The 288,358-nt window shown below is 41.8% G+C and overlaps 3 protein-coding genes, 3 long non-coding RNA genes, 1 other non-coding gene and 1 pseudogene across 21 annotated transcripts; 3 read left to right on the top strand and 5 right to left on the bottom strand.

Annotated features, from left to right (window-relative positions):
- Positions 1 to 6,854: 6,854 nt before the first annotated feature.
- On the bottom strand, positions 6,855 to 38,815 carry PXDC1 (PX domain containing 1). Its single transcript, XM_007058833.4, has 5 exons — positions 38,557 to 38,815; positions 22,548 to 22,639; positions 20,094 to 20,211; positions 15,572 to 15,683; positions 6,855 to 8,530 (listed from the first exon to the last, which is right to left on the bottom strand). Exons 1-5 carry the CDS (start codon positions 38,810 to 38,812, stop codon positions 8,413 to 8,415), a joined length of 696 nt encoding a protein of 231 aa, XP_007058895.1. The 5' UTR covers positions 38,813 to 38,815; the 3' UTR covers positions 6,855 to 8,412.
- TRNAR-ACG lies at positions 16,642 to 16,714 on the top strand. The gene has a single exon. It is a non-coding gene; the product is annotated as a tRNA-Arg (tRNA).
- A 28,267-nt stretch (positions 38,816 to 67,082) lies between the features above and the next one.
- LOC122464558 lies at positions 67,083 to 111,100 on the bottom strand. Its single transcript, XR_006288720.1, has 5 exons — positions 111,040 to 111,100; positions 88,981 to 89,125; positions 79,232 to 79,349; positions 69,352 to 69,437; positions 67,083 to 68,801 (listed from the first exon to the last, which is right to left on the bottom strand). It is a non-coding gene; the product is annotated as an uncharacterized LOC122464558 (long non-coding RNA).
- Positions 98,725 to 109,906, bottom strand: LOC122464559. Of its 2 annotated transcripts, XR_006288722.1 has the most exons (3): positions 109,746 to 109,906; positions 100,392 to 100,510; positions 98,725 to 99,060 (listed from the first exon to the last, which is right to left on the bottom strand). It is a non-coding gene; the product is annotated as an uncharacterized LOC122464559 (long non-coding RNA). The 2 variants fall into 2 exon arrangements; XR_006288721.1 differs by lacking the exon at positions 109,746 to 109,906 and having other exon boundaries at positions 100,392 to 100,932.
- A 26,433-nt stretch (positions 111,101 to 137,533) lies between the features above and the next one.
- Positions 137,534 to 258,972, top strand: LOC122464557. The gene is made up of 3 exons (XR_006288719.1): positions 137,534 to 137,572; positions 255,782 to 256,051; positions 258,701 to 258,972. It is a non-coding gene; the product is annotated as an uncharacterized LOC122464557 (long non-coding RNA).
- Positions 152,358 to 177,614, bottom strand: LOC102945777 (annotated as a pseudogene).
- On the top strand, positions 179,197 to 228,932 carry PRPF4B (pre-mRNA processing factor 4B). Of its 13 annotated transcripts, XR_006288715.1 has the most exons (21): positions 179,301 to 179,456; positions 193,680 to 194,876; positions 197,831 to 198,001; positions 198,324 to 198,479; positions 202,909 to 202,990; positions 204,598 to 204,808; positions 209,139 to 209,212; positions 211,712 to 211,802; positions 212,567 to 212,714; positions 213,684 to 213,821; positions 216,278 to 216,431; positions 222,112 to 222,226; positions 222,797 to 222,948; positions 223,564 to 223,650; positions 224,864 to 225,142; positions 225,481 to 225,615; positions 226,126 to 226,171; positions 226,696 to 226,781; positions 227,048 to 227,154; positions 227,591 to 227,636; positions 228,735 to 228,932. XR_006288715.1 is itself a non-coding variant. In XM_027821329.3 (15 exons), exons 1-15 carry the CDS (start codon positions 179,419 to 179,421, stop codon positions 225,065 to 225,067), a joined length of 3,018 nt encoding a protein of 1,005 aa, XP_027677130.1. In that variant the 5' UTR covers positions 179,197 to 179,418; the 3' UTR covers positions 225,068 to 228,932. The 13 variants fall into 13 exon arrangements, 2 of the variants coding, with proteins under 2 accessions (XP_027677130.1, XP_037749144.1); XR_006288716.1 differs by lacking the exon at positions 227,048 to 227,154; XR_006288714.1 differs by having other exon boundaries at positions 227,048 to 227,636.
- FAM217A (family with sequence similarity 217 member A) lies at positions 240,446 to 267,290 on the bottom strand. 2 transcript variants are annotated; one of them, XM_037893217.2, is made up of 7 exons: positions 267,166 to 267,290; positions 266,949 to 267,042; positions 265,316 to 265,400; positions 265,200 to 265,225; positions 262,203 to 262,274; positions 262,006 to 262,085; positions 240,446 to 246,696 (listed from the first exon to the last, which is right to left on the bottom strand). In XM_037893217.2, the coding sequence occupies exons 1-7, from the start codon at positions 267,225 to 267,227 to the stop codon at positions 245,478 to 245,480; spliced, it is 1,638 nt and encodes a 545-aa protein (XP_037749145.1). In that variant the 5' UTR covers positions 267,228 to 267,290; the 3' UTR covers positions 240,446 to 245,477. The 2 variants fall into 2 exon arrangements, with proteins under 2 accessions (XP_037749145.1, XP_043396113.1); XM_043540178.1 differs by lacking the exons at positions 265,200 to 265,225; positions 266,949 to 267,042.
- Between the last annotated feature and the right edge of the window lie 21,068 nt (positions 267,291 to 288,358).

Raw genomic sequence — 288,358 nt, 5'->3', positions numbered from 1 at the left:
AGACAGCCAAGAACATATGGGAGGTGATTTAGGATTATGGAAGGAGTTTTGGGATAAAAGCATTGCCTGGATGTTCCTGCTAAAACCAGAAGTTAACAAACAGTGCTGAAAAATACATTTTCATCATTAGGCTTCAGAATACACACCCCCACAGAAAAGAATGGGAGCAGCAGACCCACCTGCAGGGGTATTTCCTGGCTTCCTGCAGACACCACTACATTGGATACACTTGGAAGGTTTTCTTCTCAATTTTAAAAGCTGGAAATGTAAATTTGTTTTTGTTTTTTTAAAAGAAAAGTATTGATTTAGGAGCAGAATTGTACAGTAAAGGGAGGATTCCAGGGCTGTGGAATACATGGGCTCTGCTTATGTTTGTGTGCTGTAGTGAAAAAATTTAATACATTTCCAAAAACGTAGGAGAAAAAAAAATCTAGTTTTTTAGTTACTCAAGGGACTTGAAAGTGGAAATACAAGAAAAGAAAGAAAAGAATTACACACACAAAATAATCAAAAGGAAAAACTGTTCCTACCTTAAGTACGTAAGCAAAGGATTGCAGGGAATGTTTCCACCGAATGATTTTAAAATTGCTTTCCTAACAACAGCCACAGAAAACCTCAACGTGTTATGTACAAAGACTTCCTTAAGGCACAGTGCTCATCATTAAATCAATCTCTGTGCTCCTTCTTCACATGAAAGCTTTTTTAATTTAGTGAAATCCAGCTCTATGAAGTGAAATCAAAGTCCCAGAAGTGCTTCACTGCATTTCCACTCAGCGTGACGCTTCACCATAAGCAATCAGGTTATGCTATGTATTTATCACTTTGAATTGCAGCAATTAACACCTACCAGATACATGTTAAATGTTGTACTCCAAGGCCTTACCTTCACTAAAGGGAAAAAAAGATGGATTTTTAACATGTTACAATCCTAGACAAAGCATGCTGTACTTTTAAATGTGTTGGCTGGCCAAGATAAACCCTAAACTTTCCCCTAAGATTTATTTTATCATCTAAGACCTTATATACACACACAAGTCATGCAAGTATAAAGCTAAGGTGTGAATTTAAACTGATGCCATTATCTATATAATCAGATTGCAGGAATGTCACCCTGTGCATAACTCAGAAGTCTAAAGTGTCTGTAAAGTCCATGAGAAGCAATGGAAGCAACTACAAGCATGCCTGAGAGCTTGTTTCGTTTAAGTATCACCAGGTTGAGTCATCACTGGGTTTCACAGTCTGTTACTATCCAATTTTTAAGTTCTCAGCCAGTTTTGACTTTATTAATTACACCTGTGTGGTGTTCAGCTACAGTAAGGCATCTATCTATGCCATGCACAGAGTCCTAGACCCAGTGTGATATCAGCGGTCACTCAATCAATCACATTCACAACCCATACTCTACAGCTAATTTACATGCAACAGTTTCACTGGTGACATGAGGGAGGCTGCATGGATGGAGGATTACTTGGCCCAACTACCACAGATATGCACTCAACTGCCATCCACAGAATAACACAACCAGCATACACAATGACCCCAAACATACAGAGTTCCTCACAGCAGTACACACCCCTCATTCACCATATGCACAAATGAACACAACCCCCCTAGACACAAATCATCACAACCACCCACATACCACCACCAGCAGCACACACATTAGCCCCAAGCATCACCTGGAAGCCTAGACTGGCTGTTGAGTCACTGTGAAGGGATGGAAACAGCTACAAACAGTTGAGATATATTTTTGTTGGGAATATCACCAGGATTGGACTTCACTGAGATATGCGGTCTGTTACAATTTTTAAATTCTTAGTCATTTTTGGCTTTTTTTACATACAACTTTATGAATTACAGCGATCCAACAGCACAGGCTTTCAGTTACTAGTACAGGAAAAACTGCCCATATGAACCCTCATTTCTGGTAGAAGAGTGCCTTTCTGGTTTAGTTTATGGCACTTCAGAAGGGGTTTAATTTATGTAGGTGTTTATACCAGAATAAGAGGGCATATCTACGCGGGGACACTCATAAAACTTAAACAGGATTAAACCCGTGTGAGTGCTCTCAACCCCAAATAACACGGTTTAATGTGCTTCAGCTAGTGCACTTTAAATTCACTCCTTTAGTTAATCTTGTTTAACTTTTCTGATTTTCCCCGTGTAGACATTCCCAGTGTCTACGTGGGAGTCACACCTCTATGAATGGACCAGTGTAACTGGTAAAAGCATTCACATGTAGACAAGCCCAAGATGTGTTAGCTGACAACTTCCTTTTGCACACTAGGATTTAAACACGTGTTAAAAAGACACCTTTTTTCCCTTATGAAGACATGGCCCAAGTGGATTATCATTTTCCCACCACCTGTTTAGCAGATGCAAAGAAGGAAGAAGGAGGGAGGTTGCCTCTGGCATGGTCTACATTTAAAAACTTTTATAGGCATAGCTATGTCAGGGATGTGAAAAAAACCACACCCCCAGGCAACACAGCTCTGCTGACAAAACCCCCAGTGTAGATGCAGCTATGCTGACAGAAAAGTGCTTCTGCTGACATAGCTCATGTCATATGGGGAGGTGGCGCTTCTACACCAACAGAAAAACCATGTCTGTTGGCATACACTAAGGGGCTATGCTGGTTTAGGCTCCATAGTATAGACATAGCCTTTGTTCCATGGGCCTTGTTTACATTGGCCTCCATCTCTGCCATCAGTGAGCAACCAGTGATGTAGCTGCACTGGTGCAAAACCTAATGTGGGCAAGGAGAGCCACAGTTTGCACTGAAGGAGCTTAGCCTGGTTTCAAGCAGGAGTAAGTGCCACCTCACAAATAGTGGTTGTGTCTGCCTGTGCTAAGGGTTGCAGAGAGACAGTTACACCATTGCCTGGCCACCCATGGATGAAACCAGGTCATATCCCCAGTGTAGACAAGGTTCAAGGAGGAATTTTTCAAACTCATTGCAGCTCTTCTCGGGTGGGAATGAATGAAAATATGGAAGCTTCTGGAAGACTAATAGCTGCCAGCGCTCCCTGCAACTGTAGGAGAGGAAAGAAATCCCTGCTTCCTCTCCTGAGAAAAGAGGAAGGGGGTTATTTTGTCATGTATTCCCTTTTCCTACTAAAAGATTTTTTCCTGAAATAAGTCAACTTTGTTATCAAGGGGTTCCAGTGTGATTGCAAAGCCGTAAGTTTAAGATAACTAATTTCCTATTTCTTAATGTGCTGCTATTTCACAAAAGGAGGAGTCTCGAAAAAACACAGAAGATCAGAAATAGATAGGCAAAATCACTAAAGTCATAGCTTCACTCTGCGCTTTGCAGGCACATTCTTTCAATGGAATGATAAGTTCCAAGGGACGAAACAACCCTAGCCCCAGTCGATGCGGTAGAGGAACCCATCAGCTCCTGCTTTGCGCAACCTGACTGATGGCTGCCAGCTTATCTGATTTGCTTCTGGACATTCAATATTAGAGATTGAAAACCTGGGTCCCTTCTGCTTTCACTTATACTGTGTAATTTCATTGATCTCAATGGAGGTATTCCTGATTTGTTCCAGTATGAGTGGCCCAACTCCTCAGTTACAACTCAGGGACACACAGTGAAGCTGGTGTACATGCACAAAGAAGGCTTTTGTGATCCCCATAATCTTGGCCTGACTGTACGCCAGGCTAGTCCCCTAACATAATTTAGAGCAGCATTAAGGCTACTCTAAATTGCATTGGCTGCCAGTGGCCCCAAATGTCCCATGTGGAAACCAGGGAACAGAAGGGAATTACACTTTTCTTCTACCCATTATTGCAGCAGTGGCGAAGGAGTTGCTGCATCAGCTCTGTGCAATCAGTGGATCTCCCTGCTATGGTAGGCCAATCCTTTTATGGCCAGCAACCAGGTTTTGAAATGCTTTGCTTTACAGTGCAGGATCTGGGTCCCTGAGTAAAGACTCAGGTCCTATGATTCAAACCATATGCATTTGTATTTACAGGTTACATTTAGGTCAAGTGCCACAGATCTGTGTGGTGGATCTAAAGTCTCAACACTGCTGATGACCCATCTGTGTCGATACAATGCCACATGATGGAATTTCTGTTTATATAGCTGATGTTCCTGCTCCCTGGCTTATAGCGTCTAAAGGCTTGTCTACATGTAGCAGTAATGCAGACTATAGGGGAGTTATTTCCAAAGCGCACTAATGTGTTTCACATTAATTGGCTCAATTCCCCACTGATTCTGTCTGTACTGGGCATGCTCCCGGGGACCTGCAATTGCAGCTCTGGGCTGCACCTGAACTGAGAGCAGGGATTCTGTGACTCTTGTGCTCCCAGTGAGCCCCCTGCTGACTCCCAGGCATCTTGGATGAGGCAGAAGCCTGTGGAACAAGGAATCTGGGAGGGGAAACTGAGACTGGACATTGGTGGGTGGGGAGGACTCTGGGACTGGCTGGGTCAGGAGACTGAGAGCCAGTAAGGAGGGAGGAATTAGTTTGGTTGAGGAGCCAGGTGGGGAAGACTGGGACTGAGAACCATAGAGGCAGGGAGAAGGAGGTGATGGGAAGAAGATCAATTTGATGAGGATCTGGGTTGCAGGGCGAGAACAGGGACTGGCGAGGCAAAGAGATTGGGATGAGACGCCTAAGGAGTGGAGACTAGCTAAGTGAGAAGAATGGGACTGGAGCGAGGAACCAGGGTGGGAAAGAGACGTGAATGGGCAAAAGGGGTCCCACTTCAGGGGAATGGGCAGAAGAATCTACACCCACTAAAGCATACTCATTTTTAGATCCTGGAACAGAACATAATATTCCTGGTCTCACCATTCCTCTGCTGTCAGCAAATACCTTGAAACCCACTGGCAGTGCCCCATCCTCCTCTAGTGCTAGTCCACATAACAGTAGTAGGTTGTCATCCTCTATCAGTTACTGTTAGGTCAAGTGCCACAGATCTGTGTGGTAGATCTAAAGTCTCAACCCTGCTGATGACCCGTCTGTGCCGATACAATGCCACATGATGGAATTTCTGTTTTTTCACTTTGCTTTTTCAAAACAAAAACAAAAAACAACCTAGATTGTGTGCATGCACACACACCACACAAAACTACACCACCACAGAATCAATCATAGGACTGGAAGGGACCTCGAGAGGTCATCTAGTCCAGGCTCCTGCACTCATGGCAGGACAATATTATCTAGACCATTCCTGACAGGTGTTTGTCTAACCTGTTCTTAAAAATCTCCAATGATGGAGATTCCACAACCTCCCTAGGCAATTTATTCCAGGGCTTAACCATTCTGACAGTTAGGAATTTTTTCCTAATGTCCAACTTAAACCTCCCTTGCTGCAATTTAAGCCCATTGCTTCTTGTCCTGTCCTCAGAGGTTAATAAGAACAATTTTTCTCCCTCCTCCTTGTAACAACCTTTTATGTACATCCTTTCTCTTCCTGCAGTGTCCTGCCTCATTCACTACACACCTTCCAACTTCTGCAACAAATAAAGCAAAAGTCCTACAGACAACAATCTCCTTTACTAGACAGCCCTGATTCAGCTCCAGTGCAGGCCCACCTTGTGCCTGAATGAGGTAGGGGTCCTGTGGGAAAATAGTATGTGATCATGTAATTAAAGACTGAATTATAACACATACATGTTCAGGGGACGAATTAAGGTTGCACCAGCAAACTTTTGAGGGCTTGACTTTGGAACCTTCATAAGATCCTTTTAAGGTAGTGTTTTGTGTGTAATAGAGTATACACTTAACATTATCTGACTGTGTGGCGGTGAACACTCCTACACCCCTCATATTATTACTTGATTTTTACTTAGCCCTAGATCCATTTTGAATTTTAAAAGTGGACATATTCATGATTAATACTTTATCCTTTTCCAAATTTATGTTTGGTATAAGGACTAAGGCCTCATCTACATGAGAAAGTTGCATCTATTTAACTAAAGGGGTTATTTCATAAAGTGTAGTCACACCAATTTAAATCATTTTAAAGAACAGTTATCTGAAACCAGTGCAACTTCTGTTTATGAACTAAACCTTAATCTCACAGATTTAATAAAACGACCCACCCACAACATCTTCTCTCCTGTCCGCAGCTTGACCTGTTTCCTCATTATGAAAGAGGTCACTTGCTTTTAAACTCAGTGATAATAATACATAGCTTTAATATAACTTTTTATCCATACATCTTAAATTACTTTACAAAAAGTAGGTAAGTATCACTGGATAACATTTACAAGAATACTCATGTCTCAGGGGAAGTCAGTGGGGCGTAGGCACTTGTAAAATGGAGATAGCAGGTAGAATTTTCAAATGGGGAAACTGAGGCACAGGGCAGTGAAGTATAGTTGCCCAAGGTCCCACAGCAGGTTAGTAACAGAGCAAGGAACATGACTCAGATCTCCCAATTCCCGGTCCACCAGTGCCCCTTCCATTAGATAATGCGGCTACCCAATAATAATCAGCTGGAAGCACAGACTGAAGAACTGTAGTTAGTGGGCAAAGAAAATAAATCTAGTTCAAGAACACGAAAAAAGGAAGTTTCCTATTACATTCCAGTTTAAGGAACTCCTCCACCCCGAGAAACTATAGATGCCAGATTTGATCTCATTTTCACCTGTATAAATCCCAAGCAGCTCCACAGAAGGCAGTGGTGTTAATCCATGTTTATACAGAAGTGAGATCAGTACCCAGCCCTGTAGCTTTCACTTGGGTATTAATTATATCTGCAGCATGAGAACACAAGCAGCACAGAAAAAGCAGCAATTACTCAACCTGTTTCCAAAATTATTGGAGGAAAAAGCAGAGACTCAGGTCTCAGAGACTTACTCTCCATGAAAAATAAATGGAAGTCAACACTTTAAATGGAAGTTATCATACTTAAGGTGAGTAATTTTATTTCATTAAATATATATTTTAAAAACATACTGTGTAAAGGAATTAGGATTCTCAATAATTTATTATGTACATTAGCAAATTCTGTTTACTGTTATTATACACAGAGCACTGAAGAGTATACAGGAGAGGAGCTGTGCCAAGTTCTTCAGGACCAAGGCAAAGCCATTGTGCAGATAACCAGCTCAAAATGCACTCTTCTCAGTTCATATCTCTTTAAATTAATTCTGGCCATTACTACACTAAATGCTTGATGAAAGGTCAGGGCCTGATCATGCAGGGTGTTGAGCTCATATTGGGAGTTCAGGGTGCTCAGCAATTTACAAGATTGAGCTCTAAGAGAGGTTAATGTTGCACTACTCAGTAGTAAAGAGCCTTTGGGGTCTGATTCTGCTCTCTCTGACACTGGAGTAACTCCACTGAGGTGAATAGAATGTCATTGGTATGAAACCAGTGTAGGCAAGATCAGAATCAGGCCCATTGGGTCTATGGGAGTGGGTTAAGCAGACTATCTGAGCTGCGGTGGTTTCTTTTTTCTTGTCCTCGTAAGATACATTGTAGTTTATCTTTAATTCTCAGTCCCAACAGGGCTTAAATCTCCCCACTCTCTGGAAAGTAATACGCAAAGGTAATTATCCATCTTGTGTAAACAACTGCAAGCACTGCTCAGATTTCCTGGTCCAAGAGAAAAACCAGATCCAAGTGCCTGGCATACATTGACCATTCTTAGCAAGGCAGTTCAGCCTTCCTATCAGCTTTCCAGAACTCTGATGTAATTCAAGGTACCTCAGCATTATAAGCTTTCCATTGCCATGCCAGTTTGCTCTCCTATTTCAGGAAAGGAAAGGAAAGAGGTCAGCTCTCGCATGATTAAACAACACCTAAGGATTAACAGAGGTAAAATAATCAGATTGTGCATTGGTTTCCTGTAGGCACTCTATGGTATTTGTAACATTATACGTAAGGCACCTGTCATCTCACAGCTGAACAGACAGCAAACTATGGGGCCTGTCTTAAGTGACCACATAAAGGGACTGACAAATGTTGATTGCTTAACAGAGGTGGTCTTCTAATAAAGGTGGAGTGGAAGTGTACTCGGTACATCTGGGGATATTCTGTGGTGACGTTTTAAGACAGGAAGCTGCTAATATGGGTAGTCTTTTGTACAAGTTGCATTGTATACCAGTGACCACCGGTGCCAAACGACAGCACGATCGCTAATGGTTTTGTCAGTGTAGTGGTTGCCATGGCCTTTGCCAAAATGATTTCCTTGGATCCAAGTAGCCCAAAGATCTTGCTACATTCCTTTCAGGGAAAAAGGAGTTTGTTGAAGCAGTTACTTCCTTGCAAGGTACCTCCTTGAGTCACAATGAAGGGCTAAGCTGCAAAATCAGTTTCATGGCATATCTGCAGCAACTTCTCTGCTGTTTTTAATCACACAGCTTTATTCATAGAAGAGCAAGGGGATAGCAGAGTCTATGAGCAAAGAAATCAGTTGGATGCTAGCTGACTGGGTCCCTGGAAAGCCTCAGTCCAAAATATCCGTCTCAAATGGGACCAGGTGGTAATATGTCAAGTTGGTGACATAGGCTGCTGGATCATCAGTGTCTTCTAGCTCTGAAGTAAACTCACTAACACTTTCAAACCTAAAATTAAAAAAAAAAAGTCAAATCACTTACACAGCATGGGACAAAGGAGTGGAGGAGAAAGGAAAGAATGAACATAAATTGTGGAAAGAGAGGTAAAACAACTGAAGACTGAATCCAGGAAACAATGAGGAAAGATACTTGCTAGCGAACCATGTGGAAACAAGACCGCAAACAAGAATGCTTTCTTGAGCTTTATCTCCAGCTAATGTTGCTTGCCCACCTTTCAGGGCAATGTTTTGAGTAAGTATTACCAACTAGCCTTAGTTCACATCAGACCTGAGTAACAGTAGAAGTATTTCTAATGCTTTATTGCAGCTTTATCTTTGTGCAGACTACTTTGTAAGAGAATGATCCTCCCAGGAATCAACCCCTTCTTCCAGTACCTCAGCGCTTCATCCTAATGAAGCAGTGCTTTGTTTTTCAGAATGCTCCACCAAGGAAGGCCCATACGGACTACTGGTGTCTCACAGATCACAGTCTGTGAACCACGGACAGATTGTAGTTATGCTTCTTTGATACATTGACCAAAGTAGTACAGCGTCTACTGCCAGTTTCAGAATCATTTAGTGTTACAGGACTAGGGAGATTCCCCCCCCACCTCCCACCCCCCAGTTAACGGTAGGCCTGTGTCTTTCTAAACCATGGAAATGAATGGAGGGAGGATCAGTTTGTTTTCAGTAAAATAAGATGGTTATCTTCTTAAAAACATGCCCTGAATGAAAAACCAGACCAAACCTCATAATATAGCATGGTACCCATATGGAGGCAGTAAGTTATCCATCTCATTAGCTAACAGTGTTTATTAAAAATTATTACCACAAGGATGAGCACCCTAATATGATAGTTGCCACCTATGGCAGTTGTCATCATAGTACTTGATGACACTGTGCATTTGTGATACATTGTTAGTGTGGCATATGAAAGGTGGCCTAGGTCAAAAACAGTAGTCAAGTCATTCTCAAGAATTCTTTTCTCCATGCCTCCCCTACTGTCAACCAACCACAGGAAGGCTCTGTTCCCAGGAAGTCAATGTTCTATCAGGCAATGTCAAAGATCTAGGAGAGGAGTTGATTAAATTTTACTAGCCAAGAGAAGTTCAAACTATGGTATGTGAATGACTGCACGTGGAGCACTTAAGAAGAACCTCTAGAGTTAATCCTACTGAACCACACTCTCATATGTGAGTGAACCATCTCACTCTCTTCTAGGTTAAAACATGCTGGTGATGAAGGAAGGAAGGAAGGAAGCTAGCAAGCAAGCACTAGAAAAATGAGTCACGTAATTGAGGCTCAAATCCTCTCATTTCATTCTCACAGCCTTTGGCAGCTATTTCAAATGCTTCTGTTCTGAGAACACAGAGGACAGAGTCTGAATGGAATCTGCTTTTGTTTTGGTCTAAAAATGGAGATATAATCCTTTCCTTTTATATACAATGCTTTGCATTTGACTTTTGCAACAAGTCAGAATAAGGAACTAAACTATGACAGAATGACTGCAATTTCTTGATGAGTCAGTGTATCCCTCTCTAATGCCTACAGCCTGACTGCCATCCCCTACTCACACACGGTTTTAGTAAACCTAGTTTAGCTGGACCAGAATAAAAGATGATCCTATTCTCAGTTTCTCTTCCTTTGACATTTTCTGCACCATCTTCATGCTGCTGCATTATGGGACCTGCCTCGCTTGGCATGGAGCCAATATTCATATTTTCCGACATCTTGTTAGACATCATCGAATTCTCTGAAGAGAGACCAAACAGACGGAGCCTTAAATAGTTCAGTGTAAAGCTGGGTCATCACATTCATCTGAACTGATTAGACTGCTGCAGCTGAGTAACATAACTACAGTCATCCCAGCAACTCTACCACAGATTGCCATTAGGGCACGCTATTCCAGAGATGAACCAAAAAGAGCTGGGGCAAAGTAATGGCAGTCAAAAGCTTCCAACCCCACATGCAATTTCTCCATCAAACTCTTTCTTTTGGTTTCAGAAGCCTCACAAGTCATTGGCAGGAATATTTTAAACACGCCATAGCATTCTGATACCAGGCTTCTATCTACTTTCCATGGTCTTAATGTTCAGGGTGAAAAAACTAGAAAAGCAGGAGACAGGTCTGTTAAGATTCTATCTTTCCCCCATCAGTATCTCTACTGAAGAACAGATGACACTTCTGTTTAAAGTGGGACATATACCCTAGACTCTGCAATATTTTAAAATCTTCATGTGAAGCTGAACTCAGTTAAGGAGACTGCATCAGACAGCACTGCAGTAGGATATTTAACATGCTTCTGAGATGTTACAAACAAGTCGTTTTCCCAAGTGAGAGTTTCTGAAACAATAGTTCTTCAGACTATTAATTACATGCGGACTCCTTCCTCTGTCCTCACTAATTATTCCCTAGTTCCTCAAAAGATATGTCCTCACAAAGGGCCTAATTCTCCTCTCATTGTACACACTGACGCAAAACGGGTAATTTCTCTCCTTATAATATGATTGCACCAGTGTAAATCATGGGTAAGTGAGCGGAGAATCAGGGACAGTGTGCTGCTGGTGAAGAAAGTATTAGCTGATTCTCCTCTCATAATCTACATGATTGTAAACCAAGAATAACTCCACAGAAGTCAATGAAGTAACACTAGTGTAAAACTGGTGGGAGAAGAGAGCCTGGTCCCATGTATCAGCCCGCATAAGATCAGTATCTGTATAGTGCCCCTGCTCTCTCTGGGTAGATCTTAAAGGTCAGTGGTAGCATTTTCTTTTCCTGATAGTAAATGGTAGGATTTCACATTTCTGGCAATGTTCTATTCCCAACATTAGTATTTCAGCATAGCTCTCTATTTAACTTATTTGCATTCACTTACATAAAAATCTCCTATCCAGAGCTCTACATGCTTATAACACTACAGTAGGGTTGTCCTTAAAAATGCACATCTTCTATTACAGTGGATTTTTACTAGAAAGCAGCATGGCCAACTCCACAGTTTTCACCACCTGCTGCTGGCAGAAAGGGTCCAAATAACCCTTGTAAGATAAGGCTCATGTACAGCAAACCAGTGACTAAAGCAAAACCAGCGACTAAATTATGATGAGTAGAAGATGTCTATTTAGCACTTTCTCTCTCAAAAGATTACAAACTATACACAAGGGGATCATTTCTGCCACCTCTGGGATGGAACACAGCATACTGCAACAGTACAACACATTTCAGGGCAGGATGTGAAGAATACAGCCAAGTGAAATTCTAAATCTGAATCCTTTCCAGGCCATCCAAGGTCACATAGGGCACAAAACAGGCTCTAAAATTACAGGGGAAATTAAAGGGGCAGAATACAGTTACTCAAAATGGCATTTGGCCAGAACACCAGCACCAACTCTCCTGCTTACAAAAGTGCTACAACATCTTTAATGAAGCATGATCAGGATTTCCATTTTACGGATCTTACAAAACACAGCCCCACTCACGATCTAATGCCTCTGAATGTTGGACACTGGTTCAATAAAGACTTATAGGAAAGAGTGCCATCTACTGAATCTCCAGTACCACTTTCTGAAGCATGTAGGTATTCTGTGCAAATTTTCTATCCAAGTTCAAAGCTAGCCAAGCCCTATTTAGCTTACAATATCTTAGAGTTGCTGAAGAAAAATGTGGATCTACAAGTTTTCATTTCAGGTGAGACTAGTCAGCCAAACAGGAATTAGCTCTTATTTCAGACAGAAAGCACCAATCCAGTCAATTCAACTGTACACAGACTGCAAATGGATTCCATAACACTCCAAAAAAATGTATACTTTCACTCAAGATTATCAACCTACATTTACAGCTGCAATATAGGAAATCTTCACTAACTCTGCCTTTGATAAAACCACATCTTACACAAGTGATTCCAGTCCTATCCCTGCTATAAAATACAACTGCAGGAAGGACCTCAATTCAGTCTAAGAACAGCACACGTATAGATTTTCAGTTATTAACTTCTGAACCGTTCCCTGCAAGAGAAAACAAGCTACCTCTGAATTTAGAATATGAATGGGTAGAGACATCCTGTTTCATTGGCTTATTTCTTTCACCACAGTTTGTCTGAAAACCCTGCATCTGTTATATATTTCACAGATTTTAAGGCCAGAAGGGCCTGTTATGATCATCCAGTCAGACCTCACGCATACCACAGGCCACTGCATTACACCATCTGATCCCCTATTGTAGCCTAACAACTTTTGGCTGGGCTAGATCATATTTTTAAATCAAGACTGGATGTCTTTCTAAAAGAATCTAAGTGATGGAAAAATCTATCATGTCCCTTGGTAACCTGTTCCAATGGTTAATTACCCTCACTATTAAAAATGTATGTCTGCTTTCCAGTTTCAGCTTTGATGACTTCAGCTTCCAGACACTGGATCTTTTTATGCCTACTTCCAGCCATTGGATTATGGCCCTATATGTGCTACAGTTCAAACTATGTTATCAAGGATCAAAGTTTGAAACAAGGAGCAAGATCCTGGCCACATTAAAGTCAATGGCAAAATTCCCATTGATTACAACAGGGGCCCTCAACATCCTTTAAACCCTTTAGCAAACTGATACAGATCACATTCTAAATGAAGTTTAGAAAAGACCTTAAGTTTGGAAACCAAGCTTCTGCCCATTTTATCCATGACGTTTTTCCTCCCTTGTTTTCCTTGGTTTTTACTGGCTTGACTAATGGGTAACTCAATGTTTTTCATTGCAAATATTTAAAATTCTTGAATACACTGTTACCTCCATCTAGTTGAAGCTATTAAAGTGAAACATCAATCAGTTGGCATGACAGAACTTTACAGGAGTGCATTTCCATAAAAATTAATCTGTCAACATAGTCATCGACTCAAACTCTATTTGAAAGCTTTATCCCCAAAGTGCCTACAATGCAGATCCAAAGGGGGAGCAATAACAAATAAGAAGGTATATTTTAGTCACTGAGTAATAAATTGCTTGCCTCCTAGGAGGATTTCGCCTCTCTGTGGATCCTTCACTTTTCCACACACTGGTTTCAATCCAGCTCTCACCAAAGACAAAGTGTAACAGGCCAGTGTCCGCTCTTGTTTTGAGATCCCACACAAACAGCTTGGGATGCTTTCTGTCTGCTAGCACCTCCATGAGTTTTATTGATATTACCTCCACCAAACCACCATCACAATCCTGTGCAGCAACTCTCTCTGCAGTTTCCTCTAATCCTCAGCCCTTTCTCTAGGGAGCACTTTCACCACCCCGACCTCTTGCTTCCTCTGAACTCTGCTAGCGTCCTCCCTTGCACTTCCTTTCCATGCTTTTTAACTACCCTCTTAGCTAATAGGATAATTAGCCCCTTAGCCCATCAGTCCTCCCATCCTCCAGTTTGATTAGATAATTAAATACTCCACTTCTCCAGCAGGCCTCTTCTGGGGGAACTAATTAAAGCTCAGTGATCAGAGTGCTGGGTCAGCTACTGGTTCTCAGCACTCTGTCGCACACATCTGACCCTTGGTACCTATCACCCTTGAGGCCCCATGTTGCATCCACAGTTTTTCCATCAGAAGAGGGCCAGTCTCCTTTAGGTCACAAAACCGGATGACTGGGCAACAAAATGGCAGATGAAATTTAATGTTGATAAATGCAAAGTAATGCACATTGGAAAACATAATCCTAACTATACATATACAATGATAGGGTCTAAATTAGCTGTTACCACTCAAGAAAGAGAGCTTGGAGTCATTGTGGATAGTTCTCTGAAATCATCCACTCAATGTGCAGCGGCAGTCAAAAAAGTGAACAGAATGTTGGGAATCATCAAGAAAGGGACAGATAATAAAACAGAAAATATCAGATTGCCTCTCTATAAATCCATGGTACGCCCACACCTTGAATACTGCGTGCAGATATGGTCGCCCCATCTCAAAAAAGATATACTGGAATTGGAAAAGGTTCAGAAAAGAGCAACAAAAATGATTAGGGGTATAGAACGGCTTCCGTATGAGGAGAGATTAATAAGACTCGGACTTTTCAGCTTGGAAAAGAGGCGACTAAGGGGGGATATAATAGAGGTCTATAAAATCATGAGTGGTATAGAGAAAGTAAACAAGGAAGTTGTTATTTACTCCTCCTCATAATGCAAGAACAAGGGGTCACCAAATGAAATTTAATAGGTAGCAGGTTTAAAACAAACACAAGAAAGTATTTTTTCACGCAATGCACTGTCAACCTCTGGAACTCCTTGCCAAAGGGTGTTGTGAAGGCAAATACTATAACGGGATTCAAAAGGGAGCTAGATAGATTCATGGAAGATAGGTCCATCAATGGCTATTAGCCAGGATGGGCAGGAATGGTGTCCCTAGTCTCTGTTTGCCAGAAGCTGGGATTGGGTGACAGGGCATGGATCACTTGATGATAACCTGTCTGTTCATTCCCTTTGGGGCACCTGCCATTGGCCACTGTCAAAGGACAGGATACTGGGCTTGATGGACCTTTGGGCTGACCCAGTATGGCCGTTCTTATGTTCTTATGACACTCCATTGGGAGTCTATTGATTTTTATGACTGCTGCAATGGGCACTTAGGGTACGTCTGCACTGCAGCTATGAGCGAGCCTCCCAGCCCAGGTGGACAGACTTGTGCCAGTGGAGCTCATGCGAGCATGCCAAATATAGTTGTGTAGATGTTGCAGCATGGCATAGGCTCAAGCTAGCCACCCAAGCTCAGGCCTACCTTGCTCCCTGAGTCCGAGCTCGAGTGGGGAGCCCGAGCCTCTGCCGGCACTGCAACGTCCACACAGCTATTTTTAGCATAGTAGGTTACGCCCTGCTAGCACAAGTCTGTCTACCCAGGCTGGGAGGCTCACTCCCAGCTGCAGCATAGACAGACCCTTACAGCCCAGCCAAACTAACCAACCTTTAATCAGCTAGACAGGCAATTTTACCAACACAGGTCTTCGCACAGCACTGGGTTTGTCTGGGCATTAAAATGTTGTTAGGAGAAGGTTACAATTAATTTAAAGACCCCAATACTCAGGAACAATGTATACTTACAAGTGCTCTGCTGAATCTACATCCAGGTGTTTGTCTTTTCCGTTTGGTATACTGTGGTCAATAACTATTGTTTCAGTGTTTGCTAAACAAAATCCATTAGAACGCATGATTTCTGTGGGGAGAAGGGAAGAAAGAGGTAAAATGCTGAAAGTCTGAGATGGATCCAGAAAAGGGGGGGACGGCGACAAGGCAGGGATAGGGTGGATGTGCATCGCACAAAGCTGACATTACTGCAAACAGGACACACTGAAGTGTCAGTGAATATCTGTGCAAGCTAATTTAAAAGAAAAAGTCTTTTTATTATTTTGTAGCTTAATGATGAGCTGGGCTCATTTGCTGACTTCATAGCCACTTGAGCAACATCTGAGCAATTTTACTTGTGATCAGTCCTACTGAACTCATGTGCTTGAATATTTGCAGTTCAGAACCCTAATGTGAGAATATTTAGCAAATCTTCCCATCTGGGAGAAGGCCAAATTCTGCTCCCATTAAAGCCTGTGGCAAAATTCCCACTGACTTCAATGGAGTGGCATCTGCTCCATAAGGTTATAGTCCAACAGTACTCTTGATTGTATTCTTCCCAGACAGCAAGTTATCATAATTAAACAAAAAGATGAAGAAAAGAAATAATTACAACTCTAAATCAACAGCAACCTTGAAAGTAAGTTAGACAATAGGTTTTCCAACAGCAATTTTCCTTGGGCCCAATTCTCTATTGCCTTGAGCCTTGTGTAGTCATTACGTCTCTGCAAATGCTACCAGCTCAGAATGGCTGAATTCTACAGTCATTTTTTATAGGTAGGAGGGTCTAACATAATCCCCATTGAAATCAGTGGACAGACACCTACTGACTTTATGGGGCACTAGATTCGGCTCTCAGTGAATACACAAAGTTATGATATCATAAATACTTAGCAAGCTCACTGCAGCAAGCTTACACTTTTTGGGCCTGAATGCCATTGACTTCAATCAAGATTAGGCCCAACACTCGCAACTCAAATGAGTGGAAGGGTGGGGGCTAAGCCAAGAGGGAAGAAAGAACATGATAAAAGGGAGAGACGTTTGATTCAGGGCCAGTGGCGCAATGGATAACGCGTCTGACTACGGATCAGAAGATTGTAGGTTCGACTCCTGCCTGGCTCAGTGTTCTTTGGGGGGAGGGACAGCTCAGTGGTTTGAGCATTGGCCTGCTAAACCCAGGGTTGTGAGTTCAATCCTTGAGGGGGCCATTTAGGGATCTGGGGCAAAAATTGGGGATTGGTCCTGCTTTGAACAGGGGGCTGGACTAGATGACCTCCCGAGGTCTCTTCCAACCCTGATATTCTATGATCATTAATTTACACTCCTACATCTAACAATAAGTTAACTAAACTTCAAAGTTAAAGCTCTCAGGCAGGGAGTGAAGAAACATACCTGCATTTACTTTATAAATTCTGCATGAAACCAAGTTACAATTCGGGGGCAAATTTGCAACGGGTATACATGGATACAGCAGCATTGCCTTTAATGGTTTCTTACCCATTTACATCAGAGATTTTAGCCCCATGTTCATTAGAACACCTTTCATTCACTGGGAGCAGCAAAAGTACACTGGGGCTGGCACATCCTTGGAGTCTCCTCTCACTTGCACTCATTTCACACTGCCACTGACCTCAATAGATTTTTTTCCTGATATACACCAAATTAAGAGGAGAACCAGGCCCTGTTTGTTAGTTTTGAGCATTATCTGCAGGAACAACAAGAGAACTATCCCGCTGTTGAAAGGGTGGTGGGGTGGGTCTGGACACAAAAGGTTTGCATCTTGAACCCAAAGTGTTTGCCACCCTGTGATACCGACCAACCTTAGATGTGAAAAGACCTGAGGTTTAAATTTTTTACAATGAAGGTACATTTTTGCATTCAGACTAACACTCATGTGCCTCTATGTTTATGTGGAAAAATTATTCTCTGACTTCTGGTCCATTTTGTATTGCACCCAAGTTGAACAGGATGTATCTGTGAGTGGTTTTACACTGAATCCCTCCAGAATCCCACTTCAGCCGTGACTCCCTGTCAAACACTGTTCAGTAGACTGAGATGCAAACTCAAGGATCAGATTCTGCTTTCATCTGGTGAGTTTTGTTTGGTTCAAATATTTTAATCCGGAGTGGACTGTGCTGGACACAGTTGGTTTTCTTTTAGTGACTACAAAATATTTTTGCAGCGTAGTCAGAGGTTACAAGTCACCTAGAGAGTTGTATTATATCCAACGTAAAGCAAGCCCAGCATGTCACAGTTTTTTCCGAGTGTCCTTGACATGACCTAAGAATATTACAGCATTACCCCTGCAGTATGAAGCATTTTAGAAGTTAACCTTTAGTGCCATCTGCTGGAACCATCAACTAAACAATGCAGTCATTTCACTGTGCAAAATTCAGACTAGGGTTGTATCAACTAAACAGCGGATTCTGGGCTTTGTTTTGAAATTCTTTATACAGCCAGTCAGTACATAAGACTGACTACCACAGAGTGCTTTTGTATACCCAGACAGAGAGGAAAAAACAAATCAAGTCAGGTGTGACTATAAACTGTAGGAGTTAATTTGGGATTTAAAAACGTATTCTTGTTCAGGTCCCATTGTTTCCATAGCTCCTCTACGCAGAATCTACTCACTGCTCGTCCAGGTTTCACTCTTTGTATTTGAGCATTCATACATGAGAATTAAGGTGGTGGTCTCCACACAATTCTTTACCAACCATTAAAAATATCAGTGACCCGCATTTTCTTGTCACACCACTTTGGTGTAACTTCAGTGACTTCCACAAAGTTATGCTTGATTTACACCAGTGTAAGAAGGAGCAGCAGCAGAACTAGTAGCTGCCGTCTTATTGCACTCTTAGAGCTGCAACAGAATGGTGCCCAGACTGTTGCTTAATGACCACATTCCATCTGCTTCTAGACCCATCATGTCACATGTGCAGAGATGCACACAGACCAAGTTGTTAAGTAGTTGCCTTTCACTACATTTTTCTTCAGAGAACAAAACAAGCCTTAAACTCTACAAAAACAAAAAAGTTGATTCTCCAGTGTTTAACCAGTTCAGCTCCAATGGAGTTATTCTTGATTTATCCCAGTATAAGTGTCAAGGGAATCAGGCCCAGTATGTCAATTTCCAGTATTTTAAACTGCAATTTTTCCTAGACTTTCTTTTAAAGTATATTGTTTAAGAGCACTTTGTTTCACATTATATATTCTTAAAGCTAGATTCTGCCACCCTTATTGACACCGAGTAGCAACTTACTCTGCAAGTAGTCCCATTGAATATGCTCTTTAGTGTATTTTCAGAGAACATTTTCAGGTATATAGAAACAAAATAAATGGCATATAGTCAACACATCATGCATTTAAGTGGATGACCAATGCAAAAACTGTGCACAGAAATGGTAGATGTAATTTCTAATTAACTTATACATAACCTGTCTATAAATTCATACTTTTGCCATTAGAACTGGCCTAGAGGTCTTTATCACAGTTTGTTCTGTACATCAGTAAAATGACTAAAAAAATATCCTGAACACGCTAAATTTTGCAAGATTATATAAAGAATAAATGACTGATTTTCTGTGTTTGCATTTATTCCCTCTTGGGATACATCTGCACATGTCATGTATCAATATAGGAAAAACCCACTTTTTTTTGTTTAGATTAATGAAGATACCCACCTCTACCTGACTCACATTCTGGTCAAGGAGGATTACGTACAGTAAATGTATTCACGCCTTTCCCCTCTCCCCAAGCATATAAGTAGATACCTGAAGAGACAGACACACAAATCCTCCACTGAGAAGGAGATTGAATTTGTACATGGAAGCCAAATAGGGCATGGAATCACTGTTCCGCACTTACGTCTGCTCTTGTGTTTCATTTAATTTCTTTGATGCTCTTCACCATCGTTTATACAGATGGGTTTGTTGTTAAATTTCTCAGGCATGCTTTATATTAAGGGTACATTTATAAATCATTTATAAAGGGTTAATAAACTCTAACAAATGATTACTCCTAACCATGGCATATAATCATATACAAAATCTTCTACTGTACTGATGTAGTTACAACTATCTGTAAGATTATTACTCCTGTCTTTCACATCTATTCATCATGTATTAATCCTTCTTAAAATATTTATAAATAAACCCTTAGTATAAAATGTGACCATTTTGCATGTTATAAAAATATACTTTATTTAGTTCATGTCCTTTCAATTCTTCCATTGCAGTGCAACAGTATGGACAGCACAAGGACACGGCCTTCTCAAGGAATGGCTAATGGACTCCAAGCAGCACAAAGAAGAATCTGAAGATCGTATAATGCCCATAGCGTGTTTGCCCTTATGATATTCTATACATTGGAAGGCAAGAGCATGGGGAAAGTGAGGGATGAAGGGTTTCTTTTGAAATGTTGAGGAGGGAGGGGAGTGAAAGAACAGACAAATATTTTCATTTAATAATTCTTGTATGCATTCTAGCGAGCTAATAATTCTTACCTGATATTTTAACCGGACTCTGAAAGCTTGGTTGAATTTTATGGACATTGTCATTTTTTAACACTTGATCTAACGGAGATCTTTCAAAGAAGGTAAGGACAACTTCAGATCTAGAATACTGAAAAAGAACCAAAGAAATATATATTTTCAAAGTTTAATTCCCAGACTTACGGCTTGGTTTGTTTATCCTGTTATCCCCTACCTCCCACCTGTTACTGGGCCAAATCTTGAGAAATGCTGAATACATGCAATTCCTGTTGACAACACACAACTCCCACTGACTACATTAGGCATTCCAGATGCCCAGTGCTCTCAGGGTTTGTCTAATAAATTATGATTACTTCATGGGTGGGGTTTTTTTGTTTTTTGTTACTTGTCCATCAGTGATTTTCTAGGCACTTTGCATAAAAAAAGTCAATATTCCTTATAACAAACTTATTTGTCTAGTGGGGGAGGGTGGGGGGGAACCCTCTTACACTGAACTCATCTGGACATGCCAAAAAACTCATGAAGTCTGCAACTCCTCTTGCTTACACTCCTTTTCACTAGTGTAAATCCACTGACTTCTGTGGAGTATATCTCGCGCCACACAAGAACAAGTAGCCAACCAGGTCCATGATCTGCAGATTTCAAAATGACCACCCACTCACATTGGTTATCAGTCACCATGGTCGCCAATTACTCAAGTAGTTTTCTTCCCCAGTGAGCACTTTGTTTGCTCATGAGTTAGTTTCCTTGGTAAAGACACTGACACAGCAGACATGACTACACACTTTGTAAGTATCTGAGACACTGAAATACAGCAATATGACTGTCAGGCAGAATGATCATGCCTGGCACATGGTCTATTGCAGGGGTTCTCAAACTGGGGGTCGGGACCCCTCAGGGGGTCGCAAGGTTATTACCTGGGGGGCCGCAAGCTGTCAACCTCCACCCCGAACCCCGCTTGCCTCCAGCATTTATAATGGTGGTAAATATATTTAAAAGTGCGTTTAATTTATTGGGGGGGTCGCACTCAGAGGCTTGCTGTGTGAAAGGGGTCACCAGTAAAAAAGTTTGAGACCCACTAGTCTATTGGTTACACCGTCATATCATAGGACCTTGGCTGAAAATATAAAATAAAAATACGTTGTATTTCCATGCTACATTCCATTTGAAGAACTCAAAGCACTTAAAATGAATAAAATCGCTCGGTACCCCAGCAAAGTATCATCATCCCCATTTTATTGATGGGGAAACTGAGGCACACATGTTCAGTGACTTCCCCATTTATACAGCAAAGCCAGTGCCACGACCAAGAATGCAACTCATATCTCCCAACTCCTGCATGTGTGGTTGAACTTCAAGAGCAATTGCTCTTTCACAAGATCGTCCCAAGGATCTTTAAGTGTTTTGCATACATTAATCAAGCCTCAACATAGCCTTGTCATGGAGATAAATATTATAATACCTTTTGTACAGATGGGCAACCCAAGGGCCAGAGAGGTTAAGTGACTTGTCCAATTTAAGAAGGGGACTGAATCTAGGGTCCAGACAACATTAAAAGGAAGGCATTCAGAAGCCTGGGGTAGAAGTGGCAAGACTACAAATAATACCCATTATTACTATTATTATTATTCATTGAGCACCTTCAGCGTGCCTCGTGCAATAAAAACAGGGAAATACACAGTCCCTGCTTGACTGAGCTTACAATCTACAGCCCCAATCCTGCAACCAGAAAACACAGAGGTAGACCCTTGTGCCATACAGAGCCCCACTGAAATCAGTGGGGGTCTGCTCATGTGGATCTAATTACAAGATTGGGCACTCAATTCAACACACAATGCAGGTCAGATATATTACCCTGAAAGACAAGGAGATGATAGTCATGGCAATGCTCAGGTCACTTTGGAATAAATGTTATGTAACAGAACATTACTTAGATCACTGGTTCTCAACCTGCCGGCCGCTTGTGGTCCAAACAGCACACAGCTGCAGCCCATGTGACAGCCTTAGGACCATACAGGTAGTGTGTATATATATTGCGTGGATGCGGCCCTCATAACACATAGAGAGCTGCATATGTGGCCCACAATGGTAAACAGGTTCAGAACCACTGACTTAGATGGATTAACTCTGACAGGCTCCAGAGAAGAACTTGTGTTGAAATGAGGGATGTACCTGACTGGAGAGAGGGTGATAGTTTGGTGCACTAGGAAAAGCAGGGTCTTCTGGGGAAAAGAAGGATACCAGTTGGGCTGCTTAGGAGCAAAGGCAGGAGGGGTAGAAACAAGGGGTAGGAGACTATGAGGGTTGAGATACAGGGAGGGAGGGATTATATCATGCAGGATCTTGAACAGCCCCTTCTGCCTCTGCAAAAGCTCAAACAGCCCCATGCCTTCCCATCTAAATGAAGAGGGCAAATTACTATCCACCAGGTCTGAAGTTCAGTAAGGTGGTACTTAGCATACTTACTTTCCAAGGCATATTTATAATAATCTTCAGAAGCTTCTCCACTTCATTGAGCCTGGCTTCTATATCACGGGCCTCTTTTATTGTGATTAGTCCTAGAAACAAGGTAAACACATTGTAAGCGAGAATGAAAATACAAAACATGCATATGGATGTCTATATGTGGCAGACAGATCTAGGTTACTCATGAATATGTGGAAAGACATCAAACAGCATGCCTAATTGACACACATCTTTTACCTCAGGAGATGATGACCCATTGTCCAGAAGTAGCTCCCCTAACTTCATGTCAGAATGTTGCTGTGTTGGAGCACAGAGAGGGATATTAAATCAAAAAACCCAGAATCCTCTTTCTGAAGCCATGATCCATCCTCATTTGTCAACAAAGAGTGGAAAAGAAAATACTCACACAGGAGAAGAGGAAAGAATCAAACACAAGCTAAACAAAGCTCTTTGAGAGCAGTCTCATATTTCTTGAACATAATATGGTACAGGAGCAATAGTCAAAGGAAGATTTTTCAAAACCCTATTCGTAAACAGCTAGACTACAGGACAAGGGTATTTTGCTACAACTGTCATGATAATCATCCACCACGAATGTTATCACACAGCCATAGAAACGATCAAGATGGAAAAAGACATGTTAGGTCCTCTACACCATGTTAATATCCAGTCAGTGCAATATATTTAGAGTGCTTTGTCTCTAGTTTTAAATGTCTCAGAATAAGAGGCTTCCATCATAATACTTGAGAGATTTTTTTCACAACCTAACAGACCTCATCGTTGGGAAATGAGGAAGTCCTAAAGGCTGCTGCAGAAAAAAATCCAGCAAACTGAAACCTAAGTCAATCTTTTAAAAGCAGACAACAAAAATATGTAAAATAGTTTGAGGTAGAACCCTGCCCGTGAGCACTCTGACAATTTTTGTGGTTTTACACTTATATTTTCATGTTCTAAAAAAAAGTTTTAATCTCCTTGTTGCTGTGTGAAAGACCCATACAAGACTGTCAAACATACAAAACTAACAAACTGGAGACAAAAATATAGAAAAATTTCCCCTCCATTTTCCTTCCAATCTCTGTCTGGCATTGTTATCTTAGGCAGTGGCTACACTACAGAGCTTACAGCGGTGCAGCTGTGCCGCTGCAGCACTGCTAGTGTGGACACTCTAATCTGACAGGAGAGAGCTCTCCAATTACTCTAGCCCCTGCAAGCGGCAGCCGCTACGTTGGCAGGAGAAGCTCTCCCGCCTACACAGCACTGTCCAAACTGGCACTTAGATCAGTGTAACTTACATCGCATGGGGGGTGGCTTATTCACACCCCTGAGCGACATAAGTTATACCGACGTAAGTAGTAGTGTGTACATAGCCTTATTTTAGGTGTTGCTCGTAGCACTGGCACATACATAACTTCTGTGCAGAAGTGTGACTTTAGGCTGGCAATGGTCCTTAAAGTACGGCGTTAGTTAAAAAAAAAAAAAGTTACAGACTATCTCAACAGCACTACTACTGGCAACGGGCCCCAAATTTACATCATCCACGGCAGATCAGAGGATTACCAAGGATGGAGCAACAGGATGTTGGATGTGTTGTCACATTCTGCTATATTCTATACAAATCCATTAGGCACACTGTCATTTCTCCTATTTCCTCCATGCTCAAGGAAGGAAGAGGTTCCTTACCCAGAGCCCCAGTCAACTCCCACTGAAATCAATGTGAGTATTTCTATGGACTTTAAAGGGAGTTGGATTGGGCCTAAATTAAGTAGACACAGCAAAACCAACAGCCTTAATACTGGGGTGCTCAGAATCTTGACCTAGCTCTGAATTTTGTAACTAATAGGCACCTACAGAGACTCCATCTTGTCACAATGTAGGTGAATAAGGTTATTGAGAAGTTGGACCAACATATAGATATAGCCTCATTTTCTACGTCTTTCTAGTTGCTTGGTAGCCCCCTTTGCCAGCTGTTTATTCCAGGCCAGCCCCACCTGTGCTTTGACATGGGGCCAAAGATTCTATATGCAAAGTGGCACTGCAGTGTTTGCCTGGCTTTTACTATGAATAAGTAGGTAAGTAAGTAAATCCATGTATTAGTGACATCATAGCAGGATTTTCTAAAGCCTTCATGATCCATCGCTAATTTCAAGGGCTGAGCAGCTGACCTTTCAGTGATCTGCCATATACCATCCATCCATCATTGCCTTACTGGTCACCCCCCAATGTAATGACCCACCACCATTTGTTCCATAATAACTTTCTCAGGTTATTTCCATCTCTATGCCTAACGTGACCAAGTACATAAGTTTGCATCTGTTGATTTCCAGTAGCAGGATCTGCTTCTCTCCAATAATATTTCTAACATAGGCATTCATCTTTTTTTCCTGACAGACATACAGCATTATATAAAAACGTTATGCAAATCCTTGAACACAATGGAACTACTTGCACGAGAACAGACTATTTGTGTAAATAAAGGTTTGCAGGATTGGGCTCCAGTGTTGCAAATTCAAGACACTGACACACCTCCTAATCTTCCAAAAGAGATGGCTGGCAGGAATCAGTACTTAGAGAAGCATATTTGTCCAGGTAAGAGCTCTCTCTGTCTACAATGGCCTATTCTTTCATCAGAAATGGCAGATGAGATTTTTAGTCTCTAGCACTTCACAGGCCACCCAATAGGGGGTTCTATAGCTCCATGCGTCCACCAAGATTTTTCATCATAAGCAAGAGATTTCACCTCCAGTACATGTTTCTAACCTCTAGATCTTGGAAAAGAATCAGCTACAGACCAAATACAAAAAACAAAAACCTACTAGAAAACTGGAACAGAAGCTTTACAGCTTTTAGCACAATAAAAACATTTTTATTAAAACCTTAAACAACGTAACAGAAGAAAAGAAGCAGAGTGGGGAGGAAGGAGATTACGAGTGATGAGAGGGAGCAAAAACTCCGACCCTTTTGCTTTTCTACCGAAAGCCTGCAAGAGCCATCCATGTCACTTATTACCTTTGAAAATAATGCTTCCTCTCAGTGACTGACAAGTGTCAATTTGTGGTCAGACTGCATGATTAGCACACGAGTCTGATTTTAGGATCATGCAAATCTGCACTGCCACAGAGAGAGCTCCAGGACAGGCTTTGCCTACATGCATGAATAAGAACTATATATGCATGAATAAATCGCTATGAACGTTCTCACTGACTACAAACATGCAGCCTGAAGCTGCTGATCTTATACGATTAGTCACTATGAATTCAGCTCGGTACAGGCCTCTCTGCTTTATGCATCTAGATTCTAAATATGTGGAAAATACCCAATTGGTTTTACATGTAAACTGAAGCCAGCATAATTTCATTTGTAATATTTGCACACATTATATAATTTTAAAAATTAACAGGTACAAGACATGCCATAGTACTTTCAGTAACTGTAGGCCACGATCCTGCAATTTATGGGACTGCTCACATGCATAAGAGGTTGCAGGATCAGCCCACCCAATGAAGTCAGCAGGAGCTGCGGGACTCAGCACCTTGCAGAATCAAACCCTTTCGGGGCTTGGTAACAGGCTCTTGTCTGAATCCTGCAACCCTTACTCACACAAGCACCTGGATTAATGTCAGTGGGAGAACTTAGAAGAATGAGGGCTGCAGGATAAAAGGGCAAATTCTACAACCCTTACCCAGGCAAAGACTCCTTATTCATATGACCAATTTCGCCAACTTCAGTCGGAGTAACTTTTGGCCGAGAGGGTTGCAGGATTTCACCCAAGTCCTCCATTTACATTGCTAACACAGACTTGGAAACCTTGTTCAGACTGAAGTCCTTAAATAAAGGAAAATAAATCAGAAGAATATGCCTTGTAGCTTGGAACCCAACTGTACTATTTTTCACTTGTTCAGTCATGCATACGTAGGTTAGCTGAGAGCTGGGAAATATCCCAGTGAGGTCACGGAGAAATGTTGCTCACACTCCTTTTCTTCTGCTGCAGTCTGACTTCTAATTGAAAGCATGTGCTGGATCCTCCCTGGAAACTTTACTGTGCTGTCTTATTATATGTACTATGCTTGGACAAATAACTATCAATTCAAGTGATTTAAACGCTGTAAACACCCATCTTTATCGTTCTTAAGCTAAACTGGATTTCCATGGGTTTCCATGGGCTTCTTCTCCCCTACCACAAAACCTTCAGTTATATACAAATGTTACTGAAAGGTGAATAATTATGTTTTAATGTCCATACACCTAATCTTGCACACTGCTGAACTTTTATGTAACACACATACGTAGCAAAGCACTTATTTGATTCATTTGCATGTTTTTTAACTGATAGGGGGTTGGGGGAAGAATTTCACTCAATGGTGCATAGCTCACTATATCACACACAATGTTGATGAGAAATGTACATAATGAGTCACTTATATAAAGATCGACTGACTTCCAAGGCAAAATAGCTATATACATACATAAGAGCTATAAGTTTCACACACCATCCCTCGATAATGCCATGAATACGTCTTTGCTTTTCCAAAAATGTAGCTATGTTTAAGTTGGCATTGTCTCAGACAGATCCCAAATCCTGTTTATCTTACTCGCAAGATTACCCCTATTGACTCTAATGGGACTAACACATGGGTAAGGGGCGAAGGGACTGGCATAGAGATCCTCCCCTTCCGCTCTTAAGTTTAACTCACTAACCATGGAACCTTACTGGAGCACGGAGGTCAAAGCAAGTGTACGCTTTCTGCAAAGTGTGTGAGATGTTGTACTGTGATTACTATTACATACAGTAACTCCCCACTTAACGCTGTAGTTATGTTCCTGAAAAATGCGACTTTAAGCGAAACGATGTTAAGTGAATCCAATTTCCCCATAGGAATGAATGTAAATAGGGGGGTTAGGTTCCAGGGACATTTTTTTTTTGCCATACAGTACAGTACTATAGTTGGGAGGTGCCCCCGCCTTACCCCACGCAGGCACAGCCCACTGGCACTGGAGACCATGAGGCAGGCAAGGAGGCTGAAGGTACTGTAGGCTAGGAGAAGCACGTTGCGCAGCAGCAGTGGCAGCTTCCCCTAGTCTGCAAGCACCAGGGACGGGGGGCTCAACCCTCGGCCCGCTCACTCCACCCCTTCCCCCAAGCACCCACCCTCAACCCACCTCTTCTTCCCCCCTCCCCCTTTACTCCGCACGCCACGTCCTCACTCCTTCCCCCTCCCTCCCCTGCCTCCTGCCCACAGCAATCAGCTGGCTTGTGGCGTTCAGGAGGGAGGAGCGAGGACACGGTGCGCAGGCTCCCCCTCCCTCCCCTGCCTCCTGAACACCGCAAACCAGCTGATTGCCGCAGGCAGGAGGCAGCGGAGGGAGGGGGGCACGCCGTGTCCTCGCTCCCCCCCCCCCCGCTCCTGCCCGCAGCAATCAGCTGGCTTGTGACGTTCAGGGGACAGGAGGGTGGGGAGAGGAGCGAGGATTTAGCATGCAGCCTCCCCCCTCCCTCCTGCCTGCAGCAATCAGCTGGTTTGCGGAGTTCGGGAGGCAGCGGAGGGAAGGGAAGCCTGCGCGCTGAGTCCTCGCTCCTCCCCTCTCTCTCCTGAACACCGCAAGCCAGCTGATTGCTGCAGGCAGGAGGCGGGGGGAGGAGGGGGAAGGCGCTGATCTGCGGGGTCTGCCAGCAGGCGGGAGGTGCTGTGGGTGGGGGCGTAAGGGAGCTGATAGGGCAGCTGCCAGCTGTGGACAAAGCAGACAGCCAAATGACGTTATAGCGAAGTATTGCACAACTTTAAATGGAGCATGTTCTGTAATTGAACAGGGACATAAGATCGAAACAACATTAAGCAAGAGGACGTTAAGTGGGGAGTTACTGTATTATACCCCACAGCGTATATGAAAAAATAAATCAGATTGTACCTTCCTCTCCTCGACCCAGACTGCCATCTCCCATGGGAAAACCCACAGGAGGGAGCAAGGTAAACGAAGAGGTGGACAATCCTATGAAGTACACCTGGCAAAGTTTTCCTTTATGGAAAGGGATTGAGGAACCACAAATTTTAGAGGTAGAGCCCCCTCCCAATTGCATAAAGGGCAATTAGATCTTACAAATCTCTACAGAAAGTCTTTTGCATAGACACAGGAGCTGTCTTGCAGAGATGACTGCTGGCTGCTACTCTACTCTTCCCCCTAACCTCAGAAAGCATGGCCCAGCAAGAGACTCGAGCGCTCCTCCCCACCTGCAGGGCATGCATTAGCAGCCTCAGAGAAAGATAAGACAGTCTACAGCTGTTATTTCCACCCCTCTTCCCCATTTCTGCACAGAATTATACAGGATCTGCAGGGATGATACAAGAACAAAGGGACATTCAAAGACATTAAAAGGTAGGAAATTCAAAATGGATAAAAGGCAATACATTTTCACACAAGAAGCAATTAAGCTGTGAAACTGATTGTCATAGGAAATAATTGAGGACAAGAACATATCAAGATTTAAAAAAAAGGCAGGTGGGGCAGATTGGGAATTTATATGGATAACCAAAAATAGCCAGGGTTGTCATAATTAAAGATAATAAAAATGCTGGAAGGGATATTAAACTTCATGCTTCAGGGTTTAAAATAATCTCTAATTTTAGAGATCAGGATGAAACCTATGTGGAGGACAGATTACCCCACACTGGCCTACTGCAGATTTTTTACACCATCCACTGAAGCAGCTGGTTCTGGCCACTGTTGCAGACCGGATCCTGGACTAAATGGACAGCTGGTCTGATTCAGCGTGGGAAATCCTATCAGGGGTTCTCGCAACAAATTTTTGGTGGCCTCACAATGCGGCCACCACCTCTCACTGTGGCCACACTTACACTTTCCCCCTAAAATACTTAATTAACTTTAGGAAAAACAATTAAATATGCACAGATTCACATCCAAATCATTGTAATATATATTTGTAGGGTTTTTTTTGGCAGACTCAGTAACAAAAATAATGTGGTTTCAGAGTAACAGCCGTGTTAGTCTGTATTCGCAAAAAGAAAAGGAGTACTTGTGGCACCTTAGAGACTAACCAATTTATTTGAGCATAAGCTTTCGTGAGCTACAGCTCACTTCATCGGATGCATACTGTGGAAACTGCAGAAGACATTATATACACATAATTATATAAAATAATGTGGTCTCCCCTTTCGCTCCCCCTTCCCATCCAGGGCATAGAGGGTCCTGGGGCCTGCTGTGAATACTTGTATATTTGTTAATATCACAGCACGCTTAGTAGCTACCTGGGAGGCTATGAAAAGTGATAAGTGATATTAATAAACATACAAGTATCACTTTTCACAGATAGCTAGTAAGTCTGCTGTGAAAAGTGATATTTGCATGTTTGTTAATATCATTTTTCTCAGCAAGACCCAGGACCCATTAAGCCCTGGATGGGGAGGCCAAAGGGGGAGGCAGCAGGGGCCAGAGGCGATGGTGGTCAAGGACTCCCTTGCTCCTGCAGCATTGTACCCCACCTCTCTCCAGAGGCGGTGCAGGGTGGCGCATCCAGGAGCAACAAGGAGGGAGGGGGAGCGGCCGATGCGTCCCCTCTTCCCCGTCACCACCCAGGAGGCTGTTGTCGCTGCACAAAAAGACCCTGGTGGCCGCATGCAGCCATGATGGCTGCATTTACGAAACTGGCTGCATTTGAGAAATGTTGTCCTATGTTCTTATGAGAGCAGCACCTCCCCTGTGACACCTAGTCTTCAATTCTGCCACGCTATCCTTGCATGGGGCTGGGGATGGTGTCACAAAGGCGGCACTCTTCCCCATTATTCTCAGGGGGATGGGGAAATCCACACACGGAGGGTTCAGTCCATGCATTAATTCTGGAGAGAATAATCCAGGTTTTAGAGGTCACCTCTGCGCTCCAAGGATTTCATTTTCATGTGATGTCACCAACACTGCTCATTCTGGGCATGTTTATTGGGGAGGAGCTGGCAAGCTGTGCTGGGAGCTGGATGTTGGCAGTATGAAAAAAACCATTGTTTTAAATTGGTTACATTCTGAACAGAGCTCTTGTCTGGGGGCATTAGGGCCAGATTTGTAAAGGTATTTAGCATTATGCAGTGACAGTTAGGTCCTTAGTGAGATTTTCAAAATTTTCATCTTTAGGCAGATAAATACCTGTAAAAATCTGGGCCTTCGTGCACAAATTGAATCCTGATACAACAGGTTTCTTATTTTAAGACCTATAGCTCAGACTATGCAGAGATAAGTTACAGCACCTAACAGTATTCCTTTCAAACAACAGCCTGACAAATTCCCCAAAACAGGAATTAAAGAGTAAAAAAGTTTTTTTTTGTTTCATTCTATATTTAACATAACTGTTTATGCACACATGTACAGCCCAAGGAGGTTAAAGGCAGAGAAGTCTGGTCTCTCAACTCACTGGCTTTTTACATACATTCATACCAACATTATCATTATTATGATAGTGCCTACAAACATCAGTCTAGGTGCTCAGGACTTCACTGTCACAAGCAAAGAGAATAGTCCCAGCCCCAGTGATCTTGCAGACAGGGTGTCAGATAAGATACTTGGTATAAGACAGAACACAAAAGACAAAATGAAGTGGGGAAAACTGACCGAAGGAAGAGGAAATGAAAGGAACACGGCATTAAAGGAAGGAAGGAAAATGGCATTAAAATGGAAGTCTCTGCTATCACTTTTAGCACTGAATTCATACAAACTCAGAAACTCAGCATGGAACATGGACCAAAAAACCCCCAAACTGACAAATTTCATTAATTCATCATGTACTCCAGATTTTTGGATGGCTTTATTATGAAAGTAGCAAGTTTTATTAATCTTATAACATTACAGACGAACCATTAATTTTTGCCATCACTGGACCATGCTGTTGAATGATTTGGTGAACATCAGCCGGTTTCAATGGATTTACGTATAACCAAGTAAAACTTGTTTCAGAGTAGCAGCAGTGTTAATCTGTATCTGCAAAAAGAAAAGGAGGACTTGTGGCACCTTAGAGACTAACCAATTTATTTGAGCATAAGCTTTTGAGAGCTACAGCTCACTTCATCGGATGTAAAGGAGACTGAGAAGAAAATGAAAAAATGTGTCCTTTCACTGAAGGTCCTTAGCAATAGTATGCAACCAATGCCATCCTGGAAGAGCTGAATCTAAAGGCCATTAAGGCAAATAAAAAAACTGAATTTCAGTTGGACTACATTGCTAGAAGCCTGAAAATGAAAATCTGTTCCCTTTTGTCCACCAGACTGAAGTTCTGAACAAACTCTGTTAATGAACTATTGACATTGTCAACAGTGAAATGGGGCACAATAGATGCAGTGTATTTATCCGTATTGTCACAGTACTGTAACAGCTGCTGTCTTTGGAAAATGCTAAATTGCCTCTGCAGAGCTCCCTTCACACATACATTAAACTCCCAGATGGTCTTGTAAACAGTGTATAAGAGAGCACACATTACCCGTAACCTATTGTGTTCAGAAAGTGAAGCAAAATGTGACAGTCTGCTAGTGTGTGTAATCCAGATCATGCAGCCCTCAGTCCTTCCTGGTGCACTGCAGATGTGACACAGAAGCAGCTGAGCATCTCTTTTCCATTCACTCCTGCTTCTGGCCTGATGTAACAGGGAAGGAAGGCAGAGATGATCCAGCATGAAACAGAAGTTCTGTGTCAGGAGATAATGTGGAGGACGATGGGAGAGCTCTGATATGCCACAGCTAATTAATTATCAGGGACACCAACATTCTCATGAAGGACAGAGAAACATGTGAGGAGGAAGACAGGAAACAGAAAGTAGGCCAAGCAAAGTGAGACATGAGGGGGATAAACAGCCTGGGAAAGACTGACGAAGAAAGGAAGAGAAAAATCAGACTAGATAGGGCAGGGGTGGGGGAGGAAGCAGCTGGAAGAGAAGCAATCTGAAAAGAGAAACACAGCGAACAGCCCTATGAGACAGAAGAGACTGTGTGTACTCAGAGTGTGTGTGTAGGTTCAGGCACTACATTTGAACTGGAAACAAATCATTACAAATGTGAGTTTTTCAATTTGTGCTATTAGAACAAACAATACTTATAGGACGTAAGGGGTGCTGATTACAGGGAGGAAAGGAATGAGTGCTGGACAGAGAAAGTGAAGGGGTATGTGTCTGTGTGTATGCACATGTACACAGTCGTAATGTGAATGGCCATTCTGGCAGTGCATTTGAACCTTCATGCTTACCGTCCATGTGTCTCTACACTGGGAACATGAACATTCATAAAGCTATTAGCACATGTTAAGAGTTTATAAATATCAGGATCAAATTCTGCCCTCCCCACTGAAGTCTGTGAGGGCAGAGTTTCTGGAAGCAGAATTTGGCCCTATGAAAACAGCACTAGAGTATATAAAAGTGTTATAGTTTCACTCCATTAGGATTCCCAGAAAACACATAAACACTCAAAAGGCTAAATTTCATCACTGGCTTCAGTGGCATTGTGTTTATGAGAAAAATTTTAGATTGATCAAGAAGCACTAGGGGCTGGTTCCTGCACTCGCTGAATTCAGTGGGACGTTTGCCTTTGACTTAATGGGTGAAGGATTGTGCTTGAAGAAAAGTCTTACTACAGAATTACTCAATATTAGTTTGCAGGCAGTAGCCACTTCTCGTTCATTCTATACCAGATTTGTACCCCATTTTCTCTATTTTACTTTATTAATTTGATCTACTACAATTATTTCTGGATCTCTTTAGAGTGAATTGGTCATTTTTATGTCAGTGCCTCGACCCTTTTCACAGTCTTCCTCACCAATTTTTACAGAGGAGATAATTTTGCATAGATGTAAGCAGAGTGGTAATGACTAGAATTGTAAAGTACTGTGTATGTCTGTGAATGTTATGATTGCACTTATTGAGCCAGTCTGTACTTTTATATTGTGTTGTTTGTGCATGTGCCTAGAGCAGTGGCTTTCAAACTGCGTATCACAACCCAGTACTGCGTCGCGGCATGTGAGGCACTGGGTCGCGGTGGTTCTGGTCTGCACTGCCGACTGGGGCATTAAAAGTCCCATCAGCGGTGCTGCCTGGCTAAGGCAGGCTAGTCTCTACCTGTTCTGACACCTCTGCACCCCAGAAGCGGCCACCAGCAGGTTCGGCTCCTAGGTGGGGTGGGACACGGGGCTCCGCGCACCAATGGTAGCTGGGAGAGGGGGGCAGTGTCTGCGGGCGAGAGCTAGCTCCATAGCAGCATTCCCCTCCCTCCCCCCACACACTTTCTCTGGGAACTGCCGGGGCATATGAAATGAAATAAAGCTGGCGGCTAATAAAATGTGACACGCCCTCTAATCCCTATGGTGAGAATGTCCCTGTCCTGGCATAGTTGCAATCAGGGGAGACCATGCCAATGCAATTCCACTGGAACACGTACCTGGTCTTGTGCCCTTGGTGGATCTTGTGAGCCTTTTGGACCAGACCCTGCCTTTCTTCTGTGGATGGAGGGGAACCATCCCCCTGTCTTCCACACAACAGAAGAATACAGAGGAAACTGCATGAGAGGAACCTGATTAAATTCCCTGCTTCCTATGCAGGTACCACACCGCTTAAGGGTATCACATGGCTCAAAAGTCTGATCTTTGCAAGGTTCTGATAACCCTCAGTTCACATTAAAGTGGCAAGAACATTTATGTTTTCATGGAAACTCTGGTCTAAAGAAATAAAAATTAATACTACTCTCTATTTGCTTTTTCAGTCAAAATTTTTACTTCAGGGCATAAAGTCACTGGAAAAGTTAAGATATATGAATACAGATGCTCAGGGTATTGAGCACCACTAGGAAGTGCTCAGGATCCTGCAAGAGGACTCTAAGTTTATAGAAACTTATAGTAATCTTAGTTTAATGTAGTGACTTAATTCCTTTAGTATGGATATTAGAACAGGGCTCAAGCCTTAAAATACTTATGCAAACAGTTCTTACTGTTATAAAGAGACCCACTGACTTCAATTGAACTATCTGCATGATGAATGTCCGCTCACATGAAATAAGGGGTTTTGTAGGATCAGGTCCAAACGCTGCAAAGTTCATAATGAAAAGCAGGCTTGGTGTAATATTATAGCCTGACCCCCAATGAAAGGAGATCTCCCAGTAGCAAGTACAGTGATACCAAACACATAATCAAGACTTTCTAGGGAACCCTTGTTGCAGTATAGAAGCATGCATTTATATCAGATCAGTTCATTTGCACATATGCCCTTTGCAAGGATCAATGGTATTTCTTCTGACTGAAACAGATTTACATGTAACAAACTTCAGAAGGCAAAACACTGAGCTTTGGTCTACACTTCAAATTTGTGTCAATACAACTATGTTGCTCGGGTGTGTGGATTTTCCTGTCAATATAGCTTCCGCCTCTTGAGGAAGTGGAGTACCTATGCCGATATAAGTAGCAACTTCACTAAGCACTGCAGCAGCTCCACCTTTGCTGCTGCAAATCTGCAAGTGTAAACAGGCCCTGAGCTGCAGAACTCCAATCTCAAACAAGCCACAATCAGCTTGCAATCCCCTCTTAAAGATTTCAAATATGTATTTCTCCAGTATTCTCTCCACCTCTTTTTTTAGTATTCCTAGAGCAACAGTAGCCAACATGGGTCTCTTTTTTTCCCATTACTTTATTTTTGCATAAGCATCATTAATGCTGTGCAGTTCTGGAAATAGTGGATTGGGAGGGGGATTCACTAAAATTTGCTGGTACTGTGCAAAAAGGAACATACCAGCACAGAACGTTAGCTTTGTTTTGAACCCACAAGTAATTACAGTCCCACAAAAGGAGTGGTCTACCATCTCTTTCGAAAATTTCTGCAACTGAAAAGTGGAAAAAAATTTTAGCCTACAAAATTAATAACCATTTTTAAGATCAAACTATTTTAGCTCAAATTTTAGGTGTCTGCTTCTTGAAAATATCCCTTAACTCTCATATAACGTAATTTGACAAAATGTATATAAATGATAGGATAATCTAATTCTTCTGATGCTACTTAAATGTACCTACGGTAACCAAAAGTACTTCCAGTTCCTGCTATGCAATGCAAATTTGACTCACAATGCTTTCACTGCTTCCATAAAGATTAAAGATCAAATAATACTCTGCCTGACACTTTTGGAAAAGCTAGGATCAACAGTATATCTGACTCAGTGCTAATGCCTAGAAACTGTGTGACTTTCTACTGGGTGAAATATATTGAAAATTATGGAAAAATGTGATTCTTCTTTAAAATGCTACATGCAGAAACCTGACATCCAAAGAGTGTATCTAAAATGGGATCATCCCCCATATGTGTACCAAATACATTATAAAATCCCCTGCTTATATCCAAAGCATCATTTAGTTAAAGAAGATTTGACTGTATGTGTGGCCAGATATGCACAAGTCCTGGTGAATAAATATGAAATACAGACTGTACAGAGAAATGCAGTGATACTTCATTACCGCAAAGTCATTTTTCACAGAATTTCATTTTAAGAAGTGGGTTCACTATAACTGGAATTATCAGCTACATACTACAAATACTCAGAAACAATTCAGGACTTTGATTTTATCACATTCCCATGTTTCACTGTTAAGGTTACCATATTTGAACATTCAAAAAAGAGGACATTCCGGGGGGTGGGGGTGGGTCTATTTGCTTGCACCCCCGCCCCCCGGGCCCACCCCAACTCCACCCCTTCCCCGCCCCCATTCCAACCCCTTCCCCAAAGTCCCCGCCCCAACTCCGCCCCCTCCCCGCCCCATTGGACCCCTTCCCCAAATCCCCGCCCCCGCCCTGCCTCCTCCCCTGGGTGCACCGCGTTCTCCCTCCCCGCTGCACGAAACAACTGTTTCACGGCGCAAGTGCTGGGAGCTAGGGGGGAAAAGCGGGCACTCTCTCGAGTGATCAACATTCACTCTTTCTTGAATGATCAACTCTTCTTTGGGGAAAAATAATAATGGCAAAATCCCGGACGTTTTTAGATATTTAAAAATTCCTCCCGGACGGCGATTTAAAAACCAAAAAGCCGGATATGTCCAGGAAAATACAGACGTATGGTAATCCTATTCACTGTAAGTAGTTTCCATCATTAGCCAAAGAAAGTACAGTTCTTGAGATTTAAAAGATCTTAACCCCCAAATCATAGAATTGTCAGCATTAAAAATAACGTAGGGAGATAGAAGCTCTCAATGACTGTGGTATTAGGGCTTAATTCTTCCACCCCCTCCTCATGCATATCATTCACTGTGGAAGCCTACTGAAATAAGGGTGACAATTCATATGGGAAAGATTGCTCACAGAAGTGAGGGCTGCAGGACCCAGGCCTTGCACAGGAATTAAATCTCCTGATGTGCTAAGGAGGTTTACTCTTCCCTTACTATTCATCAGTTATAGTTCATGCTATGTGGGATGACCAAGTAGGGGCATCAGTATTCCAGTGCGAGTGAAAAAGCACAAATGGGGCCTCTGAAACATGTAATTAAGGCCTAATATTTTGCAAGAGTGACCACTGATTTGGAGGGCCTCACTTGATACAGCTAGGGCCTGATTTTTAGAGGGCTGAGTACTCACAGCTCCAGCTCAAGTCAGTAGGGCCTATAGGTGCTCAGCACCACTGAAAATCGGGCCCAAAGTACGTTAAGTTGAGTACCCAAATCAGTAGGCCTTAGAATTGGCAGCTAGCTCAAGGGTTTTCAGATTTTACACAGCAAGGTTCCCCAGTTGACTGCAGGGGGCACTCAGTGCCTAGACTGTCAGGTAGCATTCCTTCCTCCCTCAGCGTTAGCTGAGAAAGGATGAGGAGGGGAAACAAGATGAACTAAAATGAGCAACTCTACATTTTCAGAAACAGAAAGAAAAGCGATTTCCCATGAACCTAGGATACAGCACAGGAATCAGGGAAGTGGGGGGGAGAAGAATATATTCCAGATATTTTTAACAGGACAAAATGACAACACAAATAGATGGAGACCTGCCTGGCAGGAGTAAAGAAAGCAGGAGACTTGACTGACTGACAGAGCCTGCAAGACATATTTCACTTTGAATTACTCTAGAAAAAAATGATTTTTTACCACCTTAGCTTGGGGAAAACTCTGTGATGCTACCTCCAACCGCAAGAACCATGTCTTTTCTCACACAGGTCAGAATCAGAAGTAACCCCACTGAAGTCAGCAGAACTACACTGGTACAAAGGAGCAGAGAATCAACCCTCAGAATTTAACTCTCCATCACCCTGCACTGGGGCTCAGCATAGGATGGTTAAAGAGAGACAGCAGCAGCAAACTTCCATGTTCTCATGGGAAAATATACACAAAGTCTGGACTTTTCCCTCTATTATTAGCCCTGTAAGTCTGCTCTATCGACTGTGCTTACAAATGGGAAATACACATTTGCTCACTTTTCACACCAGCGCTTCCCCCATCCCACTCCCCCCCCCCCCCGAAAAGCCCCCGCATCCCTCAAAGTGTCTTGGGCAAGGGTGGGGAGGTGTTAAATCAGTGTGGATAGAGCAGTAAACATAGATTATGTCAATTAGGATCACCTGGACCCAGAGCGGGGTGGGACAGGGTTCTAAGAACTCTCTCTACAATGACGTCCACAGGGTGCATCCGAATTTGGGACCTGTGCGTATGATGACTGAGTTCGGTTTCCCAGCAATCCGGGCCAAACCTCTAGCGCAGATTCTCTCCACTGCCTTGTCTGAAGGGTCACCAGTCTGACCGAGCCAAGCGGTATTTCACAGGCACGGGTCAAGGCTGTAACTTACACAGTGGAGAATCCAGCCCGTTAGCTGGCGTTTAACCCTTTCCTCCCCACCTCAGTTCTGCCGCCCTTCAATCGCTCCGGGAAAGCCACTCAAACCCACACAGCCAACAACAGAGCCTGACTCTCCCCAGCAACTGAGTTACCTCTCCCCACCCTCTCCAGGGTGTGTACCCACATACGCCCCGAGCCAGGAGCAGGGTCTTAGGCAATAGGAAGGAAGCCAGAAGCTGCCCAAACCTTGGAGCAGGGGGGACTGTGACAGCTCGGGGCGATCCTCCGGGAAGGAGTCCAGCAGCCTCTTGAAGAGGCGGCCCAGGTCCGAGTAGCTCCGGTGCAAGTAGAGAACGTTCCTGTCCGACCACTCGGTGCGGATCTCGAAGAACTCCTCCTCGTCCCCGCGCCGATTGATGATGAGTCTCCGGATGCCGTTCACCCAGCAGCCCCTCACGTACATGTTCACCAGAGAGGTGCCCTCAAACACGGCCGAGGCCATCCTGCCGCTGCCCGCACATACCCCGGCGGGGAGCAGCCTCCTCCAGCTGCTGGGGAACCGGCGGGTGGCTGGGGGGAGGGTTGCAAATCAAGGGGGGGGGTGCGATCCGCAAAAAGCACGGGTTGAGTCTCCTCCTGCGCTGGAGGGAGGTCCCAGCCCTGCCCTCCTCCCGCTGCAGCTGTGCTGCGTGTCACACGCCCGGCGGGCAGCGGCACGGCGCGGGGACCCCGACGGGCAGAAACTTTTCCCCACTTTCTCGCACTTTGCAGGGCGCCGGGGTAACGACACAAACAGCTCCCTCTGTCTCCCAGCTTGGCCAAGGGGGGCAGCTCGGGCCGGGCCAGGAGGCAGCGCCCTTTGCAGCCCGATCCCGGGCACTCCCTGCACACTCAGCTCTGGCTTCGCCCGGGCCCTTTCCCCACGCAGCAGCCCGAGGAGGCCCCTCCAGGCAGACACCCACCCCCGGCCGACTCCTCCGCGCCCCGGGACTCAGCGCGGGGGAAGGTCGCGAGTTCCGCTCGGGCTCCGCTCCCCCGGCCTTGGCTTCCTCTCTCCGGATCCCGCGGGGGATGGACAGCGGGGGCGGGATGCTTCCCGCCCGCTTCCCTGGGGATGGCTGGTCCGAGGCTCCCGGCGGCTGGCTCCTCGGGGGCAGCGGAGAAGTTTTGTCTCTCCCGCGGCCCTGCAGCAGGCAGAGGCTGAAGCTCCCCCGCTGCCTTCTCTCGCAAAGGGACTCGAGGGCAGGGTTGTTGCAACGCGATCGCCCCGCCTGGGCGGCTGCTCTGCGCGCTCCGGCCGGGGCAGCTCCCCCCTGCTCGGCGGCGCTGCTGATCCCGGCTCGCTGGGGAGGGGTCAGTGAAAAGCCCCGGCCAGCGGAGCCTCCTCCCGAGCTGCGCTTGCCAGGCTCCCCCTCCGCAGCAGCAGCAGCAGCGGAGAGCCCGTAGCCAGCCCCCGCCCCATCCTCAGCGCCGAGCAGGGTCCCAGCCCAGGAACAGGGGCCTGCGCCTCGGGGTGATCTCACAGACAGCCACGGAGCGGACGAGGAATTTCTCTCCCTCCCTCCCACTGACCCGAGAAGTTTTTCTTCCAGCCCCAGCGGCTGAGAAGAGACCGCTCCCCCCAGCCCCAGCCCCAGGCTCTGGCTGCTGCATTCGCGGCCTCTCAGCGCCCGCTTCCAGCCTGCACGTGGTTTAAAAGGCAGAACCCGCTGCTCTGGTGAGCTGCCTTTCGCAGCGGGAGTGCCGGCGGCCCTGGAGATGAGTGCCTGCCACATCCAGCCGCCCCCTCCCACGCAAGATTAGCTACAGCGGGACCTGCACTCGTGGCGTTACTGAGGAAAGAGCGAGACTAGAAGCACATACGTGGTTCGGGATTACGGAGGCAAAGCAGGGGGAAACCTAGCAAGCTCGCTGGTGCTTTCCACCAATCTGGCCTTACCTCTTTGCCCCCGAGGGCCAGCAGCACCCCTGACTCAGCCTGCAAAAGCATTGCGCGCGTTCTTGCAAACATTCAGTACAGTTTGCTTCACCCCCACCCTAAGCAGATCTCATTCAGGGGGAATCAATGCTAGGGCTATTCCATCCCACTGGATAGCTGGGAGACTGTAAGGTCTATCAGGCAAGAGAGCTATCTGCCAAAACTAGAGAGGTGCCTACGATAAGGGAGAGAGGGGAGTGTGTGTTTGTTGTTCTAGTTGTTTGAAACACCTGTGAATCTGAATAGTAAGTGGTACTTCCCAGACCCAAAGTAAATGAAGGCACAAAACCAGAAGTGTTTGGTTGGGAGTACCTGCACCTCGATGAAGAATTTCTGGTCTTTGGCAAGGGAGTTCTGCTCGCTTGCAGCTCACCAGCTCTGACAGAGCAGAAGTGCAGTGAGGGAAGGGTGGGCACTTTCCCTGGACCCTACAGTGGCAAGGAGAGAGGTGCTTTCTTTGGAAGACCTAAGGTTCCCACATTAACTTGCTACTGTACTCAGTAGCACATTTAGAGCTAGTTTGCTGATGTGATAAACTCCTAATGTCCCTCAGACCAGGATTGCAGCCAACAAACCAACAGCTGAGGATGCAAGCGGAGGGCAGATACAAGGAGTTACCAGAGCTGTGGAACAGAAATCTATAGGAATGGAGGGATAGCTACTCTGAAGGCATTACAGCTGAATCAGTGTGGGGGGGATGGTTGTGTAGCTTTTTCATATGAAAGGTACTGCACATTGCATTGTTGTTTACCTTTATTGCAGATATTGCTGAATTTTAAACCCCTTTAAATAAAGAACGGGTGAAAAAGATGGTTGACACTTTGTAAACTACATGAAGCCTTGAGTAAGCAAAACCCTCTCAATTTTAAACTTGTTGGTAGGAATTGCTGATAAGTCACTCCATCATTCTGATGCTTCAAGACACACAACAGAAGAATTTTAATCCTTTTCCCAGGGACACACACACAAACTGCCCACACTCTGTTGACTCAACTTCTTTATCAGTACAGCTGTGTTGAATCCATTTTAAAGCACAAGAGAACATCAGAGAAAAAAGCAAACCACAACTGAACCATATTTCCCCAAGTTGCTTTTTATTAAAGATTATATTGATTTTTTAAAAAATCTGGACTAATAATACCCAAATTCCTTAAGATTGAACTGGATCCTGCCCCAGTCAAATTAAATTGCCAACAAACTGACCTCCATAAAAAAGCAGGATTGGGCCTAAGTCTCACAAATAGAAGTAAACCAGATAAGCAACTCAGCAATCTACATACACATTTCACACATTGCTACCACAGCGGACAGTGCAGTGTGTGGTAAAGGCCCACCCACTTCTCCTTGGCTCACCACAAAAAGATTCTGTTATCACTGACAGACAAGACCTCTCTTCTGTATTCGTTATTAGCTGTTAGGAATAGTCAATGTGTTTTCAAGGAAAAGGGATTGATGTGAACTTTTGTACTGAGGGAAGAACTTAACACAGTTCTTTTTGTTGAAAGAGGGCTTTTGTCATCTCTTCTCTTGTTCCAGTACGTGGTGGTCTCCCAAGTTCTTCAATGTAAAAACAAAACAAGAAGAGAAGGCATTTTATTTTCTAATAGTTGCTGTGGTAACCCAAGAAAAAAAAAAACTCAGCACATATCCTAAGGAAGTGAAGGCAACTGTGCATCACACTCATTTTTAAGATGTCAGCCTTGTGTTGTTTCTAAATATAGCAGCCGAAGCACTTTTTGAACACCATTTGTTTAATTGTATTTTTTTCATTACAATACAGACTGTGACTGATTTTTGCCCATTGCTGTGTTCTCCCAGCTCTTGCTGAAATCAACTTGAAGGAGCCCGGTACCATACAGACTGAAATTCTCTTATATTTCAGGCCTGGTGCTGAGTGTCCTCATTCCTATGGGGCATTCAGCATCTTACAGGTTTGGGCCCTTTTGATTTTTCATTTGTACAATTCACTTTTCTCTCCTTCAGTTACACAGCCCCACCCCCTCCCTCTCCTTCCCAGTTTAATTAAAGTGCTCAAAGCAATTGAGAACATACATTTCACAAGAAAACTTGTGTGCATGTTACTGCCTGCTTATGAAAAATGATCCAATGCCAAAAATTTCAAACTTAGATTCCTAAAGTTAAGTCACATTTAGGCATATATATTATATACAAATACATCTTATTTTTAGAAGTGCTGAAAATGGGATTACTTGCATGCCTAAAATTAACTATGTATATAACTATATGCAGGATCAGCCCCTTACACTTCCAGTGAGTGATTATATAGTATTGTACCAGAAAAGTTATTTAATTCACTAAATATTAGGGCTGTCAAGCAATAAAAAAAATTCTCTGCAATTAATCGCACGTAAAAAAATTAATCGCGATTAATCGCACTGTTAAGCGATAATAGAATACCGTTTGTTTAAATATTTTTGAATGTTTTCTACATTTTCAAATATATTGATTTCAATTACAACAAAGAATACAAAGTGAACAGTGCTCACTTTATAATTATTTTTTATTACAAGTATTTGCACTGTAAAAAAACAAAAGAAATAGTATTTTTCAATTCACCTAATACAAGTACTGTAGTGAAATCTCTTGATCATGAAAGTTGAACTTACAAATGTAGAATTATGTGCAAAAAATGCATTCAAAAATAAAACAATGTAAAATATTAGAGCCTGTAAGTCCACCCAGTCCTACTTCTTGTTCAGGCAATCACTCAAACAAGTTTGTTTACATTTGCAGGAGATACTGCTACTTGATTCTTGATTACAATGTCACCTGAAAGTGAGAACAGGCAGTTCTCATGGCACTGTTGTAGCCGGTGTCGCAAGGTATTTATGTGCCAGATGCACTAAAGATTCATATGTCCCTTCATGCTTCAACCACGTGTTCATGCTGATGACGGGTTCTGCTCAATAACAACCCAAAGCAGTGCGGACTGACGTATGTTCATTTTCATTATCTGAGTCAGATGCCACCAGCAAAAGGTTGATTTTCTTTTTTGGTGGTTTGTGTTCTGTAGTTTCTGCATCAGAATGTTACTCCTTTAAGATTTCTGAAAGCATGCTCCACACCTCATCCCTCTCAGATTTTGGAACGCGCTTCAGATTCTTACACCTTGGGTCAAGTGCTGTAGCTATCTTTAGAAATCTCACATTGGTACCTTCTTTGCACTTCGTCTAATCTGCTGTGAAAGTGTTCTTAAAATCAATAATATGTGCTGGGTCATCATCCAAGATTGCTATAACATGAAATATATGGCAGAATGCGGGTAAAATAGAGCAGGGTCATACAATTCTCCCCCTAGAGTTCAGTCACAAATTTAATTAATGCATTATTTTTTAACAAGTGTCATCAGCATGGAAGCATGTCCTCTGGAATGGTAGCCGAAGCATGAAGGGGCATACGAATGTTTAGGTTATCTGGCACGTAAAGACCTTGAAATGCCAGCTACAAAAGTGCCATGCAAATGCTTGTTCTCACTTTCTGGTGACATTGTAAATAAGAAGAGGGCAGCATTATCTCCTATAAATGTAAACAAACTTGTTTGTCTTAGCAATTGGCTGAACAGGAAGAAGGACTGAGTGGACTTGAGGCTCTGAAGTTTTACATTATTTTGTTTTTGAGTGCAGTTATGTAACAAAAAAAATCTACATGCATTTCATGACAAAGAGATTGCACTACAGTACTTGTATGAGGTGAATTGAAAAATACTATTTCTTTTGTTTATCATTTTTACAGTGCAAATATTTATAATAAAATAATAATAAAATACACTTTGATTTCAATTACAATACAGAATACAATATATATGAAAATGTAGAAAAACATCCAAAATACTTAATACATTTCAATTGGTATTCTATTGTTTAACAGTGCGATTAAAACTGCAATTAATCGCGATTCATTTTTTTAAACGCAATTCATTTTTTTGAGTTAATTGCGTGAGTTAGCTGCATTTAATTGACAGCCCTACTAAATATAAAAGAGACATGACTTAAGTATAAACTGTGGTGCAGCTTCAAAATGGAATTGATTGTTTCTTTCGATGAAAGATTACTTCATAATAATCAGATGTTGTTTGCATCCATAAAAATTTAGTGGAAGAATGCTCTCACACAAAAAAATTATTTGCAGTAGAACAGCAGTATGTCTAGGAGGAAAATAGGTCAGCACCTTGGTCCATAAAATTGATTTGCAATAAACATGTATAACCACAAGGGATATGCATCTTGCAAATGAAAAATGTTCCATTTGTTTTTTCACACTTTTGTTTTCTGCTATTAAATTTGCATGGATAGTACACTTTTTAAAAAGTAGATAGAGGGTGGTTATTTGCATTCATTTAGTTCATTTATATGCAGCATAATCACAGTCAGTGGAGAAACATCTATGACACAGTGGAGAATTGGAAATATGTATCTGATTTTTTTTTAAAGGAAGGGCCTTTATTAAGATACATTTTTATCCCTTTCCTGGTAAGTGGCTTTTTATATGAATTGTGTAGGATGGTTATTATCCATACTTAAGGGAGGAGAAATTGTTTTGGTGGCACATAGATATCTTAGCAATAAAGATGCCATGTGAGTGTGTATTTTACGCTATGAGGTTTTTGAAGTGATCTGATTGTCTTGTTACAATCATATTTCTTAAATGCATGCTGGCTCCCAGCCACTTAAATTCTTTAGATTTGTGCCTCAGAGTTTTTCAGCCTAGCAAACCATAACTTTCACTAACACGTGATATTAAAGAAAGGAATGCTTTCCAGCAGGAATGAAATCAGCTAAAAATACATACGCAGTGCCTACAGTCTGTTTCTCTGCTTGCTGAAATAACCCAAACCCTATAAAGCCTACCTTTGTGGAAAACTGACCTTCAGTTCTTAGACTGAAGCACACACAACAATTAATGTACATAAGGTGTCGATCTCAGAACTTTGTTCTATAGTATTATTGTGACCTGTTCCATAATAGCATCATAATGAGTGCAATAAAGACACAAATAGAGGTGAGATGGAGGGTTCTACAATAAGAGATAACATACAAAATTTTATTTTATCTTCTTTTGCCATCTTCCTTCTTTTCTCTAAAGTGCAGCAAGTGTTAAACACTTTGAAATCCAGGTTACCAACAGGATGAAACTTGTTCATGCAAACATTTGATGAATACAATGTTCACTATAATAAACAGTTCAACAACACTCTAGTGATAAACCAAAAGGGGAAATTAACATCTTTATTTCTCGTCATAAACACAATGACCTGGTTTTAACAGGTTTTCACAGGAAGCGCAGACTGTAGGAGAGAAGTTGGAGTCCATTGCTACTGAGAGAATTCTGAGAGCAGGTTATTCTCCTGCCTTATATCTGGAGTATGTACCACTGGCTGGGCAATGGGACTTGGACTCAGGAGGCCTTGGTTCTAATCCTGGTACTGTTGCTGGGTGACCTCGGACATGTAATTTCACTACTCTGTGCCTCAGTTTCCTCATCTTGTAAAATGGGGATAATGATACTTATCTTTCTTTGTTAAACACTTGGAAAGCCAAGAGATAAATGTCAATGAATAGCTATTGCAATTACCACTAAATAACAGAAATAATTTAAAAATTTAAAGGAAAAAAAAGAAGAAAGAAATTGACCTGATGATGCAGCAACCCGGGCCCGTGAGGTCACCTGACAGGAGATATTTAGCACCTTGTAGATTCCTCCCTAAAGTAACAAGATGGCCAGTCCAGATACCATGGATGAAGAACCAGGTGGAATTTACAGGCTTGGGCTGGCTGGGTTTTTAAATGGAGGAGGTAAAAGACTTAGAGGGGAAAGCTAGCTGCTGGTTGCGTTGTTCTGCTCTTTTGCCAGTGGTATTGGAATAAATGAACTGTATTCACCTATTTCTCCTGTTCAAGAATCCCAACCAGGCATTTGCAAAGCAGTGGGGGAGGAAACTTTATTCACTTACGTAGAAAGTAAAGAGAAGATAATGAGTTTTAAACAGCATCCCAGGCCCTGCTAACACCTGCAGACAACGTGGAGTGGGGTCTCCCATTCAATTCTTCTTTGTTAGATCCCTTCTATTAGAACTCATTTGCATCTATAATTCACAGTAACTCCTCATCTTGTAGTCTTCAGGGAATTGTTATTCCCATGACAAGATCTTCCCTCTGAAACATTTTGGTGGAAGGCAGTCCTGGATTAAACGGGCTAGTGACTAAAATATCCTTTCATTCTACTAAAGGGTGGTCCGTCTGCTTGAGGGATGAATGCACAGCCAGAGCTCTGTTGGAATTCTGTATTCTTGCTGTGTTCTCCTATCACCCTTGCAGAGTAGAGCCGGCTCTGGTCCTGTGAGGTGCTGAGTGCCCTTAACTCCCACTGAAGTCAATGGGAGTGGAGGGCATGCCGTACCTAGGCAGCACTGGACTATTCATAATATAAATGTTGCATAAATGATTATTACACTTTATAGCATGTTTTCTGGGTAAAAACTGGTTGAAAGTTTCCCTCAGCATTGACACTGAATTTGATTTAACAGCAGAGCCTGAAATTCTTTCCATTAAAAAATGTATTGTAAATGCTCAAGGATCTGTAACCACATTTGAAAGCTAGATATATTCATGCCAAAGGGTAAGCTAGCTTCATCTAGCTAAAGAACATGGCTAGTTGAAACAATTTTACCCTTTATTAGCCCATACGAAAAAGGTTGTATGCTAAGTATATCTTTAATGTGTTTCAGGCATAGTATAGTAAAGTATAGTAGAAATGTATTAAATCAACCTGCAGTATACTAAAAATATGAATGTAGAAATACGAAAGATGGAATGGATATACATTATTCAGGTTCTCAGCCTAATATCTATTAATTTGGACACAAAGATATATGTGCTGAAATTAAGCACAGTTTATAGTTATTTCTTTTGAGGCCTAATAATAACAACCTGTTATGTGGCACTTTTTTTCAGTAGATCTCGAAGTGCTTTACAAAGGCAGACAAGTATTCTGATTTTACAGCTAGGGAAGATGATGCACAGGCCAGTGAAGTGATTTGTCTAAGATTCCACAAGAAAGAGGAGCTTGAATGTAAATTGAAATCTCTCCGCTATTTGACAAGTAGCATTTTATAAAATTTAAAATCTTATTGTTTCAGAAGGGAAACTACATTATTAATACCTGAAATTACTAAAATCAGTCTATGTGCAACTGTACTATATGCCTACCCTAAAGAAGAATTCATCTATCAATGTGGTTTATCGACTTTGAGATTCAAAAGCTGCTTTAGTTTCCTTCTAATTTTTCCTTTTCTAAGTCTAAGCTAATATACTACAACTTGGAAGGTCAATGATTGCCCTGTGGGTCATTTTGGGGTTAATGATGTTGAAATTGAAATAAATGTAATCTTTGCTCTCCCTTCACTACATTAGGCCCAGGATTAGCCTCTCTCTTTTAGGCCCTGATCCTGCAAAATGTTCAGCACTCTGGCCAAATACTTAAGCACATGATTAACTTAAGCAAGTGCCTGCATGCTTTGCTGGATCAGGATCAGACTGCTCTACATCTTGCAAGATGAAGCCCTTAAGTATCTGCACAGACCAAGAAAGCATTTCACAAAATGCAGACCCCATGCACCCAAAACGCCCATTAAAATTAAGGGGATCCTTGGATCTGAAAGAAATGCAGGATGGAATCCTTGGAGTGAAAAGCAATGGCTACCAAATTGTATTGATGTGCATAACTGCATCTGCAATGTGTGGCTAGTCTACATTTACTACTTCAGCTACATCAAGTCAAAACAAGCATAGATGAGTTGATATGTCTGCATAGCATAATTACAGATGTAAACAATGACTGCCATGACAGATGCTAGAGCAATAAGCTAAGTAAATACATGAGGTATTTCAGTATAGTTGTAATATACAACAGCACTACAGTATCAGGAATTAAGTTTGAGCCCATCGTACCCTTGGTCGTTCAGTCGGTGCATGACAACCGAGTTGTCCGCTTTTATGAAACTCCCTCCATCTCCAGGATGAGCCACAGTCTCCCCCATTTTTAGTTATATGGGTTTCAAAGCAGAGACCTTTAGCAGCGAACAGGGTTCCAAGCCATGCTTTTGTTTTGGAGGTTCCTGAGAGTATAGCTGTTAAAGGATCAGGGTGGGAGTTCCATTACCTCTACTTCCTTCCCCCAAAGCACACACTTACTGTTGATGTTCTTATTTAGTTTTATAGTCCCTTTCATGCCCTAGGAAGCCTTTCTGGGTTGGGGGAGGAGGAAATGAGTGAGCTACAAATGAAATATGAATAATACACAGAGCTATTTTCCTTTTTCTTCTGTATTGATAAGTGTTCTATTTTTCTAACTCTTCCCAGGAGCAAGACAGAAACCATTCCCCACCCCCTCCTTTTTTTTCCCCCTTCCAGAAAGGGGCTTGTAGTGAATCTCTGTTGTTACCTATTATGCTCTATTCCTCTGTGCTATTTAGCATCACTGCTGTGTGCATGCAAGTAGTTCTTTCATAGTATGAGTATAGACATTTCTTTTGGGGCTCTTTTAAGTCAATTACTATGTTGCTTTTATTAAGTTTTTTTTCCAGGAGCCTGCCATACAGTTAAAGGAGTATAATATTTTTGGTCTCTAATGTTCCCTTCCACCCCTTTTATTGTCATATATATATTGTGACAAAGTTCCTGTGTTACGTTGGTGGGTCTTGCACTTATTGGCGGATTTGCTCACCTTGGAGCTTCACGGCAGCCCGCAGCTTGGCCGTTTTTCTGAATTCACAGTCCAGGTCGACTCGTCCTGGAGTTGGGAGGATTTGGGGGGAACCCGGGCCCGCCCTCTACTCCGGGTTCCAGCCCAGGGCCCTGTGGAATGCAGCTGTCTAGAGTGCCTCCTGGAACAGCTGTGCGGCAGCTACAACTCCCTGGGCTACTTCCCCATGGCCTCCTCCCAACACCTTCTTTATCCTCACCACAGGACCTTCCTCCTGGTGTCTGATAATGCTTGTACACCTCAATCCTCCAACAGTCCGCGTTCTCACTCTCAGCTCCTAGCGCCTCCTGCTCCCAGCTCCTCAGACGCACACCACAAACTGAAGTGAGCTCCTTTTTAAAACCCAGGTGCCCTGATTAGCCTGCCTTAATTGATTCCAGCAGCTTCTTGATTGGCTGCAGGTGTTCTAATCAGCCTGTCTTAATTGTCTCCAGAAGGTTCCTGATTGATCTGGAACCTTCCCTGTTATCTTACACAGGGAAAAGGGACCTACGTAGCCTGGGGCTAATATATCTGCCTTCTATTACTCTCCTGTAGCCATCTGGCCTGACCCTGTCACAATATGAAAAAGGCCATGACAGATCATGTAATATCTTTTTGTTTATTCACATGGGGCAAGATCCTGTGAGGTGCTGAGCACTCATGTACCACTGAGTTTCTATATCATGCATTTGTTATGAAACTAATAAAACACCTAAAACCTATTAGGGAATGCTGGGTGGATGCTTATTTGACCAGTAGAAAGCTGCTGCTTGTTTCCTTAAGGGAAGCCAAGTACGTTACTTCAACCAAGGGTTTAATTTTTGCCATAACTGAACACTACATAAGGCCATTAAAAGATCTTGGATAACTAAGTGAGCAATACACAATGGTTGCAATGCAGCTGAGCCTTGGAAGAAGACACTTTTCCCCATAGCTAATTTTTAAAAAGCCTTAGGGGCCTGGCCCTATAGCTGTTCCATGCATGAACCTTAACAGGATTCAGCCCTTAGTTTACTTTAAAGACACTAGCACCTACCGCCTGTGGGAGTTGAATCACAGTATCTGCAGATTCTAACCCTTGTTTTTCTTTTGATTTTCCTTTTTACAAGTATCTATAGATTTGACTCATACATTACATGTGATCATACCTGGTACATGTGAAGGTGGACTGCACAATTTGCCCTGTGGCTTCTTCTTTACTCTGAATTCCTCTTAGACAGCCACTCCCTAGAAATGGCAATTGCAAGACATGTTGATTCGGAGGTTTGTGTCTACAGTAGGGTTTTTTCCATAGCACTTATCGCTGTTTCTCCAGTTTTAGAGCTGCACTTGTGGTACCAACAGTGATACATGCTGATATAGACAGGACTCCAGACATTCACCAGCATTTTAGATACTCTGTCATCTAACCCTACTCAGATCTGATCTACACAACACAGTAGTTAAAATGCCTTGTCTACACAAGCTAACTCTCCATTGCTGTGAGTGATGGGGTTCAACCAGAGGTAGCAACAGAGGGAAATTTTAGGGGAAAAAAAGTCTGAGTGTACAATTTGGCACACTGGAAAATGAGGGACCCTCTCTCTTTCTGCTCTCCACAAGAAGCCATATTTAATATGGTTCATACTAATACATTTTGAATAATATGGACCTGATTTTCAACTCACTTACGCTAGTGTTATGTTAGTATAACTCTGCTTCTATTTCACTGGAGTTATTTTCTCCGTTCACACTAGTGCAAAGAAGAGAAGAATCTGGCCCTATCTGCCTAGCTATCTACATACGGCATAACAATTTTACAACTGCATTTAGAGATGTGCTCCGTAATGGATCTCTAAGTTGTAATATGACTGGACTGGCTTTAGAGGTAGGCAAACAGCATTAGCATTAACTGTGCTTTAAAATGATTATTCAGCCCATACAATTAAGGAAATAGAAAGCATCTTGTAGAAACCCTCCAGTCACACTGTGCACCAGTGAAAGGAGTAGGCACAATCTGGCCCCAAGTTAGACCAGTTAAAAAGACTGTAGTGACCACAGACATCACGTGGGTCCACAGCTGGGTCCTTTCCACATAGGCAAGACTAAAGTACATTATACCATGGGACCCTGATCAATAAATGTTGCAGCAAAAGTGGGCTCATGATGTTACTAAGTAGCATCACAGGCTGAAGTCATTGATTTCTGCTGCACAAAGATGCTGTTACTCAAGGTTTGCTATTTTGTTTTTTACGTAATAAATATTTTATTTATAGCCCCAATACTAGCTTGTCCAGAACCATCACTCTACAAGCCTAATCCAGTCAGCAACCAATGACAATCACCTTTTTTGCTTCTGTGAAATTCAGGTTAGGCAAGTCATATTGTCAGTAATTATTAGTATTATTAGTTTCCAGTAGCAGCCACAATATGCTTATTATTCAATGTCAATGACTGATGCTCCTGTTTAATACAATTCAATACCATGTGTACGTCTTCCTTGAATTCCCTTTACTCAAAGAAACGCTGCGGGGTAGTCTAGGTACCAAATGTATGTTTTGTTTAAAAAAAAACCACCATAGCTTTTTCAAAGAACTAATAGTAACATTTTCATTAAAATATATTCTTTGAGTCTAATTATTTCCCTCCAGTGTTTGCCACCCAAACACTGCAGCAGCATCCTAGTGCATGAGAACCCCCCATGAATGAAATGACCTGAAACTATAAACAAAAGAGAAGGTGAACTATTCCAGAGGGTCCTGAATGATGTGGCTCTAGTTGTTGTGTGACCTCTCCCACGGAGAGCAGCATTTCCAACAATGTGCAATGGCCATTGCCATTCAGATTGCAGCATGGGTGGTGAACAAATGCTGCCTTTCCTCCGACCTCTGTCTCAGAACATTCCCTGTGAGACTGGTGGCTTGTCTGCAGTGGGGACTTTTGCACCAGTGTAGCTATGCTGATGTAGTTTCACCAGTGCAAATCCCTGTTGTTTTGTGCATGCATGTAAAGCCAGGCTTCAGTGGGATTACTCACAGGTTTAAAGCAAAGCATGTGCGTAAGTATTTGCAGGATCATCAGAACCTTAGGGTGAAATCCTGGTTTCACTGAAGTCACTGGGAGTTCTGCCACTGACTTCAATGGAGCCAGGGTTTCACCTTTCCTCTTTTCCTTTCCAAAGCTGAGGTGGGAAGGAAAGATAGAACCAGCAGTGCAGATGAAAAAGAGAAAGATAAGAGGGCTGGGGTGGGTGTAAATAAAATGGAAGGAGTGACAATTAAAAGCTTATAAGGCATGTCAGTTTTGTTTGTTTATTTAAATGCACAGTGAAACAATTCTAGGGCCTTTCAGTCTTCAATTCTGAAAGGAAACATGAAGCACAGTTCAACTGGCAAGAAATACAGGCTGCCTGCTTCTGGAGACCCAGTCAGGTCATGGGATTTAGGATTGAAGATGATTGAGAACAGAGCATGCCTCCACCTGTCTCAGCAAGTGGTAATGGCTGGGTGGAGGGGCAGAGTGCTCATTTTTTGTTTTTGCAGCAACCTTATTTATTAGTGCTACATTCTGAAGGGAAGCAAATTAAGCTATTGAGTGACTTTTCTGCTTAGACTGGACAGATTCCTGTTTTGTGTTCTGAAAATTACCTTAGAATTAGTCAAGAATGTATGCATTTGATAGTCAGCTTCTTATAACACAGCAATCTGAGTAAAACAAGGGAGATACTTTAACTTCTTTTGTTCCACAATTTCCATTTAACCTCCCTCCCACCTCCTCCCCCTCCAAATAATTCTACAGTTTCCTGTCAAAAAGATACAACCTAAATCCCAGGAGACTTCTTCCTTCTTGTCTGGAACAAGACAAGACAACAAGGGTTGGCTAGAGTCAAAGCTGTATCTGAAAATTGTTAAAATGCATGTTTGTGTTGTACTATGCTACTGAGAAGTTTCAACACATAATAATAGCACATAACTATAGCATGCTAGTGTATTAGTTATTCAAAGTGCTGTAAGAACAGCAACTAATTAATCATTGACCTCCTCTGCAGAGTGTCACAAGAACTCTCTCTCTTTTTTTAAGAACAGATGAACAAAATGGGCTACAGAGAGGTTAAAAGATTTACCAGAGTCCGCACCGCAAATAAGTGTCAGCCATGATTAGAAATCAAGAACCAATTATTCTCAGTATCATTATTTTTAACCTTTATGTCAGTTCCAAGGAGTAAAGATGGGATAAGGACCCTGGGGAAGGAAGGGGGGAATTGACCATAGGTTTCTAGATTTTTAGTAATGTTAAGTCATAATAATCAATTTAATGTTATCAGTTTCTTTTGGTGTACGGCCAAAATATGTTTAACCTGGGTGCCTAAAGCTAGCCTCCTAAATGGAGCTGGTCAGAAATTTTCTGATGAAACTAAGTTTCATTGGAAAATGCCAATTTGCTGGACTGAAATATTTTATCAAACCTATTGCAGATTTGACAAAACTTTCACCAAAACACAAGCATATTTCCATTGGGAATCTTCTGGTGTTTCACAGTCCATAGCTTAGTGACAGGGAGCCTGCCAGCCTCCAGAGTCCTGTTCTCCGAGCTTCCAGACTCAAGGCTAGCCTGGAAGTCAAATCCCTGGTATACCTAAATCCAGGGCAGTCCACCTGGCCTTGAGTCCAGCCCTGGGCATCCCAGCAGGTGCTGCCTGAAATTGGCTTTCTTGTCGATTTCACTCAGCAGCTGCTGGTTCTCCGGAGAAAATTTCATTTTGAAAACACCATGTGCTCAGTATTTCTGAATCTTTTTTTTTTTTTCAGTTTCTCATTTCAGCAAGAAAACTCAAAAAAATTTCAGTTAAAACCAAACTAATTTTTTCTTCTGAATATTTGGGTCTGCCCTGAACCAAAAAAAAAAATCAATTCCTCTCTCAACTCTACTCCTGAATCCCTAGTTAGACATCTAAATGAAAGTCAATAGGAGTGTGGGTTTTCAGCACCTTTAAAAAAATTAAAAGGTCACATATTTATGTTCCTAGATAAGATTTGAGAGCCTAAGTTAGCCACCTAGGTCTGAAGAATCAGGTCATAGATTAGTTATTCAACTGATTTTCTTGTCTTAGCTGTTTTTTATGAGGTTACTTGAATAATAAAAATCTGATTATTTTCAAGTCTAATTCTTTCTGAGCGCCTGCCCTTTGAAAATCAGGCCTGTTTGAAATGTCTCAGGTTGGATACTGAAAAGCTGAGCCACCCAAAATCATTAGTCACTTCTGAAAATTTAGGCACACACTGCTATATCCTGTACAAGAACACTTTTGGAATTGAAATTATTATTAAGAAAACTGATTGGAAGTTCCAGGTCGTTTTTAGCATGTTTAAGTTCTCGTGCTGTGGCTCTATCTTGACAGATAGCTGGAGGTTCAATGTTTTCTAAAACAGAAAACCATGGTAGAGGTGTTGCGTGGAAGATGACGACCTTCATGTGCCCACCCTGTTAAGTGGGAAGCCATGACTACAATCATCAAACTGGTGACTGAACGTGGACTGTTGACCTCCTAGTTAAAAGAGCAACAAAATAAGCCTTTCATTTAGATGTGTAAAGGATACTCATATAAGTAAGGGTTTGCAGGCATTCTGAGCCTAACTACTGGCATTGTCAGCATGTGACTGATGAAATAATCTATTCCAGTTCGCTATTTACTTTGGTCAGAAAAGCAAAATAGCTCAAACTTACCCAAACATCTCTCTTTCTAATTTGCTTTCATTTCCTTGTATGCAGTGGAACATGAAAGGAGATGTAGATTTGATGTTCAGTTCTTTGAGGGGACATTGAAATATCATTACTGTGATTTTTCTAACATCTAATCTGATTTCTCACTCTGAATCTGACATGCGATTTGTATCTTTTTTAATCTTTTTTTTTGGGGGGGGGGAGGTTATGAATTTGAGCTTGATTCAAGCTGGACTTGCAGCCTCATATCCTGTTTGTCTTCCGCTGACTTCCATGGGTGTTGAATGCACAAGCCCCCTGAAAAACAGGTCACTTATTTACTCATCTCAGTATGAATTTAGATGCCTTCATTTAGGTAACATTAGTCTATATGACTTGGCCAAGATCACAGAGAAAGTCTGTGAAAGAACCAGGCATAGAACCCACATAGTCCTTTAAATCACAAGACTTTTCTTTCTTCCCTCTTCAGAATAATTCTATTTGTGAAAAATTAGGGGGCCAAATTCTGAAGTCCTTCCAAAGAGCCAGCTTCTGATCTCAGCTTCACTGATGTAGAACTAATCTGAGATCAGAATTCAGGGTCTCATTTTTCTTCAGTCCTTACTCAGGTAGCCTCCCATTAGTGTCAAAGGAGGAGTAAGAATATGTAAAAATTGAATAAGGACTTCAGGATTCAGCCCTCTATGAGTAACTAGAAGTTTTCTTGAAGTAATTTTTGCCTTATTAACAGCATCATCGTGTGCAGGTAAAGTAATGGTGGCTGTTACTACTACTACTATTTTACTATCGGAAAAGCAAACTGAAGTGATGTAGACTTCTTAAAGGATATCTGAATACTTAGACTGCAGAGTAGCAGCCGTGTTAGTCTGTATCCGCAAAAAGAAAAGGAGGATTTGTGGCACCTTAGAGACTAACAAATTTATTTGAGCTTAAGCTTTCGTGAGCTACAGCTCACTTCATCGGATGCATTCCTTAGAAGTTTTCATTGTATGTCTGCAGCCTCCTACAGAGATTATTATTAGAGAGCTCATTTTAAATAGAAACATTTTTACCATCTAACTAGATCAATGAACAGGAAGGAGGACCATAAGGAATTAACACAAAGAGCATAGTATTGTCTATTATCTGTTCAGAATAGACCACTGATTTCTTTATTATATACAGAGGAGACCACCAAAAAGTCAAAAGGCCTGATTCTGATTTCTTTTACACCAGTGTAAATAAAGTGTCAAACCACTAACAATTAAGCCAAGGGATTACACCAGCATAAAACTACTCTGAGGTCAGAATCAGTCCGCATTCAAGGCAGTTTTCTTGCCTGACCATGAAAAGCATCATGGGACCCAGTGGAAGTGGATAAAATCCTTCTTGCTATACTATGACTGCGTGGTTTTAGGAAGTAAGGGTGCTCTGAGTTCTCATGGCATACAACAGAACACATACAATGTCAGACTGTGCTCCACTATTTTTAAAACTACTTCAGAACTCATCATCTGATATTTAAATTTTGTCCTGACCAGAGATCAGGGAGTTTAGACTTCAGAATTAAGAAATCCTTTCCCTTAGCCTCACAAGTGTTTGCAGCAGACCAAGAAATGGAGCATGTTATTAGATCTAAACTGCTGATTATTTGGCTTTTTAAAAATTGATGTTTGCCTGAAGACCATGCAAAACTTCTGCACCCAGTTACAGATGTATAAATCCAGAGTAAATTCATTAGTCTTAGTGGGCCAGATTCTGCTCTTATTGCTGTTTGGATGAAACTGGAATAAATAACGCCCTTGAAGATAATGGAATTACTTCAGGTTTAAACCAATGTAACTGGGGAGAATTTGTCCTTCTTAACCCTTTTATCCAGTGCCTCATTATATACTGGTTTCAGAGTAGCAGCTGTGTTAGTCTGTATTCGCAAAAAGAAAAGAAGTACTTGTGGCACCTTAGAGACTAACAAATTTATTTGAGCATAAGCTTTCGTGAGCTACAGTTCACTTCTGAATGCATCCGATGAAGTGAGCTGTAGCTCACGGAAGCTTATGCTCAAATAAATTTGTTAGTCTCTAAGGTGCCACAAGTACTCCTTTTCTTTTTTCATTATATACTGATGTACAGGAGATAGGCCAATTCCTAAAAGCTTCTTCTCATGTCTTTTCAAACTTTCCCTCCTAAACATTGACAGTTCACGTCAGGATTGGTGTGAAGCTGTAATGCCAGCCGGCATTCTGCATCAGCCAGGCCATGTGCCTCCCAGATGTCCCTGGTGTATGGGCAAGTGTTACTACCCCCACTCAGGCATGCAGCCTGCTACCAACTCTGCATCAGTCCTGCCTCCTCCCCAACCCTCTCAGTTCCCTTTGAGATGCTGCAAGGCAAATAGGGTTGGAGCAATCCTTGCGCTCCAGTGAGTGTTGGTACAGCAGTTCTTGCTGAGATGGGGTGAAGGGAAAGGTTCAATGCTCATTACTCACTGCATACCCAGGTAAGAGCCAGACAGCATCTTGTTCTCATGTAAAAATGCAATAAACCAGATACAAATAGTAAATCTTAATAATGTATTAATTCTTCTACAGTTCTAAACAATGGACAATCTTGCAATCCATATTCACTTGATTCACTGCAAGCAAGGATAACCTGGGTGAGAAAGACTTGTAGTATTGGGCACCCTAGAAAGAAAATCTTCATATTTTATTGCAGATTTCTGATCTAGAAAGAGATGGGGTATATGGCAGCTTCTAACGTAAAGAGTAAATTCTGTGCTGAAAATCATTTCATGCTTTGGATAAATAGAAAGTATACTGTTTCCAAATTGACTCCGAATCCTGCATGGGGTAATACAGATCTAAATCCTTATTCCATTATCTCCATAGCTTAAGGCCATCCCGGAATGACTCCATAATAAAAAGAATATTTATTGGAGTTTGATTTACCAGATTGAGATGACATCTTATTTTGCATGTTGGATGTTATTTAATTGTATGATACCTTTTCCAGACATGCCTTTCAGCTTTCCAGATATGCCCCCTGAAACTACATGCTCCTCTGTTCAGCTCATTTGAAATTCTGTGGTAGAAAATCCCTGCTCCTGAATGCTCTCTGGCATGGCATTTCAGTGGAGCTGAACAGTTGGGTCTGGAACATAAGGACTGTAATTATACCCCAGCATCTGAAAGAATTGGATGGTAGGAAGTACATTTATAATTGCCATGACCATTAAGGAGATGAGAGAGATCTAGGGTGAAATCCTGAAGTCAATGGAAGTTTTACTATTGACTTTAATGGTGCCAGGATTTCATCTCTAGAGCTCAACTCTGATCTCACACTGGTATAACTCCATTGACTTCAGTGGCATTAATCCTTCGTTCATAACTCCTACCAAAGGCAGCAGAAAGAGGGCTGGCCTCAAAACTCTCCACAAAAAAAAGTTAATAACTTACCTTGATTACAAACTCTGTTCTTCAAGTATAGCCAGTACTCAAGTTCTGAAGATCATTTAACTATATGGGAAGTTTGACGTGGAAACAAGCAGATTTTGAGCTACAAGGATCAAACGAAATAAACAATTCAAATCAGATTGTTTTTAATTAACTGAAGTGACAAAACAGTTTGATAAATTCTGCAAATTTATGAGAAACATTCTCCTTTTTCTTCAGAGCAAAGCTAGCAATTTTCATGCCAAACTATATTTTGGAACCAAAGTTATAAGGCAGCTAATATGAGTCTTATTATGGACATAGGTTGCAACCTTAGCTATGGAAAGGCTTCCACATAAAAATGGGCCACACTAAAACCCTGGGTGACAACTTCACCTCATGCTCCTCATATTGGACTACATGAAACAAACACCCCAAACAAACAAACAAACAGCGAAACTGTTTCTTTCTTTAAAACTTCTCAAGCTGGTGACATCAAATGTCCTTGGACAAAGGGGGTGTACTTAGGACCTTCCATATGGAAAGAACAATTTCAGGGATCAGTAGTATATACATCTGTGGAAAATCAATGCAGGAGTTTTGGGGGAGGAGGAATGAAGGGGAGTGGGCTAGACTTTAGAACAAGATTTTTTATTGCACCATATGAAGCCCGAGGACAATGTAAGGAGGACATATTAGAATGCTGAGGCTTTGATTCTTCCTCATTTACATGGGTAGTGTTTTTTAACAGTGCAACTTCATTGACTTTGATGGAGTTACTCCCAATTTACATCTGTGTAAGATATAAGTAAGTCTTATATGTGGAAGTGAGGAATGGAATTTTCCTTTTACTATCTACAATAATATTTTATTGTACAATAAAAAAGAGGTTGAAAGAAATAGGCACGTGGATGTTGAAGGTGAGGCATGGAAGAAAGCTTATAAAGGGGTCTGCAAAAGGCTGTAGGTACCACTACTCACTTCCTTAGTGTGAGGCTTAAGTGGTTCTATAGGGCATTGCATTGGCTTTTGTCAGTGGGAAGATTCTCACCTTCAGTGCAATGAATACACAGTTCGAGAAGAGTTCAGCTTTTAATAAAGTGTTTCATCATGAAATCATGCTATCATGCCTAGGTAGTACTGGGCATGCTAAATCTCTACAAGTCATGGTGATCCAGATTAAACATTTATCATTCCATTAACCACCAACATCCAGGAACTAAAGCAGCACGCTTTAACGTGTCAGCTATGTTGTCCAGTGAAGTCACATTCTTCCCATTCAGACCTTGCTTGAAAGTAGTGGTTTGCTTCATGCTAATATTCCTGTCATGCTGGTTAGGGCAGTGTCAGATCACCTGCCATGTATTGTGATTTCTACCTGCCCAGGAAGTAGTATAGCATTCAAAGAGAATTTTCAGAAATATGTCAAGTTTTTGATTATTCTTCTCTTTCTTCATTATATCCTTAGCTGAAGTCCTGTAACATCCATTGATCTACAGAAGTCTGCATGCAGTTTTGCAACATTTGATATTATTTCTACTGTGTCATCATCATGACTAAGCCTCAGTAAAATATTATACAAACATTTGCATGTTATTTTTATTCTTAGATATGTTTTCCCAGTTACCTCTCACTTCCATGCTTTTCCTTCCATCCTTACTCACTTTCAATCTATCCTTTCACCACCACCCCAGAAATGTATAGAACATGTATGTTTGTTGTATGCAAAGAAATGTATAACTTTGTAAATTATAAATAATAGCAGTAATAATGTATTTTCCACTATGGATTTCTTAGAGTTTTTCCACCACAGTTTCATATGCTCTATTTGTACCCCGTGCAAGGGTTTTATTTCAGCAATATTTTTTTTATATTTTTAGGGTCATTGTAAGATAACTTTCAAATAGAAAAGGTTCCACATTTCCTAGCCCTAGTAGTGAGTAGTTTGTTCCTCCTGCCTGACTTATTCAGTAACAAACACTGAAGTAGAAGATGACATCTGACTCACTTCCATTGTAATTGGTTGTCATTTTACAAACACAAGATTGTTATTGATTCAATCAGACAGAAGGAAGTGGAAATATATAAATAATAATTAAAAACTATTAATATAAAGGTGCTAATTATAAGTATATTATGCACCCATGACACCCTTCAGCCCAGGGGCTCAGTCACGTCAAGTGTCTTTGTGATCAGCAATAAGGGGAGGGGATACATGGAAAGCATACATGAAAGTTTTTTGGGATGTTGGTATATTTTCACTATAGGTTGAATATAGTGAAGTGAGTGACACTCTTGAAGGTGTATTCTGCTAAAGCACTGGACTAGGATTCAGAAGATCAGGGATCTGTTTCCAACTCTGCCACAGACTTCTGTGTGACGTTGGGCAAGTCTCTTAATGTCTCTCCATTTCCTTTTCCCCATCTGGAAAATGGGGACAATGCTTCCCTACGTCACAAAGGTATAATGGAGTAAGTTTTGTGAGCTGTTTAGCTACTATGGTGATAGCAGCCATACAGTATGTTATGCTTAAGGTATTAACAACTACAATAGCAAATGGTACTCATGTAGCTTTTGTAAGGTACACTACACTGAGGCTAAACATGTCAAACTGAATGCTCTGAAGGAGTTAGAGGCCTACTGTCTATTTTCTATCAAATAGTCAAAGTTAGGAACCTAACTCCTGAGCATTCAGCCCTTCAGAATGCAGTATGCTTAGTAACTTGCTGGTAAGAATGATAATCTTGATTTACCAGTTTCCAGGCTGAAAATCTATCTTATATTCTAGTATCATTTTAGTCAGCATCAAGACTTCCATTGAGCTCAGGGGGGTAAAATCTTGAACCTTTCTTTGTTTTTATTCATTTCAAATACAGAATTTGTCATAATTTGTTGTTGCATGGGATTTTGTCTTTTGCCAGTTCCCCAAAGCGTTTCATGTTCTGTCTTTGACTAGACGCTGGATTTGTAGATAATGTGAAAAACTACTCTCAAGTGTGCTTGCCCCTGAGCAAGAACTCCCCAGAAGAGTGGCGAATGTAAATCAACTCCTTTACCTTCCAAATGTGAGGAGATTTAGGGGAGCACGAGGAGTAGCTTCATCACACATGAACAGAGCTGATCTTCCCTCCCACACCCAAATAAAGAGGTGTCAGAAATGGAGTTTTATTGAATGTGAAACTTTTTCATGAAAGTTTAATTTGATAATATAATTTTTTTGTTTTATGACAAGCTTTCTCAATGAAAAACTCCATCTCTAAACCCAATTTTTCATCATTTAAAAAGGTTATTTTAGGAATGCTGTTAGTTAGGAAGGTTTGTGATGGCTGCTCTGTCACTTCCTTCTGTGCATGAAGATGTCTCGATACCTTTTGACAGAATTACACTGATGACCTGGCTAATTCCTACACAGCTATCATATATTGTACAATTTAACAGAGAAAAACAAAACAATCTTTTACACACTAAGCCCAAACTTGCTGTCACTGAAGTCAGTTGGAGCATTGGTCTTGCAAATACAATGAAGTTACCTTACAATGCTAAACACATGAAAGAGAAAGAAGAGCCTCTTGGCTGGTACACTTCGAGAAGCAGGCAATAGTAGCGGGCTATTACCAGTTCTAGTATATTGTAAGCAAGGCTTCCAGCTGTAAGCTTCAGCTCTTTTCACCAGGAATGCTGGACAGTTTCCCCCATTGGATTCGTTGGTGAATGTGTTTGATTCTGAATATCTGAACAAGGAGTTTAAAATAAAATCAGGGCCCTTTACACTGCTGCAGGTCACCCTGCTTCTCCTTATCAACTGCAAATCTAAAGATTGGGCCAGGACTGACAATGCAAGATGGGGTTGTTGTATCCATATTGGCCCCAGGATATTAGAGAGACAAGGTGGAGGAGGTAATATCTTGTCTCTCACGCAAACGGAAGTTGGTGCAATAAACGATATTACCTCACCCATGTTGTCTCTCTAATTCAAGACAGGGAGAGTCTGAGCTGTGAAATGGAGACCTACAGAAAGACCCATCAAGACAGCTTATTAGCAGCATTCAATGAAGATGCAAAAAAAAGAAGCCTTTTCCCTGGTCAGCTATGTTTGTTTTTGTTACTGTTGTAAATAGGACAATTTAAAGGTGTGCTCTAAGATGTACACTAGGTAGTTTTCAAATACCTCTTACCCTGGTAACCATTAGTTTGTTTATAAATATCAAAGCTTTAATCGGTGCATTTATGATAACGCACTACTTGTACCTATTAGATAACAAAAGGAAAACATTATGCATATAAAGTATGAATTTTTTTTGCCATTTTAAATCCCTTCCCAGCAGCATAGCTAATGTCTACACTGAAGCACTACAGTGGCACAGCTGTTATGTTTTAAATGTAGACAAGCCCTCAGTCGGACTCACTGGGCAGAGCCCATAGTGCACAGACTCAGTCTTGGAGGTGCTGAGGCTGCATCGTCTACCCATAAGAAAGGGTGGGATCCCTGAGAGAGTCTGGACCACTGAAGGAGTTCATCCCAGGGAGTGTTTAAACTCTGGGGCAGAGGATAGATCCTGTGGATATCTGACAGTTACAGATGTCGTCTAATTTCAGATCTTACCTAAAATAAAAATTTTGGGGGTGAGATTGTACGTAGAGATATGCATCTCTGCAATGCACGCACACAGTTCCCAGGGGTTCGAATGTGAGGTTTCAGTTTGAGCCTTTGTCTAGGAGCAACCTAAGCATAGATGAGAGCAGCAGGAGGCAAGACAAACAGAAAATTTCTGTACAGGTTGAGGTGAAGCTATAATGTATTTGCCGTTATACAGTGCCTTTCAGTCTTAGGTAACTGGAGTAACTGCATCATTTCAGTGATCAGCCAGGATTAAAAGTTGGGGGAAGGAGAGGAAAGAGAAATGTCAGAGTCAAGAGGGAAAATACACCACAGGTGAAATCCTGGCCCACTGAAATCAATTCGAATTTTGCCTTTGACTTCAATGGGATCGGGATTTCACCCCAGGAGTATCTATAAAGGGTGCAGGTAATTTCCAGTAATTTTAGATCATGTACTTCACAATAACCCTTCCAGGGAAGTAGTGTAAACTCCATTTAGAAGTACACTGAATAAAGCACCAGATAATGTATTGTGGGGACCCACCACAGACAGGAAGATGGATCAAATACCACCGTATGTACTTCCATTGACTCCCGTAGGATAATACTTACACTAAGACTGATTTTGCCCTAGTAAGGGATCACATATTACAAAGTCTGTTCTTGCTGCAGCTCAGGTCAGTGTGGACAAAACTGAGCTCTAGGTTACAAGATTGAAATAAGACATTTTGGGCGTCAAAGTTGTTATGTGGCATTGTGACCTGGAATAAAGGTTCAGCTCAGAACAAGCATACAGTTTTATGAGATCTCAGTAGGTCAAGTGCTTCCAACCCCACCCTGAGGACTGGGGCCTTCTATGAACCAGAGGTGCTTCTGTTTGCTTGGTCAGGAAGGAGACCATGAGCCAGTTTAAAACCAGGCTATTATCCAAAAATCCTTTCATTGTCTGTTGGTCCTTGAAGAATCCAGTTTGAACTAGTGTATTCAAACTTTTCCAGAGGGTGGTGTTTCTCTGGAGATGTTATAACCTGAGTGAAATTTGCCTAATCATTCCCTGCTGTTCTCTTATTTACCTTTCCTATGGACAAACATAAGATCCCTCAACAACACACAAGTAATTGCATTTTTAATGCAGTGGACCCTAAAGGCAGTAAACCTAATTCAATAAGGTTTAACGTAATTCAATAAACTTCATTCAGGATATTGCAGGAAATTGTCAGTCTGTCACAGAGAGTTCCTACTGCAGCCCTTATCTCCTACCAGCTGAACAAAGAGCTTGCATTATGTAGTTCTGCAAACACTAGCCCTCAGTCACAGCCCCTGGACTAGGCCTGTCATCAGTCCCTCCAAACTACATTCCTCAGAATAACTTAGTCCTGGGTCAGGGCCATGCCTGGCCTATAAACCGCTTTCAAGTGCCAGCATACACCCTGTTGAGTTCCTCATTTTACACTTATAAAAAACAAAGCTTTAAGTTTGATTAAAAAAACAAAACACAACCACGCATAGCTAGTATACATTGACGTAAAGAAACCAGCAAAACCCCAGAACTAAAATCAGAGTTCTCTTCAATAAAGTATTCTGGATTATACAGAAATCTCTCTTTTTATTTTTTACCCTCCCATGTATCCTCCTTGTTATCTTTGTCCCCTGTTTTAGATGGCTTTAAAATTCTCTCCTCACACTTCTCTTACTTTAAGATTAAGAAGATATTTTCCCTTCTCTTCCCCGACACTGCCAGCCAAATGGTCTTTTCTACTTTCTAAGTCAACATGGGCCTCCTGGTAGACAGGTGTTTCCTGGTTGGAGGTTCTATTTCCAGGGATGATTCAGCAGAAAACAGGACACCTCGGGTTATGATGACTAGAAGTGGTGGCAACTGCAGAATATTTTTAAGTGCAATCATGCTATATTTATTAATACTCGATGAACAAACTGCACTGAGAAAAGGGGCTATGTCCATAAATATTTGCTGCCCCACTACTTCTCCAGTTCTAATAGTTTTAATTTCTAATATAGGGAGACTTTCTCTGTATCTCCAGACTGCCACAGGAAATCCCTCAATTTCTTCCCAGGAAGTGTGACAACAAATCTTTTGCTTCTGAGCTGCTCATAGTTGTCTGAATATAATTTTTCTGCACAGATGGATCAGTTTTTCCACAGGGAAAAACATAGCTAATGAGGCTGGAATAAGACTACACTGTGTGCTTACAAAAGATCTTTGCAGGCAGCAGTCTGAATCTAAAGGAAGCCTCTTGATCCTTCAACTGCAGGAAAATCTAGCAGAGAACAATGAATATCCCTCAGATATCCCTCCTGTCCTGATGATAAGATAGTTGAATCAATTTAAACCCCAAAGTATCTCACCCACAAAGCTAAAATTATGCTTGTGAAAGGGTACTACCTGCTTTTTGGTGAACAAGGGATTAACTTCAGTTTAGTTTCCTTCTCACCTTGCACAGGTTCTTAGGAAAAGGACCATAAGCTGGTTGGTTGAGCTACATACCTGAGAATGGGCTCTACCTGTGGGGTGATAGGTCTTGACTGAACTTCCAGCTGGGCTTATTTTTGTTTCTGCCTATTTTAACCCTAACTTGCTTCCTTGTTATAAACTTTATTCATTGAGGGAAGAGAGCTTGCTGGCTATTACTGTGTTATTTTCTGCAGCATCCTTCCAACGACGATCCTATTATTATTTATTGCTTTAAATTATTAACAGCAGCAATCCTGAACATTAAAATAGAGGCTGCAGCTGAGGGACACAGCAAAAGCAGCAGCAGAGGAAGCTTATAATGATGGGGGATGGAATTCTTCAACCCATATAGAGCTTTTAGAAAATGTTATAGAAGGGATTTTCTACGGTGCGCAGCATTGACCTAACTCTGCTACCACTGAAGTCAGTGGGAGATTTACCACTGAGCAGTTAGGCCATCGCTGACTGCTTTTGAAAATCCCATCTTACATGTGTTGAAGAATCATTTCAACCTTCCTTTGCTATTTTTGTTGTTATGTCTCTAAGTGGGATCCCTGTCACAGATTTTACAGCCTGATGTTGCATGTTTGAGTCTTTGCAGACAGAAAGCTCTGGTCCAGGTTAAATGGAAATAATGTTACTAAACTATTCTGGTCTGGCCTTGTGATAGGGTGCACTGGTACCGCGCGGGGTAACTCTACTGTCTGGGCCAAGGAGGTCATGCCCCTGTGGCCCTGCTGGGCATGCTCCGGCTGGAGACTAGATATAAAAGTAAAATACCCTTTATTCCAATCCCTCCCAACTACAGTGTCTGAGTGACATCCCTTGTGAAGGGGTTGCTATATAGCATCCCTGCATCATTCCATCAGTCTGTAATTGTTTCATTTTACTTTTTGAGTTTTACTGCATCGGTTAAGCTTTATCTGTGTTGTGTCAATGTGAGATGACTTTGGTCTGTGAAATCTTCTTTCTTCGCAGCATTTCCTTCTTGGATTTATGATCTCTAGCCAATTCACTCCTCCGAGCTTTTCATAATGCTGCAGTTACCACTATCTTTGAATATCAGTGCAAGCACTCAACATGGAAGCCCATGCAGACAAATACAAGAATGGCCTGGGAAAGTGGTGAAAGCCAAATTAGCAAGCAGCTAATGCTGTCCTGAGTGACATTACCTACCGGCTCCTAGAAAGTTTCAACTCTTTCCCAGCAACAGGAATTAGATCTTCTACAAATTCCAGCATAAAGTGGATAGTAGTTAATAAAGATGAACCACTCCTGTTAAGGTGCATGCATGTAACATAAACTTAGGGCTGGATTTCACAGCCCTTATTCATGTGAGTAGTTTCACTGATTTCTAATGGAACTACTCAGATGAGTAAGGATGGTAGGATCAGGCACTTAGCCAGAGGAAAGCACAAAGGGCCAGATTTTTAAAGGTTTTAGGCCTAAGTGATTTTCAATCCCATTTTCAAGAGTCCGTTCAGCAAGACTTAGGCCTGATCTTCAGCTAAAACTTTGTTGACTTAGCTGCATTGCTCAGGACTGTGAAAAATGTCACACCCTGTGCAAGGTCATTAGGTCAACCTACGCCCTAGTATAGACACCACTAAGTCAACGGACAAATTCTTCCATCAACCAAGCTACCACCTCTTGAGGGGTGGACATACTACAGAGACAAAAAAAAAACATCTGTCACTTCAGCAAGGATCTGCAGGTGTGCTGCTGTGGCACTTATAGTGTAGACGTAGCTTTAGGTTCCTAGGTGCCTAATTCACATTGGAAAATTGGATTTATCCATCACATAAGCCTTGCAACACTGAGAGGAGTAACACCTAAATGCCTTAAAAAAAAATCTAGGCCGAGAGCATTTTTTATTTCCAATAACATTGTGACCATTCTAGCTTCCATTTCTTTTATATACTGTGCATCTCTTTACTGTTTTCTAGCATAGGAAGCTGTAGTGGTCCCTCCATCTCAGGCTTGGAAGGAGGCCACTCTGACTCACTGCGTCAGGCAACAAACAGCAGTCAGTTAGCAGTCTATGGCTCTGGTCCTCTGGGCAGGGCAGAGCAGCACACAGTCTATAGCCATAGTCTTCTGGCTGGGGCAGACAGTAGTTAGCAGTCTAGTGTTCTGACCCTCTGGGCAGGGCAGAGCAAGGAACAGTCTTTAGCCCAAAGCCTCCTGGTTAGGACAGACAGCAAGAAGAGATTTCAGGCCTAAAGGTTTAAGATAAGCATGTGGCCAAATGCCAGCTGTTGGGTTGGCAGCAGGGGTTTAGGGGGTCCCAGGTCCACCCTACTCCAGTGGGTCCCAGCTTAGGGCCCTAGCAGTGGTGGGTGGTTCCACCACTGGATCAGCAGGGATCCCGCCAAATCACACTGACTCGCTTCCTGGCAGCACAACCAGACTAATATCTGGTTCTCCTGGGCTACTTCCTACTGCCGTCCATTGGCTCAGCTCAGTTGGCCTCACGTCCTCTGCAGAGGGCTTGAGACATCTGCCTCCTTCCCTGGCTCGGGCCCAGCTGAGCTGTGGAGAGCACTCCGCACTCTACAGGATTAAGCCCTAAACATGGAATCATGTAGCACAGGCTTGCGATGGAGTAGGAGAATAAAATAGTATGGCATGGCCGAGCAAATGTTGCAGACACAGGCCCTATTGCAAAAGCTTTCCTATTCAGAAAAGGTGTTCAAGCACATGCTTAAAGTGTTTACGTGTTTTCCTGAATCAAGGCAACACAGAAAACAAGACAGCAAAGCCTGGTAATGGATACAATATGAAGAAAAAGGGCTCCATATGCTAAGAACATTATTCAATTTATCAGGAAACTGACAGCATGGGCAGCAAGACTTGAGCCAAACAATACCAAAGCAAATTAAAGCTACAAGAATAAAATTATTTCCCTTGAAAAGTAACTTCCAATGAATGCTTAGATGCCTCTATGTGGTCATCTAGGCCACCCTCTACAAAAGGTAGTTCAGGTGTCATGAGGATCATCAAGAAACACATGATCGAGATCCATTCCTTCTTGAAATTAGAGTGCTGGCTTTGGGTTCAAGGATACGGGTGACTATGCAGAACATCACATCTAAGGGAATGTCAGGGTTAGGGTTACTGCTGGAGCTATCATGGTAACGCAGTTCCAGGCAAGAAGCGGGCAGAGCTAAGAAGAGTCCCTAAAGCCATTATTGAGATCACTTCTGTAAATGATGAAAAGGATTCTGGGATGTATTTAGGGGTGACAAGGACACCCAATTTCTTCTTTGCTCAGGATGTCAACACACCTAGGGCCATTTCGGAGAAGAAAAAGGTCTTGAGATGTTCAGAACAACTCCAGAGCATCCACCATAGGTCATTCCAATCATCATTGCACTGGGAACACAGGTTTGGAAGACCTACAGTATATATTATCTGTCTAGTGCTATGAAGTCTCTGTAGATATGTAGGGTAGGTAACGGTAGCCAGGAGCTCCTGTGTAGCCTTGAGCAAGTCACCCAGACACTGAGTTTCAGATTCCCCTCTTGCAAACTGCAGATGTAGTGAGGATGAGTAATGTTTATACAGTGCTCTGAAAATATAAAGATCTAAGTATTATTATATTGCGTGCATCTATTCAGTACCTGCTAGTCACTATCCCATATCAAGGCCCCAAACTGCTCTTCTTCCTCTTAACAAGTGTCTCATTACCCTTTCCCAACAGCTCAGATGGGAGGAATATGAATTTGGTTGTACATTAAAGATGCCCCAGTGTGGTTCTAGTTGAAAAACGGTGTTGTTAGATCCTTTTCTGGATCCTGCTTTGTGCCAGTGCTCTGGCGCAGGGTTTAGTGAACACGGTCCTGCTGCTGTGACCCCGTTCAATATGAATTACACTATTTCCTGTGATACTCAAGCATGTGGACTTAGAATTCACTAGCATGCATGCAAGTAAAACTCAATCACCCAAACATTCACAGGAAGTGAATGCAAATGACATATCAACTGAAGCGAAACAAATTGATTTTTCAATTTGAGTGAATGCCTGGGGAAATATTTTTCCATATATTGCCAGTTTTTCTGTAAGCATATTCTTCATGGGGAAGAAGCCCAAGTCTAGGCCACCTGACTTAGTCATTCACCTTCCAGCTTGAAGCACATGCTATGCATTATCAGCAGGAAGCAAAAGCAGCCTTTCCGGGAGAGTGGTGAATGTTTCATGGAGCAGCTGGAAAGAAATGAAACTATTAATAGCGCACAAGAAAGCAGTTAACATGGTAATGTGCTTTTTAAATGGCATAACGTAAAGAAAACATGGCGTTCAGACACTACTGCGCAGAAAGGAGACAACATTCCCCGCATCAGATGTAAGATATCCATCCAGCTGTTTCTTCCATATCTTATTGTTTAAATAATGTGTCTGAGTGGAAGATTTCTCTCTCTCCCACATTGCTAATTAAAAACAGTGGTGGTGTTGCCCAAGCATCTGTAAATGGCTTTGGGCAGATGCTTTATAATCCATTTGTAATTAAACCTGATCCCCCACTGCAACGGTCTTCAGCTTCACTAAATCAGAAATGTATTTTCTCAGCATCGTGGTTGGAAACACAAGCTCTATTCACTATCCATCCCACACTTTCACTCTGTGGTATATTGGGAACCACCTACATGTGCTCCAGTCTTTAGAATACATTTTCTTCCATTAAGCCAAAGCAGATTTCCTGCAACCCGCAAGTTTATAGCAGAGCGCTTTTGGACTTCAGGCATTCATACTTACCTTGCAGCAAGAGAGGTTTAAGATGGACATTAGGAAAAACTTCCTAACTGTCAGGGTGGTTAAGCACTGGAACAAATTGTCTAGGGAGATTGTGGAATCTCCATCATTGGAGTTTAAGAACAGGTTAGACAAACACCTGTTAGGAAAGGGCTAGTTATTTCTTAGGCCTGCCCTTGAGTGCAGGGGACTGAACTAAATGACCTATTGAGGTCCTTTCCAGTCCTACACTTCTATGATTCTATACAAACCCATTATCTGATTCACTGCAGTTTTGCATCCACCTCTTCAGTCTGGTGTTTGAACCAACCTCGAAATTCAAAGTGAAACCCAGATGAAAATGCCCAGTTTCAAATGTTTGTAGTGCAACAGCAGCAAGTTCACAAACCTTAGCAAGGCTGGACTGTGTTTTGAGTCAGCAACAAAACTAGGCAAGTTTCATAATGACAATTTTGCATAACTCCACTTTAAGAGAACTTCTTTTAAAATAGATTTTGCAGAGGGCTAAATTCAGCCCCAGTGCCACTCTTCTGATGTCACTGGCTATACCAAGCCAGGAGTAGCCCACAAACCAATTCCTTAAAAGAGAAAAATAATTCTAAGTTACTTTGGAAATCCATTCACTTGTAGTGTAGCCAGATTTCCAAAGTGAACAGGGGGACTTAATGAGGGGGGAGGGGTTTGGTGAAGGTCAGGGAACTGCATACAAGGGTTTGGCAAATGGAGATGGGAGGAAGAGAAAAGGGTGCTCTATTTTCTCTATGATTTTTTTACTCCCCCTCCCTACACACACACTGCTGCTTTCGTTGTTTTGCTTCCTCTTTCCTCAAGGTTCAGGCTTCTTTCCCTTCCCTCTCCCTTCTATTTCCTTCACCCTTTCTCTGCCAGTTATTATCTCTGTCTTGTGTCTCCCCACTTGCTCTCTTTTTCCCCCCTTCCCCAGTGCCTGCCACAATCCAGTGACCAACTCTCGTGCAGGGGAGGAGGGTGAAAGCATGGACATCAGCCCTGGCTGGGTCAGTTGCTACCTTCAATATGGTGGCCATGCTGCTGAACTGCCAGAAGGCTCACTACTTTCAGTCCCCAAGCCAAATTCTCCCATGAGGTGTAATTGCTCTGCATCACACCTCTGGTACAACTTGGCCCCAAACCCAGAGAGATTCAGCTGCAGGAGCTCCATCCCCATGTAAAGGGGATCTTCTAGTGGCATAGATGCTGTTATATCATCCCCTCCCTGCTGCCAGTGTAACAGGGGAAAAGGGAGGTGGCTAGAGGAAATGGGGCATGGCCACACTGCTCTTTGGCTGTGTTTTTTGGTTCCTTAGGGCAATTAGCAGCTGTCACAAGTGAGAGCAGTCAGAAATCTTACTCAGTTCTGGTGACCTGGCCTGGCCCACAGCATCAGCAGATAAGGGGAGTGCAAAGGTGAACTTTGCACCACCTTTGTATCTCCAATACATATTATGTGCAGCCATTTTACTCTTCCCGTAGGGGAGGACTGGCTCAAAGACAAGCTTCCTGGAGGGAAAGGTGGCAACCTATAACAGACTTGATGGGGGCTGGTCCTTGATGTACATATATGCTTGGTTTGCCTGATGTCAGTTTCACCAGCTCAGCGAACAAGAAGCTATCTTAGGTGGCCACAGCCTCAAGGGTTTACAAATTTGGGGACAAAGCACTGGTTTTTTTGTAAAACTGCCAGAGGCAGGCCCTGAAAAAAGGAGACATTCCTGATTTTCAGGGACCCATCATCACTCAATACACTTGCTTCAAATCTTCCTTGTAGATCAAAGCAAAACATTTTGCTTTTATTCATGTTTTATGTGTTTAAAAATAGCCATTTAGCAACATGCTGTGGTGTCAGCGGTTAACATCCTGTCTTGTGACCCAATATGAGTAAGCCAGGCAAGGTCCAGTGATCTGTGACTAGCAATTATTGCTATGAGAGCTTTGACTAGTCCTAGGCCCGATGGTGTAAAGTATCTAATAGGTCAGAGAAAACCTCCCTTCCCACATCTGAAACTGCCCACTGCTGCAGTATTGCACCACTTAGCCTTATACTCACACCAGAAGATTTCTGTTGTTGTAGGCACATATTCAGATTAAAGCAAACAAGGCTTTAATTAAGCTGGATTTAAACACTCATCATTCCTGAGATTTCCTCGCTATGAATCATTAGTTTATTTTAGTACCTCAGCTCCAAGCTGTGCCTGCAGCGTTGTTGCTGTGGGGCTAAAGCTACCGGCTGTGAAGTGATCTGTATGAACAATCACCCGTCTGCCAAAAAATTAGAGACAAATTTCGTTACACTCTGAATACCTCCCCTCCCTCCCCATTGCACTGGGTTTTACAGACAAGTGCATTGTTTTACCATTATAAGAGCTTGAATCCCAGCTCATGGGCACTGGGTGAGAGAGAAAGTGTATCAAGTAATAACTGAGCAGAAAAAAAGCACATATGTAAGCAAGAGCTCTTTATACAGTACAATCTAATTATAGGACTACTGGGGCCCTCTACTTGTGGGGATACAATATGGCCCAATTTGTGGTAGGGGCCAACCCCTTATTCACCATGATACCCTTCAAGAGCAGCATTTTAGGGGGGAAAAAGAAAGAGCTAGTCAAAGCTGCCTAAGGCTCTGCATGGCTGACAAGAGGGAAGGAAAGGGGGGGACAATTGTCTCATGTCTTGAACTCAGGCCCCCCCAAAAACATCTGTAATGTCTGTGTAAATAAAGTGAAATGGGAAGCGGTGGGGCCCCAGAGTGAATACTATGCACCGAGGTCCCAAATTTCTCTTAACAGGCCTGGCTCTAGGTAGCACGGGAACACTGGGGATAAAGTGCACTTGCTGTGACAAATAAAGGAGAGCACACAGGGTCAAATGCAAAGAGGTGCGATGATAGGTGCTGTCAGCGCAAGGAGCAAAGCCCTGCAAATGCACCAGCAAACTCATTAAGTGAGGGGGGAGCCAGCTCCCTTCCCCCACCCCCCCATCCATGTTTACAGAGCCTAAGTAAACATGTACCTTTTACCTCCCTCCTGTCGCAACAGCCTGTTGCAACCATGTCCAGTTAAGGGGGGGAAATCACAGGCTTTAGGGATTTTTCAGTTGGCTGTACCCCCCTGTTCCAGAGGCCACACCCTCTTCTGCTGTGCTGTACTGTCAGAGCTCGCTCACAGAAGGCGTGCAGCCCTGCCCTGCACCCCAAAACATAGCAACAAAGGGATTTTTGTATCACATACACATCTGTAGCCCCAAATCAGCACAAATGACATACATATTACTTATAGTTACCCAACCCTAATTCTCACCTAGGAATCATTGTCGGGCTCATAATGTAGAAAGCATAGAAACAAATGTGATCTATCAACATCTGTATCATGAGTCTGTTCTCGCAGAGCACTTTTTGTCCTCAACCTGCCTCGGGCTGAAAAAATTTTCAGATAATAGTCCTACCATTTTTTCATGTAAATATTTTCCCCCAGCTTAAAAATACCTAACCTAGTACTGACTAAACAAAACGCACAATACCAGTGCTGAGGACAGATTAATTTACACAAATTAAAAACTGAAAAGCCAACTCTGCATTGAACACATGCCTGATTCTGTTCTCATTTACACCACTGACTGCACATTCTCATGGGAAAGAAGAATCAGGCCCCATAACGGTTTTCGATTTTATTATTCTTATATTACAGTAGCACCTAGAGACCCACATCATGCCCCATTGTGTTGGTACTGTACAAATATGTAGTAGCCAATATCAAGGCAATGAACGAAGTTCGACAAACTGACTTCACTTACGCATTCAGCTGTCTTTAAGCCAAATCCCATTTTACAAGGAAAATACTTCAGCATTAAACAAAATCACTCGGCTGGTTCCCCACCTCAAAATGGTCCATCTAATCTTTCATGGCCTCCACAGTAAAATGAATGCTCCTTGTAAAGAACACAAGGTTCAAGGAGTTCAGTGCCGAGTGATCTGGGGATTTTCTTTGCATTATCTTAGTGCGGGGACTTTATGGTTCCAAGAAATGTTACCATCCTTATTTTTAAAAGGGAACAGAAGCCTCAGGTGCAATCAAATGAGAGATGTAAAGAAGATGACATGTTCTTTATAGTTATTGAGCTTTTTCTTTATCTTCTTCTTTGTTTGCTTGGGATTCTCCTTGAATACTGTCAGCCATTATTCTTGGCTGCAATCTACATACCCATATCTCCCACTTGACTAGTCACTGCCCGTAAACCTTACAAGACTATGTCTAGTATATTCTGAAGGCTTGCCAAGGAATTAAACAGCTTCTGACTCTCTATTATTTGCTCTCCAAACTCTTACAGCAGGGATGGCTGCATTTTTCTAGGCCAGGGAAAGGATGCCAGTGTGATGATGTCATTACCCTGAATAGTCAGCCCCTTCTTTTCCGGTTTCTCCTTTCCCAACAAACTCATGAATCACTCCAGCTTAATCACATAACTCTTGTTCCAGAAATATTTGGAAGTAGGTGGGAGCTGAGAGCAATTAAAAACAAATACTGGAGTGAACCTTGCCTCAATGGTAGCTTGTGGTTCTCCCCAAGGAAATCTGCTCTTTAAAAAGGAAAAATATAAGTCATCTGCTTTATTTAGCAAGAGCTGGCAATACAATCTCTGTTCTGTAGGCCAGGCCATGCTGATGTCACCAGCAGCTGGTTGCTAAATATTTTTCAGCCTAAGTTAACGTGTTCCTCAATTCCTTATATGCATATCTTTATTGAAGTTGGAATGTTACACTTCCAAAATGATTTGACTGAATTCTGACTGTCAGAGAAAAAGGCACTGGGGGTTTCATTTTGTATTGCTGTAGATATGTTAGACCCTGAATAAAAAATTTATATAATGATCACATCTTTCTTGTCTTTTTGTTCTGTATTTGTACAGCACCTAGCACAACGGCATCACGGTTCCTTGACTAGGGATTTTAGGCACTAGGATGATTCAAAGAAGAAAAAAAAAACCTCAACAACATAGTACCTTCCAGCCAATACTTTTCAAATAGCAGTTACATTGGCCTTCACACACTCGTGTGAGGTAGGTCAGTAACCTTATTGCCATTCTACAGAGAAGGGAATGGGGAAAGGACAGGTTAAGTGACCTTCCAAAAGTCACCCAGGAAGTGCCCAGTAAAGGTAGGAATAGAACCTAAAGACCTGATTTGCTTGTCTGATGTGTGTCTGATGCCCATTAGACAAAAATGGTTACATGCTTTTTGTGGGGGTTGGTGTAAGTTACACATAAAGCAATTCTACCTTAGCGTCTTGAGCGTGGTGGGGCAGAATGTGGTGCAGACACACTGTAAAAAGTGTGACCTTTTGGAAAAACAAAAACAAAACAAAAAACAAAACACACACAAGAGGGTGGGGGTTAGTCAGTCAGGACCAAATTCCTCATCAGTCACTCAACGTGACGCACCCCCAAAGCAACAGCAAAAACGGGAGCAATTTAAAGCTATATCTTTCCACTCTGCATGTGAGAGAATGTAGCAGATTCTAGTGCTGGTGTGGGGTCAGTGTATGATGGAGGCCTGACAGTACCTGTATGATTGCATTAGTCATGGGGCAATCTCAGATCCACTTATGATATGTGTCTCCTTGATGAGCTACAGGTAGCTTGAAAGAGCGTCTCTCTCACCAACAGAAGTTGATCCAATAAAAAGCTATTACCTCACCCTCTTTGTCACTCTAATATCTGGGGCAAACACGGCTACAACAACATGGCAAACAAAAGGTCTCATTGACACCATACTGGCATCATGCTTATACTGCATACTGTTATGTATTGGGTTGTGGGCTGTTGTGTAGGGGCACTGCTTCCACTGCAGAGGTGTTTATTTGGTTTTCCTTATTTCTCTCTGAATACATCAGATGTCTGTTATTATTTATCATTTGTACTACCATAGCATTTAGGAGCCCCAGTTATGGACCACGACCCACTGCGATAGGCGCTGTACAAACACAGAACAAAAGATGGCCTCTGCCCTGGATCTCTGTCCATTTCTAGTGTCTGTGCTGCTAAAATTGTTTTAACTGATTACAAGCACATGGTGAATTTCTAATCATGTGTATCAATAAAAACTCTGTTCAAGAGCTGGCAGGCATGCACAAGTACGGCCGACAGCACTGAACACAGTAGCAGTGTTTGTATGCAGTTATATCAGTCAGGTGCACATCTCTTTTCGTATACATCCAATTCACCTCAATTGCTGTTATTTATTCCAAAATTTTAAATTGCATTCCCATTAGCCCTGACTTTTGTCTAGTTTCCAGTTCAGATGAGGCACCACTGTGCTAGGACAGTGTTTTCCTTAATGTCATCATAGGAGAAATCAAGAAGTTTGAAATCTGAGCCCTATTAAAATCCCTAAAACTGGATTTGCACATCCTGAAAGATTATTCTTCAGTTCTTCTTATGCTGAATGTTAGCAGACACTCTTTTTGCTTTGCTTCTTGATGTATTTGTAGAGACCGGCTCAAGCTGCAAAATTTGTATTTATATTCCAGACACTGACCAAAGTTCCCAGGCGTTCTAGCCCAGGCCTACTGTATCTCCTATAATTCCTCATCCTTGAGCTGAGCATTATTCACACATTGGACCTGTTCATTCTACCACAAAGGAACCAGTTTAAGTTCCTCCTTTGAGTTCAGTTCTGCTGCTGATCTGTTGCAGCCCCACACTCTGGGCCTGATCCAATGGATTTACTTCAATGGGCTTTGACTCAAGCTGTCTGTCTGTGTCTGACTCCAGACTAGGAGGGAGAGGATTTTCTCTCACAACTGCTGGGCATTTCAAATGAATTGCATTTTCAGTTACAGGAGCAGTTATTAGCCTTCCTTTTATGCCGTGGCAGCCAAAGTATCCTGTTTGCTGAATCTGCATTCTTCCATCTCTCTCAGCCTGCTAACCAAGCCCAGCATTTCACCACTGGCTTTCCATAGCAGAGTGACCTACCACCAGCCTATCTGTGCCAGAAAGCCACCAAAATAGTGCCACTCTGCAAGAAATATAAGCCTGAATTTCTCTTATGCCAGGGTTCTCCTTAGGCTGCCACCTTACGGAGCCTGGTGACAGTTCTCCCAGAGAACAATGGAGTAGCAAGTGCTCTGCTAGCTCATACCACCTGCTTGCCAGAAGACAATATTATAAACTAAACTAAATTTAAAATTAAATAAATGAGTAGATGGCAAATGCCTAGAAGACCTCGACTTTGCTGGGGATATTGCGCCCCTGAAAAGCTACAAACAAAAGGTGCATCTACACTTATGGCTGCCTGTAGAGTAGACATTGCATGCCCAGCTAGCATGGGTATAAATAGCAAGGTAAATGGTGAGGCACTGCTTAGGCAAGCAAAGTGGAGCGGAATGGAATGCCCTACATGCCTGAACCCACAGGTTACATACCCTACACAGGCTCTCACACCCAATCAATGCCTGCCATGTCCACACTGCTGTTTTTAAACAGTGTAGTGTCCAGTTGCCTCTCTGCTGTCGCAGCCTTTCCCTACTGCAGTGAAAGGCTCTGGCAGGGGGGAGGCAGCGGGGAAAGCTCCAGCAGCAGAGTGGCAGCCCTCCCCACTGCTAGAGCCTTTCGCTACGGCATGCAGTTACACACCACAATGACAAGGATGGATGCCGTCTGTTTTCACCGCAGGGCATAGACGTGCGCACGGGGTGTGCCCAGGCACACCCTAATGCCCTGAGCGCGGGCTGGGAAGGCTGCTCCGCCCCCTCCCCCGCTGGAGGCTCGGGGGGGGGGGGAAGGGAGGAGGAAGAGGAGGAGGCTGCAGCAGTTGCAGGCAGCGATGGCAGCAGAGCCGGGTTTACGTCGCTGCCGGCCCCAGTGGCGCGGAGTGAGTCGAGTCGGCCCTGGGGCCCAGCTCCACCAATATTTGGGGCCCGGTGTCCCCCCCATGCCTCCCCCAGCCCCCTCTTGCTGCCCCCACACACCTCTCCGGGCCCTGGCGCAGAGCGTCCCTGCCCCTGCCTCTGCCCTGCAGCAACTGCTGCTGCAGGGTCTGAGCACCCCCCATCTCCACTGCCAGGGCAGACTGACTGAGCCTGCCCTTACACCTCAGACCCTTCCCTTTTCCGGCAGGACCCTCCACCAGCACAGGGGGCCCCCCCACCTGCAGTCACCACTCCTGCCCCATGCTGGGCAAGGAGGCAGCCCCATCCCTCACCCCCAGTGAGGCTACAGTCAGGGGCAACAGCAGGGGAGGAGGTGCATGCAGCACCCCCCGGCACCCACCGCGGGGGAGGCGAGGGAGATTCCTGGACCTGAGAGGGGCCCTTGGACCACGTGCAGTGACAGTGGTGGGGGCGAGTGTGCTGCTGGGGGGGTCCTCCCCCAGAACTCGCTGCTGCGGGCAGGGAAAGGGCTGTGCGAGAAGTCCTCCTCTCAGGCCCCTGTCCTGGAGCAGCCTGCCTGCACCCCAAACTCATCCCTAGCCCTGCCCCATCCAGATCCCACATGCCCAGCCAGAGCTTTCACCCCCCCACCGCACCCTCAACCCTAACCGTGAGCCCCTCCAACACCCCAACCCCCCCCAGCCCCAGACAGAGCCCTCACACTCCTACTCTCGCCGTGAGCCCCTCCCACACCCAAACGCCTCATCTGCAGCCACAGCCCTCACCCCACACCCCTCACCTCTGCACCCCCTCCCATCCCCAAACTCCCTCCCAGAGCCTGCACCCCCTCCCTCCGCACCCCCTCCCAAAGCCTGCACCCCAATCCCCTGCCTAGGGCCTGCACTCCAAACCTCCCCCACCCAAACTCTCTCCCAGAGCCTTGGGCAGGTGCGGGGGCGGAGTTTGGGCGGGGGCGGGTTCTGGGCACCACCAAAATTTCTACAAACCTGCCACCCCCGGTGACAGGGTCCCCCCGCCGCCCGCACAGGGTGTATTTGTTGCCTGTACAAACTTCCCCAGTAGCTGCACAAAGTTGTCGTCATTGTGTCACACAGCGAACCCCACGCTGCTACCATGACCCCCCTTGGCCTCCCGCCCGCCCGCCCAGCCAATCGCCGCCTCCCCAGCACTACACATGACCTTTGTTGACTTACGTCAGTCATAGCACCCTTCCACCGCTGCGCTCCAGCTTGGTTGGCGCTCTTTGCACCCGCCCCGTAAGTGCCATCACATCATTGGTCAAGGGGATGTCCAAGGGGTGTGTCATAACCATATAGCTAAGGGTAGCCTAGAATTCCTCCTTACCTGTAAGGGGTTAAGAAGCTCAAATAACCTGGTTGGCACCTGACCAAAGGGACCAATAGGGAAAGAAGATATTTTCCAATCTTGGGGGGGGTGGGAAGAAGGCTTTGTGGTGTGTTCCCTGGGGAAAACAGAGAAGCATCAGGTCAAAAAAACTCCTCCTATAAACCATCCTATACAAGTCTCTGATATTACAAAAAGAGTAAGTAAGGCAAGGCACATTAGATTACCTTTTGTTTTCAACTTGTGAATTTTCCCTTTGCTAGCGGGAGGTTTATCCCAGTTTTTTGTAACTTTAAAGTTTTGCCTAGAGGGGAATCCTCTGTGTTTTGAATCTGATTACCCTGTAAAGTATTTACCATCCTGATTTTACAGAGGTGATTCTTTTACCTTTTCTTTAAATAAAATTCTTCTTTTAAAGAACCTGACTGATTTTTCCATTGTTCCAAGACCCAGGGGCTTGGGTCTTTGATCATTTTGTAACCAATTGGTTAGGATATTATTCTCAAGCCTCCCTAAGAAAGGGGGTGTAAGGCATTGGGGGGATTTTCCCTGGTTCTTTGTTAAAATCACTTCATGGTGGCAGTGTTACTTAAACCCAAGGTACACGGGAGAATTTGTGCCTGGGGAGTTTTAACCTAAGGATAAGGATAAGCTTAGGGGGTCTTTCATGCAGGTCCCCATGTCTGTACCTTAGAGTTCAGAGTGGGGAGGGAACCCTGACAGGGTGGGATTTGGTGGGGACTCTGTTCTGAGCAGCGGTGTGGTAAAGGGGGTTGGATGTGGGCCAGAGGGTCTCGGGGGCAGTCAGGGGACGGGGAACAGGGGCATTGGATAGGGCGTGGAAGTCCCAGGGGGCCTGTCAGGGGGCAGGGGTGTGGCTAGGGGTCGGGACAGGGGGGTTGGATAGTTGGTGGAGTCCCGGGGGATGATTAGGGGGCAGAGGGGGTCTCTGGAGGGGGTGGTCGGATAGGTGTCTGTCTGGGGGCGGAGGTGTGGATAAGGGTCGGGGCAGTCAGGGGACAGGTAGGGGGTAGGGTCCTAGGGAGGCAGTTAGGGGGGTGGGTCCTCAGGAGCCAGGGGACAAGGAGCAGGGCGGGTTGGGAGTTCTGAGGGGGGCAGTCAGGGGGCAGGAAGTGGATGGGGGCAGGGCTCCCTGGGTGCACACCCTATGAAATGTGCTGCGCACGCCTATGCAGCAGGGTGTAGCCACACATGTAGTGTCTGTATGCTACACACTGTCGTAAGCCTAGACATAGCCAAAGACAGACAGACACTTTAGCAAAAACAGCAGGCCAAGCAGGGCTCAGAATCAGTTATGTCAAAACAAACTTCCTTGAATCCCAGACATCAAGCAGTAACATCATATCAGGAGGCAAAAACATCAAGGAAGAAGAACAGTGTATTTACTTGTGCAGCACCATACTAGCCACCGGAGATATCAAGAAAAAAAAATGACTTCAAGGATAGGAAAGGCATCCACAGAATTCACTAAACTCAACATATGGAAATCAAAGATACACAGTACCCAAACACAACTGAGAATTTTCAACTCAAAACGTAATCTCTGTTCTGTAGTGTTTATGGAGCATCCATTCTGTGGCTGCGAAAATTGGAGGTGTATTAAAATGTTACATAGAAAACTAGATGCCTTGAAAATAAGTTCCTAGGAAAGATTCTAGGCATTGGATAGTGAAAATTTATCACCCATGAAGAGATCGGAGTAATTACCAATCAGCAGCTCATTCCTACTAGAATTAGAAGTAAGTATTAGTCATATTTGGGGCACGTACTTGTGACGCATGGCCAGAAAGAGTTAAGCATCCTGCAGGATAAATGACCCAATTTCAACCTTTAGAGACATATTGGAAAAGTATGCAAATGGTAATTAGGGCCCTTCCATGTTAGATAGGCTAAAACTTTGGAATATTACTATAGCTATTGATTCAGAGATCAAAAGGGAATGTTAACATTTAAATGAAGCTTGGGTGAAATAATGTCATTGTCTATATGCGTCTTTAAAGTTTGTGATAAACTTCTTAATGGATAAACATTACCTTATTGTTATCCATGTAGTTAATTACTGGTGATGCTTAGGAAATAGGTCTACTTCAAAGTCTCCATGATTGCCTATTGTTCGCCTAAGGACTCCGAGCTGTCAAGAGAAGGCCTAGAACTGTATAAAAAAAGACCGTGGTCCTGATCCTTTTTATCTCAGATCTGCTTGATGCTTCATGCAGGGGAAGTTTAAGTCATAAGACTGACATCTCTAGTCCCATCTGGATCACCCTGAATATGAACATTGGACTATAACCTATGGACTATTTCTGAAAGAACTCTTTGCAACTACAAAGCTCACCATCTCTACTATGAATCTGATCTCAGAACTGTACTCTTGTCTGTACATATACTGATCTTTTAACCAATACTCACTCTTTTCTTTTTAAATAAATTTTAGTTTAGTTAATAAGAATCGACTGTAAGCATGTATTTGGATCAGATTCATTAACCTGGGAGGTAATGTGTGTGATCCTTTGGGATGGTAGAACTTTCTTATATGATGAATAAGATTTTCAGTAATCCTCATCATATTTTACTTGGGTGTCTGGGTGGAGGCCTGAGGCTGGATTGCTTTAAGGGAACTGTGTTGTTGGCTTATGGGTATCCAGTAAGGTATTATAGAAGCTGTTTTGTGCTGGCTTGGTAAATCTAAGTATTGGAATCTCCACCAGTTTTGGGGATTGTCTGCCCCATTCTTTGGGGTTTACCCTAACTGAGTAACTTCAGTGTGGCTCCCCAGAACCCTAGTCACAGTATTTGAGATGCCAACACACAGACTCCCACATGTAGCTATCAAGTGGAAACCAGCTGATGCGAGGAAACAAGGACACCAAGAGAAACTTGAAGAAGAACGCTTACCATGGGGTGCGGAACAGTCAGTCAAGCTCAACACCATAGAGCAGATGGCAGCACCCGCTAACAACAGAGAGTGATGGAGCAGACTAGTTTCCATCCTGTGAGCCAACATTAGTATAAGAAGGATGTAAGAATAATAATGAAAAGAAGAAGAAATGAACGTAAGGTTCTGACATTGCTACTTTATCATGGTAACATCCATCATGACTTTTCAGTTGTGACTAAGGGCCTGATCCAATGCCTGTTGAAATCAGGGATGTGTCCATCCATTGAATTGATAGGCATTGGAAGAAGACCTATGTTATCCAAAGAATTCTTTAAAGAAAGCACTCACAGATTCGTCCAACCTCATCAACCAACCTGCTTTCTCAGGGTAGGTGTGGAAGACACTTTGTACTGAAAGTAGAAAAAAAACTCTTGTTCTAACAGGCAATCATTCCAGTCACTTTGGTCTTCTGGTACGCAGAAACATTTTTTCAACTTTACAGGACAGAGGTCAGCACAGATCCCCCTACAACTCAGACAACAACAGATAATGTAAATTTGCTGGTTCAGGAATCCTTAACCTAAAGAGAAATTGAACATGTTCCTTTCTCCTTTTGGACCAACTTCATCTCACACAGAAGCATTCTAAAAGTAGGACAAAAAGTTGAATTCCAAGAGATTTCCACTCTCCTTTTCATTCTGTCTTCTATGCCAGTGAATTTATATTACAAAATAAAAGTATCCAGGCATAGAAGCCATTATCCCAGTACCACCTTCAGAGCATCATTCAGGTCTTTTTTTCCAGGTTGTTTGTAGCTCCTACGAAGAAAGGTAGATTCTGTCTCCATTCAGTCAATATCTGAAATGGAAACAAGATTCTGAAAAGAAAATGTTCCATGACTCACTCGAGAAATGGCTCCCTTCTACCATTTTATGCTCCATGCATTTGAAGAATCCTTCCTTTCCTCACAGCTACCTTGTTGACCTGGTAGCATTTTACACCTATTTTTGACTAACTGTACACAAATGCAAATGAATATACAAATTGCAGGGCAGGGACAAATCAAATCCCTAGGTTTTAATTCTTTTCTTCCAACATTCTGCTTTGGTAGTCACCTCCCAAGGCTTGCAGTGCATACTCACATCAATTTATATGGTATTGGGGAACTGGCTGGATTCTTGAATTGTTAATTTCTAGACTTTTTTTTTCTAATTTGGGGTTCTTTTGAAGCTATGCATTTTTTAAAACAAACGGATTGTTTGGGAGCATCACTTGAACTCAACTGAAGCATACTTTCAACCATCTCTCTTCTTTAACTAAGTTTTCTGTATGTGACTAAGATAGATACATAAGATAGGTAACAAAAAGTTTGCTGGAGAAATCAAGGTCATATTGAAGCCCCAGACTGAATCAGGACCTAGAACAGCCTGTTCCTGAATTTCATGACTCAGCTCTTTTTTTCTTGTGGGGGCCCAGTTACGCATGTATGTATTGGTCGGAGAGGTAATATAAGAAGAGGTAATGAGTGACACATTGTGTGATTTGTAGGAACCTAGCACTGTTGGTGGGAAACAAGCATTTTACAGTCAAATTCTTTATTTGTGGATCTTTTCTAATATTTTGTTCAGAGGCCCAGCTTATTAGGAATTACCAGAGAGAAAAATGTTAAAGTAGCAAAAACAGTACAAATATTCTAATTGGGAGATGGAAGCTAATCCAAATGGCTTGATCCTTCTCCCTTGAAGTCAATAGGAGTTTTATGATGGGAGCAGGTTCAGGCCTATCCAATATTGTCAAAATAGTACCTTCTATTTGCTATTATTGAGGAGATCTTTTATCATGGTATAAATAACAAAGGGCTCAATCTTGTGAGGTGCTCTGCATCCTCAACTTCCATTGAAGCTAATGTGAGTTTAGCATCACAGGATTGGGCCCTTAGCCGGTATTCACTTTTCTCATTCTGATTACAAGGATCCATTAACTCGTCTACCCTGGACTCTAATTAACACTTCAGTTCCATTACAAAACTATCATTCCATTACAAAACATACCAAATTGCCACGGAAAACTGATACACAGGTAGGTTTTAAAAGCACACTGTTTGTTTTGCAGCTGCCTGGCATGCTTTGGGGTTGATTCACCATTACACCATGTGAAAATGGAGTAAGTTAACTTCAGTGATACTCGTGGAATTACACTGGTATAAAACTATAGTAACCCTATGATGAATCAGGCCTTTTATCTCTACAACAAGGATGGAAGGACCTAAAAAGGTAGTGCATGAAGTCAGGTTTAGTCACAACCCAAGCTACTATCAATTCAAACTTTCTACGAGTGACAGTCTCATGATAATTTGTTGCTGCTTATAACTCTGTCCTTGCAACATCCTCCAGCTGAGTGCTGTACTATGACCAGAGTAGTCCACATATAGCAGAACAGTTGCAACAAAGCAAAATTTGTAACATGGGTGTGACAAATGGGAGTGCTGGTAAGACTTGACTTTATTGCCCGACCCCAGTCACAAGATGTAACAAAGGTCAATACTCCTGTAAAAATCAATGGCATAAAATTAATAGATTTTTAAAAAGCAAAAAGATAAAATCAAAAGGTCTTGTTTTCCATTACATGTTAAATATACAGCTGGTCCCTGCTGGGCACTGACTGAGGCAGGGGTCCTGTGGGAAAAAATAGCATGTGATCATATAATTAAAGACTATATCATAATGTATACGCACAAGAGGGGCGACATGAGGTTGCACAGGTAGCCTTAATTCTGGCATTCCTAAGTTAGGAGTGCTTGACTTTGCAACTTTAATTCTCTCTTTTAATATTTTTTTATGTGTAATATATATTGAAATTAAGAATAATATAAAAGGGATATAAAGTTGAAGATCTGCTCCCAGGGTGGAAGTAGTCTCCACATTTAATGGGTGCATTATACTGAACTTCTGAGGGGACACTGACCACCTGCAGCAAAACCATCCACCTCAGCACCACAAACCTAAACCCCACCCAATGCAGAAGGGAGACCCTGGGAGTGGGATTTTGAGAGCGAGCCCACCTTGCACTGATCTTGCAGCGGTGGCATCTGTCCCACGGGGCTTGGCCCGGTTCCCCACTCTGGACATTGCAATCTGGCACATAGGGTCACAGCACCACTCAGGTTTGGCCTGGCTGCTCCTTCATCATGGCAGAGCAGTGGCAAGGACAAATTTGAGTGAGTGGCATCGTGACCTGATGCATAGGGTCACTGGGAGAACATCCGGGCCAAACCTGAGCGGCTCTATGACTCCATGCTCTAGGTCACAGTGCCCAAAGTAGGAAGCTAGGCCCAGGCACCATAGTTGCAGGGTAAGTGTGGAGCGAGCTTTCTGTCCAGTCCACTGCCACTCCCTAAGGCCTCCCCTTCTCCCCAGACCAGGAGAAGCATATGCTTTCCTGGCTTTGCACCATTGGTTTCATGATTTCTGTGGGTGCAATTGAACACATGAGATGAAACCTCACTAAAGTTGCCACTGGTCTGCTCCCTACTATGCATCAAAGATTTAAATATACATGCTATCACACTGTCTGCAGTGTTCATAACTGTGAGTGCCAGCCTCAGGGCAGACTGTCGAAAAGCAGAGACCCCAAGCTGGTGGTGTGTTCTGTAATTAGATTTCGCCAGTCCCCCTGCACACTCCAGTTTATCTTGCCACCCAGGCAAGCTGGACTTTGTGATCTTTGGTGTAAGTGACCATTTATCACTAACTATTCAGGTTGCTCCCAGTCCTTAGGGACCACTCACCTACCCCAGGTCAATTTGTACCTCAGCTCTCACACCACACATAGCCAATCCTATAGTAAACTTACTTATTATTAACTAGGAAAAAGAAATGAAAAAGAGTTATTTACAGGTTAAAGCAGGCAACATATATACACCTATGAATGACAGTCTGTGGTTCCAAAAGGTGTCAGATGTGGTAATCGATCAGCAACTAATGTCTTTTAGGGCTAACCCAGGTTGACCTGCGGATCTCTGCTTTTGTTTCGTAGCTCCAGCCCTGTGAGAGACCAAAGAGCAAAGAGATGAAGAATTTTCATGTCAGCTATCTTATTTTCTTCTTCCAGAATTCAAGCTGATAGGACAAGCTTCCTTGCACATAGCACCTTTATAGGTGTGAGAGGGCCATTAGCCCAGTCTTTGTAATGTGATGTTTCACAGTTGCCCACTTAGTTTTGATAGTCCTCCTTGATGGACAGGGGAACCCTTCTCCTGCTTCAGTTCAGAACAAACATGTTTACAGTTATAAAGCAAAACTTACATATTAACTTACAAGCCGTTACAAGCAAGATTAATGCATGCAGCAACTTACATGTGTTTTATAGAAGCTAAACACATCTTTACAAGTCTAACACCTGTCTTGATCAATATTAACATACAGGTGAGCTGGTCTGGGTTTCCAGCTAGGAGTTTATCAGGGCTCAGCTGACACCCACAGCCCTGGCAAGAGCACACACGTGGTCTAGCAGCATCACACAACCAACCAACGTCCAATCTATTTTTTTCTTTTTGTGTCTATTTCTACATATATGTTACACTTGCTGTATAGGTAAACCTTACATAAGCACTAACAAATATCTTAGGGTGCTTTTTTATGAGTGGTGCATAATAAAAGCTAGACCAGCTTCACACACAACTTGTTTTAGTTTTGAGCAGCAAGGAAAGCCCGGCATTTAGTCCATTAAGATTATCAGTTAGCATGATTAGAGCACCCAAAAGCATACTACTTGCATTGCAGACATTCAAAAAAAGACCGCTCCCTTTCCTGACGCGCTCACAGTGTAAGGGCACAGTCCAGCAAATCACTTAAATACATGCTTCAGTGGGACTTCTCCTATGTTTAAGTGCTTTGCTGGATTGGAAGCAGCAAGGGCACAGAGGGCTAAGGCCATTCAATGAGCATTCAGGCCCATGCAGGCAGATCCCACTGCATGATCAGGGTCCAAAAGACAAACATACAGATAATAGGATATACACCAGTTAGAGGATTGTTATTTTTGCTAGTAAATTTCCAACGCGTGGTATTATTAAGTCCAGCTAGTCATCAAATTCAGTCCCATACAGATTGACAAAGCACTTTATTCGGCTTGAGTCCTCAGCTGTGATTCCCTTTTTAAAAGCATTTGTTAGGGGAATACTCACATGGCAAAGAGGTACTATATTAAAAGGGAGGTCATATTAAGGTTCCATTAACCTTGATTGGGTCCTTTCAAAAGGAGATGAAAAAGACAGCAAACTGCTGCTCAAAACAGGAGCTCTCAAGATGAGCTCCTTTGTACTGGAGCAAGTATTTATAGATCACTCAGAAATCCTGAACAGGGCTTGTAAGGCGACTGACAAGCATTTATCTAACCTGGTGTTAGCAAATACCACAGTAAGTTTGCTCTATCCTTTGCCACAGGGAGCTTTGGGTAAGCAGACTGCTGCTGGCAGTTTCTAAAAACTCATGTATATACATATTACACAGTTAATGATTTCTCAGCATAATCCAGATGATCCCTTCTGGAGCTTAACTGGTTAAAAAAAACTCTATTTTCAAAATTTCTGATCAATCCATCAGGAAAATGACAGTAAAATACTTGGGGGATGAACTGTGAATAGATAAATGTGATTTTGATTGTCCTACATCAGAAATCAGATGTCATGAAGAATATACAGGTCTGGGCAAGAGACAGAGTGCTCAAATTAGAGATTTTTTAAATTTATTTAATGTTTTCAAGTACTTATTTTTAAATTCACCTCAGAAAACCTAAATGGCTCACCATAACTCCAGTATCAGCGTAATGCCGACAGACCCCAGTCCTCAGTGGGCCGGATTGAACTGGGGATCTCTGGAGCTTAGTGCTGTAGAGCAGACTCATTTTCTCTCTCTCTTTAAATGGTCTCGGTGCCACTAGATGGGACAGAACACCACACCCAGGAGGTGTGTGGGTTACGTCAAGAAATCAAAGATGAGCCTGAGACAAAGCTTAGATCTAGATCTGAACCTTTGCAAACATTCAGGGTACAGTTGTGTAATTTGGATTCAAATTTTTCATTCGGCCCATTATACAGATAGGAATTGCATTACCGTTTAGTGCAGGCCTGGGTTTAAGGAGCCCCTGTGTGATGACATTAGGCCATATGGGCTGTGTTTAATTAATCTAGGAGTTAAAAAAATCTATGACGGATTACTGGGTTTTGTCTGTGAACTCAAACAATCCTTTTTCATTTACTATAAAAAGGTCCTATCTCTTCTTTAGGATGGGGGACAATATAGGGCTAACTATGAAGGTTAGATCTCATTGCAGATTCAAAGTTCAGGAATGTCTGGATATAGAATTTTGATTTGACCTATTGTAGGAGCAGCAGTGATCTGTATGCTCTGTATGACTATGCTATGTATAACCTGTATGCTCAAAAGGTCTGTTACACTTCCCCCCGCCTTTTGTCTCCTCTCCCTCTTTGAATACCTGTGAAGTGGCTTTCCCCCTCCCCCTCCCTCCTGGAATGCTTGTGGGATGAATGGACTGGTTGAACAGCTGGAAGATCAGAAGAGCTCCCAGGTAGACAAGGTGTCTGGGACTCTAATTAGGCAGCGCTCACACACCCAATGCATGGACACTGTTCGAGGTGGAGTGTGACCAACCAGACCTCGGCCAAGTCACCTCTAGTCACAGGCCATGAGGAGCAGGTCCTTAAAAGGGGAAGGGGCCATGTGCTCAGGAGTGCACTCACAAGCTTGTACCTCCCGTGAAGGCCCTTTGCCCAGACCGCCTGGCCGGTGGTTCGCCGCATTGCATTCCATCGTGCCTCGGAAAGGCTTACCTTACCAAGAAAATTTTGGAACCTCTTCTTGCAGCAAGGATCCCCAGAATCCCCATTACACTGGTAAACATTCCAACTATAATTCCTGTCTTCAGGGGGTGGCTATATAACTTGTCTGTGAACACTGGCCAAGTGTTGAAACTTGCTGTGAAAAGAGACAATAAAATTTGGCAAGAGATTAATCTTCTTGAAATGGTGAATAACCCCCCCCCCCATATTTCAAATATCCAAGATATCTAGTTTTGAAGAAATTAGAGGCCTGATCCTGAATATATAATACAGTAAAACGTTAACAAACATTACTTAACTTTGCCTTAATACAGTTTAAAAACAAACAAACCAACCACACAACAACAACTGTGGCAGTCTGAAACATGGAGTGCAAACTGCTCCTCAGCACCTTGCTCAAGTTATGAAAGCTCAGGGAAAGGAACTGTTTTTAAAAGGGTAAATCAGCAATGCCTTTATATGGGGTTGGGGTTTTTTTTTTTTAAACCAGGTGTGGTGGCTGAGTCATAGGTTTAATTAAGCCTGATGAGATCAACTCAGCCCTTTACTTGTCTGAAATGTAGGTGTTTGGCCTTTTCAGATGAAAACTTCAACACAACAACTTCATAGAACAAATCTTTCCTCCCAATAGCCGTTGTTGTGCTGATATGTGCGGTCTGCGGCTCCTCTCCCCCAGGGTGGCTGCATTTCAATTGGCCCAGTGTACATGCATATCTGTAAAATGCTGGAGGATCCTTTGCGATGAAAGACCTCAAGCAGCTTAACCCGCTCATCTCACAGGAGGCCAATCCCTGCTGCCATTACTTAATTAGCAGGTGGGCCTAAATTTCACTTGCCTCAATGTAAAACATATGTAGGGGCCTCTCAAGCTCCCTCTCTATGCCTAGATTGCCTTCTATCCCCAGATCCCCCAACCTGTCTGCCTTCTACCTGTCTGGGCATGACCCCCTCTTCACCTACTTATGAAGCATCATTAGAAAGACAAGGTGGGTCCAATCTTTTATTGGACCAAGTTCCATTGGAGAGAGACAAGCTTTCAAGCCACAGAGAGCTCTTCTTCAGGTCTAGGAAACATACTCAGAGTGTCACAGCTACGGAGCATGACGACACATACGTAGATCAGGAGGTTGACCCAAGTGCAGATTTCTAATCAGGAGCATGGAAATTCAGTCTTTGCCACTGGCACTGGAGTCAAAAGAAACTGTGACAATCAGGGATGGTGCTCTGGCTCCTTATTTAGTCAATGTACATACACCAGAGCACCACTTCCCCTGTTGGGCCAGTTAACGTGATTTGGAGGATGTTATGGTGTATCTAAGGTTCTCCAACCTAGTACAGTGTAGGTATCATTTGTTGTATGCATATTTTCCTGGGTGACTTCATCACCAAGACGAGACAAGGTCAATTGGTTGACATAGTTGGAGATCATGGATTAGAATGTAGGAATAAAAGAGCACACAGACTGATTGAATGTGCAAGCAGGAATGATCCAGTTGCCAAAAATACATGATTTCAGCATCACCTGAGACATTTATATACATGGCAAAACCCTGGAGATGAACCAAGACACACTATAAAGGAATCATATAGATTATATTTTAATATCAAAAAGGTTTTGTAATGCAGTTTTAGATGCCAGAATGCTCCCAGCGGCAGACTGCAATAGTGATCATAATTAGCTTGCTGTGAAACAGACTAAACCTTAAAAATTACCTAATCTAAAAGGCAAAGAAACCTACAGATTACTGTAGATGGACTCAGACATTAACAAAAGCGGTTGACTTTTGAAATGCATTCCATGCAATAGCTTGATGTCTCCTACAAATGCAACCGTAAAGATACTTCAAGGAAAATTGGGGGGAAAATTAAGACAGCAGAACATATCGACAGCACATCGGTATTGGGAGAGAAAGGATGTTAAGCAATCATGGATGACTGATGACATTGTAAATATAATAAATGCAATAAGAGAAGGCAAAAATAGAAATGAGGAATATTGAAAGTTACACAAACAAATTCAAGAAGCATGCAAAAAGGCAAAAGAAAAATGTCTAGAAAAAAGATGCAATGAAATCAAAGAATATAAAGTAAGACACAACCACAAAGATGTTCGTTGCACTGTTAAAAAAACAAACAAACCCACAATGAGACAAAGAAAGAAGTCAAGGAAAGGAATGAGCTGTATTAAAACTAAAATTGGCAGAGTATGCTGTGAAACCAACAGCATCATGGAAAAATGGATGGAATATGTGAAGGAACTTTGATTATCCTGAAAAATTGAAAGATAGTCATCAGAAAAGGAGAAAAAAAGGCATAGCATATTGCAGTGTCAGAACTAGAAAGAGTTCTAAAAGATAAACAAGGTAAAGCAGCTGGGCAGGATGGCATTATAGTTGCAATGCTACAATCCCTGAATGAAGAGTCAAAAAATTTTCTGCTAAAACTTTCAATCAGATATAGACATAAGGAGAACTTCAAGAAGTCAATCTTCATTTCTTTACCAAAGGTTAATAATGCTAGTGAATGTGAAGAACATTAAAACCAGAAGCCTGATAAGCAACACATTCAAAGTTTTGTTGAAAATCACCTGCACAGGGATACATCAACATCTCTAGACAAGAATGAGCAGAAGTCAGTTGGGTTTCCACCAAAGATTAGGAATAGGAAGGCAATTTTTGCTCAGAGGATATTATGTAAATGTGCAATAGAAATGTAAAGGGAAATTTATATGTGCTTTGTGGATTTTTCAGAAGACATTTAATAAAAATCCAACCTGACAAGACGATATATATTCCTGAAGAATGTAGTATTGACTTCCAAGACCTATAATTAATAAAAATCCTGTGTTGTGGCACCTCCTGCTGGCCATCTTGGGGATTAGCACTCTCAGCTCATGCGCTGTCTCCTGGTGGTGCCTCTCCAGTCATTGTCTCCACCTGCAGACCGTTCTCAGTCCAAGTCCTGCAGTGTCCTCTTCATGACTCTACCCGCCAGCCATACCACCATCCATGTTTTCCCCCTTCTGGGGGTGGGGGAGTATCTCCCAGTTCTACAGTCCAGCCACTTCCCCAGCGGTGAGTGGGAAGGATGGGACCCAGGCCCACCCATTAGTCTGGGTCCCGACCCAGGGACCCTGTAGCTAGCAGCCTCCTGCTGCCTCTCCTTAACTTCTCCACCAGTACGGCTTCAATTCCCTGGGCCACTTCCCCACAGCCCCAGCATCTTCGCCCTCTTCCCAGGGCCTCCAGCAGCCAGCCAGGAGCTCCCTCTTGCTCCCCCAGTCCCTGCTAGCAACTGCTCTGTCCAAGGTGCTACCCCCCTGCAGCCTGCTAGAAACATAGTGCTCTCTCCTTGGGCTCCCTGGAGCAATTGACCCTGTTCTGCCCTGCAGCTCCCTTTTAAGTGAGCCCGCTGGGCCCTGATTGGCTGCCCCCTGCACAGCCTTCCTATGCTGTTTTTAGCCCCTTCCTTGGCAGTGTGGGGTGAATACCCCATCATAGGGACAGAAACCAGCAGTCTGAATGAACAATTAGTTGAGTATTGCAGCATCAAGAAAGGCTGCAACCTTGCTGTACACCTATCTCTACAACTATTCAATATAGAGATAGAAGGTATAATAAGGGCAAGTTTAGAAGACACCAGTTAGGGTATACAGATCAATGGCATATACATGAACAGCATAAGATATGCCAACGACCTACTTTGCATCACTTTGACAAGGGAAGAACATATTTGTGTGGTGAACAATGCCAGCAAGAAATATGGAATGATGATTAACATTAGGAAGACAAAAAGTATGATAATAAGTAAACACAGGTGGGCACCACCTATATCTTGAAAGTCAAGTAGTGAAACTGGTGAATAGTTTCCCCTATTTTGGGAGTCCAACAACATCAGATGGAATATGTGATGAAAAAATCAAGAGAAGGAGACAGCTTGCAAAATACGCTTTCAACAACTTCCAAAGTCTTCTGTGTTGCCAAAAGTTAAAGCTACACATCTGCATTAGACTGCTGACATGATACCTGTGGTTACCCAGAGCTGACTTAGAGCATCTGAGTGTTGGTGTTACAGAAGAATGTTAACAATTAGCTAGATAGCCAAAACTAAGAAACAATGAGCAGAGCCCTGCATGGATACAAAAATGTGGAACCGTATCCGAGCCACATCCAGCAATATCAACCCGTGATCCGACAGCTGTCTTTTACCGGTATTCGCATCAGCAAGCCATCTCACAAGGGTTAGTGATGGGGGGCAGGGAAGGGAACAAGTGCAGGCAGGGTCTTGCAGGGAAGAGGCAGCACAAGGGTGGGGCCTGGGGGTAAAGGGCAGCGGGGGGCGGGGTCTCAAGGGGAAGGGGCAGTGTGGAGGGGGGCTGTGGGGAAAGGGTATTACATTGCGTGCTGCTCCCGGGGGCTCATGAGCGACAACACACGGCAGCAGCAGTGTGTGTTGCATCACAGTGGGGTGGAGCAGCGGGACTCCTCCCACTCCAATCCCTCTGGCCAGGGGTAGACCCTGCAGCCCAGGAGCTGGCAGGCTGAGTGGTGGGGATGCTGGACAGAAAGTGATGTGGTGAGCAGGTGCTGGACAGCCCTGACTCTAAACTGCCTCCCAGCCACTGGCTGCTGGCACCAACCCCCAAGCACACTAAGCCCCTCGGGCTGCCCAATCCGGATGCTGCAGGCCAGGAGCCGCTGGTGAGTAGAGCCCTGCACAGTTGTATCTACATCCGATCCACTATCCACAAAAATAGTCCATGGATATTCACGGATTTGCGGGGCTTTATCAATGAGGTGATGACAAGGATAAATTTAAAAAAAGAACAATTACTTGAGACCCTAGTGTGATGTTCCCCTGGTGTTATTCAGACCGGTGATCTGCTACTCCAATCCTTGACTCTGGGAGCCAGCCTTACCCTGCTCTGCTGTGAGAACCCCCACTCCTGGACTGTTCACACACAGCCTCTGGCATGTAAGCTGCTCCTTGGATTGTGCAACTGAATGACACTAGCCAATATCTCTGGTCCCAAACACAAGCCTAGGAAGCTCCGTCTTGCAGTGTCCTTTGCAGTGTCCAGTTATGCCAACTGGACGCTGCAAACTTATATGAGTTCATCAATTTAACAAAGAAATTGGTATGCACCAGGCTTGTTATCCAAAAGGGAGTCTCCAACATGCTTCAAACCAAATGCACTGCTTCAGGTAGAACAAACAAACATATTAACTACAAACAGATTTTAAGTGATTATAAGTCAAAGCACAAGTCAGATTTGGTCAAATGAAATAAAAGCAAAACACATTCTAAGCTGATCTTAACACTCTCCGTGCCCTTATAAACTTCGATGCTTCTCACCACAGGCTGGCTGGTTGCCCTTCAGCCAGGCTCTTCCCTTTGATCAGTGCTTCAGTTGCTTGGTGATGATGTCTGTAGATGGAGGTGGAAGAGAGAGGAAGAGCATGGCAAACATCCTTTTATCATGTTCTTTATTCTCTCTTGACTTTGCACTCCCCTTCAGGGTCAGGTGAACATTACCTCATCATAGTCCCAAACTGACCAAAGGAAGGGGGGTGACTCACTCGAGAGTCCAACAGATCCTTTGTTGCTGCCTAGGCCAGTGTCCTTTGCTCCTGGGAGGCTGGACTGGGTTTGCCCCATACATGCTCTGATGAGGTGTGAACTGTCCCTCTGCTCTTGGAGAATTTTTGCTTGGGCTTGTTTTAAGCCATGAGGACACATTTTCAGCCTCATAACTATATACATGAAATTACAACCTATAACATTACTACAACCAGAAAGCTCATGATGTACTAAGCATTGTTAAGACACCCAACATGATAAACTTTGCATTGGACACCACACAATCATATTATAAGGATGAATATGGGGGTTCAGGGTATTCCCGTGAGGTACAGAACATCACACCTAGGTCTCAAAAAAGAGAACAACATCTCTCTGTAGACACATAGCTCCGAAATTGCAAAATGACTCTATTCTAGCACACATCCAATCAGGCAAGATCTCAGGCAAACCAGGAAGAGGAAGAAAGAGATCCAACTACATCGGAAGCATTGCCAAATAGACTGACATCCAAAGGAGAGAGGAAGTTTTACAACTCTGTTTCAGCTGTGAGAGATGGAAGGTGGTGGTTGGCAACCTACAGATTGGAGATGTCACTCCTCAAAGAGAAGTGGACAGAGGAAAATATCTTATGACTACTAAATGGAATGACTGGGCCCACACACCTATGCATGCATGGTATAGCGGATGACTCACTTCCTGCAGAAGCTAGGCACCACAGAATGAATTTAAAAAGTCACTAGGCAGTATATAACAAATTGTTGCAACTAAGAATATCTTATTTAAAAAAAAAAAAATGAATAAGGTGCTCTCCAAATATTGATCTACCCCATTGTGTCATCCAGAATTAGACCTGATTTGGATCCCTCCACCACTGGAAATTTGAAACTGGACTGAGATGGCTCTTGGTAAGATGGCAATAGACTGATTCAAACCTCCTTTCCTGAACAATTCTGAATTTTATACTATTCAAAATCTGAATCCAGATCTGAATTCTGCAGTTTAGGCCCATCTCTAAGAAAATTATAGCCACATAAAATGGCATCAGCAGGGCTTGAGCTCACTAAAACATCTAGTAAAAGTCTGTGGACCATATCCTGAAGTCCTTATTCATTTTTATTCAGTCAAAACTCCCATCACCTGAGTAAAATCAAAGTAAAGACTACTGGGTTTGGCCCTACATAAATATTTCCTCTCTCTCTCTCAAGATATAGGAAGAAAACCAACTTGTTAAACAGCTGGGTAGAGCCAAAGGTCAAGAGCTTCAGCTACTCTGAATGCTAATGCATCAGTGGAGGAGATGGAGATTCAACATAATTTTGGAGAGAGTGACTCTAAACTAGTGTGATTAATGATTTTTTTTTTTAAAATCAGTTTCATCCCAGGCTCCCCAACCTTTGCTGGATTAATACAATTTGATTCTAGTGATACATGTGAAAAGACAGACACTTGAAATGCTCTCTTGTCCAAAATAGGACACACAATCATTCTGAAGGCAGATGCACCTCTTTGATTTACAATGTTTCAATAAAGAAAAATTACCATAATAATTAAAAGTTAACAGCCTGGTGAGAGAGACATGAAAGAAGATGCTAAAAAAGGGAGGACGGGGGAGTGTGGGGTGGGGGCAGGGGGAGGTCTATTCTGTGGGAATGTCACTCATTGTAAATACATAGGAGCAAAGTTTCTTCACTCTGTCCTCCACTTCCCATTTTGTTCATGTCTGTGTACAAGAGGAGAGCAGTTAGTTTATGTTGTATACAAAGAAAGATCATGAAAGACAAGTAGCAGTTGCACTGCTAAGGGCTGTGCACCATGATGGTACCCATCCCATTCCACACCCTCCCATTAGACAGAAGAATATAAGTCTCATTACTGCTGGAGCCCAGGATCACTGACAGCACAATTTTGCACAGCCACAGACATACAGCTTGTTTTAGGGAGTGGTGGCTTGTATTGGTCAACCTGGCCCTTTGTGAAATCATGCCAAGAGCTGCTAGGTCTGAGGACAGATGTTCTTTGTTCTGCAACAGATGCATCCTTGCTTTGTCCGCTTTCTTTTATGGCCACATTGCTGTAGTAGCGTCCTATCCCCAAACAGACTATGTCTCACATCTGCCATAGCTCTAAAGGAGACATTCTTGCCTGGGATTTATAGCAACTGACTTAAGTTATAGGCACACTGCTACTGAACTACTGCCAGTTTTCACCCACTGCTGTGTGCATGCATACTTTGTTTTAAATGACCAAGGGAGATGCCAAGTCAGTGAAAGTCTAATTCAGACTTCAGATATAAGGATGTAAAGCAATGAGAGGTGGGGGGAAGCTGAATCAAGCAAGCCCTGTTCATCATGGCTATCACCCATATTTGTACTAGTTTGCCTTTTTTCAATATGCATTATTCGTTCTTTGTTATACAACTTTGTGTGTGTGGGGGGGTGTAAATTAGATGGGAAGATGAGGACAATCTTGCCTAACAGATTACGGAACAAAATATCTCAGTTTATATCCTGAATGCTGTTGTCCCTGCTTGGTCCTGACTCAGGCAAAACTCCTATTGGACTTCAATTATATCTCACCCTTCAGTTGTTGGCTAAGTCATTTTAAAGAACTCACCACAAGCAGAGAAAGAAATCAAGTTCTACTGTCAACTAGGGCTTAGTTTTTTGTTATTTTTTTTTAATTGTCAGCTTTGAAAGAGCTTTTTAAAAATTGTACAGTAGCAAACATCCCTACAGAATTATTACCGGGAGTTGAAATGGAATCAGGTTCCTGTGTCAGTCTATTATTCTTAATACAGTGTCCAAAAGTATTGCTTTATAGAGAAATTTTAAAAAGGTAGGTCCTCCCATGAAGAGTTTACAATCTGAAAGCCTAACTCTGCAAACTCTTACTTCCTCCCAGGAATTGTTACTCACGTAGGACTAGGTAGGCCTATTGTCAGTGGGATGACTCACTCAAACAGGTGGCAGAATAGACCCTTAATTTTAGGCAAAACACAAGGAGTGCCAGCAGTAAACAAATAGATAGGTACAGGGGGAAGGGAGAATAAGGTTTAATAAAGTTAGGCTATGTGGTAACTGAAGGGTTTTTTATAGCTGACTTGGTGGTGCATGTATAACCCGCGCCACGCACAAAACCAAATTCAGACCTAGTATCAGTGCAACCTCACTGAAGTAAATTGTATATATTTGTGTAAGTCTATATGCTTGAAAGCCACTCCAACAGATTTGTCCACTGGTTTTCCTATCATAAGAGAATAGAAGCAGGTGGGTTTTATCACTTATTTGTTAATTTTTTGTTTTGCATTAAGGAACAAAATGTATCATCATCACTGCATCCATTAGATAACGCTGGGTAGGATTCTCATTTACACTAAGGTCCCACGATCCTGGCAGTGTGCATAGCCTTAGAGTGGATGTAATTGTCAATTATTGCCAGAGCAGTGTAAAAGGAGCTTAGGCTGCGTGAGAATCTGTGGGCTTAAGTATAAATTTGTATCACCATTTTAACCAACGTCTAAGTCCTAAAACTTGTGCAGAGGTCATGCTTCGGACTTAAGAGAAAATAGTCACCAAATTGGGATCCTAGGACAATTACTTCCCATCTACTTCCACAGTAAATTCACATCTGAAAAGCATCTAATAGGCTACATCTCTATGTTCCCCGAGTTTTAAAAAAATCCTACACAGGTTTTAGGATCCAGCCCTAGTTGCTGATTGAAATGACAATATAATTTTGATCAGAAGTACACACAGAACGATGTTCTGTGTGATAATATTTTTACTCCTTTTGGCCCAAGTGGTTTGCCAATATTCAGTCTTGTTGGTTGTTTCCATTAGTAGAAGAAATGGAAGATGGAGTCAGGTATTTCTCTGCTACAATTCTATTTATTTACAGAGAATGTACATGAAGTCCTGTTTCCATGAACACAAGAGGAATCACAGGAGGCAGTTTCTTTGCTCACAGCTCCAAGCGTCTTTCTAGACAACACTCTGCCCAAAGAGTCCTCTCACTGCTTTCTCTCAGGATCACATTTCCAGTGCTTTTCTTGCTGTCTGCATGGCTTTTGGGCTGCGTCTGCTCCCAGACGCATACAGCCCCATCAAACAATACCCAGTGGAACCACTCCGCCCACAGAGTTTCTGACTGGCCTTGAATGTGACCTGTGCTTTGGGTGGTGGTTCCTTTTGTTTCAGTAACAGTATTCCTGCTTCTTACATTTATCCTGAATGAAGGGCAGCTGTCAAACCCACCAGCTTTAACAAGGTTTCACCCAGCCTCCATCAGAACAATAAAGTAAATAATGCATTAGCATTCATTGATCTTTAGTTTTTTTAAAAAGGGATAATGGGTTCATCTATTTCTGTTGACCAGTGTTACATGCACAGTAACCAAGCAAGTGTCTATCTTTCACTCCTGGAGTTGATTTCAAGACATATTTCAAAGCTTCCTTTCGTCAAATGGAATTACACCAGAGAGGAGTTTGACCTGCCAATATAAAAAAGCACATTGTCATGTGGCTTGCTAGGGCTAGGACAATAGAGGCTCAGGTCTGAACAAGTCATCTTTTGTGGACTGCGGTTTTATTGCACGGGCCCTAGTTTAATCCAAATTGACATCAACTTGGCAAAAGTCTGTAGTTGCATTTCTTCTGCATATATTTACCAACAATAAGCATGAAGTCAAGTGCAAGCCAAAGAGTAGCTCCTGTATTTCCCCAGAGCATCACAAATTTTAGGCAGCACAATTCCTTCACCTGCGTCTCTTTGGAGAAAAGAAACACACTGTTTAAAGATGTTGGTTCATCTGCACCAAATTAGCTCTGAGCTGGGAATGCCTCCCTGAGCTGCTCCTGGCTGTGAATTAACTCCTCAAGCCCCAGGCCATTGTCCGGCTTGGCAAGACCTTTTTAGAGACCCACTGGGGCAGGATGCGGCAAGACTTTAGGGTCCCTTCCAGGGGACACCAAAAGGTCTGTGCACCCCATCAAAGTCATATTTATGAAGTTCAAGTTGAGAAATATCTTAAGATACCCATTTCCAGGTTTGTTTTTTTTCCTCCTTTGGGTAAATGATCACTGAACTGAGTAGAAATTAGCTGAAATTTTGCCCAGAAGAATGTAAAAATATCAGCATTTTCCACAGAGGAAGTATCTTTAGTCAGAGAAGAAATAGCATTGGAGCTAAGGATTATGCCGTGGACAGCGATTTGAAAAGAGTGGGAAGAATCTCAATTTATTTTTTGTCCCAGAAAAGAGATCATTACATTGAAGTATTTGCAAAAGCAGATGACAGAAGCCTGACATTACGAAGTGGATTCAAGTGGGCCCCATGCAGCAGGAAACAGGAGTGGTATGTCAGTCTCTACAATAATCTCCTTTCTTACTGCATTCCAAATGAAGATGCTTCCCCCCCACCCCAAGTGTAATCATTGTATGCAATTGCCTTTATCCAGCATTTGAATAAAAGAGGGGCATGTGTCATACCACAGATCCAGGGATTTATGCCAGCAGATTAAATGTCAAGGGTTCAATTCTCAGTCAAAAATTGGACTGCTCTCTTCTATTCAGCCAATAACTTGAGCTGTAAATCCCCGGTACTTCGATCCTCCTCCCCAGCAGTGTCTCAAATGCACAGCATCTTTCAAGCAGATTTTTTTAAAAAACCCACCATCATCTTTCAAACAACAAGAAATAAAAAAAGAGCCAGAAAGTAGTAAACAAGTGTTCTCCTATATCCCATCCATGTAAACAGCTAAGAGGGCAATGGAGAATAGAGATGGGCTCAAAGCTAGATTTTGGTTCTGGTTTGAATACGTACCTTGTGTCCACTGCAATAAGATGGCACACCACACCTGCTTTCTCAAGCTCAGGAATACAAATGGGGAAGAACTCTTTCAGTGCTCATGTAGATGCAACATGCATTTCCTCAGAAACATCCTTAAAAGTTCAACATAAAATAATGTGCTCTTCAGACAAAGGCTCTTCCACATTTTTCATCACCTGTTCCAGAATGTGTTTATTTTGCCAGCTGGACTCTAGTTTCATAAATTATGGAAGGGCCTCTTTCTTGAGGAAAGCAGACCTATGCTTACAGCAGTGACCTGCCATGGGAAAACATGTCAGCACACAGGAAGAGGATAGGAAGTGGTGTTTATAATATACAACAATTGGGCTGCTCTTTGCCAGAAAAAGTGAGGTCAGAGGGTCATGGCTGTTAGCTTGCTATCTATTTCTAGAGAATACCAAAAACCCTCAAAGGACACAGATTCTGTGCAATTATTTCAAGGAGCTGTTTCTGGCCATAATTTGCACTTGTTTTTCCAGGTCTGATTAAGTCAGTGGTCAATTAACTAGAGTTTGGGGGAAATCTGTAGCTTTGTCTCAGGTTGTCATGCAAACCTTTCTTTACCTTCAGTTTGAATTGGTTCACAAGAGAAACACAGCTCAAATGACAGGTTTCAGAGTAGCAGCCGTGTTAGTCTGTATTCAGAAAAAGAAAAGGAGTACTTGTGGCACCTTAGAGACTAACTAATTTATTTGAGCATAAGCTTTCATGAGCTACAGCTCACTTCATCGGATGCATTCAGAGTATTCAGCTCAAATGCCGAGTCTTCCCTGATGTGGGAGAAAAGCTCCATTTAAACTTCCTGAGTTTAATGATTTCTTTGCACATCCATGAATCAATCCAGGTTCACTTGAAATTTGCTCAGAGATTTGCCCCACTGAGGCAGATTCTGCTATGATTATTATGTTGAGTAGCACCTTATTCCATAAGTGGCTTCACTGATTTCCATGGGACTGCTCACAGAATAAGGGACTCTTACTCTGAGTAAGAGTATCAGAATCTAGTCCATTGTTCCAATAAGGCTTACTCCAAACTCTGGCTAGGTTTACTGGAAATTTTGGAAATCTGTACAGGTCTTTGACACTGAAACCAGAACATGTACAGGATATGCTCTTCTTTCTTTACCTTTCACAATTAGCCTAATGATGTTAATTAAAAGATCCCCATTGACTGAATTGTGTTTTGGATCAGGGACTTAGTGCATGTATTTTTAAAACTTTTTTGATTGTTCAATGCAATTCAAAATATAGGGGAAGTGAGAGAGAGAATGAACAGTTACACACTACACACCTAGGAAGGGTAGGTAGATATTATTAAAATAATTAGTTGGTCAACAAGCTAAGCAAGAAAATTTCAAATATAGAACCAAAAATTGCATACATGGTATGTAATTAAATTGGCACACGGCTGGATCTTTGAAAGGGAGGGATAATGTTATGGCCACTGATAACATTTGTAACTATGTATGTTGATATAATGATATGAGTAAACAAATTTCAGGCTTCAGAGCATGAGCATTGTGTATCTGGTTCACTGCCCTTCGTGTGGTGGCAAGTAAGCGGAGTGCCTTTGTCTGAAGCAGCAAGTAGTTACTGCTGCCGGATGTCATATTAGATGGACCACTGAGCTGATCCAGTAGGACAATAATATTGTAATAATAGTTTAGAGTTATGTAATGTGTTTCATCAGAAGATAAAGCACTTTACAAAGATGGAGAAAGGTTATTCTCACCATTTTGAAAATAGAGCATCTAGGGCACAGACGTTAAGTAACTTGCCCAAGGTTACCAAGCAAGCCAGTGGCATAATTAGAAACCATCTTTTCCCACTCCCAGTACTCTAATCATAGACAACACTGCTTTCCTATGAAGGAATGTGACAACTCCTGCTGTATGTTTATAGAAAGCATCCTAAAGGCTTTCCTAATTCCCAATTCCTAGGATTATTAGATGAGCAGATTTTCTCATCAGACATGGGGAAGTTTGGAGACAAACCACTCTCTCTCTTCCCCATCCATCTTTATTCAAGAGAACTGAAAAATGAATTCACACCAACAAGAACAGAAAACAGCCACAAAAGAGGAAACAAGCTTTTAGGAAATGTTTACGTGCTCTAACTCTCACCAGATAGACTGTATGCAGCACATCCTGCTTTTTCAATGCCATATGAAAGCAATTAACTCTTGCAGGGGATTAGCAAATAAAGATAGGGCAAAGTTTTCAAACTTGGCGGCATAAGATGTTGTCAACACTAGTGACATTTATAAGAAAAAAAAAAAACCATTGGCAATAACACTGATTCAGCTGAGCACATAGAGCTCCCATTAAAGTCACTGAGACCCATTAAACCACTCAGCACTTTGAAATTCATTAACATTTATTTAGGTGCCTAACCTTAAACTGTGCCTACAGTGGGGAAATTTATATTAAAAAAAAAAAAATCCCACAGATTCTAACACTGAACTTCTGTTAGCACTGGGAAGAGCAATAGTGTCAAATACTTGGATTTCACTGTTAAGGCTTGTCTACATGCTGGCATAACGTACTCTAAGGGAGCGATTTCTAGAGTGTTGCACATTAATTGTTCAGTATAAACCCTACTGTTGTACTTTAACATAGTGCTGTTTGAAAGAATGCTACATTGAAGCATGCAAGGAACCATTAGTGAGCATCAGCAGGTCTACTGCTGTTACTATATGGACCAATCCATGTGCAACACTTTAGTAGAGTTTAGAAATCACCTCCATAGAATGCATTTCCCCACCATTTAGACAAGCCCTCAATCTTGTCATAGTGTTGCGTTTTAGATTGTGAACTTGTTGGGGGCAGCGACTGTCATTTATTAGGTGTTTGTACAGAGTCTACCATAATGTGCCCAACCTGGTTGTGGCATTAAGGAGCTACATATAAATATTAAATAATAAATAGACAGGAAGATGCTCAGATACCACAGTTAACCCAATATTGTCTTTTTAAAAAAAATTGGCTATAGATGGATTTATAATTAGTAGGAATCACTATCCTCCTTGTTTGCCAAGATTTTCAAAAATGGATGGCTAAAGGTGAGCTCATAAATCTACAATTAGGTGCCTAAGCTAGAGAAGTTCTAGGCGGTCAGAAGTTTTGAAAATTATTGGTCACTTATTTAGATCTCTAAATATAGAGATTTAGGCTCTTAACTTTAGGCATTCAGGTTTTTAGGTTTCTAACTCATTTAGAAGTTACCGATTTGAAACTTTGTAGGACCTGGCCTGAAGAAAAATAAAATAATGAACAATAATAAAAAAAAAAAATACTCAGGAGATTCCTCCAACTTTGCCTGGGCCCTACCTTGTTCCTTTTGTAGATCCTCTTTTTGTTAACCATATTACTGAGACTGCAGTACCAGGAGCTGATGGGAATTAATGCAGCATTACACTACACAATGCCAGGATGAATGTCACTCAAAAGCAAAGCTCTAAGATTTTACTTTCCCTCAAAGAGAAGATTCACCCCCTTGTTACTGAATATGGTCTAAAACGCAGCAAGTGGCATCAGTTTTAAGAGCTTCACCTCAAAAAGACCCTGGCGGAGATATCAGAATGGATGAAGAAATGCTGTACCATTAGAGTCAGATTTTTCTCCACTACGTGTGTCATCCAGGATGTTTAACTCCAGAACTGCTATTTAAATCCAAGTCTCACAAGACAATTTTTATTTAGTTATTTTAAGGGACATGCCTCTGAGATAACCATAGGAAGGGATGAGGATAACCCAGATTTTTGGCTGATGAGGGCGGGTTGCATCTCTCTATTCTATTCATAGTTTCTCATATTGTACCTATTTTCAATTTTTTAATATCTCAAAACAAAAAACAAAACAAAACCCACCACCTTAAGCTCTAGGCTGAAACAAAACATGGAGCAGTTCAGCCTCAAAAGACTCTTGTTTCACAGATTATGAGTAGATGAAAACAAGGGATAGAACATTAATCGACAGCAATGGTTCTCAGACTGTGGTTTGTGGACTACCAGAGGTGTACAGAACCTTGCCTGGAGAGATCTCACAGTGGTCCTCAGAATGAAAGAGCTGTAGAAATACTATGTGAAGGCCATAATAAGGGCCCCTGCCTGTCTCTGTGAAATTATAAAATGCTTGTGTGAATGGTGGGAATTATCACCAAAGTGTCTAAACTTCAGATGACTGAGGCTGGTAACAGCATATGGAAGTACTCCACAATTCCAGAAAGACACAGACAGAAAAGCCCTTAAAAGTGTACATTGTAATGGGCCTCACTTTAGATTGTTCTGTTTGAATGTTAGATAGGAGGGAGACAGAAGAAACATTGTTTGCTTTAATATGATTATTATTTCAGGACTTTTTAATAAGCGCATGTGCAATCTGTTGTCCCACCCCCCCCACACACACACTTACTTCCTCCCTGATCCCTGGCTACCTGTATTCATACTAAAAAGTCACATTATACCATTGTTAGCATAACTGCTCAGCTTCCTATGGCACAGTCACATGGTAGATGGTACTGAAAAACACTATGTCAAGCACTGCAATTATAACATGTTATAGATGTGCTAAGTATTTTTAATAACCCCCTCAAACACAATTAACACACTTTAGAAAGGTGTGTATTTACCTTTTCCCCCCTGCTGTTTCTTTTACACTTTTTTTATGTTGACTCATGAAAAATGAAAGCAATGTCCTCATCCAGTCTGATTTAAGGAGTGCTTTAGTCACTTTCTTCAACAAGGGTTGATGCCCCTGTGGAACATCAGATTTATTAAATTAGTGAAGTCTGGTGTGACAATTTTTGGGTGTCTCTCCCGACTGTACTAACCCAACTTCTGTTATCAGCTATTACGGCTACCATCTTGTGGGACCAAACATAGTGCTCTGATCAGAACACTTCCAGATAGCAAAATTCTCCTGTGCTTTCTCTTTTTTGATGGTACAAGAATATAACTTGTCTGCAGCTAGAAATGGCTATAGACTGGCTTATCTATCTGCCTTGGTTTTCAATAAGATACGTTCACGAGGCGACATTTTTTCCTCTTCAAAGTAAAATCTGGGACTCATACTCTGTTCTCACTTATACCTCCATGGTGCACTTTTGCCTTCAGAGTATAAATTAGTTCAGAATTCACACTTCTGCAAGTGACCTTTTATCCTTATTGCTAAATATCTGAAATGATATAATGACCTTCATTTTCTTCCAAGTTATTCCTTAGCAGACTCAGGTGGTTGCAAAAATGCACAATGTAGAGATGGATGTGAAACACAAAGTTCAGACCTGGCTGGAGTCTAGAGTTCAGCACTGTTTAGATGTGAGCTTTTGGTTCAGACCATTATAAAGTAGGTTGGACCCTTCTCCAGTCTAATGTGATCACACAAAAAGAGGGTCAGAAGACACAGCTACCGTACCCACATCAAAGGGACCAAAAATCAGGAATTTTTCACAATTGATATGTTGAGGTGCTGGCATTAGCCTTTTCCCCCAGCCCAGCACTGCTATCCTAATCAAGCATTTGCTGTCTTCTCACAGCAACTCACATTCCAGCTGGCTGGCATATTTCATGTCAGCTGTTGTTGTGGCAGATTGTGAAATTCATCCACACAGAGCTAGCATTGGGACGTATTTGTGCCAGTGTCTGGGATACTTTTACAGTAACTTTTCAAATTCAAAAGAACTTTGCTTCAACTGCAGTGAAACTTCAAAGGAGACAGCAGGCTACGTGATCGAAATTTTCAGTCACTGGTGCATGTCCCCCTCCCTCCAGCACCCACTAATGCTTCATCCGCAGAACACAGGACCAAAGTTGTTCTCAGTTACATGAGTGCAACTCCATTGATGTTGAGCTCGCAGGTTTCTTGGAGCAGGGATCGTGTTCTTTTTCTGGTACATTTGACCAGCGGTAAAGACCTGTGCACATTTAATTAAGCTATATAAATTAATAATAAATAAATAATGATAATGCTCAGAAGCAATTCTTTTCTGCACAGCTCTATCTCCAGATTAATTAAATTGAACACAGAAGCAAGCTAGAACATGCATTTTAACAATGTTACTAACCAAAAGATAATACCTTGCAATGCACTCCTAGGAAGGCAGCAGCTGGAAAGTATCCCAGCTTAGGCCAGATGCGTACATGCTAAAAACAAACAAACCATTCATGTGAAGAAACAATTATACTGTATAAAGCATATATCCCACAGAATGATTTGAATCCTAGAGATAGTTCAACCATGTCAGAGTTGAATTACATTAATGAGACAATGATACCTAGCCTTTATATAGCACTTTTCACCAGTAGATTTCAATGTGGTTTACAAAAGGAAGAAGGAATCATTATCCCCATTTTATAGAATCAAAGACTGAGGCACAGGAAGGAAAAGTTATTTGCCCAAAATCACCCAGAAAACCAGCGGCAGAGCCAGGAATTGAACCCAGGTCTCCTGAGTTCCTAGGAAGTAGGCACACTGCTTCAATGATATTGAGAACGTTGGCACAGAATGGGGAATGTTGTGCAGTCCCTGCCTTTGCGGTACCTACTATGTGAGTGTGGCAGAGTAAGAACCGAAGTCTCTATTTCTTTCAATCCACGGCCTTTCACAAACATTACATTAATGACAGAAAAATAAGCTGTATGGATTTATAATTCATATCTGGTCCTGATGGCCATCAGCATAAACTACAGCACTTCTCAAGCCATGGAATAAATTAACTACACATGAACAAAATCAGAGCCACCCACAACTAACTCTTTGCATTAGCAGAAGCAGAAAAGAGAGCTAACTAGAAAAAGAAATTTAAGTAATACAGTATGTATTAACAAGAAGTTCTTGTCAGTACCCTGAGGAACTTTATGCAGGACAAATGTATACATTTCTGTAATGCCTCGGTCCTTATATTGTATCTATTTATTTTAGGGTTTTTGTACAGCTGCCCATCAGCATAGTATCTGAGTGCCACTCATGAAAAATAAACAGCAATAGTCGAGTCTCTGCCACTGCTCACATTTTGGAGTGCTCTGCTTGGGGAATGGTTTGTGTTTTGGGGTTTAATTGTTAATTTACTTTTATTTTGGTGGGGTTTGGGTATTTTCCCCTTTGGTTTCCCCCCCGGGGTTGACTATTTTCTGTGGTTGAGGTGTTAATATTGTGAGTGTCACTTTGATGATGAAAAGGCCTTTTTGAAGGTTGCACATATCAAATACTGAATTTTGCCAGTATCGTTTGCTTAAGATTGATATTTCTAATCATGCAAAGTATTGTTTCCATATGTGGTACAAAGCAACAGTAAAGCCACTGAAAATAGAAGACTTCCCAGAAATACAAAGAAATAGTGGTGACTGGATTGTGCTATAAAACACAGTTCAAACATTTGGGCCAAATGGACAGCAATTAAGCCTTCCTTTGCCCTGCCTCATCTAGTCCCGTGCTAAACTGGGTTAAACATTTTGGCAGGAGTAGTTATCCAGCACTAGACAATCTGATTGTTTCAGATTTCTTTCCCCCTCCAACAAAACTGCAGGAGAAGAACCTTTTACAGCTCTAGAGAAAATTTCATCTGGATGTTTTTAATACAGCACACTGTAGCCAAATTCGGATTACTGACTAGGGATAGATATAGAACACACTGTATTTGGGCAAACTGTTGAACCTTTTTATTTGAGCATAAGCTTTCGTGAGCTACAGCTCACTTCATCGGATGCATACTGTGGAAAGCGTAGAAGATCTTTTTATATACACACAAAGCATGAAAAAAATACCTCCTCCCACCCCACTCTCCAAGGACAGTGACCACTTTAGATAAGCTATTACCAGCAGGAGAGTGGGGTGGGAGGAGGTATTTTTTCATGCTTTGTGTGTATATAAAAAGATCTTCTACACTTTCCACAGTATGCATCCAATGAAGTGAGCTGTAGCTCACGAAAGCTTATGCTCAAATAAATTGGTTAGTCTCTAAGGTGCCACAAGTCCTCCTTTTCTTTTTGCGAATACAGACTAACACGGCTGTTACTCTGAAACCTGTTGAACCTTTTGAAGCATAAAACTGAGAACTTTTCTTTACTCCCATTAGGAGAGAGATATGTATTGTTGATCACTGCAACTTCTCACAGCGATCATGTTCAGTGATTCACTGACAGTAAGGCCTTGTCGACACCTAAAACTTAGATCAACCTAGCTCCATTGCTCAGGGCTGTGAAAAAGTGTCACACCCCATGCAACAGAGTTAGGTTAACATAATCCCCACTGTAGATGCAGCTACATCAACAGAAGAATTCTTCTTCACCTACCTACCACCTCTCAGAGGGGAATTAACGGCATTGTCAGAAAATCCTCTTCCGTCAAGGTTGGAAGTGTCTACAGTACGGGCCTACAGTGGCACTGTTGTAGCACCATAGCTATGCCGTTGTAGTGTAGACATACACAGTCTTTCACAAATTTCAGTTGTAAGCATGCGTCGCATTTTCCAGTAAGCATCTCATTTATAAAATGTGTACATTGCAGCTGTAACCTCTTTAATAAAGGGTTTATTCATTTTCCTTTTTGTATTATATCCCTCTGTAAATCTTTGAGCAGACTGACATTTATCTCTATACATCATTAGTTGATCTGGATTTGAACAATAATCTCAAATTCTGAATACGAACACACACACGTTCGAGCTCTCAGAGCTGAATTTCCCCCCCACCATTTTGAGCGTGGATTGCATCTAGAAAGGGTCCATTTTCCAGATCCATTTTAGATGTAGACAAAAGTGACAAAATTCATGCTAGAAGAGCTGATCTCATGAGCTCTCCATCATTTTTGGGTCAAAAAAAAGCTCATGGTCATTCAGAACCATCAAATCTAAACCTGAACCTTAGTTCTGGTTGGTCTTCAACCCTGTAGCGAAGCAAGACTCACTGGATGCAGCACCTCCTGCTGGTCATCTTGGCAATTAGCTCTTTTCCAGCATACGGCACGCCCTCTGCAGGCCGGTGTCTCGCCTGCCTCTGGCCCCATGTCCCTCCCGGACCCTGGTGCCTCTTTACCCCAGGGTTCTGCCCCCAGCAGTACCCCCGTTACTCTGGGCTTCCCCTCCTAGAGGAGCTCCCAACCCTCTAAACCCACCTTGCCTCAGTGGCTACTGCTGGTCATCATCTAGCCCCACTCATTGGGGCAGACTGCAGTCATCACTCCTCATTGGCAAAGGGGTAGGACCTGCTGCCTTTGCCTACCCTCAGGCTGCCCCAATACCTCTGTAGGCCTTCACCAACCAGGGGGTTTTCCAGGCTGGAGCTCCCCAGCTCCCTTTGCCCTTTTCCCCAGCACTGCTCTGCTTCAGGTACCTTACTCTCAGGCAGCTAGCCCTTCCCCCTCCAGGGCTAGAGTGAGACTCCTCCAGCTCCTCACCCCCAGCCCTCTTATAAGGGCCAGCTGGGCCCTAATTAAGCTGGCCACAACTGTGGTCAGCTACTCCTTCAGCTGCTTTCACTCTTTTTCCCAGCTGCAGCCCTCTCCAGGTCTGCTTTCAACCCCTGTTCTGCAGGAGTGGGGCAGCTGCCCAACTACAAACCCTAGCTTTGAATTCTAGCCTAAATCTAATCCTGTTCTAAATTTTCCACTATGTCTACTTGGCCTATTTCTAATCAATAGTACTGTGTATGTCCATTTAAAGAGAAACAGGACTCCATTTTCCCCTACATTCATTGCAAGAAAATACTCTCTTTCAAGAATCCCAAAAAGTTAGTAGGAGCCTTCACAGTAGTCCTAAATGCTAGGTGATAAGGAACATAAAAAAAACCCTAGCTATATTAAATATATCAGGAAGGACTTCTGAGACAAGATTCCAGGTTAAATAAAATATTCTATTAATTTTTTTCTATTACTACAACTACACCCCTGACATCTTACTTCAAGCATCCTGCCTGTTTCTAGATGCCTACACCTCCATCCAAGTGGCCACGCTCTCAGTATCGCTGAAGGCCTTGTTACAAACATCTAAACAGGTGCATAATTCTCTCTCTCTCATCATATGGGGGAGGGATGTGATTGGAGAGGGAATGAAAGGGATGGTGCATTACTTATGGATTACTTGACTCCAGCCAGGGCCAAACCTTTGTTGGTGCTCTGTAACAGAGCATCCAACTCACCCTTAGTGCATCTCCTTATGTCTAGATGTGGGAAAGCAGTTCATGAGGCATCAGGTGCTCCTTTCTGTTCTCTGCTCACTCTGCAATAGTCTCTCTTCTGGTAATTTAGCCCTCCATCCAGACTCCCATTTCGTTCACCCCTTACCAGGTTAAAAAGTCCAACAGGACCACTGTCCAAATGCTGTTTCCAGATGGAGTTCAGCACCACCTTGGGGCTCTGTGCCACTATACCAGTGGCTAGCAGGGGAACCCAGGTTCACCCACTACACCAAATTTCATCCCATAAACTCAATAACCAGCCGTCCATGTCCGCTCAATCCCCATCGCTGTTGCTCTTTCCCTGCACTCCTTCCTACCCAACCTCTTTGTCTTCCCTTGCCTGTTTCTGGGTTTACCACAGAATCGTACTCTACTCCCCATGGCTACTTCACCCCCTCCTAGCCTCTTGCTAGACTCCTTACACCATGATACAATCTCAGGGCTTACTCACCCCATGGATTGTCTCCTTGCCCCTGTCAGCCTCCCTCATCCCAGGAAATGACTGAAGCCTGTTTCCCCTGCAACCCCCTTCTGCTCTCAGCCTCCTGGCTTTATAGTGCCCCAGGCATTACCCCACTGGGCTTCACTCTTACTTAGCCCTGCCCCTCCCTCTGGGAAGTGATGCCAGGTAACCTAATTGGCCACTCAAGCTCTTGTTAACCCTATCAGGGTTGGTGTGGGTTGCACACCTCATCACTTGCCCACAGAAAATTGTTTGTTTTCTTTCAGCACTTTCACCCTGCTCTGTCTAGGTCTTCACTGCAAAAAAGGTGTGATTTTATATTGAGAAAGCTAACTCCATGTAAAATCCTAGTGGAGATGGGGCACTAGAAGTTTTACCTCAATGGAGCTAGCTGAAGTCAACCCCAAGTGGGTGATATAGAGAGTTGACTTAGACTTGCTACACTGAGATAAAATCTGTGCTGCCCCATCTCTATTAGGATTTTACATGGAGTTGGCTATACACATTTCCCACTGGGGCTGGGGACAGGAAAGACAAAACCTTGCTTTCTTTCCTTCCTCACAACCTCCCACTCTCTTCCTAGGAACTAGTCTTCTGGCTGACTGGCCTCTTCTCACCGGCTGTATTCAAAGAATGAGGTCCCAAAGCACAGAGATCCTGTCTGTACTAAGCAGAAGAAAAAGCACAAACAAAAAACCCCCAAACATTTATTTTGGACTCTTTGAGCTTGCAATACTTGCACAATGCTTTGCATGTACACTGTAGCTACCCCAGGCATTTTACAATAGCCAGTTGTAGTAGGCAGTTGCCACACACCTTGGAGCAAGTCTTTAGCTCAGTTCCAGCTGAACTGGTGCAGTTTACATGAGTTTCTCCCCACTCTGGACAGAACCCAAAAACACAGCAGCTGTACCAACTTTCCTAACTCCATTCCATAGAACAGTGCCGTGCATCTGGAAATGATTCAAAAGCCCCTGCTCCCAGCAACTGTGCTAGGCACTATGGGATAGATGTTTCAAGAATCCCAGAATGCGCTGGTACAGCAGTTAAGAAGGATTACTTGGGGCATCAGTGTGTGGAATTTTTTCATAGCCCTTCAGATTGTCTTTTTAGCCAGGATTGTAGACGCATCTTCTATTCTGAAACTTGTGCTACTTGCAAATTGCCACCACCAAAGGTTAAGCTTTTTATTCACACCCCACAAACAATCCTCTATCCAGCTGTGTCAAAAGTGTCTGGGGATTCTGTTTGACTTCACTTAAGTCTGCCCAAATGTTGTACAGTATGTTCTATATTTTCATAGATTAGAGATTTCTATAGAATCTATCATTAGCTGTAACAGTTTCCAGATGAGAATTGCTGGCTCAGCTTTTACAGCATGTAACTTCATCCTTACTTTAGCATTTGTCAGAAGAAAAAAAAAATTACCTACTCTTAATTTTAGCATATGACAAACTAGATTAAGAAAGGGCACTATCTATTTTTCTTCAAAGCCCCAAACTCATGTATAAACACCATAACTTACTATATGATGGCAACCCTGTGAAGAGGAATAAGTGGTGCCAATTGCTCCTTTTTAAGTTCTTGTTTCTTGAGACAAAACACCACACAGTTGAGGCATTCTGTGTGACTTTCACAACATACTGTACTGGAAATACAGCTGCACAACTGGAAAACTAACAGAAGCCCATTCAGCTTGTCCAAAGAGAAAGGGCTATCTAGCATGGCAATGATTTCTCACATGATCAACTCTACAAGTGAGGGCAGAAGATGGACCTGAAATTCCACTGACTTCAATGGATTTGGCTTCAGTACACTAACTGGACTTTGAGTTAACTGAGACTATAGTGCATGTTCAGTTTATGGGATGAAATCACAGACAGAGGGACTTCATTCCCAAAGATTTCTTGATCAGGAATATGGGAGCATTCTGAAGAGACAAGTAAACTCTATCACTTGAATTGGTCAAAAAACGTTAACTATTTTTGGTGGGAAATTTTTTGAAAAATTGATTTTTTTTTAAAAGATAAAAATGTTTTGTTTTTTTCCAAAGAAAAACTAAAACCAACAGAATTTTTTTCCAGCTTTTAGAAATCCCTTTCAGTAACAGTTGGTTATCAAAACCAAAAACTGGAAACATGTGACCAAAATGAACATTTTCATTTTATTGAAAAGCCCTTTTTCTATCAAGAAAAAAAAAAGAAAAAAAGTTTCAACAACATTTTGACCAGATTTATATATGACCTTCTCACACATCGAGCATTCTTTGGGCTAAATCCAGCACTCCGTCATGCCCCAGAATTTGTGGAAAATTTAGAAGTGGAGGTGAAACATTAGTTATTTTCCCAAGATCAAAATTCAGATCCAAGGGCCCCTATTCTCAGTCCTCCAACACAGTGCTTTCAGCAGAAGCATAGCTGGGGGTGGAAAGATAGCTTCTGTGTTTCCCAGATTTTGGGATAGCCAAGGCCCTGCTCAGCCTCCGTCTAAGTTACAGCAGCCTCATGGCATTTAGGGTTCATGTAAGGCCTTTCTCATCACAGTGGTGTTCTTCACACTGAAGCAAGGAGAGCTCCTATAACACTATTCAATTATTTTTATTCCGAGATTGATTAGATGCAACACTGCAGCAAACAGAGGCCATTGTTAGCTACTGCTGCCTATTCGACCCTGCAGTCCAGAAACTTCACACCCATCACCACATTCCAGTACAGAGGGTGATCTTTTTGACCTGTACAGCCACAACTGCTCTACACAACCACTTATGCCTCGCAATAGTTTTGCATTTTTAACAGGGGGCAGGGGCAGACAAACCTCCCACTGAAGCATCTGCAACTGCTGTGTATGGCACCTCACATTCATCCTGGCTCACAGGTAAGCTTTGGTCATTGGCTAGAAAGAAGCCATGACAGCTGTGCCAATGCGGATCCAGCCAGGGTGTGGTGGGGTTCAAGCCAGGCACCGTTTCCTCATCACCACCAGGGGCCTAGTCAGGGATGTTACCAAGAGAACTAAGTGGCTAAGCCCTATAGCAGTGGTTCCCAAACTTTAACCACCTGTGAACTCCTTTCACTAAAATGTCAAGTCTCACGAACCCACTCCTAAAAATGAATATTTCCAGGGATTTTCTCCTTTACCTGAATATAAATTATAAAAGCAGTGATCTCGTAAATATAAAATTTGTTTTTATGACATGATTACACACTATTTATTATTATTTATCATTACAGTATTTATTACATTATGAAAACGGCAACACTCTTCCAAGATCTCACCTTCGTATCTTGTATCACTTTGAATAAGCCTGTTATAAGACAAGGCTCTTATGTTTCATTGAGGAGTATCAGATGGGAAACAGCATGAAGGTATTTAAGAAGCAAATTCAAAGTATCCCTCCTACACAAGCGTTCAGGTCTTGAGCAGTCCAGGCAAACAACGCACGTTACAACAAAGCTTAAACTTGTTCTTCATAAAATTTTAAAAACAATACTAGCTGCCTGTTTAATTTTAAAAACAGCAACAAATATCCACCTCCCTTTCCATTTCTCATAAGGTGTCTTGAAGTTTAAATCTCCTCAGTTTGATAGATATGCTTGCTTGGATCTGCTTAGCTCTTGAAAGTTTGGGGGCTCTGGGCTGCTGGCCCTTTGCTGCCCAGACCCCCTAGGGACAGCTCTGTCCACCATTAGGCACTCCCCATATAAACCAGAAAGCCATCTCTAGGAGTTGTCTGAGCAACACAGATCTCTGATGTGCTTCTGCCTTAGACACTGCTGGCTGCAACTTGCTTTGAACCCAGACTCCTGGCTCTTGACCCAGGCTCAGCTCCTGACCCTGATCCTGATTTACTGTCTCCAGCTTAAGACCATTGCTGACCCCAGTGAAAAACCATAGCCTGGCCCTGCCCTGATTCTTGCCTCATGCTTTCAATGTTGTACTGGACTCTGACTTTCGGTTTTGACCTGCCCTAGCCCTGAATTGATCCCTGGCTTTCAGCCCCGACACGGAGCTGCTCGCTCCATGCCCACAGGCTGCCCATGAGCCAGCCTTGATGCTACCACCCTAGCAGATGAGGAGGGGTAGCCGCTGTTGATTAGGACACACAAGTGAATGGGGACAGAAATATGGATTTAAGCAGCAGGCTGCAATATTATTAATTTAACACATGGGAGGGGTCCCACCTGCCCCATGTCCCACATACTAGGTATATAAATGGGTCCCATGCAGGTGTTAAAGGCTCCCACCATATAAACCATAAGTCCTCAGGCTATCCCTGGGATTCGGCTCACTCTTCTGAATCCTCTCACCCTCCCACTGCAAAGGAGACAGAAGATACCAAAGAGGGACCTCTGTCTGTGAAAACTTCAGGTTTCTTTCTTTCCATAGGCACGAGGTCCACCAGCAAAATCCTAGGTCTCTTCTGGGCACTGGCCCTTTTGGCTTTTTATCTGCATTGGTCACAGGCCACAAGTTGCAATGAACTAAACGTTCTTACACATCAACATTAGCAATTTCTCAACCCTATCCCTACTTAGCCTGCATGATACATGATGAGGAAGGTGAAAAAATACCACCAGGTTTCAGCCAATGTGGCCCCAAAGGAAAAAATTCCTTCCTGACCCCCAAAACAAAAGATGCAGGCAAGGATTTAAATTAATGAAGGGCTGTGGGGAGAGGAGAAGCCAATCAGCTCCTCTCTCCCTCTGGCTGGCCAGTAGGAGAGCTCCTGGAGAAAGAGGGGCCCACCCTTGCATTCAGTGTGTGCTTCCTCCACCCCTTCCTTCCTTCTGCAGTTGTCCACCACTCTGCGGGTCCTACCATCGGTTGCGTCAGGTAGGTGCCATTATTTTATTCTACACATTGGAGCAGTAGCCATTTTGCCTTTGCCCCCACAATTCCTGGACAGAGCCCCACACGAAGCCTGATTATCTGAGCTTTGTGCTGGAAAGGAGAATTTCACCCCAAAGAGAGAGAGTCATTGTTTATAGGATTTAGTATGCTTAGGAAAATAAAGTTATAACTAATCCTTTTCCATAGAGGAGGTTGCAACCTAAGAAAGTTTAAATAAAAAGTTAACAGTTTTACACAAGGCTAATAAGCCCCTAAATGAGGCTTCTTGGAGGGAAGGGAACACACTCTCAGGAGTCCACATGCATAGAGTAGGGATAGGAACAACGCAAATGTAAGCGGTTCCTGCTCATACCAGTAGACTGACTGAAATTCAACTTTATGACAAAGTCCGTCCTGCTAAAGTATCATTTGCTGTTATGGAGCCAAGTTCTGATCTATTTACAAAAGCGCGAGGGCCTTATTCTCCACGATACTGAGTTCCTTCAATGCCCAATGAGTTGAGGGCAGGCAGCACAGCCCAAGGAGTGCTCAGCATCACAACAGATCCAGCCTTATACCTGGAGCCGCTCCACTGATTTCACTAGAGTTAATCTGGTTTTACAACAGGATAAATGAGTTCAGAGCTTGGTTTTTTGCACGCTAATATATTGAAAGCCCTGGGTTTCTATTATAGATTTCAAAGGTTTATATACCATTGGAGGCTGGTATATAATCAAAAATGGATTGGTTAAACACACACAAAGGTGTGTTCAAACCCTTTTTACAGCAATGAGTAAAGATCATGCTTGATCTAACAAAGTAGGCCAGGCTAGACCCCCAGGAGCCTCCATTGGGATATATACTGCATGCGATGAGCAGAGAATTCTATTAGAAGAGAACAGATTTGTGTTATGAGAGGCTGACCGAGCTCTCATTTCACTGCTAGGCTGTTAATTGCACATTCACTCTCACATCATGAAAAATCTCATTTGCAGTGAAGGGAAGAGAGCTTCAGTATTTGCACAGAATGAAAGCAAGAAAGATATATGTCAGCAATAATGTATTATTCAGAGCATCAACATACCAAATACAGAACTGTGAAATAAAAGCAGAGATGTCATCAAAAGCACAAATCCTGCTGATTTTTTAAGATTGATGATAAAATCTAAAACTTGTTAGATCTCTGACCTAAGACTTATCTATTTATATTTTTGAGTCTGGGGGTAGGGAATTGATAATGGGATATGGATGCTTTCACTTTTAGGTCATCAGTTCAGATCTTTCCCGCGCTGGTAGTTGACCATTATCTGATGGACTGTGTATCCACAACTGGCACTGCTCGGAACTCAAGTCGGCAGTCTGTAGAGAAGACCAGGATTCAGCTGGCCTGGAGTCTGAACTAAGCTCTTCCCTCTAGAAGTGCTTCCTCCAGAAGAAGGTCAACACAAATTAGGGAAAGCTAGTACAGTTGCCTCTCCTTGGTGTACTGAAGACGTCAGCCTCTAGAGCTCCCCATCCGGCGCCTGTCATGAGAACAAGCAATTTTTAAAGGAAGTTTCCAAAGCAATAGATGGAAAAAGCTGGACAAGTTTCCAAGCAATCTAAAATCTTCCAAGAATGATTGTTATGCATTGCAACTGAGCAAGCATATGCAAACCCAAACATCCTGATATCAAACAGACTTCACCTCCTCCACCCCCATGCTAGCAGCTCAGTGAGTATGTAGTACTTGGCGACAGGCTGGGTGTATAGACACTGCCCAGAAATTGTCAAAGTCAGGAGTTAACTCTTTCCTTTTGGCTAAAGGAAGAACTGCAGTTGGCTGCACAGAAGTCCTGCTCCGGTAACTATTTAATTCACTAGACAGACTCCCATTGAGTTCAATAGGCATTGGATCAGGATCTGAAGGTGTCTTGGGCAGGTCATAGACAGCCAGACCTCGGGGTCAGAGCCAGTGTCCACAGTCTCTTGACTCCAGCCCTGTGTTGGCTGGGTCAGGATACCAGGAGATCAGAAGCAGGAGACAAACCGGAAATCAGAACCACAAATCGAGTCAAGCTGCAGGAACAAGGTGGATTCTTAGGAGCAAGGAAGCTCCCTCCTGCCACCCAGTGACCAGCTGACAGTTGCTAGGGCAGAAGCTGAACCTTGACAGAGGACTCCAGTCCTGCTGTAGCCTGATTGGTCCACAGCTTTTATATAAACCCAGCACAGGAACAGGAAACTGTCTGTGCAACTGGGATCCACCTTGTTAAACCAGCACAATTGGTTTTAAAAAAAGGGACATGTGAAATACGTCCATTCGGTTTGCTAAGCAGAAGCAGAATGGTCTCTTCTGCACCACATATGCTCACAATAAAACAAGGTCTCCTCCAAGATGAGCCAGGGCTTTCTGAAAGCCCTACCTTCTTCCACACACATTCTCAAAGACTATATCACAAGGGTGTTGACATATTAAAACTCAACATTCTTTTGCATGCCTGTGCAAACACAATGGAATAATGAGATTGTCTATTCAAAGAAAATTGCCAGTCCATTTATATATGCATGCATGAGCAGTACTAATGAAACACAGAGAGAACTTTTTTTTATTAGACAATAAAAGTGAGTATATACACATAAAGTGTGCTTTTTAAACCCCCAGCCCAAATCAGAACCTATTTTCATCTTATCACCAAAAGGTTTATCTGTGATCTTAGGACTATGGCCCTGATTCAGGAAAACACTTATAGTATATCTATACTGGAGCCTGAGGTGTAATTTCCAGCTTGGGTAGACATATCTGTGCTAGGCAACCTGTGGAACTTATTGCCTGGGGATGCTGTGAAGGCCAAAAGTATAACTGGGTTCAAAAATGAACTAGATAAGTTCACGGAGGATAGGTCCAGCAATGACTACTAGCCAAGATGGTCAGGTAGGCACAACCCCATGCTCTGGGTCTCCCAGCTTCTGCCTGTCAGAAATTTAGGGACTGTATGACAGTCTATAATTGCCCTGTTCTGTTCATTCCCTCTGAAGTATCAGGCACTGGCTACTGCTGGAGGACAGGATACTGAGATAGATGGATCCTTGGTCTGACCCAGTATGGCCATTCCTATGTTCTAGTTTTGATTAAAGCTAACATGATAAAAATAGCAGTGTAGCCATGGTTGCACTGGCACTGGGATGGACTAGCCACCCTGAGCACAAGCTCGTCTCAAACCCTAGGTAACCTATTCAGGGTAGCTAGCCCATCCCATTGTGCTTGTAGTCATGGCTACCCTGCTTTTTTAGCACACTAGCTTGATCAGAGCAAGCACAGGTTTGTCGGTCCAAGCTGGAAATTACACCTCCAGCACCACTGTAGACATATCCTCAAGCACATGCTGTTCAGTAAAGCACTGAAGCCCCATTAAAGTCATGTGTGTAAGTGCTTTCCTGAATTGGGGCCTTGTCAAATATCTCGTTTCCATCCCCTCTTGCTGGGGGTCTGTACCTGTTCAATGAAATGTTGCAAAGATTTTTTTGCAGCAGAAAAATAAACATTTTTTCATTCATGCTTGAAAATGGCTGCACTGAATCACACTCACACTGAGAACAAGCGTGACAAGCAACAGCCGAAGGAGGACAGGTTTAATACAATTCTAAGACACCAAAGTGGACCCTTTCAAATAAAAACGTTTGAATAACTTTACGTATGGATGTTACTCCACCTATGATGGGAAAATATGGAGAACATTGCTTAGCAACCCTCTGAGGACTTGCGTGCTCACAGCTGCCAAAACAAACGGACACAGAAAAGAACAGCCATTTCCCATATTTTCTTCAAAGGCTACTATCGCTGTCACCATTTCTCTTCTTTCCAAAATGTAACCCTGCATTTTTTCACCTTCCTGCTATAGATGTATATATGTGTGCGTGTGCATATTTTTCTTCATTTCCTGCTAAGCTCAAACAGAAAAAACCCAAAAACATATATTGAAAAAGTCTGTATTAAAAATGGGGGGATGGGACTATATTTTAAAATAGGTCTTCAGTATGAGATATTTAAAATATTAGGAAAACCCCAGCTGGGAAACATGCCTGGACAAGGAACATAGGAAGCAGGAGACTTTGTTTTTTTCCCCCAGTCTGACACAGACTTACTGTATGGCCTTAAACAAATCACTTAAGGTATGTCTGCACTGCAGCTGATAGGGTGCTTCTCAGTGCAGGGAGGTGGACACATGCTAGCTCTGCTTGAACTAGCGCACTAAAAACAACCCAGCAGGTGCTGGGGCATGGGCGGGCACATGGGCTCGTCACCCAAGTACAAGCCTGCTCAATCCCCTGGCTCCGTAGTTGCGTGGGTAGCCCAAGCCATCACCCATGCCGCAACGTCCACACTCCAATTTTTACTGTGCTCGCTCAAGCAGAGCAAGCCGCACGTCTGTCTACCCAGGCAGGGACGCATGTTCCCAGCTGCAGTATAGACCTACTTTTAGGGCCCAACCCTGCAAGACACTGAGCATCTTTTAAGAAGGACTGAGTGCCCTCATTTTCCTCACAGGATGAGTATTTTACTCTGTCTGTCTCATTTTCCCCAGCTGTAAAATGGAAATAACTGAATATTCCTGCTAGCAGACTCAATCACTAGAATATTAATGGAAAAAACAAACACAAGGGGGATTGATCAGAATCAATATGAATATGTTTAAGACTCTGAACAGATACTCATGGGAAATGTTTTGCTACTTTGCCCCATCATTTGGTAGCAACTAACTATTTATTTGTTTTGGAATTCCTGCTTTTCCAGACTACATGTTGATAAGCATTTATCACAAATAATCTAAGTAAGGACTGACCAGTAATGATCACATTTCAATGTGCTCTAGGTATCCATGTTTTCTATTCTCTTGATACAGAAACATGGATTCAGTTTACACATCCGACAAAAGAGCATTTCCAAATAACTGGAAATATAAGGGGGGAGCTGACCAAGGAAAAAGGATGTTGTGTGTTTTACGAGGTAATCTTTCAGATTTGTGTTTTCCCCTGCAGCAGAGCTGGGCCAAACAGATTCAAGTAAACAGGACTACACTAGGGAAGGAAAGTATTTGGGTTAAATCTTTTGCTGCATGTCAGGGGGCAAGTACACCCCATCACCCTGGGGGTGGGGAGAGGGCGTGGTAGCCCCACAGTTAAGTCAGTATGGCTGCCCTGAGCCTCAGGGCTGTGTGGCCCAATGGCCAGTTCGATAGGACTCCCCTTGGCTACAGGGGAGCACGGTCTAATGTCCAGAGTCAATAGGAAGGGGTTTGCTGGGCCGCCCCCCAAGGGGAGGGCAGCCAGGGTAGGGGGACCCAGGCCCTCCCTGCTCCACCAGATCCCAGCCCAGGTAGTAGCAAATGGGTTCACCACCAAGTCAGCAGGAAATTGGCCCACAACACACCAACTGCTGCAGGGACACTGGCTAGCCCACCCTGGGCTACTTCCTACCATGAATCCTGCAGTTGAAGTTGGGGTGTCTTTGGACTCTCTGGGCTCCTTGGGTGGTGGCTGCAATCTCTCTGGGTCATCCGCAGGTACCTGGCACCTACCTAGGCCTCGGTATCTCCTGCTCCCATGGTCCAGGATCCTGGCTGTTCTTCAGCAGTGGGCCAGTGAGGTGCATCCTTCCTCCTCAGCAATCCACCCAGACTGAGCTAGGCTGTTCCCTTTTATACTGCAGCAGCAGTTGGCACATGCCCAACAGGGTCAAGGGGGCATGGCTTCTGGGGCTAAGAGTGCTTCCTTAACTCCTTCCGCTCCAGTGTGGGGCAAGTACACCCCATCAAACTGCACCAGAGAAGTAATCACTGCAACTGTGAGGCACAAAGGTGGTTTTACATCCCACTTCCCCATTCCCAAAGCTAACTGGGAGCTAGTTTAGCTGTAACTTCTCCAAAGGCCCTCTGGCCATCCCCCTTACCCCAACACACACCCTTACCCAGGGGCTAGGAGGTGGCCTAGTGTAGAGCCAGTGTAGCTAGCTCTAGGAAAATCTCCAGCTGACCTACTCTGGGAAAATCCTTGTGTAGCCGTTAAGCCAGGAATAAAGCTACTTTGCACCACTGGCGTAGCACAAAGCTGCTTTAACAGGGGCCAGAATCTCACTCTCTGTCTAGAAAATAAAAGTTTTCCCATTTGTCTATTAAAAAGCCCATTTGGAAAAAAAATTCTCTTGCAGGGGCGCAACAGAATTTTGGAAGAGAATGATGCTAAACTTTCCAGGGACATTCCAAGTAGCTGAGAGGTCCAGGCTCACCCAGGCTTTACAGTCTGTGCAGATGATTAGCTCTCTGCTCCCAAAAGCTTTGAATGTGAGCACTCATGTTCACACCGGAAGCACTTTTATACATTATAAATACACTTTTAAATATACAGATTGAGAGAGAGAGAGAGAGAGAATGAATCAGATGGCAATTCAGACTGGGAAGCAACCAAATCTAGTTACCACTGCTGATGACAACACTGCGAGGGTTAGTGTCAGAGTGAGCTGCACCAGTGCAAGTTACTTCTTGCACCAGTGCACATCTGCACGAGGGGTTTGCACTTGTGCAACTACCTTGGTGTAACTACACCAGTGACTAAAAATCCCAGAGTAGATAAGCCCTGAGTCACCATTGTCCTGCACCTTGTTTAGTCCTCATTGATATAATTGAAAAGATATTCTGCTTTGGTAGAACTTTACATCAAGTTTGCATTGACGTAAAGGACTACACAAGGCGCAGGACAACGGTGAGCCAGGCTTGTCTACACTGGCATTTTTAGCCACTGATGTAGCTCTACCAATGCATCTACTGAAGTGCAAACCCCAAGTGTAGATGTGGTACACTTGCACTAGTACAGATCATTCTGAGACTACAAACACCCAGTGTAGACAAGGCCTCAGACCCTAGTCCACCAGTTTTGGGGGCGGTGGTTTAGAGTGCTTTCAACTTTTGGAAACCTGGGTTCACATATAAACGTAGGTCAAATGTTAGCTGGAATTTCATCCTAGATTTTCTTGAAATCAATGACAAAACTCCTGGTGACTTCAGTGGGGCCTTAATCTCCACTGGATATTAGCTACATTGGATACTCTCCTGTACCACAATAGAGTTTGTTACATAATGAAGCAGATAGAAAGGTCTTCTGAAGAGAGATCCAGTAGAGGAATATAACAAAGCTAATGCAGATCAAGACTGAGCAATCAGCTGGGCGATTCATAGCACTTGCCACCTCATGCCTGCCTCTAACTTGTGCTATTTGTCCCTCAGATTAATCAGCACTACAAAGTACCTAAATTCCACCCAAATAAAACAATTACGGGCTAGACAGTGACTCAAAGAAAACATGCCCTTCCAAATGCTGCAGAAGTGATTTTTTATTTCTAGCTGGACCTCCTCCTTGAAAAGCACAAACCCTTGGAAATTATAAGAAAACGTTTCTGCTTCATCATAGACTAAGGATGTCATGTGGATATCTTTCTTTTCTCTCTTGTATTCCTGCTTTCAATTTCCAGTTGGGTGGGCTGGGTTATTTCGACTGAAGGCTTCCCCCTAACCGCCCCCCCAAAAACCCCCACACAGTTCAGGCTGTAACAGTTACTGTTTTAAAAATCTTTCACCCCCTATTTCACTTGATCCCCTGCCCTTTCCTTTACTTAACCAAGTAAGAAATTTCTCCTCCACTTTCCTACCCATACCCCCCACACCACATCCCCTTTTTTGTGCCAAAGAGTTAGGTCACTTGTGCACTTGCATTGCATTTTCTAAGCATTTCTAAGTGCCCTTGTAACTACTGGAGGGCGGGGATGAGGTGGATGACCCTTCCAACCTGTCTTCTGGAAATCAGATGTCAGAGATTTCTACTTTAAACTGAGAGACCTTAATTGAAATACTGAACACCTTCCAGAAAACCCATTTGGAAATCTAAAAATCCCTCTTTGGAGATTTATGGACCCAGTCCTGCTCATAAGAACATTAGAATAGCCATATTGGGTCAGACCAAAGGTCCATCTAGCCCAGTATCCTGTCTTCCGACCGTGGCCAGTGCCAGATGCCCCAGAGGGAACGAACAGAACAGGTAATCATCAAGTTATCCGTTCCTTGTCTCCCATTCCCAGCTTCTGGCAAACAGAGGCTAAGGACACCATCCCTCTCCATCCTGACTAATAGACATTGTTGGATCTATCTTCCATGAACTTATCTAGTTATTTTTTGAACCCTTTTATAGTCTTAGCCTTTATAACATTATCTGGCAAGGAGTTCCACAGTTTGGCTGTATGAAGAAATACTTGCTTTTGTTTGTTTGTTTTTGCCACTGGACTCAATGACAAAACTCTCATTGACCTCAATGAGAACAAAACAAGCCCCATATGTGTAGACATTATTTTTCGCCATTTATAGAGACTTCAACCAGGAACACATTGGGAGTTAAGATTTCAGATGTACAATCCCAGTCCAGGTAAGACAATGGAAACCAAAACTAAATTCTTCTCTTTCAGTGCCAAAAAAAGCCTTCAACACTCCCCACCACATACACTGATATTTTACTGGCATTCTAGATAAAAGTCTGGAGACTCCAGACAATCACCTCCTTCCCACAGAAAAAACAGTGCAGCTGTGAAACATTCCACTGAAATAGTCACCCACGATCAGAATCCATAATAGTAAAACACAAGGAGCTTCTTTACCAATCAGAAGCTTATATGCTTGGCTCATGTGATAAGCCTGCAAAAATATGTCAGGAGTATTAATCTGGTCAACAATACAAAGGAAACCAAATTGTAACTGATCCCCTTAATTGGGATAATTTGAATATTGGCATATTATGGAAAGATATACGGCTCCAGTCAATATGTGTGCTGTATCTGGCAGATCTAAGAGAAACAAAATGAATTTAACTCTTGTCAAACCATCTACTGTACTTGGGTTGCTAGCCTGTGTTGAACCCAATGGTACCATGTCAACATTATTATTATCCTACTGGCTAGTTTAAAACTAATGTATGCCTGCCCGTGCTACAATCACACAGACACCTAAATGTACCCCTAGTGTAGGTCTACACTGCCAGCTGAAGATGTAAATTCCATCTTGAGGAGACATACCTGCACTAGCTCTGATCAAACTAGCATGCTAAAAACAGTAGCAGCGGAGGACAGCCACCCCGCGAACATACCTATTGAAGATGCTAGGCACATACTCAGGCAGCTAGCCCTTCCCACTGCTCGTGCCACTGCAACTACACTGTTTTCAGCAGGCTAGCTGAAACCAACCAATTGCTAGCACAGGTCTGCCTCCTTTACACTTCAACTGGAAGGCATAAATTGTAGCTAGATATACCTTAAAAGGCACACAGTGGCAGAGATGAAATACTGGGTAAGGGGCTTTTAAGCCCAACACTGGCGATAGTTTGATTCAGTGAGTAGTGTGGTTTCTTGTTTCACTAATCTGACTGCTGAATGTCTTCCAGCACAGATAGGTTTTCCATTAGATCGTACTTGAGGATCAGTTCCTATGAAGTGTTTGGACAGGTAGGGACTGAATTGTGAAAGCCCTTCCAACAACAGTTCAATTAATTTGCCTCCATCTAGTCAATGGGAGTTGAGGGTGCTTACCAGCTTGCAGGATCAGGCCCTATGATTATTTACTTTTCATAATGTACCTGTAAATAATTAGCCAGATTTGCAATTGTTCTGTCCCTTGTGGTGTCATTTACACCATTGCAAAGGGGGTGTAAATGCCCTATACATGGTGCAGGGTGATGGAGAATCAGGCCCACTGCATTCATCTAGTGCCACTCCTTTCTGGCCAGTCACACAATCTTGCTACTAGCAGTGCAAGCATAGTCTTCTCTGCAGCTCTTGTCAACTGTATTGGCTACAGCAATTCTTCCTGTATCTCTCAGTGTCAACAGTTCTCTGTCCCATTCCAAGTCACACCTGAAAACATTTCCTTTCTCCCTGACTTGTTGGCTCTTAAGCGCTCTCCTTCTGCTGTTGTTTATTATTTACCTGTGCAACTGTGTTATTAAATTCTGCAACATATTTGGGGAAATAATTTGTGTCAAAGACCCTAAAAAGTTATATTGGATTAAAAGTTAGTGACAGAGTTAACGAAACTGGATATAGTGTAGAATTAGGATTTTTAAAAATTCATAAATCACATTATTAAACATATGTGTCAGTAAAGGCCTGTGTTTCAAATCTTGCTAGCGAAGGGAAATAGTCAATAAATGCCCTTGTTGAATAAGGAAATCTGTACTGCTCTGAAGGTAATGTAATCCCAGACACAAGCAAATCAGTTTGTGGGATTGAATCCTTCTAAGTGTATACATATTGGAGATTATTGCAAGTGCTAATTCAAACATTAGGATAAACTTGGACCGGCTTTCCCATTCTGCCTTTCATAACTGCACTCATGCCTGTAATGACACTGGCTTACAGAGTGGGAGATTTATAGCCATTATAAGCATCTGCATATTGGAATCTGACAAAGAAAAACATTAACGTCTGAATATTTTGCTTAAATAATTCAAGGTCTCATGACATCTTTCACTCCCCCTTTCAGCTACCTCCCTAAATTACTGGTTGTGTGTTTTTGTTTCTTTGTTGTTTGCTTACTTCCTTACTTTCCCTGAGAGGGAAGTCCTTCTTAAATTGAAAACAAAAATACAGATTGAGACTGTAACCACCAGAGCTGGGAACTGAACTCTGGTTTCTGGATTTGATGTTTATGTCTTACTAGACAAAATTCATCAGAACTTCTCCTGTGTCTTAGGGAATGGATCCATAAATAAAGGGGGAGGGAGGAAACTGGGCCTGACTCTGGGAAATGCTGAGCACTTGCAACGCCTCTTGAGATCAGCACATGTGAACATCAGGCTCACTGACTGAATCTAAAGAAGTGGGGAACTGCATTGCAGGATGCAGGCTTTGGCTGTGTCCAGACACAATACAGAACTCCTTTCCCTTTGGTTTTAAAAAACATTGTTCAAACAATTCTCACACCAAACCACCACATGAAGTGTCCTTTTAAATCTCTACTGCAAAACATTTCCACTTGCCCCCTGCTATTATATGGCATGTGTTTTGGTAACTCTTGACAACCGGGCCATGAATTTCCAAATGGAACTATTGGCTTCTGAAGAAAAACAAAAATCTATTTTTTTGTCCATGTTGAGCGTCCAGGAACAGATTGTATTGCTGCTTCACAAGTGCCACGCAGCACAGACTGGGTTTTGGCAGCCTTGACCTGTCTCCCACTGTTTACTGTGAGTCTCAGAGACTCTCTTTGCCTGAAGCCAGCTAATTATTAACTGCTGGGGCAGAGGAGGCAAAGCTTAAAGCCACACGCTTCCCTGCTGTACAGCGCTGCAAGTTCACCAAGGAGACAGTTTGCGTAATGCGGTATAGCAGAACTTACATGCTGTAAGAGAAGCACCATACACCCAAAACCTTCTTTTATAAGAAAAATTATACCGGATTTAAAAGCAAAAGCCCAAGCACTACAGCACCATTAAGGAAAGGCCTGATTCACCTCACACACATCCCCAATGTAAAATCAGCATAACTTCACTGAAGTTGATCCAGATGTACAATAGTGTAAGTGAGAGTATAATAAAACCCCATTTCTTAATTTAATGGTGTCACCATGTTTGGGGCTTGTCACCACGGAGGAGCTTATTCAGGGCAAACTGCAAGGAATAGAACAGACAATCCTCAAAACTAGTGGTTTATTCTATAATTAGATTTCACCAAGCCAGTAACCAAACAGCTTCTGTAATATCTTACTGGTGACCAAGAAGCCAAAATATAGTCCCCTTTAAGCAATCCAGCCTTTGGCTCCCACCCAGACAGCCAAGTCTAATATAGTGAGGGTTACTAAAAAACCTTCTTCAGGAAATATAAAGTTCTACCAATCCAAGGAGACTGGACACATTACCCACCAGGTCAATTAATATTTCAGATCTCACTGAAATACATGCTTAGAGCCAATTCTTATTAACTAAATCTAGGATTTATTAATAAAAAGAGAGAGAGATGCTATGGTTTAAAGGTCAATATACATACAGATATGAATACAGTTCTTAGGTCAGTTTCATAACAGAGATGGTGAGGCTGCTGATCTGCAAAAGTCCTTCTACAATCAGTTCAATAGGTTATAGTCCAATAGACAGTCCATCTGCAGAGCTTGTTCAAATTCTTCCATGAGAATTCCAGGGCTAATCCAGAGTAGACCTGGAGACCTCAGTCTTGTGGGCTTAGACTTTCCTGGTCAAAGTTTAAGCAGCTCCGAGATAAAAAAGGATCAGGCCCAAATCTTTCTTTATAGCGGAAGCAAGTCATGGTCACAGCAGGGCCTTTCTTGGATGAAGAATAGGTAATGTATATTGTTGCTTTGAAGCTAATCTCTGTTTCCTAGGCATAGACCAGTAACTAGTTGTATTCATTAGCATAAGCCAATTAACCATCAAACAGTTCCCAGGTAGTTCACTACATAGGGTTGCAAATTTCAAAGAGAAATGAGGCCAATAACTTTATTATACCACAAGTCCCATCTAAATGAGAATATCCCCTTTTGATCTCTGAATCAATAGAATACAGTAATGAATCATAGACAGGAACAGAAGTTTAGCATCTACAAGGTAATTAGATCACATTGTTAAACTTATAAACAAGATACAGGTAAACACAGACAAATACAATTAGTATCTACTTGTGATTCTCTAACAATACAGGCCTACATATCAAGGATTCTAGTCTACTTAACATGGGTTTGCTCACTATCTACAAGTAATGGCCCTATTTACCATTTCAATACTCTTCTAATATGTCTGTAAGGGTTCCTTCCAGGTCACGCAGCCTGCTGGTTGCTTAACCCTCGCTGGCTCTGTGTCACGGGGCTATTGATGTTGAAAATGGTGGTATTTTATTTATTGTTTTTTAAAAATTGACCACAGGCTGTATCTTCACTAGGACATGAGGTTTGTTCTTAACTCAAGTTAGCTAACGTGGTAACTAACATGAGGTAAAATGCTACTGAAGACAAGGCAGTTTGTAGCTTTCACAGGAGTTACCAAATTGAGATAAAGACTATGGGAGAGCCTAGGGTTTATCTTCAATGCTAATTTACATGGCCAAAGAATCTGACCTCAAGGCCTCTGTTAATTGTGGTATATAGCGTTCACTCTGCCTAATGTGGACTTTTCCTGGAATGAATATTGGTGATTTTAATAATTAGTGTTCTGTTTCTAGGATTCATAGATTCATAGATATTTAGGTCAGAAGGGACCATTATGATCATCTAGTCTGACCTCCTGCACAACGCAGGCCACAGAATTTCACCCACCACTCCTACAAAAAAACCTCACACCTATATCTGTGCTATTGAAGTCCTCAAATTGTAGTTTAAAGACCTCAAGGAGCAGAGAATCCTCCAGCAAGTGACCCGTGCCCCATGCTACAGAGGAAGGCGAAAAACCTCCAGGGCCTTCCAATCTGCCCTGGAGGAAAATTCCTTCCCGACCCCAAATATGGCGATCAGCTAAACCCTGAGCATATGGGCAAGATTCATCAGCCAGATACTACAGAAAATTCTTTCCCGGGTAACTTGGATCTTACCCCATCTAAAACCCATCACAGGCGATGTAATGGGCCTGATTCTCCTCTCACCCTACTTTTACACCAATCTAACCCTCATTTATTTCAATGGAATTACTCTTGCCTTTGCCCATATTTTCTGTTTAAAGCTATGCTGTATGTGGAAGGCCTATTAGGTTTTTATCCTCGGTGCCTTCCTCACTGAGATCTTCCTTGCAGAACAGCTCTGCTTCTCCTTCCTGATAAAGTCCTTCTCCTACAACCTTTGCTGTCTCTTCTCCACCGTTATCTTTCTCCTTAATCCTCTCCTCAGCCTCTACCTTCCTCCCTCGCTGCTGAGAAGCTTCTTCAAAGAGAAGACTGAAATAATTTAGCATGAGCTTCCAATCCACCACCACGCATACATACACACAGCCTGGATTTTCTCCTCCTTCACTCTGGACTACAATTCAGATATGTCTCTCCCACTTTCAACCACTGACCTTCAGACCAATTTCTTTAGCCAACCCTCTTCCAGTTTGGGACCTCTCTTCCTCCCCTCATTCCTTTCCCTCCCCTTCAACATCTCTCTCTCTCTCTCTCTGTCACTTGGCTTATTTTCCTCAGCTTTCAAATATGCTATTGTCTCCCCAGTCCCCCAGACCCTTGCTTAATAGTAGCTGCCTCTCTATCTACAAGGGTCACTGAGAAAGTGTCTAGCCTGACCTATTTAATGATATTCTAGAGCCCAACAGATTTTACAGATCAAAGTACTGGTATTTTGATGTATTTCTTTGTTAGTAGCCATTTTTTCCATCTGTGCAGAACTTGTGCAAGGACCTTTTGAAGTGAGTCAGTCATCAAAGATTGGAAAAATAGAGAAGAATGAAATCAGAGCGGTGTTCAAGTACCTCCATAAAAAGGCTTGACATCAAAAGAAATCCATGAGGACATGAGAGCAACCTTTGGGGATGATGCCTCTTCATACGCACAGTAAAGAAAAACCTGGGCTACTGAATTCAAGCAAAGGAGAATCAGCATGGAAAATGAGCCAAGAGCAGGACACCCCAAAGAGTCCATTGCAAGATGGTGATGAATGAAGAAGAGCTCTGTGTGGCTCAAAGGCTTAACTCTCTCACCAAAAGAAGGTCCAATAAAAAAAAGCACCTCACCTAGAAGATCAACAGTCAGACACATAGCTGAGACAGTGGGCATCAGCACTGGGTCAGTGCAAGCCATCCTCAATGAAGACCTGGGCATAAGAAAGGTGTCAGCAAGATGCGTGCCCAGAATGATGAGAGCTGACCAGAAGAGAGTGCAACTTGACATTTTCAGTGAACTTTTTGCTTCTCCATGGCCAGGGCCATCCTTACCCATACACAAAGTACTCAGCTGCATAGGGCACCAGGAAATTTGAGGCACCACATTTCCTGGTGCCCTGCGCAACTGCATGCTGCTCCAGCCCCTGCCCCACCTCTTTCCCCCCTGCTCCACCTCTTCCCCAAAGGCCCCACCCTGCTCCGCCCCTGCCCCACCTTTTCCCACCCCTGAGGACTGTAGCAAGGCCAGGCCTGCACTCACCTGTGGTGGGAAGTGCAGCAACCTGGCCCCAGCCGTGCTGCCAGTGAGTGCTGGGGGGCAGTTTCCCCCCTGCCCCCCAAGCCAGCCCCACTCCACCACAGAGGCCTGGGGCCCCCCATATCCTCCCCCCCATGCGGGGGGCAGCTGTGTAGGGCCCCAGAATAGCTAGGGACGGCCCTGTCCATGGCAACGCATCACCCCACACATCCCAGGTTGCAGTGACCGCAGCAACCAAATGTGGCTTTTTGTTGCTTTCCCAGACAGCCTGCAAACCAGATTTGGCTCCCTCAGACTTTTACCTGTTCCCCAAATTGAAGGAATACTTTTGTGGAAAGAGCTTCAATGAGGTGATCATAGCACTCAAGTTGTTTCTGGACATGCAGGACAAGGACTTCTACAAGAGGGGCCCAGCCAAACTGCGGCTGCACTGGATGAAGTGCATTAATGTCAAGGGGGATTATACTGATAAATAAACAAACAGCTGAACACAAATTATGTTTTTTTCTTTATCAGGCTAGAAATTTTCTAAAATTCCCTTGTACCTGCCCAGTCTCACTCCTTTCCCTGCCTTTATATTTCTTGAACATGCTGTCTATTCCCATTTCATCAATTCCTTCTCCACTAACTCTCCCCTTAGGGTATGTCTAGGCTACGAAATTAGGTCGAATTTATAGAAGTCGATTTTTTAGAAAGCGATTTTATACAGTTGATTGTGTGTGTCCCCACACTAATGCACTAAGTGCATTAAGTCGGCGGAGTGCGTCCACAGTACCGAGACTAGCGTCAACTTTTGGAGCGTTGCACTGTGGGTAGCTACCCCACAGTTCCTGCAGACTCCGCCGCCCATTGAAATTCTGGGTTAAGCTCCCAATGCCTGATGGGGCAAAAAACACTGTCGCGGGTGGTTTTGGGTACATGTCGTCAGTCGCCCCTCCCTCCGTGAAAGCAATGTCAGACAATCATTTCACGCCTTTTTTCCGTGTGGGCGCCATACTGCTTTCAGCACATGGTGCAGTAGGACTACTAACCATCATCGTCATCCACCGCTTCCGCTGCCACTCTGTGATCCTGCTCTCCTGATGCTATGAATCCACCTCGCAGGTCCTCTACATGACCTTTGTCATCCACTGCTTCCGCTGACACTCTGCTCTCCCGGTGGTCTCGCAGGGCCACTTCCGCTGCAATTCTGCTCGGCTGCTCTTGTCTCGCCATACCACGGCAAGTGTGCAGACCGCTCAGCTGTTGTGTCCTGGCAGCAGACAGTGCAGTAGGTCTGCAAAACTGGTCATCCAACCATCGCTTACCCTGCAATTCTGCAGACGCCATTCCACGGCAAGCATGGAGCCCGCTCAGATCACTGCAGCAGTTATGAGCATTGTAAACACCTCACGTATTATCATGCAGTACAGGCGAGTCTTATCTTACACGCATTTAACATGCGTGAATTCAGCTTTGCACGGTTGGCAAAAACAACAACAAAAAAAGAGAAAAACAATTATTTAAATACTGTACCTGTAGTGCGGGCAATTCCGCCCACCATTATACTCAATGTAATTTTGACTATACGCAATTTTTGCTTTACGCGTTGACTGCGGAACATAACCCCAGCATAAGAGGAGACTCTCTTGTATATGCAGAACCTTGTAAACTGGAGTAATAGTAATAGGATGAAATTTAATAGTGAGAAGTGTAAGGTCATGCATTTAGGGATTAATAACAAGAATTTTAGTTATAAGCTGGGGACGCATCAATTAGAAGTAATGGAGGAGGAGAAGGACCTTGGAGTATTGGTTGATCATAGGATGACTATGAGCCGCCAATGTGATATGGCCGTGAAAAAAGCTAATGCGGTCTTGGGATGCATCAGGAGAGGTATTTCCAGTAGGGATAAGGAGGTTTAGTACCGTTATACAAGGCACTGGTGAGACCTCACCTGGAATACTGCGTGCAGTTCTGGTCTCCCATGTTTAAGAAGGATGAATTCAAACTGGAACAGGTACAGAGAAGGGCTACTAGGATGATCCGAGGAATGGAAAACTTGTCTTATGAAAGGAGACTCAAGGAGCTTGGCTTGTTTAGCCTAACTAAAAGAAGGTTGAGGGGAGATATGATTGCTCTCTATAAATATATCAGAGGGATAAATACCGGAGAGGGAGAGGAATTAATTAAGCTCAGTACCGATGTGGACTCAAGAACAAATGGTTATAAACTGGCCACCAGGAAATTTAGACTAGAAATTAGACAAAGGTTTCTAACCATCAGAGGAGTGAAGTTTTGGAACAGCCTTCCAAGGGAAGCAGTGAGGGCAAAAGATCTATCTGGCTTTAAGATTAAACTTGATAAGTTTATGGAGGAGATGGTATGATGGGATAACATGGTTTTGGTAATTAAATATTCATGGTAAATAGGCCCAATGGCCTGTGATGGGATATTAGATGGGGTGGGATCTGAGTTACCCAGGAAAGAATTTTTTGTAGTATCCGGCTGATGAATCTTGCCCATATGCTCAGGGTTTACCTGATCGCCAAATTTGGGGTTGGGAAGGAATTTTTCTCCAGGGCAGATTGGAAGAGGTCCTGGAGGTTTTTTGCCTTCCTCTGTAGCATAGGGCACAGGTCACTTGCTGGAGGATTCTCTGCTCCTTGAAGTCTTTAAACCACGATTTGAGGATTTCAATAGCACAGATATAGGTGAGAGATTTTTCGCAGGAGTGGGTGGGTGAAATTCTGTGGCCTGCGTTGTGCAGGAGGTCAGACTAGATGATCATAATGGTCCCTTCTGACCTAAATGTCTATGAATCTATGAAACCAGAACCTGCAAAAGCAGGCGAGAAGGCGATGGCAGCGTGGTAACAAGTGATGAGGACATGGACACAGACTTCTCTCAAAGCACGGGCCCCGGCAATTTGGCCATCCTGGTGGCAATGGGGCAGGCTCATGGCGTGGAACGCTGATTCTGGGCCCGTGAAACAAGCACAGACTGGTGGGACTGCATAGTGTTGCGGGTCTGGGATGATTCCCAGTGGCGGCGAAACTTTTGCATGTGTAACTGCACTTTTATGGAACTTTGTGACTTGCTTTCCCCTGCCCTAAAGGGCAAGAATACCAAGATGAGAACAGCCCTCACAGTTCACAAGTGCGTGCCGATAGCCCTCTGGAAACTTGCAACGCCAGACAGCTAACGGTCAATCGGGCTTCAATTTGGAGTGGGCAAATCTACTGTGGGGGCTGCTGTGATCCAAGTAGCCAACGTAATCACTGAGCTGCTGATACCAAGGGTAGTGACTCTGGGAAGTGTGCAGGTCATACTGGATGGTTTTGCTGCAATGGGAGTCCCTAACTGTGGTGGGGAGATAGATGGAACGCATATCCCTATCTTGGGACCGGACCACCAAGGCAGCCAGTACATAAACTGCAAGGGGTACTTTTCAATAGTGCTGAAAGCACTGGTGGATCACAAGGGACGTTTCACCAACATCAGTATGGGATGGCCAGAAAAGGTACATGACGCTTGCATCTTCAGGAACTCTGGTCTGTATGAACAGCTGCAGGAAGGGACTTTATTCCCAGACCAGAAAATAACCGTTGGGGCTGTTGAAATGCCTATAGTTATCCTTGGGGACTCAGCCTACTCCTTAATGCCATGGCTCTTGAAGCCATACACAGGCAGCCTGGACAGTAGCCAGGAGCTGTTCAACTATAGGCTGAGCAAGTGCAGAATGGTGGTAGAATGTGCATTTGGACGTTTAAAAGCGTGCTGGCGCAGTTTACCAACTTGGTTAGACCTCAGCTAAACCAATATTCCTACTGTTATTACTGCTTGCTGTGTGCGCCACAATATCTGTCAGAGTCAGGGGGAGATATTTATGGTGGGGTGGAAAGTTGAAGCAAATCCCCTGGCCACTGTTTACGTGCAGCCAGACACCAGGGCGGTTAGAAGAGCACAGGAGGGCGCGGTGCACATCAGAGAAGCTTTGAAAACCAGTTTCATGGCTGACCAGGCTACAGTGTGACAGTTCTGTTTGTTTCTCCTTGAAGAAAACCCGCCCCCTTGGTTCACTCTACCTCCCTGTAAGCCCTCCCCTGTCCCCTTTGATCACTGCTTGCAGAGGCAATAAAGTCATTATTGTTTCAAATTCATGCATTCTTTAATTTGTCACACAAATAGGGGCATAACTGCCAAGGTAGCCTGGGAGGGGTGGGGGTGGAGGGAAGGACAAGGCCACACTGCACTTCAAAACTTATTGAATGCCAGCCTTCTGTTGCTTGGGCAGTCCTCTGGGATGGAGTGGTTGGGTGCCCGGAGGGCCCCCTCCCCGTGTTCTTGGGCGTCTGGGTGAGGAGGGCAGTTGGTTACACAGGGGTTGCAGTGGCGGTCCGTTCCTTTCCTGCACCTCAACCATACGTCGGAGCATATCAGTTTGATCCTCCAGTAGCCTCAGCATTGCATCCTGCCTCCTCTCATCATGCTGCCGCCACCTTTCCTCTTGATCCCGTCACCTCTCCTGTTGCTCCTGCCACCTGTCCTTGCATTCATTTTGTGCTTTCCTGGACTCTGACATTGTCTGCCTCCACGCATTCTGCTGGGCTCTTTCAGTTTGGCAGGACTGCATGAGCTCAGAGAACATTTCATCATGAGTGCATTTTTTTGCCTTCTTATCTGTGCTAGCCTCTGGGACAGAGATGCTAGTGGCAGCATTGAAACATTTGCAGCTGTGGGAGGAAAAAAAAAAAGAAATTAAAACTGAAAGAGACACATTGGCCATTTAAAAGGAGGGGCTGATGTTTTCAGGTTAACGTGCAGCACAAACCCAACTAAACCCCCTCACACACCCAATTCTCTGGGATGATCGCTTCACCCCTCCCCCCACCACGTGGCTAACAGTGGGGATGATTTCTTTTCAGCCGCAGGCAAACAACCCAGCAGGAATGGCCACCTCTGAATGTCCCCTTGATAAAATTCCCCTATTTCAACCAGGTGACCATGAATGATATCACTCTCCTGAGGATAACACAGAGAACGGATGTTGCTTGAATGCCAGCAAACACCAGGACCACACGCTGCCATGCTTTCTTATGCAATGATTCCAGACTACGTGCTACTGGCCTGCCGTGGTAAAGTGTCCTACCGTGGAGGAAGCAATAAGGCTGCCCTCCCCAGAAACCTTTTGCAAGGGCTTTGAGAGTACCTCCAGGACAGCTTCATCAAGATGTCCTTGGAGGATTTCCGCTCCATCCCCAGACACGTTAACAGACTTTTCCAGTAGCTGTACTGGCCACGAATGCATCCCAAGTCTTCAGGGCAAATCAATCATTAAACACGCTTGCTTTTAAACCAGGTATTTTATTTACAAAGGTTCACTCACCAGAGGTCCCTTCTCCCCTTCAAGGTCCGGGAGCACGGGTTGGGAGGGTACTGTCTCCAGGGTAATAAACACTTCTTGGCTGGTCGGGGAGAACAGTTTCTCCACTTGCCTGGTGTGCGCTATCATCTTCCTTGTCCCCAAAATCCTCATCCCTGTTGCGTGAGACTTCCTTGCAGGAGTCCACATACAGGTGTGGGATAGTTGTAGGGGCACCCCCTAGAATTGCATGCAGCTCATCATAGAAGCGGCATGTCTGGGGCTCTGACCCAGAGCGGGCATTTGCCTCTTGGGTTTTTTGGTAGGATTGCCTGAGCTCCTTAAGTTTCACATGGCACTGCTGCGGGTCCTTGTGATAGCCTCTGTCCTTCATGCTCTTGGAGATTTTTTCAAATATTTTGGCATTTCGTCTTTTGGAACGGAGTTCTGATAGCACGGATTCCTCTCCCCAAACAGCAATCAGATCCAGTATCTCCTGTTCGGTCCATGCTGGAGCTCTTGTGCTATTCTGGGACTCCATGGTCACCTCTGATGATGAGGTCTGCACGGTCACCAGTGCTGAATCAGCTTGCCACGCTGGCCAAACAGGAAATGAAATTCAAAAGTTCGCGGGGCTTTTCCTGTCTACCTGGCCAGTGCATCCAAGTTGGGAGTGCTGACCAGAGCGGTCACAATTGAGCACTGTGGGATAGATCCCGGAGGCCAATACCGTCGAATTACATCCACACTAACCTAAATTCGACCCGGCGATGTCGATTTCAGCACTAATCCCCTCATCGGGAAGGAGTACAGAAATCAATTTTAAGAGCCTATTAAGTCGACAAAAATGGCTTCGTTGTGTGGACAGGTGCAGGGTTAAAAATCGATCAAATGCTGCTAAATTCAACCTAAACTCGTAGTGTAGACCAGGGCTTAGTTTCCTATAATCTGGTGCCTGCCAGCTCCACTCTGTTGAAATGCTCCTTATGAAGGTCAAAGACCTCTTCCTGTTTAAATTGCTACTCCTCTTTTCCAGTCTACTTAGCCATCACTTTCTATACAGTTAATGATTCTTTCTTCCTGGATTTTCTCCTCCCTAGAACTCTGTGACCCTGTGCTTTCCTGGTTCTCACAATAGCACTCATTGTTCCTTCAGTGTCTTCTTAGTGACTGACTCCTTCGCTCTCCCACTCTTCTTCGAAAAGGTAAAGTACAGTATATAGAATCTGGGGCCTTCATCAAAGGCCATTAATATCTGAGCTAAGGAAGTTTCTTGATTAATGGTAGCAGCAGTAGATCTTATCTTCTCTGCAGACCTGCCACTGAGTCGGGTTCCTGAATAAATATGCTGGAGATTTTTGTATGAAGATTTGGGGGGAAATTATGAAAAACAAAATTTGTAAATATCATTGCCCTTTTTTATTTAAGTGGTTGGCCAGTATCTGGGGTCTTGGGGGTTGTTTCTGTCATGAGGGGATATTGATGATAGAGTCAAGTATTTTGTTAATGCATTACTGTTTATTTACACAGAATGTACACAAAATCCTATTTCCCTGAACACAGTATGACTCAAATAGGAGTTTCTTTGCTCGCAGCCCCAACTTCTTTCCAGTCAGCACCCAAAAGCTGTCTCGATCATCTTTTCTTGGGGTTATGCTACAAATACATCTCTAACTGTGCCTTCTCTCTCTGCTTCTGTCATTGTCTCTGCTGCTTCTCCTCCACACACAGACACATAGCTGCAATTAAACCAATCCTCACCCCTGCATTTGTTAGCAGATCCTGCCACAGATGTCCTATGTGACCTTGGCCAAGTTACTAAGAACCTAGTTTTCAAATAGGAAGGTGCCAAGGGCCAGGATCAGTTGCAAGCTAAGTTCCCTGTAAGCCGCATATCCTTCTGCATGGCCGTGTGGCTATCAAGGGCCATGCAGGTGGGGAGAGGAGCCCCTCCCCGGCCCGGCCCGGCCCAGCCCAGCCGGAGCTGCTGCGGCTAGAGAGAGGCACCTCTCACCCAGCCCTGAGCTGCTAAGCGAGAGAGGGATGGGGGGAGTCCTCTCTCCCCACCTCAGCCTGCACCCAAACTCCTCATCCCCAGCTCCACCCCAACCCTCTGCTCCAGCCCTGAGCCCCTGCCCGCACCCCTCATCCCAAGCCTCACCGCAGAGCCTTCACTCCTAGCTGGAGCCCTCACCCCCCTGCACTGCAACCCTCTGCCCAAGCCCTGAGCCCCTTTCCACACTCCAAACCCGTCGGCCCCACCCCCACCACACATTAACTCCAAATTGGTGCACATAACAAAATTCATTCTGCACATGAACGTAAAAAATTAGAGGGAACACTGGTTGCAAGCCTAAATTTTTTTTTTCCACATGACCAAGAATGACACAGAGGTATTTTGCATACACAAATAGCCAGCAAGATGGTGTACTGGCCATTTGCAAACCTCTAATTTTTGTGTGTAATTGCACGCACAGTTTTCACACATGGCCATAGACACCTAGCCTTTTATTTTCTAGTTAAATATTTCTAGAACCCAGAGGCCCTGATCAAGATTCACGGATCCATTGTGCTAAAAGCAGGCATAGTCCCTGCCCCAAGGAATTTGCAGACCCATAACATCTCTGTAGAAGTTTTCCTATCAGTAAAATGGGGCTTAAAATACTTATACACACACACACACACACACATACAGAAGGTAAGTACCAGCTATTTATTTTTTATAAAGTGCTTTGAGAATCCCACATAGAGGTCACAGCATGGTCCCAATCCAGCAAATCACTTTAACCATGTGACTAAACTACTCATGTGACAGGTTCCCCCCCGGGGTGCCACCTGGAAATGGGGTTCCACTGAGCCCTCTGAAACACTAGCCTGGGCTCCCTCTCAGCACTGTAATGCTGTGACAAGCTGCAGACTGCTCCCAGTCCTACACTTTCACCAGCCTTTGCATTGGCAGGGACACACCCAGCTGCAGCCACGTGCAGGCTGCAGCCAGCCATTGCATGAACTAACAATAGAGAGGCTACAGTCAAAATAATCCCCAACTCCCCAGCCTAAGACCCCAGAGCTGTACCATCCTGCCCTGATCAAAACCCCAACCTGTATGAATATATTACCCAGTTCACCTTTCCCTCAATATGGAGAGGAATATGCAACAAACTTGTGTTAACCAAGCTGAGATTTTCCCCAGACATTTCATTAAGAGGCACACTGGTTTAGATAAAGCAAAAAATCAAGTTTATTAACTACAAAAGATAGATTTTTAGTGATTATAAGTAACAGCAAACAGATCAAAGCAGATTACCCAGTAAATAAACAAAACCACAAACTAAGCCTAAAATACTACATAAATTGGATATGAATTAGCAATTTCTCACCCTGGCTGATGATACAAGCAGTCCACCAGGTTTCCATAGCCTAGAAATCCCTTTAGTCTGGGACCAGCACTTCCTCCAGTTCAGTCTTTGTTTCCTCAGGAGTGTCCTTGTGTGAGGAGTGAGGCCCCTAGATGATATCACACCCCACCTTATATAGCTTTACTTTATGGCAGGAATCCTTTATTCCAAAAACAGTTCCTAGCTCAGTTTATGGAAAAATGCAGGTACCTAAAATGGAGATCAGCATCATGTGGCCTGGTCACATGCCCTGCTGAGGCATAGCAGGCTTTATTCATAGGCTCTCTGGAACATTCTCAGGAAGGCTCAACAGGTGGGGGATAAGTTTCTCCAAAAGCCTATTGTTTCTCCTTATGCCCATTACCTTGAATAGGTCCTTCACAACCAGCTGTCTAGACTGGAAACATTTTTCCTAGTGGGTGCCACCCAGGTGTAACCACATTTGAAATACAGATACATAGTTAATATTCATAACTACAGATCCAAATAGGATACATGCACAGAAATAGGATAATCAGCAAATCATAACTTTTCCAGTGTCACCTTACATGACCCATCTTGTACAAAAAGCAACATAATTATGCCATAATCATATCATAATAATATCACTATGATGAATATGTGGTGCAGTGTCACAATTTACATGCTTAAAGTTAATCTGGGACTAATCATGTGCTTAAAATTAAGCACACACTTAAGTGATTTTCTGGGTTAGTGCCTCCTATATGTGAAGTATTGTTCATAAGGGAAAGTCTGGGATGATGCATGAAATGCTGCTTCCTTGGGCATACAATGGGGTTCTTATTACTTGCTGTTTGTTACAAGTTCTGCAGGAAATGTGCTCTCATTGAAGCACAAGTCAGTTCCTTTGTTTTCTGTGGTTTTAAATGAGACTGAGTAGTTGGAGCACTTCAAGTTTAGATAGAGCACTTCAAGTTTAGCTGCATATACTTTTTAAATTTATTAGTGATGTGTACTCCTTTATATTGGAAGTATTTTCCTAGCTTATGATGCCATCTTGGGGAACATCAGCTTCTCTCCTAAGTGGTTAAAAATAAAAAAGACAGAGAGAAAAAGCATACATCTGCTATGAAGCTCTTCTGCCAGGAGTGCTGCAAACCTGAACTGTAGCAGTTCCACTTAGTGAGACAGATGTGCAATACTCCATTGTTTCATTGTAAGGAGCATATGGTTCTTTCAGGCTTGCTGTTTTGTAAGCCACAACAGAATCTGATTTTTCCACCCATGCATTTTGCCAGGGGTGTGTTTTGTTTTGTTTTTTAAACCCACACAACTTGTCATCCAGCTACAGGAACAGCTGCAGCTGTTTTAAGAAGGTACTTATAACCCTTCTCTTCTTTGGCTGGATGACAGTTTAATTCTTCTCTTTAGCAAACTATCAAATGTAGTAAAAAATTAATGCAACCTGCTGGCATTTAAATCACCTCAAGCATAAGGTTAAAGTGTTTCTACAAAGGGAAAAGAGCATTAGTACTCCTTGCATAATTAATGATTAGACATAAAAATAAATGGTTAACTTCAATCTATCGATCATCTTCACAGAGACAGGGATAAGCAGACTTTTGTACTTCTTCTGAAGAGCCAGTGGTGAATGTGCACATGGGTTCAAAAGTGAACAGTAAGATGCTTTCACAAACCAGATAGGAACATGTAAACAAAACAGCAGTGCAATTATTTACCCAACAAAATAGAACAGGATGTGTCATCTGGATAACATAGGCACGATCTGTAACCGGTACCAGATTTGTCATTGTTGCAGACAAAATCCTCACCACTTTCCAGGGCATTGTTTAAAGGGGAAAACTGGTCAGAGATATGCGAGGCTCATGTGTGTTAATCCCTTGAGACCCAGTGAGCCAGGGTAATTAACATAAATGAGCTCTCCTTTGCTTTCACTGTGCAGGACAATGAGTCAAATCAATCAGTACCGTCAAGAATATGAGAAGTTACGCTGCATAAAGAAGCAGCTGACGGCAACAAATTTCAATGGATTTTTATAAAGATAGAAATAAAAATGTGTTGTGATAGGCTGTCATCCTAATGAATGTATAGTTCACTTGGATAAAGATTGAGTATTTGAAGATCTCTGAATGAAATGATACGATTTGACAAATGCTGGCTAATGAATGTAAGAGCTGTAAAAGAAGCAGTAGAGAAAACCACAAAAGCGCAACCTTAGAAATCAGCCCTTGTTCAGCTGGAACTGTGCTAGCATTTCAATTGTGTTCAAAACCAGTTAATGCTGCCACTATTGTACCACAGTCCATTTTCATTGGGCAAATAATAATAATACAGGGGTAACACTTACATGGCACTTTTCATCAGTCGAGCTCAAAGTACTTTACCTCATTATCATTAGCCCCATTTTACATATGAGGAAACTGAGGCACAGAGAGCTGAAGTGACTTGCCAAGGTCACTCAACTGGCCAGTGGCAGAGCCAGGCATAGGACCCAGGTTTCTTGAGTCCCAGTCCAGTGCTATTGGCACAGGGAGCAGGATTTCTCTCTCTCTCTTTAAATGACAACCATTCAAGCCAAAACTGCGCTCTAGACCAGTAGTTCCCAAACTTTAACCACCTGTGAACCCCTTTCACTAAAATGTCAAGTCTCGCGAACCCCCTCTTAAAAATGAGTATTTCCAAGGATTTTCTCCTTTACCTGAGTATAAATTATAAAAGCAGTGATCTTGGGTATATGGTTTTTCAGGCATGCTTGTTACACACTATTTATTATTAATTATTTGTAATTACAGTATTTTTATTATGAAAATGGCAACACTCTTCCAAGATCTCACTTTCGTAGCTTGTATCACTTTGAATAAGCCTGTTATAAGACAAGGCTCCTATGTTTCATCAAGGAGTATCAAATGGGAAACAGCATGAAGGTATTTAAGCAGCCAGCTCAAAGAGTTCCTCCTACACAGGCATTCAGGTCTTGAGCGGTCCAGGCAAACAATGCATGTTACAACAAACATTAAACTTGTTCTTCATCATAATTTTAAAAACAATACTAGCTGCCTATTTAATTTTAAAAACAACAAAAAATATCCACCTCCCTTTCCATTTCTTATAAGGAGTTTTGAAGTTTAAATCTCCTCAGTGGGATAGATACGCTTGCTTTGATCTGGTTAGCTCTTGGAAGTCCAGGGGCTTCGGGCTGCTGGTCCTGTGCTGCCCGGAATCCCTAGGGACAGCTCTGTCTGCCATTAGGGATTTTTTTTCTGACAACCCCCTGTAACATTTTGCAAACCCCTAGGGGTTCACAAACCCCAGTTTGGGAACCACTGCTCTAGACTGACCCTTAAGGTAATTTATAAATTTGTTTCTGCAGCCGATGCAGTGAGCTGTAGCTCACAAAAGCTTATGCTCAAATAAATTGGTTAGTCTCTAAGGTGCCACAAGTCCTCCTTTTCTTTTTGCGGATACAGACTAACACGGCTGCTACTCTGAAACCTTTCTGAACACAGTTACTGTACTTCAAGCGAATGCAGAGAAGAGCCATCTGACTGCTGGAGAAGATCCCTTACAATGAAAGGAGACTTAAAAAGATTTATCAAACAAAAAAAAAGTCAAGAGATGCCTGGATTATGGTGTACAGGTCCTTTCATGGGGAGAAGATACTAAGTACTAAACGGCTCTCTAAGCTAGGAGAGAAAGGCATAAAAAGAACAAATGTTTGTTTGGAAGTTAGAACTGGACAAATTAGAATTAGAAATACACAAATTGTTAACAGTGAGGTGCTAACCATCAGAACAAGCTACCAAGGGAAGTGCTAGGGCTAGTCTACACTGGCAACGCTAAAGTGTTGCCAGAGCAGCACTTTAACGTGGCTTGTGTGGTCGCGGCAGAGTGCTGGGAGAGAGCTCTCCCAGCGCTCTAAAAAACCCACCTCCACAAGGGGTGTGGCTCTCAGAACTGATGCATTGTCTACACTGGCTCTTTACAGTGCTGAAAATTGCTGTACTCAGGGGGGTGTTTTTTCACACCCCTGAGTGAGAAAGTTGCAGCGCTGTAAATTGCCAGTGTAGCCAAGCCCTTAGATCAGGGGTTGGCAACCTGCGGCACGCGTGGCTGATTTTTAGTGGCACTCTGCTGCCAGCCAGGGTCCCGGCCGCCGGCCCCGCTCAGCCCGCTGCCGGCCTGGGGTTCTGTCCATCCAGGCTGGCAGCGGGCTGAGCGGGGCTGGCTGCTGGGACTCCAGACCGGCAGCGGGCTGAGTGGCTCAGTGCGCTACCAGTCTGGGGTTCCATCCACTGGCCCCTGACAGCCGGGGTTCCGGCCACCAGCCCCGCTCAGCCCGCTGCCGGTCCGGGGTTCTGTCCATCCAGCCCGGCAGCGGCTGGGACCCCAGACCTGCAGCACGGGCGGCAGATGGAACCAACGGCCCCGCCCAGCCCACTGCCAGTCTGGGGTTCCGTCGGGGCCCCTGTAAATGTAAAATTTATTACTGGCACGCAAAACCTTAAATTAATGAAGACTTGGCACACCACTTCTCAAAGTTTGCCAACCCCTGCCTTAGAGACTCCTTTTTTTGATCACTTCAGACCAAGACAAAATACATTTCTGGAAGATACCGTTTACTCAGACACAAGTTATTGGGCTCTATAGAGGGGTAAACTGGATGAAATACTATGGCTTGCCTTATACAGGAGGTCAGACTAGATGATCTAATGATCCCTTTGGCATTAAAGTCTATGAAAGGATATATTTACTGTTTCTTTAAATCCGTAGCAGGTGGTCAGGCAGCAAGGTTATAGGATAAGGTTGGAAGGTTGTAGGATAAGCTCTACGGTGCTCTACGTAAAATGTGGTCAGGAACCGTGTCACTGCAATGTCAGGCTGTAGGCATGTTGAAAAATAGTTTCAATCCTAGTTACAAGCCCTAGTGTAGTCAGGGCTTGGGAAAGAACAAGCGATCATTCTGGTAAGACTCAGCATCAGCCAATTTGTCCCCTTTTAGCATGAATGCAGAGTGGAATCAGTCTCCTAATACAGACCTCATAGGTGAAATCCTGGCTTCACTGAAGTTAGTGGCAAAATTCCCAGTGACTTCAGTGAGGCCAGGATTTCACTTCACCTATCAACAGAAAGGAAAAAAGCATGATACAGTGAAGGCTTGTACGGAGTCCACCCTTAATAGGCAAATTACTACCTTAAGAGACTGCCCATGTACAATGGGATCCTGGTCCATGAATGGGGCTCCTAAGTGTTACAGTAATACAAATAATAAATATAATAACTATACTGCTCCCCACAACTATACTGCTCCACCTTTATTAGATTAATTAAGCAAGCTATTTTTTCCATCCCTTGAGTGGTGATTAAGAAAGGTTTAATTGTATGTTAAAGGGTGCATTGCACGTCTTGTTTTCAGTTAAGGAAAGCAGAAATCAAACCTGCTATATTACAGCAGAACTACTGCACCTTTACTTAGTGGTTGGCATGTGAAAAAAAGACATTCCAGTCATCTTTTCATCTTCTCCAGAATTCAGACAACAATTAAACCTCATGAAACATTACACCAGTTAGTGCTGAGATGCGTGTTTTCTTTGTATGTAAAAATGCACATATTAGGGTGTAGTTTTCTTTCTGTTCTCTGCTTGTTTATAAAAATAGAGATATTGTAAGTTATTATGCGGAGACCCAAACATTACATAGCATTTTTCTAACCCCAATCCTTTAGTATGCAAAACACTAACAACTAGCATTCCCACTCCTTAAACTAGAAGACAGCAGGAGATGCTACCTCATACTAGCAAAAGTCTGAGAACAAACCACTGAGCAATTCCACTGAGGGCAACAGTGGCTGGTACACAGAACCATAACAGAGGGTAGGGAGCCTGCGCCAGCAGCCACAGTCTCTTGCCAATCCATACTGGCAAGAAGTAGCAAGATTCTGGCCAAACCCTTCATTACGACAGAGGGAAGCTATGCTGAAGAAGTAATGCAGAGGGCTAGGAATAATTTATAATGAGGGAGACTCATCTGCTATCCACCAGGGCTTAATTCAGCAAGGTGCTGAGCACCGCCTGCGAAGAGCAGAACTCCTTCATCTCACACTGACGTCATTGGAGTGGTACCTGTGTAACTGAGAGCAGAATAAGTTCCAATCTAAAGATTCAGTGCCAGATTGTGTGTCCCCCTTGGGTGTGCGTAGCTGGGAAAGTGCATAAAAAGCCTCCTTCTCCCTTTGCTGCAATGGCTTGTCACAGTTGGTGCTCCCTCCACCATCCCCAAAGATGTCTAGAAAGACAAGGCCACAGCCTTGTCCTCCTCCTCCGCTGGCCTGCAGAGCAGGCTGAGCGCACCATAGAATGCATGCTGCACTATCTCAAAGGGTGGTGAGTTTTGCCTGAACCAGGAATGTAGGTTCCTCCCCATGTGTAATCTCTCAGCAGCCGCTTTTCTCCACTGGAAAGCTCTGCAGGCATCTAGTTGCTATGAATAAACACAGGGCCGGCTCTAGGCACCAGCAAACCAAGCACATGCTTGGGGCGGCACTTTGCAAGGGGCAGCATTCCGCCCCCCCGCCCTTTTTTTTCTTTTCTTTGGCGGCACTCCGCTTGGGGCGGCAAAAAACCTAGAGCCGGCCCTGGATGAACAATATATTACGAATGGAGGGGAAAAAAAACCCCATGACTATGTTTTTGATATTTTTTTCTGGGTTTGATTGGTGGATTTGTTGCCAAATTATTTTTGCTGGTGTTTTAAATTTCCTGTTATGTGTACAGAAGGAGTTTCTAAATGAAGGATGACAAGTTAAAAATGTGCAATTTATATTTCAAATAAATTGACTTTAAAAATTTTTTTTAAAGGGGCAGCAATTTTAAATTGTACTGCGCATTTCACAAAAGATTGCCTGGTTACAAACAAGAAAGAAATGCATGCTTAAAAAAAGAAGTGCTCAGCTGTGCTTGCAGAATTCAGAGATTTTATTTTTTAACCCCGGCCCTTTAGGTGAAACTCTGATTTGTGCCATTCCATCAGAGGCAGGTTTCACCTCTCTACCTACCCTTCTGATTGTATTTGTCATCCGGAATTTCAGTGCTTTTATAAAAAGAAAAGGAGTACTTGTGGCACCTCAAATAAATTGGTTAGTCTCTAAGGTGCCACAAGTCCTCCTTTTCTTTTTGCGAATACAGACTAACACGGCTGCTACTCTGAAACCAGTGCTTTTATAAGTGCTGATCCAGATCTTTGGGAGTTTTTGACTCTTTAAAAAACTACTAGCAAGTGCCCAGAGGATGAGTCCTGCATGGAGGCCAAAAGGAAGAGCTGCATAAATGTAAACTCTTTATATGATCTGTTATTTTGTATTGGGAGAGGACAAGGTCTAATTGAAAGGAATGTTGTCAAGTTGTTGGAGGATGAGTCTAGGAGCCAGGAGTTTTGGGTTCTACTCCTAGATTCTACCACTATCTCACTTTATAACCTTGAACAAGTCATTTAAGGTAAAATTTTAAAAACTGCCTAAGTCCAAATTTAAGTGACAGGCATTTAGAGGCCTAATTCTTATTGATTTAAATGAACCTTGAATTACTCTTACATGCCTCTTACATTCTCTTTTGAAAATTGAACTTTGGCTCTCAAGTCAGTTAGGAACTTTTAAATATTTTACCGTTAAGTCCAAATTTTCAAACTGTTGTTTGTCTGCACGGAGACATACAAGTCCCCTGCTGTTTGTGTGCAACCCTGACCTATGCATCAAGTATATCAGAAGATTTTGTGCTTGAGTCAGGCAGCAATAAAAGTGCACTGGCATCGGTTTGATAAGGACCATAATAATTTGATTCCCAAATTTTTCCTAGCTACATGTGGAGATAAAGGCTTGTCTACATGTGAAAGTTGCACTAATTTAACTTAAATTGGTTTGAAAACCAATTTAGTTTAACTGATGCAAATTCCTGTGCGGGCACTCTGATAGTAGCTTCAAACTGGTTATTATGTTGATAAACTGGAGAAGGCTCAGAGCAGAGCCACAAAAATGATTAAAGGATTAGAAAATATGACTGATAGAGTCAAGGTACTTCATCTAGTTTAACAAAGAAAAGATTAAGGGGTGACTTGATCCCAGCTTGTTGCATTGGCAACAACAAAATTGATAATGGGCCCTTCAGTCTAGCAGACAAAGTTGTAACAAGATCCAGCTGGAAATTGAAGCTAGATAAATTCCAACTGGAAACAAGGTGCAAATGTTTAACAGTGAGGGTAATTAACCATTACAACAATTTACCAGGGGTTGTGGTGGATCCTCCATCACTGGCAATTTTTAAAATCAAGATGGGATGTTTTTCCCCATCATGCTCTAGTTCAGACAGGGATTAATTCAGAGAAATTCTAAGTCCTGTGTTATACAGGAGATCAGAGTGGATTACCATAATGGTCCCTTCTGGCTTTACAATCTATGTATCATCAGTTTAGTTTACATCTGTAAATTTATTGACACAAGCTAAAGCAATGTCAACCAGGTTTAAACCAAAATCAGAGTATTCATGCAGGGGGTTGCACCAGTTTAAAATCAAACTTTGAATTAAACTGGTGCTATTTTGCATGTAGATAAATCGTAAGGGTGGGGTTTAAAACCAATTTACACCACATTAGATCACAAGAGGACCACACAGGGAGGTAAATTAATCTGGTATTGCAGTACACAGTCCCCATTTAAAAACTTTGTTTTTTATAGCTAAGATCTACACAGAAATGTAGGAAGACAAGGTCCTTGCATAGAAGAACTTACAATTCACTCACTGTTACAGCCACTAGCCTCTGCTGAGGTTGTGCTTTGTTGAACTGGTCCTTTATAAATGGTCTTTCCTGACAGCAGAGGGAAGGAGAGGGAATGTGAGTACAAAAGAGGGCTTGTGTGTATAACTTAGTTTTGCTTGCGCTTAAACTGCTTAATGACATTCACACAGTGAAACTATTTTCCCTATTTTTATTGCTGGTAGGTTTAGCTACCTGAATAGTATAAGTTACCCACACAAGAGTTATATATACAACTTGTGCATGTATATATGTCAATTAGATACTACATTCCAGGCATTCTTCCAGATTTCCTAGGAATTTGAGCTTGAAGCAATTGTAGGAGAGTTGAGAAAGAGCTTCTCATTCACCCTAGCTGCTCATTCATCTAATTGTCTTTTTAAATTAGCAAATGGTAGGAGAGCTCTGTGTACCAGAAGTTGGTCCAATAAGGGATATTACCTCACCCACCTTTTCTGTCAAATATCCTAGGATCAACATAGCTACAACAACACTGCAAAGGCCATTACAGTCAATATCTAGGTCTATCCTAATTCCTTTTTGGGACCAGTGAAGAGGAGAAAAACTAGAGGAAGAGAATGGGAAGCAATTTCCATTACATTGTGCCATATTATTATAGACATACCACTTAAAAAGATACAAATAAGCACTCACTTCATTGAACAACATCTGTTCTACCTAAGGCTGGTAAACAGAAGAGATTAGAATCTGGCTTCTTAAAGTACCTTTTATCCTCAAGACAATTCATATACTGGTACTTTGTCCTTTTTAGTTAACTAATGATGAATAGTTCTGCCCAGCTATAATCAGAATGAAGATAACAAATCTATGAAAACTTAAAACTTTTTTAAAAAGACTATTTTTCTACTCAGAACCCAATTCCTAAACTTTCATCAAACTTGATAAACAGTCTGTGCAGGCAACAATGAGAAATCAGCGTATTAAAACTGTCTAGCCATGCTTTGCCAGCATCCCTAATGCTTCAGGCTGTTCTCTTGTCTGCTTTCACAAGCTACACGTGGTTGGGCCTAGTTAGTACTTGCACAGGAAATTTCCAAGAGCCAGGATGCTGCAAAAAGTGGTGGCTGGTAACTGAGTCCTAAGGTAGTATGCCTCTCCCTTTGAGTCATTAGTGAATCAATACCACAAGAAGGTGCTAAGGGGCATTAGATAGCTTAAAGGTGAAATCATAAAAGTATCATGCAAAAATAAAATCATGTCCATTTATGGTTATTATAAGTCCCCTTGCACTTTTTGCAAGAATCGGGCTGTTAATCTATGTTCTGACCTAATTCCAATTTGTTTAATTACATCCTGCCTACCTAAACTCCCTCTGAAGTTTCCCTCAGATATGGTACTGTTCTTCAGTTCACATTTTAAACTGTTTAATGTTGCCTAATTCTCTCAAATAGCTCCCATGTCCCACCCCAGAGATGGCTGGCTTAGTGTCAATGATGGGTGAAATGATTCCTATATAAATAACTTGTAAAGTGCTTTTGGAATCCTTTGGGAAGAAAGGCATTATTAAATGTAAGCTACTATTACTGTGACAGCTGGAAATATACCATTTGGGAAGATTCCAGTATAAAAAGACACCCAAAAGAATACTGTACTAATTATTTGGTAGTTTACTTGCTAGTATTGTAAGGAAATGAAATATTTTTTCCATTAGTAGTTACTGGTGGGATCCACAAAGGGACTTATGCATTGCAATGCTGAGCATCACAGCTCCTAATTTTTGGATACCTAGGAAATCACATGAACAACACCGATCCACAAAGCCAAGTTAGGCACCAGGCTCCCTATACAATGAATGGGGAGAAATAGGTACCTAAGAATGCAATCCACGAAAGCCAGCATGCTCAGCAGCTTCCTGCTTAAACTAGCCAATGGGAGATGTCAATGCACTGAGCACCGCCCCTTTCTCAGAGATAGGCCCCTAGCTCTGCTAGCAATCCATGAAGGAGAACCCCTCTCCTGGCTCAGGTGCCTACATTGTTTTAACGAGCTAAGTGCCTGTTGAGAGGGCAGCCATGTAACTTTCAGCTCTGTGGTTAGAACACTCACCTGGGATGTATGAGACCCAAGTTCAATTCCCTCCTCTTGGCAGAGGGGGAGAAAGGATTTGAACAAGGGTCTCCCACCTCTCAGGGGAGTGCTCTAACCAGTGGGTTATGGGATATTCTGAGGTGGGGCACCCTAACCACTGCACTAAAGTTATAAGATGAGCAGTGGCACCTCCACCTCCAGCAGGCTTCTGAATGGGGCCCAATCCAGTAGGGGTGCTCAGAAGGTGCCTGCCAGAATGGGCCCCTTGGGCAACTGAACACCTATCTTCACCTAATTCATGAATTGCTTTGGGGCCTAGGCAGGAGATAGAGGTCTGAGTGCCTAGAGTGAGGTGGCAGCAGGTCCAGAGGCAGAACCATCAGCACCTAGGGAACTTTTACTTTGAAAAATTGAGGAGTTGAGTGAGTTTAGGCACCTACAGGGGTCAGTGGGAGTTTTGTAGGTCATAGTGGGGATCCCTAAGTCCCCCATGCCATAAAAAAGGGAACTTAGGCACCTAAGTAGCTTTGTGGATACCACCCTCAAATCTCAAGCACAAGTGAAGAACTACTTTGGCTACCCTTTGTGTAGAAGTGTATCTTCCCTCAGAAAGGCAGTGCGAGACTCAAAGGATGAACTAGTCAGCGTTTAAGAGTTTCCTTAACCTGCTCACTGTGAGCCACTAACCTTTCTGGAACTGATGAGGCTATTGCTAAATGTATAAATTGCTGGGAGATTAGTGCTAAAGTGGACAGCCATCTCCTCCTTCTGAACAAAAATATTCAGGAAAATGTCATTACCTCAACTAGAACACCTTACTATATAGATACAAGAGAAACAGAAGGAAAAACAGAGATGGGTATCAGTATGGGAGCAGAGCTAAAGCTGTTTATTATACATAGGTTTAGTGTAATAGCTGAGCACTTTCACTAATGCATTAGGCAATGTGACTAACATCTGCAGCATATGGTTTGTTCTCTCTCTAACCCTTTTCTCAGAGGAGGAATTGTGTGTGTAGGGTAGGTTTTTTGTTTTGTTTTTTAAAAAACACTGCTATATTTGTGTTAGAAAGGGCAAAGTGCACCTTGCATTTGGAAAAGAAGGTGGCAAGGTTTGTTTGAGTGACCTTCTCTGTGCATTTCTGTATTTTCAAATGGTGCTCTGCTGTGGTTTAACCTTACCTCCCAATTTTCTGGATTGTTCTTCTGATAATCTTAAAGGAAATTTCTAGTTATTTGTCCCATGAATTACCAATATGTTCTCTAAACCTTAACTTCATTTTACCATTTTTGTCAGAATTTAGATCCTAAACCCTTTCTGCCTGAAAAGGATGGGAGTCTCTACATTGCTCATGTTAGTAGATTTTGCAGAGAATAAAATTCTTCATTCAAGCTGCTTTATAAACACTTCACAAATGGAATAGCATTTAACAACTCCTCCCTATTCTTTACTATTGTATTTGTTAAGGAGAAAATAACGTGTGCACACTTGTGTTATAATTTACTTGTTGGTCCAACAGAAAGTTATCACATTAAGTGTCTGTATGAATCTTTATGTAGCTGGAGTTATATTTCTGGTGTAACATTTATTACTACTAACAGATGCTACAAAATCATTACTGGCAAAGAAATAGGGAGTAACAGGAGCAAAACAGTTTCTGTTCATGGGCTATTAAAGGTCTGATTTTCATTCTCTCCAGAAAACTTAGTAATTTTTGTTGCCGCTCCAAAGTAAGTACAGACAGACCATATAAAACCACTGAGTTTTTAAAATCAAGTTTATTGGATATGTTGTCTATATTTTTATTTTACCATTGATTAGTTTCTTATGAGACACACTTTTCATATAATAATCTATTATACAGTAGCCAGGGAGCAGTGATATATTTTCTAATATAACTAATTCTGAGAGCCAGTGCGCCAACAGATTTCACTTTCATTTACTTATTTAAAAATATGTACCTATATTTAAAATGAGCAAGATGACATCCAAGAACCGATCTTGCAGAATTCAATGCACCTAAATTGGCATTTCAATAAATTCCCCCTTTAACTGTCAAACTCCCTAACTTCGAATGAAGGATAAGTCAGCATGAGGTAGTCAGAAAACAGGATCAAAATACTCAGTCCTCATGTAAAACAAAACTCTTTACTCATAGCATGCCATGCTCCTCTCAGGAAAACCAGAGTTATAGCATATACTACAGTGTATATGAAGCCTCCTGCAAGGACCACTCTTTGAGCCTCGGGTTGAGTCACATTTGCCAGTCCTTTTAATGTCCTCACTGGATCAATTTCTCCTTCTCTTCTGGCTGACCTACCGCTTGATTAGCTGCTCTGGTACACATTTAAGCATGAAGAACCTAATGCTCCATTGGAAATGGTTTGAGGCTAGGGATGGGCTGGGTGCTGATTAATGAGATTTCTGAACCGAGATGGTATTTCTTTACGTGCTTCCGGAGGAGTTGCTTGTCAGGGGAAGAATAGCAGCAAAAACGACAGCCAAATGCCTCACCAGTGTGATGTTGTCACACATGGAGGTCCAGGCTCTTCTTCTGGATTCTGTAATGTAATGGAAACTTATTAGAGCTTACTAGGAAAAAATTGTAACTACTACTAGTAGAAACAGTATTACAGTAGTGGCTAGAGGTCCCAACTAAGATTAGGGCCCCATTGTGCTAGGCACTGTACAAACACACAACAAGAATCAGTTTCTGCCTGGAGAGTTTATATTCTAAGAGAGACAAGACAGAGGTAAGAGGCTGAAAACCAGAGTATGAATTTATTGAAAAAACATCTGTGTTTTGACTTCGTACTTTTAATCACATTCTCATCATTTATGGATTATGACAAAAGAGCAGGCCTCCAAAATAAGAATTTAAGCCATGAGCCAAATACTGTCAGTATTCTACACTAAAATGTGAGCTCTGTTGCATATTTGTGTATACACAAATTCATACAAATTATTAAAAATATTTAAAGAAAATCTTTAATGCTCCAATATGTTTTACTGTAGAATACAACCCCCACTACTTTAACTTATAAGTTTATAACATCTTATACTGTCCTGTTAGGTACTTTTTTTTCTGATATATAAATTGCACCAGCACAGAATCCATTAGGCTGTTGATCTGAGTGGGCCATACTCTTCAGATTACATAAAACAGTCCAGTTCAGAAACATTTCAGGTCTTGAATTTCCAAATATAGAAGTTGGAGAAACAAAAATTTGTGATGGTAGAGAAAGAAGTGTGAGAGACACATTTTAAAATTCACTACTTAGTGGACTCTTCCTATTAGATGGACAGATGTCATTGCAGATTTCATCCCATCATTTCCTATTAACTTGACTAAGGTGATGCTGGGGTCTCTGCTGAATCCAAGGCACATAAACAGTCTTCACATGTGGCAGCTCAAATCATGAAACTTTCTTGTGACTAGCTACAGGTAATCCAACCCAAAACTTTATTTTAGTCTCAAATTAAAATTAGAGTATTGGATAGAACTCAGAGGTGTAGCTAAATTGGTGTAATTTGCACATTCTTCTCGCTCCTTTGTTATTTCAATTATACCATCTGAGGGTATATGTCTACACTGCAGCTGTGATTTGAAGCTTGTGTAGATGTAATTGCATTAGCTTTAATTTAGCAACCTCGCAAAAAACTGCAGTGATGGCAGAGCAGCACAGGGATCACCGCAGATTGTACAAGCACAGCTGATCCCCTGGGTATGTACTTGCACACGCTGAAGCCTGCACTGCTGTGCCCTCGTTGATATTTTCAGGGTGCTAGCTCGATTAAAGCTAGCCCGGGCGTATTTACACAATCTGTACATTGCATCCCAGTGTCAACATAGCCTTAGACTTGCTTACACATGTTTACTTAGGGGTACCTTACATCACTTTACCCTTCCTCTTTGAATATGGCCCACTGAGATCAACAGCCTAATAAATTCTATACTGAAGCAATTTACACAGCAGGAAAAAAAAAGCAACAGGACAGTATAAGATGGTATAAGTTAAAGTAGCGGGGGTTGTAGTCTAAAGTAAAACATAGTGGATCATTAAAAAAAATATTTAAAGAAAATATTGCAACAGTTTGTATGAATTTGTATATTCACAAATTCATACATGTGGCTATTTGGAATATATATATATACACACACACACACACACCATTCAGCTCTTACGCTGACGATAAGCAAGTAATTGGTATAATGAAGTTCTATAATAAATACACCCGTGAAACGTTCTTTAAGTAAATAGCACTTTCAGAGCATGATACAGCACACTTGCTGAATTTAGTTACTCATGCATAAGGCCCAACTTAATTCACAATACTGTGGAAATTGTGGATCCTGCAGTATTAGGCTTCCACCACAGTTTTGACAGCAAGATCCCCTGTTCTCAGCCCAGGGCTGCCAACAGCAGAAATTATGGAAAAATAATAAGACCTTATTAGCACAAATAATAAGGTCCACAGTTTCTTTTACGTGATTTTTCCATGGCTTGTATGCAACTCAGCCACAATTTTGAACTATCATCCTTATTCGTGCATTATATTTAAGCTCTGATCCTGCACACATATACATGCATGCTCAACTTTGAAGATATGACCGTTCCATTGAAGTCAATGGAACTACTCCCATGCCTAAAGTTAAGCATGTACGTAAGGCCAGGATTAGGGCCTTATAACAAACCAACCAACCAACCTTGCAATTTGTACTAGTGCAGGGAACTAGTGAATTCTGTAAATTAGTAAATCTGATTAGAATCAAGGCCAACATGGCGCAAAGCTGTACTTATTTTGTCAATGATTTAAAATAAAGCACAATGTACACTAGAAAAATACTGCAGCATGTTTTGTAAAAAGATTTTCATAATATGAGAATTCACTACAGTGCCCTACTGTTAACTCTTACTTGACAGGAGGAGAATCTGACAATTTTTTGTGCAGATTGAGTGTGTAGTTTAGTGAACTGCAGATTAGCAGTGTTCTGCTCTGCAGTTCTGTGGTGTCTGTTATGTAACAGGAATATTTATTTGCTGACTCCTTCCTGCTCTCTTCTCTAACTTATACAGTAGAACAAACATCATTCTTATAACTGCCAAGAAGGCAGTCATCTGCTAATGAATGTGTCCTGTTTTTGTCCAAATTTGGTAGTGAATTATCTGCTCCAATTCTTGAATTTAATTCATTTTTTGTCACCGAAGCTGGACAATGTTTAGAGTTCTTAATTTCAGTGTAGCTGTCATGAAGAGTAGGAAGAGACTTTTTTGTTGTTATTCCTGTGTTCAGTTACTGCAAGGCTCATAATGTAGGTCAGGGAGTTGGGAGTTTACTCTAAACTCGGTATTTTTGTTATTTTACCTCTTATTTGATGGATGTGTTTCCATGTTTGAACTTTGACACTGAAGGAAACTTGGAAGTAACACTTCAATTTTGCAAGCATAATCGCATACAGTGCTATATTTACTATTGACGGTTATATAATAGTCCTTCCAACCAAACCAACCAACAAATGGGTTCGGCAGACAAAACTTATCTCAGCTATCTCAGTTTAAACCTTTGCAGTTAAATACCATTTCCCTCTGGATGTTTGCACTTAACATACAGTACAATGTTCAAAGACATAAGAACGTAAAATATTTAAGTTATCCTTTTGCAACCTTACACATTACTAAATGCTCTGTAACATACTTCAAAATATATCTGAGCTTTACCAAAATTACCTATTGCTTCTATTCTTGATACGATGTACAATACTGTGCCAGCACTGTCAAATGAACAAAAGACAGGTGTATGACCTCACAATGGGAAATGCCTTAAGTAATGTGACAGTTTTCCAAGTTGTGGGGGATGGGCACTACAAGCAAACTGGCAGAAGAAATTAATATGAGAAAAAAGACCTAGTGAAGCTCATGTAACAGTGGGAAGAGACTCCCATTCATTGAATGAACGTATAGAAACATGTTCTTCTGTCATAATCCCAGTGCCCCAGGCATGACACACAGATATCTCAATTTCCCCTCAGATGTTTTTAGATTCATCATTTTCCAATTCCATACATCCTCCCTCGTAGCCTGTACAATGTCAATAGAAATTAAGTGAAAGAAGAGATAAAGGGGTTAGAAACATCCACTTAGAAAAATTAAACTATTCATTAGCTTTTTGTATCGAATGACTCTGTCTATAGGAGTGAATTTAAATATCTGGCTTCTTTTGTTGATGGATGGAAGTATGTAGGAAACAATCTCTTATTTAAAAAAATGCATAGTTATACTGTGAAAAATCTGTCCCAGCAAGGGGGACTATTTACACTTACCAACTGTACGAGCACATTTCGCATTTGTAGGGCCTCTCACTTGTGTGAGTCCTGAAATGTCTGCACAGAGAGCTTGCATCAATTGAGGCATAAGAGCAGATTTCCCATTTGAAAGGCTTCTCACCTATCAAAATATGGAAAGCAGCAGACATGTTCACATAAATGAGGAATGGGGGCTGAGGGGAGGGAGAATTCAAAGGAAATCACCAGAACATTAAAAAAAATATCCTCAGACCCACTGGCTTGTCTTTTACATATTCCCATCTGAAATAAGATCACTTGAGAGTCTATGCTAGCCAGGACGTGGAAGGTTTGGCCTGCTAGTAGCAACTTATGTTTCCACTGCCGAAGCAGGTTACTTATGGGGTATGTGACGGTAACGTAGCTGCATCAGCAAGAACAAGCTTCAAACATAGCCAGTGCCTATGTTGTGACAAATCTAATAGTTCAGCCCCCTAGTTTTCCATGCCATCTGCGTGTAAAACTCAATCGCTTCAGTTGTAGAGTGATGAGATGTACTGCAAAAGACTTAAAGTGGGCCCTTCGTGACTCTCCTCTTTGCCACTGTGGCCAATTACAAAATGGTCATATACTTGCAGGCTGCATCCATGGCGAGAACTGCCTTAGTTCCCACGTGGACTTGCACAATGCCCTTCCTTCAGGTATTGAATGGTTACAACTTTTAATCTAACACACTTGACTTGAACATCTATATGAAAGCTGTTGCACTAAATAAAATCTGAAATAAAACGTATGTTCTTGCACAAAAGGACAATTCTAGTTCTAGATAGATCACTTATTGGTAAGACACCTTTAACCTTAAATCATCACAGCTGAACGTGGTTTCAGGTAAATTAACTAACTCCATTTCCAAATTGAAGATCAGTTTACTTTTCTGCTAAAAAGACTTATCTTTGCCCCTTTTCCTGCATCAGCCCCATGAATACAGAACACTAACTCTCAGCCTGCTTTAAGTCACTAGGTTAACACTAGTTAAAAACGGTTTCTTGCAAATTGAAGAGGAGGTAGAACGGAAGTTCTCAAAAAGCAACAGGAAACGGTATTAGCAGTGAAGCCAGGGTATTAATTTTTTTTTTGTAAAAGCATGGACACCTTTTAGCAAGAGCACAAAAAAATAATGCTTAAAAAGCAGAGGACATTAAGGGCTTCCGCCTTTTGGTGCGCATGGAAATTGTGCATGCACACCCATCTGCACACATGCTTTGATGTAAACGTTTACCTGCATATTTTACAACAACATTTATCTAATAGAGGAGAACATGAAAGTGAAATACACGATAAAGAAAAACTAAACTGATAAGTCTATTTTCATGGGTTCAAACCCAAATGCAAAAAAACCAGACAATTCAAGTTAATGGTGAAAACTTTAAAAATCTATTAGCTTGTTAAAAATGAAATAAGTTAACTTATTAACAACATCAACACAGGTAAGGTAGTATTTCCCCTCAAATATATGATTTTTAACCAGTGTCTCTCTAATTCTCTACTGGAACCATTACAAATGCAAACATGCAGGACACTTCCATCTCCAGTGCTTTACATGTACTTTTAGTAATGGTTCATTATAAAGTAGATTTTGTTCTGTATTGTCTTTTAACAATTTTAAAAAATGAACATAATTTTGGACTCAGTATATAGAATCTTTAATCCCCTGGGGAAAACTGAATCTCAGAGAGGTTAAGGCCAAAATTTTCAAAATCATACTCAGGCTTCGTCTACACTTGAAATGCTACAGCACTTCAACATAGACACTACCTATGCTGACGGGAAGGATTCCCCCATCGGCATAAGTAATCACTTCCACAAGAGGCAGTAAGTAAGTTGATGGAAGACTACACCTGTCGACTTACCGCTGTCTACTCAGGGGGTCAGGTCAGTTTAATTGCTGTCGCTTGGGGTGTGGACTTTTCAAATCCCTGAGCGACATAGTTAAGCCAACTTAATTTTCTAGTGTAGGCCAGGCCTTACAGTTAGACACCTAATACTCGGAGGGGCGGGGGGAATTCTACACCACTGCACAAGTACAGAATTAATGTCTGCCGCAGATTCCCCCCTCCCCAGAATAATTGATGCTCACGGGGAGGCGAAGAGAACCTGCAAGAGGGATCATGCTGCAATTATACCTTATACCAGAGGTGGGCAAACTACAGCCCGCAGGCCACATCCGGCCCGAAGGACAGTCCTGCCCGGCCCCTCTCCTTGCCCGGGAGGCTAGCACCCAGCCCCTCTCCCGCAGCCTCAGCTCACTGCGCTGCCGGCAAAATGTGCTGGGTGGCGGGGCTGCGAGCTCTAGCCAGGCAGCGTAGCTGCAGAACCCGGCCTGACCCGGTGCTTTGTGCTGCGCGGTGGTGTAGCTGGCTCCAGCCGGGTGGCGCAGCTGCCTCTCCTGGTGCTCTGGGCGGCACAGCTGTAGCGCCGTCAGCCACCGGTGCTCCAGGCAGCGTGGTAAGGGGGATTGGATAGAGGGCAGGGGAGTTCGGGGTAGGGGTGTGGATAGGTTGGGACGGTCAGAGGGTGGGGCAGTCAGGAAGGGGGGCTGGGAGGTTATTTAGAATGTTTTAAAGTGATGTGACTACTTGTGTATCTGGCATATCAGAGATCTATCTACTCCAAGTACCCACATGTATGCCAGGGATCCACCACCAGAATATGGAGCCCCAAAACTGCATTAAACTCATGTCAGTCAAGTGTCAGAGTGTTGTATTCCTGACAAACCACTGAAAGCACATTTTTGTTTTTAAAAATCCCCTGAAATTTTACTTATTGCACAAGGTGGAGAGAAGTGGATATTACTTCTCCGCTACATTGCCAGGTCTGACACAAAAATTTTCCATGCACTGACTTCTGTAAATATTGTCACAAGCTGCTAATTAGCTCTCCCACTCTGCCTGCCTGTCACCCACCCACCATACATATAATGTAGCAGACTTAGGAATGCCGTTCCTTTAACACAGCACGTCTTATTCTACTTGTACAATTCAAATCCCTATTTCCTAACCTCTTAACATGCTCAGTTTAAAAAAAAAAAATAATCACATTCACAGAGTTAAATGCCTGGCATATGGAAAATATCCAAGAGTCCCAAACTCAGGATTTCTAATACAGTGTCTTTTGTCAGGATTAGGAACTTAATATAACGATGAGAATGTAAATTCCATATACATAAATTTCTTAAAACAAAGCAAAAAGAACCCAAGAGTATCTGTGAAAAAGGGATACTGAGCCTTCCAGTGAAGGCATTAACATACCACAAAACTGAAGACAAGAAAGCTTTCCAGAAACTGACTCAAAACATTACTCAGTCAGCATACTCACCAGCAACCACACAACAAAAACACTAACCCAGGAACCTATCCTTGCAACAAAGCCTGTTGCCAACTCTGTCCACATATCTATTCAAGGGACACCATCATAGGACGGAATCACATCAGCCACACCATCAGAGGCTCATTCACCTGCACATCTATCAATGTGATATGTGCCAGCAATGCCCCTCTGCCATGTACATTGGCCAAACTGGACAGTCTCTACGCAAAAGAATAAATGGACACTAATCAGACATCAAGAATTATAACATTAATAAACCAGTCGGAGAACACTTCAACCTCCCTAGTCATTCAATTACAGACCTAAAAGTCGCAATTTTTCAATAAAAAAAACTTCAAAAACGGACTCCAACGAGAAACTGCAGAACTGGAATTAATTTGCAAACTGGATACCATTAAATTAGGCTTGAATAAAGACTGGGAATGGATGGGTCATTACACAAAGTAAAAACTATTTGCCGGTGCTAATTTTTCCCCTACTGTTACTCACACCTTCTTGTCAACTGTTTGAAATGGGCCATCCTGATTATCACTACAGAAGTTTTTTTTCCCTCCTGCTGATAACAGCCCACCTTAACTGATTAATCTCGTTAGAGTTGGTAAGGCAACACCCATTTCTTCATGTTCTCTGTGTGTATATATCTTCCTACTGTATTTTCCACTGCATCCATCTGATGAAGTGGGCTTTACCCCACGAAAGCTTATGCCCAAATAAATTTGTTAATCTCTAAGGTGCCACAAGTACTCCTCATTCTTTTAGTCAGAACATCATTACTTTTATCTCAGGCAAATTCTGTTTACTTTCTGTGTGGTTAAAAACAAAAAAATAAAAAAACAAAACTTAAAATTCCTCTAAGTACACAAGTACAAGTACAAAAATTAATAGCAGAGATATTTCAGTACCTTTTTGGAAATGGCACCTTAGCTGCATCTGCTCTTGGCATAAGGTTGATATAGCTACAGCGCTAGGGAGTGTGAATTTTTCACACCCCCGAGTGGCATAGCTATGTCAATCTAACGTTTAAGTTTACACCAGGCCTAAGTCTCTAGAGGTGAGGGAAAGGAGCCAAAAGTACCTCCAGGAACTATTAAGTCTAAAACACGGCTGTGAACAGGAATATAGATCTCAATCAGAAATGCATGCAAGAACATTCATAAGGACATCCCTATGCAGGAAAGCAGTCACCCACATCCAAACTTTAAAGATATGCTTAAGTCCCATAGAAGATAAACATGTGCTTAAAGTCAAAACACTTGGATACTTAGATATTTGGTTACCATTTATTCAGTACTCAGACAAAGTACAGTCACCCACTCACCCCAAAATAATTTAAAAAAACCCTCACCTTGTCCAATTTTTTTGAATATTAACATGTTATAGACATGCCTGGTGTGTTAAATATATGTAATCAGAAATTTCACTCAACAAAAATCACTGAACATGACATGTCATAAGCATAATGATGCACTCTCTGTAATATAGTAACACCCTGTTAAATAGACAGATCTGATAACTATATTTTTGTAGAATGTCTCTAAACAGAACTCACTGTTGTAATGATTATTGTATTGTATTTAATATTTACATGGCAACGATTTGTAAATGTATAATACTTTCTAAATAAATAAATAGATCAAGTCTAAATACTTGAGTAACTGGGATGCTTTCCTGAATCAGGAACATAAACTCACTATCATAGCCAGAGTAGCTAGTGGGTAAAAACCTTCTTTCATTAGAACCACTGTAAATATTTGCTAAGGAACAAAGAGAGAGATCCAAACTCTCCTACTACAAAGCATTCACCACTTTAAAAAAAAAAATTACAGTTTATTGTAAGTGAGAACATAATGCACACACAGAGTTTAGCAGTATGGATGCGCATATGCTGTATCAATGAGGCCCTTAGCCTAGTTTTGTACTCACATGTATTCCCATGTGTCTCTGTAGAGCCAGTTTTGAAGAACACTTCCTGCCAGAGAGGAAACAAGCCTTGTCACAGCTGAAAATCATCTTCTCTTTTTCCTGGATAAACGTTCCAGAAGGATGACATTTCTCAGTTATAGCAACCAATTGTGCCATTGTAGCCCTTTAATGACTTTTATGGCTGATATTTATAGCTGTTAGTTTAATGGGTATAGATTAATATCGGGGAGGGAGAATGAAAGAACAGATTTATTTCAGTCCTCACAGTAGTTAAATATATTTAATATTGTATTAACTTTAAAATATTAATGCACAGAATGGACAAAATATGCATAATCTAGGCACAGGTAATTTACTGGCATCAATTGACAGTGTAGGGCAGCAAAGTGTAGAGATCCAATCTGATCTTCTAAAAACCCTTCGTGTATCAATGGTAGATTCTACCTTCCCAGCTCCTGACCCACTTTTTCACTCTTGTACATTGCAATTATTTACATTGAAAAGTACACCACTGAATGATATATGGGTTTATACCTCTTAAAAAGAAGAAGAGACAGTTTTTTACTATTAAACATAGATGTAAACGTTTGACCAACAATATAGATCTCATAAGTTTTATTGCTGTTCATGTGAATTCAGGGTCCGGCACTTCTTCTAGAGCCATCTTCGTGCCCACAAACTGCCTATCTATATGTTTTCAGCACCTAAAACTCCCCAACTCCCAGCAACATTAGTGAGAACTGTGGGTAAACAAGAAGTGCAGGATCAAGCCTATAATGCAGTCAGCTTATTTTTAATTAGTTGTATTAGAAAAAATATAAGCAAAAAAAGATTTGGGTTATATCCTGCTCCCATAGAAGTCAATGGTAGTCTTCCCAATTGATTTCAGAGAGTTCAAAATTTGGCCCTCCACATTTTCCAGTTTCTTGATCAACACTATTATAGAAAAAACACATTTTCATTCTGATACATTCCTGTACGTTAACTGTTAAGGTAAATACTAACCCCAGAATATGTGCACTAAAGTCACACATTACTAGTACCCATTGAGTATTTTGCTTACATCCAATATATTGAAAATAAAGCTATAACATACATATTTCCTATTATATTTTAAAAGTCTGATATTGTAGTACTTTCAGTCTTTCACTTATTTCTGAAATTTACTACATACAGCAGCAAAGAGTCCTGTGGCACCTTATAGACTAACAGACATATTGGAGCATAAGCTTTTGTGGGTGAATACCCACTTCATCCGACAAAGTGGGTATTCACCCACAAAAGCTTAAGCTCCAATATGTCTGTTTGGATCTGTAAAAGCGGCAAAGAATCCTGTGGCACCTTATAGACTAACAGACATATTGGAGCTTAAGCTTTTGTGGGTGAATACCCACTTTGTCGGATGAAGTGGGTATTCACCCACAAAAGCTTAAGCTCCAATATGTCTGTTAGTCTATAAGGTGCCACAGGATTCTTTGCCGCTTTTACAGATCCAGACTAACACGGCTACCCCTCTGATACATACAGAAGTTTACCTTATCTCTGAGATGCCAACCATGCAAAAAAACCAAAAAGAAGATTAATAAAAATATTCCAGTTTAGTTAACTCTTAATTTATAAAAAGAAAAGGAGTACTTATGGCACCTTAGAGACTAACCAATTTATTTGAGCATAAGCTTTCGTGAGCTACAGCTCACTTCATCAGATGCATTATGCAAGGCACTGCATTTAGCCATATGGAGTGGAAATCCATCAACTGCATAACCTCTTAATTTATAATTAACTTTTCAAAGGATGTTTGGCTGTATCAAAGTTCAAAATAAAAAGATGGAAAAATGGACTGAACTTTCAGACATGTATAATTTAACACTTCCTTGCACTGAAGAAATAAAGCTTGCATCATTTAGAGGATATAAGCCCATCATTTCCATAAGGGAAGTGAAAGCGGTTAAAAAAGCAAATTGTTAAAAACCTTGCTGTTCACAGAAGATATGCAATCTTGAATAAAAGAATGATTTCAGTAAAATCAAAAGCTTGAGAAGAAACAATTGGATTTAAACAGTAGATTTCAACATGTCAGCCATCTACGAAAGGCAAGCTGTACCATTCTAAATAATATTAGTTACATCAATTTTTTTCCTTCCCCTAAATATTTATAACCTTTCAACTGTAAAGCCTTTTCTTTCTTTTTTTAAAGAAATAGCTCAAAAACACAGATGCTGTCTAATTTCCATAATGTCTTTTGGAATCCAATAGCCATGCACATACGGTAATTCAAAGTTATAAGTACTCTCATTCACTGATTAGGAAAAAATTCTTTGTCACTGCTTCTGCTCACTGCAATCACAATCAAAAAATTATCTTTATGTATTTAAGAGATCCCTATTTCACAATGATTTAGTGGAGCAACCCAGTACCATCACTCAATCGACTTGAAGAGAAGTAAAACTATCAGCCACGCAGATTCTTTTGGTTTGAACTGTAGTTAAAACAAATAGTTTGTATGCATGGTTCTAACAGTTGTAAATGGTTTAAGGGGACACATGAAGACTCCAATAACCTTGTGGTCTCATCTTAGTGTTTGTGGCGTAGAATGACCCAAAGATCCATAGATATTGATCTCTGGATTTTTTTTAAATATAATGCTAGGAGGAAATGATTTATGACTATACGTATAAGGAGAGAAAAATACTGAGATTACATGTAATTACAGCTGGGACAACTCATTTTCACCCTTAAGAGGAAAATAAACAGTACACCATAGGGATATTTCAGACACCTTTAAAAAAAGAGTCCTGTGCATTTAATATAAGATTCCCATGTTTCTTTTCATAGCAACATGGGTTGCCTTGCTCAAAAAAATCTCAGGATCCATAACATTTCTGCATGATCACCGTAAGAGACACGTTTTTAAAGGGGCAGCGTAAGATGAAACATAATACACGTCATACCTAAAAAAAGAACATACCACCCTAGAGAGCTGGTGCCCCCATTCAATACCCTGTTGGAGGTAACCCTGCCGCCCTCTTCTTTACATAAGAGCTAGCAGCTAAAGCTCAGCATGGGGAATTAAGTTATAGCACCTCTCTCAGCTCTGCAATGGCTACCTGCTAAGTGACCTCAGCTGCAACTTAAAGACTGCCACCTCCCATCTGATCTCCAACCAACCAGCTCCTGAGGGCTCACTGGGGAGTCTAGGATCACAGAGAAAAATAAGCAGGCAACATGGAGGAAGGGAGATCATACTAGGAAGTAACTTTTTTTTTTTTTTAAGACCGCGTTTTCCAAATAAGCAAGGATTGCATTCTAGTGAATTAAGTTATTTTCTTCTGCTTTTTCACTCTTAGCCCTCTAAGCACAAAACAGCTTAAAATTCACCAGAATGTCATGGACTGTGTGTACAATATTTACATAAGTTCGCAAGTAGGAAAGGTCCTTATTTATGCTAAAAACAAACATTTGTTCAGTTTTAATAATCAAAGCAATTTAAAGTCTAATTTACTTTTTATTATTTATGATGTTTACTTACTGAATTTCTCTCAGATTGATCAATGGAATGGACTAGACAGATTAATTTGTGTTGCTGGTTAGTTTCTCGTCAGGTTCACTTTTATGAAATATATTTGCATGATACGGCACTAACTGGGTGGCTAACATTATAGGAGAATATTAGTTTAAAAAATGTTTCTACTAGAATTAAAAAAATAATAAGAACCATTTCATTTAATCTTAGGGTTTATGAAGACTTTTTTTGGTGTAAAAAAAAAAAAAAAAAAAAAAAGCTATTATATTTTGGTCAAAGTTGACTTGACATTTGGCCTGATCTTGTTCCCATTAGTTTCAACAAGAGCAGGATTGGTTCCAGGTACCTTTAAATGCAATCCTGTGACTTTAAATCCAGCTTCTCTACCATATGGGTTGCAGAAGTTCCAAGTATGCATATTTCTCCTTAAAAAGAATTTTAAAAATAAAAATATAAATGAATATCAAAATCACTGGTTGTGATGTGCTAAAAATTCACAGGCTGTTCTGAAAAAGTAGGTTTCTTGAATGAAATATAAATATGCTCCTTTTAGCAGAATCAGATCACATCTCTTCTTTTAACATAATCAGGAAAAACCAATTTAAAACAAAACCAATGAAATATTTAAATTCAACTAACATTATTTCAAGTCACAGAAAAAGAAATTATCTGTTAGTACTCAGTTAATGCCAGATGTTTCACTGAAATCTAGCACCTGGCTTTCTTTCAAATTCTACATGACATGCATAGGAAAGTAATCTCTCTAGGGCACTTAAGAAAAACTTATCATATTAGATATCAATTAGCAACTGCCAATGTGATCACTGAACAATATTTATACTCCAAATTAATGATTTGGTAAATTTCCATAAGCTGTTTAAGGATTTGTCCGCATGGAGACTTACTGCATGGCAAGCCAGGGTTTGAATGAACACCACACTAGCAGATCGCACACTAAGTCGCCCTGGTTTTGTATCAGACATACTGTACTAGGGGAAGACGGGGGAGAATCACTGTTACGAGCGCACTGAAATACAAAGGCATAAATGAAAAAAAGCACAGAGGTACATCCTTAACTCTGAATTTCCATATATGTAAACTGGAGCTTTGTGATTGTGTTTTCTGTATTTAAATTTACATAATGAGTAAAGCATTAAATAAAAACAGTATTTGTAAGGAAGAACAAAATACTACTAGCCCTTTGCTGCCCCCTTCTGGAATATACAAAGGTTCTCACAGAAAACAGTACTCAGGAATTCAGTAACCAAAAAATCGTTTCTTAGTTTACAGCCCCAAGCCTCTTTAGCCAACACCAGACTGCAAAAACTCTCTCTAGCTTTTTCCAGGGTCATATCTCATACTCGCAGACAGTTGCTTGGCTGGCTTGCCTGCCTTTTGCCTCTCAGTTTCTATTCTCCTTTCTCACTCTCCCCACCCAAAAAAGTAGTCAGCAAAAGCCCCTCTGCCCACCCAGTCTAAAACCTATGGGCAGGTTCACAAAACCCTTTTGTTCTGGGTTGCGGGGGGAAGGGTGGGAGTATTTATGTTATGCTAATTGAAGGGTGCGTTCATATTCATCGACCTCATGGAGTTTTTTTTTTTTAAACTCAGTTCTTAACAAGGTTTCACCCAGCATGTAACATTTAATCTAACATTATTAGATTATTATAACACATGTAACCATACATTTTTGCAGACATCAGGTCTCTTTCTGAAAATGAGGTCCATAGTGATAGACACACAAACACAGTAAGTCTCACCCACATTCAGTTAATATTTTTAAAAGGTGTCAACTATAAAAATCCACAGTATATAACAAAGTATTGATAAAATGTAAAAGAAAAACTCCATAAGAAAATCACACGTGTGGTAACAGTCCCCGCCAACCCTGCAGCTTGTTCATGTGAGTAGCCCAACTACAGACCTATTTGTATACAAAGCCATGCCAAGAGAGTGCCTATTTTAGATTAACTGTGGGCCCCTCTCTCTGAAAATATTGCCCATGGCGAATAACAGTACTTGAATAATAATCCTAAAATGGAAGTCTATAGGACTACTTGCAAGCATAAAACAGAGTTTGAATCTAATCATAGCATAGGCCTTACCTGTTGCAGATGCTGCACACAAATTCATTTGAGTTCTTTTTTGTTCTAGTTTGTTCTTTTTGTATCGGAGCGCACAAGACTATTCTCAGTTCTCTTTCTTTTCTTCATCTCTTTCACTTTCTGTCTTTGATGGACATGTTTCTGATGCCTGCTCATTTGATGTGTATATTTAAATGCTTGGCCACATAATGAACATAGGAAGGGTTTGGGAGTTTTGTGTTTTGCCATATGCTCTTTCAGCTCAGCTCTGGGTGGACAGTAAAGAAATACAAATAAGAAAATTAGCAAACCCAAGCCAGAATTAGACTTAAGAATTCCCTCCGCCTACCAAAAAACGTGCAAGTCAATCAAAATAAACTTTATTATCTTCAGTGGCGGAAAACATCTTATTAGTTTGGGATAAAACATTCTCAAAAAGGTAGGTGAAGATGTAATTGTATTTTAGAAATAGTTTCATGGGTGAGCAAGTGACTTGTTAACATACCACAATTCTATATACATATTCTATATTCACAATGCTATATACATGAAATTAAAAAAAAAAAAAAATTATATAAAAACCACACACAAAAAGACTTCCACAGACAACTAGATAAGATGTTCAAACATTTAGTACTTAGACACAGGACAAAGTTATATTTAACTTGTTTCCTTGAAATTATATTAATCTAGTAACTGCTTATGTTTTTTTAAAATATTGCAAAAAATATGGATAAGCAAATGTCTTACAGTACAGTATTTATATATAATTTTTACTCACACTCTACAAGGTGAGGTTAGCATTCTTGTAAGTAGTTGTGACGTTATTGACAATCTGTAACTGTATAGATCACTATTGCGACCACTTTTATATATCTGCAGCAAATATTGTATAAAGGTTGTCGTGTAAGGGGGGGGGGTCTATGAAGAGGTTATGGTTTGCTGGTTATGATTATGCTCTCTATATGTGTGTATCATTTTTGTAGTTAAAGCTATGAATACTGATTCTATACTGTCTGTATTTCAAACTTATGCTATGCTTCTGGGCGACACCCCAGACAAGTTGGTGTCAGCTCTGCCTAGCCTGCTTGATGGCCCATTGAGGACTGTCAGCTATACAAATGACCCATCGAGAGAAGGCAGATACACCTTGTGACTCAGCAAAGTATGCAGGGATTTGCTCAAGTGACTCCAAACTTCATTTTGCTGTAATTTTCCACAGTAAGAACACCTTTGTTCTTATACCGGGAAAAGACTACAAAAGAAGAAAAGGAGAAAAGTACTCCTTTTCTTTTTGCGAATACAGACTAACACGGCTGCTACTCTGAAACCTATAAAAGGTTGATGCCTCATCTCCATCTTGTCTTCAGTCCTGCTTCATACCTCTGGAGGAACTTGCTACAAATGGAAGCTCTAAACAAAGGACTGATGACCCATGCTAGCTGTGGCTGTATTCCAGAGACTTGATTTGAACCTGCAGTTTATTCTATCACTGCTACAAACCTGAACCAAGAACTTTGCCATTTCTGTATGTAATTGATTCCATGTAACCAATTCTAGCTCTCATCTATATCTTTTTCCTTTTATGAATAAACCTTTACATTTTAGATTCTACAGGACTGGCAACAGCGTGATTTGTGAGTAAGATCTAACTTGTATATTGACCTGGGTCTGGGGCTTGGTCCTTTGGGATCGAGAAAACCTTTTTTATTTTACTGGAGTATTGGTTTTCATAACCATTTGTCCCCATAACGAGTGGCACTGGTGGTGATACTGGGAAACTGGAGTGTCTAAGGGAATTGCTTGTGTGACTTGTGGTTAGCCAGTGGGGTAAAACCAAAGTCTTCTCTGTTTGGCTGGTTTGGTTTGCCTTGGTGTGCACAGAAACCCCAGCCTTGGGCTGTAACTGCCCTGCTTTAAGCAATTTGTCTTGAATTGGCACTCTCAGTTGGGTCCCACCAGAACCAGCATCGTTACAGTAATACTTTCATAATATACCCTATAGTACCATTCTTAAGGTGAAGACCGAAGGATAAACCAGGTCCAACAATTGTTACTATCTGGGAACAGTTAGTGCTGCAGAAGACAATTAGGGACCCACAATGAGTACTTGTGGAGTATTAGGGCTAGTCTACACAGGCAACGCTAAAGCACTGCCGCAGCAGCGCTTTAACGTGGCTTGTGTGGTTGCGGTGTAGTGCTGGGAGAGAGCTCTCCCAGCATTCTTAAAAAACCCACCTCCAAAAGGAGCGTGGCTCCCAGCGCTGGTGCACGGTCTACACTGGCGCTTTACAATGCTGAAACTTGCTGCGCTCAGGGGGCTAGGGGGGGAGGTGTTTTTTCACACCCCCAAGCAAGAAAGTTGCAGCGCTGTAAATTGCCAGTGTAGACAAGCCCTTACAAATAAAACAGCATGTTTTAGGAACCAGGACATTGCTTTCTGGTTCTGCTTTTCTGGTACTGATTTTTTATAGTTATTGAAAAGTCAACCTTTGTTTTTAAATCTAAACCAGTTTTCTTTTTCTGCTGTGCAATATACCAATAATATACAGTTAGATGACTACTTTTGACTTGCCATTATTGAGCTAAGGGACTTCAATACCACTCATGTGGTGATCTCGTCTTTAAAAGTGTGTGGATTTTTTTGTTTTTAAAATACTGTGATAATCAGTCAGAAAAACATTACCACTTTAAATAGGAGGAGGCTATAAAAAGATACAAAGTATACCCCTTCTTTCCAGAGACAGTGTCTTCTTGAATTCAACTAGTTGAAACGCAGGAAAGAGAGTCAAGGGTGGAGGGCAAAACTCTTTAGGATGAAAGTCTTTTACGTACATTTTGAAACTGCAGCTGCAATCCTGGAACCCAATGGATTCATGATAATTCATGACATTTTTTAAATAAATATTTTTATGGAAATGTGTTCAGCTTTCCTTCAATATATAGCATTAGATACGTCTTCAGTTTAACCTTGAATGATAAAATAATATATACAGATAAGCATGACAGGCAACATTTATTATTGGTGTAATTCTACTGAGGTTAATTAAATTAATTACAGTAGGAATGAATTTAGCCTTATCATTTTACCCTTAAACTTTTATTATTTTATCATGTTGTTCAAATTCGGATACTTCTTGTGTATTATTGCCAAAAAACACTAAACTGTTACTACGGCATTTGAAATCTGAACCATCATGCAAAGCTTGTGAAAATAACTCTCTCATGCAAAACTGGCATCAAGATCAAACCAGGTCATAGGCACATTTTTGCATTAATAAAAGATATTGTCTTTGAAAATAAGTATAGGCACAATAGTATATGAAGAATTATACAGGCAGTATATTTTGTCAAGCTTCGAAGGAGTAAAATAATCTTAGAGAGACAAAGTGGGTGAGGTAATATCTTTTATTGGACCAACTTTTGTTGGTGAGAGAGACTAGCTTTCAAGCTACACAGAACTCTTCTTCAGGTCTCAGAAAGGTACTTAGGCTGCACCTTCACTGCAAAGCAAGAGTGTTTGTCCCCTTGGTGCTGGCTTGACTCAAGCTCGGCCCCTCCAGCCCTGCAGGGTTGGGATCCTGGGTCTGAGCCCTAGGTTAGCACACTTTCAGTGTAGGTGGAAGAGGGTTACGCTTGAGCCCAGGCTCAAGCACGAGTTTATGTTGCAGTGTAGACATACCCTCAGATTGTCATAGCTAAATACCAGGCGGAGCAGATTGCTTAGCATGTTTTTTGTCCTATAACTGAAGAGGTGTTAATGGGCCACTTCACCTTGAATGGCTCCTCAGAAAGTGTGTTAACAACTGATGCTAAACAATCTGTTCCACCTTGTATTTAGCTGTGACACTATCTTTCCCAGTCCTGAAGAGCAGTTCTGTGAAGCTCAAAAGCTTGTCTCTTTCACCAACAGAAGTTGGTCCAATAAACGATATTACCTCACCCACCTGGTCTCTAATATCCCAGGACCAACATAGATAAGCTTATTTTGTTTGCAGTGTAGTCATATCATATGTTTAAAAAGATCTGGCAAGGGCCTTTTGGGAGGGAAGGGGAAGCTGATGTTTGCATGTCAGTGTGAAAACAGAAGCAAATAAATTTGAGTAAGAATACTTTCATTTGTGGCAAGTAAAGTATAACTTCATAGAGAACTATTTTATTTGACACCTGGTATCATAACCATATTTTCGTTGTTCACCTCGTATTCACTGAGAGTTTGTTTGTGGTTTATCACGCTTGAATGAGCTGATTATTTTAGCAACAACAAAAATCTTGAAAGTGTAGGAAGTGAAGAAAAACAGAAAATGAGATATTAGCTGTTACATGAAAATATTAATGATTAATATAACTAACCCCAAGACAAAACAACAGTGTTAGGAGGTGACCTGTGAAATTCTATCAACTTTAGCAATATGTGCTAAATGCCCTGCAACAGCTTGGTAAAGAAGAGAGGCATTCAGCACATTGAAAAGGAGTACTTGTGGCACCTTAGAGACTAGCCACAAGTACTCCTTTTCTTTTTGCGAATACAGACTAACACGGCTGTTACTCTGAAACCTGTCATTCAGCACATTGTTACCTAGGGGGAAAAAAGTGTGTGTCTTTTTCTCCCCCACTTCAGCCAATGCCATCCAGCCTCACCTGGATGGCCAATTCTCTAGTGTGATGCCCCAGCAAGCATTGTACTGTCAGTATCACAAAGGCTGGATTACTCAGCCAACAACTATAGTATACGGGGCAGAAAAATGCCCATTTTTAGTTATATTACACAGTTTTGCAAAGATTTAAAAATATTTTATCCCTTTTGGGATAAAAAATTATTCAAGATAATGTTAAAAATAAAAAAGGCACTTACTTGACCCTCCACCCACAATATATGCCAGCTCCATGCTTCAGAGGGGTGCGGTGGTCAATATGACATCACCAACAAGGTGTCAGGATGGAGCTGAAGCCGGCGACCCAAGAGGGTCTGAATGTCCCAGGACCTAAGGAGAAATATGTGAGCTTTTAATTAACAACGTGCTGAATGCCTCTCATAGCTTGGTTGCTAATAGCATTCAGCACATATTGCTAAAGTTGACGGATTTTTGTCAGTTTTCTTTAAAAGTTACTAATCTTGCCATTTCCCCCAAATCTCCTTAATATATCACACACAAATGTTACATTCAAAGATTATTAAGGTTGCAAAGTTAAGCGCTGAAAAAAGAGAAGAGAAAGAAGTTAGAAAAATGCCAGAATCCCTGCCAAGCTAGTCTCATCCCTCCAGAATCCCTATTCCAGTCTCCCCTCACTCAACCCACTCCCACCCTCAGGCACCTTGTCTAGCAAGCCACAGCGTCCCCCACAGCCCATATCTGATCGGTCTCTCCCCTCACCCTGGCCACCAGTTGCCGTCCTCTACCCATGTGTCCCATCACCACTGGCTCCCAGTTCTTGTCCCCACCCAGTTCTTGTCCCAGACTTTCTACTCAGCCAGTCCCAATTCTCCCCACAAGTTTCCCCTTGTCAGATATGTTCCCCCAGTTCTCTCCCCTACATCCCCTGGCCCCTCTGGTTCCCAGTGCCAGTCTGTTCACCCACCCAATACCAGTCTTTTTGCCCACCCCAAATTTCAATCCCAGTTTTCACCTCTCTTTCCCATAACAGCATAAGATCCTTTGTATTCAGAACCCAAGTTACCTTTTCCCCACCTCATAGGGAAGAGCTATAGAGCTCTCTATCACTCGGATAGCAGCAGCAGGATGTGGTGTTTCCCGAACACAGCAAATCCCACCACATTATTTTTAAAAACCTGTTTTTTTCTTTTAACACTCCCACTCCCTAACCCTTTTATACTAAATATTCACACATAGGGCTGTACCATTCCCTGAACATCACTATTTACAGGAATAGGATACAGCATTAAAAACCCAACAAATTATTGATTTTAACAAATATTTATGAAATAGTTTGCTGTATTTTAATAACCAAGAAGCTAGCACAGAGACAAACACCTAGTAAAGCATACAAATTAAAGAGCTACCTACATTTGGAAGAACCATCTTTCACATTCGGTGCACGGATGTGGTCTGGAACTGTAGTTGTGGGTGCAGAGATGCTTGTAGACCTTGCTCCACTCTCCGTCTGTGTCAAAAAGCCATAGATCATTGAAATGTATCACCGTCAGAGGAAACAGAAATAGAAGTAAATACAGAAAATATAACTAATTCTTCTAAAACTATACATTTAACCATGTTCAACAATCTTCCTTGTTTTCAGCTATACATTTGTTTCCCTATTCATAAAATGTAGGTAACAGCTACATCACAGCCAAGTAAGTATTAGTTAACGTTTATAGTGGGAATGTAGCAGTTTAAAGATAAAAATAGCAAAGTGTTGTTATTAAACTAGAGATAGAGTAAATCCATGTAAAGTTACTTTTCCCATTACATGTGACATGACTTTCAAGTCCTAACAGTCCAGGAAAAGTTAAAAAGTCCAACTCTTTTTTTTTTTTTTAAATAAAAACAAATATTTAGAATCCATAGATTATAGTTTAAAATGAGATGTAATTCTGTAGAGCAGAGTAACATTTTCATAAAAAGGTACATTTGCAAAAGCTTATTCAACACACAGATTTGTATTGTTCCTGCCTGTAACAAATTTCCCAGTAACACTAAGATTATTTGTTATAACTCATCACAGATGGTATCATACTACATCAGTGGTTATCAACTCTGGTGCACCGCTTGTTCAGGGAAAGCCCCGGCGCACCAGGCCGGTTTGTTTACCTGCCGCGTCTGCAGGTTCAGCTGATCGCAGCTCCTACTGGCCGCGATTAGCCACTCCAGGCCAACGGGGACTGCAGGAAGGGCGGCCAGCATATCCCTTGGCCTGCGCCGCTTCCAGCGGCCCCCATTGGCCTGGAGCGGCAAACCGCGGCCAGTGGGAACTGCGATCAGCTGAACCTGCGGATGCGGCAGGTAAACAAACCGGCTCAGCCCGCCAGGGCCTTTCCCTGAACTAGCGGTGGACCAGAGTTGAGAACCACTGTACTACATGCTGAAACTCTTTAAGTACATCTTTGTAACTCTCCATATACATTATGCTTACAGATGGGTTTACAATGAGGGTGAAAGTATGAGAAAAATAAATGTTTGAGACTTACCAATAAAATCACAGTGCAGACATTTAAACAAGTTACCATAATGGAAAGATATATGCAGATTTCTCACTTGCTCAGTTTCATAAAGAGATGAACACTTTGTGCATAGAAAGAGATTACGTTTTCCATGATGGTTGTTCCTATGCATTTTCCATGAACTTGGCGACATAAAAACTCTCTTGCAAATCAGACACTGGTAGCTGTCTTTTACCAGCTTGTGTGTTTTTAAATTATTTTTCATTAAGTTCCATTCAGTCATGCAGCAATTGCAATAAACACATTTGAAGCCCTCATCCCCATCATGACATTTAACATGGATTTTATAAGCACCTTTTGACTTCAGTTCTTGGTCACATATGTTGCAGTGTTGTATTCTTTCAGCACTTGGTTTTAAAGTGCAAATACCTTTCAAAGGCTGAGCTAAGCCACTGTTTTCAGGTCTGACCTTCTTCTGACTTTTACTATTTTCTTGTTTGACTTCAACTTTAGTTGTTTTCACATCTACCTCTAAGGTTTGAGTTTTAATGCTGGAAATGCGACACAGGCCAAGTCACATGAGATGTTCAAATTGGGCTTCCTCCTCATCTTTGCTTTTTTTAGATTCATTGGGGTCTGTGGAATATGAGAGGTGATTAGGCACCACAAAGCAGGACTCCTCAAGCTGAAACTGACCTGCTGCTTCTTCTTCAAACAGTGTGTTTACCTTACAAGAATGAGAGCCATTAGGATCATCAGGGTAACTCCCCAGGCTCACATCACAGCATTCAGGGCTTATGTTATGAAGCATCTGGTACATGGGCAACAGAAATGACATCTTTGCAAGGTTTTCTTCATTTTCTTTGTTTTCTTGGCTGATTTCATCCCCTATGCTGTATGAGTCATCTTCATCTGGGCCCATTTCAAGGCACTAAGAAATGTGGCAAATTCTACCCTGTTTGTGAATGTTAGTCAGAGGAGTTCTGATTCTATTCTTGATACTGCTTGTGAACTTACAAAGTTTGCACCTGTACACTTCAACCAAAAACATTTCCACCAGGCTGGCAATTTGGGTTTCAAAGCCTTCTGTCCCAGAGGCATAAAATCAGGATGTTGTGATCTCCTCAGGTAAATGTAGGTTTGTGGAAGGAATGTATTTGAATTTATATTTAAATTCATTCATTTTCAGAAAGTGCAAGTACACAAGTCTATAAGAGAAACATAAATAAAGCAGTTAGTAGCTGTTCTATGATCTGCAAAGCTGGTATATCAGCACTCTTCTCCAGAAGAAGATGATTTATCCTAAATCTTCAGTAATACTAAGCAAGATATACATAAAGTGCCTATTTACATTTTCCCAACTAGAGATTGATGCATACTATGCTATGGTATATTTATATTTCAATTATTATTGTTGCCTTTTCTCAGAAATTACAACAAGAGGACATAGGGTCAGATTATAATCTAAATTGCATTAGGGTATATAAAATTCAAGGGTGAAATCATAGCCTCCTGGAAGACAGAAGTTTTGAAAGTAAAAAATTTAAACCTAAATGCCTTATACAAAGCAGTTTATTTTTTACTTCAGTAAATTATTAATATTACAGATGAAACATTTATTCTGTAACTTCAAACTTGAGATTTTAGAAAACTACTTATGTTTTAAAAAAACCAATCCCAAATCATTTGCTACTTTCTCCTCTATTGGATTTTTGTTGTGTATTTGTTTTGGGACTTGCATAAAACTTATGAATCCCATGGCAAAGCCTTTTCCATAGAAAAATACATCATTAAGATACAAACATCTCAGCATACATTAATTCACAAATCTATAGAGTTGACATATATACAGAGCATCCACTACTGACAAGGGGCTGTGCCTTTTTATACAAATCTTTACAGTCTGTTAACCTCCCCAATTCTTTTAAAATAATCAAGTAATCCAGAATGCATCACAGCAGCTGGAAGCCCTATACCTGATCATTTGTAGTACATCCCTCTGCACACCTTCCTCTGCTCCCACCAGTGCAGGATCGCTCCTTATATTTAGAGCCTTGCAAATCTGCAGATTTCCACTTTATATCCAGTGACGTTTGCTGATCACGGATCAGATGCAGATACAAATTTTGTATCCACTGCAGGGCTCTACTAATACAGTATTTTGTTCTCTGGTGCTATGAATTCCCCTTACACAGGAAATGGCGAAGAACCAGCTGACCGTACCTGCTATACAGCAAAACCAGGGAGGGACTAGTGCCAGAGGAAGACAATCAGTGGCAGGTCCCCCTTGCGCCTAGCCAATGGCACACGGTCACCTCAAAGCACCACCTACAGCTACAACGGCTGCGCATCATCCTCCCGCAGCCACCCCCTTGCAATAGCGGCTGCTGCTTGGACGGACTCTCTACTGAAAGCACGTGCCGCTCCCACACTGCCCAGGTCAGCGGCGCGTGAAGGGAAGGGAGGAAGGTTCCATTCCGCTCGGCAGGGGTCACTGGCTGAGTTAGTCTCACCCTGTTTCCGGGCCTGCGCGGCTCAGACACGCCCCTCTCCGCTAGCTTTCCTGCTTCCGGCCTCCAACCCAGGGAGCACTTGTTGGAGCGCGCGCTCAACCCTCCCGCCTCCACCCTCCATAACAGCAGGCGGCCCCATTCTAAGGGACTGTGCGCAAAGTGACGCACACAAGAGCGCCGCGGAAGGACTCGTTTGAAACCCAAATCTCAACGCTTTAAATACCAGCGACCGCTCAAGATCCGCGAGCGCCTCCCTGTTCCCATCGCTGCGTGAGCTTGGCTCAGTCATTTAAACGCTCTGTGCTTCAGGTTCTTCATCTTTGTAACCCAACACGTGGTAATTTTTGGTTGCATATGAGCTCTTTGAAGCAGGTATTGGAAAGCGATATTATCGTCTAGTACTCTGTACAGCGCTTAGCACAATTCTTGGTTAGTCTTTCCGAACATAATCATCGACATGCAGGACTAGAAAGGACCTCAATAGGTCATTTAGTTCAGTCCCGTGCACTGAGGCAGGACTAAGTAATAACTAGGCCATAATCATACAATCCTAGCACTGGAAGGGACCACAAAAGGTCCTCTAGTCCATCCCCGTGCACTCAAGGCAGGACTAAGTATTATCTAGTACCTATAATGAATTATAGGTAATAATAGCGGAGTACTAAGTATTAGCATTATTAGCACCCGAGATTATCACAACTGAAACCATTTTTAAAATCTAGTTTAATTTTCTGTGCTTATGTTGTTTCCTTACTGCATTTCTTCCCATTTTGAAAATGGAAACAGACACCTGGGGTTCATTTTTGTTTTCAGGCTGACAAAATTCTCACTTTCCCATCCAGAATAATTTATTTTCAAAAATAATGTCTGCAAAATATAATCCCCCTCGCCCCCAAATATTATCACTAGCTGCTTAGATTTTCATGACAATCTTGCAAGACTTCCTACTAGGTTTAGGGCCATATCTACACGAGAGAGCTTACAGTGGCACAGCTGTACCGATGCAGCTACACTGCTGTAAGACCGCTGGTGTAGCCACTCTAGGCCAACGGGAAAGAGCTCTCCCATGGCCATCGACATAATTAAACCACCTCCAACAAGCAATGGTAGTTATGTCAGCAGGAGAGCGTCTCACACTGACATAGCACTGTCCACCCTGGCACTTCTGTTTGTGTAACTTCTGTCACTCAGGGTGCATTTTTTTCACACCCCTGAGCGACATAAATTATGCTGACAAAAGTGCTAGTGTTGACATAGCCTCTTCTAATACACTAGGGCAAGGCTGCAAATGCCTTGAGTATCTGGGTTGCAGATGCTCATCTACGCCCGCTCTGACATCCAAATAATAAATGGTGAAATCTTGTTTATGAGCTATTAAGTGTCATAAAACATAATTCAACAACAGCCACAACGTCTGTGCTTTGGACTTAGGCTCCCTGGCAATTTCTCTTTTACTTAAATTAACTCCATATGCTCACAGCTTCAGGCAGCCTCGGTAGTTTTTGGTTGTACCCCTGGTTTTCAGTGTCCCATTTCTTATTTGGTGTGACATCTAGGGGCCACCCCCACCCCCCCAGGAAGTCCTGAGCACCTGCCTGTTCACCCCCGCCCCTTTGTTCTATAATCACCCCAAATTTCCTGTCCCCTCCGCCACCATCATCCACCCACCCGCCTCTGAAACGCTGGGTGCGCCCGCCCCATGCAGCTGCCCGAGTCACTGCGCCGCGTCCAGATCGCTTGAGCTATGGGGACTCCCTTCCCCAGCCACTTGTTCTGTGCTTGCGCTGCTGGGCCTGGAGGTGGCTCTTTACAGACGCTCCCTAGAAAAAGATCCACCGGAAGTGACTTACTCCCTCGCCGGAGGGTGAGGTTCGCTTCCGGTGGTCGCCAAGCGGGTGCGTTTCCTCGCCTCGACCCTTGGCGTCTCACCGCGCATGCGCTGTGGCCCCGTCTCACCAGCAGCGGCGAAGGAGTTTGGAAGTTCAAAATGGCCGCCGCGGTGGAGTCCGTGTTGCGGGAGCCCGAGTAAGAGACAGGGTGGCCCCTTTGGGAAGGCGCCTCTCGGGGGGGAAGTGGGAGGGAGAAGCTGTGAGGCGTCTTGTGGCGGGAGGTGGCTGTAACGGTCGCCAAGGCTCATTTGCCGGGGGGGGGGGAGTCGCGAGGGCCCTGGCTGGGCCTTTGGCGTGAGACCCAGCGCGGGCCTGGGCGGTGGGACTGCACGCGGCGTCCGTTTCCCCGGCCCCAGTGAGCACGAGCCAGGCAGCGACGGGGAGAGGCCGTGCACGCGCTTGGAGTTCGGGGCTCCTCGTGCTCCTCCCTTCCCGCCTCGAGCGGCCAGGGGTGGTTGCTAAGGTGCCGAGGGGGAGGGTCAGTACCGATGTTCGTGTTTTTTTTTTCGTATAGGCGCGTTTTACTCTCCCCACCCCCCCCCGCCGCTATCCCGATTTTTCACACTGGCTGTCTGCTCACGCCGCGGAGGGGTGTTGCTCACCCCCTCCCGCCCTAGGGCTGCTGCTCGACGGCCTGCTCTCCCCTAGTGAAAGTGGGGCCGGCTCCCGCCGGGTGGGGGTATCCAGAAGCTTGGAGGCTGGTCCATACCCACTGCACTGGCAGCTGCCCTTGGGGAACGCAGGCCGTGCAGCGTTCTGGGGTGAGGAGGCCAGGGCCAGGCTTGACTTGTGTTTAGTGCTGTGGGCGTTAGAGTCAGGGTGCAAAGCATTTTGTGAGAGAGCAAGGATCTATCCTTTGTTCTTCATCAAAGGCAATCAATTAACCAGATCCTATCCTCCTCCCCCCCCCCCCAACTCCTCCCATGTGGACATAGAGCTAATTTAAACTGACAATTTAAAATCTGCACCCTTGAGAGACGTGATTATGCCAACCTAACCCCCAGTGTAGACAGCACTAGATCGATAGAAATCTTCTGTTGACCTAGCTATTGCTTCGCAGGGAGGTGGCTTGCCTAGGCTGACGGGAGAACCCCTCCCGTTGGTGTAGGTAGTGTTTTCACTAAAATACTACAGTAGTGCAGCTCAGAAATGCTGGTGTAGTGATTTAAGGTTTGGGCTACCCTAAAAAGTTAGGGGGACCAGCTACGTTGATTAGGGGTGTGCAAAATCCACAACCCTGAGTAGTGTAGTTAAGCAGACCTAGCCCTCAGTGTAGGCAGTATGAGGTAAATGGAAGAATTCCTCTGCTGACCTAGCTCTGTCGTCTCTCAGGAAGATGAATAACCTACACTGATTGGCAGAACCTCTCCCATTGGTATAGGTGATGAAGTGCTAGAGCAGTGTAGCAGCAGTATTTTATGCGTAGACAAGCCCTAAGTATAAATATATAGCCATACATCAGCTATGCCCTCCCAACCTCTTAAATCTTGCAGTGGTCACTTACTCTGGTGATTTTACCCACCATGAGATGGGTTCATGAGGGCTTCATGGGCTGCAATTTGGGAACTACTAGCTTCATATAAAGGGGAAGGGGTTCAGTCAAGGCTTTTTAGACATAGTGTTGGACCTGTCTTAAATTGTAATCTGATTTCAGGTTGTAATAGTGTGAAGGGCTTTTTTTACCAGTTGCTTTTCAAAGAAATAAAAAACAATACATACTGTTTCTGGGTCACATGAAAATTCATTTTAAAAACGTTATAATGGTGCAAAAATGTTTTATTGTAATACCTAGTTAATAGCAAAATATGTTGACTTTAGTAGGCCCAAGCTTTGTGTATAATATTAGCTATGCGTTCTCATGGTAAAGTAAATTTCCTAAGTATTCTCTATGGGTGTATATATAAAAGGTTAGCTTACTTAAACCTTTTTGCCCAATCTGTGATATTCTAATCTCATAAAATTGGGGCAACACCCCTCCCATCAGAATTACTTCGGGATTTTTTGCCAGAATCCATAGAATTTAGTTAGCAAGAGTTTGCTGGACTGTTTGTTATTTATTTATTTATCTTCTTTCTCTCTTTGGTCCTATTCCAACATTTTCCAGCTGCTATTGTAAGACAGAAGGAGTTTTGAATTAGGTTATTTTAGTGCCTGTTGATCTGTACAAAACTTCATAGAAATTCCATAACACTATGCAAAACCCAGCACAGGAGCCCAAAATCTGGTGACTGAGAACAATGCACACAATGCTTTCATTAACTGAAATACTTACCTAAATTCTTCAAGATTGTTTTATTTAAATTATGGGGGCTGTCTGTCTGCTTGTTTTTCTCTCCGGTTAGTACATTGCTCTCATGCAAGAGAGCTGAATTCTGTTCTCTTGCTTCCTTATATTCGTCAGGGCCTGGGTGCACTGGAGAAGCAATAGGATCAGGCTGTGCCGAGAAGGTATCATGTTCCCCTGAAGCAGTCAGGATAGCAAAACAACGAGCAGGGTTGATGGGCCCTGGGGTCCCTTCAGCCTTTTAAGACAGAGGAAAAGATGATGAAAGCAAAGGAGGGCACGAGGATTTTTGGGAGCAGGTGCTCAGGTTGGGAGAACACAGGAGTGTTTGAGTGGTGGTGGGGACACATCTTAATATGGAAGATCAAGTCGAGGGTTCTCTCTGCTTGGTGTTCTTCCTGACTTTCCAGTTTCCATCCTTTTACATTCTATGACTCCTCCTATCACTATTTTATTTTCTTCTATCTCATTGGGGACCAAGAGTCCACATGCTTTGGAGACAGAACCTGCCCAACTTTCTGCTGATCTAAATTGTGTACTGAAGTCCTAGTCTTTCTCTGCATCAGACTGAGAAACATCAGTCAGCAGATAAGGGTTCAAAATACTAAATTAAAAGGATGACAAATGGTACAAATGTCAATCCGTATAAGGTTCCTGAGGTAGAGTGGAGATAGAGACTGACAGAAAAGTTCTGTGTTGGGAGTAGAACTTACTAGAACAGGGGTGGGCAAACTCAGGCCCATGTGCCGTATTCAGCCCCTCAGGGCTTTGGGTCCGGCCCACAGGATTGCCACTCGTGTGACGCCGCAGGCCTCGTGCTGCTCCTGCAAGCGGCCGGCACCACGTCCCTGGGGGAGCAGAGGGCTCCGCGTGCTGCTCTCGCCTGTAGATACCTCCCCCAAAGCTCCCATTGGCCACGGTTCCCTGTTCCCAGCCAATGGGAGCTTTGGGTGTGGAACCCACAGGTGAGGGCAGCGCTTGGGGCCCTCTGCCTCCCTGCACCCCCACCCCCATGGGCCACAGGGATGTGGTGCCGGCCATTTCTGGGAGTGGCTGGGGGCCGGGGCAGGCAGGGAGCCTGCCTTAGTGGCGCAGCGCCACTGCCACCCTGGAGCCGCTCCAGGTAAGTGGCGCCGGGCTGGAACCCGCACCCCTGCCCTGAACCCCATCCTGCACCCCGAACCCTTGCCCTGAGTCCCCTGCCACACCCCACGCCCCTCCTGCACCCCATCCCCCTGCCCTGAGCCCCTTTCTGCACACCACACCCCCTCCCGCACTCCTTCCTGCACCCCACCCTCCTGCCTCAGCCCTGCATTCATGGCCCTGCGTGCAATTTCCCCACCCAGATGTGGTCCTCGTGCCAAAAAGTTTGCCCACCCCTGTACTAGAACATACACTGGTAGCTAAAATTTGTAAGGGTATGTCTACACTACAGCCTATGCCGGCAAAACTTATGTCACTCAGGGATGTGAATATTCCACTCCCCTGAGTGACATAAGTTACACCAATATAAGCACTCATGCGCACAGCCTTATGTTTATGCCACTCGCAGAGATGGGGGTTTTTTCATGACGATGGGAGAGCTCTCTCCATAGGCATAGAATATCTTCACTACACGTGCTGCAGATGTACCGATACACCTGTACCACTGCAGCGCTATATGTATAGACATGGCCTTAAATTCATGTGGATTGTGCATTAGAATGAATGGAAAATATAACCCCCTGGATATACTTCAACCTGTTAGTTCGGTGGTTTCTGCTAAGTGGTTAATGCTGACCTTTAATTCTCATTCGTGGCTTCCTGGTGATCACTGTTGAGATGAATGTAGTGGTTGACACTTCTCCGAGTTTAATTCCCTGCCTATTGAAGTTAATGGAAGGGCTTCCACTGATTTGAATAATCTCTGAATTAGGCCCTAAGACCTGTTGTTTCAGGCTATGTCTATACAGTGCATCTTACAATGGCATGGCTGTGCCACTGCAGCCACACCATTGTAAGGTGCTCAGGGTAGCCTCTCTTTGTCACTGAGAGAGAGCTCTCCTGGAGACAAAATAAAACCACCTCAAATGAGGGGGTAGTAGCTTTGTCGCCGGGAGAAAGTCGCTGCCAGATAAGTGCTGTTCACACCAGTTCTTTTTGCCGTTAAAACTTTTGTTGTTCAGGGGCGTGGTTTTTTCACACCCCTGAGTGGCAAAAGTTTTAATGACGAGAGTGCAGTGTGAGCATAGCCTTTGGCTGTCTGCAGATTTGGACAGAAGCATATTACATACTACATGGGGGTTAAATATTGCTTTATTTCAGTGAAGCATATCTACATTAGGGTTTGCTCTGGTGTAACTACTTAATGAAATTACAGTGATGCATTTGTGAAAACTTTTCTGATATAGACAGATCTCTGATAGTCAGAAGGGCTAGAAAATTATAAACAAAAACTTAATTTTGTAGAGAGCATTTTGTGCATACCAAAAATTATAGGGGAAGATCTGCTTGCATAGAAATTTGCATGCATGGAAAGAGTAAAAGAATAAACTATGTATAGTTTGAATAATCAGTGATGGAGAAGGAGGGAGAAAAGGACAGGTAATGTAACAACTGTGACAAATATATAAAGTAAATACACAGCAAGGAGTGGGAGGAAATGTTTAAGGTAGTACAGAGAACTGCAACAAAGAGTAATAGGGTTAAAATAAAGGAACTCTTAACATGAATATGAGGAAAATCTTTCTCATGGTGAAATCTATTAGTCTGGAGTAATTTTCCAAAGAGATTAGTGGAAAAGCCACTGTTCATTTAAAAAAGAACTGGAAAAGAAGTTTCTGAAATGCCCACTCTCTCCATGAGAGATACCAATACTTATATCATACTCATCCGCAGATTTTTTAAAATGTTATTTTATAAAAGTTTCTAGCCTTTATGAGTCCAAATGTGAACTATGTGAAATAAAAGATCAGTCTTTCAAATTGGAAATACTTGGCTGATTCAGTTTACATACTCTCATATACAAAGAAACACTTCTGACAATTTAATACAAGCACCAGTCAATTTTATGGCAGACTTATAAATCAGGAGTGCATAAAGGAAGATAGCAGTCAGATCACTATCTACAGTAGAGTGAAGAAAACTGATATACTTTCCTTTCCAACCCAGTTCTTGCATTACTTTTGTATACAAAGTAATGAAAGCTTATAACTGGGATTGTCAAATGATTAAAAAAATGAATCGCAAATAATCACAGTTTTAATTGCACTGTTAAACAATAATAGACTACCATTTATTTAAATTTTTTTGGATGTTTTCTACATTTTCAAATATATTGAATTCTATTACAGCAGAGAATGCAAAATGTACCGTGCTCACTTTATATTATTTTTAGTACAAATATTCTCACTGTAAAAAAGATAAACTAAATAAATAGTATTTCTCAGTTCTCATACAAGTACTGTAGTGCAATCTCTTTACTGTGAAAGTGCAATTTACAAATGTAGACTTTTTTTTGCATAACTGCACTCAAATAAAACAATGTAAAACTTTAGAGCCTATAAGTCCACACAGTCCTACTACTTGTTCAGCCAATCACTAAGATAAACAGTGTTTACATTTATGGGGGATAATGCTGCCCACGTCTTAGTTACAATGTCACCTGAAAGTGAGAACAGGCATTCCCGTGGCACTGTTGTAGCCGACGTTGCAAGGTGTTTATGTGCCAGATATGCTAAACATTCATGTGCCCCTTCATGCTTTGATCACCATGGCAGAGGACATGCGTCCAGGCAGATAACGGGTTCTGCTTGATAATGATCCAAAGCAGAGTGCACTGATGTACGTTCATTTTCATCATCTGAGTTTAGATGCCACCACCAAAAGGTTGATTTTCTTTTTTGGTGGTTTGGGTTCTGTAGTTTCTGCATTGGAGTGTTGTTCTTTTAAGGCTTCTGACAGCGTGTTCCACACCTTGTCCCTGTAAGATTTTTGAAAGGTACTTCAGATTCTTAAACCTTGATTCGAGTGCTATAGCTATCTTTAAAATCTTACATTGGTACCTTTGCGTTTTGTCAAATCTGCAGTGAAAGTGGTCTTAAATCAAACAAGATGTTCTGGGTCATCATCCAAGACTACCATAACACAAAATATATGGCAGAATGCAGTATAACCACAGAGCAGGAGACATATAATTCTCCCCCAAGGAGTTCAGTCACAAATGTAATTAATGCCTTATATTTTTAACAAGTGTCATCAGTATGGAAGCATGTCGTCTAGAATGGTGGCTGAAGCATGAAGGGGCATATGAGTGTTTAGCGTTGTCGGCTATCCCTCGAGGTTGAGGATGATCTCTTTCACAGGTTTTATTTTTCATGGGTCCTTTGGTGACTGCGAAGTCCGATTGTTGAACCACAGGCTCGTTGGCAGACATTGCAGGTGGTGTTGGAAGACAGGATTGGGCCGCCATTGCTGCGTGACAGCTGTCTTTCCTTTCTTTTCTGGTGTTTTTCTGCAACCTGGGCAAGGCAATTTTCCTCAAAAGTGGATGTTCCCTCTCTGACAAGTCTTCGCCAGTTATCCCTATCCTGGGCTGCTGTCTCCCAGTGTGTGCCACACCTTTTGATGTTATCTTGAGGGTGTCTTTGAAGCATTTATTTTGGCCTCCCCATTTCCTTTCTCCTTTGGGGAGATGGGCATACAGCAGTTGTTTCGGTAAGCATACATCAGGCATGCGCACACACTGCCCGCTCCACCTCAGCTGGTGCTGGATAATAGGTCCTTAGCACCGAAGATATTGCCCTCTGTGAGGGCACTGACATTAGTGCGATGATCCTCCCACTTTATATTGAGGATCTTCTGAAGAAAGTGCTGGTGTTCCAGGTTTTTCAAGTGTTATCTGTAGGTCACCCAAGTCTCACAGCCATAGAGAAGAGTTGGGATTACCACCACTTTATAAACAGCCCTTGATTGCTTCTCTGAATGTTTAGCCTAACTGGCACGTAAATACCTTACAACACTGACTACAGAAGTGCCATGCGAATGCCTGTTCTCACTTTCAGGCGACATTGTAAATAAGTGGGCTGCATTATTTCCTGTAAATGTAAACAAACTTGTTTGTCTTAGTGATTGGCTGAACAAGTAGGACTGAGTGGACTTGTAGGCTCTAAAGAAGCGTGTCTCAAATGCGGCCACCAGGGGTTTTTTCTGTGGTCACGACAGCCTCTTGCGCAGAGATGAATGAGGGAGGAGGCAAAGCAGCGGCCCCTCCCTGCAGCGCCTAGGGGCTCCAGGGGCAGGCTTCAGCCCCCATCCCCTGGTTCAGCTGGAGTCTCCGGCGGTGGGCTTCAGTCCCATCGTCCCATCCCCCCCCCCCACACACGCTCAAGCCATGGGGCTCTGGTGGTGAGCTTCAGCGTCCCTGCCCAGCTTCAGCTGCCGGGCTCCAGGCTCTGGGTTTTTGCCTGACCGGGGTGGCAGGGCTCTGGCGTTGGGCTCCAGGCTTCAGCTCACACCCTCTTGTCTCCAGCCGTGGGGCTCTGGCTCTGGGCTTCAGCAGGACTGGCCTTACCGGGTGTTGTGGTCAAGAGGCAAGGAGTGGGGTGAGCCTGGGGTGAAGGCCTTCGGAAGGGAGTCTGGGGCAATGGGGGGTTGGGGCAGGGGGGTGAGGGAGGTAGTGGGGGCCAGGGGCACCAAAATACAACTCCAAATTATTTTTATTGAGTCTGCAAAAAACAACAACCCTACATAAATCAATTCCAATGTTTTGGACATGTATATATGCATATTTATTTGTTAATTTAGTATTTTAGGATAATTTGTCAGAGCAGCAACCAGCAAGAGTTGACAACCAGCAAGAGTTGGTGGCTGTACTCTGAGGCCACCAAAAAATTTGTTGTGAGAACCCCTGCTCTAAAGTTTTACATTGGTTTGATTTTGAGTGCGGTTTTGTAACCAAAAAAAAATCTGCATTTATAAATTGCGCTTTCATGATAAAGAGATTGCCCTACATTACTTGTATGAGGTGAACTGGAAAATACTATTTCTTTTGTTTATCTTTTTAAGTTTATATTATTTTTATTACAAATATTTGAAGTGAGCACTATATGCTTTGTATTCTGTGTTGTAAATGAAATCAATATATTTGAAAATATAGAACATCCAAATATATTTGTAATACATTTCAATTAGTATTCTATTATTGTTAAACAGTACAATTAAAATTGAAAATAATTGTGATTAATTTTTTTAATTGAGTTAATTTGTTTTGAGTTAATCGTGATTAATTGACAGCCCTACTTATTACGTATCACAACATGAAAAATAAGGTCAATCGCAGAGTGACCCACATGTTGCTGTTAGACTGGTACCTAATTTCATTGTCCAGACCAAAAAAAAGATTTATCCAGTGCAGCACGAATTAAATATAGCTGTTTTTGTTGTATTGTTGCTTTTTAATAAGATTATGTAGTACTGTTAAAATATTAAGAAACTACTACGCTCACTATCTTGCTAGTAGAAAATATTATGAGTATATCGTCAAATTAAGAAGTCATTTTTGATATTTCTACACTTATTAATCATACCTAAGGCTATGTTTTAGTCTTGGGTATTTTTAGTAAAAGACCTGGACAGATCATGGGCAGTAAATAAAAATTCACAGCCTGTGACCTGTCTGACTTGTACTATATACCCCGACTAAATCCTGTGGGGGAGGGAGAGTGTGTCGTGGTTGGTGGGGGGCGGCTGAGGGGATGCTGCAGGTGCTCGGGGGGGAGTGGGGGCGGCCCAGGGGATTCCGCGGGTGCTCGGGGAGAGGAGGCCGGGGGTCCGGGGGGTGCACAGCCTGGGTGGGCAGGGGCTGGATATTCCACGCCTCCCTGGAAACGGAGACATCCCCCTCCCTCAGCTCCTAGGCGGAGGTGTGGCCAGGCAGCCCTGCACACTGCCTCAGCCCCGAGCTTTGGCTCAGCAGCTGTCATTGGCTGTGAACCATGGCCAGTGGTAGCTGTGGGGCCGGTGCCTGCAGGTGGAGGCAATGTGCAGAGCTGCCTGGCCATGCCCCCGAGCTAGGAGCTGAGGGAGGGGGATGTTGCTGTTTCTGGGGAGCCCCCCAAGGTAAGCACCGCGTAGAGCCCTCACACCCTTCCTTGCCCCAGCCCTAAGCCCACTTCCACACCCGAACTCCTGCTGCTGCTGGGAGAGGTGGGTGTGGTGGCGCAGGGGCTGCCTGAGATGCTCAGGCGGCACCTGGGCCAGGCGTACCGGCCGCTGCAAAAGTCACTGAGGTCATGGAAGGTCATGGAATCTGTGACCTCCGTCACAAAAACTCGCAGCCTTAATCATACCATATAGTTCTTGCTTCCTCTCTGAACCTCTTGAATAGCAGTGTCTGATTTGGATTGTAGCTTTTTCTATTCAAATTCCAATTTGCCACTAGGAATTTTAAAAAGTTGTAAACTAGATTTTTTTTCCTTTTTGGCATCTATAGAGGCAGATGTAGTGTAAAATTTGTTTCTCTTGTTATGACCAGTTTCTCCACTTCCTCCGACAAAATTTGCTGCTGTCACAAATTCACAAGCATGTGGAAGAAGCTGATAAGAAATAGAGAGCTGCTCATTTACATACAAGTACCTTGATAATCAGTGGTAATGGGAAAGAATATATAGAGAAAATGTGATTGAGGTGTGGCTGTAGTCAGATGTTCACATATATAAGTAGTATGTTTTTAACTCTGCTGATATGCTCGCTTGTAGCTATACTGGCTGTTTAGTTCTCAAAGTAATAACTGTTACTGACTAAAATCGTTACAACTTTTTATCATTTTTCTCCTGTTAGAATTAAAGAACCAATACAGCTATTGGAAAGTAATCTGGACTTTTCCATCACTTGTATTAAAAAGAATTGTTAACTAAGTTTTAGCTCTTGGTAAGGGGAACAGTAGTGGGATTTATACCAGGGCTATCTTTGGACCCTATTTGAAAGCTCCATCTTTCATATAAACCTTTGGCTAGTAGGTGTCTTCCGTATTTGGACCTCCGTTCCCCTCTAGCTGTAGAAATATAAAAGGTACTTTATGTTTTTCCAGCGTCCTCAAAAACCTCTTGTCTGCTAAAATGAGTGGAGGTGGAGAGAGACTTCTGTTATTCTACACTTCTCCCAGCCTTTACTTTTTGGGTTTTCCTCCCCAGTCAATAACTCTAGGATTTGCCTCTGATGCTGTCCCCTGAATTCTCAGTACCAGACATAAAATAGTTCTGTTAATTTCACTCTACCTTCACTTGGCAAAACTAATAGCAACAGCAGAGGCCCTGGAGCAGTCTGTCTTCAAACTCAGGAGGATAACACTACATTGGTTTGGACTCAGTTCCTATTTGTGTTTGTCTAAACTTTTAAAGTGTTGGCTAACACATTTTAAAATCCTAGTTTACGCAGGGCAAGTTGTGTGATCCCTAAGTCAACCACCTACATGACGACATGTTTAAAATAGGATTTGTGTTGTTTACAATAAAGTGTAAGTGTGTTAGCTAACAATTTTTTTAAAACACTTTTTATCCTCATCTAGACAAGGCCTTGGTGGAAGGTTATCTTTGCCAGTCATAAGGCCCAGAAACTTTTTTAAATAGAAGTTTAGATTCTGCAGAATGGGATAATGTAGGTTCCTTGCCTTGCTAGGACAAGTGAGTATGTTGATTTTTAAGGTCTGCGTTTATTTATTGCAGTCTAAAATATACTACTGTCTAGGTCTAATATGCAGTTTAAAAAACAACTACAGAATAGCAGTGCTAGCTTAAGTATGTTTAAATAGCCTGGCTAGAAAATAGTTAGGGTATATATATTGCTTCAGAATGACTTACTGGTGGCAAATATTAGTCTTATTTATTGTTAGGGCATGTATTTATGTAAATTGCAAAATTAATAAATGTAGTAATTAAAGTGTTACATTTGCACAGTTAAAGACAGGAAATGTAAATCTTAACTTACCCAACAAATATATTTTAACTTTCACAATGTGCATAATACAGCTTCCTGGTTAAATGTGTATCTTACTGTATATATAATAAAACATATACAATATAATGATATATGCAGTATGGCAGAGTTACTGTTTCTTTTTTAATCTTTTCTGTTTTCTGACTTAAATTTTAACAACGTAAGCTTAGCGTTGCATTAGTGATTGTTGGGGGATAGGGTTGCAATTAATAAATAATACATAAAAACCATGAATGAACCCATTTCAGCTTCTAAATAGAATAAAATGGGAGAAAAAAACTGTCATCCAGAGTTTTATCAGACTCAGGATGTGCAGAGTATAAAATTGAGTGAGGTTATATAAGAGGCTTGTGGGAAAGCAGTTATAAGAACTATAACTGTATCATAATACAGTGTGTAGTAATGTTCAAAATTTGCCATATTGACACAATTGTAAAAAAATTGAAGCAATATTGACAGGATGGTGGCAGTTATTAGAAGGTTCAAGTTTAGAAGTTTCATGACATGGTCAAGCCAGACATGAGAACAAGTAGCACCACAAATGTAACAAAAGTCAAATTGAGTCTGGCATCACTTCTAATGACTGCTGCAACCGATATTACTATTCTGGGGAAAGATCTTTCTTGAAGAGGACTTCAGTAGAGGCTTAGGACTTGTCTACACAGGGAAATTTACCTGCATAACTATAATGGTTTTGTTGAATTTTATGTTAAATGCAACCCTGTTCCCCCAAATCAATATAATTAATCTGGTATAGTTATGCTCGTAAATTTCCCAGTGTAGGCATGCCTGTAGTTATTTCTAATTCTGTGGGTTGAAGCTTGCCTGATGAGCTTCTCTCTTTAACACTATTAAGGGTATTATATACATTCTTTTTTGTTGTTTGGAGTCCAGAATAATTGCGACTCATTTTGTTCATCCAAAATTCTGTGTTCCTCATTGTGTGAGTAAAGTAAGAAGAAAATTAAGTCTGTGTATAGCTGAGGGTATGAGCAGGACAGGGTCTCCCTTCCTCCACCCCCCCGTAGGGAGCTATTAATTTTTATTTTAATTGATGTGATTGCCAGGAAAATTTTTTGCCTACTTTCAGTCAAGAGTGACTGTTTATTTTAAATAATCATATAGTATTTTGTGCAGTCCAGCTTTAAGTGTCCAAAGATTTCACCCTTTACTTGGGAGACAGATAAGCAGATTCATGTGGCTTGCTGTCAGGAAGGTTTTTCTGATGCTCATTCTAAATTGTCCTTTTCTTAATTTATCCTGGTCCTTATACTGACTTCTGCCATTTGACAGAAAAGCCTTTGCTTCCATAGTATTTACATTCTTTATATGCCAAGCTATGTGCACACTTAGGAAGAAAGATTAACACTGCTAAATAAATCAGTCCATATAGGATAGTGCAAGAGTGGCTTAATCAGGAGCCTTGTACAGTCCTTTGAAACAGAAACATACAGATTATGCATTTTATCGTTTGAAAATAATATACATACTTTTAAAAGGTTTAGCCTTGAATACACATGTGGGTGGAATAGTAAGATAGATACTCTTGGGGGAATTCTGCACCAAAAATTAAAAATTCTGAGCACAATATTTTAAAATTCTGCATATTTTATTTGTCAAAATAACACAATATAATCATGCCAATTTCAATTATTTTTGTAAATTATTTCAGAATACCTGTCAGCAAGTATGTCTGTAACAATACGGACAACAAAAAAAGATTCAGGAAATGTTTTTTGGCAAATAAATCTTTTACTAGGCATATTAATACTGAACTTTGGGTAGTCATTTAAATTACAATACAGAAATGTATTTCCTGCACCCCTCAGAAGCAGTGCAAAGGTTTGGGGAAGTCAGGTTTCATGGAGGGGCCAAGGGAGAGGGAGGTAATTGCTGGGAAGGAGCCTGGGGTGAACCTGGAGAGTTATTTGGGTATAGGTGGGAGAAGTATGGAACAGGTTTTTTTTTGGTGGGGAAGGGATTGTCGGGGAGCCTCATCCATACAGATCCTGGCTGACCCCTAGACTCTCCCATTCAGTCAGGCACATATGTCCCTGACCCGTGTGTCCCTGCACCCCCACTCTCCGTTCAGCCAGATATATCTGCACATGTCCCCATGTGTCTCTGCATCCTCCCTCAGCCAGGCATAGCTGCCCCTGTCTCTGTGTGTCCCTGCCCCCCGCCTCAGCCAGGCATAGTTCCGTCCTCCCTCCCTCCTGTCCTCACATGGCCCGTACTCCCACTCCCATTCAGCCCCTGGTTCAATGTTGTCACCCTACTAGCTCCTGTGCCCCTTCCCTGGTCTGGTCCCTCCCAGCGCTTCTGAACCCCAGTGTGTGTGATTTTCCCCATCCAGCAGCCTTATGTGCCCTGCTCTGTCCGTGCCCCCATATCCCATGCCTCCATACTTGGCTTCACAGACAGGGCTCTTTGAGGAAGGCAGCTTCTGCCCCCTCCCTCTTCATGGCTGGCTGCTCTGGCCCATGAGCCAGCTGCCCTCTCTTCGGCATCACATCAATCCCTGGTGAGCGAAAGGTGTAATTGCAGCTTCCCTTCACCTTCACATCAGAATCAATTATTCTGCAGGGGAGGGAAATAATCTCTGGGGGGACATCAATTCTGCGCTTGTGCAGTGGTGCAGAATTCCCTTAGTAGTAGTAAGAGCTTAATAAAGATAAGATTAAGGTGGTGCATAAAAATACTTTGCAGCACAGATGTGTAATGCTAACATATGGGTGCTACTATAAACATTAAGCTTGAAAACTGACACAATTTGGCATTATAAACATGTATGATATATACCTGCTAATATACTTGCTGGATCTCCCATCATCAGTACCATTTGGACATCAAAATAACCTGTATGGGCGTGAGATTTACTTGCCATTACTACTTGGCTTTATGATACACTCAAGTATGATTCCATAGACAGAAAATAACTTCTCAGTATCCTGAAATTTGAGTGTAATCTAGATTTCTTTATTTTTTGAAAGTTTTTACAAGTATCATGTAAATGAAATTATGTCAAGATGATAAAAGTATAAGAACATAGTAAGTAGAAGTATTTGATAGTTGCTGATGTATGTTTTAATGTACTTTCAGAATTGAAGATGCTGATATTTCTGAGAGAAGTGTCAATGAAGAAAATGGTGAAATATCAGAAGTAGAACAACCTCAGAATAAGCACAGCCGACACAAAAAAAAGAAACACAAACACCGAAGTAAACACAAGAAACACAAACATTCTTCAGAAGAAGACAAGGACAAAAAACATAAACACAGGCACAAACATAAGAAACATAAACGGAAAGAGGTTATTGATGCCTCTGACAAAGAAGATGGACCAGCAAAAAGAACTAAAATTGATTTCTTAGCTCCTCTAGAAGATTTGGAGAAACAAAGAGCATTATTAAAAGCTGAACTTGAGAATGAGTTAATGGAAGGAAAAGTTCAATCTGGGATGGGGTTAATATTACAAGGTTATGAGTCAGGTTCAGAAGAAGAGGGAGAAATCAATGAAAAGGTGCGAAATGGCAATAGGTCTTCAACTAAATCATCAAACACTAAGGGGAAACTAGAGCTTGTGGACAATAAAACAAGTTCAAAAAAAGCAAGTAAGAATGAATCAAAAGAACGGACTAGGCACAGATCTGATAAAAAGAAAAGCAAGATAGGAATTGACGGAGTGAAAGAGAAAGCAACTAGAAGCAAATCAAAAGAGAGGAGAAAATCAAAAAGCCCATCTAAAAGAACTAAATCTCAAGATCAAACAAGGAAATCAAAGTCTCCAACCCTTAAAAGGAGGTCTCAAGAGAAAAATAGAAAGTCTAAGTCTCCTCCGGAGGATAAGAATAAAGCAGATGATAAGAGTAAAGCAAGAGATCGCAGAAGGTCTCCAGTTGTAAATGAAAGCAAAAGTCGAGATCGTGGCAAAAAATCCAAATCTCCAATAGAACTAAGAAGCAAATCCAAAGACAGAAGGTCACGATCAAAAGACAGGAAATCAAGGAGATCGGAGACTGACAAAGAGAAGAAGCAAATTAAATCTCCTTCAAAAGATGCTTCTTCTGGGAAAGAAAACAGGTCTCCTAGTAGAAGACCTGGCCGCAGCCCTAAAGGAAGAAGCTTATCTCCAAAACGTGATAAATTACGAAGAAGCAGATCTCCTCTTCTTAATGACCGCAGATCAAAACAGAGTAAATCACCCTCTCGAACTCAGTCTCCTGGTAGAAGAGCAAAGAGCAGATCAGCAGAAAGGAAACGAAGAGAATCAGAAAGGAGGCGTCTTTCTTCTCCCAGGTAACTTTAAAATATTAAGAAACACCAAAGATGCTCAAGTAAGTGCAAAAATCAGAAGGCTTCAGAATTTTGTACTATCATCTTAAAGTACAGCTTTATCGAAAAATAGCTGAGAAAAATGGCATCATGAGATTGCATATTTATTGTCTTAATTTACAGTTTATGTGTGTGTTCAGTTCACAAATAGATGTATTTTCTAACTTCTAGTCATTCAAGCCTAATCCGAGTTCTGAGACTCATGTGGGTTCTTTTTGTGGCTCATTCATCATCCCTAATAATAAATATTCTGTAGCTCAAATTCTGTTCTCAGTTCTGTCAGTTGGGCACAGAATTTTGCCCTGTATTTAGAAAGTAGTTAACAATCCTGTGGAGTGTGTACAAGCTTAAATAAAATCTAGTTCATCCTTCTGTAGCAGAGTTGGGTCTGTAATGCTAACAAGAACATTTTAGTAGTAAAATCAACGTATATGGCTGAATACACACACCAGACTAAGAAGATGCCATTTTTAGTAATTTATTTAAGAGATTTTCACTTTTAAAGATGATTTTTGCTTGTTTGAGCCATGCTAGCATTTATCTTGCTGCTTTTTTGCATATGTGTTCGATGGTATGGCTGCTTTGCCTTGTGCAGCATCACACTTCTTAACTATACCTAAAATCAGGGGAGATGGACTTAAATCTCTTACTAAGTGCATTCTGAATGTTACGCTTTATTTTTTTATTATAATAGTAGGAGAAACAGTTAAGTATAGTTTTAAATATAAATCCATAGAAAATCTGTTTCCTGGTGGTTTTTGTTTCTCTGAAACAAGATAAAGCTGGGACAGTAGCCATCCTAATAGAAGAAATCTTCTTTTAAAACATATATTTATTTATTTGAAACTAAATCATTTTAAACAAGAACCAAAACTTGAGGAAAAAGATTTTAACGTTTGGTTTATAGATCTGTCTTTTTTTAAGAGTGCTTGCAGCTCACCTGGGAGCTGCAGCTGCTGCAGTATAAAGCAGCACATTTTAAAAACATCAGTAAGTAACTTTTAATTTATACCAACGGGTCCAGCTCAGCAGACAGCTGGCCCAGGATTGACGATGTAAAAAAATTGGTTTAAAAGCTATGTTTTGCAGGCATCCTGTGCTGAGGCTAGGACCTAGTCTAATAAATCTAGGTGTCTAAAATTTTAAAGCCCCTCTAGCTGCTTGAATGGAGAGAGATTTTTTTTTTCTCACTGAGCACCCTACTTGCAAGCCTACAGACTAGTGGGGAGATGTCTGTACTGCTCTGTGCCTCTCCCTGCTCTCCTGGCTGTAGAAATGGAATGGGGATCTCTGTTGCATTGTCTTCCCATTGCTTCTTGGCTGCAGCGATGGGATTGACTCCACTGCTCAGTGCCTCCAGAAGCTTCTGGATTTTTTCAGAATCCTCCTCCCTCATAAATGTTTTGCTGCTCATAGTGTTCCCAAGCAGTCGCAGAATGAAACCGAAGAGTCTGTGCACTCTGGATTTGCACCAGTGAGGGTGCGCTGATGACTGGTCACTGACGGTGGTAACCAGGTAAATCCCCATTGTGGACAAGACCTTATTAATCTCACTCTGCCTTTGCTTGTGATAACTCTGGAGCTCCCAGCTTGATGATTCAGGAAGACAACAGTGCATCATTAACAGCTCCTCCACTCAGTGCTTTGCCATTTGCCTTTGCCCTTTGCTTCTTCAGCCAGTTTTCAGTTCATTTGATTGCTCATACTGAAATTAGTTTTGTAAGTAAATATTTGAACTAAGCTTTAGTATTTTTACAATATATACCAACAATTCTACATGAATGGCAAGTGAATAGGTATGCAGTGTTTGCATGACAGATGCAATATAATGAAGGTATGAGATCTCTATCGAAACTGTGAATAGTTTTCTAATGAGATTGTGACAGACGATTCAAATGTAATTTTAAACAACTCTATATTTAAAGTAAAAAAACTAATACATTTCAATATTATTTTTAACTATTGTAACGTTAGGATTATAGCTTTCTTTGTTGTTATGGTACCTTATGCTATGATTCAGTTACACCAGAGTAAACCGATTTGGGCTGGATTAATAATTGAAAGGGAGACCTCCAAGAAACAATGGTTAAAAATAATTTTAAAATAATATTGAAATATATTAGTTTTTTACTTTAAATATAGAGTTGTTTAAAATTACATTTGAATCATCTGTCACAATCTCATTAGAAAAATACTCACAGTTTAAATAACTCTCATGCCTTCATTATGTTGCATCTGTCATGCAAACACTGCATAACTATTCACTTGCCATTCATGTAGAATTGTTGGTATATATTGTAAAAATACTAAAACTTATTTGAAATATTTACTTACAAAACTGTGGCCCTTACCAACAGTACGGAATTGGTTCAGTAATGTCACAAGTGCAAAGATGCCTTCAACAGAATCACCAACACTCCTGCTATAATAGTGTCCACATAATGTTAATTAAATCACGGCTGGCCACATCTGTTTTCTAAATTAAAATGGACTCTACAGTGATTACAGCTAAGTAGTTTAAGCCCAAATTTGAGATATTATTTGTAAAGTGGTGGAGAAGATCCTCTGGATTCAATTTTTATTTTATGTATATATTAATTTCAGCACTGTTGCACATTAACTTAAAATAGACCAATATTTACACAATACTTAAACAAAAACTTTCTTTTACTTCTTCTAGCTCTGTGATGGTAATTAACAAAGTTTACTGCGAGAGTTGTGCTGAATTAGGTCTGTGTTTGGGCAGATATTTCCAGGGATGGGAGACATGCAAAGCAGACTGGCAGCGCTGAAGTATACTTACCCCTCTGGTGGAGTCTCACTTGCAGTAAGCTTTTAAAGTGAGCTTTAAGAGGGAATTGTGATTTTTGTTTTCAGTTTGTCCCTGATACTAGTGTCTTTCTCTTCTTAATTTCAAGAACCCGACCTAGAGATGATATTCTCTCTAGGCGTGAGAGATCAAAAGAAGCCAGCCCACTCAGATGGTCACCATCCAGAAGAAGATCTAGGTCTCCCATCCGAAGGAGATCTCGTTCACCACTCCGACGTAGCCGGTCTCCAAGAAGGAGAAGCAGGTCTCCTCGGAGGAGGTAAAAACGTCTTGCAGTGGAACTTTTCTTTTCAGTATTGTCTAAATAGAGGCCCATTATTCAAATTGGATAGAATAAAAATTAAATATTTTATTAGCTCATTCGTAACAGCTCTAGCATACATATATCCTCCCTTCCCCAGAAAGTTATACATTATCACATTCTTTCACTCATCTTAGCCGCCTTCAGAATATTAACGTTAGTTTAATTGTTAAAGCTTACTATTTTAAAGGGTTGTTTGGTGTGCCTATTTATATATTTCAGTATCAACTAAATATTATTTGGACATAAATCAACACTGTATTTTTCTTCTGTTCAACAGGGATAGAGGTCGGAGGAGTAGATCTCGGCTTAGGAGGAGGTCTAGGTCACGGGGTGGTCGTAGACGTAGGAGTAGAAGCAAAGTTAAGGAAGATAAATTTAAAGGAAGTCTTTCTGAAGGCATGAAAGCTGAGCAGGAATCCTCATCAGATGAGAAGTAAGAATGAATTTCTAATATTTCATTTCCTAACAAGTAAAGATTTGGTTCCATTAATGGGGAGAATTAATTATTGAAAGCTTTGTATTGTGTCCATTTAAGCAAAACCAGTGTAATGACCTATTCTTTCATGTTAGCCAAGGGCCCTGACTCTTGCATTGTTTCAGTACTAATCTGTGTGGTAAACCGGTTTTGTGGTGATCAAAATCTTTTTGCATAATTATAGAGAATTTAAAAACTAGCTGGGAGTATTGGCTCATGGGCAGGAGAGTGCTGTGTTCCCAATCCTGAGTTGCTGTGTTTCTTGGGCAAATCGCTTAGGCTATGTCTCAGTAGAGACCTAACAGCAGCACAGCTCCCATGTAGCCGCTCTATGATGGGGGAGAGCTCTCCCGTTTGGCATAATTAAACCACCCCCAACAAGTGGCATTAGCTATGTCAGAGGGAGAGCATCTCCCGTCAATATAGTGCTGTCCATGCTGGCGCTTTTGTTGGTGAAACTTATGTCAGTCAGAGTGTGTTTTTTCACACACCTGACCGACAAAAGTGCTAGTGTAGACATGGCGTTAGTCTTGCTGTACCTCAGTTTATTCATTTTGGGGGCGGGGAGGAATTTAGAATAGTACACCACAGATGTAAGGCTCAATAAAACATCATAAATTGTTTTGAGACCCTCTTAAAAAGATATATTTATATTTAACATTCACATTTTTAAGGAGAAGTGGAGCTGAGAAGAAAATCAATAAGTATATGATTATTCAGCTACTAATTTTTTTCATGGATTTGCTGGACTTCTGTTTCAATTTAAAATATAAAACACTGGAAGTATTAACACCATTGTACAAGGTACTGGGTAGACCTCATCTGGAATACTGTGTATAGTTCTGGTCACCCGCGTTCAGGATAGTTAATTCCAAAGCAGACTGCAAAGAGAGCACACAGTACTGGGTGACTGGGCAACAAAATGGCAGTGAAATTGAGTATTGATAAATGCAAAGTACTACACATTGGAAAATGTAATGCCAACTATATCTGCAAAATGATGGGGTCTACATTCTCCGTTACCACTCAAGAAAGAGATCTTGGAGTCATTATGGATAGTTCTCTGAAAACATCTGCTCGGTGTGCAGAAGTCATGTTAGGAGCCATTAGGAAAGCGATAGATAATAAGACAGAAGATATCATAATACCACTCTGTATATCATGATATGCCCATTATATACATCCATGATATGCTGTGTGCAGTTCCGGTCGCCCCATTTCTAAAAAGATATATTAGAATGGGAAAAGGTACAGAGAAGGGCAACAAAAATGATTAAGGGTATGGAACAGCTTCCATATGAGGAAAGATTAATAAGACTGGGACTGTTCAGCCTGGAAACGAGATGAGTTTTGGGGGGATAGGAAAGAGGTCTATACGATCATGAATGGACAAAGTGGATAAGGAAGTATTATTTATCCCTTCACATAACACAAGAACCAGGGGTCTCCCAATGAAATTAATAGGCAGCAGGTTTAAAACAAAAGGAAGTACTTCTTCACACAACACACGGTTGCCAGGATATGTTGTGAAGGCCAAAACAATAACAAGGTTCAAAATATAATTAGATCACTTCATGGAAGATAGATCCATCAGTGGCTGTTAGCCACAATGGTCAGGGATGCAAACCCATGCTCTGGGTGTCCCTACCTTCTGACTGTGAAAAGCTCGGAGACAATGATGGGACGTATCACTCAATGACTCCCTGTTCTGTTCTTTCCCTCTGAAGTATGTGGCATTGGCCACTGTCAGAAGACAGGATGATGGGCTAGATGAATGGTTGGTCTGACTCATTATGGCTGATCTTATGTTGTTAAGAAAGATGAATTCAAACTGGAACAGGTGCAGAGAAGGGCTAGTAGGGTGGTCTGGGCAATGGAGAACTAATTTTACAAGAGGAGACTAAAAGAGCTTGGTTGGTTTAGCCTAGAAAATGAAGACTTAGCAGGGATATGATTGCTCTATGTAAATATATTGGGGGTAAATGTCACAGAAGAAGAAAAGCTATTTATGTTAAATGGCCCCACTGGACTCATGCTCTGGGAGTCTGCCAAAAGAATCTCATGGGCCAACTTTTTGTCTTCTGGACAGTCAAGTTTTCCCATACTTCACCATGAATAAAGGGCTAGAGCAGCCACATTTTGGGAGGGTGCTAGGAAGTCTGGAATATGTGTGATTGGACTTTGGGCCCCAATAATGTAGTGTAGATGTTGGAGCTCCAGGTTGGGGTACAGGGTTCAGCAATTCCTAACCTGGGGTTACATATGAGTGTTAGATGCTCAAGCCCTAGATTAACAAACCCAGGGTCTGCTAACTTGAGTTCTGCTAACCCTGGTCTTATATTGCAATGTACACATATTCCAAGAAGCCCCAAAGCCATATTGGCACGTACAGGATACAGAAGCATCCTTGTGTCTGCTTCCTCATACAAGTCTTGAGCTTTTTTCAACACCTCTACTGGTGATGGACTTTGCTACTTCACCTTTGGAAAAGCCCCCAACAGGGACTATTTGTGTTGGGTGTGTTCCCACACTCTCATGAGCATTTTGAACAATAGTCATAGAGGAATTTTACAGGTGACTGGCTGTTGGATCCGGTATTTAGAAACTTTTTCCATGGAGGTACAGGATGCCCACCAATCACCTGGTATTTCTCGGCATCCAACCTTAGGTCCTGTCTGGCACTGTCTTTCTGTAGTTTTCACAGTGTTATTGTCATAGAATTAGCTTTGTCAAATCTTTTTAGGACCTGCCTCAAGTACTCAGCATCCAGTTGATCAAATGTGCGGAATTTGTCTCCAGCCATTGTTTCTTTCACAGCCAGGGCATCTCTGATGTACACTGTGGTTTCTTTGTTGGATGCTGTTAGCTGATGGATTCGTTCAGGTTGAGCTTCCAGCTGTTACCCTAATTCAGCTTTGTCTGTTCTTATGTTTCCATCAGCATGGAAGAGGGACATAGGCACAGGTTCTTATTGGGTGAAGAACAGTTGGTGCTGAAATATCATCTGTGCATCTTGCTAAGGAGAGCGCTTTTCAGAAGACAGTTTCTGGACTGATCGCTGCTGTTATCTTCCCTCCATTGCCAGATTTAAACTTCACTTGCTTGTCCATGTTGGCAAATGTTTTGATGCCAGATTTCTTGACAAGGTTGAAAAAGCTGCATGTCCCATCAGAATCACAGATCTCTCCATTTGTTCTTCACCACCCTTTGCTATTCTCAGTACAGTCTGTTGTACATCTCATGTTTCATGCAGTCCAGTAGATATGTTGATAAGTGCCTCTGGATGTGAGTCAGGGTCAAATAGGTTTGTCATATTGTTGATGACATAGTTGGTAAGAGCTGTAATGTGATCTTGCCTCTGCAATGAATAGGGACGGACTTGTTTGTGGACTTTGTCTTCACTACTTCTTGTTAGGCCACTTATTTCTCTCATAGCTTTTGCATATTCATAGTATGAAACTGTATATTGTCATCTATAACACTAATCTGACCTGTGCAGAAGTGTCACTGAATTAAAAAACTAGTTTCTGGAATATTTCAAAGGCTAGTACTGCATGCATAGGCACTACAAATTAAAACATTCTACCAGGCAGACTAGATGTTCATCATATGTAAAAAAGCTTCCAAAGGAGAAGAATTACATTAGGAATTTGCATACATTTATATCTACTCACGATGCTGTACAAATTAGGGACATGAAATCTACTGCTACGGGTGCACAACCTTCATCGTTTCTGAAAAAAATAATGCTTCCACAGGCAAAACCAATAAAAATCTTTTAATACATTGTCGTTTGGTAACTATGATTAACAGGAATGCCATTAAGATATTATAATTAACGTAAACAATAAAAATTGTAGTCCTAGTCATGTTGTGGTGTTTCCGGAATTGAGCAAAAAATGACTTTCATTTTGGGTACCATTGTTTCACCTCACCTACAGGTTTACGGCACCACTTGGCAGCTCCACATTGTACCTCATCTAAGCGTGCATACAATAAGCTTTCAAATGATATATGATGTGGGTATATGTAAGGAGGGTACATTAAACTCCAAAAATAAGGGTGTTTTTGGAGAATTGCCGCACACCGAAGAGCATATGTTTTCTCATAAGGGAGCTTCAGAAAACTAATTTTGGGATTTCCTTTGCTTTGCCTCAAACAGTTGAACCTGTAGTAAGACTAAAGAGAAGTGAAGTTTATAGTTATTCCTATGCTTCAAAAGAATCTATGTTCTTGTTTCCAAGTATTTTGAGGCAAAGAGTTGTGTAATTACTCTTAATTTCAGATTGTAAACTCTCTGGGGCAGGGACTACATCTTTACTCAGTTCTGTAAAAACCCGTATATTTTTATGGTGCTATACAAATATTAATAATTAATAATTCACAGCCTTGAAGATTTTGATGTAGAAGAAGAAGATGAAGAAGCACTGATAGAGCAGAGAAGATTACAGAGACAAGCAATTGTTCAGGTAGGCGACTGTATTAAAACCCTCAGATTACTGAAGTTGTCTAAACATGTACAGTAAAAACCTTTTTTGTCTTACTATTTCTTTTAAAATAAGATTGGAGACAGTGACATTTTTCAAGTGGACACTTACATTAATAAAGCTAAGGCTGTCACAATCTGTCACTTATTTTTCAATGTGGTTGTAAAAATATTGTCTGGGTTGAAACTTACATTTTTGGTGCACAACCTTTTTTTAAAAACTAAAACAACCTACTCCAAATGAGTCATTTTTGTGAGAGTTGGCTTTTTTTAGATTTTGTGTAACTTAAATGACTATAAAATTATATAGTAATTGCATCAAAGAATAAATCATACATTTATTGTCTTCACTGGTATATTGCTGATACCACAATGACAGTAGAGTGGAGGTTAAGGCTCAGAAATATTGATTGTAATCTGATTAGTCAGTTTCATTTGAAATGAAAGGTTTGTCTTCTATGTCAACATCCAGAAAGCTGAGCAGAATTGGTGTGATTTTTGCCTGTTGTGAAACTGTTAGGTACCATGTATGCGGTTATCTGATATTCTTAGCATACTGTTGTTTATATTTTAAACCCTTAAAATAAGCGTTGATAACAACAGGTGCTTAATAATTAATAATGTTACCATTCTGTGTGGTTACACATAAAGATGTACTGGTGCTACCTTGAGAAATGTTACTGGCAAAATCCCCCAAATCACACAAAACGGAGTAAAAATACCTCCACCATACTCAAAGGATCACTCAACTCAGACTCTCATGGCCCACCAAGGGAAGCAAATTTCAAAGGTCGGTGCCCTTAACTGAAGGAGCCCTGCTGCTAATCCAGCACAGTATAACCTCAGGATCTGACACTAAGATCCTCCTAAATTGTTTTTAACTTCTGGGACAGGTCATAGAATAAAAGGACATCCGTCAAATAATTGGGCTCCATATCATTCAGGGCAGCAAAAATAATTTACAAAATTTTATCTTTGTGATACATTTTTATACAAGCATTGAATAACTTAAGATGAATACAGGGAACTAACTGAGATCCTCCAGTTCAGATACTTTAAAATTGAAAATAACACTTGAGATTTCTGTACTTTCAAACTAATATAGAATAGTAAATGTTTTAGGTTGCAAGACTCAAAGCTCTTGTTTTCTCCTTGAAGCATGAGTTCACTTCTTATACACCAGAATATTAGTAATGGACTTCTCAATGCTGACGTTTCGCTACACATGATCAAGTGCTATCCTTCTTGCCTTGCTTTCTTCATCAGTAAATCAGTTTTTACAAAGGTTTTATCAATAAATCTAAATGTCTAAAAAGGTATTTTTGAAGTATTATAAATCAAACTTGAAGATTTGGACAATTATGTCTTATTTCAGGATATATTTTGACAACACATGTTTCTTTCTGTATCCCACAACTAGCATGCTTCGCAATTTGATTAGTGTTTCAGATAATGTATAAAGAAAAGATACAGATTAAGTTCTAGAATGAGCTAGTTAGAGTCAGGAAAAAGTATGCCCCAAAATACACAATAGAATTAGATTGGGACAAGTCATGATGCTGAGAATAACTTGATAAAGTTTCTTTGCAGAAATACAAGTACCTCACTGAAGACAGTAACATGTCTGTGCCATCTGAACCAAGCAGTCCTCAGAGCAGCACACGTAGTCGTTCAAATTCACCAGATGACATTCTGGAACGTGTAGCTGCTGATGTTAAAGAGTATGAACGGGAAAATGTTGATACATTTGAGGCCTCTGTAAAAGCCAAACACAATCTCATGACAGTTGAACAGAATAACGGTAAGAATCTGAAATTTCATTATGCAATTTGAAATGAAATACCTAATCTGTTTTGCAGGCATATTTTATTCAGATTTCTTAATATCATAATTTCAGACTTGTGAAGGAAGTTAATTCTTAGACAGTGTTGAAAATGTCCCCCCAGAAAGTTATAGAACTGAACTGTTAAAATAAAACACTTTCTGAGGAATAGTGGTGTGAATGTGAGAGTTTGTTTTCAGTGTTCCTAATTACCAGTTTAAGCAGTCAGTGCTGCAAATTAGGACGAATAGACATTAATGTCTTCCTTTATATTTAAGAAGGAACCGTCAATTTATTTTAGTTTAATATATTTTTAAATCTCCAAGATATGTGACATTTTCTTGGAAGATCGCAAATTGTTTTTCTGCTGATTTTATTTTTTCCTTTTCTGTTTGGCAAACCTTGACTTATTTTCATCTTAGTCATTGTCATTGAGGACTGTGCACAGATCTGTGAATGTTTTAATTGCCACAAAGCCAGAAGAAACTTGTACCAGGATTGTGCTTTGCTACACAAAAAATGGCTTTTATGGGTGGAAGTATTAGTTTTGTTCCCCAAAAAAATGTGTAGCAAAGTAATGTTGGCTTTAAAATAACATCATAAAGGCCCTACTGGGTAAGACCAAAGGTCCATCTACCCCAGTAGACTATCTTCCAACAGCAGCCAGTGCCAGGTGCCCCAGGGGGAATTAACGAAACAGGTAATCATCAAGTGATCCATCCCCTGTTGCTCATTTCCAGCTTCTGGCAAACAGAGGCTAGGGACACCATTCCTGCCCATCCTGGCTAATAGCCATTGATGGACCTAGCCTCCATGAATTTATCTAGTTCTTTTTTAAACCCTGTTATGGTCTTGGCCTTCACAACATCATCTGGCAAGGAGTTCCACAAGTTGACTGTGCGTTGTGTGAAGAAATATATTTTATAAATATAGGACCAAAGCTTGCCATGGCTGCTTCAGCAAGAGAAACAACGAACACCTGTCTTGTGCATCCTGTGCTATTGAAAGTGTGTTACTCCTGGGGGAATTCTGCGTCACTGTGCACATGCAGAATTCATGTCCTCTGCAGATTTCTTTGCTTCACCACAGCAAAATTACTTTTGATGGGGAAGCAAAGGGAAGCTGCAAGAGCAGTCACATGCCCCCACCAGCAGCACGGGCGTGTCATTTTGGGCGCCCAGAGCAGCTGGTGGAGAGGTAAATCACTGCGGGGGGGGGGGGGGCAGGGCTTGGCTGGTGACTCCTACCCTGCACACCAGGCTCAGCTGCTAGTCCCGGCTGGGCACATGGGAGGATGGGACTTCCTCTTCCCCTGCATGGAGTGGCTGGGCGAGAGCCAGGTCAGACCCATCCCCAGGAAGCTCCACACCATGCCGATGCCCCACCCTCTCCCCCTTGCTTCCTGCCCCCATCACTCATCGGCCCTGGGGGTGGGGTCACTGTATAGGGAGCTGCTCCCGCGTCTGCCCAACCCTATGCATCCAGAGCCCCCCTGCATCCAGACCCCACCACTGAGCTTCATCCCCTGCATCCGGAGCCCCCCTGCGCTCAGACCCCCACCACCGAGCCTCAACCTCCTTGCTTCCAGACCCCCACCTCTGGACACAGACCATCCCCTGCTGAGCCTCCTGCACTCAAACCCCCACCCCAGTGAACCCTGCTGTCCAGTACCTGGACCCTCCCTGCTGAGCCCCAACCATCTTCACCTGGACCCGCTGCTGAGTCCCATTCCCTCTGCACCTGGAACCCCCCAACGAGGGGGGTGCATTCAGATCCACCCTGCACCCAGACCCTCCATCGAGCTACCTGCACCCAGATTGCCCCACACAGAACCCTCTCATCCCACACCTGGATCCTCCCACACTAAGCCCCTCCACACTTGTATCCTGTCAGGCTTAGTCTGCCTGCTCCACAGCGGGATTGGGGGCCAGGGTTGGGCGTGCATGCGTGCAGGACTCTGTCCCTCTTGCTTGCTACCTTGGTGTGCCTGGCACAGAGGGGCATGGCCTCGGGGTGTTTGTGGGGCAGGCCCAGCCCTTGCGCAGTGTCAGGATCAGGTCCAGCCTCACCATTGAGTTTATGTCCTGGGGCGGGGGAGGGATGCATGGTGATCTGCCATCTCCCTGCAGCCAGTGGCCTGTGCACCCCACAGCCATGCTGGAGCCTCCACATTTATTTATTGGCAAATAAAATATGTGGAAGTTTGCAGAATTTTAATTTTTTTGGCACAGAATTCCCTCAGGAGTAGTGTGTTAACTAGGGCTGCGGAGCACACTTTGTTCTTTTGAGCAAGATCGGAGTGCAATTCAGCCTGCTGTTGCATGCAGCAATTGTACTAGCTGGTTTAGAGGCTAGGTGCACCATCTGGCTCACAGACTGCACACCTCTTAGGGATGCATCTCATTGAGGTTGGTAGTCTAGCCTAGCGCTCCACTGAATATTCTGAAAAGTTCTTGTCCTATTGTTAGTGTGTTTAGGGAGTCCCCGTCCCCCCCCCCAACAAACTGGCTTCCTCTTCTTTTATATCAGTATAACAGAGGGACTAGATGGCAGAATTTAGCTCAGTCATTTCTAGCACGTAGCATTTTAAATAGTGTTTCCTTGCTGGTTTTATAACCCTTGATTAACAAAATATTTTTTCTAGAGCTGTGTGCAATTCTGTCAAATATTGCTGATTGTGGTAGGATTATCTAGAAAGAATAATCTTGTTTCAACTCTGAAAAATACACCAAATCATCAGTTTGCTAAATTGAAAAGCTAATATAAAAATAATAGTATTTAGAAAGCACCCTGCCAAGACACACTTTTGTGTGCTACACAAACAATTAAAATACTAAATAATTAAAATACAAAATACGCAATATAAAAATTAAAGAAAATACAGTTAGAGAAAGTCAAAGTAGTAGTACTTAAAATTAAAAAGCGTTAAATAATTTTGTTCTAGGATTTTAAGGGTGGGTATTACAATAAATAGAAACATAAAATGAAAGCCAATTTTAAAAGATTGTCCTGCTGCTTGTCAGAGCCAAGTTTTATCTGTGTTGTGACCTCCTGTGGAGGCAGTATGATCTGCCATCAGGGGACTAGCAACTGGTCAGAGTTCAAATGTGGGATGCAATATGTGCGTGGGGCAGGCAGGGAGGGGGGAAAGGGAGACTAAATGAGAAGTGGCACAAAAATTATATGTGAAGAAAACTTAATATTTTGGATTCATCATTTTGCATAAACAGCTTTTGTATAATCTCAGTTTAATTCTCCTTTATTTCTGATGTAAATGTTGTTCACAAGTAGAAGTGTAAGGGAACACCAAATTCTGTGGAATGTAGGTAAGTTTGGGACTAAAATGAAAGACATTTTGAGAAGTATGGTGAAGTGCCCTCTATCTCTTAACGGCACTCTCTGCTTGATTAAGGGACCTACATTGGTTTCAATTGATTCCAGTCCAGTCATCTATCATAAGGAGGCTGGTGGCTGTCGTATGGGGCCTTGAAAGTGCAGGATTTTGGGGTGTAATGCTGGGGGAAGTGGGTTCCTCAATACTCTGGCAGGGATGCATGTAACTTACTCCAAAATATTAAAATTATTATACTTTAATATGTTATGAAATAATTCCAGTTTTGTCTTCATTAACATGTACCCTTAATGTACTTTTCTTTTACGTTATCAACCCTATAAAATGTCTTTGGGACATTAAAGATGATTAAATGGTGAGAAAGGGATAATCTTGCCTGCATTTTAAAATGTTTCTTTTAAATAGAACAATTAAAAATACCATCAGCTATTTTATCTATCCAGTCAAGAAGATTTTTTTCTGGCTGTGAGAGAGAAACTTCCAGGGAAAGAGTTTTGGGGGTTTAAAATTTTTAATAGAGTACCTCATATTATTGGCAAAAAAAATAATTCTAAGTTATGTACTCAGTCTACAGGTTATGCATAGGAATGTGTAGAATACAGAATTTTTCCCTGTTATGTGAATTGTTGGAAAGCCATTTCAGTTAAGTCTTCAATTGAGATATTTGCTTTTTTTTTTTAAAGCAAATGAAAGATTTTAAGCTCTGTGTTGCATTTTTAAACAGGTTAATTATGTAAAAGAATATACCATAAACCAACATAATCTAGGAGAAATGGTAAAAGAAGTGCCTGGTTGTAGTCTTATATAACTAGTAAATAAGTTTAATGCTGTATAATGTAGATTCTTAATATAGAGAAGATAACTTCTAACACACCAGAATACCTCTGTTTGTTGGTAATCTGTGCTTTTAGTTTATTTCTTCCTTTTCAAGTTGAGTAATGTAAATTTCCTTTTAAGGCTCAGCTCAGAAGAAGCTATTAGCTCCTGACATGTTCACAGAATCGGATGATATGTTTGCTGCATACTTTGATGTAGGTAATTTTAGAAAGATAATTTATGCACGTTATTTGCTCGCTGCTGTGTTATTAAAGGGACACTGTCAAGTCATTTATGCCTGAATTTTGGCTCACTAAAATTTGTAAAATCAGGTGGATAATATCTTCTGAAAACTTTAATAAAAGTCCATTGAGCCAGATCTGGAAATTCTTATAAGTACCGTCCAGGAAAGCTCTCACTGAAATCAATGGGAGTTTTCCCTGGATAAATACTGGGGGATTTTGCCTATTGTTTATGCAGGACCTGCAATGGCTTTTGTGCATTGTCTTTGCAGAGGAAGCACAAAGTAATATAAGAAAAAACAAAAAAGCTACTCCCAGAATTTGTACAAAAATGTCATAAATAGGACTGTAAGTTTGTCATCATAATTGGGAAATGAAATGAAGTGGGCATTATGGTAAGTGTCACCTCAGAAAAAGGGTGACAGGATTGTTAGGCACAGACGGGTTTTGTAGTTACAACATTGCCTTTGGAAAAATGCTGTAGGATTTAGTTAATCTACAATTACTTGGTTCTCCTTATAGGTTCAGGATATTTTTATTTTCTCTCAATCTTCATGACATAGTTTAGGTGGCACTTAACATCCTACCTCCTTTCATGTATGCTGTTGTCTTGGACTACCCTGGTGGTTTAGTGTTTGAAAGGGTTGATGTGTGCCTCTGTAACAGAGCAGGCTCCTCTCATAACCTGAGATCCCACACAGTGTTCGATGCTTTCTTTTTGTTAGCACCACTGTGAGTTTTATTTATATTATCTCCACAAAACCACCAGCATGATCCTGTGTATCAACTCTGTCTACAGTTTTCTCTAGTCCTTAGCCCTTTCTCCAGGGGAAGGGAGAGAAAGATATCTGACCACACTGATCTTATGTCTCTGGACTCTGCTAGCTTCCTCCTCTTTCACTTCTTTTTTCCAGTGCTTTTTAACTGTCCTCTCAGCTAATGGGATAATTAGTGTCTTAGCTCAGGAGCCTTCCCTACTCCTCAAGTCTGATCAAATAATTAAATGTTCCACTCCTCCTTTTGGGAGGTGTGGCAGCTAATTACTGCTTAACTTATCTTCCCAGCACTCTGTCACAGCCTCCCATATAGCAAACATCAGTCTAGTCCTTAGTGTTGTCATTTCTGCAGTATTTTCACTAAATAATTTACAATACATACATGCAATCTAATGGGTTATTTGGGGCTTTGAAAGCATCATGTTTGCATGTCCATTCAGTGACCTGCTTATTTACATGCAAACATCCCAAAATGTGTCAAGGATGGATTTTTCTTTTAAGGAAACAAAACATAAAAATCATGGAATTAATGATTCATACCAAATGTCATTCTTTAATTATAAGTGATGTCACCACAAACAAAGGGATAACAAAAAGCCATTGTAGTGCCATTCCATTAACAACAAAGGAAAACCCTTTAAAATGGAAAAAAGGTAAAATAGTTGGGAAAATATTTTTATTTTCAAGCTTTTACAACCATGATGTAAACAATAGAGATAAAGAATAAAAATAAAATGTAGGAAAGTACTTGATATTGTTCCATTTAAAACAGTTTATAGATGGTTGACAGTTTCTGGAAGGGAAATGCTTATCACTTAATTGAAAGTGCTTTTTTGGTTTTGTATATACACTGGACCCTCGCTAGAACGCGGGGTTCGGGATCCATGCGCAGTACCGCGTTAACGCGGGGACCATGTTATAGCAGGGGCCGCATTACCATGGATCCCAATTTAAATATTTAAATTTGGGATCCATCGGCGTGACTGTGCTATATGCGAATCTGCACTATAGCAACATGCGCTCTAGCGAGGGTCCGCTGTACTTTTTAAATTTGTCATACTGATATTGATGGTTATATATTTCTTGTAGTTGTCTCTTGCTGATTCACAGTATTGATAGGAATATCCATTATGAATGAAGTAAGAAGCAATTTCACAAAAAATTCAAGCATACCACCACCTCAGAATAGCCTTTTCTAATTTTGACAATTATATTTTAGTTTTATTTATAATTGATAATTTACTAATAAATATATTGTAGTATTTTTTGGTAAAAATATTGAACTCTAAATAATATGACACTGTAGTATTTTGCGATTAAAACTTTCCGAGAAGCTGGGGGAGAGACCACAAATCTTGTGTGTTACTAGGAGTGTACATTAATGATTTACTAAATTTTACTTATGGTAGCAATGAAAGCTTTACGTATCTCTATATTTAGTAGTAGTTCTATTGATTTTTCTCTCATAATTCTCATACATTGGTGCTTAAGGGATATTTTGTGTTTGATACTTCCTTTCCTGAAAGGTCAATTTATTATTTGAACTGTAGAAATAGAAGAATATTTGTTAGGAATGAGATGATAGATAACTGAATGGATTTCTAGTTTTCATAAGTAAGTGTTATGAAAAATCGCAGTTATATACAAAAATGTATTTTGAATATAATAAAAAAGCTAATTCTCTGCTTTATTTCAGAGTGCTCGTCTTAGGGCTGCTGGCTTTGGAAAAGACTTCAAAGAAAACCCCAATCTCAGGGATAACTGGACTGATGCAGAAGGCTATTATCGTAAGTATTTTTTGCCAACTTAATTTATATTGTTGCCTAAAATAGGGTTGCTAAATGTAAAAACACCTTATTGAAAAGATCTGCAAAATTATTTTGAAATTGCATACCACAGTGCCATCACTTAAAGTGTGGCTCACCCAAAGCAGCTGCATGTTCCTGCACTATAGTGCTCTGCCAAACTGCTCACAGGTGTGTCACAGAATCTCCTGCACTATACTGCTCTGCCAAACTGCTCACAGGTGTGTCACAGAATCTAACAGTCAAAGTAAAATTAAAACCTATCCAAAGTTATTTACAGCCATGAGACCTCCCTCCAGAAGGAAGGGTTACGTCAGCACGCTTGCCATGATCTGAAACCAAGAAAAACAGCATGAAAAGAACCTTGATGCCCATCGTGCTGTAGTTGTCACCCAGGACTCAGAATGGAAGCGCTTCAGTGAGCACATTTCTTCACTACTCAATGTTAAACTCAGCAGCAGTTAATAAAGACCAACAGAACCTTTCTTGTAATGGGGTGAAATGGGCATGCAACTTCTAACATTGTTTATGAAAAGACTCCTGACCAAAGGAAGCACAGTTTCAGTTCCCCACAATTTCCACAAACCTAGCTACAAAGCTCTGTAGACTTGACACAATAATTAAGTGACTGCACTGTGTATCTTCGTTTTTTTCAGAACTATACAGAAAAGTTTTTTGTCAATTATTCTACATGTGTGTACGTAGCTCAGAATTTATCTTATTGCCCTGTTCATTTTCTTTCCTAGGTGTTAACATAGGTGAAGTTCTAGATAAACGTTACAATGTTTATGGTTACACTGGCCAGGGAGTTTTCAGTAACGTAGTGCGAGCCAGAGATATGGCAAGAGCAAACCAAGAAGTGGCAGTCAAAATAATCAGGAACAATGAACTTATGTAAGTCATATTTTGTAAAATAATGGGATTTACAGCACTAATAATCTAATCATAAAGGTGGGGCTAATAATAATCTTATTAATTATATGTATTGAAAAAAATTTCTAGAAAATCTTTCAGTACTTGGTTTTATTCCCACTTGATGTTTCAAGTGAAATAATCTCAGGTCTATCATAGTCAATAGAAATCAAAATCCGATTGATTACATAATTATACATTTTAATAAATATTTGGTAGCAGAGGAGTAAGACTCTGCCTACGTGGAAAGTAAATTATTTGCAGCTCTTTTGAGAGCTAGAGTCCCTTGTTGGGTAGTGTAAATGTTACAGTAGACAATATTATCCAGCATAGTTGCAATACTGTGAATTTAAAGTTCACTGCTTTTGTAATTTTCTTTCCTTTCTCCATGAAGAGGATTTTCAGTGTAAACCTCCCCTATCTATTTTAACTAGCGGTTTTAAAATCTCTTATTTTGTTATTCCATTAATTAGCTCACAGATTATATTTAAATGTGAATCTGGATGTGAATTTAAATATTAAGTGAACTCTCTGTATCATGTGCAACCCATTCAGCAGAAGATTTGCTAACAAGTATAGTACAGTTTGTTAAATAGATATTGGATTGATTTTTATTTTTTTTTTAAACAGCAACTCTCTCAAAACCCAGTATTGAGTCAAATCTCACAACCCTGGGTGGTAGGGCGAAGTCTTACCTCCATTTTACATATGGGAAAAGGCAAAGACTGGTTTTATATGGACATATGAAACACAAAAAGGTCCAGTCATTTGTCAAAGACAATAGATGTTGAGACTAAAACTCAGATCTTTTGACTTTTAGGGATGTGTTAACCATAAGACTGTTACTACCTTCCTAACTTTTTGAGAGCCAGCCAACGTATTGTTCATGTTGGAAGTGATGTATAGAATTTCAATAAGTTCTGGGCCCAAAATGTATTTCTTTGTTTTTAGGCAAAAAACTGGTCTCAAAGAACTAGAATTTTTGAAGAAGCTCAATGATGCAGATCCTGATGACAAATTTCATTGTCTGCGATTGTTCAGGCATTTTTATCACAAACAGCACCTCTGTCTGGTATTTGAACCACTCAGGTAAAATGAATATGTACTGAATTGTGTATAAAAGTGAAAGTAGATTTAAGTGCATTTTAATCTTTTGTACTCTTAACTTGTACATTTTCTTTACATTTGAACTTTTTACATTCTGCTCTTAATATGTCGGTAAACTTACTTAAGGAAATCAGTTCAAAAACTGCTTCACAAATATACAGAGTACCACCACACTATTTTAATCTACTTAAAATGACAATCTCAGGGTGACATCTGGTCCTGACAATTGGCAATTCTTTTTACCACTATATTTTTCTTTCCTAACGTTCATAGTTCCTTCTTCATCTGGGATGGTTTCAGAGGTTCAGAATGCATTCATATCATTTGCTAAGTATGTCTGAGGACATGTTACCTGTGTGTATACAACTATGTAGGATACATTCAGAGAAAAACAATCAATAGAGTGATTCAACCTTTAATTTTTCCTCTAAAATGGTATAAATGTTCAGGTTTCTTGTGACAGACTAGATTCTGTACTTTGTATTTTATGACAGTGGACTCAAAAATGTGTACTATGCAACTCTTTTGGGGTTACATTTCTACACCAAGACTATCAGAGTACTATGAATCCTAAGCTTTGTATGTGTACAATCAAGTAATTTTCCATGTATCCTAGGGAAAGTACTATTGAGGTTTATGAAGTAATAATTGTATGCTGTGACGGGATCCCTGGGGTATACCCTGGAACTGGGGTACTGCTGTGCCCTCTTAACTCTTTAGCTGTCTCTCAACTCTGGGCTGTCTCTCACACTCCTTTGCTCGTGACAAGCAACAAACCCCTCCAGGCACTGTTATCACTCAGTACAACAGCATGTGGAGCCCCACACCTAGCTAAGTTGCGTGAATGCTCCCTGAGCCCCTCTCAAATCACACAGAGAAAGCCACCAGAAAATCTCCCAATCCCCCAGCCTTGTACCCCAGAACTGTACCATCTTGCCCTGGTCAGAAGCCTAACCAGTATAAGTGCATTACCCAGTCTGCCATTCCCTCAATGTGGAGAGGACACAAACTAGCCTTTGTAAACTCAGCTGAGATTTCCCAAGCACTTTAACCAAAACACACTGTTTTAGGTAAAATATAAAACAGATCTATCTACAGAAAGATAGAATTGAAGTGATTATAAGTGGTGGGCACAAAAGGTCAGAGATAGTTACCAAAGAAAATAAAAGGTAAGTGTGTAGTCTAAATCTTAAACCTTGTTAGACTAGGTACTATTTGGATCAAGCAGTTTTTCTCACCCATTGGATATTGCAGGTAGGCCACAGATCTTAATGCACAGGCTTCCCCTTTAAGCCTGGGACCAATCTCCTCAGTTCAAGTCTTTGTCTTCCCAGCATTCTTGTTGCTTCCAGTGTAGGTTGGGGAGGAGAAGGGTAAAAGCATGATGCCACTCTCCCCTATTTTATATCCTCAGTCATGTGCCTGGAAAACACTGGCCCAGACATGTCCTTGTGGGCTTTGCTGAGTCACCAAGTTGAGCAATCTCCCATTGTGTGATGCTTGCTCAGCCCTCTTACAGCATTGTAAATCCCTTGATTACAACTCCCCTGCTCATTAATGGTCGTGACGATCTTTCAATGCCCGTCCAGGTGTTGGTCACCTCCTTTGTTGTCACTGGAGAACTAGCAGTGGACAACTCGCAAACTTACAACATATTTCAATAACAACCATGCAGCAAAATCTCATAACTTCATACACTCTAATGATATACATATTCTGACAGACAGTGGGTTTCAGTGGATCGTGACCTTTCATGTGATATCTTACATGGCATGCTTTGTTTTAAATATCACAACCATATATGAATGATGAATATGGAAGTTGCAGGATGCTACTTGGAGGTACAGCGTGTCACAAGTAGACTAATAACCTGAGACCAAAGGATGTTGTTTTATGGAGCACCCAAAAGTTATCAGCATGCAGAAATGTTTTTGTCCTCAAATTCTCTGCTGTATTTGGCTGTTAAGTCCCTTTGATCTGCTAGTTTGATAAATATTAGCCAATCTATTTGCCTATGCCAACAACCAACATGGCCACCTCAACTTCTGTATTTCTCCTCCCCAAGTCCCAGTCAATATGTTTTCCTGCCCTATTTTGCCCCTTGAGAAAATTTACAAAAGACCATATAGCTGTTGAGAAACTATCATAGTTTTTACACAAATGAGACCCTCAGTGAATTCTAATGAAGTTGCATAACTGTTAGATAAGCACAGTCATGTCAGTAACTGTATAGCATCTCTTGCTCTGATTGGCTGCGATTTCTATTTCAGTATATGGCCTGATGACAAGGAATCTATTTCAAGTTGGTCTGGTTTAAGTGATTTTTTTCCTACTGCCTAAAAGAGAATTAGTTTATGTACATTAAAATTGATTATTAAAATATAAATATGCTATTCCTTGTTTAATATTTTTCCTATAATTTTTATATACATAAATAGTATGAATTTACGAGAGGTACTGAAAAAGTATGGAAAGGATGTCGGTCTCCACATTAAAGCTGTACGGTCCTACAGCCAGCAATTGTTCCTGGCATTAAAACTACTTAAGAGATGTAACATCCTACATGCTGATATTAAACCAGACAATATTTTGGTAAGTAATATTTAACACTATAAGGCAGCCTGTGCAAAATACATTTTTGTTTGAAAAGGGCGTTATCTGAATTTTGAAGTCCAAATTTTGTCATCCTTTTACTCAGAAAAAAAGCTTTTGATTTTGTATTAGGACAAAATATAATCATCATGGTATAAATAGTAAATAAGAAAATAACTGTAATTCAATCAAATATTCTCTGCTTCCAGTTAAAAAACTTTAACACTAAACATAACCTTGTAACCTGGAATTTTATCCTTTAAACCAGCACAGCGACTGCCCAGATCCCCCTTCATGTTCCACTCATACTTCTTTAAAAAGAGGGCTTCAGTATTGCAAAGTAAGGAAGCATTCTTTCTGAGAAGAAAGATTTTGACTTCTTTAAAGATAATGCTCCCTTTTTGTGAGTGTGCTAGCAAAGACATGTCTGCTGCAAGAGCCAAACATGCTAGCTGGCTCTAAATTGAGATGATTCCTTTCGTTCGTATGAGGGGAGTGGGAAAGACTCCTTAAACTCTCTTCCCTGTACCCTTGCAGCAGAGGATAGGCACAGCGTCATGGGAGTTAAACACCAGAACACAGGTTGCTTTTGGTTCACTTGATGTATTTGTGGGCCACATGACAGATTCAAATCCTACAGAATCTGAGCTTTCGCTTACTTAAAAATGTAAGTTTCTAGTCTTCCTGGTCGTGAAAATAACCTAAATATGAACCTAGTGTAAGCAATTAACTGTCTTTTGAGTGTGCATCAATTTGAAACAATATCTAGGATCCATTAACTCCTTGTTATCCTTCATTAATCGTATTGGGGTGTTAACTCTAAAGCAGAGGTTCTCAAACTTCATTGCACCACGACACCCTTCTGACAACAAAAATTACCACACAACCTCAGGAGGGAGGACCGAAGCCTGAGCTCACCTGAGCCCCACTGCACTGGGTCCGGGGGCCAAAGCAGAAGCCCCAGGACTTCAGCCCCAGGCAGCAGGGTCTGTAACCTGAGCTCCACCGCCCAGGGCTGAAGCCCTTGGGCTCAGACTTTGGGCTCGGGCTTCAGTCCTGGGCCCCAGCAAGTCTAACGCCAGCCCTGGCAACCCCATTAAAACGGGGTTGCGACCCACTTTGGGGTCCTGACTCTCAGTTTGAGAACTGCTGCTCTAAAGCATAATCATGGTATTTTAAATAATAACATTAACTATGTAACTGCTGATTACTTTAGTGGATGGGAGGGGGTGGACGCAAAACTCTCAAAGTAGGAATTTGGAATTGCTGTAGGGAAAGAAATGCAGGGGATAGACAGAAGGAGAATAAAAGAATGGGAAGGTAGAGAAACAAAATTAAGAAAACAACAAAGGGCAGAAATAAGTAGTTTTAAATGTGAGCTTATTTTTTCATGGAGGGATGCTGAGTAGAACAATAAGATACTGAACAAATAATAGAGAATACGTGAAAGTTTAATAAGTAAAAACCATATTCTGCCCTTGAGTTTTATGCAAATAACTGACTTGAGGGCCATACAGGGTCTTAAATTTATACCCTGACCATTTAAAAAAAAAAAAAAGAGAGAGAGAGGGCCAAATTTATATGTAGTATAACTACTTTGAAGCCTCCAATAACAAATTTGGCTCTGCTTCTGTAAAAACACATGTTAAAAAGCTGTTTTTAATGGTCAAGTTAACTTAGGCTTGGTCTGCACAAGTGGTTTTCAACCTCTTTTCATTTGCGGACCCCTAAAAAATTTCTAATGGAGGTGCCAGACCCCTTTGTAAACTTAGACGTATTCTCAAAAACAACAGGGAGTCTGGTGGCACCTTAAAGACTAGCAGATTTATTTGGGCATAAGCTTTCTTGGGTAAAAAACCCACTTCTTCAGGGTGCATCTGAAGAAGTGGGTTTTTTACCTATGAAAGCTTTTGCCCAAATAAATCTGTTAGTCTTTAAGGTGCCACCAGACTCCCTGTTGTTTTTGTGGATACAAACTAACACGGCTACCCCCTGATACTTAGACGTATTCTGTGGACCCCCAAAGGTCCATTGACCACAGGTTTAAAACCACTGGTCTACACTACAAACTTTTGTTGATATTACCATGTCATTCAGAGATGTGGAAAATCCACACCCCTGAGTGATGTAGTTATACCAACCTAGCCCCCAGTGTAGATAGCACAAGCTCTCTCCCGTCAGCATAGGTAGCGTCTTCACTAAGTGCTAGAGCAGCGCTATAACTGTAGACAAGCCCTAAGGCACAGCTAGGGTTAACTTGATTCTTCCCTCCCAATTCTGAGCTTGCATGAATGGAAAATCCAGTTTGCCTAATTATCTTGTTTAATTTGACTGTTCAAAGAGATTAATCTTTTCTAACCTGACTATATTATAGATATGATACATCTCTCTCTGGCTGAACTGTGTTAAAATAACTTAGCTTTTCTTAAATACATTTTTAAAAATCAAATATATTGAGTTAGAATCCCCTGAAGGAAATCTGAATTGTTCCCTTAATGTTATCTAAGGTGAGAAGTCTGACTAATTTGAACTGATGGATGGCTTCCCTCTGTTCTCTTGAAAGCATCAACTAAGAAATAATTTCAGTGCTTAGAAGCATGACTTATAATAGTATTATAAAGGATTATAAAGACTTGAAATAATGAAGAGGATTAAGTTAAATGGAATAAGTCCAAAAACTCCTACTCTAGCTCTCTACACAAGTATCCAGAAACCAATTTATGTGCTCAGATTGACAGGTTATATTATACATTTTAAGGTTCAATCAGGACTTTCTTCTATGTTCCCTATGAAGTTTGAGCTTGGCTTACCTAATCTGTGGTCTGTCCAGCCACAGAATGAGAGTAGATTTTTTTCCCCCAAGATGATTATATCTCTTCTTATTAGCATGGTTGAAATAATCTGTAATAAATTTAACAATGTAGTATAATCATTTTAACCAAATAGATGTCTGAAAAAAGTGAGCAAGCAAGAACTTAAGACTTCCTCTATTTCTAAAATTTCCTGTTTACTCAATGACTGAAAGAGGTTTCCACCTATAACATAGTTAAAATATTGAGTTTTAAAAATTGCCCACATGAGTAAGAATACAACTGTCCAAATATTTTAAAGCTAATCTTTAGACCTCTTTGTGAAAAACAAAGGCTTTACGTAAGGAATCCTAAAATAAGCATTCTGTCTTTCAGTTTGTCTGCCCAAGAAGCCTTAAGTGCACCCTTTCAAAAAAGGAAATCAAACTGTGAAAGATCTTAAGGCCTCAGTTCCCATCCAAGTATCATTTAAAAAAAAAAAAGTAATGTCCTTTTATGAGTTGTCAGCAGCCCCTAGAAATTACAGCGATCCAAGCCATCAGTGTGATCCTCGTTTTGATAAAGGAATTCTCTATGGCATCCAGCCATTTACACACATACAGGCCAATGTGTTCTAATAGAAAAATAAAGTTCTCACCTTTATGATGATATCTTCAGTTTATTCAGGGTCATCTCCAGCATTCGCAAATATTTCTGAATAGAACTTGAAAAATTCTTGTATGCTTTTTCCCTTTGGTGTTTTTTGTATTAGTCATCCTAGAAGTTCTGGCTCAATTTAGAATTTTGCTTTTTTCAGTGTATAAAAGTTAGTTTTCACTTTTCCATTCATTCTACAAACAGAAACAAAAAACTACATGCACATGCAACTTTACCCCTTTTTTCTGAGAGAAAATCCTGCTATCAAAAAATTCCAGAGGCAAGTGACTGTAAAGTTAAGCTCTGGAGTGCAGTGAGGTCTCACACTTAAACTTGTGTGAAAAGTAGTGAAGTGCATTGCTTTAATCTTAGCAAATGCCTGTTCAACTTGTGAAAGCTGAATAATTTAACAAATAATAAAATAACATGTTTTTTGACTACTTGAATATATGTGTCCTACTGGAATATTTTTTCATATTAAAGATTCTAAATTTTATTACAGTACATACAAAATGAATACTTATGTTCGTAAATGACTTCAGCAAATGTTCTAACTTTGTATTGGAGGCATGAATTCTATTCCAAACAGTCTGAAACTTTGTAGAATATTTTTTTGGCTAGTCCTTATAGTTGATTCATTTCATTTGCATATGAGGTATTTTAGTCTTATTGGTGGTGTGGTAATCTAATAGAGGCTGTATGTTTCCAGCTATAAGAATATTTACCCAAAAAATGACATGAACTATGTAATATTAATTAGCTAATAACTACTAATTCCGATGTGCATTGTTATTACTGACACAGTAAGTTGATGTATGAATACCAGATTTAGAGAGTGAGAATTTTAGCCAGCTCTCTGGATTGGCAACAGAGCTGAGTGCTGCAGTTCATGCTATCCAGGTATGGAAGTGACTTTTGTTTGCTTTGTTCTTGGGATCATTGGAACTTGGTTGCATTGCAGAAGTGACTCTCTTGCGCTCGGAGTGGAAAATTATGTGCCTTCATTACATGAGCACATTCTGGACTGATCTTCAGACAGGGAACATTGTCTAGTTCTGCGCAGGCTGCTACCCTGTCTAATTCTCTGGAGCAGGGATTCTCAAACTTCTTTTTTGCTGGGCCCTGCTTTGAAAATATTTCAGGCTGTGATGACCTTCCCCACCCCACCCTTGCTACTGGACATAACTTTCACTGCATCAGTGCAGATCCCTACAGAGCTAAGTAACCATACCGTTCCTGCACTTACTTCTGCACTGCTGCTGGCAGCAGCACTGGCTTCAGAGCTGGGCGGCCAGCCGGCAGCCACTGCTCTTCGGCTGCCTAGCTGTGAGGCAAGGGAAACAATGATCCCAATAGCCTTGCAACCTCCTTTTGGGTCGAGACCCCCAGTTTGAGAAACTCTGCTCTAGAGAAGTAGATTGGTGAAGATTTAGGGGATCCTCAGGACCTTTTATATGACCAACTTTTGATCAAGCCAAATATGGCAAGGAAGAGCCATTTCTCTGATGACTGAGGGAAGAGTGACTAGGACTCTACTACTATTTGAAATGTGTATTGGTTCTGTATTTGGGGGAGGCGCACTCTGAGTTTGTGTCAGCTCAGAATTTGTCTATGTTTCTTTTGAAGGGGAAAGACACATTTGAATGTAAATAATCTTCACTTATTAATCCTGCACATTGTTCGGGCTCATGAATGGCAGCCTGGGGAGCAGATTCCAGCCTTTCTCACCGGTTGTCATTCTTACTGTGTACCTAGAAGAAATCTTTTTTTAAAAAAAAATTGAACACACAGTTCTTTGACATATTTGTCCATGGTTTTAATTTTTTTTGTCAATCATGTTAACTGATTATTTTTGCTGGGCTAATAGCACATGCATTTGATATAAGTAGAGAGAAAATATAAATTTGGAAATGTTATTTAATAGTCTCTCAGTTTATAGATAAACAACTGTAAAATTAGTCAAATTGATCAGTAAAAATGAATTTTAAATTCAGTAGTTTTTATGATGTAGTGCCATTCTTTGTCATTTCCAGTTTAAGAAGGTATTACGGTTTCATTAGAATACGAGGAACCAAGATAGAGTAGGGGGAACAAATATTAAAGTTAGTTAAGGGGATTATTGGATGATTTGAGATTGTCTTGTTACTGGTGTGTGATAGTTTATGTACTGTCACAGCATCAGTAACAATCTATGTACTGTCACTGTGCCAGTAAAGTTTTTATTTAATTTGCAGGTGAATGAATCTAAAACCATATTAAAGCTTTGTGATTTTGGATCAGCTTCACATGTTGCAGATAATGACATCACACCATATCTTGTCAGTAGATTTTATCGAGCTCCTGAAATTAGTAAGTTTATCTGACATATTTCTCTCTGTATTTAAATTACGTAAATACTTGACTGGTAATTATCATACATGGCCATAGGTATTCGGAACATTGATGCTTCATAGATAATCTAAAAACTAAAACCAAAGTTAAAACAATAATCTTAATGTAGCCAGTCCCGCGATCTATCAGTAGCAGAACACACTAGCATCTGGTGAAAGAGAGCTTGAGATGCTCATTGTTTGGTCCTAGTCGGGCAGGGATTTGAGATGTTGCAGAGGCAGAACAGACGGACTTTGGTGAGCAGAAGCTCACATGGCCTTTCCAGGGGGGAGGGGTAATTTTGGTTGACAGTTTTCACTGTTTTTTATTTTGTGGTGGCCAGGGCAGGATACAGTTAAAGCCCACTGTCATGGGAAAATGGAAAGACTTTCTTTCTCTTCCTTTGGTACTTTATTCTTCTTAGGAATATGAGTTTTAAGGTAGCTCCTAAATCAGGGTTTACAGGATCTTTTTGCTCTTGCGGGATTTTATGTTTATGCCTGCTTTTGTGGTATTAACTGATGTAATCAGAAAACTCTTCTGTTTCAGTTATAGGAAAAATCTATGATTATGGTATAGATATGTGGTCAGTAGGCTGCACGTTATATGAACTTTATACAGGAAAAATACTGTTTCCTGGCAAAACCAATAACCATATGTTGAAACTTGCCATGGACCTCAAAGGAAAGATGCCAAACAAGGTAAGAAATGTGTAAACTGTTTAAAATCTCATATGAAATTGCAGTAATGGGCATCATAGTAAACACTGAATTTGGTTTGATGTCTTAAAAGCCAGCATATAACAACCTTTTGACTGTAGAATTTGTATTGATTATAAATCTTATGACGTGAAAGTACATGACTTCTTTTTCTTAGACTATATGTGTTAAGTGAAAGCAGAAACCTCTTTTATACATCGACCTGAAAAAATAAAACACGTAAGTAAATGGAGAATAACTGTGTGTGTTATCCAACTGGTTTGAGTGACATTTTATTCAATTTAGTCTTGCCAGAAGCCTGGGAATGGGTGACAGGGGATGAATCACTTGATGATTACCTGTTCTGTTCATACCCTCTGAAACACCTGACATTGGCCACTGTCAGAAGACAGGATACTGGGCTGGATAGACCATCGATCAGATTCAGTATGGCTGTTCTTATGTTCTAGTCATTTCTCACTGTTCTCTGAACGAGTGTTAAAAGTGTTAAGTAATTCATATTACTATAAGTCATTAGATGTAATCTTCAGTTATGATGAGTCTAAAGTTTTCAAGACAAAGAACTGTACAAAACTCCTGCCTCTGTTTTATTTTCAGATGATCCGAAAAGGTGTATTCAAAGATCAACACTTCGATCAAAATCTCAACTTCATGTATATAGAAGTAGACAAAGTAACAGAAAGGGTAAGTTTTAAATGAACTAACTGAACTATAATTTTTTAAAAAGTTTTTTAACTATAATAATGTTTATGAAATTCAATAATTAATGCCCTATTAATTAATGTCCAAATTAGTACCAAGATACATTGTGAAGGCTGTTTAAAATATTTTTTTCCCCTGCAGAATGCAGAGAGTTTATTGTGATAGGTTAAATTATGTTCTAGCAACAGGGAATTTCCCTATGGCTTTGTATTTTAATTTTTCTAAAAAATCTGGTTATTCTCAATCATAAACTGAGTGCACTCCTTCATATAATTTAACTTTCAATAAACTTAACTTGAAATTATGAATAAATCTTAATGCTGCTGCCTTCCTTTGTTTTATTAAAATTAGAAAATGTGCAACTTTTATGTGAAATGTTTGTTATAGAATACTCCCTTAAGCCTGGTCTACACTACAGAGTTAGGTCGACGCAAGGCAGCTTACGTCAATTTAACTATGTAAGTGTCTATGCTAAAATTTCGCTCCCTCAACATAACTGCCCCACTATCCCAACTTAAAAACCACCTCCACAAGAGGCATAGAGTCAGTATCGATGTAGTTAGGTCGATGCAGCGTCAGTATAAACATTGTGTTGCTTACATCGACTGTTACTGGCTTTCAGAAGCCGTCCCATGCTGACAGTACAGTCAGTACAAGCGCTTCTGGTGAGGACATGCACCACCAACACAAGGAGCATAGTGTGGACCACAAAAGCAATTCAATGACTGTGGTGGCTGTATACCGACGTAATTTAGGCCAACATAATTTTGTAGGGTAAATATGCCCTTAGGGATTAGAGTGTGTACCACTAGAACGTTAGAGTGCACCCTAAGAATGCATCAAATTGGCAAGTATAGAACATGCTTTCTCACTTAGAATTCTCAATATACTAATCCACTGAGTCTCAAATGAAGAGAAGCAGATCTTAAATGAGATGTGCAAGAAAATGAATGCATTTGGCATAAAGCACATTTACTAGTCTTACGTTCAATTTTCAGTATTTCTTTAAATAACATTTACAATAATGAGTTACAACACTAAATTTGTGTTGGACAGCAGTAAATTTAGGAGGAATAACATCAGAGAGAGAGTGAGTTCTTTAATTGGAATATGTGCTTGTTACTGTGCTCATAGTGGTTTTATTAACTGTGCTAATTTATATAGAAGTAAATGTTGGTTGCACTTTTTATATTAGGAAAAAGTTACTGTCATGAGCACCATTAATCCAACCAAGGACCTGTTAGCAGACTTAATTGGGTGCCAACGACTCCCTGAAGACCAGCGGAAAAAAGTACATCAGCTAAAGGACTTGTTGGACCAGATCCTAATGTTAGACCCAGCCAAACGGATTAGCATCAACCAGGCTCTGCAACACGCCTTCATCCAGGAAAAAATTTAATTCAGATGAAGAAGTCCAAAGGGTTTGAGTAGTTAAGATACAAAGACTGAAGAAATTTCACAGCAGTTTATTAATGTATATAAACATAAATATTTCCCCTGCAAAGTTAAGGAAGAATGATATATTTGAATTAACACCAAGGCTGATATTTCTTTTAGAAATGTTAGAGTAATTCTGTTTGTGTCTTATGTGAAAATTTTCACTGTAGAACTGTTTTAATTGCCAAGACTGCACACAAGTACAATGCTAATGTATATGGTTGCAGTTCATATATTATATAAAAAAAAAAAAAAAAAGCTTGTTAAAAAAGAACAGTAATACTGGGTGGTTGATTTGTTTTTAGCAGACTTGGCTTCATTTTTGTCTTTAAAAAATGGCCAGCATAAATGCTGTTTATATTCACGTTTTCCTAGGTGTGTGTGTGCAGGCCACAGCAGCATGCCCTTGGTGTAGTCAGTGCCGAAGGGGGTCTGTTCCTTCTTGAGCCTGCCTGCAGGGATGGTCTCCTCTTTTAAAGCAGGTTGTGTACAACTTTCAGTACACTGAAGGTAAGCTAAACCATCAACATCACCGGTGTTTAAGATGTTATTTTACTGGAACAACTGACAAATGAGAGACAATAGCTTTATGGCAGAATTCCCTGCATGTTTGATAAATGATGTTTTATTTTCTGGCATTGCAACTGTGGCATAGTTACGACTTCTGTTCTGTTCATCACATTTAAAATTTGGAGAATGCGCACTTGATGGATAGAGCGCCTTCAGTGTACTGTTCTTATTACTTTAATTTTTTTAATCAACTTGCTATAGACTTTGTATACATTTTGTTAAATATAGTTCACTATGACATAGAACCAATACTTACAGAAGAGTTTTCATTTACTAATTACATATGTTGGGATCTGATTCTGAAAGACCTTATATCTAAAGGATAGATAGACAACATAATGAAATTTTTAACTATTTGTATGTCATTTTGAAAGTGTACTGCTTTATGCTAAAAGTGTTTCATTTGTTCATTGTTTTCATTATTTGTGATCATGTTGTCTTTCAATACAGGCATAAACCTTCCACTCTTGAACAAAGCAGCTGCTTTTTAAAAGCGGTAATTGCTTCTTTACCTTTTATTTCTTTTGTAAATGAAGCTTTTCTTTAAGAAATGTGACAGTGTTGTCTCTTGCATAAAACAGTTGACACTCACTTATTGTAAAGTGAAGATTGTTCTGCTGCATGTAAAGTGGACCATGCAGATTTCTGTATGTTTTCAGTATGCATCATTAGATAATAAAGTCTTTTGTGAACAAGGCATTTGTAGCCATTTTTAAAAGATTTTGTCTTCAGTGCTGGTAAATCAGGTAATACGTAAGAAGAAACCCTTCATTTTTCTGTAAATCCTTTAATTAAAGGGATTATTAAAAGTTATGATCTTTGGAAGGCGATATTAGACTACATTAATTAGATCTCTAATTATCATCATTGTAAAAGAAAGAAAACAAACCAAAAACCTACAGATACTGTCTATCTGCTTTCATTGTTATGAAATTATTCCTGTAGGATATATGATTGAATTCAGGCTTTAACTAATGTTTGTGCTATTTTTCTCACTTTTCCTTTTGATGGTGCTGAAAGAGAGAAAGGAAAGCGAGGCACAGGCCACTCTACGCCTACTCCATGGGTCTGATTTGATGAGACACCAACTTCACCTTCCTAACAAGGTTATTTCTGACAGCATGTGTAGATAAACATTTAGCAACCAGTTAAAAATAGTTTGAAACATTTGAGTTAGTTATGCAACATGAAGAATCCAGAATCAAACTTTTCCAATCCATACTGATGATTTAAATATAATTTGAGACAATAAAAAATGCATCTTTTTATTTCCATTTATTATTTGCATAAAAGGTACAGAAAAAACAGGGATTTAGGGTTTTTTTTGTAATACCCATTTCAAATTGTAAATAGGACTTCTTTATCCATCTAGGCACAAACATGCACACTTAGTGCAATCAAGGATGGAAAATGAGACTAAGCAGTCATTCTGCTGGTGGGGTGTTCCCCACCAAGGAGATGTAATGAACTACAAAGCAGGCAGGTGATGGGTGATGTTACATGCCTATTTTGAACCTTCAACCTGTCTTTTCTCAGTTTTTATTTTCATTTTTAATGAAAAGTAAATCTGTTCCTACTTCAACGTATTAAGTTTCTTGTTCATACAGGAAATAGAATGCAGATTTCACTCTTACTGAAATGAAGAACTAGATACTTAGTTAATTCCACACAAAGAAATTTGCACTGTTCTGGTGACGCCTATAACATATCCAGCACTTCTGGTGGTAATTTTACACAGATGTAGTGAAATCCTATTGTTTCTGTTGATTTTGACCATTATTTTGTATCCCTATTTAAGAATAATGAAATGAGTTGTCAACTCCAATAGAAACAATGCACCTTATACCTACAGAACTTTTAAAAACTATTCCAAAGAAGAATAAAGTTGCTCGTTTACTTGTTCTTTGTGTTGTAGGTGCCGCTCAAAAGAAGATGATGACCACCAGAAGACATGAACAAAGGTTTCTGTCCTATAAAAGATATGAAAATATTTTTTATGTCTGTCTAATCTTTCTGTTTACAGCATTCATTAGCACTATTGGTAATTTTAAGAATAGTTCTGTTGTGATGGTATTTATATGTAAGATGTGCTTGTTTCATTTCTGGTCGATGTGATTTTGTTGTGATCAAATGTAGGAAGATACACAATACTGTATCTGTTTGCTTTCTTCTTGTAAGAGAAATATTGGGTATGATACTTTTCCTTTAGGAAGGAGTCAACCAAATTTGACGGTAAAATATATATATTTTAGCATCACTGACGTTTTTAAGATTTTACTAGAAGAGGATACAAAATTTTGTTCCCATATTTTATTGTAGCACATGCATTATATATGCTAATACTATCTCTTACTTACCTTTAGCCAACAGAGCAAACATTGTAACTAGGGAGGTGGGTTATGAGAAATTGTTGAAAAACAAGTGGATCCTGGTCCTTGGCCCTCCTCCAGCTCCCTTTGTGCTTTTCTGGCAGAACAAAGGAGTTGTAATTCTGGCTTGAGCATCTAGCTAAATGGTTCCCCCAGCATGGAAGATTCCTGAGTGGTATAGAGACATAGTTACCTATTTGCCACGCCTCTCCCTCTCAACCTTTAGTGTAGGGGAGAGTTGGATGTGTGACTGGAGTGGTGCTGAACTCTGCTGATTCCCAGCTGTGGCAAACTGGTACAAAATAGAAGAATCCCTGAAGCTGCCATTTGCAGTTGGCTTTTGGATGAGGGTGGTATACAGCTATATTTGCTGCCTCCACACCTCAGGCCCTGTGCGACGTGAAACTCGGCTGAACCCAAGCATTTAACCCATGATCTGTGTCTCATGGTGACTGAAAATCAACAAAAAACAAACTAAAAGTGCTTTTGAATCTGGGCCCCCTGATGAGAATTAAATGCAGTGGAAATGTATATTTAAAAATCCCTTTACTACTTATATTTGTTATGTATGTTGCTTAGGTGAATACATATAGATTGACATAATTGAAAACCATTTTAGAATAAATTTGTTAATGAATTTTGATTTTGAATCGTCACATCTTTTAATAATGTTTTTCCATCCATATATAGGGTAAGTGGCCGTAAACCTCTGAAGAACCTTTGAATATATTGATCCATACACAGAAGGCTGATCATTCTGTGAGAATGCAGGAGATATAACTTAATCTTCTACAGTGTATTAAGTCATCAACTGTAACTCATAGTTATAGCAGCAAATGTTCAAAGTGGCAATTGCTTCAAGTTAATAAAATAAGATTTTGGAACTTATTTGCATCTTGTGTTTTTTACTTTTGCTCTGTTTATAATGTTGATAATATAAAGCTTTTAAATACTTTTTTCAAATACTTGCATACACTAAATCATAACATGCCAGTGTCATTCTTCAGATTCCGTTTTCTCTGCTCGAATTTAGGCCAGCATCAATAACTGAGGTACCAGAGGTGTTCAGTTACCTGCTCCATCACACACTTTCTGTGTGACCTTGAGCAAGAGTCATTTAGTCTCTTTGTGCCTCAGTTCCCCATCTGTAAAGTGGGGTAATAGTGCACAGGATTTTGTGAAGATAAGCACGTTAAAAATTGTATTACACTAATGGGGGCCGTTAGTGACTAAGATAGATGGCTGTAGCTTAATTGGGATAAGAGTGTAAAGATGGTAGGATGGGAAAAGCAGCCTGATGAAATGGCGAGGATTATGTTGCCTCTTTAATTCAGAGGTTGTGCTTGCCATTTGTTTTTAAGTGTATTGTTGATTCACTAGCTTCTTGGACAGGATGGCTGGCTGTCTTCATCTAGCCAAGAAGTTCTAACTCTTTTGGGTGCAGACCTTATTCACCATGTCACTGTGTCACTTTGAGGTTACACTATAGCAATGTAATCTAGATGGTACAGTACCTTAAATCAACTTAAAAGTAAAGCTGATGCCGAATGTGGTGGCTTACTTGTTAATTGGAGTTTCTCACTTGAACACATGAAATTGGTGCTCTGTATTGGCTGCCTGTTAATTGCCAGTTGGAACTTAAGGTCTTGGTATTGACCGGTCAGTTTTTAAATGGGTTGGAGCTGCCTACTTGAGACCACCTTTCTCCCTAGGTGATACCAATGGTGCAGTTTTGATTAGAAGTGGTTGAGCTGAAGCCCCCTCTGTTCAAAAGAAGGTTGAGCTGCTGGAAGGGCATTGTCTGTGAAGGGCCCTGAACTTCCGAATTTATTCCAGCCTTGACCTTGGGTCAAAAATCACCCAAATCTGATGATCTTCAGGGCATGCTGCAAAAAAACTTTTTGAGGCTTTCAAGGAGGAAGGGTGCAGTCTGGCCTGGGATCTACGTGCAAAGGGATGGTGTTTGCAGCTAGGGTGGACTTTTTCCCCACGTCCTAATTTTGATGAGACTGTATTTATTTTTGCCTGTACTAGAATGTTTATATCTCTAATATATGGTCTGAATTGACAAAAGACAACATGACCTTCCCCCTCCCCTCAGCTTGCCTTCCCTCCTCTTAGCATCTCCACTTGCCCCAGTAAACCCCAACTTTCTCGCACTTACTCTCATATCCTCCCTAACCCCTTAATCTCACACTCTCCTCTGGCTCTTTTCCGTCAGAACACAAGCATGCTGTAGTCTCTTCCATCTTAAACATATCCCACACTCAACCCCACTTGCCTCTCCAACTACCACCCATTCTCTCTTTCATTTCTAAGCTCATTGAATGTGCTCTTTACAATCTTTTTCTGCCATTTTTCCTCCAGTTTCATCCTTGATTCCCTCCAATCCAGTGTCTGTTGCTTGCACTCCACTGAAACCACTCACCAAAGACACTAATGACCATTTCCTAGCCAGCACTTCATCCTCGTCCTCCTTGACCTGTCAGCTGCCTTAGGTACTGTTGACCGTTCGTTTCTTAAGATCTTGTCCTCCCTTGGCTTCCATAACTCTGCCCTGTGCTGGTTCCTCTGTGTCTCTAATTCAGAGGTCCCCAAACTGTGGGGTGTATCACCTAGGGGGTGCAGAGGAACGTTCAAGGGGGCATGGTGGGCCCCAGGCCAGCCCCATGGGGGATGGGGAGAGAGCGCCACCCTGCCCCTGGCCCCACCCCCAGCCTCGACCACACCCTGGCTGCAGCTCTACACCTGCCCCTATCCCCAGTCTCAGCCCCAGGCTGCGGCTTCGTTTCTGGACCCAGACCCAGCTTCGGCCCCCTTACCCCTGTCTGCATCCTCCTCCCCCCACCCGCGAGCCATGGCCTCGCTCCCAGCCCCGGGTTGTGTGTGTCTGCACATGCGCACAAAGGTAAGTGGAGGGGCATGACTTTGAAAAGTTCGGGGACCACTGCTCTAAATGCTCTTTCAGCCTGTCCGTTGAAGGATCCTCCTCATCTGCTGGCCCTGGCCCCACATCTTTCTGTGGGGGTTCCATGTGGCTCTGTCCTTAGTCCTCTTTTCTCCCTCTAACCTTCTCTCTCTGTAATATCATCTGCAAACACAAATTCAATACTATTTCTATGCCAACAACTTCAGATTTACGTCTATTCTGGACTGGTCTCTTATCCAAAATAAAATCTTGGCCTGTCCCTCTAACAGTGCCTTGCTAATGTTCCAGGCATCCCCTCAAGCTCAATATGACTAAACCAGAGCTGTTAAATCTTAGAACCCTCACCCCCAAGACCTTCGCACTACCTCTTGCTTGATCACTGGACAACACCATCCCACCTGTCTCTCAGGCTAATAACCTGATCGCTGTCATCTATTTGAACCTGTCTCTAGATTATCACATCCATGCTATGTCCAACTCCTGCAATTTCTTTCTGCATAGTATCCCCAAGATACGGCCATTCTTATCCAGTCACACAGCTAAAACTCTCATTCAGGCTTTCTCAAATCTGTTATTGCAACATCCCTCTCTTTGGTCTTGACAAATGCAGTGGTGTTCTGTTCATAACCATTCCAAATGCTGCTGCAAAGATCGCTTTCCTAGCCCATCACTTTGACTGTATAACCCATTTGTTTGCATCCATCCACTGGCTCTCCTTCCTCTATAATATCAAACATAAAATTTACCTTCACTGCCTATTCCCGTCTTACTTATCCCATCTCATTCACCATGGACATGCTGACTTCCCCCTCTGATCAGCCTGTGATGCCAGCCTCTATTTCCAAATAAGCAGTTTGCTTTGTCCCATGCTGACCATCATGCTTGGGAGAAGCTCCCCATTAACACCTGAAAACTAACTCACCCTCCTTAAAACTCATTGGCTGTGATTCCTACAAAAATCTTCAACAGTTAGGCTGCTGGTATGCTGAGACCACTGCCTGTAATACTGACCAATATTCTCATTGTTTCCTTGCATTACCTCTTCTATCTGTAACCATCAGTTGTCTCTTATCTTCTACTTAGATTTTAAGCTCATTAGAGCAGGGTCCATCTTTTTATTCTGTGTTGTACAGCACTTAACACAGTGGGGTCCTGGGTACTTGACTGGGGCTCTGAGACACTACCGTAATGCAAATAATAGGTGCTTTATGATATACTATAGACCTCTAAATAGCAATCTGTTTTTCACTTTGTCTCACATTTTCATGAGAGTTAATACATGTTGTGATGTGAATATCTGTCCACTAGAAACTGAACCAACACCATTAACGAACTGGTTACTACTGACCCACGGTAGATTTTAATTGATAAACTAAAGATGAAAGGTTCCATATCCTACCACTTCAGTAGTTCTCAAACTATTACATTTACCCCTGATGGTAGGTGAGCCACAATCAGATGTTGTGCAGGTTGGTTGAACGTGTATTCGAATAAAGAATCCATTAGAACTACACTGATTAAAATTACACAGATGATATGCCAAGTATTTTAAGTTTTAGATGTGGTTTGCTAGGCCTTAAAATTTGAGAAACTGCTTCATTACTAATACCCTGATTCATCCAGTCACATATGTTTAAGAAATAAATATTGCATGCATGTTGAGAGGTATCTGCACATTTGGTGTACAGTAAAGCATGAAACTGAAGACAGTGATTCTTGGATCTGAAAAGAGAAACCAAAAAAGGTCATAGACATGAATTAGATTTTTAAAGGAAATGCTTGATAGCATTTATAGAGCACCTTTCACCAAATAACCCAAAGTACTCGAAAAATGGAGTGTTATCTATCTTTACATACAAATCACTTCACCCACACTGAAATGTGCTGCAACAGCTTAACATTAAACAGCAATGCTATGCAAGTTTGGGCAGGAAGTGAAAAATAATTAATCCTTTTGAAACTATAAGGCAGGGTGGATTTGATTATTTAATCATGGATTTCTACATAAAAGTGCATTCTTGTTGGTTGTAATAACCTTAATACATATTCTTCACAACTCAGAGATAGATGTAGGTTTCATTTTTAGAAGGTATACACTATACATTTTTAAAGTGATTTATTTTGAAAACTTTTCAGATTAGTTTTACAGCTATATCAGAAAATTAATGATTGGTTATTTCATTTACCAAAGGTAATTGAAGCAGATATTTATGAAATATTGGGAGGTGAACTATCTCCAATTCAACAGGTTAATCATTAATATTTGGAGGATTTTCTTGCCATGCTCTATTAGGAGGAGATCACCACCAGACAGACATTTAAATTGTTTTATTTAACAAAAACCACAATGTTATGTATTCTGGATTTTTTTCTTCAACAGCAAACATATAATAATTTAACAAAACAAGCAACAAAACTAAATTTTTGAATTTAGTTAAACATTCAAGTTTTTAAAAATCAGGTTTGTTTGTGTTAAAATTGTTTTTAACTAAAATAGTTAAATGAAATACTTTAAAAAAAAAAAAAAAAAAAACCAAAATTAGATCGACCTTGTCAGTCAACATGAGAAACTTAAAATATTGGCTTCTGTAGCTAACTCAGTCGTCTTCACCTTTATTTTCCTGTTTGTTCATAATCTGGAAAAGAAAAACAAGCTTTCCTGTTTTTTCAGGTCCCAAATGATTTCTCAATTTGGTATGAATTAGTCCAAAGGAAGAAAATATTCTTTCTACACTGACAGAAGAAGCTACTACTGTTAAAAGTGAGATGATCACTTCAACACTCTCTGAATCCAAGTGCTTAAGTGACTGCCACCAGTTCACTGGTGTGACTTTCTTTAAAACATCATCACAAACGTATATTTCTTGAATGGTTCACCGTTAGCTCTGAAGTTTATTATAGTTGGCATTATGGAGGGATGATTCCTGGATGTCCATGTCATAGCCAACTCCTCTTCTTCAGCAGTTAAGGTTTGACCCTGGTACCAAGTATTGAGAAAATTTGCAAGAAAATGAGCTGGAGATAGTGCTTGTCCCATTCATTTTTTTTAATGCTTGTAATTTAACTCTGTCATTGCATATTTCTCTTTTTAAGATCTCACTCAGTGTCTTCCAAATTTCAACAGTGTCAGCAATAAAACAGCTATTTCCCTGCGTTTTGTTCAAGGCTACAGAAATAGGCTTCAGGGAACTCAGCATGTGTTCAGCATTTCTCTTAAGCCCAATGTTGAGAACTTTGGCTGTGACAGTACCATCTATTTTTTTACGATTTTGTTCACAAACTGTCATCAGATTAGGCCAGTTCTTGATACAGTGCTCAAAACAGTCCACTCCTGAGTTCCATCGCAGGTCTTGTGGGAGAGTCGGCTTGGTTCCTCCCACGTTCTTCAGAGCAGCTGCTGCAAAGTGGTTGTTACAGAAGTATTTTGTAACTTCAACATTAGCCTTTATTTCTGAAACACTGAAGTCTTTGGCTAGGAGGTGAATCAAATGAGCACTGCAACTGTATCTTATTAGCTTGGGACTCTCCTCACCCTCTTCTAAATTGCTTCTCATCTTGGATACATTTGCAGCATTGTCTGTGACCAAGCTGCGTACTAGACATTTGAATTTTTTTTCACAGTTTGTTATAGCTTTTACTCAGAGCTGGCCTTACCATGAGGCAAACTGAGGTGGCCGCCACTAGGATCCAGAGTGTGGAAAATTGTGTCTGCTGCTGCTGCATATGTATTCTCTCTGCTCTAGATGAACAGATATGGTGGAGTGCTGTGCTGGAGGAAGGAGGGCACATGAGACATAACAGGCAGGCAGGAGAAAAAGTGAAAGGAAATAACAGAAAGCAGCAGGAGCTGCAGCGAGAGAGAGGAGGAGGAGCCATTTATGTACCTCTCTAGCACCCCCAGGAGTCTGGACTGATAAACACCAGCTTCTCAGGGAGCTTCCTGTTTCCTGCTGCTTCCCTGAACCCACTTGAGGAGAACAGGCAGTCAACTGAAGTAGTAGGAGCCAGTTAGGCCCTTAAGACGCTGATATCTTCCGTCACTCAGGCCCTGCTACCAGCCTGCTTATTTGTCCCTTTCAATTGAGTGTTGAGAGCCACTATAGCTGGCACAGAACAGCAGTCATGAGTGAAAGAAAAAAACGCCCCTCTGAGACACCATTCAGAAAAAGAAAGAAAGTAAAGGAAGATTTTCTATCTAAGCAGGAAGGAGCTCTCCTGAGATACATAGACACAACTGTTCTCGGTGAGCCTTCCAGCCTCATTGAGGATGTGAGTGGTCAGGAGATGCCTGCTCTTCCAGTTAGTCAGAGTGCAGGTGACCTGGCAGCTACTGCAGCATCCATATCTCCATCTCAAATGGATGTAACCATGCACATTCCTGAAGAGAAGTGTAGATCAGAGAAGAGTGTGGTGGAGGCGCAAGAAACAGCTGTTGCTGGGTTTAGTCCTTAAGTCTAGATGATCCAGGACTGTGGACCCACTTGAGCAGTAGCCTGAGGGACTGCATGGGCCACAGCAAGTGAAAAACTTCATGTTCCCCAAAGACAATGAAAATAGAAGTTTCCATCCACCACATTACTGGTGTGAAATCCCCAATGGTGACAAAGCAGAGAGGTCATGGCTTATGTACTCAAAAACCCAGAATGCTGCATACTGTTTTTGTTGCAAACTCTTCCAGTCTAATGTTCCAGCCACATGGGGTTCTACAGGAACAAAGGACTGGAAAAATCTGGCTAAATCTGGCATGCCATGAGAAGGCAGCAAATCACCAGAGAGCATTCCATAGGTGGAAAGAGCTTGAGATGAGACTAAGGTTAAAGGCCACGATAGATGATCAGCATCAAGAGAAGATTGAATCAGTCTCTTTACTGACAAAATGTTCTGAAAAGGCTCATTGCCATTGTGAGAATGCTTGCTACCCAAAACCTAGCACTGCTTGGCACTTCAGATCAGCTGTATGTGCCAAACAATGGAAACTTCCTTAAAACTGTGGAGCTGATGGCTGAGTTTGATGCTGTACTTCAGGAGCATCTAAGAAGAGACACCTCCCAAGAAATGTACACACACCACTACCATGGAAAAAAATTCAAAATGAAATCATACAGTTCCTGGCAACAAAAGTCAAACAGAAGATTGTGGCAGATCTGAAGTCAGCAAGATATTACTTGGTTATTCTGGACTGCACACCTGACATCAGCCATACGGAACAAATTATTTTAATGGTGTGTTTTGTAACAACAACAGAACCTAGTGAAAATGTCCCTGCAATGGTGACTGTCAGAGAGCATTTTCTAGAATTTATTGACATTGATGATACTACAGGAGCTCATATGACAAATGTGCTTCTTAAAAAGCTGGAAAATACAGGAATTGGGATAGCTGACATGAGAGGTCAGGGCTACGATAATGGTGCCAACATGAGAGGAAACAACAGAGGAGTGCAGACACAGATCCGAGAGTTAAGCCCTCGAGCTTTTTTTGTCCCATGCAGTTCTCATTCATTGAACTTGGTGGTCAGTGATGCAGCACCAGCTTCTAGTGAGGCTGCTGAATTTTTTAATGTAATTCAAAGCATCTATGTATTTTTCTCCTTATCAACTCACTGATGGCAAATTTTAAAGCAATATTCCCTCTGACACTGAAACCACTGAGAAAGTCAAGTGGAGGCAATAAAGCCTATCAAACACCAAATTGGGAAGATAGATGATGCCATAGTTGCCATTATGGAGGATAATGTTATGACAGGAACTGTTCGTGGGAGAACAGTGGCAGAGGGAAATGGAATCACCGGAAACATACATAACTTCACATTTCTGTGTGGCTTAGTGTTGTGGCATGACATACTGTCTGAAATAAATGTTGTAAGCAAGAGACTCCAAGGTGTTGACCTTGATATATCTGGAGCAATGGAACAACTGGACAAAGCAAAGTCATACCTAGAGGGATTTCAAAACGTTCTGAAGAGTGCACAGAAGTTGGCAGAGGAACTTCACACTTAAGCTATTTTCCCACCCGTTCAAGAATACAAGAGTCACCAAAGAAGAAGACATTTTGATTTTGAGGCACAAGATAATCCCATAAGAGACCCCAAACAACAATTCAAAATTGAATTCTTTAACCAGGTGCTAGATTGTGCAATACAGTCAGTTGAAGAATGTTTCATGCAGCTCAAGGAACACAGCAGTATATCTCGGATGTTGTATGATATTCCGAAACTCCTCACTGTACCTGAAGAAGACCTACACCAGCATGCAGGGCACTAGAGACAGTGTTGACACATGATGACATGCACGATATTGATGCGAGTGATTTAGGTGATGAACTGAAAGCCCTTTCAAGATACATTTCAGCAGGATCAACTCTAAAGGCTGTTCTGGAATATATGTGCACAAAAAAGATGACCATCCTCTTTCCAAATGCTTTTGTTGCTCTGCGCATACTTCTAACACTTCCTGTAACAGTTGCCAGTGGAGAACACAGCTTCTCCAAACTGAAGTTAATAAAAACACATCTACGCTCCACAATGATACAGGAGAGGCTGGTTGGCCTTGCAACTGTCTCAGAAGAGCATGAGCTGGCCCATACTGTGGACCTTCAGGAAGCAGTTCAAATCTTTGCAACCAAGAAGGCATGGAAAGCACCACTTTGATTATTCAAACAGATAAAAATGCCAGTGTTTACTATGCAGACAAGAAAAGTTACATTTGCTGTTCAGGTGTTTGAAAGTTAAGTGTTACTTAAAATTTTTGAACAAGGCATTTTAAGTTGTTAGTTCTTCTTTATTGGGGTAGGTAGCAGAGCAGTATCATGAGAGGAGTAGAACAGGAAGAAGGCAGAATTGAGACCTTTCAAAGTTTTGGCCCAAGCGTGGGGGTATGGGGGCGTCATTTAAGCTCCCGCCTCAGGTGCCAAAATGCTGTGGGCTGGCCCTGCTTTTACGCTACTTCTTGTAAGTATTCTGCTGTGTGTGCATTTCCTGATGTAGCAATTGTTTCTGTAAGGAAGACATTCCCTTCTTCTGTTGTCACACAAGCACATACAACAGGATCATTGTTGTATGTGCTCCCCCCATCAAGACTCAGGTTAACAATTTCACCCTCCAGACCTTTTGCACACTGTCCGGTTTCTCTTTCATACACTTTATCCAGCAATTTGCCTGCGACATCTGCTCTGTTCCGTGGACTCTATCCTGGTCTTAATGACTGAATCATGTAAATGAAGCATGGGTTCTCAATCATACAGAAAGGAGAGTTTGTTGCATACACAAACCGGGCAATTTTTTCATCAATTACCTCTTTTTGGAATCTGCTGGTTCTTATCACAAATGTATCTATTGTTGTTTCTGGATGATGAAGATTTTTTTTTCTTTTTTGCTACAGGTGATATACTGTGGCTATGTGACATACACGATGAAACTGAAACACTATCATTGGCAGATAACTCAAACTATAGAAAATGATGGTGATCTTGAAGGTGGAAAGTCTTCAGAATCCTGTATGTTGAGGATGGATTCTCCTAAACAGAATAAGTCAATGCAGTTATTTAATTATTATTACCATACTGCTCATTTAGTATTACTCATTGCATTCGCTGACACTCAGTACTACTTTAAAGGTGAAATTGTAAAAGGAAGATCTGCCTATTTCAGCTGTTTATTTTTTATCACAACTGCATCTAAAGTGATGGTACCATAGAGTAACAACTATATTTTTGCTCAAACATGAGAATTCAAGAATAGTCCAGAAAGAAGACAGGCAGTCCTTAAGAAAGAAGTATGAAATAAAAAAAGTTTACCAACCTGATGATCCTACATGTTCAGACATGTTCCTTTCATCATCTTCAATGCAGCTTCCTCCTGAGAAGGAAAACTTCTCATGATGTTGTTTCTTTTGGGCAACCAGGCCTTGCATTTCTTTGTTGCACTGTTTGCATTTTACACGCATGCCTGTCTTACCCCCAGGTAGAGGAACTTCATTAAAATATTCCCAAACTGGGACTCTCTTACGGCTTGATGCCATTATAGGTTTTCCCTTCTAGTGAGAGAATGGTATGGTAGATCTCAAATCAATGAAGGCTACACCCAGAAAGACCTCAAGACTTCTGGAGTATGCTGCTCAAACAGTTTCACTTTTGTTTCTACTGCCTGTCTCTCTCTCCTCACATTTATCTCCAGACTTCTTCTCCTTGTCCACATCTATTCCGCCCACAACAATCTTCCATTCATTGAACTTTTTGAAACTTTGCACTTTTAGAGAGAGGTAAGGGATTGACTCTGTGTACACAAATTTGCAGAGGGACAATAGGGTTGAGGTCTGTTATTTCTCACCTCTATATATTTATTTATTTAAAAACATTTTTGCTGTTAACAAGCATGTTATTTCTGTGGAGACAAATCCACAGTCTGAGATCTGCAAAACCAAGCCTCTCTGATGGTATTTCTAGACTGAGCACCGAGTCCCACTGGGTAGATAGAAAGATTAACCTAAATAATCTATACAGAAGCCCCTGGAACCCCATAAGATTGGGTCCCTAATCCATGAACTATTGGAATTCATTTACAAAACTTTTCTTAAACATTACATGAATATATTGTCTCATACTATAGAATTAGAATTTATAATCCCTATTCCACGATAAGATATCTTTGAGCTATAATGTATTTTAATTTAAACTATCTTTAGATAGGCTTTCTCCTCAAAAGCATTTTATCAAAAAAATCCAATTTTTTAATAATTTTTTTAAATCATTGATTTTTATCCACGCTGCTATAAGGTGAGTTTAGAAAAGCAGAAAAAATTAGCAGAATTAGACTGTTTTCAGGACACCACAGGTTTAACAATACTACTACTTGTGAAAAGTGCTATATGCTTACTCATGATTGCAAGTAGTCAGGATCTGCTCTGTCTCATCCAAACATTTCCAGTATCACAGCTGTGCTGGGCAGTAGTTCTGTACATACTTACAAGAAAGAATGCTACCGCCTGAATCGCCAACACCATTTCATGAAATGTTTGGGAGTTTTCTTGGGCCTTCCTCACTGACAGGTGACAAGGGAGATGCAAGTGCCCTGGCCACATCTACATTGGGCAATAGCTCTACGGCCCCCAGCAGGAGCAGGTGTAACGGACAGCTAATTTATAGGTGTGTCTGGTTTGCCCACTTCACCTGTACCCAGGAAGACTTTCTGCTGTGCAAGCTGTATGTCCTGGGTCCCACCAATGGGCCCATTCCCCTTTAAAGAGTAATTATCTGAGATTTTTAGATGCATTCTGCGGAACATTAGATGTTTTGAAATTTTAGCAGTGTGATACTTCCTTGCAATTTTTAGCTTTTCTAAATAGGCACTTTATAAAATTTGCAAGTTCTGGTTTGATGGGGACAAGAATATACATTGAACTACGCACTGCTACCAGAAACTGTTCCCTGGAAGCTACTCTTCCACTTACTTAGCTTTCTTTTGTTATGTTAAATTTAGAGTTAGCGTGCCTGCAAGACAGATCTTACCAGCCACAGGTAACCACTTTTCCTAAAAGCAGCAATGAAGACATTGTAGTTATAAATAGAATAAAGCGTTTATTTATAACAATATTTACAGATTACAAAAAGGAAAAACAAGACTACAGCACTACAGAAGAAACAAAGTAAATAACAAAACTGTGTATATCTGCTAGGACCCTATCACACAGGCAAGAATTAAGACCAACCTCCTCAGAAAACATAATTAACAAAAAAGGTGGTCAAAACACAGAGGCACTTAGCAACCATTGTGTCATGCAAATCTGCTTCTTAGCTGAACTCTTCAACTCCCAAATGTACACTTTTCCCTCTCCACTGCTAAATTCTACAATCTTTCCCTGCCATCAGACAAGCTTTTCAATAAAAAATGTTCCATGTGAGGTTCATATCAATGCTAGATGCTCCTCCTAGAACTTTGGGGTTTCCTGCTTCTCTGTAGTTCTGGCACCCAAATAATAAGAAATTGACCAGCCAGCATTGTCTTAAACTAAAAACTTTAAAAGATGGAAGGGAAAAAAAAAGGTGGCTGAGAAGTCCAACATACTGCACCCAAAACACACATGCTTTGACATTTATCTCAAGCATTGTCTTGAATTTTCTTTAAATGGAAACTATTGCACATCACACACAAAGAGATGACTAAAAATGAACACAGTGTCACTTGTTTCTACTCACAATGGTACAGAATCTTCTTCTCCACTAAATTCTTGAGTGTTTCATGTAGTTTAGACATGGATACTGATACACTAATGAAAGCTCAGATGTTCCTAGGGAGTAAGGGTGAACTAGAACTTATTTCTATTGCAGGAATAGTGCCCAAAATGCATTTAAGTATGTGTACACACACAGAAATACAGTTTCTGGTCAGAAGAGCTTACAATATAAGATCCCAGTTCTGGAAACTTACATACTTTGCACAAGTTGTCCTATTTTAATTCAGTGGGACTACATGTGTGTAAAGCTGCATGCATATTTGCTGGATCAGGTCCTTAATAGCAAGACAACATACAAATAATATTGAAGGCAATGTAAGATACACATCTTACTTCCTTCTCTCCTTATGATACTGTGACGTGACCATCCTTGCCCTGCTTTTCTCTCCAATAAGTTAATATAGAAGTCTTAACCACACAATCTTTGTTTCCTAAGTTTAAAAAAAAAAAATGGCTAGATCCTAATTAACGTAGCCAGGGTCATGGCCAAAGCAGTTCTATATAGCAGCATAGCCTGAATCAGTTTCTTAAACTGCTGGGATGACCCAGTAAGGGTAAATCTTGTTCAAATTCTGGAGGAGGAAAGATGGTATTTACAGTTGTCTCATAAAGGCATGTCCACAGCCAGCTACCAATTATTTTGCCAGTGTTAGAAATGAATCTGAAGAGGATTTACACTAAACTAAGCATCAAGATTTCATGGGACATTCTAGTTCAAAAGCAAGCTGCTAGATGAGGAATGTTTTCAAATGATGTGCAGTTGTGAGTGATATGCCATTTCATATATAAGTACAGGTATTAATGAAAATGTTACCAATATAAACCAGATTGGCCCTAGCCAATTGTTTTAAATGGAACATAAGCAGATGAGTACATCTTGTGCTGACTCAGTGCATGGGGTCAATAGCAGCTGACCTGAATCAAAATATTGTTATATTAAATGTAACTGTGTAGAGTGGTGTGTGTGCTGGTTGGTAGCTTCTCACCTTTCAAAGATGCTGATTCTAATCACTCCGTCTTAGTCACTGATAACCCAATCATGGTACAATGGGTAAGTGAGTTCTGAGATGACTGTTATTCACCACCAGCCAGCTGTCACAGCTGGCAGCATTTGTTCAGAGAAACATGTCAAGTTTATTTAAAATTTATGGCTGCATTTTCAAAGAGCTTATAAATAAAATGCAATTATGCAGATACTTCAACTCGCAAAACATTTATCCTGAAAAATTGTTAAATAGATTTAATTTGAAACCCTCTGGGATAAATCTTTGTTACAAAATTGTTCGATTTAGCAGGAGAAAATGTAAATGAGTTCTGCCTCTCAGTTTGCATTGATCAGTAAGATACATTACTTATCACTTGCTTACAAGAGCTGAACTAATACATTTTTAAAATGTAACAAATGCAGGTTGTGCCTAAATATGAGCTATATTTTCTCCAGGGGTGGTAATACTCCAGTTCCAGCAGCAGTGAGCTGCTCGCCATGAGCACTCTGAGTGCAATTTCTTCGTTAGAGAGTGGAAGGGTTCTGGTGTCAGTTTTGAGTTCAGGAGGTGTTTTGTGTTCCCTTTATCCCCAGGCAATCCAAAACTCTGATTCAGGATATGATTAGTCATATGTGTAGGTCCAGAGCTGCTTTGAGAAATCCAGCGTGGAAAGTATGGAAAAGAAGGTTTAGGACCATTTGGAGGGTCTAGATTCTAGGATCCCAATTCATTGGAGCTCTTAAGCATGTGATTATTACCACTGTTGTTCAGGATAACATTTAAGCACATAGTGACTTCATTGCATCTTAAACACACCTTGAATGGTGTCCTTCACTAAGGATGTTTCCTTGAATTGGGACCTAAGGAAACTCCAAGTGATACAGAAAGCAGCTGAGCTGACAAGTGCACAGCGCTCCGGTCACTACTCTGGCTCTCCATCGATCATTGGTCCTGTTTTTGAACTTCAAAGCTCACCAGTGGGTTAGTTAAGTAGCATGGTGATAGAGATCTGAAAGCCCTCTCTGCAATATAGTTTCCACTAGTGGAGCTGCACTGCTGGCATATTATGCATCCTATTTTTTGCCAGTGCAGTCACTGTCTGGGAGTTACAGGTGCTCGGTAGTTGTCAAGATCAGGCCCCTAAATACTTTTAGAAAACTTCCTATTTAAAGTGTGTATTAAACAAGAAATCTGTTTTGTGACAAGTTGTATGGCAATGAGCCAAGAGAACATGCAGAGTGTTCTTACAACTGGATTCATCTGTACTTGGGATTTTTAATTGTGTATCTAGTATGAAAAACGAGTACTCTGTAGGTCCTAGAGAACAGACCCATTTCATTCCATGGTGAAGTTTGAGAAAAATCTTCTCATTAAAGTGTATAATTGTAACTTCAGTGAATGCTAATCACTTCAAAATGGTCTTCTGCACAGGCCTGGCTGAGTAGGTCTCAATCAGTTTGTGGTGCAAGAATGAATGTTAAAGTTGTTGGTGACTGAAAAGTCCTCAAGTTCTTGAATACAGGGGTCTTAATTATCCTACCCAACCCACCAGTGAGAGTGGGTGATTTACACAGGCCCTCTCACAACCATGAGATCTAGTAATCAGTGTGTGTCGGGAGGGTGGGAAGGGGGAAACAGCCAATTGCTCCCAAGAACTCTCATCAGAATAAGAATTGGTTAAGATCATAAGCCAGATTCACTCAAGCTATTCTCCCTTGACAATGCACTCCCTTCATATTTCTACAGGGTGGGGAGAAGCTTTAGTTTCTCCCCAGGGTTCCACAAGAGCCCTGCCCGCAGAGACTGCTGATACATGACTCCAACTCAGTACTATGTCCCTGCCTCTTTCAGCCCCAAAGATGAAAGAGTTGAAAAGTGATAAGCAATTAAAATCAGGGTGTTCAAATGGCAATCATTGCCTTCCTTCCCCTCCTGTACTACTGTTTACCTTAAACTCCAGGATGTTGAGATGTAATTCTGTGTAAGTTGCTCTGACGAGAAGCACTTGTAGGAACGTATTGCATTACGGGCCATGTTACATTGTATTCTATGAATATAATATCCAGCCCTTGTACAAATGAGCTCCAGTAGCTAAAATTTCAGGGTTTTTAAAACAATTGTTTCTGGCTTGCATCAAGAAAATTATTCTTGAATATGTGAAGAAGACTGTAAACTGATGTCCTGCCATCTTCCTCAGTTAATGCTGAGAGGTGCTGAGGACTGGTAACCCTGAAACCTAAAGGTATTTGAAATGTCAACAATGATAACCATTTCACTGCTGATCATTTTAGCAAAAATATTTAGCTAATATGGTAACAACCCTCCACCTTTTCATGTGCCAAAAACCTCCAGTTTACCCCTCTGACAACTTTTATAGTTCAATTACTTGTCCATACCAAAATCTGTGACACATACTGAACATGTAAGGGTAGTATAAAATCAAATTTAATATTTGAATAAGTAACATTGGGAATAGTGTATGGACTTCAATTAAAATAGAATTTTAAATGGAACTGCTACAGAATTTCTAGTCTGTTCCACCAGAGTATCAGATAACATAGGTTTTGTGGGGGACGGGAGGGTCTCATACACAAGGACAACTATGGTTGCAATAGGAATCATAAATCTGAATTTCTTGATTTCTAGGCATGTACAGAAAACTTCATCAATTTAGCTGTTCTATTTAATTTCCTTGTTTGAGGAAAAAAGTGAGTAATTTCATATTGATAGAAATGTACTACATTCATTTTGCTTTAGTATTTTCCCATGTGTATAATCAGACCATTGGTCCTTAATCTATGTATCAGAAAAAAAATGACAAATGTATAGAAATTGTATTTTTCTCTCTCTCCTCCCACCCTTCATATTGCACTTAAATTGTGAATTCTCTGTGGCTGACACCGTATCTTCCCATGTATTAGTACAGCACGTAGCGCATAGGGGAGCACTGATGCTGAGTGGGATTTTCTGGGTGCTAGTATAATATAACTATACTTTATAGATATTACTTTTATAAACATTTTAAAAAAATAGTTGCACTCTGGAACGGGATGATTTGCTGGTATGCTTATATTGATCCAATTCTTTTAAAAGTTACACAAATGGTCTAAAAGATGTCAGCAGGCAGAAGGATAAAACTTGATTTTTCTACAAGTGGATTCAATTGTCACAAGTGCTATTTCATATCACTTCTGTCTCATACCATTAAAAATACTTTAACCTGACAACCAACCTAAAATAAGATTGCTGAGCAGGATTCACTCATAATGAGAAGTATGAATTCAAGAAATTACTGTTTGTCAGTGTGAGTGTACTTCTGCTTTGGCATTGCAGATACAGATTTTAACTTCTGGCAATGAAAAGTCTTACTCGTTACTACGTTTTTTCTATAGAGTTTCTTTTTGGTCCTTGGCTGTTTATATTTTAAACTGTCCTTATCAGGGAAAGGACTGGTTAGAGCTGTACTTGGTGGCAGCAGCTTTGGGGAAGTCAATTTTACAGTTGATTGAGTTCTTGGTGCCGCCACACAGCATGAGGAAGACCTCCGCAAGAGCATGTTAGAGTTTAAAATGATGGGGATTTTAGAGCTTTTAAAGGCATCACAAGATGCTCTAAGCTGCTTTGTGGATGAACTTCTAACAGAGGATGTTCCAGCACTCCATTTGCAATTATGACAGTACTCCCAAGTGCATTTTGAGCTGTTCCAGTCATGCGTGCAGCAGCCAGAATGGTTGGATTTATTTTTCTCTTGATAGTCTCGATTAAAAGATGTCTGAAGACATAGAGGATCAGACAGTCTTGACTGCTTCAACTGATGCATGGATTTTGTGGAACTGGGTCGATTGCCAAGCAACATACTGGAAGATACTGTCAGGTCTCTTGTCTTCTCCTTTAATATAGTCAAGTGCTGCATCCTTTCAATTTCCAACAGACGAGATATTAATTTCACAACAGAGCTTTCTGGTGGTGGATTAAAGACTACCTTCCAGTCATCCCATTTTGATAAGGCCAACTTTTGTAAGTCCAGGTTATTGAAAGGTGGTGGGAGAAAATCAGGGTATGGAAACACTTCATTTTGGTGCTTGGAGGAAGCTTTTTCAATGTTTTCTATGGTTTCTGGTCTTAAGTTCAGATCCATATATTTGAAATAACTAAGCAAAACATCATTCACTTTTTCACTCTCAGATACATCACCTTCCTCTGTTAAAAGACTGTTCTCAACACTACTGTTTTGCAACTTCAAATTCCATTTGGACACAGAGAGAGCGTCATCACTACTACTTTCTGTAGCAGGATAGGAGTCAGCTGTGGTTTCATTTTTGACCTTGAAAAAATCCCCATCTCCATTTGTCCAGTAGATTCCTAATGGCATCTGCTGAGGTCCCCGGTAAGACACTGTGTGACAGCTGTTCATATGGGCCCCCACCAATGTGGGATTAACAGTAAAGAAGTTTAAAGAATTACCATGTGAGCTGGAAAGAGTTTCCACTAGAGGCTTATTGGAGACTCTGGAGGGAAAAAAAAAAAAGAAAATATAGTGTAGTTTTACTCAGGGAATTGGTAGGATAAAATGCATTTATGTGAGCCAGGCTGACCCTACTGAAGTCAATGGGCATACTGACTGACTGCAATGGAGTCCTATAGGATTTACCCTATATTTTTAAGGGGGCTAGCTGTTAATGTTGCATATTACAAGGAGAATAATGACTCTGTTCAATTTATATTGAAAGGGTAAATTATAGCTTTGGCTCAATCATACAGCAACCACTTTTTAGGGAAATACTCATTCAGATAGGACTTAATGCTTCTGCATACCAAGGGCTAACTCCTGCTTGCCTTGCTCATGTAAATAGTCCTACTGTTCTTGGCATAAAACTATTCTCCATTCATTAAAATATCAAAAGTGCATCTCCATGATGTTCTCCCTGCCTGAGTTGCAGCCCTTCTACTCTTCTTCTTCCAGATGGACTTTAAGGCCAAATATTCAACCAGTCACCTGTCACTCTGCTGTATTGTTATGGAAATTTAATATTAATTTTACAAGACTCTTACTTTGGTTTCTTTAGTGTGTACCTCTAAGGGGAATGTTTGACCCAAAAGCCCTACAGACATCTACATTCAGATCCATGTATTGAAACTGACCTCAGAAGAACAGCTCTCTTCTAAATTTTTCAGGACCCAAGCAAACATACATAAAAGGGAAGGATTACCAGCTTGCGTTCCTCGGATTGTGAGGGGGGAGAAACTTTGCACTACTATTGTTAGTGTAGAATTACAATTTAGTGTAGAGTTTGTTTTTCAGATCAGCTGTAAGACTGAAAAAACTATACTAACAAAAATACAGTAAGGTTCTCATCAAAACACATGCAACAAATTATGTTTATCAGTCACCATTAGTGGTCTTTAGTTCTGTTTCAACAAATGTCAGGTTGTGACAAAGTTCCGACCTTGTCTCAGTGGGTCTCACGCTTCCTAGCAGATTACGCTAGCCTCAGAGGCTCCCTGTGACCCTCCACGTAGCCCTTCTCTCTCTAGAGGCAAGGGTCACAGCCTACTGAGTCATTTTCATCAAAAGCCAGCAAGGGAGGTGAGGAGAAACTATCTTCCCTCGCACAGTCTCTGTTGCCTCCCAGGCTCAGTGATTAGTCAGAGAGGAGAGGGGGGACCCCGGGCTCGCCTTGTACTCCGGGCTCCAGCCCAGGGACCCTGATAATAGCAGCTCTTGGTAGCTTGGTATTTTTGGAAACAGGACGAGTATGATTCCCTGGGCCACTTCCCCACAGCAGCCCCCCACTTCCTCAATATCTATGTCACCCTTACCTCAGGGCCTCCTTCCTTGTGCCTGATAGGGTTTGTACTGCTCTATTTCTCCAGTAGCGTGGCTTCCTCCTACAGCTCCTGACACACGTGCCCCCACCTGACTAACTGGGAGGTTTTTAACTAGTTTCAGCCAGCCCTTGATTGGCTTCAGATGTTCCAATCAACCTAGCTGTCTTCCCTGCTTTCTGGAAGGATCTTAATTGGCCCCAGGTGTCTTAATTGACCTGGAGCAACTGCCATTTGCTTACCCTGGTAACAGGGATTTGTTTAGCCTGCGGCTAATATATCTGTCTCCCACTACCTTCCTATAGCCATCTGGCCTTGCCCCGTCACTGCTATACAGAAAATCTAATGTCATAGAGCACCTTTTTTTATTTAATGTATCTATCTCAAAACAGTTTACAAGGTAATGAGTTAAATATGATCTAAGATATTTAGATTGTAACTAGGGAGTGAAAATTATAGTGTAATAACTATGTAGGAAAATGGAATAGCCATTAGACATATATAATAGTGTAAAACACTCATATCTATCCCTTGCCTTGAGGTGACACATTTTTTCTACATTAGTTTAACTGCAACATTTGTTGTGTGGTTATTGCAAGATAACAGAATATATACTTAACACAGCTTTCTTAAGGGTATCTCAAAAATTAAACAGTGCTCTTTTGAGCTGTGAAAAATTCCAAGTGTTGAACACAAGGTACCTAAACGTGAACCTGACCTGAAACACCTTCATATGAAACTTCAGAAAAAACATGATGCTGATCTGCAGCTTAGACGTATTGCTAATGCGACTGAATCCCTTTGGGAATGTTCTAACATTCTGGCAAGTTCAGATTCAGAAGCGGATGTTTTCTCATTTAAACAAAAATGTGATCTTGTAACTATAAGCAAGGAGAAAGGCACTACCACTGAACAAATCAAATGTCAATTAAGTGCACTGGTTCTAAATGTTTGTATATATACACACTGAGTACACTGATAATACAGCACAATCTTCCACTTGTGTAAATTGCAATGGTGTGAGTGACTTTGTAGCAGCTGGTGTCTCCTCGCCTAGATCTTTTTTTTTTTTTAAATTTAAGTACATGAGACCTAGTGCAAGTCAGGTCTATTCTAAAAGCAAACAAATGTTTCTGAGTTTCAGCCCAAGTCTTCTCTGGGAGAGAAATGTTTACCATTATTCAAAGAGGGAATGAAAGCCAACACTAGCACAGAAACCATCCCTAATCTTCCTCATAATTTTGCAACAAAATTTAAAGAAGGGTTCCTACAAGTCTTTTCTAGCATATCACTGCTAGACAGTGATCCAATTTTTTATAATATGTTTAGCAAATGATATTTCAATATTCTGAAGGGTGAGATATTTAAGTGCTTTATAATGCAAAGAACTGGAAGCAATGTGTTATGTTTTGTTAATTGGATCAGTCAAGACTCAGTGGAGAACTCATGAGAGAGAAATTATCTGTCACTGTTTTCAAAGTGTTACACAGTCCCTATTTCCACATCTCACAAGTCAGAAGCCTGTCTAATCATATCACATGCAGTCATGTGAGTGTAAGACTCACAATAAAGTTGTTAAGAGTAGGCTAAACCAGAGGACCCTGTTTATAGACAGAAGGATTATCTGAGCATTAAAACTGCTCAGTTTTCATTAAAATGTACAAGGAAAAGTACAATGTCACTTTAAGTGGAAGGGGCACATAGTTTGATACCAGCATGGAAAGCCACTCAGATTTCTCTAGTCAAACACACTGCAGTGGGAGGGGGGAAGTATAAAGGAGAAGATGACAAACAAGGCAAAATAATGTACATCTAGACTGTACTACCATTGTATAGGACCCATCGGAGGTAAAAAGACTAAAAGTTAACAGTGCAGACCATAATTCTTGGGAGCATTAAAGGGTGTATTGAAGCCTTTTGCCCAAAACAGCTAATATATATTCTGGAAGAAACACTTTGGTACATAATTACTATGCATCTTGCAAACTCAGATGAATGAGTAGGAACTATGTCTGAGAAATTGAATCTGCTACACAGCAGAGCTATAAGTAAATCGGGGAAAATATGAAAAATAAGTTTATCCTTATTAGAGACACAAACTCCTCAAAACAAAGTGTTCCAAGAAAAGAAGCTTGAGACACTTGAAAAGTAGTAACAGTGAGCAATTTACTGTACAAGGTGTCTCAGGCACGAAGGAAATAGAAGTCTGGACAGGATTTATGACTAGTTTTAGCCGCAAGCTTCTTAATTCAAATGCTCAGGAAGAGCCTATATATTTGGAGAGGAGCTATAAAATACCTATGAGGAAAGCTTGGCAAGTTAAGAATGAAGGTACATACCAGCTAGGGTAAATATACTGGTATTCAATTGGAAAGAATTCTAAAAGCAGCAAGAGATTTTAAGGCAAATTTTAAACTGACTTACACCCAATGCAATTCAAGGGAGTTGGACAAGAGTGTAAGTTGTCTCAGAATTTGGCTCACTAGCTGCAATGGAAATAGAATATGACTTCCTTTTTGAAATGCACTGTGTAAGCCAGTGTTCCGTGAACTGCAGTTTGTCTGTGAAGCAGCTGGTGATGACTCTCCTTGTTTGCAGCTACTACATTTCATTAGACAGTTACATTCAAATTAAATACCTCCCTCATATTACTTTTTATGGAAGCAATTGCAGAGGCTGTTCCTGGAATGTTCTGCAAAGGGAAGAGAAGCGTTAGTGAAATTCTCTCTCTATTAAGATGTGATCTTTGAGAAGACTTGACAATACTCATTACTAGGTACCATCTATTCGTTGGCAGAGTACAGAGCAGCACTGCCTAGGGGACAACATCTCTCAGTGTTCTTGATCTAATGCTGTCCATGGAGCCCAGAAGTGGGGAGGGATTCTCAGGATTTATTAAATGGGAACAAAGTGGAGGAACAAGGAGAGGGAAATAAGTGGCAAAGGCACTTTCTGCAGCTAAAAGATGCAAATGAAAAAGTGAGAAGGCACGTACAGTAGCAACAGAGCTTTCAGGTTCTTCCTATACAAGCAGCATTCCTTTTTTCCTGCTTGTGAGTGTATTAGTGTGAATTAAATTTCACACTAACTTGCTAAAGGCCATGCATGCTCTATTAGGTTTTACCAAATGAAGATAATTGCTATTAAAATATTTTCTAGGTAATTGTGCAAATACAGCAAATATTTTAATAGCAATTACAGTACTTGTTGGGGGACCTGAGTTCAGCAAAAGCATTACTGGAAAATAATTAAAAGAAAATATTCTTTTAGCCCTCATTGGTACTGCAGAAGAGGAGAATAAAGATCTGCCAGTAATTCAGCAGACAGTTTATTTCCTACACACTAGACTGTGATGACAGAGCAATGCTGGTTAATTATTGAACCTACTGAAAAACGTATCAGGAGCTTTGCCTTATTCTCTTTACTATTCCAGCTGTTCACAATGTTAGATTACTGCAGCCTCATTCCCTGCCCCAGAAATTAGGGAATAGATTAGACGAATAACAGTACACTGAGAAGAGCTGATAAGCTTTCACCATATACTCTAGTAGGAATTTACCATGAGCATAGAGCTTAAGATAAGAAGGGACCATTAGATCAGACCTTTAAATTTCACCCAGATACCCATATATTGGTCCCAGTAATTTGTTAGACTAAAACATTTCAATCCTTGAGACTAAACAGTGTGTTACATAGGCAGAGTCCAGGCGGAACCGAGGCGCCACCGATGCTCAATGCTCCTGCAATGGCAGAGTATTGATTATATGATATGCCCAGAAGACCCCAGCAGGTGAACCATGCCTCATTCTGCAGAGGAAGGTGAAAACCCCCCAAGGACCTTGCCAATGAGGCCTTGAGGAAAATTTCGTCCTGACCTCTGATCTTGTGATCTGTTTGATCCTGTGCATCTGAGCTAGACACATCAGCAAAGCATCTGAGAGAGGATTATCTGTACCACTTTAGAGCACTTGTCCACCCTGTCCACTGTTGTGGCTCCAGATGTGGCAATCATCGATACTTCAGAAGAAGGGGGAGGGAGGGAAAGTCCCAGAATACATCTGGTCAACTGTGCACCACGGGGAAAAAATCCTTCTGAAAAAGGTGGATTCAGAGATGTTATGTCCTGTCTGCACTATTACTGAACCTATGTTACCAAAAACACCCCACCTCTGGTTATTACTGCCATGGTTTTGACCATACTGTGGATAGGATCTTAGTTATTTCTAGTATTTTAATATAATTTTAGACATATTTTAATGTAAAAAGATTCTATAAGAAACTGTTTTCTCTGAGTCACTTGGTGCCGTAGCACAATTGCTTCTGCTGCTTTTCCTTGAACAATATTAGGCCCTGATCCTGCAAAGACTTAAGAATGTGTCACTTTTATTTACCTGAGTAGTCTCAGAGAGTAAGATTACACATACGCTTAAGTCTTGGAGGATCACAGCCTATAGTACAGTATGAACAGTTTAAATAGTGTGTTTCCTTTTGGTGCTCAAATATTAAATACAAACAAAAAAAATCAATGTCACTCAAACTTGATTTTATAGGCCTATCTGGGCATAAGTTATTTGACATAAGACGGACGTCATTTCATAATGATGGGATCTAAATTAGCTGTTGTTGTTCAAGAAAGAGATCTTGAAGTCATTGTGGATAGCTCTCTGAAAACATCTGCTCAATGTGCAGCAGCAGTCAAAAAAGCTAACAGAATGGTGGGAATCATGAAGAAAGGGATAGATAATAAAAACAGTAACTATCATAATGCCACTATATAAATCCATGGTATACAGGTTGAATACTGTGTGCAGATCTGGTCACCCCACCTCAAAAAAAAAATTAGGATTGGAAAAGGTACAGAGAAGGGCAACAAAAATGATTAAGGGTATGGAACAGCTTCCATATTCGGAGAGAGTGGGAGGTTTCAGCTTGGAAAACAGATGACTAATAGGGGATATGATAGAGGTCTATAAAATCATGAATGGTGTGGAGAAAGTGAATAAGGAAGTATTATTGACCTCTTCACATAATACAATAACCCAGGATCACCCAATGAAATTAGTAGGCAGCAGGTTTAAAACAAACATCACACAATACGGTCAATCTGTCGAACTTGTTGTCAGGGGATATTGTGAAGATCAAAACTATAATGGGGTTCAAAAAAGAATTAGATAAATTCATGGAGGATAGGTCCATCAATGGCTATTAGTAAATATGATCAGGGATGCAACTCCATGCTCCGGATGTCCATAGCCTCTGACTGCCAGAAGCTGAGAGTCGACAACAGGAGACGGATCACTCCATGATTGCTTGTTCTGTTCATTCCCTCTGAAGCACCTGGCATTGGCCACTGTCAGAAGACAGGATACTGGGCTAGATGGACCATTGGTCTGACCCAGTATGGTCATTCTTATGTTCTTAGTGGGCAGGTGAATGGAAGGTTAAACCATAAATAGGGGCTGAGCAAGCAGTATACTGGAGTCAGGATATCTGTGCTAGCTAACACAAGCAGGAACACCCTGGTACTAGGGACAACAGACAAGATGTAAAGATGTAAAACTTGGAATGTAAAGATCAGGTTATATATCACCAGCACATGTACAGAGCATGCTGGATAGGGATTGGTTCCTGAAAAGTAACCAAGCCAATCACGAAGTGTATGATGCAATGTATAGTTAAGAATTCATGTGTTATCAGTGTTAGTAAAAATACATATAAGATAAAATTTTTCTGTGTAACTTTGGATGTGTGGTACACCCTATACCTGCCCCCTGTCCTGAGTCTGATCAACTCAGCATAGTTTTGCTGTATGCAAGATAAAGGAACCTGAGTAACAAGACTAGAGACTGAGTTCTTGGGGAACGAGGTGGAAGAGGTCTCAGGAGAACCACAACAAACTTATGCTAAGAAACAGGGAAAATAGGAAAGCAGAGTTCTTAAAGGCCAAAAGGAAAATGAGCCATATTAATTCTGGGTGTAAGAAGCCAAGATTACCTTTGAAGTCAATGCAAGTTGTACAAATTTAAGGCATTGCTGAATTTGGCCCAAGTAAATTAAAAGGTATAAAGAGAGGTTACTCACCCTGTGCAGTAACTGTAGTTCTTTGAGATGGGTCACCCTATCAATGCTCCACCTCAGGTGCATGTTTGCCTGCAATTGGATATTTTAGGTAGCAGTACCTGTTCAGCCTGTGCAAGTGCTCTACTCCATCTCATGCTGTGCACTGTGGCTACATAGAGCTGTGCAGGCAAACCACCCTCAGTTCCTTCTCTATGGCAAAGCTCTGTAGCAGAGAACCCTGAAGAAGAGGGGAAGGAGGCTGTGTAATGGAGCACCCATAGGGGAACACAATGCAAAGAATTACAGTTACTGCACAGGGTGAGTAACCTCGCCTTCTTCTTCAAGTACTGTCCCTAGTGGTGCTCCACTTAAGGTGAGTACTGAGCAGTATCCTCTCAGGAAGGGGAGGGTCTTTCGGAATCTAGTCCAAAACTGAAGACGGTACAGTACTGCCAGACAGAGCACCAGAAGCTGAGTCATGATATTCAGAAAAGGTGTGTATGGCTCTACATATTTCAGCAATGGGAACATTCTTTAGAAAGGCCACTAAAGTAGAAAGAACTCTTGCTGAATGGACTAGTACAGAAGAATGTTGGAGATTGAGATTGATAACAAAAGGTAATACAGCTAGATATTCATGGAGAGAGTCTTTGCCTGGGAACTGGAGATCCATTAGAGCTGTCTGCAATAGAGACAAACTATCTGGGAGATTTTCTAAATGGTTTATTCCTGTCCAAGTAAAGGTTAATGCCATTCTAATATCAAGTGTATGTAATACCACATCCGCCTAATTCAGGTGGGGTTTACAAAAGAAGCACCAACTGGATGAGGTAAGGAAACATAGAATCATAGAATATCAGGGTTGGAAGGGACCCCAGAAGGTCATCTAGTCCAACCCCCTGCTCGAAGCAGGACCAAGTCCCAGTTAAATCATCCCAGCCAGGGCTGTGTCAAGCCTGACCTTAAAAACCTCTAAGGAAGGAGATTCTACCACCTCCCTAGGTAACGCATTCCAGTGTTTCACCACCCTCTTAGTGAAAAAGTTTTTCCTAATATCCAATCTAAACCTCCCCCATTGCAACTTGAGACCATTACTCCTCGTTCTGTCATCTGCTACCATTGAGAACAGTCTAGAGCCATCCTCTTTGGAACCCCCTTTCAGGTAGTTGAAAGCAGCTATCAAATCCCCCCTCATTCTTCTCTTCTGCAGACTAAACAATCCCAGCTCCCTCAGCCTCTCCTCATAAGTCATGTGCTCTAGACCCCTAATCATTTTTGTTGCCCTTCGCTGGACTCTCTCCAATTTATCCACATCCTTCTTGTAGTGTGGGGCCCAAAACTGGACACAGTACTCCAGATGAGGCCTCACCAGTGTCGAATAGAGGGGAACGATCACGTCCCTCGATCTGCTGGCAATGCCCCAACTTATACATCCCAAAATGCCATTGGCCTTCTTGGCAACAAGGGCACACTGCTGACTCATATCCAGCTTCTCGTCCACTGTCACCCCTAGGTCCTTTTCCGCAGAACTGCTGCCTAGCCATTCGGTCCCTAGTCTGTAGCGGTGCATTGGATTCTTCCATCCTAAGTGCAGGACCCTGCACTTATCCTTATTAAACCTCATCAGATTTCTTTTAAACCACATCTTTCTTGGCACATCAGAACCACCAGAATAACCCTGGCCTTGTCTTTCCTTCTCTTGATCAGCACCTTGGATACCAGAAGAGTTGGAGGAAACGCATACAACAGACCTGACATCCAATGAAGGAGAAAGGCATTTCCCAAGGAGTGGTCGCCCACTCCGCATCTCGAGAAGAACTGGAGGCACTCTTGTATCTGGCCGTGACAGAGGTCTACCTGCAGGACTCCCCAACACTGAAATATGCAGTGGAATATAATGGAATCTATGTCCCACTTGTGATCCTCAGAGAAACATCTGTTGAGGGTATCTGCGATGATGTTCTGAATGCCCAGAAGGTAAGCTTGCTGAGATGCTGATATGATTTCGTATCACCAACTCCAGAGTTTCATTGCTTTGGCGCAGAGGGAGGGTGATCTCACTCTCCCTTGACAATTGATATAAAACATTCATGACTATCATCTGTCATGATCTTTGCCCCAATCAATGGCATAAAATGGAGATGTGCATTCCTGACCACCATGAGTTCCAGCAAGTTCATGTGTAGAGTGCTCGTGTGAGACAATCACCTGCCTTAAGCTACATGAGTGTTGAGATGTGCTCCTCATCCCAACAGGGAGGTAACTGTTGTTAGATATGGTTGAGTGAAGGGGACTCCTGTGCAAATGTTCTTTCCACCAGTTGAGGCAGAGACTATCTGTACCTGATGATGCTGGGGGGGGGGCACAATTTAAAGGTTGGGGGCGGGTCATGTGACTGCCCTGACATGTCGCCTCTGGGAGGAACCTTCCGGTCCAGGGCAGCCAATCTCATCAACTCCTGCGGCGGCCTGCGAGAGCCGGCCTGAGGAAGTGGTGGTGGCCTGCCTCCTCTGCTCCCTGCCCAGGCCTGGCAGCTGGAGAATGGGGCTGAGTGAGCCAGAAACGTGCCGGGGCTGGGGTGGGGGCACAGCCAGAGCCCCTCTTTTACCAGGCAGCCTGGCAGGGAGCAGAGAGGGCAGGCCTCTGCCACTTCCCCAGCTGGGCTCTCAAAGGCAGTCACCACGCTGCACAGGGGCATTGATTCAGAGCTATTACCCACACCCAGAAGGAGAAGTGGCTCCGTCCTGCCCCCTCCGCTCCCTGCCCAGGCTCAGCTGTTGTGGAGAGGGGACAAGTAAGCCAGAAACGTGCTGTGCAGGAGGTGTAGCATGAGAAGGACTGAGTCCCCCCTCTCCCCAACAGGCAAACCAGAGCAAGCCCTGCAAGGGCAGTTCAGCACTCGCAGAAATCTGGGGAGGGTGTGACCCCACGTGCCCTACCACATGCGTTGCCTCTGAGTTGAGGGACTTCTTCACAACAGTAGGCACCCAGAGTAGTTTGTTCAAGCTGTGTTTGCTTGGCAAATAACCATTTCTGAGCCACCTGTGGAGGCAGCGCACGAGCAACCTGACCTGGTTTACCACAAAAGTCCCAGCTGCCAAATGCCCCAACAACTGGAGACAGTTTTTGACTTATGTCTGGGGGCTGATTTGAACAGTAGTGACTAAATTTGATAGGGTTGTAAACCTGTGCATTGGGAGGTACGTTTGGCAGCTACTGCATCGAAGCAAGTTCCTATGAACTTCCATCATTGCATTGAGGCCAACGTGGACGTCTGAATTTTTAACTGCAGCCCCAGACTGAAGCTGTGTCTTCACTAGAGAGTTACAGTGGCACAGCTGTACCGATGCAGCTGCGTCATTATAAGATCGCCCGTGTAGCTGCTTTATGCTGACAGGAGAGAGCTCTCCTGTCAACATAATTAAACCAACCCCAATGAGCTGTGCTAGCTATGTTGGTGGGAGAAGCTCTCCCGCCAATATAGTGCTGTGTCCACTACCACTTATGCCAGCATAATTTATGTCACTATAGGGGGTGGTTTTTTCACACCCCTGGGCAACGTAAATTTTGCCAACAAAAGTGGTAGTGTAGACATGGCCTGAGAAATAGATCTATGGTCATCTGAGTGGAGACCGAGGTCTCGCTGTAGGAGCGTCCCTTTGCAGCCAATCGTCAAGCTATCAGAATATTAGGATTCCTCCTCTGTGAAGGTAAGCCACTATCACTGACAGAACCTTCAAAAACACTCTGGGAGCAGGAGAGAGAGACCAAATGGAAGCACTCTGTATTGAAAGTGGTTTTTGCCTCGAGTGCAACATAAGAAACTTCTGTGGAAAGGGCGAATCACTATATGGAAATATGCATCTTGTAGGTTGAGGGCCAAGAACCAGTCCTTTAAGGCCAATGATGGTGGTATTGCTGCAAGTGTTACCAATATGAACTTCTGTAACTTCACAAACCTGACTTAGAGTGGGTCCCCACCTGCTGTTCTTTTTCAGAACCAGGAAGTACCTGGAGTAAAACCCCTTTTCTCTGTGTTTTACAGTAACTGCTTCTGTAGCACCTAAGTTCAGGTGGGAGTCTATTTCCTGCTTTAGAAGGTACTTATGAGATGGGTCCCTGAAGAAGGATAGGGAAAAGGGGTGGGAGGGAGTGAGGGAAGTAAAGTGGATGAAACATCCTGCTCATATGATCTCCACAAATCACTTGTCTGTACTGATATGCTCCCAAGCTTGTCAGAAGTGAGAAAGGGAGGAAGGCATGCGAACAGTTGCAGATGGTAAGAAGAAGGGGGAAGGCACTCAGAACCTAGACCACCCACCAAAACTGGTGTTTCGAAGATGAGGCTCGTGAGGTCAATGCTCGTGTAGCACACAGTCTCTTTTTCTGGAACCTCTGCATCTTTTGTATGGATTCATAAGATCTCTGGGGGCTGGGGAATTGAGCAGGACGAGATCTCTGTGCTGTCTGGGACTTATTAAATTTATGCTCAGCTGTGTAAATTCCCAGAGACCATAAAGTGGCCCGGGAATCTTTTAATGTATGCAGACACTTGTCTGTATTCTCCACAAACAATTTTAAGCAACTGAAGGGAAGGTCTTCAACTGTATTCTGGACCTTCCTCAGAAATCCTAAGAGCTGAAGCCAGAAGGCCCTTCTGATGACCACTACCATAGAAACAGAGCGAGTAGCTGTGTCAGCGGCATCCAGAGAGGCCTGCACAGATGGTCTGGCAAGAAGCTGATCCTCTGTAATGATTGCCTGGAACTAGCCCCTCTGCTGTGGTGGTAGATGCTCAATGAACGAAGTGAACTTTGAGTAGTTGGTGTGATTATATTTCACCATCCACACCTGATAGTTAGCAATTCTAAACTGCAGAGATGTAAACAAATATGATTTGCAACCAAATAAATTAGAGATACTTCTGAATTTTGTCATGTGGTATTGATTTACCATGGTGCTGCCTTACACATTCATGTACAGCCTTGACAACTAGGGAGTTGGGAGAGGGATGAGAAAACAGAACCTCTGAATCTTTAGATGGAACATAATATTTTGAATCAGCCCATTTACAAGTGGGCAATATTGTTGCTAGGGTATGCCAGATTACTTTTGCAGGATACAGAAGAGCCTCATTAATAGGTCGTGCAAGTCAGACAGATGACGCTGTGTGCAATATATCAAGCAGTTTATGTTGTGACTCCTTAGTCTCCTCAAGTGGAATTTTGTAAGGAGTTCACTGTCCTTTCAGTGAAGTCCTGGAACTGTTTGAAGTCATCAGCCTGGGATGGTGAGGCAGACATAACTGCTTCATTGGGGATGAAGAAGAGAGGTTGGTTGGCAGGATGATTCTCATCTCCTATTTCTCAAAGATATCCTCTTCTGGATCAGACCTTTTCGAGAGAGAGGAGGAGAGGGACTGTCTACCCTTATCATGGCAACAAGTGATACTAAGGGCCCTAGAGAATTGTTGGCGGTACGCTGCCCATGGATCCCAGTATGGCCAATGAAGAGGGTCCACATGATGTAGGTGAAAAAACTCAAGCTCCCTTTCCTAGAGTCCTATTGAGAGGATTCTTGAATCTTCCACTTAGAAGCTCTAGGGGAGTATTGCACCGAAGTGATAGAGGCAGTCAACTTACTCAGGAGACCGATGTATGGGCAGGCAAGGCAGTCCCTGGCCTGAGTGAGAAGCTGGATGGAGTGAGCTCTCCATTATAAGGAAACACCTTTTAATTTCCTGGTTCTTTCTGGGTCTCGATTTTAAGACCAGGCAAAAATTTCCTTGGGGAATCACACGCACGCTGCTATCCCCCACCCCTCCAAAGTGTAACGGACCATATCATGACTGCCTGTTGCTCACTACGATAGCCTCCTGGCAGAGAAGACAATGTTTAAAACTTGGAGAGCCAGGCATATCCACCCAGCAATCTAAAGTTCCCCTCAGGGAAAAATTGAAAGGACAATGGTCCTTCCAACCATTTTTTTAACTAATAGTAACAATAACTTAGATAAGTAAAACTATGAGAAAAACTGCAATTGAACTAAGCTCAACTTGGACTCCATCTCAGGCCAAGGTGCTTGAGAAGGAACTGAGGATGGTTCACCAGCACAGCTCTATATAGCCACAGCGCAAAGCACAAGGCAGAATAGAGAGCATGCATGGGCCAAACTGGCACTGCTACCTAAAATCTCTGATCAAAGATGCGTGGGGCGCATGCGCACCTGAAGTGGAGCACCCATAGGGACACTACTTGAAGAAGAGCTGTCTGTTTTATTGGTGTTACGGTGTCTGGTTTATTGAGTGTTGCAGGACTAACTTACTTTTTATAATTAATTAAAAAGGCCACAAGAGTTTGCATGGTTTAACAATTAAAAGTTCAGTGGAACCCCACACATACAGGTAAATATATAGGGAGTCCTCGGACTTACGACGCCCAACTTACGTCGGATGCCACTTACAACACTTTTCAATTGACTGCCTGTTTCGCCCTTATGACGCTCAATTTGCATAAAGTTCGCTTGAAATCACTTCCTGGTTGCTTTATACCGGTACGGAGCTGGAAGGAGTCACTTCTGATTGGCTTCAAGGCAGCAGGGTAGCTTGTTGCCAAGTAGGGTTGCTGCTTATTTTTGATTGGCTCCCGGCCCTGGGCTCAGCCAATCAGAAAGCTTGAACAGTGATTGGCTGAGGCTCAGCATGTGTGCCATCCTCCCTGGCTTTCTGAGCAGTATATGTGAGTTTATATGTTTATCTGAATGCTGTTTACAAAATAAAGTGTACAGTAAACACATTGATGTTGCAACATGAGTCATCTATAATTCATTTAGTACAAAAATCTGGGTTATTGTGGTGAAAATAGTGTATCAAGCCTTGGTTCAGGAACCAATGCCCCCTTCATACCATTGAGTCCTATGGGAAAAGCGGTTTCGACTTGCAACGCAATTCTGAGGAACGAATTGTGTCATAAATCCGAGGACTCCCTGTATTTCATAATATCTGAATTATGGATTACATTAGTTTTATATCTAATATTTTAGATAAAGGCATTTGAACAAAAATCTAATGGATGAAAAAAATTATTAGATCTTATATGCAGTAATGGATTAAACATGGTTGGTATAGAGTGAGTTCAGAACAATGTTTGTAATCCTGTGGATGCATTGCAATCTGTAACTGAACTTATGAGCACCATCAATTTATTAATGGTATCTCTAGGAATAACATCAAAGACTAAATTTTTGAACATCACACTTGAACCATTCAGTGCTCAAATGGAAGTTTTCAAAAAGCATAACTTCCTGAGCCCTCCCATTATTTAGAACATTTGTGTACCACATGTAAGGTCCTGGGAGGTTTTCAAGGCTTAGAGTCACAAACACCTTCAAGGTGCCACAAACACCCTGCTCTTCCCGGATTGCTAAAAGAGGAGAATGAGGGGGCCTCAGCTGGCAGCGGGCAGGGTTCCAGTGTGAAAAAGGCTGAACTACTGCTATATATATGTTTGGTGCTATTCCATTAACAGTGAAAACTGAAGACTTGACAGAGTATATGAAGGATTTATTGGAAAAAAGAGTTAATGAATTGCATACCAAGATGGCAAGCCAATATCCTTTAGGTTTAACCATAGTACAAAATAGTTGTGGTCCAGAAGAGATTAAAGGCATTTACCAGAACATCAGAATTCATAACTCTGTTATCTCACTTTTAATTAAAATACCAATGCATAAATTCATAAAACTCCTTTGAACTCTACTCTGTTAGAAAATATATAAGCTGACAATAAACCATAAGTATATAACTTCACAGAGTGTTAAATGCATGTTTTAGATGCAATTCTCTTGCTTGTTCACAATGATTTGACACCTTTTAACAAAACTGTTCAGTTTAACTGGATTTAGGTGTTAAGAATAAAACTTTTTTTTTTTACCTGTTCACAGTAGTATTGCTTTGATCATGTGCATATCTCCAGGAATGAAACATCCCTTCCTTGCTATTATTTTGACTGAGCTGCAATAAGCAGAAAGAATATCTATAAAAATACTATTGATATATTTTAGAATAAGCACCAAGAATGCAAAATGAAATAAATGGCATAATTAAAGTTATTTGACAAACAAATCCCACCTGTGTTCTTCTAGTCGTATTTTTTGACAAACTAAGATCTGCCAGTTGTTCCACTGCTGTCGTGTAAGCATCCTGTAAAACAGAAGAGCAACTACAATATTTAGTAGGTGTGAAGACACTTTTCATGCATGATCATTTATTTATCTTGGATCTTTTGGTCCAAAAATTGTCCTCAGTTAAAACCATGCAACCCCATTCGCTTCAGTGAGGTTCCAAGTGTGTAACTGAGGGCTGAATTTAGCTTTCAATAAAACATTTAAATTGCTGTGTGAATTTAGTGCTCATGAACAGTGATGGCTTGAGAGGCCTGGAATCACACAGAAAAAGTACAGCACATGGGCAGGGCTTCTTTATACAGCAACGTTGTCCAAGAGAAATCACTTCTCTATAGGTGGCAGGGCTAATATTACTCCATAGGTTTCAGAGTAACAGCCGTGTTAGTCTGTATTCGTAAAAAGAAAAGGAGTACTTGTGGCACCTTAGAGACTAACCAGTTTATTTGAGCATGAGCTTTCGTGAGCTACAGCTCACTTCATCGGATGCATAGCTATGCATCCGATGAAGTGAGCTGTAGCTCACGAAAGCTCATGCTCAAATAAACTGGTTAGTCTCTAAGGTGCCACAATTACTCCATAGTAGTTTTTGACCCACACTCATTCAGTTTTTGACCTCTCTGTTGAGACTGCCAGTTCAGACAAGTTGTGAACTTGCAGACAGAGAAAGGCATGGACTGGCTCTTTCCCCAGGCTAATCTGATTTGTCACAGATGCTCAATTCTTATTATAATGTACTGTTAGAGCACATGGAGAGCAGCAACATGTGCACCTGGAGCAGCAGAAAGATTCCTGCTGTGGTAAACATGGCCTACTGAGCTTTAACTCCTCAAGCCTGTTTTAGATGCATCAGGCTACCCGCCTCAGGCAATAAATCAGCAGTGCTGCTGAATTCAATCCATGTGAATGAATTAGTTAGTCAACTTTCTGTTCAGAACCTCATTCTGCTACCAGGTTGGTCTGACGGTACAGAGATGTCCTAACCCAGTGTCCCATCATCTGTGAACCTGGCCCCAAGAGTGGTTTCTGTTGCTTTCTGTCAGACTGGGACAGAGAAGAAGATAGGGAAGCCTTTATTCAGACTGAAGAATTCACTCCCTGAGGCCTTACTGATGAATTCTACAGAACTCTGAGGTGAATACTGACTTATTGCTCTAATTCAGAACAAAGTAAGAGAATGTGACAATAGCTTTTGCTCTATTAAGGGACACAACTGGAATGCTTCCCAGGGCCTTCCAGGTTTGCTTCAACTATCCTTGCTGCCATTATAGTTGCTAATTATGTAATGAGTTTTTTTGTGCTTTTGTGTGTGTCTGTGTGCATGTGTGTTTAATTGAGAGCATGCACACGACATGGGAACTTGCCAAATTAATTTCATATAGGCTGCTGAGCAGCCACCAAATGGATATTTCATCATTTTATCTAAGGGAAAGGAAAATCATGTTCAACAATATGAAGGGTCTATTCTCACATGCATACATGTAACTCCCCTGGAAAGGAATAGAAGATACAAATATGTAACTAAGATAGCATAGATTGCTGTATTTGCTCAAAAAATCTATATTTTGCAGGTTTAGATTCTGCAATCAAAACGGTCTTCCTATTGGTGAGGTGTAAAGTGCACTGAAATGAGTTTTCACTTTTTAAAACTAAGTACATCTTACAGTTTGACCTCATGCAAATCAAAGAGGGCAACTATAACTTTTAAAGAAAACTTGGAATATGAATAAGTGATTGGCCAATTACAATGAGAACGCTGTTCAAAAATGCAGTTGCCTATCTTTATTTGAAAAATATTTTTAAAAAGAAACATTTTTTTTTCCTAGTGGAGCCATAATTTCATTTATAACCCTACTTCTTCAGATGCATGGAGTGAAAATTACAGATGCAGGCATAAATATACTGACACATGAAGAGAAGGGAGTTACTTTACAAGTGGAGAACCAGTGCTGACAAGGCCAATTCAATCAGGGTGGATGTAGTCCACTCCCAACAATTGATGAGGAGGTGTCAATACCAAGAAAGGGAAAATTGCTTTTGTAGTGAGCCAGCCACGCTGTCCCTATTCAAGCCCAAATTAATGGTGTTATATTTGCAAATGAATTGTAGCTCTGCAGTTTCTCTTTGAAGTCTGTTTTTGAATTTTTTTTGTTGAAGAATGGCTACTTTTAAATCTTTTATTGAATGTCCAGGGAGACAGAAGTGTTCTCCTACTGGCTTTTGTATGTTACCATTCCTGATGTCTGATTTGTGTCCATTTATTCTTTTACGTAGAGACTGTCCGGTTTGGCCAATGTACATGGCAGAGGGGCATTGCTGGCACGTGATGGCATATATCACGTTAGTAGATGTGCAGATGAATGAGCCTCTGATGGTGTGGTTCATCTGGTTGGGTCCTCTGATGGTGTTGCTAGAGTAGATATGGGGACAGAGTAGGCAATGGGGTTTGTTACCTGGGTTAGTGTTTCTGTGGTGTGGTGTGTAGTTGCTGGTATTTGCTTCAGGTTGGGGGGCTATCTGTAAGCGAGGTCTGGCCTGCCTCCCGAGGTCAGTGAGAGTGAAGGATCATTTTCCAGGATAGGTTACAGATCGTTGATGATGTGCTGGAGAGGTTTTAGCTGGGGGCTGTACATGATGGCCAGTGGAGTTCTGTTATTTTCCTTGTTGGGCCTGTCCTGTAGTAGGTGACTTCTGGGTATCTGTCTCGCTCTGTCAAACTGTTTCCTCACTTTTTGTGGATACAGACTAACACGGCTACCCCCCTGATAATTTCATTTATGGCTTTTTAAGTAGTACAGTAGTGGTTTAGTCCTTTTCAACTTAAGTGTCTAATTTGTTTGATAGATTTTCAAAACCAACATTTAGGTCTGAAACCTATGAAGTTAATACCAGATAAGTTTGACTTCAATTACTATCAAAAGACTGATGTTTATTCTGCTCTTACCTTGTGCAACTTGCTTGAAAGAATACCTGTAAAACACCAACAGTTGGTTTATGTTTACAGAAGTCCTCTAGAAAAATTTTCTCCATACAGAATTTTGAATGGCTGGGATTCCTTACCGCCTGTTCCAGTCTTGTCTCCCGACAGATAGTATTTATTTTCAGGAAGGTGGACATCATGTTCCAAATCACTGGTATGTATATTCTATAACAGTATTTGAGTTTTAGTAAGTGCAAAAACAGAGAAACTAAAGATATATGGTAACTATGACAATGTAGGTTTAATAACTTTATGAGCCGGACCGAGGAAGTGGAGAATGGAGAGAGATGTTAACAGGAATAGCTGTGGGACAGAGAAATGATATGAAGTAAATACTTCCACTTGGCCTGTTGGGTGACCTTGGGCAAGTCACTTCCCCTATCCAGGCCTCAGTTTTCCCATCTATAAAATGGGATAATATTGACCTCTGTAATAAAGTGCTGTGAGATCTACTGATGAAAAGCGATATATAAGAGCTAGGTATTATTATTACTTGTACTAGACTAAGAAATACATTGAAAAGATAATATTGTGCATTCATATAGTGCAGGGGTGGCCAACCTGAGCCTGAGAAGGAGACAGAATTTACCAATGTATGTTGCCAAAGAGCCATAGTAATACGTCAGCAGCCCCCCATCAGCTCCCACCCTGCTCCCAGTGCCTCCCACCCACCGGCAGACCGATCAGCACCTCCCCCTCCCTCCCTGCACCTCCTGATCAGCTGTTTGTGGCATGCAGCAGGCTCAGGGGAGGGGGTGGGAAGGGGTGGAGTGGGGGCAGGGCCCGTGGCAGAGCCAGGGGTTGAGCAGTGAGCACCCCCCAGCACACTGGAAAGTTGGCGCCTGTAGCTCTAGCCCCAGAGTCGGTGCCTGTACAAGGAACCGCATATTAACTTCTGAAGAGCCGCATGTGGCTCCGGAGCCACAGGTTGGCCAGCCCTGATATAGTGCCTTTAATCTCAAAGTATCCCAAAGAAATTTACTGATCACGGTCCTGATCCTGCAGGGGGCTTCATGTGGGTAGACCTTTTTTCCTTTGCAAAGTCCTATGAATTTGACTGGTGCTCCAGACGGAAGGCTGGGTCTGTCTGTATAGGGTTCACTACGGGATTGGGGCTTTAGGGTTGTGCATCAGTAACTGCGTGCATGAGAATTACCACTGGCTTTTTCAGTAAGACTAGCTGTGTGCATGAAGTGATGTCCTTGTGTTTGTGGAGCCCACTGTTTGGTAATGTATGTGTCCTCCTCCGAACGTGATCCACAGATGTGCGGAGTGTGTTACAACCCCCAGTGTGTGACAACCTGTAGCCACTCCTGCTTTCCGGTTAGTAGGGGCCTGTTTTCAGCTTGACTGGGGGGGAGGGGGTTCAAAGCTGGTGGCTGTGTCCCGTTTGCAGACTCAGGAGCCCGAGCAGAAGCAGCAAGGCTGCGAGGCGAAGAAGGGGATCACGGGCAGTAACTACCGACCACTGAAAGGGAGCGTGCAAGTCGGAAAGCGGCACCACAGCCCCGGACTCCCAGCGCTACGGCAGGTGGCGGCGTCCCTGCGCCCGTGACCAATGTTTGGTGCCCCCGAGGGCAGCGGTTTAAGGTGTATGCACAAAGAAACCACCGACCGGCTGCGTCCCCGCCGGACGCGGCCAGGCCAAGCCCACCCGGGGGCGCTGGCTCCGCTCTGCTCCTGCAGAGCAGCGCGGAGGCGGGGAGCCCGTACCTGGCGGGAGTCGGAGGAGAGGCTGGTGCCATAGATGCCGCCTGTGAAGTCCCCCCTGTCCACAGCGCTGCAGCGCCGGCTCCTCCTGCCAAACCTGGGGGGGGGAGAGAAGCGCAGGGGCGTGAGGGGCAGCCCCCGGGCGACGGGCCGGGCCTGGGGCGGGAGCGGGCCGCGCTCGGCCGGGAGGGGGGGGTGACCGGGCCGCCCCCCCACCTACCCTCGGAAGCTCCCGGGTGACTGTGTCGCGGCGACTCCGGCCCCGCTGCCGGGCCGGTCCATCGGACCCTCCTGCCGCCTCCGCCGCCTCCGCTTCGGCCGGCCCCGCGCTGCGGCGTCCCCGGCCCCGCCCCGCGTCACAAGGAATCGCTATGGGAACGGGCCCGGGGCCCAGCCGCTGCCCCGGCCCCACGGAGGCCTGTCACCCAATGCGGGGGCGGAGAGCCACCGCCTCGAGCCTCTCCCTCCGGCCCCTGAGCGTCTCTACTCCCTGCACCCCCGTCCCGCACTCAGGCCCACGTTGGGGGGGAGTCTGGCGCCCCCGCCCCCAACGCTCTGACCCCCTGCTGCAATTTCCCCCCCTTTGGGGCGGTTTTAGAGCAGTTCAGGCCCAAGCTGTGCCACTTACTTCGTTTCATAGATTTACGGTCGGGCCAGGGTGTGTGGGCCCCCAGCAAGCTGGAGCCTGCTTGTGTTGAGGGCTGCCAAACATGCCCAGGCCACCAAGCCCAAATATGGGGACAACTGTTTTCTTGAACAACTAAATATGAAATCTTAGGAACCGGGGGCAAGAGAGCAGCAATTTTTCTCCTGTCTGCTTCCTTCTCTGTTTTCACTCAGTCAAATCTTCTTCAATCTCACTCTTTTTCGACTCCACTCCTGCCTTCTCTTACTATCTCCTTTCATGTCTCCTGCCCACCTGGATTTCCCTTCTTCACTTTCCACTTTCACATCATCTTCATCCTCAATGTGCCTTGTCTCACATCTGCATGTTTGCTTGGCCCCACCTCTACAACACTACCGCAGTTCCACCACCTGTGATGAAATCCTCAGTCTAGGCCTTCATCTCGTCTCCCCTTAGATATTGCATTTCCCTTGTCTGTGGCCTCTCCACGTTCCAGTTCTCCTTACTGCAGCATATATAGAATGCAAAGCCTGATTTTTTTTACTCATACAAAGGAGAGCAACTACACAACAACTCCTTCTCAGATAACTCAATTGGGTCCTTATTTGTTTAGGATCCAGTTCGTATATGCCCTCCCAGAACTTGCTCTAGGTTTTCTTCTGTTCCCTGTCCTGCTCATTAAGCACCAAGCTCTCCAGTCCATTTCTTCACAGAATCTCACCTCTTCCAGATGGAGAGTCATCTCTACTGCTTTGACCAGCTGGAACAGCCTTTCGGTATATCTCTGTTCTTCACGTATTTCTCCATTGCATCCCACTCCAGTACCAACTTAGTTGGTACTCCTTCCATCAGTAATGCCAGTGTGGTGCAGTTAGCTTCTGTCCAGCTACCTTTACTACATCTGGGGACTTAATAGCCTCCCTGAAGATTTCTCTACACTCATCATCTTCGGCACAGAAGATCTCTTTCAACCACTCTCTTCAACTTCCTCAGATTCTGCAGAGATCAGTACATCCTACAGAGAAGATGTATTATGTTCTGTTTTTCTGAGTCTTCCTCTTTAGCTATAGCAGAAGTCCTTCTCCAAGGATTGCCTCCTCTTTTCTTGGGTCAGTTCATGAGGAAGAACCAGCGAAAGGGAAGTCAGGGCATTCTTCCTCTCATGGTAGGAGACGCTGTTCTGGCAGATTACAAGTTCCACTTTGGCTTCATATGGCCTATCCTTATGGTAACCAGTCCTGGCCTTACTGGAACCCTCAACTTGATTAATCTGCTGCATATTCTCTGAGAGTCCCTTTGTCCAGGAGTAGGTCATGTCCTACTGTGAAGCCTTCAAGATTAGTGCAACCATCTTGGCAGAGTGACCTTCGTGATTTGGGAGAGGAAATCCAAAGTGAGGATGATGACCATATGTATCCTTCTATTCCTTTGACAATTTCTTCATCTTTGCTGGATGAAGTGGTCAGGCTATCTACAATGGACCATTTTAAGGCTTTTCAAGATCTCCTAAAGAGGATGCTTTCACCTTAGAAATCCTTTGGAAGTTGTACAAGAATAGTAACATAACTAGTTTGATGCATTACACCATACAATTCAAGGTCAATTGGCAATGCCCATACACAGAGGTATCCTTGAACCAGTCAGGGATCGATGACAGACCCAGCCTCCCTCTTAGCTATCTCCCAAACAAAAAGAGCATCAATACTGAGTCCTTCCAAAAGGTTTTGAGTATTGTTATACTCCTCGTGTTCCAGTTCTTTAACAGTGGCTGCTGTTCATGAGAAAACTAAGCAAACAATTAGCCAAAGTCAACACCAAGGGGTAAATATTTGAAAAAAAAATAGACCTACTCAGGAGAAGGTCTAATTCTTCTGCTAGCTTTCAGATTGCCAGTTGCCATGCTTTGCTAGCCAAATATGACTACCTCCAATGAGAAAACTTTTAGAGGACTCAACGGTAGAGCTAAATTCCATGTCCTTAGATCAGCTGATTGACAAGGTGGCTCTTCTAGTAGTGCTGCAAGAGCAAGACTCTCCTCTACATCTGAGTGCAATAGAGAGGGTGTTGGGGTAGAGGATTTTTTTACTCATACAAAGGAGAACAACTGAGTTTTAGGGCAGAGGATTTTATTCCCATTACTTCCTTATTCTGAAGAAGAAAGGAGAGTAGCATCCCATACAGGACCTCAGGTGACTCAAAAAGTTCATCCATAGTCTTCAGGTCAGGATGATCAATCTAGCCTCTACAATCTCCTCCCTAGATCTACTGGATTGATTCACGACTCTCAACTTGCGGGACGCATACTTCCCAATCTCCTGTCCACTCCACAGGAAGTACATGTAATGGTGAAGGACATTCATTACCAGTTCCAAGTGCTACCATTTGGTTTTTCTGAGCCATGAAGGATGTTCATCAACTACTGGTGGCAGTAGTGCATCTGTGAAGACATCTATCCTTATGTCAGTGACTTATTGATTCAGGGAAAATGGTCACAGCAGGTCACCAAGACTGTGTAGGTGGTTCTCCATCTGTTCTCCTTGGTAGGTCTCTGGATTAGTCAAGTCTGCTCTCACTCCTATTCTATCAATAGAGTTCATAGGAGCACGTCTCAACTCAATATCAGCAAGCTTACCTCCCTCACAACAGATTTTGCATCACAGGGCATCTCATAATAGCTCTTCACACTCAAAAAACCCATCAGTCTCAGTTTATTGGGTCATATATTCTTTTGTATTTATGCAATGCCACATGCCAGACTTCATCTTTGGCCTCTTCAGGGTTAGTTAACATGGATCCATCAGCTAAGCAGACACACAAAGCATATACAAGTCCTTCCCCCTGGGGTTCTATCATTTCTGCTGTGGAGGAAGGATCTGCAAAATGTCTGCCAAGGTGTGATGTTCACATCACCATCCCCTATAAAGACTCCTGTAACAGATGCCTCTAGACAAGGCTGGGGAGCACACCTGGAACCTCTTCAGACAGACACAGGGATGGTGGTTCCCAACATAATCTCAGCTACATATAAATGTGCTAGAACTCAGGGTCATTAATTTGGCTCGCAAAGCATTTTTACTTCTCATCAAGGGACCACCATCCAAATTCTGATAAACAATATTGCAGTGATGCACTATGTAAACAGATAAGGAGGAAGAAGATCATCCCCACTGTGTCAGGAGATTATTCATCGATGGGTGTGGGGAGTTCAACATTGTCAGTTTGATAGCCCTGCACTTGACTGGGGTTCAGAACAGTTTAGCAGGCCAAGTCAGCCAGAAGTGCTTTCCCATTCGCAAATGAACCCTGAAAGGTTCAGTCCGCACAGTTATGAAAAATTTATGGGACGTTTCCACCACAGACTTTTTTGCAGCCAACTCAAACAAGAAATGTTACATTATTTTGCTCCCAAGGAGGAATGCACCCAGGCTCCCTTTGGATGCTCCCATTTGGTGGAACACAAATCTAATATAAATTTTCCCTCTGATTCCATTCGTTCCCAGAGTCCTCAGAAAATAAGCCAGAGCAACGCCAAATTAATTCTGACAGCACAATCGTGGGTGTACCAGTTTTGATACTTGGAGCCAATGCATCTAGAAGTTTGTCCATCTTCATACTCCCAGTTCTTCCAGAAAACATTTTGCAGAGCCTATTCTACATCTGCTAGTATGAGATAGTTGGCTAAGTTTGGTAGGCATATGTTGTTCTGCTATAGTGCAGGACATTCCAATTCATAGCAGGAAAGTTTTGTTGAGATTTACATATAAAGCCAACAGGAAACATTTTTCATTGTGGGCTGTTTAACATCATCTTCAACCCTTGGAGACTTCCACTCCTATCACTGTGGATCATTTATTATCCCTGAAACTCTCAGGTCTTTCAGTCAGCTCCATTAAGGTTCATTTTGCAGCAATGTCACCCTCCCATTCAGGTCTAACAGTATTTTCACACCTGACTGGGACTAAATTTCTGAAGGGGCTGGTTCATGTGTTTCCACCAGTTAAGGAAATTCTCCCTCCCTGGACTTAAATGTAGTATTCTACCTTTGATGGAACACCTATTTGAGCTTGTCATCATGTATTTTATACCACCTTTTCTATTAAAATGGCATTCTTGGTGGCTTTTACATCTGCTTGGTGGGTGAACAAGATTCAGGCATTAATGGCAGGACTTCTTTTCACAAGACAGAGCTACTCTTTGACCTCACCAAAAACTTTTACTCAAAGTAGTTTCAGACTTTCACTTGAACTGGTACATACATACACTTACCAGTATTTTTACCTAGGTCCTCACTCATCTCCTGCAGAAGCAAAACTCCATACAAGGTACATTGAGAGCCCTTTCCTATTAGCTTCATAGGATAAAATCTTTCTGCAAGTCACACAGTCTGCAACTTTTGGAGACCTGTCTAGCGGGCAAGCTATTTTGCCTCTGGTCTACACTGGGGGGGGATTGACCTAAGATGCGCAACTTCAGCTATGAGAAAAGCGTAGCTGAAGTCGACGTATCTTAGGTTGACTTACCTCGTGTCCTCACGGTGCGGGGTCGACTGCCACCGCTCCCCCATGAACTCCGCTTCCGCCTCTCATAGAATATCAGGGTTGGAAGGGACCTCAGGAGGTCACCTAGTCCAACCCCCTGCTCAAAGCAGGACCAATCCCCAATTTTTGCCCAGATCCCTAAATGGCCCCCTCAAGGATTGAACTCACAATTCTGGGGTTAGCAGGCCAATGCTCAAACCACTGAGCTATCCCTCCCCCGTCCCATGGCGGAGTACAGGAGTCAACGGCAGAGCGATCGGGGTTCAATTTATCGCGCCTACACTAGACGTGATAAATTGATCCCCGATAGATCGATCACTACCCGCTGATCCGGCGGGTAGTGTAGGCGTACCGTACTCTCAAAGTGACTGTCAGACTTTATCAGGATCTCATATGAATTGAATAAATTAGCTTCTCCTTCTCAGATCAAAGCACAGTCCTAGAGCTCAGGCAGCCTCCTTAGCTTGTTTGAGGAGCATCCCTAGATCTGAAATCTATAGGGCAGCTATTTGGGGCTTGATGCATACCTTACCAATCATTATTCTCTAGTGGTAGACTCTACACTTGACACTCAATTTGGCAGGGTAGTCTTACAGTCCTTATTTAAATAGGACTCCAGGCACTCACCTCGTTAGGGAGACAACTGCTAGACAATCACCTAGAGTTGGCTCCATATGAACAAATACTCAAAGAAAGAACAGTTACTGTAATGTAAGTAACAGTGGTTCTTCAAGATATTTTGTCCACACAGATCCCATGAGCCATCCTTCTTCCACAGTAATGCAAAATCCTTTAGCTTTGGAATTCTCTTTTGTATTGGTGTTTGGGGCTGCTGTGCCCTTTCTGTCCTTGAGTGCAGGGTGCAAGGAGAGTGCATGCATGGCCCCAACAGACACTACTGGCCAAAAAAATCCAATCTTGGGTGCCGGGAGCATATTTGCACCTAGAATGGGATCCACATGGAGAAATCATCTAGAAGAACAACAGTTACTGTAAGGTAAGTAACAGTTCTCTTCACTGACTAAACCGTAGGTCTATCTAGGCATTTACACCAAATCTAACTTCACATTTCATTTCAAACGTATTTTCTTCCTTTGCCTATGTCTATTCTCTCTGCCACAGATGCTACTTTTTATTTTAATTCTATTACTGTATTTCATAGTCTGCACAAAGTGTTTTGGGATACAATTTGCGTGAGTGGCACTTGTAAAAAAATCAAGTGTTTGGAGTTGCAAACCATTTCAGAAGAAGTTAAACCATTTGCAGCAGTTGTGCTTATTCTTTTACATAGTATGGAAATTGGGATTCTCCTATCCTGTAATAGTATTTATTACTGGAAATGATGATTGAGAAGGTTGGGAATATATTTCCCTTTTACTAACTGCCAGTTCTTTTACTCCTTTATAATCTTTTCAAAAATTTTGTTCTGTTTTGTGATGCAACATGCTTACTCTCAATTCCCCCCCTTTTTTTTGATGAGTGATAAATGAAGTGTGTGCGTGTGTGCGTAGCTGAGACTAAACATGTTTCTGCACAAAATAAATCCATTGCCTCACCACAACTAAATCTTCAGAACCTCTTGCAGTTGTGTACTTCTCTCATCTGAGTCCACTGTTCCTTCTCTTAGTGAATTTCAATACTACGCAATTTGTTCTTTCTCCAAGAGAATTAGTTCCAACGACAAGTACTGGCAGACAATACTTGTTACCTTTCTCCATGTCTACTTGTTTCCATTTATTATTTGTCTGCATTCTTCTAATCATCTAGTTTTATATCTGTAGTGTTGCTTTCTACAAATTTCCTTGACTTTTCATATTAATGTCGTATCTGAAATGCTATTAAAATCCCTACTAAACTCCATGTAAATGTATTCCCTGTCCTTCAGATACTTACTAATATCAATCTCTGCTTTTTTTTAGTCAATATTTTATGCTTTATTTTAAAGCCCACAGTTTCAGTTAAATTGAAACTACTGCTCTTTGGCACTAAAACACTGTCTAGAATCCTCTTCCTCATAGTGAAATCTATCAACTCTATTGTCCTGGAATAAAATGTTGTCCTCCAAGCAGTGTCATCAAGTATTCTTAAGATCATCTTCTCTCTTTGCACATTGCTGAATCTCTTTGTGGCTGAGACCCAAGTGCTTTATAATAAGAAGCAGCATAAATGGAAGATTCAGTGTTGAGAGAGAATACAACAGTTGCCTTTATGTGCCATAATGGCATGATTAGAGGAGCCTGACTAAAAGGGCAGAGAAAATTTGACAAGAACTATACTGTGGGATCAATTAAGTTAATGATATATCTTAAGTTTAACTACATGGAATATTGCCATCAAATCACAGAAACAAAATATGTAGCAGTTTATTGCTATCTGTTGGGGAGGGGGGAATAAATGTTTGCTTAAAACACCACTTTCACATCCTAAAAGTATCAATAATAAACCAAGTTAAGACCCGGAAAGTATAATAAAATTGGTGAATGATAACATAAAAGTTGAGTCTGAACATTTGTTTCCTGACATCATAGCAAATCATAAATCATGATTTCAATTGAATAATCTCACAATGTGCTGCTGTATACTTTTTATAAGTACAAGTTTATTAGAACTCTGTTCTTCAGAATTTTACTCTGTCATCAATCACAAAGCCATATTGACCCAATCAAAAGGTCTAAGGAGGACTTACAGCTTAGGGTTTGATTAATATGTGGATTGCAGCAATATTACATGAGACTGATAGTACACACTGTTCAGACTGAATTTACACTAAATAGGTAAATGAACACCTGAAGAATATATTATGGTCTACATTATTTTTAGATTGTGGGCAAGCCATTTTGGCTGGGCTATATGTTTAATATGCACACATCTGAAAATTGTTGTTTTCATAGGTAGTAATAGCCATATTTTGAGTTTTAAAGAGCTAGGCGTGTTCTCATGCTTACTAAACACATTTTTTTTATGGTCAGTGAATGGAACCAAAATGTTCAATGAGAAGGCTCCATTATCCCACAACTAGTCCTTAAACGAATAAATGTTTCCCAGCTCTTAGCCCCACCCCACAGTTACTTTGTGAGCTAAACAACCCTAAGTATAAAACAAATCAATATTTATGTTTCACACTTGATCAGGCTTTTCAGAATCGGAAGAACTGACAATGACCACATCAGAGTAGCCAGGTCTACACTACAAACTTATATTGGTAACACTTACATTGTTCAGGGGGTATGAAAAATCCACACCCCTGCATGACACAGTTATACCGACCTAACCCCCCCAACCTCCCCAGTGTAGACAGCACTATGTCAGCGGGAGGGCTTCACCTATCAACATAGCTACCACCTCTCGTGGAAGTGGATTAATTATGCCAATGGGGGAAGCTCTCCCATCAACATCTTCACTGAAGCTGTGCCGCTGCAGTGTTTTAAATGTAGACCTGCCCAGAGGCTGTCATAAAAGCTGGCATGGTGGAATTGGTCCCAAACATATGCAAGGGAAAAAACCCAGTTTCTTTCTCACAAGATTTATTAGGTTGTAATAGCCAGGAATTAACTTTTGAAGATCTGGGCATAAATCCTTGTATGTTTGCCCAAATTTTTTCCTCCAGTTATTACTGAAGCAGTCACTAACATTGACCAGCCTAATTAAGGTTTCATAATCATTTCCAGTATAACCTTGTTTTCATGTACTTTTAACTATCCACAGTTTCTCTCTATGCGGATGAATTTTGCCAAATTTCTCCTCTGCTTAAAAATTATTTTGTTTCTTCTGAAAAGCTGAGGAAAAATTGTGCCAGTCATTTCTGAGTTAAGAGAATGAAAAAATAATTTGTTTCTGCTATTAAGTTGCTCTTATGCTTTTCCACATGGAGATAAAATAAAATAACTATGTTGAGTAATTTTGTATCATCTTCAGATTTTGCCACATCACTGTTCACTCCCCTTTTCCAGATCATTTATGAAGATGTTGAACAGCACAGGTCCCAGTACAGATCGTTGTGGGACCCCACTATTTACCTTTTCCCAGTGTGAAAAGTGACCATTTATTCCTACCCTTTGTTTCCGATCTTTTAAGCAGTTACTGATTCATGAGGGGATGTTTCCTCTTATCCCATGACTGCTTACTTTGCTTAAGAGCCATTGGTGAGGGACCTTGTCAAACAAAGGCTTTCTGAAAGTCCAAGTATACTATATGGAATGGATCACCCTTGTCCACATGCTTATTGACCCCCTTTAAGAACTCTGATAGGTTGGTGAAGCCTGATTTCTTTTTAGAAAAGCTGTGTTGGCTCTTCCCCAACAAATCATGTTTTATCTGTGTCTGATATTTCTGTCCTTTACTATAGTTTCAGTCAATTGGCTTTGTACTGAAGTTAGGCTTACTGGCCTGCAATTTCCAGGATCACCTCTAGAGCCTTTTTAAAAAAATCAGCATTGCATTAGCTACCCTTCAGTCATCTGGTACAGGGGCTGGTTTAAGTGATAGGTTACATAGCACAGATAGTAGTTCTGCAATTTCATATTTGAGTTCCTTCCGAATTCTTGGGTGAGTACCATCTGATCCCAGTGACTTATTACTGTTTAATGTGTCAGTTTGTTCCAAACCTCCTCTTTTGAAACCTTAGTTTGGGACAGTTCCTGAGATTTGTCACCTAAAAAGAATGGCTCAGATATAGAGATCTCCCCCACATCCTCTGCAGTGAAAACCATTATAAAGAATTCATTTTGCTTCTCTGCAATGGCCTTCCCTTCCTAGTGTGCTCTCTTACCTCCTTAGACATCCAGTGGCCCCAATGACTGTTTGGCAAGCTTCCTGCTTCTGAATTAAATAATTTTTTTGTTGATAGTTTTTGTGTCTTTAACGAGTTACTCTTCAGATTCTTTTTTGGCTCACCTTCTTCTATTTTTACACTTGACTTCCCAGAGTTTATACCTTTTTCTATTTTCTTCATTAGGATTTGACTTCCATTTTTTAAAATATGCCTTTTTGCCTCAAATTGCCTCTTTTACTCTGCTGTTTAGCCATGGTGACTTTTTTTGGTCCTCTTACTGGGTTTTTTTTTAAATTTATTTGGGGAATATGTCTAGTTTGAGCCTCTATTATGGTGTTTTTTAAAAGTTTCCATACAGAGTGCAGGCATTTCATCCTTGTGACTTTTCCTTTTAATTTTCCACTTAACTAGCTTCCTCATTTTTGCATAGTTTCTCTTTTTGAAGTTAAATGCTATTATGGGTGGGTGCCTTTGGCCTTTTCCCCCTACAAGAATATTAAATGTAAATACATTATAGTTACTGTTATAGCTATATTCACCTCTTGGACCAGAACCTGTGCTTCATTTTGGACTAAATCAAGAATTGCCTCTCTCATTGTGGGTTCCAGGATGAGCTCCTCCTACAGGCATTCATTTCTGTCCAGAAATTTTTGAGGTGACATATACCCACTCTATATAAGGATAGTCAAAATCCCCTGACAATATGAGGATGTCAAAATCCCCCATTATTACTTCATTTTCTGCCTTTGTAGCCTCTTTTATCCCCCGAGCATTTCACAATCACCATCACCATCCTGGTCAGGTGGTATATTCCTACTACTATACTCATACTCATCAGCTCCTCCCCCATCTCCCCCCAGGACCTCCTGCCCACTGGTGGCCCCGCCGATCAGCGCCTCCCCCTCCCTCCCAGCACCTCCCACCCAGCACAATCAGCTGTTCTATGGCATTCAGGAAGTGCTGGTGAGGAAAGGGGAGGAGCGGGGGCAGGAAGAGGCGGGGCAGGGTGGGGCCTTGGGAGAAGGGGTGGAGTGGGGGGGCAGAGCCAGAGGGAGCACCCCCTGGCACATTAGAAAGTCGACACATCTGCTAAGGGATTTCTGCGCCTGAATTGTGTACTGCTGCATACTTGTCAGCTTACCCTCAGCCCTTAGTTTATAAAATCCTCTATGACCTTTTTAATTTTACATGCCAGCAATCTGGTTCCATTTTGATTTAAGTGGTGCCCATCATTCCTGCATACGCTTCTTGTTACCCGAAAGGTTTCTCAGTTCTTAATAAACCTTAATAAAACCCTCCTCCCTTCACCACTGTGTCATCCATGCATTGAGGCCCTGCAGTTTTGCCTGTCGTTCGGGCCCAGTGTGTGGAACTGGAAGCAGTCCAGAGAATGCTACCATGGAGATCCTGGACTTTAATCTCTTACCAAGCAGCCTAAATTTGGCCTCCAGGGCCTCTCACCTACCTTTCCCTATGTCACTGGTACCTACATGCATCATGACCACTGGCTCCTCCCCAGCAATGCACATACATTTATCTAGCGGTCTTGTGAGATCCGCAACCTTTGTGCCCAGTAGGCAATTAACAATGCGGGTTTCCCGGTCATCACAAAACCAAACTATCTATATTTCTAATAATCAAATCCTACTAATAATCCAAATTACTACTCTGTATAACTATTCATCTTATAACACAGGAAATTAAAAGATCGTGGAGCTCTTAGTCTACAGGGAGGAGATAGCAATGTCAACCAGAGTCCACTTGATGTTACGGACCCAGTATTAGTCCTAGAATATGAAGCAACAGAGCGGAAGAATGTAACCACTCAGCTCCTGAGCCCACTATCTAGTATGTTGGAGCATACATTCTCCTCCTTCAGTTGTCTTTTTGTGATGTCACGGAACTATTGTGACTTCTGTGATCCAAAGCAGCAAGGCCAAAGATGTGAGAGCCCGATTCCCACCAGCTGGGCACTTTGTTCAGCCTGTCTGTAAAGGAGAGAGGAGAGTTCAGCCTGTCTTGCAAGAGTGTTTACTTACTTTGGCCCATGAAATAAAGGGCCATCTCTCTTCAAGAAGGATGTCTGGGGAGCAAGCGTTCCTGAAACTGCCCCCTCTAGGAAAGTGTCAGAAAGTTAACTCCTATAACAAGGAGGAGGATATCTACAAACTGTTTATAAAACTGTCCAGACTTCACTGCAAACTGAAGGATCCGCTGAAGGAGCTGCTTTATCAGTGCACTAGTGAGGAGGAAGGAGAATGTATGTGTGTATAATCTATAGTTATGAGGCAGGCAGGGGCGTCAAAATTTGGCCTGGCTTCTGCGGGAGAGATGCGAGTTGCCAATAGCACAGGAATAACAGCACCCAAAATGTATGAAATGAAGTGGAGATTGCGGGTGCCCTCCTCTTTACCGATGAAGCGTGGCCTTTGGTAGTGACGAGTCGTATCATGTGATACCACTTGGATCAAAGGTGGAACACCATATGCTGGGAACTGTCATCTCCACAGGCCATCCCCCATGTTAAAGATTAAGGTGTCTGTAGCTGCATTTGGCTTGTGAGTTACATGTTGGCTGTTTGCAATGTGCTGCTTAATGTTAGGAAGCAGTCAACCAGACATGGTTACAAGTCAAAATAGACCAGATTTGTGACTTGGATGACTGGAAAGGGTGGTTCTTCTGCTTCAGTATCGATACACTGTGAACTAGAATATTTTATGTTTTTAAAAATGAAGGGTTAATTCATCGTTAAAGGCAGAAATGGCTGCCAAGTGAACCCTTGTTTGATAGTAGATACTTTATTTGATAGTAGATCGTTTGTACATAATGCCATTAAGAAATATATGAAGGACTTATCTACTGTGCATCCTCCTTTGACACATACTGTCCTTCCTTGACAGGTTTCAGAGTAGCAGCCGTGTTAGTCTGCATCCACAAAAAGGAAAGGAGGACTTGTGGCACTTTAGAGACTAACAAATTTATTTGAGCCTAAGCTTTCATGAGCTACAGCTCACTTCATCGGATGCATCCAATGAAGGGAGCTGTAGCTCACGAAAGCTTATGCTCAAATAAATTTGTTAGTCTCTAAGGTGCCACAAGTCCTCCTTTTCTTTTTTTGTCCTTCCTTGGGATCTCAATTCGATTCTAGACATGCTGATGAAACCACCCTTTGAACCTTTTGCTGAGTGTTCTTTACATTGTTGATCTATTAAAACATCTTTTATTGTTGTTATAACATCTGCCAGAAGGGTGAGTGAGCTAAATACTCTTATGGCTGATCCATCATTCACTATTTTCCAAAAGATAATGTGGTTCTTTGGCCTGATCCCAGGTTTTTGCCAAAGGTAGTTTCAGATTTTCATGTCAATCTGTTAATTAATTTGCTGGTTTTTTCACCCAAGCCGTATTCTAATAAGGTTGAATTGACTTTACATACTTTGGATGCAAGGCTGGTCCTTGCTTCTTATTTAGACAGAACTAAACGTTTTCATAAATCATACAGATTGTTTTTGTTATTCTAAAAATCACATGGGATATACGGTTTCTTCCCAAACCATTTCTAGATGAATTAAGCTATTTATTGTTGAATGTTATTCATTAGCAGATACTCCTAGACCTGGGGCAAAAGCTGCGGCAACCACTTTTGTTTGCATTAAACAAGTCTCTGCTCTGGAGATTTGCAGAGCTGCTGCCTGGAGTTCTGTTCACAACTTTCACTACGCATTATGCTTTGGACTTGGCTGCTAATCCAGACGTTGAATTTGTTAGAGCGATGCTGCAGTCTCTATTCATTTACAACTCTGTGCCTAGCTCCATGTTATTTTCAGCACTGCTTATCAGTCTATCCCATAAGTGGGAATATGCAGAGCCATTCAAAGAAGAAATGAAGGTTACTCACTTGTAACTGGAGTTCTTTGAGACGGCTCTGCATATTCACACTTCCCACCCACCTTCCCCTCTTTGTCAGAGTCCTAGTCACTTATTGTTCTCTGCCATTGCAGTGGAAGGAATTGAGGTGATAGCGGGCGCTGCACCCGTTATATAGCCTTACTCTCAGGACCTTCAGAGATGCTGAGGGGAAAGGCTGGGGGTGCAAGAGCATGCTAACAGACACTGCTGGGAGAAGGTTCTACCATGAGGCACCACAAGGCAGAGCAGTACCTCTAAGTGTGAATATGCAGAGCCATCTCTAAGAACTCCAGTCACCAGTAAGAATCCTTCATTTATTCCTTAAATGCTTATGATGTTGTAAGCTTCTTTTTGTTATGTTCATTTGCAGTTGGTTAGGATCTGAATGTAGGCATTTAATGTAACAATTTCCTGATATCCTTGTGACGTGAATAGTGAGATGATTTATGTACCAATATGTAATCAAATGAACTTGCCTATAACTGGTTACTACTATAAGAAGCCATTTGAGTATTCGCGTATTTATATTAATTGAGGAATTAGCAATCTGGCAATGTTTAAGCAACCTCCTTACTAACTCAGGAAGACAAGAATCACCTCTCAAAAGATTGTAAAGAAGAAAAGACAATACCTTCTTTGACTATTTAAGTTCAAAGATTCTAAGAATCATTTAAATTTAAAAGCACTTAGCTGAAAGACTTTTTTAGAAAATTGAAGCATTTGGACCCATTTGAAACAGAAGTTAAACTGTTATTAAGTTCAGATGGAACCAAGGGGATAACTCAGAAAATGAATTGAATAAAAAGTTAAAACTCCAACTTTAAAAATGAGAATTTCTTGCCACAAAGACAAAAGCAATATAACTATAATGTTTAATTACAATCCTGCTACATAATGAGATTTTAAATCCTGAGAGATTACTGCCAGAAATTTAAAATGAGTTTCAGGAGGTAGGTGGGTTGATGAGCTGGGAATGGGGAAAATGGACACCTGTCTCAACTATACCTTACAAAGGAAAAAACATCTATGTGAATGGCAGAACACAAGTTACCTCACACCACTGATTGAGGCGGCAGATAAAGAACCCAGATCTTATTGATTCACTCCTTTCACTATCAAAGATGAAAATGCTCTGATCTGAACGGACAGTTCTAGATGCAGTCACTAAAACATTATCCTAGGGCTTCAGAATCAATATCAACTAGGGAAATAGTGTTTTGATTTTTAAAGTAGAACAAAAGTCCAAGTATAAGGAATTTTGTCTCCTCTCAAGGAAGGAGAAAGTAAGGTTGTGCTCAAGGTACCTGTAAAATACATGTACAGATGGAACTCAGTTTTCTGAAGTCTTCAGAGTTTCTGATTTGAATGATTTTATGAATGTTCTTTGTAGGGAATGGAGAGTTCAACTTGTTCTCCTCTTTCTCAAACATGGAGATCAGGAGAATTACTTGATTTCCTAGATCAGTAGTAGGTTTCAGAGTAGCAGCTGTATTAGTCTGTATTCGCAAAAAGAAAAGGAGTACTTGTGGCACCTTAGAGACTAACAAATTTATTTGAGCATAAGCTTTCGTGAGCTACAGCTCACTTCATCGGATGCATTCAGATCAGTAGTAGAGATGGGTCTCAACAGGAACACCAAATTTAAACATCCCATTACCTCTGGGTTGAAATCTGAACCATATCCAGATTCAGGTTGTGTGGCTTAGGCCCATCTCTGGTCAGTACCAAAGAGCCATGGGATCGGAACAGATCCTAATTAGAATATCAGACACACTTAATAAAGTAGTTTAACTAACCAGACATCTACTACCCTCCTCATCCCTAACTAAAGGAATAATTTATTGAAGGTGTCACTAAAATAGGCAGAATTGTGGCCTAACAGTTTGAAAAAAGAAAAAAAAAAAACCACCTACACAAAACAAATACTCCATACTCCGCTCCCACAAAGGCAACATTTATGTCAGTCCATAATATCCGATGGCAGGATGAGTTGGCTTCTTTCACTTGATCTAGAGAAAAGCAGAGATGCTAACCTAGAACTTTTTCCAGTTCAAGTGACCTCAACACCAAATTTGCTAATTTCTAATTTTAGTCTCTTCCTGGCTGAGGAATACAAGTTGCCCCTTCTCCTAAAATACTGTAACAATTTCTCAATACAAGATGGGCTGATCTCTGAGTATATCTCAAAAGGATCCTATTCCTATTCTAAACAAGGAACAAGAAGTTCACTGACTAAAGGTGTTCTAAATATCATTTGTTTTTTACATTGCTGTTCAATATATTTCATTTTTCTTACTCTGGAACATGTAAGAACATGACCACACATCCATTAAAAAGAAGCACCAGTTACTTAATACAGTGGTTTTCAAACTTTTTAGGCTGCATACCCCTTTCCAAATAATGTAGTCTACCATGCACCCCCATCTGAGATAGGGTCAGAATATACCTATGATTAGATTGCCAACTCTTACTAAATAAAATGCGCTGTCCACCATTACAGAGTTTGTGTACCCCTAAGGATATACGTACCCCAGTTTGAAAACCACTGCCTTAATATATTTATCAACTTTACATTTACCCTAAGAGAAATTAAGATATATGATACTATACTAAAATGATTGTTATTTATGATCTTTGAATGTTCAGTAGAAAAACGTCTTGGGGGTGGTGAAGACCCCAACAATATTCAGTTCCTGAAAGAAATTAAATATTGATGATGCTAACCATAAAGTTAGATCAAAATATCTTAGACATTCAGGTAATCAAGGTTGAGGCTATTATTACAGAGCACACCTTGTACAAAAAATAATATACATTTATGGCATGACTTTCAAACATGCTGAGCACTCACAGAAATGTTTGACTTTAATGGGAGTTATGGATGCGCAATACCTCCAGAAATCAGGTCCTTACTATGTAGAGCACTTTTCATCCAAAGGGATCCAGAATCACAAATTGTGGACCTGATTTTGCAAGCTGCTCGGTGCTGGCTAATACTTATGCCTGCATGGAACCATACTGAAGAGGGGAAAACAGTGGACGTGTTATTCCTTGACTTTAGCAAAGCTTTTGATACAGTCTCCCACAGTATTCTTGCCAGCAAGTTAAAGAAGTATGGGCTGGATGAATGGACTATAAGGTGGCTAGAAAGCTGGCTAGATCATCGGGCTCAACGGGTAGTGATCAATGGCTCCATGTCTAGTTGGCAACCGGTATTAAGCGGAGTGCCCCAAGGGTCGGTCCTCAGGCCGGTTTTGTTCAATATCTTCATTAATGATCTGGAGGATGGCATGGATTGCACCCTCAGCAAGTTTGCGGATGACACTAAACTGAGAGGAGTGGTAGATACACTGGAGGGTAGGGATAGGATACAGAGGGACCTAGACAAATTAGAGGATTGGGCCAAAAGAAATCTGATGAAGTTCAACAAGGACAAGTGCAGAGTCCTGCACTTAGGACGGAAGAATCCGATGCACCGCTACAGACTAGGGACTGAATGGCTCGGCAGCAGTTCTGCAGAAAAGGACCTAGGGTTACAGTGGAGGAGAAGCTGGATATGAGTCAACAGTGTGCCCTTGTTGCCAAGAAGGCTAATGGCATTTTGGGATGTATAAGTAGGAGCATTGCCAGCAGATCGAGGGACATGATCATTCTGATCTATTCGACATTGGTGAGGCCTCATCTGGAGTACTGTGTCCATTTTTGGGCCCCACACTACAAGAAGGATGTGGAAAAATTGGAAAACGTCCTGCGGAGGGCAACAAAAATGACACACAATAGCAGATTTAAAGGTAGCCATCCTGCAGCAAAAAAACTTCAGGACCAGACTTCAAAGATAAACTGCTGAGCTTCAGTTCATTTGCAAATTTGACACCATCAGCTCAGGATTAAACAAAGACTGTGAATGGCGAGCCAACTACAAAAGCAGTTTCTCCTCTCTTGATGTTCACACCTCAACTGCTAGAAGAGGGCCTCATCCTCCCTGATTGAACTAACCTTGTTATACCTAGCCTGATTCTTGCTTGCATATTTATACCTGCCTCTGGAAATTTCCACTACATGTATCCGATGAAGTGGGTATTCACCCACGAAAGCTTATGCTCCAATACGTCTGTTTGTCTATAAGGTGCCACAGGACTCTTTGCCGCTTTTACAGATCCAGGCTGACACGGCTAGCCCTTTGAAAAATTATTAGGGGGCTGGAGCACAAGACTTATGAGGAGAGGCTGAGGGAACTGGGATTATTTAGTCTGCAGAAGAGAAGAATGAGGGGGGATTTTGATAGCTGCTTTCAACTACCTGAAAGGGGGTTCCAAAGAGGACGGATCTAGACTGTTCTCAGTGGTACCAGATGACAGAACAAGGAGTAATGGTCTCAAGTTGCAGTGTGGGAGGTTTAGGTTGGATGTTAGGACAAACTTTTTCACTAGGAGGGTGGTGAAGCACTGGAATGGGTTACCTAGGGAGGTGGTGGAATCTCCTTCCTTAGAGATTATTAAAGTCAGGCTTGACAAAGCCCTGGCTGGGATGATTTAGTTGGGGATTGGTCCTGCTTTGAGCAGGGGGGTGGACTAGATGACCTCCTGAGGTCTCTTCCAAGCCTGATATTCTATGATTCTATGAAGTAAGTGGGGCTCTAAACAAGTAGAGAGATCCCAACCTGTTTAGATCATTTGGGGGATCAGGTCTATCTAGAAGGATCACTTCACCCACTACTAAAATGCAGCCAACTCTAGAGCAGAATGCAGCAGCTGTTTAGCAGAGTACTGCAAAGCTCTTCTGTATTCTATTCCCTCCATCACAGATGATATAAAATAAATTTCCCTTTATTAAAGTATATGCTTACTAAAAAAAACCTTTAAAACTTTAACTGTTATCCTATGGACATGATTAAATAATGTGGTTACAACAGAAATATTGTATTACTGCATATAAATAAGTGAATGATTCTCAAATCATTTCCCCCTTTTGCTGTACTGCCAGCCTCAAGATTCAAAATCATGAGTCATCGTCCACACAAATCATATGATTTTTTAAAATAATACATTTTGCGGTCTTTGTATTTGCATTCTGATTTAGGGGTCACATTTTCCAACTTCTCTCCACAACCATGAGGGCTAGGAACATACTTCTTTAAAAAAAATGATAGCTGTGATTCTCATGTAATGGCATGACTTCAGGAACTAGGGCTTTAAAAAAAACCACCCCGACATCTCAGGACTCACAATAAAAATCACAGGAGTTGGTAACGGTGCTGGCCCATTGAATGATCTGATGACAGTGGTTGACTTTAATGGTATCTTTGCCTGAACAAAGACCAATCAGGAATTAATTAGAGTATTTCACCCCCTAGTCATCATTTTGTTACCTCAGTCATGGAGCTCAAGCAAACTCAAACTTCCACTATTCCTGTAAATTCCCATTCTGATGAACTCTCATTCTTCTAAATGCAATAGATACATGTCTGTCCCTTTATTCTCACCCCTCATGCTGTGGAATGTTGTTATTCATCTTCATTCGTTGTTTTATTTGTGCTCCACTTCTTTGATCCTTCATCTCTTCAGCTGTGCCTTAGTCTCTGCATTAGGGAACAAGCACCTAACCATGTGAATTTAGTGATAAGATTGATGACATGCTTAGAAACCAATTAGTGGGAAAACCTTACATGAATTCCTGAAAGACTGTTATTTGAACGTGGTCGGACATATTAAGGAAAGCTCTTACTCTAGCTAGCCAAATTGATTTAGTTATTAATAATGCAAAGATGGTTGCTGAGGGAAATACTTGCTCATAATGGCGATACTTATTAGGACAGGTCCAGAAAGCAGAATTCAAACAGGATAAATGAAGTTTAATGTTTCTGCTTAAAGTATCATTGTTACAAGCCCCAAAACCCCAAACTTATGTTCAGATTTCATTTAATTTGCTTGGAGCCATACCACTTAGGTCTGTGATCTCCTTAGTACTTACAAATTAAACAGGGTCAAGCCAGGTCAACACTAACCTCGATGCTGCTGAAAGTGGTGGTGTTCACTCAGTGTCAATCTTCCCCTGTTGGCAGTACTGACCCAATACATTAGTCTGGTGTTGAGGGGCTCTCAGCTACTAGAGGTGCCGTCTTCAGCATAAAAGGAAAAGAAAAAGTTTCCAACTACTTTTGGTTATTAAAAATTTCAAGATGGCACTTTTCAGGACAGGCATCAGTCCTGGATAGATTTCAGAGGCTCTGCCAACACAGCCACGCCATATAAAGAAGAAGGTTCTGTGCTGCAATAGATTATTTAAAATAATGTTTGAGGGCCAAGATTTTCAAAAATGACTAGTAATTTTTGGTGCCCAATTTGTGACACTTTAAGAGATCCTGATTTCCAGGAGGTTGGTGCACAGTGCTTTCTGAAAACTGGGCTCTCTTTAAGGTGTCACAAGTTAGTCCCCTAAACATTGAGGCAGCCAAAATCACTGCTGGTAACAAAAAATCTTGGCCAAGAGAACTGAAGGTTCAGTCTATATTTTTCATTTCTCTCTTGCTTGAGTTCAGGTTTCCACAGCTTCAGCTCTGAAAATATTTTAACCAGTAAGGGGCTACGCCGTGAGCTTTATCTTTCACCAGAGCCAGACCACGTACCACTCTGGAAAAGAAATATTTCCAACAGGCTTGCTGAGAAATACAGGCGATTCAGATTGAATTTAAAGGACATCCCGATGTCAGCAGTAATTGTAAGGTAAAACTCATCAGTCTTATCCTGTCAGGATACTGTAGACAGAGATCTTTAACACTGTGATTATAAGTGGGGATATAGCTAGGAAAGCTATTTTAGGAGGTGTTATGGGGCAAATTTTGCTCTCACTTATACTGATGTAAAACAGAAATAAGCCAGTGGAGTTACTCCAGTTTTATACTAGCAAAATTTGGCCCCATTGTGGCAGTTTTAGCTTCCTTTTGCACCATACACAGATTGTCAGATGGTAATTAAGGCCCCTGGCTTTACAGGCAAAGGGATTAGAGAGAGAGAGAGAGTTCTATAAAAATTAAAATACCAAGATGTAGTCAAAGGTTCTGCTTCTCTACATGTTTCTGGCAGTGAGGTGCCCAGGACTAGGTGCTCTGAGGTGTGTTGAGAGTATTATAAGAACTTAAATAGAATAGAACTCGCCAACATTTTAGAGGGACTGTTACCTCCCTGCTTTGACATCTCATCATATGTAACCCAAAATTCTGTTAGCTCATTTTTCCTGTTTCACATTGCACACTCTTCACTAATTTGCTGTGCACTGTCACACTACACTTTTTCCAGTCTGAGCGTGTTAGAGGCTTCTCCTCCCATTTAATGTCTCTTTCTCCCCCATCCCACGTCCACTGATGATTTATCCTTATACGCTTCTAAGATGAATTTCATGGTGCTGTTACTTCTTACCAAATGTATCTATGTCCTTTTGTAATGTTTCTGACCTATCTGGTGTTCACAGCATCTCCAAAATTATTTGTGAATGACATTAACATGCTACAAACTTAGGGTGACCAGACAGCAAGTGTGAAAAATCAGGACAGGGGGTGGGAGTGGGGGGTAAT

The sequence above is a fragment of the Chelonia mydas genome, chromosome 2 (genome assembly GCF_015237465.2).
Source record: "Chelonia mydas isolate rCheMyd1 chromosome 2, rCheMyd1.pri.v2, whole genome shotgun sequence".
Lineage (NCBI taxonomy): Eukaryota > Metazoa > Chordata > Testudines > Cheloniidae > Chelonia > Chelonia mydas.
Note: the sequence above shows the minus strand (reverse complement) of the source record. Positions and strands in the feature narration are given on the sequence as shown.

What these genes read in the sequence shown, in the direction of transcription:
- FAM217A (XM_037893217.2), bottom strand. Translation starts at nt 267,227, where the DNA reads ATGGACCGGCCCGGCAGCGGGGCCGGAGTCGCCGCGACACAGTCACCC. An exon ending in TCACCCGGGAGCTTCCGAGG is followed by an intron (nt 267,043 to 267,165) that starts GTAGGTGGGGGG and finishes TCCCCCCCCCAG; the next exon opens with GTTTGGCAGGAGGAGCCGGC. An exon ending in TCTCCTCCGACTCCCGCCAG is followed by an intron (nt 265,401 to 266,948) that starts GTACGGGCTCCC and finishes ATACTGTTATAG; the next exon opens with AATATACATACCAGTGATTT.
- PRPF4B (XM_027821329.3), top strand. Translation starts at nt 179,419, where the DNA reads ATGGCCGCCGCGGTGGAGTCCGTGTTGCGGGAGCCCGA. An exon ending in CTGGTATTTGAACCACTCAG is followed by an intron (nt 213,822 to 216,277) that starts GTAAAATGAATA and finishes ATACATAAATAG; the next exon opens with TATGAATTTACGAGAGGTAC. An exon ending in TAGACAAAGTAACAGAAAGG is followed by an intron (nt 223,651 to 224,863) that starts GTAAGTTTTAAA and finishes TTTTTATATTAG; the next exon opens with GAAAAAGTTACTGTCATGAG.
- PXDC1 (XM_007058833.4), bottom strand. Translation starts at nt 38,812, where the DNA reads ATGGCCTCGGCCGTGTTTGAGGGCACCTCTCTGGTGAACATGTACGTG. An exon ending in ACAGTCCCCCCTGCTCCAAG is followed by an intron (nt 22,640 to 38,556) that starts GTTTGGGCAGCT and finishes CCTTGTTTCTAG; the next exon opens with GACTAATCACAATAAAAGAG. An exon ending in GAGTCCGGTTAAAATATCAG is followed by an intron (nt 15,684 to 20,093) that starts GTAAGAATTATT and finishes TTCTCCCCACAG; the next exon opens with AAATCATGCGTTCTAATGGA.